General features: G+C 47.1%; 2 protein-coding genes, 1 long non-coding RNA gene and 3 other non-coding genes across 8 annotated transcripts; 1 reads left to right on the forward strand and 5 right to left on the reverse strand.

Annotated features, from left to right (window-relative positions):
* Nucleotides 1–10,107: 10,107 nt before the first annotated feature.
* LOC120834739 (protein kinase C-binding protein NELL1-like) lies at nt 10,108–153,878 on the forward strand. The gene is made up of 20 exons (XM_040202963.2): nt 10,108–10,265; nt 10,703–10,831; nt 32,567–32,717; nt 41,547–41,717; nt 59,022–59,118; nt 64,655–64,727; nt 65,254–65,336; nt 70,126–70,260; nt 71,633–71,735; nt 72,918–72,991; nt 75,699–75,798; nt 76,995–77,123; nt 116,842–116,967; nt 126,352–126,474; nt 140,606–140,701; nt 144,618–144,758; nt 148,603–148,796; nt 151,198–151,374; nt 151,722–151,946; nt 152,976–153,878. Exons 1-20 carry the CDS (start codon nt 10,217–10,219, stop codon nt 153,024–153,026), a joined length of 2,427 nt encoding a protein of 808 aa, XP_040058897.2. The 5' UTR covers nt 10,108–10,216; the 3' UTR covers nt 153,027–153,878.
* Nucleotides 153,879–184,666: 30,788 nt separating this feature from the next.
* LOC144385364 (uncharacterized) lies at nt 184,667–187,978 on the reverse strand. The gene is made up of 6 exons (XR_013451617.1): nt 187,804–187,978; nt 187,124–187,210; nt 186,718–186,803; nt 186,227–186,323; nt 185,224–185,360; nt 184,667–185,012 (listed from the first exon to the last, which is right to left on the reverse strand). It is a non-coding gene; the product is annotated as an uncharacterized LOC144385364 (long non-coding RNA).
* LOC120813956 (small nucleolar RNA SNORD67) lies at nt 186,554–186,667 on the reverse strand. The gene has a single exon (XR_005711127.2). It is a non-coding gene; the product is annotated as a small nucleolar RNA SNORD67 (small nucleolar RNA).
* LOC120813925 (small nucleolar RNA SNORD67) lies at nt 186,949–187,062 on the reverse strand. The gene has a single exon (XR_005711113.1). It is a non-coding gene; the product is annotated as a small nucleolar RNA SNORD67 (small nucleolar RNA).
* Nucleotides 187,316–187,429, reverse strand: LOC120813934 (small nucleolar RNA SNORD67). The gene has a single exon (XR_005711123.1). It is a non-coding gene; the product is annotated as a small nucleolar RNA SNORD67 (small nucleolar RNA).
* A 776-nt stretch (nt 187,979–188,754) lies between the features above and the next one.
* lrp4 (low density lipoprotein receptor-related protein 4) lies at nt 188,755–253,213 on the reverse strand. Of its 3 annotated transcripts, XM_078085770.1 has the most exons (39): nt 252,833–253,213; nt 223,609–223,755; nt 216,200–216,316; nt 213,749–213,862; nt 213,505–213,621; nt 212,990–213,118; nt 210,075–210,194; nt 209,780–209,905; nt 209,172–209,297; nt 208,319–208,453; nt 207,848–207,973; nt 207,214–207,444; nt 206,766–206,922; nt 206,078–206,295; nt 202,428–202,604; nt 201,023–201,148; nt 200,208–200,416; nt 199,967–200,048; nt 199,786–199,891; nt 199,508–199,709; nt 199,176–199,365; nt 198,697–198,828; nt 198,393–198,533; nt 198,232–198,318; nt 197,956–198,127; nt 197,632–197,794; nt 197,265–197,490; nt 196,205–196,508; nt 195,890–196,108; nt 195,644–195,778; nt 195,079–195,187; nt 194,548–194,740; nt 193,811–193,924; nt 193,361–193,472; nt 193,084–193,145; nt 192,566–192,653; nt 192,293–192,434; nt 192,007–192,068; nt 188,755–191,589 (listed from the first exon to the last, which is right to left on the reverse strand). In XM_078085770.1, exons 1-38 carry the CDS (start codon nt 252,891–252,893, stop codon nt 192,027–192,029), a joined length of 5,457 nt encoding a protein of 1,818 aa, XP_077941896.1. In that variant the 5' UTR covers nt 252,894–253,213; the 3' UTR covers nt 188,755–191,589; nt 192,007–192,026. The 3 variants fall into 3 exon arrangements, with proteins under 3 accessions (XP_077941896.1, XP_077941895.1, XP_077941894.1); XM_078085769.1 differs by lacking the exon at nt 192,007–192,068 and having other exon boundaries at nt 194,548–194,692; XM_078085768.1 differs by lacking the exon at nt 192,007–192,068.
* Nucleotides 253,214–288,358: the final 35,145 nt, after the last annotated feature.

The following is a 288,358-nucleotide window of genomic DNA, read 5'->3' on the forward strand; positions in this document are numbered from 1 at the left end:
TTACGGGCTCATTAGTAGTCAAGGCCGCTCACATTACAAGAAGCCATAAGCCGGGATCAAATGGATCTCCAAGAACCTTTTTAAATTCTTCTTCAGAAGGATGCCGACCTATATGTACAGTGACATTGCATTTTTCCATTTTACTCTGTGGGGATTATCGATACGGTTGTTAGTGCCTTTATTTCTTCAGATGTGGTTACGAGTTTTGTGACTGGTTAAGAAAAAAATTCAGCTCGATCTATTCTAGCCAATTTTTTTACATCAGATTATTGGACAGATCAAGCATTGAATTGGCTTTTGTTACTTGGGAAGATCATTTAAACCACATTTGATTGGATAATTGATTTGATCCATAATCACTTTCTCAAACTAAAACCAAATGTAGTTTTAAACAGAGTAAGAAACGGAGGTAGTGTTTCCTTTGTGGGTCTAATTCAAGATATTTGCTGATCAGTATTGTTAAGAAAACGCACCAAACATCTTGTGATTTTAAGACACTTTAACACTTTAATTTGCTTGTACTACATTGACCTCCGCTCAAGTTTCTTGTATAATAGTTTTTGTTTTTTATCTGAAGGAAATTTGTGTTTGCTTAAAGCACATGTTAGAAGCTACACCACCTTTTTTTAATTGAAAGGACTAATTTTAGTTGGATTGGACATGAATGCCTCCTCAAGGATAAAAAATGTGTAATATCTGATTTTGCGCCAAACCAAATAAATTGAATTAAATACTGAGGTATTCTAAATAGATCCGACTGGGAAGAGATCCTGGGGCACACTCAAAATAATATCACCATTTATATATTCTGTCAGGGCTGATGATGCCTCAGGATACCCAAAATGAGCTGGAAGATGAGACTTTCTGCCATTGCCCTTCTGGATGGATGGATGGATGTTGCCTTGCTAATACCCGGTAGGAAATAGATGGGTGGAGAGAGCCGTAGGCAGGAGTCAATACCGTCTTTCTCTCTGGTGAACTGCACGCAGATCGAAAGTAGGAAGCCAAATGATCGATCTATCTTTGCGTGAAGCAGAAGTTCTACCTAAATAATGAAATATGCTGTTACTAAGAGCCAGATGAGCATTTTAACTGGTGGCAGGATGAAGTCTCATCAGCGTTCTTCCCAATTGGTTCACGGTTGCATGTTTTGTTTGCGTTCAGCGTTCAGTGGTGGATTTACCTTGATGCCGCTCAAGGAAGATGTCCATCGATAATGAATCTCCCTGTGGAGTCCAAGCGATGGTAACTAGTAGCTTTGTAACTAACTAACTCGGGTCTGTCTTGTCTTTTTATTTTTCTCATGAAGATACTGTATGACAACACGGAAGTAAGAGTGCCAGAACCCTTTGACATGATATTTTCCTCACACTATTCCCAAGGCCACCGTCTCTCAGTGCCCTGCTACATTTTGCAGACGATGCCTTCGCCTTGTTTTAAAAATCATGTCACGTCATAATGACCGACTGTATCTACTTCTGTATTTTTGTAGCAGAGAGACAATAAAACACAATGAAACCTGCAAAGAAATCAGTTGATGTATACAGATGGTAAAAATACAACCTGCAGTTACCACAAAAACAGCATTCAACCGTGGCTTAAAAACATGACATATCACCCTTAGAGGCACCACTGGCACGGAGGAAGGTGATGAAGCTGAAGTGTGTGCTTTAAAAACAAATTGTTCAGTTCTTTACTTGTGTGCGTCTATGTCTTTCTTGTGTCACATAACATTATTGCTTCAAATCCCCTCCGCCGTGGCAGCTTAACGCCACTTTCACTACCAAACTAGTTTTGAATCGTACGTTATCAGAAAATATGACTCTAGCTATTGACAATAATTGGGTAAAGATGGCAGATCCTTTCCCACCGCTGCTGTAAATGATGACCAACGCCACACAAAGGTTTCAATAGCTCTACGCGTTTCACTTTTTCACATCTCAGCAGCCTCTGCGAGGTGTGAACTGACTAATTTGAGAGGGGGTTGGGGAGTCCATATGGCCCTCAGTGCCACTCACATGATCTAATGACAGCAATTTTAGCATTCGGCTCCCTGTAGCTAATTTGAGTCTACGGAAATGAAATGTCTGCACTCTGTATTTACTGTAAAGCACTTTGCCATTTGTACTCTAATAACTCAGACCATCGAGACTCAATTAGCTTTAGCTGAGCCGCGCTCGGGAGATGATAATCAGAACTCCATTTCGGTGCCTTCAAGTTATAGCTTCATAACAATATTTAAAACTGCGAGCCAAACCTCCTGCTGGGTGCGTCTCGCTCTTCGTTGATCTTGTTAACTTTGGCACCCAAATAATGAACTCCAACAGCGCCAACGGATGCGACTGCACTCAAGGAAGTTCAGCATTGAGTGCGAGGTGGTTGCGAAAGGCACGTCCCTGGTCTGTTATAATGTGAGACGTGTTGGCGGATAAATGTGACTAAACACACATTCAGAAGCAGATCTCAAAGGCAAAACGGTTTGACACTAAAGGTGGAAGTCGAGTATTCTTATGTTGGTCGGGAAAAATCAGTAAAGGTTAAGAATTTGACGTTTCTAAACGTTTTCATGTGGCTCCGAGCTGATTATACCGAAGCTGCCTCCCCCCGTTACTGCTCAGACACTCACACAGTCCAAAGAATGATTTTTCAATTGAGTATTCCTTTTATGTTTGACTATATCCAAGCCTCTTCCTCAAGAGACCGTTGCACCTCTTGGTTTGGAGTCAATCAACACATATGTATCCCTCTCCATTCGATGGCACATGTGGCTCTTTGAAGCCCCGTTGCAGTCATGCACAAAGGAAAAATTGGACCAGTTGGTAAAGATCCCTTTTTGTGTGAGGAAAACAAAGTAAAACATGTAAATATCGGCATCATTAATGTGGTCTTTGTCAGAAATTCAATGGTATTATTAAGTACTCACATGGGCAGTTGGTTTTGGCGAATAGCCGAATGCAAGTACTTAGATTTAAACGATGCAGAAAATGCTCCATAAAAAGCGATCATCAACGGGTCTTCTGTTATTCCGACAGGTAAATCAAAGGCTTTCAACTCATTCTTTGCCTAAAGAAAAGGACGGTGTCTCTCTTCGTTCAATAAGACTGCGTTTTACTGAAAGCATTCGATAAAGCCAAGAAATTTGTACCAACAATCAATTCAGCAGTCCAGGAGTGGCACGATAAAGTCAATGTCTCTCCCTCTGACTTTGGATTGTTCATAAAACAAAATGTTTCCAATAAACGAATTGTACCGAAAGACAATGTGCAATGTCAATTGTTTTCAGCACATCTATAAGAAAACGTTTTATCAATGTAACACTTCACTAGTGCCTTTACTGCAGATACATCACAGGAGACGCACACCCACACATAACTGAATCTAAGTCAGGAGCAACAGGACCAGAAGGCAGTGGACGTTTTCTTGCGATGTTCAGGGTACGCGCAACTTGGAATATGGAAGAAGAAGTCTGCCGACTAACACAGACTGAGATGACAACTGGATGTTCGGGAAATAGAAAATGGTGAATCACAGGCAATCCCAGACTGCATAATAAGGGAAAGAGGGAAACACCAACAAAATCCTATTCATTGCGGCACTTTTGCGTCCGTCCTCTTAGTTTGGTTGTGTCGACTGTCTGTCCAACTCCAAGACGGGGTTGAACTTCTAAAAATACAAAAGCATAATAATGGAGGTTTACAGGACGTCAACACATGCCTTGATTAGGGAATGACGTAATACGTGCATTATTGGTCTCGTCGCTGTTTGTTTTAGGTCTTTGTCTTATAGAATCTTATACAAGCGTGCTTGTGCAGTTGGGGCGATCTGATATGAGTGATACGGCCTCTAGTTGTCATTCCAGTCACACCGCTGCCTTCTGCAGGAGAGATGCGGTTTTCTTCAGGCGTGTTTACCTCTGCCTGAAGAATAAGTGTTGCTTCGTGAAGAGGAATCAAACTTTCAGGGACAGTTCATGCCCATCATGTCCAGAGCTCTCCTGGCCACAGCCTTTGTGAACGATGCAGCGTTCTGCTGGTGGCTGTTTAATCCAATTCTACAGATGGGAGCTGAAACAGAAAGGAAAGTCACCGTTTCCTCTCCTGTTATTGAATGAAGATTGAACTTGTCCAGAAAAAAGTCCAGAAAATACACAATGGTCCATAAATGCTCTGAATGAAGAGCTGCAGCTCGATTGTTTCCATATTGAAAAGGTATTCATTACTTTGCAGTTTGTGGCGGCACATTTCCACATTGGTGAAGGTTTCTTTTCCTTTCCCTCTGAGGAAACATACGACATAAATCATGTTCCTGACACAGTGACATTCGACGGGACTCCAATGTGCAGACCAAACAAATCTAAAGCATTGATTCCCCCCAAGTCCCATTAATATGTCCCTCTTCAGCTGCGCCCGTCTGTATAAGTCTCCCGTGGTGCGGAGTCATAACCTTCTTATAGTTTCCACCCTTTCCATTCGACCTATGAAAGCCAGACTGGACCTTAAACTCTGAATGGAACCACACAAGCTGTCTACCGAAGCTTCGCCTTCACTCTGCGGTTTACCTTTAGAGGGAATGCATTGTTTGTAATGTAGGACAGGTTGTGAAAGGATAAAAAAAAACCTCAGTCTGTGCCGGTGAACCGTCACCGTGCTCAACACGTTCTACGACTCTTAGTAAATATAGCAGCGCACCTTACAAAGTACTCACTGTAATGCATAAAGTGGCACGTTGAACTTTGACCCTCCCCTTGCTCATAGGTTTGAGATTAGGATTGGGGGTTACCGTAGATAGAAAGGCAGGCTGGTTTTCTGTTCGACACTCGAAAAACTAGGTATACTCAGATATGCAAACTGCATTTGAAGTATTACGTATTGGTACGCACCAAATCCTTTTCTCTCATAATAAATGTTAGGTCTCGGCCCTGGAACACCGTTTTATCCATCTTAAGGCAGGTTCTCAATTAATGTGGATGGAAATGCAGATTCGTGTCTCTCTCATGGTCTTGGATAAATACTTCGCCAATCATTTCTAAAACCCACAACCAGTCTTTGAAAAAACTCTTGAGAAGATGTTGTTTTTGGCTCGCGGTGAGCACCCCCCAGGGGTGTTTAGAGCTTGAGCTAGGATTGGCGTGCTCTTTGTTTGTCTACGTGGTTTGTATCTGGGATTTTGACTCTGCCACTTCTCCCTATTCTGCAGGTATCGGATGTCCAACAGAAAAGAACCCTCTCCTCTTGTGCCCTATCCCGTCTCGTTCAGCCGATTCCTGATAAAGCTGCACTGTGATTTTATTTTATATTTAGTAACAGGACGCACCGACTGGTTTATTACACAGAACCATCCGACAAGCCATCATCGAAAACTGTACTTGATGGGATGCACCGACTTTTAAATCAAATGTTTTGCCGAAGCGAGTTGAGGGATGAGCAAAGACATATTTTTTATTGTGTGTATGTTGTTCTTTCAATGAATAAATCTGCATCAGTTCCACGATAAAAGATTACGCCGCTGCCTCTCTGCGCTTTCCGTAAGGGTTGTTTAGAGCAAACAGTCGCCCCTGCGCGTTGTGTTACGCACACGGACCACACCGGTACCTGTCAGTCACTCTTCACGGGATGCTGATGGTCTGGAAACAAACGCATTACTTTGAGCCTTTGCAGATCGTGTGATCTCGTGCTGCTGTGAATGTATTGGATAAAAATGGCAGGAGCTAAGAATTGAAAACAAGTCTGCAGGTAATGTATATACTTATATATAGGCTATGTATCACTTAGAAGCTGCATGGCGGTATATTTACATACATACACAAACAGCACAAGTGGTTCAGCTTGCAGAGTATCAGGCTCAGGTCGGGTTGGACAGAAAAACAATATGTGTGTCAGGTTTTGGGTCGGACTCCTGTGCTACTCTCTTGGAGAAGCCACAATAAAGGTGTTTAAATGGATCCGGTCCACAATTACTGATAGTTTGTGTGAAGCCTCAATTACATAAGTATACATAAAGGGAAGCTACAGCTTAACTGTATCAGACCCTTTTCTGTAATGATGCTCCTTAACGGCCTGATTTCCTAAAACTTTAGATTCTACCTGAACCCAAACCCTAAAAACGTCTTTCACAAGGCGTCAGGTCTCAGATCAAAAGTCGTCAGACTCAAGCAAAACGGATTCAGTCTCCGAAAAACCTCTGTCATCCTCAGACAAAACTCCGTCAAAAGATTTAACAGTATATATGTAACTCTGCTCATTGCTTCTGTTAGTTATTAAGTTCTTTATCATTTTTAAACTCCATAACTTCTGGTCTCAGAAGGGGCAACTGTAGAACTACTCTAGAACTCCACACTTCACTTGCTTTTTCATACATTTTCAACTCCTATCTACAAATTCCTGCTTGGTTCACGCAACAAAACATTCCACATCTTGCAGATATCATTGCTTTTACTTTTAAAGCCAGCAATGTAGTGTCAGCTTTTCAAAATTCCAGCAGTCACAACACAATTCCGTTGTCCCCCTCCGGTTCCTTTTACTGCCACTGTAATAAAAAACAAATGTAACAACCATAAAGATGTCCAACATGTAAAATAGAAGCACTGCTGAACGTCATTTATCTAAACTGTGACTAGACTCCTGTCTCGCCCACTATGGCTTTAATTTGACTGTTCTGCCGCGAGAAATCCTTCCACCTCCAGCAAATGAGCTCGCTGGGTGCCGTTTTTCCGAGGTTACTACTGTTTGTGTCCAATTGGACGTCTCCCGCGCCATTTCCCCCCCCGATAAAGGCTCTGCACCACTTCCTGCTGACCTCTCGGAGCGTGAATGCGGGGCGACGGCTGGCATTGTAATATGTTGACAAGCGCAAATTGAAAACAGCGGGGCCACGCCGGAATCCTGCAATCTGCAGAATGGGTCTAAATTATAGAGCAAATCCGGGCTGACATTCACGTCGCTGCCGGTCCGTGCTCTCTCGGTTCGCTTTGCACAGCCCTGCTGCAGACAGCATACATGTCGACAAACGTCCAAGCAGGGATCCGGGCAGCTCTGATTCGTTGATTTCCTCTCGTGTTTTTCCCCCGTTCAATTTAAGAGATCGGTATGAGCGGGCCGTGCGAAGCTAGTATTTCTCCACGGGTTCTGCACCATTACAGCGATATTCCTTGATGGTTTCTAGACGTTTTCGGGAGCCGTCAGCTGAGGATCAGACAGTCGTGACCCTGATAGCAGAACCACAGCAAACTCAGAAACTTAATATCGCAGCATCGCGCTTCCTTTCCCCCTCGCCACAAGTCGCCCTCGTCAGAAAACACTCATCAAACCCTTTGAATTGACTTCTAATGTTGGAATGTTCAGGTGGGAATAGTCCCCGACTGGAGGCGGTCACATCAATGAAATGACACATGGCAGAGGAACAGGAAGGAATCTGACAGCAACAAGATTACAGCACAGAAGCCGTGGGAGTGCCAGATGGGTTGAAGTGAGCAGGGAACACAACTTTAGTTCCCTACATGTCTTAAATGCAGGGGAGGCATTAATAGACTCGGGGAGAAAATTAAACAGAACCCTCCTGACAGAATTTCACCTCAGCCGCTTTAGAATTTGAGGCAGTTTCAGTTGTGCTAAAGTTTATTGCATGTCTTTCAGATATAGATAGATTGATAGATTGATACTTTATTGATCCCTCAAGAGGGACATTTTGGTATCACAGCAGCATGTACAGGAAAGAAAATAGAATAAAAACATACACATTATATACAATATAGTAAGAGAAATATTAAATTATTAAATAAAATAAAATAAACTGAAACAAAAGAATAACCTTCCAAAAGAGACAATAATAGTAATTTGTAAAAGGAGAAGAGGAAGAGGAAAGAGCAGCAACATCACAGCAGTACAGGGTTATTATTGTCATTATTTAGCCAGGGATGATTGATTGTAGAGTGTTATTGCACTGGATATGACAAATAAATAAACATTTTGATCATCATCATTAGTTTAGGCTACTTTTAACATGAAAAGGTCTTAGCTGTGTGTTAATATGCAACCTAGAATAATGCTGAAACCTTTTTGTAAACTCTACTTTTCAATTATTTTAACATCTATAGAGGTCTATGATTGAAGTAATATTAATAATTTGTAGTCATTATTTCTTTAGCAAGTACTTTCGTTTTTGTGGGAGGCCTAAATAAGAAAATATGATTCATTCAGCCATTCCCCTTTAGATGTAGGCATGTAGGCTTATTAGGCCGCATAAGCATATCATCCCCTGCTATACGTTTGCAAAGATGCACTATATTTTTTTGTCTTCAGGGGGTTCATGCAGGTATTTTTTGACTGTCAGTGTGAAAAAAAAAACATGAAATCATGTTTTGGTGGAAACCAAACATTCAAATATAAAGATGAGTTTGAGTATCTGTCTCCTTGTACGGTAAATTAAAATCTATTCATTTCCCTTGGCTGTGTCCTGCAGCACCCAGCACATCTGCTGTGCCTTAGTAGATAACTCCACCCGTGATCTCGAAGAGACGACTGCAGATGAACTAGACGACTGCATTCGAAGATGCCTAATTACCTCTTTTTTTTACTTGATAAAAAGGCCCAAAAGCAGCGTATTCGGTTGCCTCGCCGCTTCGATGCTCCTGGGGCAGCGGTTACAGAATGCTGCTACAGTCTAATTTTAGAGCGTGAAACAGTGAGCAGCATCCCAACGCAGACACACCGCCATCCCTGGCGCAGCACACGCTTCGTAATGGCGGAGCGGGCGGTGCTGTAGCTGCCGTGATCACTAAGCAGACGCTGCTGTTTTCGCCCCTCACCGCTTTGTGTTGTTACGGCAGGTAACCCAGACAACCTGACAACGTACACAAATGGGAGGCAGGCGGGAGGGCGTGATTAATGGTTCTCAATAAGGACGGGGGCCCCAGAGGAGAGAGGGCCGGAGCATCCGGGCTTATAAATCCCAGGGATTCTGGGAGCAGTAGGAGGAGGAGGGAGGAAGGGAGGTGCAATCACGGGTACCCCAGGTGAATATAGGGGGAGGGCAAAATAAATATTACCGTGAAACTTCCCCATGTTGATTATGTCAAGACAATCACGAATGGTATTGCAAATATTTTGCAAATGTTTATGCAATTAGTCATTGTAGGAAAATGTGAGTTTCTTCTTGTTGACTTATTATGGTCAAACCTTCAGTTTTTTTTATCTTCAGAAAATTCTCTTATTAATAAATATCTTTAATTGAGTTGAATGAATGAATCCTCAAACCTTCCGATTGGATAATAATGAAACAGAACAATGAATTGAATTTTTAAAAGGTGAAACGGGTTAAATGGTTAAACCAAAAGATCTTCACCGTGCAATGACGATAGATTTGAATACTGCTTTAATTCTCTGAAATGTTATGTTTATATGGACATTAAAGGCTAAATTAAGATTAGATCTAACATGCAAATGTGTTTGTTGAATCAAAGATAAATCTACAAGCCTAAATAGACAAAGTAATTAAATAAACACCTAAATGTGCTTGTATTTTTTAACATCAAGTGTCCTGACATTTTATTGAAGCAAAATGTCTTAATATCTGATAAGTGACATTGAATGTCCCCCCTGTAGATCTGAGAAACAAAGAGAAGAAGAATGGCTGTTTTTGTTACACATATACATCCTGCAGGCTACGGTGTCTCCATTTAGATGATAGACTTGCTTCTACTGTCAGCTGCTGTGTTGTTAATGAACCCGTGGGACTGAAGATTCTTTGAATAATCTGTGACAAGTGAGAGCAGCACACCTTTCTGTTAATGACAATTCCCATATCCGCCACTCTTTCCCCTGAAAAGCCTCTTTTCTCACCTCCGAAATTGAAAGTTTCTGTATCCTGAGCCGGGGGGGAAACTTCACAGACTGGTGGGTGAAGATATTCTCAAATGCTCAGTCTGCTGTCCGGTTTAAAATACATCGCCAACTCGCGTGCATGCGTCCTCCATTTGATGCCACGCGGGGACTGATTGCACGCATTCAAACAATGTAAACGCACATTTCTGTGCACCAAGGAACCCCCCCCCCTCCCCCACTATAGTGATGTGGACCGTTCCTCCCCCCCTCCCTCCGCCCCTCCGCATCCAGGCGAGGCGCGAGCGGTGCGCACAGCGCCAGACGGACCGGAGCCGGTGACAGTGCGGTTACGCAGCGGAGCGCACGGCTGAGGACTCTGTGCAGCGCAACTTACACAAATGGATATTTACGTGGCTTTGTTATACCTCTGCTTTTACGCCAAACCAGGTAAGAACACGGCGCGTGGCGGTCTGTTTTACCCCGAAGAGGGACTTCTGCTGCGGGGGACGCGCGCCTTTCTTTGCGTATTCGCCGCTTCCTCAGTTTGCAGCTTGCACCGCGAGAGAGTCCGATTTGTTTGGTATCTCCGGACTGCGGTTAATTGCGTCGTTTCCAATCACGTGCGGTTTGTTGAGTTGATGTTTGAGGAAAAACCGGCATACCGTTCTTTTCTTTTTGGTAGAACAATGCGCACGTTGGCCCCACACAGGTGTCGGCTGCGGACAAACTACGACCCCCTTCCCAACACACACACAGACACACAACTATAGCAATTTTAACTCCGTGATCATCTCAGTCTTATGAAATGGAATCCGCTTGGTTTCCCCTCGGCAGGCTGTTAACACGAACTTCCTTCCCTCATAACCTTGATTTCTCTCCCGCAGCTCTGGCTTTCGGATCCGATCCGGACTACCAGATCGATATCATCAATGAACTTGACCTGGCAAATGCCACCTATGGAATTACCCAGGTGGCGGGGCTCCACAACGGCACCAAAGCCTTCCTGTTTCGAGGTAACGCACGCACGCACGCACCCACCCACGCACGCACGCACGCACGCACGGCAGTCCCTCCCGTCGCTACAGTCGCGCCGCTCAAGTTCCCCAAACGCCTTTGTCTCCGCCGTCGCACGCAGCGCGCGCCCCGTGTTTCGCGTAGTTGCCGCGCGGCGCCGCACCTTTTTCTGGTGCCACACAGTGGCAGCCGGGCTGCAGAGAGGCGGCACTCCGGGGAGCCTCCTCTCATAATTAACTCCACGTTTAATTTGTCCCGAGCAGCAGATGCTCTTTTTGGACCCACGTGGGCGCCTTCGTCTGTGGAGTGTTTTCCGGATTCCAAACGGCGTCCGGTATTTGAGCCCAACGACCGGTGGATGTGATGTGCGAGGACCCTGAAGGGCGCACAGCAAAGGGCTAGTTTCGGTCCATCAAAGCAACGCAACAACACAACTCTATCCTATGATAATTGTGGGTACGAGTAAGGGCTGTGTTGATGTTGTGTATCAGAAGACAACCTTGCTTACTATTTGGATAGGACACTTTATTAGGGGAGCTGACTTAAGCAGAGGATCAATGGGAGTAGAAGTCTTATATAGAAGTCTTCCCCCTAAAAGAGGGAAGACTTATAGAGATTTCTGGCCGACCGCGCAAGAGAAACACTGGGATTGTTTGATTCTTGCCGTGTGCTTCTGCTTTGTTTCCTGCTTGGCTGCAGCAAATACAGAAATATGTTCTCATCCTGACTTTTACCAACACGGACGAAAATGCAATGTAGAGTCTTTTTCACTTTTCTGGCATGGAAATATTCAAAAGATACTGGCACAAACACCGGCAGCTTAAATCCCAAATAAGCAGCGCAGGGTGCTGAATACGACCGGGATGATTGTGTGTGGCTTTATTCCCTTGAGTGCTTGGCTCAATGCGCCACTGGCTCTGTGTGAATGAAGTTTAGGTTGCTGCTTGGGCGACCGTCGATTTGAGGCTGTCCAAGATCCAGTGCTGGAGGCCCTGAGGGATACACAGCCTGACTTTTTACTTGACACACACACACACACACACACAAGCCCACTCCAAGCTGGTGTCCCCGTGGTTTCAAGACTCCAAGGGTCGAGGTGCAGCAGCCAGATAGTGTGGGGAAACAGGACTCTTAATCCTGCAGGAAACCCGGACCTGTGGGTGTTGGACCAGGGGGGGATTGTGTTGTGACCTATTTAACACTCTGCCCGCCCGTGTGATGCATTTCTGGCCTGTGACCCAGATGGCTCCACGGCGCAACTGCAGCCAAAGCTGCTGCGAGTTGTTTTTAAAAAACCGGAATGGTCGATGTCCTAATTGGTTGCAACAAACGGTCTGATCACCGGCCGAGTTGAAGCCGCGCTCGATTGGGTCAGTGATTATTCAAGAGGATTCACGTGTGCTGTGCGCAATCATGTGCGCTGAACTCGATGCCATATTTCACCCGTGTTGATTGCGGACATTGTGGTGGAACATATTCTAATGCTCATCAAACGGCTGGGAGAAAAGAGGCCAGTGTTGTAATTAGTGTCAACAGCAATGGGAGGGAAAGCGAGGGATCCGGCGGCGCATTTGGCTGGACTCTGGGACCAGTCTCTCCGGTCTGGAACAGATGGCTTGTTTTTCTCTTACATTTGGACTTGGGTAGTGCACCAGTGCCATCAACGAAAGGCAGACAAGTGCAGCCCCCCACAAATGGGTCCTTATCTGCACGTGTATGAAATTGAAAAGAAAGCGAAAAACACTACAATCCCCGCACTGCGATAGCGGGGTAACGAAGCTCAGCTAATTGATACGACATCTGTTGTAGTACCCTGATTTTTTTTGTTTTTTTTGTGGTGATTGCTTTAGATTGTGGGAATGCCTGTGATGTATTGTACGGAGTTTTACTTTGTCTGCGAGCGGGCTGACCTAGTTTTTCAGCCTGCATTTGAACCCGGATTGTAAACCTCATTATTCAGACCTCCCCTCTGTTCCAACGGTGGTTTGGATTTTGAGCTATTCTAATATCGATGATTGGTTTGTAATTCGGTACCCTACTGAGGGAGGGGAGGAACGGGGGGGGGGGGGGTCACTGGGATCTGTTGATCGTTTTTGTTTGGTTCAGAGTGAAATGGCTTCAAAAAGACGCTGGCAATGATCATACTTGGCTTTCCTCAGCAGACTGCTAGTATGATGCCCAGTTCCTATAGGGAGTACGATAAAATGGTGTTGCATAAAATACAGAATTCTATTATATTCAGTGCAACCCGTACATTCGATTTGTGTCTTTTAACCAATACTTTGCTGCCAGCTTTATGCAAAGGTTAAAAAATGAGTGTTTTGTAGATTGTAACGTTATTTTGTTGTAAAAACAGGGAAAAAGTCAGGAATTGTTGTTATTGAATCTACAAAGGACAGTGACGTTGACAAAGGAGTGATGTTGAAGTGCATGGGATTAATGTTTTTAATCTTTGGATTTCAACGGCATTGGCATCTGCAAGATTCTGTAATTGTGACATCGCTCTGTCTAAAACTTGAAGTGGATCCAAGCACTTTTTTTTGTCAGCTCTGATCATCTGGTACGTCCTCCCTTTCCTAACGGGGAAATGTGTTTTTGGAGTGTTAATGTGAATCGTGTGAAGTCTTTTGAACTGGGATTGCTTGTTAATTGGTGCCACTTCGTGCTGTAACCGGTTTTAGTGTTATATTTTCTATCTGGGTGTGTCTTGTTGGTCCTGGGATTCCTGTTTGGATCTGTTTTTTAAAATTGTGTTTGTTTGTTGTGTGTTTTCATGGGTCTGTTTCAGACCAAGCTGTAGTTGGATGAAGTTAAACTTTGCGGAACCGTGTCAGACTGTGTCTGCGACTAGCTCAAACTGACCGTGACGCCCTAAAATGACCACTGTACTTTTTAGCTATAAATATCACTTTTTCTTCTATCCTGTATAAAATTAAAACACTTAATATATATTTTCTGTTTGGTTAGAGCATTGTATTTTTATGTATCTTATTTTTTAACTGGTCTTAATTGTGTGGTATTATGTGAATTAAACTTCCTTTAGGTAATTGTCACATGACCAGTAAAAATATGCTTATTGATTTTCAAGTGATATTGCGTAATTTTTTTGTATTATTTTGTCAGTTAAGATTACTACATTTTTATTTTACCATAAGATTCAAGACCGCTACATCTAATTATAAAAGTTTATAATTTCCAGGTTATTTAAATCTTCTGAAAACTGTTCCAATAAATAGATCAGACAGACAAACCCGTCTGGTCTGTATAAATCCCACTGAATCTTTTATATAAAATCATTCATGTTAAACAGTTGATATCCCTAAGATCGATCATCACACCTCTTATCAGCCTGTTGGCCCATTTACCTTAACATACAACTACTCTGCAGTCTTCAGGTCTGAAATGCTCCTTAATTAACGTTTGATCCACATTCTTGTTGATTCCAGTCGAAACCTTTTTTCCCACTCATCTGAAGTGGAAATTCACCCTTCAACGCCTCACGACTGTCAGATAAAGACCCGCAGCTGGAACATTAAAGAACCAGTTGAAAGTAACAGCTTCACGTTCTCAAAAGCCATCGTAGGAAATCTTGATTCAAAGATGTATCGATTGGCGAGTAAGTGTACATTTAAACTGTAAACACACACACACACCGTATACATCAATGTTGCTTTCTTGTGGTCCCAATGTCATGTTAGTCCTTTTTAAAGTGAACCTACACTCAAAAGAAACTCAATCATTAACACATCTGGTTTGTTTACTCCAAATACAGAAACCAAAATGTTTTACAGGAACGTGTGTGTAAACCACAATTTGTTATCACATTTTAGGTTTTTGTGCTGATTAAACAAACACTGTTTAACGTGTTGATTTAATAAGTGAGCTTAATTGGAGATTTTTCCAAATTGTAATTAGCTCTGTTCTGGATCTCTCTCTCAAAATGTATAATGATGGTGCACAGAGAAAAAAGCACTGCAGATGTGTTCCAGTCACATTGCCTATTAACTTATATTTGTTTGAATATGATTAAACTACTGAATGCTGACTCTAACCTTTTTTGAGCGCATGTGCTTTCCTGGCAAATTTGGATTAGTTCCACAGCTTGCCTTATTGTCACAATCAAAATGCAGTAGTAGTTTATTTGATCTGTTTCCTATTCCACCGACTGTCTCTAATTCAAATATAATGTTTCCAATTATCATTTTAATTGACCCTTAGGAAATCCAAGCCCCCTGCTGCTCTGTAGAGTTGGCAGAGTTCGAGTCCAGGCTGCCACTAAATGCACTCGCCTGCATGATCAGATTCTGAAATAGCGAAGAATACTTTCACATAGAGGGATCTACATTATGTTTTTGGAGGATGCATTCATGATGCATGAATGCATCAAACAGATTCAGAAGAGAAAACCGGTTAAATAGATAAGCCTGCTGATCGCAATTTAAAAGTCAACCAATCGTCAGCTGGCTGCGAGAGAGACGACGACGAAATGAAGGCACTGTAACTCTGTTTCTACTAATCCGCGTGGGTCATTATTCAGTTACAATCATTAACACTTAAAAACAGCATGTGCATATATTCAGTAGCCATTAGTTCCCTGGTTTTCTTAAAAGGGATAACGTAGATGAAAATGTGCTAAATCCACAAAACCAGCCTGACAATGAAGAAAATCTGAAACGACTGCAAGGGAGTCCGTGAAGAGTCGATGAATCACAGCCTGTATTTTGGCGGTTTGATGCTGGGCTATGATTGGCCAGTCTGCAATCAAGGGACAGGAATGTTTAATTAAAAGCCACGTGTTCCAGATTTCCGAGTCCAACAGCCCGTCCCTGAATGGTGCTTTCATCCATGGAGCTGTGATATGAAGCCGCCCCTGCAAACTGGTGATTCTACGGCTAGCGACCTCGAAGATTTCTGTTCAAATTTCAAGTCTGGTTAATTTGGGAGCCTTTTTGGATTTTCCATTACGCCTCACAAAGCAGACTTGTAATCGCAGAACTACAGATCAGTCTAAAAACGTTTCAGCTGCCTCTGTCATTGGGCTATTTTAGAACACTTAATGTTGTAAGTGGAGAAAAAACCCGTCTTTGTGTCACCTAAAATAAGTGTTTGAATCAGACTTTGAAATCACTCAATTCCTGCAATCACTTACAGTTGAAAAGAAAAATTAGCTCCTGGCACTTTATTAAAGCACACAAACACTCAGAGCCTCTGTGTTACCACCCCGCCCTCTAAAACCGTGACCAAAGTTCAAAATAATGTGAACTTAAATTAAGTTGATGACCTGCACAGTTAAATATCACCTTAAAGTTTGAATGCAACAATAATGCAACGAGACATAGCGTTGAAGAACTTTTTTTCTCAGCTATCTCTGGTAATGGGCTTTGTAGTAAAAGTAGAAGCATGTAAAATGAGTTTAATGCAAGTGACAAAATGATGGTTTGACTTGAATGAATTAATTGAAATGTATAGAGGGTTGATTCATATAGGAAATTTATCCAAAACAGCTTTAAAACATAACTTTAAGAATGACAACATTTTCCCTGAAAGAAATGACCAAACTCTATTGATTAAAACTGACAGTTTTCATTGACTAAAAAGAAAATACGGGACCTTTTAATGACTTAAATGAAATTCAATGTAATACACATTTTTGTCTAAAGGCACAGCATAAAGAATAGCTGCCAAAATCACAATTCTTCCACTCCATCTTTTTGCGTTAGAAGTTAACACCTTTTTTGCTGATAAGTATTGAGTCAGTCTGTTTAGTTACACATAAAAGTGTTTGACCACTTTTAGACTAAAACAATTAATACATGCAAATATTAAAATTCAGCGACTGAGTGTTTTCACTGCGAAGGAACGGTAACAATGATCGTGTCTAATTGCAGATGCGATTAAAGCCTGAATCGAGGCAATGCGATTGATTACAATGATTACCCTCCTTGAATCCACTGAAAAGAAGAGCTAATCATCTGTAATGGTGTATGTTTCCATCTCCGTCATCTCCCAACAATCAGAGCTCGGATCTGATGCCCCGCTAAACGCCGGCCCACTGTGCCTTGCTTTCATGTGTTTCACCATCGTTTTAATCTATTCATTTAATGATAATTGGCTGATTCATACGAAATGTCACTCCTACAACCACAGGTTACTGATTAGTAAAAGGAAAAAAAAACAGGCACTGTTTCTGGCTCCACTGTCTGCTTGTGATTCCTTGTCAACCGTTGTGTCAAAGTCCAGTTTTAGACCTCAATGGCCCACTTTGGTACCAACAGGGACTTAATCCATCGACGCTGCCGATAGAGTTCACGATTCACTTGATCGCCAGTTATATTGGTGTCCACATAGATTTCTTGACAGCTAATCAAAAGACAACCGCCTCGAACCACAGTGTTTCAACCATCACGTCTTTTTAGTATAGCAGATTTCCCCTCTGGGGTAACCGAGGAGGGTAGGAGGTTAACGGCACAGGCCGTGTGTCAGTGCAGGTTTCCTTCCCTCCTGCCATATCAGCGCCGCGCACGTTACTCCTGTTTTAAAAATTCCAAAAATGGCAACCTTTTTGATGTGCTCAAGTGAAATGTTATCATGTTTGTGTCAGGCGATTGGGCAGGCGGAAGCTTTGGCTCCACTCGAATGGATTCGTCTGTTCCCTCGCGGTGGAAATGAGACCGAGCTGCATGCAACGCACAAATGGAAAAGGAAAATGGCAAATTAAAGAGCCAGATTTAGCTCACAATTGCAGATGCTGCAGAGGAATTGGACAGTAGGTGGTTTAAGAGGGGTAAATGGGTCATCAAGCTTTTTTTTTTAAAATCTTGATTGAACATAAACAGAGCAACGGCACAGCGTGAGCCAACCCAGATTTGTTTGTGGGTTTGAGTGGATTGGCTAGAAACGGAGGAGGTTTCATTGAAGTTGCATTCTCTCCTGCATCCATCTTATTGCTATTTATACCTGCCCTTCCGACGGAGCGGAGTTGGGCTGTCACAGATATTACAGTGAGAGCCCCGTGCAGGCGGGCCCGAGAGGCGGTGGGCATTTCACAAGCTGCAAGCTTAGCTAGACTCTAAAGTCTACTGCGTACAGTCCCAGCCGCTGGATCCAATGAGGCTATCAGACCTTTCATCTTTTATGTATGAGCTTCCTCGCTGTCCTACTGCTGGAGGAGGCGAGACACAGGTCCCACCTCACGGGGACCTCAGTGGAATTATTCTATCTGAATTATTCATCGCACATGAGGGCGATATCTTTTAAAGGGACAGCCGTGGTCCCCTTTGCCCCAGCCCCCCTCCACTGCTGTTTAATTAAAGACTTTGCAGAGGAACAAGCGCCTACAGTTGGATGTGGGAAACATGATCTCACCTGGCACACCCGGACCTAAAATCCATATAATTGGTACGGTGTATCGCAGCCTGCCGGGATCACGATTGATAGCAGGGATTTACAGCAAAGGGTCTGTTTCTGCCATTGAAGCCCTACAGTGAAGCAGCCTTCTTCAGTTTCTGATCCAAACTGTGAGACTCACTCACTCTTCCAAACTCTTGGTTTTTATGGGCATTATCCAAAATCTTCAGATTACATATTTTTTTTTTTCACTCTGGCTTTAAGGTGGACCAGCTTATTTATTTTGTATTGTTTAAGTGATGGCACAGGTTAATATTTAACATCCCTACTGCAAAGAAAAATGCTCGGTTTGTATAAGGAACACGATTGTTTAAAATGTCAGCATGTTTTGAGAAACGTGATAAACATAAAAAATTAAATAAAGGACAATGGTATCATTTAAGTCCTTGTATTGATTTTAAAACGTGGTTGTTAAATATGTTAAGCATCAACAAATTATTTTTTTTGCTCTTAGTTTCAAGTTTAGAATTGCACCCACACATTATCATTTCATAGTTGTGCTCATTATCACACGCAGAGAAATATCATCTTCAATACGACACGCTCGTTTTCAACTCCACGGCCTCCGTGACTGTAAACCGGCTCGCGAACCTCAGCGTGGAGCAATTAAACTCTGCCTATTTATCGCTGCCTAAAACTGTTTGTGGAAGGCACCAGAATGGGCCTCCGGCAGCTTCCTATCTCCATCAGAAGCCCGGCATAATTAGCCACGCTTTGTCCTGCCTGCGGCCATTTTCTTTGTTTTGATGCTATCATAGTCGCGCTGTAATTGCATTCGCTCTCACTCCGATGGCTTTACAACCCATCATAGATTGGAATTGAAATTTGCTCTGTTACGACTAATTACAGCTAATGACGCCTTGGTAGCGCTAGGATGTGCTGTAGCATACATTCTATGCTAGCAGTCACAACTTCAATGCCAACGAAAACATTTATTTAGCTTCTAGCTGACGTCGCTCATCAAAGAGAAGCATGAACATTGTGTGCTGTTCACACCGTAATATATATTGATACTAAATGGATCATTAAACGCTACGACACATTATGTGACCAACCACACATGGAGACAGGACAGGCTGGATGAACTGTGAAATGTTGATCAGAAGTGATATATTTTTATGTCAATATGAACTTAAACAAAGGAAATGCATTTGTAAAGGATTTAGCTATAGTTTATTGTTATAGGCTAAGAGTTTCCAACCAATACATCTGGTCACTGATAGCTAACAGATCTAGAATGCACATTTTTAAAGTTGATTAGTAGTAAGTAAACAAAGGTAAGTTGACCGCGGAAACGAAATAGCTGTAATCAGTTACACCGGAGAAAGCAAAACTGGCCACTTTAAGCACCGCTATGCTAAGCTAGCTGCTAGGGTAAGATAGCTGAAAGAGTTGCTAGTTCAACATATTCCACCCGGTGGAATTCTGCCTTGAAGATGATCTAATGTGTGTGTTTAAAATAACATTAACAATTAAATAACTTAAGATTTGGCCTTTAGAAGAAAAAAACTTTAAAAACAACAACCCATTAATCGAGATTAATTAATTTTCAAAATGTGCGATTGATTCGTTAATTTTGTATCTATTGACAGCCTTTGTTGGGTTTAAGTAGCACTGAGCCCATCTCCCACAATGTGTTGAATTTAAGAGATTAACCGTTCGCAACAATAAGATGGTTTCTGTGGCTGCGTCAAGGCAACTTGTGTCCCGGAGAACCTTTTAAAACTCAAGCTAAAGCCTCTAACGTCCCGCAGGAAACGGCGAGCGGCTGGCTGTTGCCATGCGAACGCCTCGCCAAACCCATCAAGCAGGTTTTCCCTCTTTCAAGTGCAAATTAGACCTCACATATCTCCGGAAGGCTGGGAAAAGTTTCAGCACTGCCTGCTCTTAGGAAAACGGTTACAAACGGGGAGAAGGAGGAGGCCACCACTCGCACTTCTGCTGGTTTCCATTAGGCTGACAGAACGCATTTGTTAGACGCTAGCTAACATTTGCTGCTTGTCACACTGATGCAGCATCCTGTTATGCACCTTAGTGGCTGCGTTTGTCACCGTGTCACTTTTGGCTTAGTGGGTTGGTGTTTGTGTGTTTGGTGACCAATGCTGTTTAAAGCGGATGGTTCTCTTGCTCGTTTCTCGTGCCACTAAAAACACGCCTTACATGCTATCTGGAGTGTCAGAGTTGGTATTTTGTCTAATAGCTTGAGGTGTGACCCAAATGGAAAGGGTTGGAAGTGTCTAATATCATCTAGAAATAACCAAACATCTCACTTAGGATCAATTAAATGTTTCTGATTACGTAATGCTTCATTACCAAATGAAGTCTCTACGCAACTAGTGCTTTTGTAATCTTTGGCATACTTATTTTTTTTTCACTATTTGTTGACCAATAATCATAACAACTACACTCATCAGATAGTCTTAGCCATCCCAATCGCTTGATGTTGAGCCTGTTATGGACAATCTACATACTAGTTTCAAATCATTTGTGTGTAGAATTGAATAAACTGAAGAACCTGGATCTCAGACATTTGTCAGTTTAGCTGCTCTGAGGGCAAAACTGCTGAATTTATTGGAGAACGTCAGAATTTATTTTCTGTTCGTTTTGCTGACATGAATATTCTAACTTCTTAATTTATGGCGAAACTAATGATGATGCCCGACGAGGTGAGATCTTGCACGGAGCCCCAGACCGAGAGAGATTGACCGTCATCTTGAACTTCTTCCATTTTCTAATAATTGGGCCAACAGTTCTCAACCTTCTCACCAAGCTGCTTGCATGCTGTCCTGTAGCCCATCCCAGCCTTGTGCAGGTCTACAATTCTATCCCCGATATCCTTACACAGCTCTCTCTTGGCCATCGTAGCGAAGTTGGAGTCTGTTTGATTGCGTGTGTGGACAGGTGTCTTTTAGACAGGTAAGCAGGTGCAGTTAATACAGGTAATGAGTGGAGAACAGGAGGGCTTCCTAAAGACAAACCAACAGGTCTGTGAGAGCCGCAATTCTTACTGGTTGGTAGGTGATCAAATACTTATGTCACACTATAAACTGCAAAATATATTTTTTTAAATCGTACAATGTGATTTTCTGGATTTTTGTTTTAGATTCTGTCACTCACTCAAATTACGACTCCTACATGCTTTGTAAGTGGGAAAAGCAGTGTTTCAAATACTTGTTCTCCCCACTGTATGTATTTGTGTATGGACACGTCTATAAGGAAATCTACCGGGTATGATAATTGTTATACAGCCCAAATTGTGTGTTCAGTCAGTACGGCGTCTTTTTGCCAATAAGAGGTAGAGAGACAGGATGACGAATGATTTTAATATATATGAGTGTATTGTTCCCACGTGAACTTGCCATCCCAATAATTATTTTCCCTCACACACTAGTACTCACTTGGATATGCAGCAACATGGTGACGCTGTAGATTATTGTAAATGAGTGCAGCCCTAGTAGGCCGACCTAAACAAAAAACAGTCAAGTAGAGTAAAGAAACAGATTTGAGAAGCTTTGTGTTATCAAATACGTATCCATAAAAATATGATGGTATCGTCCCGTATACTGATCATTCAAAATAGGGTTGTCTTAATCATAGAGGGAGCAAAAATAACTTTTAGTTCCACCGATTGCACTTTTTGCCGCTGAATCTATTTGCCAATCATTAGTGAATAATATTGGCAAGTCCACTAAAAGTCTACTAAAATAAAGCTTTTTTCCAACGCGGTTTGCAGTCAGGGAAGTTTGCTGCCACTGATGAGCCTTTGACCAATACGTTTCCAGCGTCTGCAGTCGACTCATTCTCAGGACAAATAGTGAACACACCTAAACACAGGATGAACAGATGTAAGTCATGACAATCTAAATGTCAATATGGATGTGACATATACTGATAATATACATTGCAGTATAATATCAGTGATATATCGGTCTCCTTTGATGTCTTCCGTCCACTGAGAAGAATTTTTAGTTTCCAAGAAGGAAAATGGTTTTTCATACTCAATCTTTTCACTTTTTATTTTCATCCATAATATTCTCTTTGAACTAAACTCAATCAATCGGCAAAACATGAAGAACACTGTTCTCATTTTGGCATACGGCACATGTACGGAAACTGAGTCTGACAATGGAACTGTGATCCCAGTTTTAAATCTGCAACCTGGAAATTCTACCATCCTCTACTGATTTGTGTGAGTTAAATGGAAGATGGATGGATGCAACACTTAAAATGGCAAATTAAATGTTAAATCATGTACATTTGTGGCAGAGTGCTCAGTTTTTCTGCAGCCTTTGTGGAGGACAAAGTGGTGTGTGTGTGTGTGTGTGTGTGTGTGTGTGTGTGTGTGTGTGTGTGTGTGTGTGTGTGTGTGTGTGTGTGTGTGTGTGTGTGTGTGTGTGTGTGTGTGTGTGTGTGTGTGTGTGTGTGTGTGTGTGTGTGTGTGTGTGTGTGTGTGTGTGTGTAAGAAGGTCTGAGGCTCTATTAGCTTAGCGTTTGAATCTTTAGCACTAGTGAGGAGCAAAAGGAAAAATAAAACCTCTCCAGGAAAGGATTAAAAGACGCTGGATTTAAAAATAAAAAATGCAGACGCTGACTGCAGCGCAGGGCGAGCCGTCATTTTGTTTTAGTCATGGCAGACGCAGAGGCAGAGCAGAACGCAGTTAGAGACGCCGCTGCTCGTCCTGACAGAAAGCTTTTCATGTCTTTCGGTTTCGTCTCTGAAAAGAGACCCGGGAGCTGCAAAAAGGGAGAGGGGCTGCGACGGCAACGGAGGAGCCATATTCAGCCCTTTCATCACTTTAACTTAAAAAAATGGCGGCTGGTGATGCAACATGAAAAGAAACAAACACAGAATTGAAAATGTTTGGTTGTTTTCCTTCACTGTTCCGTGTCGTAGGACCAAAGTGTGACTCCCGCAGATGACAGCGAGTTCTGCTGTATCTAAGCGTCCTCTCAAACCCACAGATGCACACAGGCCTGCATGTCCAAGTCTCAAGTTACACAGGGGGCGGGTATTTTCATTTTTATTTCTTGCAGCCATCAATGGTGCATGTAGGACTGCGCGGGCAGAGCCCGGCAAGCAGGACGCCAATAATACTAATTTATTAATGGAACACAAGCAAAAGATGGACGATGAAAAAACACACATTCAGGAACGCTGTGGATGCGGCTCTTAGTTCATATGTGCAATGCAGAGATATTCAGACTACATTGGATTGACTTTGATAACTCGAGTGTACTCGGGATTCTGTATCTGCGGACGCGCAATGTGGAATGACTCAGATTTGGGGGGGGTGAAGTCCTCCGTGGGGACTAAAACACCTCTCAGACTGGCTTTTATTTTTCTAATTTGTGTGATCTTACAATGGCCTGCGCAGGTCAGTGGTTTGACTCCTGTTTGGAGAGTTGAAGTGTGGTGGTTTTCCTCCACCTGCCCTAGCATTAGTTACGCTCTGACTTTTAACCTGTAGTAGGTCTGCTGCCGCGTTTCCTCTCGGTTTCATCAGCTCGGCGTGTCCTTGGACCTCCATGGGTCGGAAGAGGCAGAAATCCTTTTTGCTGATATGATGGATGCTAGTGCGTAAACACCCCGACATGGCTTCATTATTATCAACTCGCATGAAACAGTCCTTTTCTTACAGTAGCTCTGCATTGCGGCCGCGTGTGGACCTCCATTCCATAGCTGATTTTAGTATATTGTTTTTATTAACATGTAGTCCAACATCCCCCAATCTAATTTAAATGCGGTCCGGGACTAGTTTTACCTTGTTACCAGGGTCTTGAGCCCTTGGAAATAAGTAAAAGAATGTGAAAACAAAAGGTCAGAGAGCTTCTCAGATCCAGAACTATGAATAAAATACATGTAAAAGAGGATCATCAGCATATTTATAAAGCGCAGTGACATTTTCCACTCACATTTTGTCCAAACAACATTTCAAAACCAAACATTATTTAATTTGCGTCGCGGCCACCAACTTCCCCCAGTGGTTACGCTTCTGGAATTACGAAATAATATATATATCATACTATTGTACCTATTTTCTCAAAGAACTAGAAAACAACTGTACCAAAATCGAATCGGACTGAGGATGCAGCCACATCTGAAAATTTGAGACGCTTACAGATGTTTGACATTTCTGCCCAGCAACTGGCTGAATGATTATCAGTCTGTTGATCAGCGAATGAAAAATCTCCTTCATTTTTTTTCAGCATTAGAACACAACAAAAAGTTTTAGTGCCTCCACCGAATACCAAACGTGCCTAAATGGCGCCTAATACATTTTGACAGCATAACTTTACAGCCTCCCAGCAGCGGTTTATTGAGAGTGAAGCTGTAACTTCAGCGCGCTGGGTGACTTGGGGATGCTCGTGCATCACCGTGACAGGCCCTCCAGAGGAAGGAACTGCGACAGGGAGGAAGGCCACGGAGAGGTATCGAGCTTGCGTTGCGCTCGTGCAACCCGGGCGACGTTTGTCATGGAGACGGGGGGGAAACATCTGGAGCGCCGTTTGTTTTAATAAGTCACCGCTTCTGACTTCCTAATCAACTCCGACACGGTTGTTGTCGCTCCACCCGGTAGCTGCCTCTCCTAATGCGGTCCCGTGTGAATAATCTCTCGCTGACACGTGTCGAGGGGTACACACGGAGATATTGTTCCACGCGCGGAGGCTGGTTTGCATTTCCAGTCGCCTGCGTGTGATGAGTTGCCTCCCTTCTGCTCTGAATTGATGCGCCGTTTGCTGGGATAAGAGAGCGAGGGAGCTGCTTGTGTTGTTTGTTTCGCTCCTCTGTGTGGAGAAGTGCTGCGATCGTTCCCCCCGCGGGGCGGTAATGTTTTCACATACCGACTCGTTGCAGCTCAAAGGGTTGCGCGATAGCTAGCGCGCTACCGTAAGTTTGAAAGAGAAAGGTTTACCACTTCCACAGTGTTGAATGCTGCAAATTGGACCCTAAATATTTATTTTCAGATAAAATAGTGCAATGCACCCCACATATCCACCACCGTAACTTCTCCATTTCCGACTATTGACCTGTTTATGTTGCCAATTAATTTAGCCAAATGTTTCCCGCCTAAAGACCTAAAATCTCTCTACTTTTTAATCTCCATTTTTTTTTGTATTCTAATTCTGTTTTCCTTTTTAAAGTCCATTAACTATCATATTATTATGATTATTGTACAGAGTTTCAGGACAGAGCGACTGAAACATGACATGTAATGTAATGTCAGGCTACTTCCTGTTTGCTTCAAAGTAAAAGCCTTCTAAAGTCACGTTATGTCTTGAGAATTTCTTCCTTTCTGTGAAGAAGCTGCGGGATCAAAACGTGGCGAGGAGGAGTGGCCTTCATTACGGCTCTGATAAAGTACAGACGACGGTTATGAGTTTTAGATCTTTGTGTCGGACACACACACACACACATACACACACACGTAACATGTAACACGTAGAATGTAATTGTTGTTTTCTGGGAGAGAAGCGAAGCGCCCTTGAGTGACCTTTGGCTGTATAATCTCTCCGCGCGTCTCCTCCCCGTACGTCCTCTCCTGATCGTATCTCCCAGCTCTGCATGCTGCCCACGCCGCACCACTTGTTTGCTCCACCGCCATCGCTTTTTTTTTTCCTTCCCACCTCTCGTTCTCTCCTTTTAAAAAAAAAGGAGAAACGGACGTAGCAGGGCCCGTGCAGAGGGAAGCGGCCGGGGCCTGTCAGCTTGTGGCTGTGAGAGAATGATCGAGGAGGCCGCCGTGAACATGACTACGCGATGATGAGGTTATTCGCCGATTTGTTGCTTTATTCCACATTTAACCACGCGCCGGTTTAGAACCCTCAGCAGATGATTCATCACGAATATAAGGAGGACCGAGCTAATGGCCGCCGTTATCCTTATACTGGCATTGCATTTTTCAAGTATGCGGAGCGTGGCTAATTGAGACGGATCGCCGTGTAAGCAGCGCTCACGACTGGGTGCCGGCTGGCGGGCGCCGTCTCCTCTCTCAGACCCAGCGAGCGCTGCGGGGGAAGAGGGTGGAGGTAAGCTCGGCTGAGTTGCCGTGTGTAGGGCTCCTCCGTTCGGGCTTCCCCGGGTCCCTGCGGGGGGCCCCGGCTCCACAGTGGTGCGGTCCCTCGCCGTGAGCCAGCAGCGGGCCCACCGGAGGCCCCCCGGCGGATACTGATACCGCACCTCAAAGCACTCAAATTAGCTCACATCTCAATTCCACCTATTTTCCCCCCTGTGCGAGTGTGCGTTCTTTTGTGTGGGTGTGTGCGCTGGTGCTGCATGTGTACAGTGCGAGTGGTTTGAGGCGCAGATAAGCCGGCTGCAGTGTGCAACCTGCCCGCAGCAGAGGAGGACTGTGTAGAGTGGTGGGGGTGGTGGGGTGGGTGGCAGACCTACAAAACACACCACACATACACACAGACACAATCCCTCGCGATATGCAAGGAGATTTCTAGTTGAGAAGGATACATTTTAATTCTTGGGTTTCTCTGAATTTTTTTATTTAAATGTATTATTTGACTTGAATAAATATATCATTGAATCGTATTTGTTGCTTTGTCTTTTACTGTAATTTACTCGATGAAGTGAAAAATAAAGATGAAATACTTTTTCAGCTAGCACCTTTTACCCAAAAACTGAAATTGAAACCACAAACCAGCTGCTGTTTGCGCAGAAAGACCTGTGTTTTAAACCCTTCATATATCTACATACAAGAGAAGTCTTGGCGTGTCTGAATAAACACACCATTTAGATAGAATTAAACTTGCTCAGTAGGGAAGGACATGTCATTTCAATATGTCCTCTGGAAATGACATGTTGGAACTATTGCTTGGCAAACCGATGCATGCATATAGCTGGTGCCTTGATGCAAAGTTTACTGGCCTAATACTGGATTGGCAGAATTAGTCAGTGGCAACACCACCAAGGGCAACCTCTCTGAGCCCTTTGGGATGCTGAACACGAGGCCTCTTGTTCGGCCGATTTGGCTCTCGCCATCTCGGCCAGTGAGCACCAGTTACCATATTTAGGCTGCAAGAATGATGAAGGGATCATGAAGTGTGTTCAGCTTTATGCATGAATTTTAAGACACTTCTGCGTTGGCTTCACTCGTAAGAACCAGTGGCTGTTGCCTCGTCTCCGCCCCACAATGATCATGTTTTGAAAGAAAGCAAATGCATTTATTTACCAAAATATCTCATGCATCCAAGTATGGATATAATCACGTAACACCTACAATATTTCAGTTGTTCATTTAAATTTAAAACATCCTACAGTTTTTTTTTTTTTCTCATTTCATACAGCAGCTCAAAATGAGCACAACAGATTCAGATTCAGTCCGCCCAAATTCCATCCTTCTCATACCTCACACACGCTGTCGACCATTCATAACTGGCTTCACAGCCTGACATGCATGTTTGTGTGTGTGTGTGTTAGAGATACAGCATGCAAATGATTGGGCCCCTGCAGAAAATCAAATAGGAAGTTTATTACTCTGATCTAATATTCCTCCGGCACGATTTTGTGTTGGGGCTTTGCGTTATTGTTCTTCAACTGACAGCCAAAAGCTCTCCCGGCAGATGGATGAGCGTCATTTCTCTGCATTCTATCCGTATTTACTGTAATCAGAGCGCACTCAGTCTGATGGCTCGTGATGGAGAGTTTTCGGCGCCGTTGAGCCCACGCGAGGCGAGCGATCCCTCTCGGCACATGTCGCGGGCCTGGTTAGACACGTGACGCATAACACCAACAACCTGGTTATTACCAGATGGAAGTAGCAGGTTTTTAATGTGTGTATAGTTTGGTTATCTACTCGCAAAAAGGAAGGAAAAGTTGAACCGAACCATCAATGTTTTATCAATTCACGTTCATGAATTTTTCAGCAGCCGGGGAGTTCTTCAAATGCGAGCCGAGTCAACTTGAGGGAGGCTTGCAGAGAGCTTGTCTGTGTTTGTGGGCTGCTTGACGTGCACTCAAAGACTGCTTCACGTGCATGGAACTCTCTCCCCCCCTTTGTTTTTTTTTTTTTGTTGAACACTTCTTACCATTTCGTTGCGACTGTTCCAATTCCCTCAAACTACATTCTTCAGTATTTATATATATATATATATATATATATATATATATATATATATATTCATTCATGTGTTACTTTTTTTTTTTAATCTTCTGCATTTCTTTGTTTGTTTCTCTTTGCATTTTGCGTGTGATGGAGAAGTGTTTTGCGTGGGTTCGGCTTCTGTTTCCACTTAGGCCTCCGTCCTTTATCTTCAGTTCCAGTTCCAGCCCCCTGCTCTGCAGTCCGGTCCCTCTGCTTTTTTTTTTTTTTTTAGTCCTCACGGCCGTGAGCAGCGGAAAGGAGGCTAGCTCCTCAGGGACGGTCTGCTGTGTGCTGGCTGGCTGGCTGGCTGGCTTCATGTGTGGATATTCAGATGACTGGGGGGGCTGTGGAAGTAGAGATGACCTTCTCGCAGGATCAGAGAGAGAAAACGTCGGAAGGGGCTGGCATTTGTCTTTTTTTTTTTTTTTTTGTTGCCAAGTAAGCATGCGTGGTTGCCACGATCCTGCATAAGCCACCATAAGCGGTATAGTGGAAAATGAGTTCCCAGGTTGTGGTGCGCTTATTTAAATTCTTTTAAGATATTTTGATAAATAAGTATAAAGATCTGAGAAGAAGAAATAACTCCCCCTCTGAGGAGCGGGTCTACTGGCTGGACTGCTACCAGTTTTAGCAGATTTAAATGACCAATATGCAACATGGCTATTATAATAACTGGTTCAGAGTGTTATTTATATAGAGACTTGTTTGGGCTTTTCCATGTGAACATATCGTCCCTCCTCGGTTACCGTTCACTCCTCCACTACTAGAGTCGGTTTGCTAGCTAGAAGATACCTTTCAGTGTTTTGACCCCTACTGAACGGCATGAGCGAAGGCTTAGCGATGTCATAAGTAACTTAAAGGTATGTTTGGGTTCATCACCTAGTTAGCATGGCCTACTTAGCAACTATATCAAGGCTAAACTGCCTTCTGAGGGACCCGAACACATCTGAAAATGGCTGCTGATATACAAACACTTTCATAACCTTTGCAATTCCTATTTTGATGTGGTTTGGATTTATATAGTTTTTTTTTAAATTACTTCTTGAAACAGATGTTTTAAAAGGTTTTTAAATATATTTTATAGTTTTTATTGTGTTATTTTGTTTGAGAGAATCTAATTTTATTGTATTGTTTCCTGATTTATTTATTTTTCCATGTGCTTTGCAATTCTGCTTCACAGTGGATTTTATTCTTATCATGTCTATCAAACTATAAGCCATTAAAAGGCGCGTAGTGTAGGTTCTTGCTTCAACATATCAGGGCAGATGTACATCTTCATAATGCATGAAGATGAGCTATCTTCATGCTCATCTTCATGCATCATGATGAAGATGAGCCAAATGGGGAAGAGATGGCACCGGTGGGGGGGCTTGAGGGATCTGCCTGCAGAATTCCCACTGACGGAGGAATCCCGGCGCTTGAGGGGGGTTTGTGGCGTCCAGCGAAAACAAGCTTTTATCTCGTTATCGGTCCGCCACTGTGCTTTAGTTTAATTGTCTGCAACCGATGCCAGAATACTTCCTCTTGCTAACCCTTTTAATGGTGTTCCCTGCAGCCTCTGATCCGCTGCCAGTGATGCTGAATGTGTTAATGTGGGGAGCGCAACAATGGGACTTCTGTCCAACAGAGACATCCTTTTTCATCTGCCGCTCGAGTCTAGTTGGTGTGTTTGTGTATCTGCTAAACAGGCGCGTCCCGGCACTCACTTCATCCACATTAAAGGCTGTAAAATAAACTGATTCTGATTGTATACAAAGCTTTTGTCATGAATTCCAAAAAAATAGGATTTGAACAATCAGAAATTGAGTCCCAACCGGAGGATTCGCTGCTTTTGGATTGTTGTTCCGTCTATTCAACATGGTGAGGGCTTAAAGGATGTGTAGTTAAACAGCGCGTAGCCACCCGAGGGTACCCCCCCCCCCCCCCCCCCCCCTCATCTGGTTTGTGCCCCCAGCAACAAAACAACCCGACTGGAGTGCAGCAACGTGCTCCTCCGGCGGCGACACGGGCCCCGGACGCCCGAGAGTCCACGCGGGCTTGACGGGCCTCTTCCTCTCTGCCAGTTAGAGCGGCCATCTGCGAGAGGCTGGTCCGCGGGGGGACCTGCAGGGTTCTGATTGAAGTGATGAGCTGTAAAATCGCAGGGCGAAGTGTGTCCGACAGCTGGCTCCCGCCTGCTGCACTGATCGTCATCTGGGAACCGCTGGGAGACGAACTTTCCTGCTCTACCCGTTGTCCTCGTCCCACTGCAGACGGGTCTGTTTACGTCTGCAGCGACTGCTCCGTCATACCGTTATTAGTGGGGGGGGGGGGGGGCGCGTGGATTGTTGGGGTCTTTTGTGCGTTTTTTGTTGCTAAATTGACGGTCAGTACGCTGTAATCTTGGCCGTGTGAGCGAGCGTCTCATTTAACGCCCTAAAGCCCTTTTGTCAAACAGCAAAAGGCGTAATTTGGTCTTTAACTCTTGTTCCAGACGTCTGCGTTCAAGCAGACTGCACTTAAAGGCAGATTATGTTTGGAATTGAAAATACTACTTATTTTCAAATGTCAAGTGATTTTTTTTTTTTTAATTTGCTCGAATAAACTTCGAGGAAATTGCACTTCGAAGTGCAAAAATTCGTATCGCACTGACGAAATTGCATTTCGTCAGTGCGATAACACGGAAATAGAAGGTCTAAATCCATTATACGTCCCATATACTAGTGTTTGTAGACAGTTCTTTTGTGAATATATTATGAATCCATGTAGTATTTTTCCAAAATGCATTTGAATTATACTTTTACCAAGTTATTTTAACTCTTTAAAGTTATAAAGATCTTCGCTTTGTTAATGTGGCAGATCAGAAAATACCAATAATTGGTTCGGGCATTCTGCAGAAGTGAACAATATATCTTCATCTGAGCCAGTTCATCCATTCATCTCCCAGCCGCTAGTTTACTTTGAAGGGCAATGAGTTGTGCAGTTCACCTCCCGTTTGTATCCTAATTCGCGTGCATGTGTTTTAGTTTGTTGTCGGCCTGTTTGGGACTCGTTGCAACAATTTGTTTGTATTCATAACAGCTGTGAAGGCCGTGAACTAGAGGAGAGAAACCTGCTGTCCAAATCGGATTGAATGAACGTCGAAAACAATGCGTTGACCTCGAAGTGAACCACGCAGCTATTTCTTCTCTCACTTGTTAGTCGGGTGAAGGTAAAAAACAAAACAAAAAAAAAAACAGATTGCAAATCACGTCATGAAAACGGCGTCTCTCTGCAGACTTGAACCTGCGATTTAATGGCACGCTCGAGCACCAGGCATGTCGGAGACCCGGAGGACGAGGGGCTGCGTGGAATAGGCTGTGACAGCAGGGAGGCTGAGTGTGAAGGCAGGCGGGGGGGCGGCGTCGGCGTCTCCCTGGGGACTTTTAAAAGCCCCTCGCTGAGACGGCCACGGGCTGCTCTCCACTTGACTGTCTGTCACGTACCGCCGTCTGTGTGGATCCACACACGCAGACACGTGGTCGCTGTCAACACCATTTCCTCCCCTACGTGCAGCTTCACATTCAGATCGACGGGCCGCGCAGGCTCTTGTTGACCTTCGCAGAGACTCGGTCCTGTTTTTTTTTTTTTTTTTCCATTATGTGGATAATGGTGACAATTAGCGCATTAACATGGAGGTGGCGTGAAAAAAAGAGGGTTTATGCAATGTTTGTCCTTCAGTAATACGTGTATTATGGACGCAATGTAAAGTCATGACTTATTGTTTGGGCTGGATGAAGAGTAAAGCTGTCAAAGATTTGTCCTCTGTGGACCATGAATGTTAACACAATACTACAGAATGCATTAACTAATGCCACTATAAGGCTTATTACATAAAAAAATACATTATAAAAATAAATACATGTTGTATACACTTATTGTTTCAGTCTAGTGTTACTCTTTTAAAGCAAAAAGTCTGACACATTATATGGATTTACTAAGGTCAAAATCCTCAAAGCGACATGATGTTGTTTTCGCGCACACATATTTAAAAGTGAATGTCTAAATATAAATTTGCATCGGAATAGTGGCATCAAAAGATTACTTTTACCCCCGACAGAAGTCCCGATGTGTACCTTCATAGTGTGAAGGTGAGCGGCCGCGTGCGGTTAAACGGCTTAATGTGTGACTGTGCGTTCGGCCTCGCAGCACGTCGCCCGTGACGAGCGCTACACAAGCTCATGATTTCCCTTCAATCTGACTTCATTCCTTCAGATGCTGGGAGAGCAGTTCACGCCCCGGCTCACGTCACGGAGCGAGTGGTGCAGCTGTTCAGGAGGAAAAGCGAGTTCACTTTCCTGGCCTCCATCCAGCAGAAGTCCTCCACGTCAGGAGTCATATTCTCCATCCACGAGTCAGAACACAGGTAATCTGTCTGTAATCCTCTGCATTTTGGCCTGCGGCCCCCCCTTTTTTTTTTTTTCCTTCTGCACAACCTTACTCCCTTACCACGGTTACTGCACGCTCCAATTTCTAAATTAAATTCCCATCTCACTCACGAGCTGTTTGCAGATGGCGGCTGATGAGTTGGGAGTAAAAGTAAAGATCAGTGTGCGATTACTTTACTGCCGGTTTAAGTCGGCTATGGCTGGAATAAGGCGCCGTATCCCCCTGCATGCTCGGGGTGGCAAGATAACCCCTCCACGCGTTGCGCGTGTCAGATGAGTTGCGAGGAAACTGAGCGACGCGCCGAGAGTTTTATCGCAAAGCGCTTCGCCAACAGGCGTCTCTGATAACTGGAATGCACGGGCCTGTAAAGTGAGCTGCAGCCAGAGCGCACAAACTACACCTCTTATTCTTCTGTACGTTGCTTATCTCTCCTTGGCTGTTTTTTTTTTCTTATTTTTTTTCTTCGGGGAGTCTTATTGAATGTGCTGCAATGGGAGGCATTCTTCTGCAGAATGTGATGGCCGCAGGACACGAGCTCGCCCCTGGAGCCCCCGAGACACACTGCAAGTGCGAATTGTTTTAGACGGCGGGCAACATTGATTTTCCTCCGCTCCGCTCAAAGCAAAGGCCTTCGGTTCTGTGGAACGCGCATTTCCAAGTGTGCGCGCGAGGGAGCCGGTTTTGTGTGTTTGCCGGGAGTCGGAAGAAAAAGAAAGAATTCATACACGATGGCAGTGATGGAGATAGTTGGGAAGGGAAAGCTAGACCCCTTGGTTCCAAACCTGCGGTTCGGGACCCCAAAAGGGTTAGTCTGAGGGCTTAATAGATGTTCTCAGGGACACATTTTAAACAATCTGTCAAAATATTTTCATAAAATCTCTTATTTTGCTTATCTTTTCTTTTTGTGACCTCTTAGTCTGACCTCTTAATATCCTTAAGATTAGAGACATCAAAAAAAAGAGAGACCCTACAAGGTCTAATGATGATGCAATTAGGCGTCAGAAGTCAGTATTGCTTGAGTTTTAAGGGGCACAAGAGCAAAAAGTATGAAACCTCTGCACTGAAATGTGTTAAAAAGAGGCATCTGGTTACTCAAAAGCTTTTGATGCTAAATGCACGAGTCCCATTGGAACAGAAGCTACAGCTTCTTTAGCTTCCTTACTGAGTATTTGCAGTTAAACAGAATATTTAAGCAGTGCACAAGATGGATTTAAATCAAATCCTCGGGAATCACATATTACACACATTCTTTATGTCTTTGTGCTTCTAAGTACATTTAGCAGACGAGGCACACTTTTATTTTCCCGTTTTCTGAATGCAAGGACTGGTGGAGTGTTCTTGTTCTTGCTGCTTTCATTCAGGCAAACAATCCTTTCTCCACCCGTGTGTACGAGGCGGCCTGTGCGCTCATTCTTCTTCAAGAGCCTCCTGTCTGATCCACTCTTGAAGAGAAACGTGTCGGCCCCCGCTGTGCTTCTAAGGTGACCCTGAGTTGCCTTTCACTCCCCTTTCTCTCTCTCTCCGCCGCTCCGACAGTCGCCTCTCACATTACCTGCACACGACGGCCCGAATGGAGCAGACGGGCTGCACGGTCCTCGTCCCTCAGGCACGATGACATGCTCTGCGTAGCATACGTAGCTCAGAGGAGTGATCTGACTGAGCAAATATTGCATTGCACGCACTGAGGCGTCCTCGAACACACTCGGGTAACACTAATGTGCACTAATGGGCTCCTGTGTGTTTTTAATTTCCTCAAATTATAAGGCGCCTTTCTGCACTTAATGTAATGTGTAATATGTATATATGTATATATTAACATGTTAACGTAAGCACCGTGCCAAATTACAGTATATTATAACATGAGCGTGATATGCAATCAAATTCGATTTTTTTTCATTCGGGAGAATTGTCCTAACCGGTCAAACGCCGTGGCGATGAACTTTTGTTGGATTATTCACTTTGTGTTCCTGCTTTCTATTCATTCACGTCGCTCGTGTACCAAATCCACACGATGGAACATGCTAATTTATGAGGTGGAAATGAGGAGTAATCTACATGATACCTTCTCGTCTCTGGCAGAAGATTGACTGTTTATTACACACACACACACACACACACACACACTAACAGGTGATTTAGACAGAGATTAAGACAATATAGATTTAGACAATATTGTTATTTAACTGCTATGGTTGTTGTCGATCCATCATTTTGAATGACTATATCTAGATATTTTTTCCGCACAATGTGATTCTATTTGAGGACAATCATCACATCAAATGATCTGCTGGTGTGTAATCATGCACACGGTGTTTTAATGTCCTCCCACCAAAACAACACAATATATCATTACTCATTGGCAATTATTGACGGCCGTTTTCTGATCTGCCGGCGCTGTGGATTAGCTCGGCACGAGAGGGGGGGGGGGAAAATCACAGTCGCGCTTAAAATGAATAAATGCATTTAAAAAGTCATGTTGTGGACACAAACATTACTGTGGAGGTGGCAGGTGTTTTAAATGTGCTCATTTCTCAATCAAAATATAATAAATCTATATGATTTCCAAAGCTCTCCTTCCATTTTTTTCTACTAGTGAATATCTTTGATGAAGTAGGTACTGGGATGCAACTCGGGCTCAGCCGAGCCGCGGAGGGCCCGAGTTGTTTTTGAGACAAGCTGCTGTGCGAGTCTCAACACTGCCAGTGTAATTAAATTTGGCCAGATGGAGTCTTGACTGGCTCGCAGCGCCCCATTGTGACCGAGGATTTGTTCTGAACCTCTCAATCCCCTCCGAAGGCCTTGTTAGAGCTCTGGTCCGATGCCGGTCCTTTCCCATTATGACACAGGCACCCGCCTCCCTCCCTCCCTCCCTCCATCCCCCCCACATCCCATCACGCATTCCTTCTCTCCCTTCTTAACTTCGCCCCGTCTCTCTCTCGGCGACAATCAAACCGCCCTCCGTCTTCCCTCCCACCTCCTCTGCCAGCGCTGCCTTCCCGATATGATAATATCCTTCCTCATCCTGCGCTCTCCTCATCCTCAAAGTGAGAACCTCCTTGAATGAAAGCGTTTCTGGGTACCCGCGGAAGGAAGTGTTTCTTTCTTCTTCTTGTGCCTGGCCACCGGGGAACGGGAGAGACGGTTCTCATTGATGCTCCGCTAAGCTGAATAGAACCAAAGAAGCCTCTTTCTACCTACCCGGCAGTTTTCTTCTTCTTCTTCTTCTTCTTCTTGTGGGTCCCAGCGACGCTCTCATTGTCAGCAACTTCGCAGTCGCTCTGTGATGCAGTAACTCAAAGCCCCGTCTCTCCGCCCGCTGCACCCACCTGAGCGCTTAAAGGCCTCAGACGCTCAGCCGGCTCCTCCAGCCGCTCCGTTCGCCCCCGCCACGCCCCTTTGTCCTTTTCCCCGGGTCCGCCTCGCCCCCCTCGCCTCGCCTCGCCTCATCTGCACCTCCACGTCCGTCTCCTTTGTGGAAACGTGCCGCGCTGAAGTCGACAGACGGAGGAGAGGGACTCGTTATGACTAGACTTTGTGGGGGAAAAGTTCGTTTGACGCACGGGTGTCAATTAAAATAAGAACTTGGCCGCCACGTGACTGATCCAACGTTGGGTGAAGGGAAACGACCCCGGGGGCTGTGAACTGTCGTCATTCAAACGAGGAATGCAAACAATTGGCTCGGAGTAGTCGTGCGATACACTCCTCATAATTTAGCCCAAACACGTTAGCAGCGGCTAAAAGACGCCAGTGAGACAAAGACACCATGCAAGACGCCATAAGGCAGCGCAGCAAACTGTGAGGCTCTCAAGGTGTTCAATTAAATTATATCCCAACAAAAGTTATTTTCTGCTTTCAAATTGCACTGGACAAATCTGATCTAATGTTTTTCTTTTCATTTTGAGCAAAATAGGGGCTATTAAGGAAATAAAGCACAATCTCTCTGGTTCCCTCTTTTAATATCCCTGTTAGTCGGTGAATCACTGTTTAAATTTTAACCATTTTGGGTAGTTGGTTTTATTTCTGTTGCTTTATTTTAAATGTGAGTTGCCACGTTAGCCGATAAGATTTGTGCTTCGTCTCATAGCGGCGCTTCCCATCGCTGCTTTTGATCTTCGCCATGGTCTCTGGGCGTCACTGGTTTTAAACTCTCAGTAGGAAGAGTAAACATTTAATGTTAATGTCCAAATATTCTCATTTATAGCCTCTGGTCTCGTCCCCTTTTCTCTTTTCATCATGTGAAACCTTCACATACTTTTCTGACTATTTGTTCTCTTGTCCTTCTCTCGTGTGTGTGTGTGTGTGTGTGTGTGTGTGTGTGTGTGTGTGTGCTCATCCCGACTTTTGGGTCCGTCTATAAGTGCATCATTTCAAAGCTCTTTCAAATTACATGTCGTTATTTGTTGTTGACGTGAAACATATCGATTCACAGGAGCTTTAAGAAAAGGACATTGACGTTCCGTCTGTTAGCGGGTTCTTTTTTTTTTTTTTTTTAGAAAAAAATGAGTAAAAAAACAAACTCCCCGGGCCGAGAAGCTGTGCGATCGACGCCTATAAGAAGGATCCCTAAAGAACATCAGACCCACAGGAAAAAGAAAATACTCGCGCAGCACCACAAAGGCTCAACAACAAAAAGAGGCAATCTTCCACTCGCCATGCCTCACACCTCCAACACGCCGGCACTGTTTGCTGTTGGTTTGAATGACAGGATCCTCCTGAGCCCGCCCCCCCACCCGCCCCCTGGGACCAGCACACCTGCCTCACCTGTCCAACAGTATTCACATTGCTTCGGCTGCCCCCCTCCTCCATAAAGGACGAAACCGGTGTGAGGAGACCATCGGCTGATGCAGAAACTCAGTCATGTGACGCCCCCCCCTCCCCTTCTCCCCCCGTTGTTCAGGACAGTAACCAAAGGCATCGACGCGTCTTCCTCCATCCTCGCTTCTGCTTTACCGCCTTTCTCCGCCCGTTCCACCGACCAGCTCTCGAGTGTTGACCTTCTGTTGAGCAGATAATTGGCTGTCAGCTGCCCTCCATAAAGAAGGAGCAGCGCGGCGCCGCGGGCGGGGGGGGAGGGACGGGAGGATATACGGCCTCCCCGCCACCACTCCCGGGGCAGCCATTCATTCATTCCCCCTCCAAAAAAAACCTTCTCCCACAGACGGTTTCGTTTTTTGATGAAGACCACTTGTCAGCCGTGCGGCTTCTTCCCCCGAACCCTCCCCGCGATGTCCACATCAGGTGACCTGCGACCCCGCCGCTGTGCACGTTCATTCATTACTCCGCAGTTTGGGTCGCCGCAACTCGCCGCGTTTGTTCCACCGGTCAGCTGGAGCTTGGGGATTTTCGCATCGTGTTGAATGGAACGGAACCAAACCTGCAGATTGATCGGTTGTTATTGGGTCATGTGACTCGCTGCCGATGTTTCAAGGCCACGGCTGAACATTTAGCTGATTTCATTAACGTGGACGCCAATCCAGAATTCACCATGAGAATAACAATTGCGCGCCGCTTTCCACCATGTTGACCGAGTCAACAATCGGAGCCTGTGGATGGCGGGGGGGGGCCTTTTGGGCGGACGCCCCGTTGACCCCAGTGGTCACGTCGCCTGACCTTTCAGCGGCTGGCTCTTTTTTTTGAAGCGTTTTCAATCTGAAACTGGAGCTATTTTCAAAAGGGGAAAATAGGGTGAAATACCAGTGGTTCCTCTTTTGTAGTGATAGCGTTCCTTTTGAAAGTATTTTTTCCATCAGTTCAAGAGCCTCTTATCAGGGAACTTATTTCTCCGGGAAACCATTTTTTATTTTAAGCTTCATCTTAAAAGGAATGGACAAAATTGGCAAGACGTCGCAAATATTGAGCGGCCACGAAGGTGGACGTTTGCCGCCTTCTGCAGCCCAGCTGGTTTTATGTTGATCCATCATATTAAAGTGTGTCCATCTGCATTTAGCTCCGGCTCTGATGCAGAAACCAGGGCCAGTTTAATATAAAGAATTGCAGCGTTGAGTGTTTTTCTTTGACGATTGTTGTTTGGTTTAGCAGGAACCAGATGGGAATAAAGCCGCGGTCCAGGTCAGGGACTCTCTCCTCCTCAAGTCCACATTCTCAGACCAAATGCAACGTAATTGACCAAACAAAGCCTGACCGGCTTCTCCCAGAGCGCCTCACAGAGTGCAGCGTCCTGTCCGAGGGTGGAGGACGCCAGCAGCGTGTCCTTTTTCAGCCCTCCGCGTCCCATCATCCATCGTCTGCTGCACATTGTTTCCTCGCAATTATTTGGTTAAATGACGCATTACGATTTGACTCTTTGCTGCTTTGTGCTCCATTCACACACTGTTAGTCGATATTTTCTGTTTGCCTTGAGGTGCTGACTTGATCTTCAGTTTTCTGTGAAACCTGATGCTCACGTTAAGGGTCTGTTGGGTCCACGCAATAGTGAAGAAAGTGAACATTTTCAGGTTTTTCAGCTGGTTATAAAAGCATCCACAGTGATCAGAACGCCTTCAAAATAGTGATAACGCTCATTGTTTTTACAGAGAAATCGCTCTGCTCGTCCAGTGATGTCGGGCCTCTCGAGTGGAATCTGAAGAGCTCTCGCGTACGCTTCCCTCCTCGCTTTGTCTCCTTTAGACGGGGGAAGGGAGAAGGAGGGGGGGGGGGACACGCTGTAGGAGTCTCTCTCTCTCTCTCTCTCACCCACAAATACAAGTGCGACTCGAAGCAATGAAATCGCAATTTAACGTTGTAGAAAAACACTTCCCTGTGTTGCTTGTTAATCTGCTGTGTGATAATTGTTTTGGTGATGACAAAGGCCTCTGCGTGGGGGGCTGATGGGGGATTAGTCATTAGCTCCGTGGAAAGGTTTGAACTCTGTTTTCTGAACCCTAAATCCTTCCTCTTCTCTCTCTCCTCTTGGTTACAGCAGTCGGTTTATAGATATTTCAGCAAGATGATCATGTTGCCAAGGCTGATATATATTCATAGATATTGATATGTTGAACTTTCTCTAGTTACTAGTCTTCTAGTTCCTACAGCCCTTGGTTTAAATGAAGGGGTTTAGATCATCTGTTTGGCTTGTTCACACCGACTGTCTGAATGCTCCTCTGCTGGTTTTCTCCATCGGACTCGTTGGTGAACACAATGTTCTATTATAGAAGCAGAGAGAAACCTTCTCTCAGGACTCGCAGTCAGGCCGCACTACAGTGCTGACGTCATCACTTCATGCCGTTGGGCTGAAAGGCAAAGGCCACCACTTCTCCTGTGCAGGTGGTTTTATATATCTGGATATTTCATCCTCAAGTGTGCGCTTTTTGTGTTAGTTTGCTTCATTTTCTGAGCAGTAAAGTTGGAAAAATATGCCTCTCTGGATATCCCTCAGCATAAATATACATGAGAGATGTTAAGCTTTGGTATTGGATGGGCTTGATCCCTGTGTGAGTGTTTTCTCTGTCTGAATATATTGGAATCGGCTAGGTGATGATGCCCAATAAGCCATGAGTCACAACTTTCCAAAGTTGAACAATTATTTCATTATTTAGCTAAAGCGCAGCCTGCATAACGTTCATTTGGCCTCCTGAGGCGGATAAATCCCCCAGAAGAACGTGGCTCCTCGTGGGAAGAGGAAGTCGGGGGTACGCCGAAGAGAGAGAAAGCAGAAGCGCTGCAGCTGCGTAACCAGCGAGCAGCAGCTCACCTGGAAACAGAAATATCTTTATTCGCTTCCCTTCGGTTGGACAAGCTGTCAGACATATTTTCACACACGGCCGTTTGATAAAACATTGACTCGCTGTTGTTTCTCTGTGGTTCTATTTCGCTGTTTTTCGGGGTCGGGATGAGAGCGGCCTTTTTAATAAAATGTCAAATCCGTTAATCGCGGTGTTCTTGACTTTGGCTTCAAAGGGAATCTCTGCTAGATTAAATTATACTTGTATTTTGTGTGTCTGCCTGATTTGGGCTTTACAGTCCGTCCATTTGGCTCCAATTCATGCAAAACATGTTCAGAGCATCGTATTAACCATCATAAAGGTCCAATGTGGTTAGAAATGTACCTGTTTTTCTAATGCAACTGTGTGTCTAAATATCCCACCACATACCCCACGATTTCAGACAGTCGTCTGTATGTCCTTCAGAGGAGGAAACATTTCCACTTTAGACTCTTTAGTGCCAGTCGGACACTAGTCTATAAGACAAGCTGATTGGTCGAATGATGAATTTCATTGTGAGATTTTTTGTACTATATTGTACTATTTTGTATAAAAGTACTAGAATGAGCCAGTTTCAAGTCAGCAGATTGTTTTCTAACTAGCAAACCCAATCTGAAAGATACGTTCAGTATCGTATCCTTTAGGGTCAGTGATTCTCAACTGGTGGGTCACGGGCCCGTTTTTAATGGGTCGCCTTTGCCTGGGAAAATAAAAATTAGAATTAACAGCTGGCTGTTTTGTTTTTTCATTAAACTTGTTTTTGTGTTGGCATACGCATTCTGTCTCCACACTATCTCAGGTTCAAACTGCACCATATTTTCATTAAATAAGTTTGAGAAGTTGAGAACGGTCCTCGATTTGGGTCGCGGCTTGTCATTGAGGGGTGATGGTGCGTCCCGGAGCCAGACCAGTTGAGAACCACTGCTTTAGGTAGATCTCATTTCAACTCCTGGTTCTGATCACGGCTTTGCACCAAATCTGATACCCGCTCTTAAACAAGACTTGTTCTGTTCCCCAATAGCCTCCCCCGAAGAATATAACCCACCAACCTGCTCTGCGCGACCTCTTTTCTCTCCCTCTGACCTCCTCTTCCTCCTCCTCCCCAGTTACTTCGAGCTGGAGAGCAGCGGCGTGAGGGAGGAGATCCGCTACCACTACCGCTTCAAAGGCAAGCCGCGCTCCGAGTCCTTCCCCTACCGCCTGGCTGACGGCCAGTGGCACAAGGTCGCCCTCACCGTCAGCGCCACGCACCTGCTGCTGCACGTCGACTGCAACAGGTAACGCACGCCAGCGCGCACATACGCACACCTTTTCGTGCCACGCGTGCCCGAGCTCGCGCCGTTCCGTGATCAAGTGGAAGGGAAGAACGACGCGGTGGCCTGGTCGATCGGGCGGTGAAGGGCCTTTTCCGATGGGATCGCTCGGTCACAGCGGATCTATAAAGGTGCACTTCAGCTGTGGCGACACCTCTCGATCCCCACGCCGCCTCCCCACAGCCCGGAAGGCGCCGCCAGGTTCTTGCCGGTCGTCGTCGTCGCCGCCGGTGAAACCAGCAGCGTACCTTTTCGAGTGGAAACAGAGCGCCGCTCCGTCTCGCCGATGAAGAGCTGTATGATTCATAGGGGGGCGGGTGCGCGTTGTCATATTGATTGTTCTCAGATTGATTCCGCCCATTATTCCCATCAGGTTGCCGGTTTGTCGATTAAATTCGGTTGCGGTGACTGCAGCGAAGATGAGGGAGAGCATCTGCGTGTTATTGGGGAGAAAAGATCAAGACGTAATTGGAGTGAAATTGGAATAAAAACTTTTGACTCGCTTACAGTGCTTGAGGGGGGGGGAGCCCTGATAATTAAGACCTGGTTAGATGGAATGGATTTTGGTCACATGCAGTCAGGCGGATGGTATACGGGATATCGTATCGGGGGGGCGGGAGCTGGAGTATCAGATGAGGCGCGCAGGGTAAATCTCCCCGGCAACACGAGGCGCGCTTGAATGTCCTCACGGGAGAAAGGCGCTTAAGTTCGCGTTGAAATAGCTTTGAGAAAGCTGCATTTTACAATAATAATTACACAAAATGAAACACTCGTCATTTTATGTAATTTATGCTGTTTCCGCGGCAATGTATCGCCATGTTTGCGGCCCGTTTCTTTGTTTTTCCTGCGCCGTCCCGTCGGGATCCAGGATCTACCATCTCTTCATCATCTCACTGAGCAATACCAACCTGAAGAGTCATACTAAGCTGTTTGAAGAGGAGCTGATTTTACACTGCCATAAAACCCACTATCATATGTATTGTAAAGCGTCGCCGTGTGGACAGAAGATCTTTATGCAGAGGAGCTGTTTTAGTCCACAGCTCAAAGTGCATGTGCGTGTAAATGAAGACGTCGCCGCGGTTACCTCCCGCCTCCCGCCGTGGATGCAGAAACATCTCAACCGGCTCATCTGGCGCAGCTCTCGGCTCTAATCACATGTTTCCTCCCCCCGGGTGCGTTTCACCTTGACCCGCAGCCGCAACCAGCTGACACCGCCTGCCTTCAAAGTAGCAATCACGGCTCATGATACCCGCCATCCCAGAAAGCACACGGCACTTTAGGCTGACGTGACCCCCCCCCCCCCCCCCCCTCCTACTCCCAGGCGTTATCTCTGAACCCACGGCGAGACTCTCCAGCAGTGGAATGAGACTGTTGTGTTGGTTCGAGCAAAACTAATTTAAATTCCAGCCGCGGCAGCGAGTCAGGGTCTGGTATTTTGAGGAGGAAGAAGACGACAAATCAGAAATACAATGGAGCCGCCTGGACCTTTAGTCATCATTAAACCTTCACGCTACGTGCCTCTAATCCACGCAGCACAATAACAAGTCAAGCTCTGGCAGATTCATCTTTTTTTCCACCGCATTAGCTTACAAACGGGATATGATTCAAAACACTGCCAAACATTTCCCTTTTTGTTGTGCAATTATGAAACTGAGACAACAGCTGCCATGACAACGCCGCTTGACCTTTTTTACACAGCGAGAATTTGCATTACGTCGGTGCAGCCGTGTCAACACGGGCGTTGGGACCCATGCGGAAAGTTTGATTAGCTTTCACCCACATTTTGTCTGAATGACGATAATAACCACGATTCTAACGTTCGCATCGGAACATCCGGACAGAAGAAAAACATCGGTTTTAGCTGTTCATCAAACCGCACTCATTCGGTTTCGGCCTACGTAGCATTTGATCGTTCACTAAAAGGGCAATGAGCTCTGCGTCCTTTATCGTCACAGGAATGTGATGTTTACAGGAACCTCCATAGAAATGTGCAGAGGACACAATAACGCCCCGTTAAAGCAAACTACATCTACTCTCATTTCATACTGACTTTTCAGTATGCGTGTTTTTCTTTAATAGTTCTCGGGAGATAAAGCCTGTTATTCGGTGCCTTTGCGCGGCTGATGAACAACACAATGAGCGGAATTTGTCCGGAATTACCAATCAAGACTTTCCCAGAGGATCCTGATGAATATAGATGGATTTAGATTAGTTACAAAGAAAGGCAGATGCCAGTTTCCTTTTCTACTAATATTTGCAAACGGAGTTTCGAGTCAGTGTGTTTCCTCGTCTTCAATGTTCCGCAAGAAAAACATTAAAAATGCATTTATCTAGACGATTTAGACAACCTCAAGTGTACTTTTCCCCTTAGATGATCTCCCGCCAGGTAGATTCGGCTTCGATGACAACTGTGTACGAGGACGAAGCTTAAAAAAAGAAGGAATGGAAAATCTTTATTTGTCCCGTTCCTCTGAAGTGTTGAAGGAGGAAAGAAAATTGATTGCTCCATTACCGTTTACATCTGCAGCAGTTTTTTGCACTAAACAGCACTTCATTGATTCCAATGAATGCATCTTACGTGAGTAGGAATGAATTCAGACCCAATGAAATGTCTGCGAGCCCTGTTGCTCAACGTCGTTGTCGTCATTATTTAATCAATCAAAGGCTCAGTTTGTCTGCGATCTATACTTCACACCGTGCAGGAAACAGAATCGCTCACCTGTTCTCTTCTTAACTGCCCGTCTATTAAATCCTCACAAGAAGCTAATCAAGCGGCTTTCTGCAGGGCACCGGTTTAGAAGTTCTCTGCCATCTGGTCTGAAGGACTCTCACCTCCGGGGACGAGCACTTAATCTCAAGGTGTCGCTTTCCTCATACGTCCTCATCTGGGATCGATGGTGGGCCAATGAACATGGTTACTTTGTGAAAAGGAAAAGGCCCCGTCGCAGTGTAGCAAAATGACAATGCACCAAAAAGCAGACACACCAATAACCCCATTGATCCTGTTTAGGGCCGCAACAACGAATCGATGAAATCCGATTATTAAAAGCGTTTGCAACGGATTTCATTATCGATTCGTCACTCAAGGAGTTGCGGCGCCGAGCCGAGGCGGAGGAAAGAGCAGCCGGCGCTGCCGCCAGTTGTTGAGTCACATGACTTGACATGAGACACCTGCTCGAGTAGTCGTCCAATCATTCAATCGGTTGTCTTGTACGTATTTCGTGCTTTGTCACATATCTGTTATTGTTGACAAATATATTTGTGTGTCGTACTTTTTAATGCTGCCATATACGGTAGTCTGGTGCGCATCTACGGTGGATTTTACAGTAGTTGATGTTACGCCTGTAAAGGGAGACACACGGTGATCCATTAAATCAACTAGGAAGCCTCATTTACAAATGCCCTTTTAAATTCAGCTCATAGTACGAATAAGTGAACATGAGGGTGTGTTGTGAGTGTGCGAGTTTGTGAGTGTAGTATAGAGAATAAGTTCTGACGGTAAAACAAATCCTGTTACATTTTCTGATGTATTTTTCTTTTTTATAAATGATTATGTTCAAGGAGCAACCTGTACTTTCTGAAGTATTTTTGTATGTGAATTTGCAGTTCTGTTTTAGAATAAAGGGTGGGAAATGAAAGCTTTTTAATGCTGTTTTTTTTATCCGATTCATTGATTAATCAAAGAAATAATCGGCCGATTAATCGTTTATCAAAATAATTGTTAGTTGCAGCCCTAATCCTGTTTAACAATACATACATGTCATGTGGTTTGTTTGGTCACTGTCCTCGACTATTTCAGAGATATCTTGATCTTATCTCTGGCGATTTCAAAGTAAAAGAAATGGTAATCAAAGAATTTAATGAAAGCAAATGTGAAATAGCAAAGATAAACTGGGGAAGGATATTTGCTTTTATTTCTCAAAGTTTATAGACTAAGCAAATAGTTAGCAACAATCAGAATAATAATAGATAGATAAATTCATAAAAAAGTTGTACACTTTTAGCATAGAATTGACTCAATGCTATTAAAACAACTACTGTCATCTCATTTATATACTCTTGGATATCTATTTTAATGTAATGTAATCTGCATTTATTTATTTATTTCTTTGATTGCGGTCTGTGCTCATCCACATTTGGCTCCTTAAGGATTAATAAAGGCTTAATGAAAATGATAGTGGCAGTCTCACTGATCAGCTGTGCACTCCTGCCGCTACCTGGAGGTCAAGGGTCAGCGGTGCACCGCGGAGTTAAAATTCGTATTGTTGTAGATCCGAAGATTCTCCTTTGCAGAGATTTCCGAGATGAGGTCTGAGCGTGTTACTATCTCGTCCTTTGAGTCACGCGACACAATCCTCCGGTATAAGTATAAACCCTCCGGTGCCCCCGTTCCACCGCGACATGCTTTTGCACTTGTGTGCCGCCTGTGCTGCTGTTCACCGACCGGTTTAAGTGGATCTTCTGGAAATCTGTAGCTTGCTCTAAAGGACAGCCTCACGGGGGCCGTGTTTATCAGATTTCCATTTGATCAAATGTCTGCAGTGGCTGTTGTCACGGAAATGTTCACAAACGGACCGAAATCTAGTTCATATAAAGATGAGTGAATGAATAAGGGTTTTAAGGGTTGAGGCTACAATGTCAAATCGATCAGTAAATGTTAACCTAAAGGTCCAGCTTGTATGATGACGGCGATTCATCGGCAGAAATTAAACATTTTATTCATAACTGTGTTTTTTTTTATTGCTCGAAACTAAGTGATTGTTTTTTCAGGCTGTTGTAGGTCGCGACCCAGAGAGCAAACAGCGGCACCTCAAACCGCCGTCTTGAGTTCCGTCGGCCCTAGCACTCACCGCCGCGTGACCCGCGGGCCCACAGCGCCGCGGCCCTGGAGGGGGCGGAGTCAGCGGTTGGCCGTTCAGCCTTTAAACGCCACTAGAACTGTAAAACCTGAACCTCTGACCATCAAAATCAACCCTAGTTATTCCGTAGTGACCGGAGAGGGAACGTCACACTGATGAGTCCAGATGTTAGCCCGACCCCAGTGTTTCAGCATCTGCACTTACTCATCGTAGTTTCCCACTTGGACATTGAGACTCGCCTGGTCTCCCAGAACTGCTTATCCAACGGTCATCTAATAATACTCCGTTATTACGTTTCTCCTTCTTGTTGATCAATGCGTTTCAGCTCAGGTTATTTGGATGCACAACGTCTTTTTTCCTTCTAATTAATGATCCCGATCACTGATCGCTGATATAAACAACTGTCTGTCCACGCATATTTTATCATGCGTCTTGCACAGCCGGCCTCCCTGTCGCTGTTCCTTATCATTATTAAATCAGGAGTCTCACTTCCTCCGATGGTGGAGAAACACCTTGAAAAAAAAGAAAAGGTCGCAAGTTGAAGGAGATGTTTTATGTGGGAACATAACTGGCCTCAAATGTAATTGATCCATCTTGCCGTGAAGTGACAGCGGTATTAATTAAGTCGGGTGGGGAAGGTACATTAAGCTTGAAAGCTCTTTAAAGTCAACCAACTACATAATGTAATTACTATATTAGGTATATTAGGAATTTTAATTATTAACCAACTCCAAAAATATCTCTTTGCCAGTGAGCCACAGAAGACTCTGGTGAGTTCCTCCATGTGGAGCGCAAATATTCAGGGTGACGAACTCAATTCTTAGTACGTTTACTTCTCCACCTCAATCCACCTTTTAGGATTTCAGTTTTGCCTCAGTTGTGTGGAAAAGAGCTTTCGACGTGAAAAGATGAATTTTCTTCTTTGCTTCCACAGCATTTTTGGGAGCACTTTGATTAAGCAAACATTAGGAAGTGATATATGTATGGAATACAAAATGTCATTGCCTTCAGATGGAGTGGCAGAAAAATGGCTTTCTCAGTCCTGTACCTCCACCCACCATTTTCAAATGCATTTCATTGGAACTACTTGATGAAAGTCATTTGTCCTCGATGTGCGCACACATGGGGGTGATTTTACCCCCAGCATTGCCACTCCCAACCCTGGACAAGGTCGCACGCTCACGTAACTGTAGTGTGTCATTTCAATCTCCAAATGTTCCTAATTGAATTAGTGGCAGACACCCAGAACGCGCTCCCTCGTCCACCGCGAGTCAGCTCTTTGTTTCGCACCTGAATAGCTAATGGCAGTAATGACATTGGCTCTGCCTGTCACCTGCACCCACGTGAAGGTCGTTTCACGTGCAGGCCGCCTTGCGGGGGCTACCGATGCCCTCGGCGCCCTTCAGGCCCCGCCTCCAGCCGCTTCGCCCCTCCTGTGCTGCTTTTCACTCGGCCATCCGGGCTGTGCTGCATGTGTGTTCTTGGGATGTGCTCCTGAAGGTCAACCTTCAGGCAGGGTTGGGTTGAAAGTAAAGCCGGTTTCTTATCGTTGAACTCCTTTCCTCGTGGTCGACGAAAATGGGCCGGAGACAAAGGCAAACCCCCCCCCCCCCCTCTCGAGCCCCCACGCATCCGCCCCTTATTCCCCCTTTCTGTTCTCTGCCTGCCGGGCCTCTCTTCCCCCCCAGAGGACCACCAGGAATATGTTTTTCACTGAGACCTCAAATCTGCAGCCCCGCGAGCACCCGCGGTACTAAAATAGCCCCCGTCAGAGCCTCGGCATAGCAGTGGGTATTGAATAGATGTATTTTGTCCTGGGGGGGTAATGCTGGAGGAAAGGTTACAGGGTCATTACAATAAAAACCTCTTCGTGCTTTTTAAATGTGCTCAGCAAGCTGTGAAATGCGCTAATTAGAACCTGCGCGAAGTGCCCGTGGCCACTGTCCATAAAACATACACGCAATGAAAAGGGTTCCTCCTCTGGGGACAATGTAAATGTGTAAAATGTTACTCGCTTCCTCCTTAGCTTTCAGCCGCTAAGCGGATCGAATATCCGGGTTGTCATGGCGACGACGGCATCCAGTCGCCGGGCTCATCCTCGGGTCATGCTTTTAGACGGATTAGTCCACAGTCCACATTACCTGTGACAGAAATACCCAGCAGGGATGATGCATTCATACACACAAAGCGCATTATGCGCGGTTACCGAGCGACAGAAGGCGTGCAGGGGGAATTATTAAAATAGATCCGTTTGGTGTCACCGAGGTACGTCGTCTCTAACAAGCTAACGGTTTACCGCTAAAACGGTAATTGGTTACAATCACTGAAAGTGAGCGCAATTCAAATTCTTCACGCGCGTCGGACGTTCTCTCCAGTACGCGACAGGGTTTTCTCAACCAATCTGATGGGCGATTTGACGCTGACTGATGGAGGCCAGCGGAGACGCGATTCCTCCGTAATGGAGGAGCAGATGCTCGGACAGCATGAGGACGCGGTAATAAAGAGGCGTTTACGTGGCCTGCGATCACCAGATGTCTGATCTACATTATTCATCTCCTTTGGCCCATAATCATCCAGGGATATCAAATGCATTTTTTCTGCATTAATTCTTTTGCGGCTGAAAGAGGGACACTTATTGGTTTCTTTAGGAATGAACTGCCACAAGCCACCCTTTCTTTATTCTTGTTTTTCTCCTGAGCCTCAGCTCATTGCCACTTCCAACACATTGTTACAAATCACATTGCTGCCGTCTGTCTTTCAGCTGTGGCACAAATCGCTTGAATTAAAAACCTCTTTTACACATTTCACCTCTCCCCGTCGCCTCTTTCATCATTTCTCCTTCTCTCTCACGGTGGTTGCGTTGAATAACGTCACAATTAAGTCCAAAACTGCAGACTATTAGTGTTGAGTGCCGTTTATAAAATGTTGTAACATGGACACAAACGGGGAATAACATTTTTAACATCTGTGTAAAGATATTATTCCAGATTTCATGTGACCTTTTGCCTTTCTTGGTTTGCTTTTAGCAGCTCAGATTATGGATGGATGACTGAACAATAAGGGAAAACATCCACACACAATAATTAACTGAGAGAAGACGACATAAGTGAGGAAAACAACTACAGAGAGACACAAAATAATCACAAAGAGACACCGCACAACAAGCACAACGAGGTCAAAGGCGCGTGCCCTGGAGCACCGCTATGTTATCATGTTTATTCAATTTCACAATCCCTGTTTCTGACTTGGATTGTGTTTTTTCTTTTTCATCCATGCTGCACTTCATGCGTATTGTTTTCTCCATTGTGCTCATTCTACTGTTCCGCAGTGCTGTTAATGTGGCTGTCAGGTAGCGGACTGATGACTCGATGAGCCTTGCACTCGTCTGAAATACATTAGCCCCTTTACTGCCCCCTTTAAGGCCCCTGCATTATGAAGATCAACATTATGTATTCTAAATGATGTGGTGCGGCTGAGGAGAGCGGACCCGTTTCACAGTCCAGACGTGGGCTGTGAAACACGCCTGTTTAATAACACACTTGGCTAATGAAGGAGGGGAGCCATCGGGAGGCCTCCGCCTCAAAGATCTCCTAATGATTCGGCTCCTACTGCTTTTGTGTCCAGCAGCCATAAAACGACATCCTGCTTCGCTCATTAATGAGGCCAGCGAGGTGGAGGGAACATTCCTTTTTCCTTTCTCTTCACCTGCTCGTCAGCCTGGTCGAAACGATCATGAAGACGAGAACAGGGCTGTTACACTTGAGCGGAACACTGGAGTAACGACGAAGTAGCAGTTGGCGCTAAACGTATCGCACGCGTCTTTTGTGGACGCATGACGCACCTTCGTGTCTCATACCGGAGCATAACACCAACTGCTCCATTTTTCAGCGCTGGCGCACATAACGGATAGCCCTGCCACGGACCAGCTGTGGAATAAGAGCGCCCGTGTCCCCTCTGGTGTATTTCATTTAGATGTGGCGGTACGCGTGGGCGGGTCGGAGTCATAGTTGAGCCGCGCTGGAAGGAATAGAAACGTTCGACCAACCTGAGCAATTCAGGTGCAGCGTTTTTAATTTCCTGCGAAGGTTTCCGGGCCGGCGTTGTTCAGCAGAGCAGCCAGCACCCATTATTTCATTACCCGATCATTTGAGCCCCCATCTAAGAGCAGTGCGCCGCACACGCATTCGGGTTAATAATGCCACATTATGCTTCGTGTTACCTCGGCAACCTTTTAGCTCGTCCTTGGCGAGCGTTTTGGCCCGAGCAGCCAGCAGTGGTCGTCTCCGAACCGAAAGGGCCCTTTTTGTCACATCCGCACTATGAAAGCACAGAGAAAATGCTATGCGGCCCGCGGGGGTCCCCTTATCGATGGGGCAGCTCGCGCGGAATGAACCGCGCTCAGACCGATATCGGTGGCTGCAGTTCAGCTGCAGCAGCTCATTCAGGTCCCTTCGTGTAATTAGTCTTCCTGCCTCAGCCAGCCTAATGAAGGGACATTTTAAATGTCAATGAAAGTGGTGGGAGCCTTTCTTACCCCAATTTATCTTCTGTAATGTGCTCCAGATGCGAGTTAATCAGCACACACACACACACTGACCATCTGACTGTTGCTGCCGTGTCACTGATTCAACTGTTGATTCCCATTATTTTCCGTCAGGTTGCCCTTTCACCGGACATTGATTTAAAGGGAGAACTGGTAATTACTATTTGAATGAATCTGGTGGCTGTGCGGCCTACGTGAACAGTGCGTTCTGATCTAGTTTTGTCCTTTCGGCGCTGTTGATGGCAAGAACGAGAGGAGAGATGGGGAGACGGATCGTGGGATGGAACTCTGGGACTAGATGGAGTGTCTGGACGGGCTGATTATGAACCACGAATTCACTTCAATTGACCCTCAATTTGCTGGAAATTGGCCAATTCCATGTGCAGCCCATCGATTGGTGCGCCTCTATGAATCGGCACTAAACACAGCCAGTGCTTGGAAGTCCTGCACAAAGGTACAATACCCTTGGCTGGAGGATGACGGCGGTTTCAAACTGGGCACGGCGGTGCAATGATGTCGCCCGCCGTTTTGTCGATTTGTCTTTCGCCGCGTTCCTGCTCTGCCTTTAGCGAGTTGTGGCGGTCATAATCAGGGAGAGGACCTCCTTTCGCCCGCCGTGAGACCCTGCGTGAGCCTCCGTCCTTCAGCCGCTCGAGTGTTTGACTCTCTTTTAAGGGGCAGATTTCAGGCTGACAGCCTTGTTGGGGTCTGCTGTTCACTGCTGCCTTGTTTTTAGTTGTGATCGAGTGCGTCGTTACCGGAAGCCGCCCCGCGTTCAGCTCAACGGGGTCCAACCCCCGCGGGGGCCGGTAGACGCCCCGGCCCCCGCGGGCAGTGAGGAGGAGGAGGAGGAGAGGGGGGGAGACGCAGGGGGGAGCACACACATGCAATCGCAAGCTTATACTAGACCCCATTTTTTCTGCAGCTACTGTATTCGTGTCTTATGAGGTGAAGTTGTTACAAATATCTGAGGCAGGAGAGGAAGGAGGTTACCGTTCTTTTGGGAATCGGGTGAATGCTCATCTGCGTACCGCAGGTAGAACCGGTCCTGTCCCCTTCCCCAAGCTGGGGGTAAAGGAATTTGGGTCATTTTATCCATTAAACATGATACATCTGCCATCTTATTAGGATGTGCTCTAGTTTCAGGCAATAGTTTCCTCGGCTTTTTCCGTGGAGGTGCTCTAGTTATTCTCCATTAGTTTGACTTTTGGGTTGTTGTTTTGCATCCCGCATTGCCACAGTGTTTAGAACGTACATGTTTTCAGATTCAATACTGCCCACATGCCGTCCAGAAGGGGTTTCATTTCGACTGAGAGAAGACAAAGACCAGATTAAACAACCACTCGGAGTATCGACTTCAATCTCGCAGCATAATGCCCCCTCGCTGAGGGTTTGCAGAGCGCCGGTTTGAGGGGAGCTGGAACGGTTCCGTTCCTTCGTAGCATGAGACAGACTGACAGATGCCCTTTTGCAAGTAGATGCCGCAGCGCTGCGGTGACAGCTGTCTGAAGACACAGCAGTGCTGCCACTGAAGTCGGGAGAAGAGGAGGCTGAGGAAGAACCCCGGCACAGCACTATCCTCTCGCACAACCAAATATATCCTCCTGGTGGTTGAGTTATATCATTTTATATGTGGTTATCCATATAGTTGCCAAAAATAATTAAGCCAATAAGCGACAATTGGTCAATAAGTGACGGACCGACTAATTGTCTCTCCGTCTCTGCCGCAGCTTGAAAATAAATTTCGTAGCCTCGGCATTAATGTAGATCCAATGTAATCTCGAGGTAAAGCTTCGTTCATATTTTTGCCCATGCCTGTTGCATCAGCCTATTTTGCAATAACAAGCCCTAATGATGTCCTCGAGCTTGAAGTACATCCAACTGGAAATTTTAGTCTTTGGATAAACCTCCCCAAACGTCTTAATTCAGACAAAAACCAGCATGTTAAATATAGGCTTCATTGTTATTTTTCGATTCAACGTATCGGTTATGCCGCCTTCGGATGACCGCAAGGACTTAATGAAGGTTTTCTCACAGTTTTAAACCGCTGTGAGCAACATATAGCATCACCATGTAAAGGTAAAGGCAGGCGGCTTTATTGTCGTCTGTATTAAACCTACATTTCTCATGCAGATTAAATGCCCCATTCGAATGAATATTTAATCTCAAAGCTCCTCTAAAGGTTCGGGGGTGGGGAAAATAAAAAAAAGACAGAGCACACTGTGTTTGTCACTTAAAAAACAATGCATTAAAAGAAATGTCTTTCTTATTCTGCCCCGTTTCTCAGAGCTCATGAACCGGTTCTCATTTTCACATGCAGACCTTTGCTTCAGTTTTGAGGAGAACCATGAAACTCCGGTCGCAGTGAACCGGTTGTTGGAGTTGTGAATTTGAACAAAAACCCTTCATGTTTATGTGCATGCAGAACGGCTTATTTAGGAATCACACGCCATTTGTAATCAGGTCCTGTGATAAGAGGGATGTCATGTTGTGCTTTATGACAAAAGGGAGAAATAATTATAGAAATGCAAATTTCACCTTAAATCCAATTAACAATTATCAAAAGCGCCATGCATGAAATGTAGTCCTGTGAATCCATTTTCTTCGAGGCTTCCTTTGCTACATGAACATCTTGATCTTTTACTGTACTCAGTAGTTCACTCACTCACTGGGACTCTCTGAGGCCACTGTGATGTGATCTGATGACTATATACTGCAGAGAGGTCTCGGCTAAGCACGTGATTTTGCACCCTTGTCCCCCGGATCTCTGACAATCTGTTCTGTAACACTACATGTGAAGGTGTAGATGGAGCTTTTTCTTTTCCGGTCAAATTTGAACGGTCTCGCAGCATGGTTACGAATTTCTCTTGACTTGGATTCATCCACTATAACTGTAGCTGCATGTGGGCAGGCACATATTTATAGCAGCGTAGCAAAAGCAAACACAGTTTGCTGCAATTATGAAAGTGCTGACCAGTAGCTCGCTCTGTGCAGAGGAAGAAGATTCGCATTTAAATGAGCTGGAATTAATAATATCCAATCTCAGGAAACGGGCTGTAGCTGAGAATCGGACCAATTATTATGACCACATAATTATTAGTAAAGCAAAATCTGTATTCACAAAGTAAAGGTTGTCTCATGTTCATTATTATGCATTTTGTTAACGCTTTATTCACCCTTGTTGCGCTTTGTGTGCTTTGGATTGTTTGCTCCAGCTAACCGGTTGAGTCTGAAGACCACCGGAGACATTTTCTGTTGGCACCTACTGATCAGCACCACGGACAGCAGCCGAATCTGGAGGACGGTTCAAATGACACCAATGGATTAGTAGACTTTTGTTTAACATGATATTATGGATTCAGTTCAAAGTGGATATCGTACAAAGGTCCATTTCTAACAACCCATCAGTGTTAACCTTCAGACCACTAACATGCGTCTTGGAGCACGCGTGAGCACCGAGACTCATCGTGGGTTCTTTGTCATCCGAGAACATTCTGAATCACGCTTTCTTCCAATCATTTTATCTTCAGACTGCGCACGACGTGCCGCCCTCAAAAAGACTGCCAGCCCGACACACAAGCAGACCGAGACATCAGAAAAGAGAATAGATAAACAAATGAAGAAAGAGAAAAAGCAAGAGGTATTCAGCACAAACATACACCATCATCCTCCTTCACCGTGACCCTTCTCAACGCTTCAAATACCGCAGCTTTACCCGAAACGTTGACGCTCCGCCTACCGTCTCACACACACAAGGAGCCCCGACCAAGCCGCTGTTTTCTACGCCCCGTTGGTCACGTAGTGCTTTCACTGTCAAACACCAACACCATGTTACTCTACATTAGCACCTTTCACAATAAAAGCCCCAAACATTCAGCGCTAAACTACAACACAGTCGCATAGCAAATAGGTTTTTAATCAGAGTTAAATGGATTCTCGACTAAAAACACTAACAAATTGTAGCACTTAAATTTTACTTGTAATGGCTTTTGTCTGTAGCAAGTTGTAAACCGGCATATTTAATGAAATTGCACTTTCTTGTTCTTTTGAGTTTGTATCCTTTATGAAATGCACTTTTGGATAAAAGCGTCAGCTAAACGACACGTAATGTAATTTGTCATACGGGTACATGAAATCCAGCGTTCTGATTGGTTGAGAGTGAGTCACGGGGGGGGGGGGGGGGGGGTGAACAGTACCTGTTCCCATTGACCCGATCGTTTCATATCACTGCGCACTCAAAGTAACACGTTAGATTTTTGCGCGACCGTTAGTTGACATTTCAGTTTTTAGCTCGGTGGCGAAAAAGACCGAAAACACCACAAATGATCGGTTTGGGGCGATGCGAGCTTTCGCAAACGGACAATTCAGGTGGCCGTCATGAATGAATGAGATGGTGCGCGATCTGGCAAGGAGACCCAATGCTGTTTACAAGCACATACGGGGACTATTTTCCTCTCAACTACCGAAATGCGATACACAACGTTTGCTGGCTAATGCTAATTTGTGCTGAGAGGCAGTTATTTACTTACTATTCATAATTCCGCTGGTAACCGTATTATAAAAGCAGTAAGGTACTTGAGGCAGTACTTCATCATTAATAATAACAGTTCGGGGGTGCTGTTAGGCTCGACGCGCAGCGGAGTAAAGGACATGTCTCACGCTCAACTAGTGGAAAATTGTGGCCGACAGATATTGGCAGAGCAAATAATAGAGGCTGTGATTGAGACTATTCTCCTGAAGGGTGTCCGTGAAGGCTGCCAAAGAGCTAAATATTGTGTCTCACTTTCCAAGACCAAAGCTGTCGGTTTTCAAACGTCCTGACTCGTAATCTTTAAGTTAGACGGACGCGGCTTTTGGGGCATTAGTGGCTTTCTTCACCGTTCATTAAGTCGTTTTAATATATTTTCTCTTCTCACCGGCTTACAGCCGGCAGAGCTAAAACCCCGACAGCCCACGATTCAATGTCGTTTGTTCAATCCAGTCAGTAAATCAGAGGAAATGATGTCGTCTGGCAGCTTATTGAAGTGGACTGTCAACAAAAATATGTCTTGTGTTGTCAGACGCGGAACGTCTCAACTATGAGGCGCTTTTCACCACTCCATCCCTCCCGTAATGAAGCCGTTTCCACATCTCAAGGTTCCCTTTTTTGCTTCAGCCTCCATTCTCACGAATGATGGCCGAGTCGCTCCACACCTGCCTGCGTCGCTCTTCTGTATCGCTCGCGCGCACCTACGCGCCTGTGAAGGCGAAGGGGAGCAGTGTAAAAGTGGAGCAGTGCTATTTTACTGGCTACGGATGAAGTAATGAGCCTGGTTAATGTGCCGCTGCTGTACCTCGTATTCCCCGCAAGACCCTCCGTGTCCAACAGGCTTTTATTGATGTTCCTCCCACTGTGCAGGAGATGGCTGCCAAGGGATTTGGCAAAGCCGAGTGCCACTGTTAATCCCACTTTAAAGTTATAATTCTTAAGATTTTGGTCCCGGTCGACTTGGTAACACCTCTGTTAGACCGCAGATGTAGTTTAATATGACAGGTGCTGGAAATCTGGGGGCGGCCAACACGTGTCAAGCAGCTACTTTGTCTGTTTTACATATGTTCTGTTAATTAAGACATCAGATAATAATTGAGCCATCGTTTCAAGCCACACACTTGGAGCCTGGCGAAAATATATCCTACATGGCATGGTCATTTATTTAAAAAAAATCAGATTATCGTACAATAATGGACATTTTTGGGGATGCATGTTTTTATTTTTTGGTCACAAATGTATTTATCCTTTTAAAAGGTTCCGTTACTCCGTGTAATGTTCGAATGCATAAATAAAAAAGGCTTTTCCTGTTGTTGTTTTTTGAGGCGCTAATCTGGGCGACAAATGCATTGCGTTTGCTGTGGAGGCTTCCAAAATAAGAGCATTAATGTGAACAAGCAGCGGTATGTTACAGCTCCAACACTGCAGTGGGAGAGCGAAAAGTTAACGGTCCAGCTGATTAAACGAGATAAAACTGCACCCGGTGACGCTGAATGAGACGGCTTGTATTTTCCTCCCTCAGACCCAGGCAGGCAATTTCTGAAAATTGAATGGCTGCGCTCTGTGTTGTAAAGCGTAGCTATTACTCGAATTGAATCGTGCACCTTGGCAATAGAGGAGCTCCGTTAATCATTCCGTACAATATGTTGACCGGTGAATGTCTCTTCATAATTAGCGGTGGACGACTGCAAATGTGTCCGCGAGCGCGCCCGCTGCTCTAATTGGCATTGTTGCTCCCGATGTTCCCCGCGTGAAACTCCCACAGGTCCCAAAGTAGTCGTCACTGCTGCTGAGCTGCTGACAAGTGGGGAAAGGTGAGGGAGGCAAAGACAGCAAGGTGGGGGAGGTGGGGGGAGGGGGGAGACAAAATAGAGTATAATCACATGACCTCTGCATAGTCTACCGCAGTGACAGCGAGCACCGCGGGTGGGGAGTCAGACAGCCACAGCGGGAACAGCGTTGCTGCACTGCAGCACGGAGCGTACACATGTCGACATCTTGAAAAGGGAAATGCTCCTATTTAGATCATGCAAATTACAGCAATAAAAGAACATTGTTTTTAGAAACCCATGCGGCTAAATGACAGATCTATAGTTAGTTATGAGTGGCTGAGGCGTTGTTGTTTATTTCTTCTCGGATGACAAACGCTGCTTTTTTTTTTTTGTAACTGATTCATGGCTTTTTTATTTATAGTATTTAAAGATGGAAGCTCATTTGATCCTGATTGTATCTCATGTCTCCAACTGCTATTTGTGAAAATGAGAGTACAAATAATGAATAAAGCTGCATGACATAGTCTTTGACAACTCCCAGCAGCCCGTGCATATGCCATTGACGTCCTAGGCTTGACATGTACATACGATCTGTGTGGGCTTATTTCTAAACCACGCAGGTTCCTCCAGCGATGTCCCAGGTGTGGCTTCGCTGTGACCTTTGACCCGCAGTCGGAAGCCTGGGCAGGAGAAGAGCTGAGGTGTAACTCTTGAGCACACATGCAGCCACAGGGGCTGTAAAGGTCTCCCGATGGAGTCCATTTTCCTGCCAACCGTCCAATGTAAAGCAGCCATTATAGTCATAATTGAATAAATGTCTCTCCTCCACTTTGCGCTTGGCAGGTAGTTTGTTTGAGCTGCACAACGTTTAATGGCGGAGGGGGGGGCTGGTGATTAGTGCCGTTAGTAGTGAAATCACATGTTTAGGAGAATCACAGCGTGGAGCTGTGAGTAGGTAAGTAAATGGACATGAAGGGGATTGGTACAGTCATATATCAAGACCAGTCACCTCCCCCCGCTGCTTGACCTTTCTGTCCTCTCCGTCTCAGAAACGACCCCCACCGCTGAAAAGCAGCACGTTTTTTATTTCGGGCCACCTGAGAAATCTGCTCGCTCCTCCGGCAGCTCTAATGCAGAGAGACGCAGGACGCCGTCTCCGCCTTCTCCCACTAATGTGCCTCGCGCAGGCCCACCGGAGCTCGGCCGCACCGTCGAGCCCCCCCCCTCACTGGAAAGACCAAGTGGTCCCAAATAACGGCGAGGATGTTCGCCGAAGCCCCGTTTGTGTCCCTCTGGAGTCGGGCCCGCTAATCCAGCTTACATCCCCGCGCTGGAGGGCCGCGGGGCGAGTCCGCCTGTCGCGCTCCAGGAGAGCGGCCGCTGCTTCCCGCGGAAGGGAGGGGGCGGGGGGGGGGGGGGGGGGCGCTCGATGGAGCACACATGTTGGACTTCCTACTCAGCCACGTTGGATCAGTGCCACCGCTGGGCCGAGACACAAAGAGAGCCGCGCTCATGGCCGCGCCGTTGTCGTAACCCAGCGCTCCTTTTCTGATTTGTCGTTGGCAGGATTTACGAGCGGGTTATCGACCCCCCCCAGATGGAGCTCACCCCGGGCAGCGGAGTGTGGCTGGGCCAGCACAGCCACAAGCACGGGCTGTTCAAGGTAAGACTGAGACACGCACACATGCACGCACTGAGGGGGGGGCGCACTGAGGGGGGGGGCCTACGAGGGCCCTCGTAGGAGCCACAATAAGCCCAGTGAATGCTTGGAGGCGCTTATTCCCCCGAGCTCGCTCCCAAGTTTGTCGGTTTTTAATCACCGCTCATTCTCTCAGGCTCCTGCGCTGCCGGCTCCCAGCAGCGAGGGGAGGTGGCAGCGAGACATTTACACGGCCCCTGATGCCTCCGCCTCTCCCGCTCCGCCACCGCGCAATCAGTGGGACTCTCTTTGTCTAACGTCTAGGCAATATTTATTAGCCAGCGGCCCCCCCTGCGGTGTACATCATTTATCCTCCCCACGCGTCGCAGTATCGTTTTACCTCGGCTCACTCTCCCTTTTCACGAGTTGCCCGCTGACAGGCGCAGTTGTAAAACATTGAGTCAAGGACCTGTTGTTGCATTTTATCTGAGGGGCCACATTGAAATAAACAAACCTGCTGTCTGTCTTTTTTATTTATGATATAGAGAATATAGATATAGAGATATAGAGAATATCATAAATAATAAAAAAAAAAGATAGACACTAGCTTTGTTTCAATTTGTGCCCACTTTGCAAAATTCTGCAATAATTTACGTGGAAAGATAAACAGATGATAAACATTATCAACCGGGTGTGAAGAAGCAACATTTCTGACATTATGCCAATGTATCGTTTTCTTGTTTCTTATTTAATCCGAGTTGTAAAAAACATTCACGTTGAAACACACATATATATATATATATATATATATATATATATATATATCAATTACTTACATACATACTTTGTCTGCTGACTGACAATGTAGATGTTATGGTGCCCGTGGTTAATTAGCAGGGGGGGGGGACGCCTACAACCACCTTGAATAAATAACACCTTTTATCTCGTGTGCTCAATCCGCACGCAAACGGAAATGTAAAAATAACGAGTCGTGGCTTAACAACTCGAGTTGTGTGCGCTACAGTCTTATTGTGCAGTGCTCTGAGGAACACACACGCACACACACACACACACACACACACACACACACACACACACAAAGAGAAAACCGATACGGACGGATACAAAACCTCTTCCTATGAGTCTTCCTCACCTGCTCCCGTCCACCTGCTGGAGGCGATAAGTAAAGACTACACCCGAGAAGGGTGGAGGACACGTTGGATAATGAGATAAAAGAATAAAGAGGCGAAAGAAGTACCACTGCAGATGGAGATGGGAGGCGCAGCTGTAATCCATCCCATTCAGGACTCTACAATGAGCTAACCAGATCCTTCGCAGGGGCTCGAGACGCCGCCTCGTCCCGGGAGCCTCTCCAACCTAAGGAGCCGGCGTAATAAACGATCTGCATCTTGAATCCATTGTGCCCGAGGATTGCTGACTCCTCGGGGGCGAGCCGGTGCTTTTGTGGAGGGCTGGGCGTTTTCCTGCACCGCGGGACGGTGATGAATCCGCTGCGGACAACGAAGAAAAGCTCCGACGCGTTTACGTCAGGCGGCGTGACGAAGGAAGAGCCCAACGCGGCTCGGATCTCTCGCTCAATCGGCCCCCCTTTTCTCTCGGCGGACGACTCCTTTGTTTCCCTGATTGTTTGAATCAGTTTTCATTTATTTTCACTTCAGAGGGGAGCGTCATCCACAGCGCAATCTCCTGCAAACCTCCATCAGTAGCGATCCACTGCAGTGGGGATAATAACCTCATTGCTAAAAGTACTATCTGCATATTAAGGAATTCATTTCAAAGGATGTCTTAAGAGCTACACTTTAAAAAGCTGTATGTTTTTCCATTGATTCTGTGAGACGCCTTTTTATAGCGGTACTCAAGTATGATTATATACATTTACCCCTGAATGTAGTGCAGACAGGCAATGGGGGGCTGTTGTATAGATGTTTGAATTATTTAGTTTCGATAAATGTATATTTGCTGTTTGAATCTGTATTTATTAAATAAGTACGACTAAATTCTTCTTTTACTTCAGCGCAACGTTGGCCATCATTAGCTTGTTGATTGTAAAGTTTTGTTGTGTTCAAAAATGAAGAAACGCCGGACGGACAGAGGTCATCGCTGATCAAAAGGTTAAATCAAATGTATTTAATAAAAGAGATGGCGTTGTGGTAAAAAGAACATCTCAGCTGAGGAGCCGCTGGTCTCGGCCACCAACAGGCCCCAGGTCAGTCCTTTGACCCCCCATAGTGCCCGTCTGTAGCCTCCACCAGTGAACTCCAGAACAATGGTTCCCACAGGTATTTATAACAATGCTTAAAGGTGTGAAAGTCAGTGTCCACACCTCTGGGAGTCTTCTGGGGAGTTCAATGTAACTCGGATTTCGAATGATCCATAATCAATATCAGTTTTTGTGCAAGTATTACATGCATGCATTCCAGTTGATTACATTACATTAAATACAATCATAACTGTACATTGGTATTATTCTATTACAGTTGCAGAATTACAGTGGTTTTACCATATTGTCATTACTTTATTAATTACAGTTTCAGAATCATAGCTGTATTCTGGTTGGACACAATATGCATTTTTATTAATTTTATGAACCTGATTGTCAATTTGTTTCTAATATCCTACAGTTTCTATCCTTGTTATGTTAGGAAGTATTGTGTCAATTTGATACCCAGTACCTCAGATTTCTACCCACTCTACTTTGTACATTTGTGTATTTGGACACAGAAGAAACGTGTTGGGTAAGAACTGACTTGGGCTTTTGTAGAAGTCCGATGTTTGCCTGGAATCAGCGCCGGAGAAAACGAAAATATGCTAAATAAAGGCCACTAAAATATTCTCCTGCATCCTCTGCATAGAACTCATAGACTGAAATCACAGAGACAAAAACAAAGGGAGAAAAGTTTTCATACGCCGCTTGGCAATTGAAACTCTGTTTTAATGTGAACTCTGTCAGAAACCAGAATGAATAAAGAACGTACCCAAAAGGTTCAGCTTCATCCGACTTGGAAAAAAGAACCACAAGCGCAACTGCTCATAATGTGCATTATCAGTCATGACATGTTGAATTTGTTTTCTGTTTTGCTGCAGCTGTGCGACTAACCAATAGCAGCTGTTACTTCACAGTGAAACGCTTTTGAAAGCAGAGTAAAAATCTTTGATCTCAGTTTGAGGTGCATTTAAGCCAAATAAAGTCTACGTGTTGACTTTTTTCGTCACTATATTGTGACAATTCCTCACCAACCAAGTTCAAAGTTCAAAGTATGTTGCACACTGCACAGAATGGTTGTGGATTGCATGGTAATGGCTGGTCTCCCTCAAATGGAGCAGAGAGTCCATGTTTGATCCTGGTCATCGCAGTGAGGCTTGTTGCCGCTGGTTTTTGCTCCCGGCAGACGGAGCTGGAGGTGAAGTCCTCCGATCCGGCTGCACCATGTTGCCCATGATCAAATTGGGAGAATGGACAAAGCCTTATCCTAGATTATTATGACGAGCGAGCAGACGAGCCGAGGGAAGAGCATTTTATATCGGTGAGGGAACCCGTGAACGTTTGGGGACACAAAGGAACGAAAGAGGCATTAACCGCCCGTGCAAACACAAATTCACAGTGAGGAGCCTGTTTGGATGGATTCACCCCCTTGTCCCACCTCAAATCATAACCGAACCGTAAGGCTAATATGTACATTTTAATGTATTTCCATCTTTTTAACGTTAAAATTTGTTTTGCATTAAGTCATATTAGTCACTTCATAACAAACATTATACAAGATATCCATGAGACAAAGGTCATTCTTTTCAAGACGTACCAATACTTTTAGCTCTTGTTTGGTCTCTTCCAACTCCTTAGAAAGAAGCTCTAGCTCTGGTTTTGTCCCTCTGCCGTCCTCAGGCAGTGAGGACACACTGGATTCATTCTAATCAATGAACCAACCAATAAAACCCCAAGCTGAGGTAAAACGGGCCTTAATCGTCTCGTCTCTGTGGCGTCACCACTTCCAGGGACTACTTTTGTCTTAATTGCGGTCCTTCTTCTCATTGTCTGCTGTAAAAATATTGATTAGTTCAGTTGTAAAGCTGAATGCACTTTATTCTTGTTCATCTCAAAGTACAAAGAGACAAAGCAGTAGAACACGTGTCGCTGTTCTGACTGTACGTGACTCGACATTTATTCCTGAAAAGTGCCGTTCAAACATGTCTGCCGTGGGCCTGGGCGGAGGCAGGAAACAGGTGTGTGTGTGTGTGTGTTGGAGAGATTGCATGTCTTCAGATTGAAATGACCTACTGATCACTGACAGGCAGGTGTGGGTTGATGTGTGTGGACCACTGGGACACACGTCTGTGATCCACACCCTCATTTTCATTCTGAGTGACACTGGCAATCTCTTCTTCACCAACCAGTGCTCACACAACCCGTGTGTGTGTGTGTGTGTGTGTGTGTGTGTTCTCAATCTGTGCTCCAAGCCTATTCTCTTCATGGTCCCCCCCCCCCCTCCCTTTGCCTCCCCATGCCTCTGTTTGAAATGGAGGCAGGTGTTGCTTGCATCCAGACCAGCCAGATACACTGTAAATGGGTTCTGTGTCTGCAGAGGAGTTGGGGAACTGTGCTTTTGGTGGTGAATTCTAATGTCGTCCCAGCAGGAGCCACTTTGAAGGACCGGTGAAGTGATCTGGCCCTTGTGTGTGAGCGCCCCCCGTGCTTTTTATTCCCCCATAGACAGGATGCCATTTTTATTTTTTTTTCTGAGATTGTTGTCTGTGGTCACGATGAAGGCCTCTATTTAGCAGCGCTGCAGCAGGGAGGCTGTCACTCACGGTGATTGATGAAGGAGGCAACTCGCTCCTTTTTTAAAGGCCAGTCTCTGTGCTACGCACATTTTCTCCAGCGTCATTTGTTTTCCATTTTCAACTTCTGCAGATTTGGTTCTTTTTTTGAAGCATTTAATTGTTAAATGCGTTTATTAGTTATTGAGAAAATAACATCTCAGAATGCTTTAATGTTTTTCTAAAATGAAGCACATGGTACAAGATCCTAACTGGCGAAGCTTGTGTTCACTGTATCCTGACTGTATTACAAGTAATGCGCCCCAAAAAAACAACCAATCAGAGCCAAAGAGACGCAGCTGTCAATCACGGCTTGCTGTGCTTTGCGCATTCCAATCAGACAAATGATTCTTTTTAGTACTTTATTATTTCCCCCAGAAACACACTTCACTGTGCTGTAGAATTAAAGCGTTTGCGACCTGTTGTGTGCCGTTTAAATTACAATATGCCTTTGAAAACATTTGAAGTGGGGAAAAATAGTAAAATATTCTTGGATAATTTTCGATCAGCGCCCCGTGTGACATCTTGATGAGCAGTGATTGTCCGCTCCGCTCTAAATGGTAGTTTCCCTTGCAGGTGTTGTAGAATTTTCTAGATGGAACCCTGAAAGGAGGCAGAGGAACCACAACACATAATGACAGTCTGAGCTAATATGACTTATTATTTTTTTTTTTTAAAGCAAACCCCGTGGTAACCCTTCCCGTCCCGCTCTCTGTCGTTGCAGGGCGTCATCCAAGATGTGAAGTTGATTTTTGCGCCGAACGGCTACATTACACAGTGTCCCAACCTGAACCGCAGTGAGTACCATGATTACACGGCGGTGCACGCTGTTCGCTCTGAGAGCACGAGGAACAATACAACGCCTCCCTTTTCTGTGTGCTGCTATTAAAATGGACTACAAAGGGCTACGTGTCAGCTGGTGGTGACCTCCGCCCCCCCCCTTCGTTTTATCATCTTCCTCTATTCTAGCCATCTTTATTTCGCTGTCGATTCAGTGAGGCCTCCCGTCCCGCTGCCTCGTTTCTCCATCTGTTTACCGTCAAACAGATTGAGGACCCCTCCGTCTCACCGTCGCCGTGACCAATCAATAAGGCCGGTAATCACAGCGTGTCCCTTTTTGTTATTGATGCTAACGCCAGACACAAGCCTGAGACAAAGGGTTCAACACATTTGTGAGGGTTCCCTTTTGTTTGCTGCTGGTTGACGTGAGCTATTATACTATAGAGGCTCATATTGTTTGTTTATCTACTATCTAAATGCCTCCCTCTTGCTCTTCCTCCTCTTTTCATCCCTGTTTTGGTGCTTTTGCTTTCCTCCGTCGAGCCTGTCCGACCTGCAGCGATTTCCTCAGCCTGGTGCAAGGCATCATGGACCTGCAGGAGCTCCTGGCCAAGATGACCCTGAAGGTGAGACCGAGGAATTGACCTCCCACCACAGGCACCCCGGACGTTTGGCTCATAGTCAATGTGGTTGCAATGGAAGAACTGTATGGATCGTCACATATCCGAAAAAATGGACTCTTTCCGGGTCACTCCAGAGAGCAGCGGGGAGAAAAGATTTGTACAGAATTAAAATAGGTCGAAGAAATAACAGATCTAGTCAAAGATGGGTAGAAAAGTATTTGTAATAGCGCCACCATCTGGCCAGCTGACTTCCATAGGGAGTCCAGAGCCATAAACCCGACAAGAAAGAAAGGTTTAAAGATCTGCGTCCTGATGATTTTACGCGAGATGCTGCAGATAAAACTTTTAGGAACCATGTCAGTGTTAAATTAAAGAAAGTTAAATGAAAAGATCCACTTTTAACTTTCCAAATTGTAGCTGACAAGCAAATATATAAATGAAAGAAAACGTCCTTCTTCACCAGGACGGAATCCTTTAATTGAATTGATCTTCATTGTAGTGCATTGTTCTTTTTCCTTAATACCTCATTTCATTTCAACAAAAGGGTGCCTAAAAAAAGATTCTTGTTATTGTTGGAAAACAAGCAAAATGAAGCCCTTAACCAGTCTTTAAAAATATGATTATGCTGTCTGTTGTGATTGTGAGCGTGGAATGAAGTGGTTTAAAGGAAGCATGGGAAAAGAGAAAAATATTGACGTGCACGTGAGAGGGAATCAACAAACAATTACAGGGTCCCAGAAGTCTTCATATTATCTTTTCTCATGGTTTTGTTGGTGCAATCCCTCGGGATTAGAGTGAGGAAACTGTTCCCACTCGTATCGTAACAGTCGAGATAAATGAATCATCGCTCCTTGAGATTGACAACTGGGAAACAACCGCCGAGGGTTCGCTCTGCCTCACGCGGTGATGTGTACCTGCCTTCACGTCTCCAGTTACCTTTTTGCAGGCAAACCAGTGACCTAAAAGCATATTTAATACTTTTTGCAGCGGCCATCGAGTTGCCTGCGCCGTCTATAGTTAAGCCCCCCTCGAGCGCGACTCGATGAAGCAAATTAAAAGTTGCTTACGTTATTGGTACAAAACCGAAATGATCTTGAACGTGCGCTCGGAGCATTGGAGGCCGTCGCAAGCAAGTTAAAGCTGCTACGTTGTGCAACAGGGCGAAATAACAAGAGTTTGTTCTCCTGAAGCTTTTCTCCTCATTACGCCGCCACCGATCAGCAGCAGTTTGCTCGGTTGCAATTGTTTAGCAGAAAAGGCCTCGAGTGTTTTGCTGTTTGGAGGGAAGTTGGGAGATTCCTGTGCTTTCATGCCAACTGAAGTAGGAAAGGAAAGAGGGATTAAGGGAAGGAAGGGAAATGACGACACGTTTTATGAGCTCGTCTTGCGTTGCTCGACGTACAAACCGTACTTGAGTTTGAAGGTCATTCCCTCTGTGGGGTTTCAGTGTGAACGATGGCGAGATGATCCACACAATGTAGCTTCGCAACCGCATTTTGGCGTATTGTGCAAGTTCTGTTCTTTTTTTTTTATCTGTCTCTATTGTATTTTGAAGTTTTTACTTAATTGCCCGTTCTATTAATCCCACTTGCATTAAGCTGCTCGTATGTATCGACTACTAGTGGCGCTGCACTTCTGTTTGCCTTTCTATTAGTGTGAATATTATTGGTTCATCTGTAGTCTGCTTTAATACACGGCTCATCTCGTTCCCGTGATTACGCGTCGATGCCGTTCAACACTTGATCACCGTCTACGGCATGAAGACATTTTATTTATTGAGATCCGCCCAAATGAAAGGTCAGCCATTCAAAATGTCTTCATCACTGTCATGTGAAGCGAATCAGCATCTGCTCCACAACGCCCAGGAAAAAAATGCACGGCTCTCCCCAGTCTGCCCCCCACCACCCCGTCTCCCCCTTCCCCCCCCCCCTTACCCGGTGCTCCAAAGTGGAAAGGTGTCAGGAAATGGCAACCGCACGGACACAACAGGAGGCTAACAGGTGGTGTGCTTTGGGGCGGCGGAGCCACGGGGGACGTAACATCTGCATAAGTGCGTGTGTGTGATTGACTGTGTGCATGAGTGACTGCTCTCCGGCGGGAGCCGGCGGAGCAAGGACACCTTGGCGGGCGAGCCGTGGAATAACTTTGGGTTTAAATAAGGGTGAAATGAAGAACATTACCCCGCCGCTGTGCCCACGCGTCCTCCTGCACGTGAACACACCTCAAAACTATCGCCACCCGACCTCGTTTCGTCCTCCCCGCTGCGGCCCGTATGAGCAGTCATCTTTCGGCGGGAGAGATTTGAGTTATTCAGCGCGCCGGTGGGGGGGGAAAGCTCGGTCCGGAGTGTCTCACCTCAAGGCGAGGCGACAAGAACATTCGCACAGCACGGGGGAACCGCACGTGTGGATCGTCTTTAAAGGGTCGGAACACCCAAGTTACAGAACACATCTCACTTACGTTTCTGTCGCTTAAATGATGTCAATATTATGGGTCAACTAAGTGCCATCATGTCCGTCATCTTCATGAACTGTGGATTTATACAAGCACCTTATTCATGCTCGAAGGCCCCGACACGGTGAAGTCCCATATCATGTTCCAGGCTCCCTGTTTATTCTTAGGCTATAAGCCATTTGCTTAGAATAGCTAGTTGAATTTACTAATGCATGCTTGGTAAAGATTGTCCTCCATTGTTGCTGCTCTGGATTCCCTCGTGTGAGAGCCATGAAAGCAGCTTTTCAGCCCATCCGGTAATAACAGAGAATCAGGGTCCGTGTGTGTGTGTGCTGGTTAAATGTTTGTTGTTGCAGAAGAGCTGGTTTTATTTCCCGGCATGTTGAACCCAAAGCATCTCGGTGCAGTTTGCACTCTGCATGCAAGAGGCCCAGTTCTGTGTTGAACCACTGAAGTTTGAACTATCCTTTAACAGAATTAGCAAAGCTACTGAAATAGAGTTGTTTGTTGCATTTAGGGTATGAACTGTATGAATCATAATGTGAATCAAACTCTTGTGGAAGGGTTAAGAACAAAAAGGAAAAGAACAAAAAACACTTTTAGTTTTGCTCTGAAACAACCAGAGCGTCTCCTGGGACCTGCAGACCTGGAGACAATCGGGTCTGCAGCCTCACTGCTAGATGCCTCCAAATCCTGCCCGCCGTCCCTCCACAGCACATGTGCATGGCTGCAGCACCCTGCCTCAGAGATGTCATCAACAAGAGCCATCGCTGAAGTGTTGCAGCATCTACTACTATGAACTAACTACAAAGTCGAGCCCGCGGCGTAGATTTTCATCCCCAGAGTGCCGTTAACCCCACGTGTCAAGTTAAAGGTGCAGGTTCAAAAACCACGCACGCGCTTACCGCCCCGCGCATGTAAAGCCGGATTGATCTGCAGTTTTTGAGCTTTTAGATGAGTGTCAGCGTGCTTTTGTTTCATTGTCCTGAATGGAAACCTCGCGTGACAAATCCTCCAGACGTGCATGCAAGCGAAACGCATTAAAAAGGTGAGTCCTTCATCTTTTCCCTTTTGCTGTTGTTCTCGCGTGTCTCTGGCACATAGATGCCTATTAGCCTCCGACGGCTCCGTGTGATACTGCCGCGCCATTTGATGCTGGCGTTGCACAGGAGCCGTATTCCTCCGCGGTGCCTCCAGGCAGCCTCTCAGCCTTTGGAAGTGCATTTCAAACATTTTGTTTTGGGGGGGAGGAGGGGGGGGGGGGTTTGACAGGACACGTCTCTACCGCTCACAGCGCGCACGGATCTCCAGAAAGCAGCCGGCGCTCTTCCACATGAAGTTGAAAGCCTAAGTGACATCCAGCAATTTCCTTTTTTTATTTTTTTATTTTTGGTCTGTTGTGAGAAGCCTCTATCATTCGAGCCCTCTCCTCCTGACTCCTCCGTGGCCCCGGCAGGTCCCCGAAGGAGCAGCGTGGGCGGAGGAAGCGTGGAGGAGCGTTCTCCAGTGTCTCGAGTGGACCTGCGATTTCTGACTTGACCCGCGCGGCTCGGATCAATTGGACCTTTTGAATTCCCCCGACCTTCTTAGCTTACATGTGAACTGTTCTTGTTGTCGTCACCAGACAGCTGCTACTCAAAGCCCACAAAGGGATTTCATGGATGTAGTGGCGGGTCTGCCCATTAAAACAGGAGCTGTGTTCGGCACTGCTGATCATATTTTATATATTTATAATACATGTATGTGGTTACACTGAGTGTACCTTTGCATGCTGGATTGTTCAAATATCAGGTTATCATCAATTCATCTCCTTTGATCAATCAACGTGAAGTTATCCAGCACCAGATTGAGCTAAACATTCGCAGCGACGGGGCGAGTGTCCCCATCCAGGTCCTTCTCTTAGACATCACTAGAGGAAGGACTTGACGCACCGGATGGAATAGAAACAGAATTTCTAGCAAACATGGTGGTTAAATCCTGGTTAAAGTTGCGCGGCGTCCGCGGGCCTCGCGGCCTGTGACGCTTTAGTCTGTCAAAGACGCGTCACCTCGGCCCAAGTGACAACCGCGCCGAGTGTTGGCACGTGAAATAAGGAATAAGAAGGGGAGGGCGGATCAGCGTGTGAATAAAAGAGGAGTGAGGATGGCGGCTGTCACTTCTCAGTAGATTATAGCCCGAGGTCTGCAGCGTGAGCCGAATGACGATCACTTATTATTCTGTGCCCTTTTAATGAGCACCTCCCAGCGGAGGCCCTCAGTGAGAACCGACCCGGGTAGAAGGGGCGGGGGGGACTTGTGATTTGGTTTCTGTGACTTCCCGATTCCGTCCTCGTCTTCAGTTGAACTACGCGGAGTCTCGGCTGACCCAGTTGGAGGGCTGTCACTGCGAGAGGACCTGCAGCGCCAACAGCCTGGTGTACCGGGACAAGGAGCTGTGGGTGGAGCCGGAGAACTGCAGGAACTGTGCGTGCACGGTGAGTGTCACCTTCATGCGCGCGATCAAAGAGCGAGCCGCCCGCTTCTGAACTATCTGGCGCTTTCCATACGAGAGCAATCTCCATCGTAGGTCGGGTCAAGATGATTCGTTCAACCGAATGTTGGAGGCTAGACAAAGAAAGCAACAGGAAGGAGGAAGAAGGGATTTCTCGCTGAATGGAATCATGTGTGATACATGTTATTTGGAATTCTTACCTTTTACTATTAACAGTGGAAAGACAACAGGAAATCAGGCAAAATCAATAACTCAATAGTTCAGGCTTAAGAACCCTGGATTTTTCTTTTCCTGGAAGAAGCCACATTTATTTTTATTTAACACAGGATGGCTCAAATACAAGGCTAATAACAAAGATACGATGAAGGGAAATGCAGGCTGTCCTATGAAACCAAAACACCCAGTCAGCATCACACGTTGTTGGTGCATCACAGCAGGATCTTGTTTGCCTCAGAAAGGTCCCTCAAACTCTTCTTCCCGCCGCTCTCGGCGCTTGCTGAACTTCGTCTTCCCGTCCGACCTCCCTCGCTGGCAGTCCCAGCATCGTGTCTCCCTGCCTTCTGCCCGCCCACTAACAAGCGCCCCCCTCTAACCCCCTCCGCAACACACACACACACACACACACACAAACGGCCTAATAAGCCTCCTTGCCTGCACTCATACATACTGCGGGAGCCAGACTTTGAAATGTGTCGAATCAGGCCGTCCCCCCGGCTCGGGGGGGAATTAGACTTGCTGCATCGTTGCCCGTCAAGCACAGGGTGGAGTTTAGTCGGCCCGATTTCCTCCCGTGGACATGCCATTAACTGATAACCGCCGCGTCCCTCGGGGGGAACCGTTTTTGATGACTCACCAAATGAGGAGGCGCTCGCAGAGAGAGACAGAGAGAGAGAGATATCAGTCCTTCAGGGCCGGAATAAGTACCTGCTATCAGCAGAACGCCCACATCCAACGCCCGCATCCAACGCTCGCCATCCAGCGCTCGACGACCAACCTGTCAACTGAATCTTTACACATTACAATCTTTTTTTTTTTTTTTCAATTCAAAACAATCGCATTCTTGAATGTGGGCTTCTGAACGGTTCAGCTTTTGAACAGGGGTTATTTTGCATGCCTCTTGTTCCTAAAACCTCCCACATTCGGGGGTTGAGCTGTAATGTAACTGGTGTTGATTAGCGCGCGCACACACACCTATCGCACCTCATGTGTTACATATGTTAACTTTTGCCAGGCAGAGCGTGTTTTCATGTCTCAGTGAAAAGAGCCGCGTGCCAGGTGTTGATTCTTTTCTTGCAGTCCTGCAGGCAGAAGCCAACGTTGACGGTGAGCGTTGGATTTGTGTGTCTCCGTTACAGAACGGCGTGGTGGAGTGTCGCAGGATCTTCTGTCCGCCGGCGAACTGCTCGGAGGACTGGCTGCCCGTGCACGTCGACGGCACCTGCTGCAAGAAATGCCGCCGTGAGTAGCGACGGCGCTCGGATGGAGGAGGAGAAGGCGGAGGCGGGAGAAACGCTCACGCCCATTTTCTACCTAATCTAAAACCTGCTCCTCTTTTGCTGTGTTATTCTCTAACAGCATTTTGGTTTCACCCCGATGCATGTCAATGGAGACGCTTTCATAACGTCTGACACTTAACACGTCAATCAGCCTGTCATTTGCACAAAAAAAAACTTTTAGTTGGCGTAAATAATCGCTCCAGTTTGCCCCAAAACCATCACGGCGCTCAGTTGTCACTTCCTTGCTGTTCTTTGATAGTAAGACGAAATAATATTTGAACACCCACAAACGTTTGAGGACAGGGGTTATTGCATATTAAAATAAAGACAGGTTGTTTGCATAGAACTGAACTGGCCCTGCGTGGATGCTCAGCTTCACACCATTTAAAAGGTACCACTGCAACCAGAGCCACAGCAGATGCAAACAAAGGGAGAGGGGCTGCTGCTGCCGGTGGCTGCCGCTCCGCTGCCACAATAAAACCAAAATAAACCATCTGCAGGAGCCGAGATCACAAGTTGGTTTTCGTGGAAGCTGAAATGGAAGCTCTATTTCTAGTAGGAAGCACACGGGGGGGGTGGGGGGGGGGGGGTCTGGCAGCGGCTCACAGACCCAAAGAGAACAGCGTGTCTCTCGCTCTCTCGCTCTTTCCATACTGCAAAAACACTGAATCCCTCAAGGATAGTTCATCTTTTGAATAATTCCACCCCTCCTCCCTCCCTCCCTCCCTCCCTCCCTCTCGCTCCCTCTTCCTCCCTCGTGAACATCAGAGCTTTGGCACAAACGGGCGGGCGGGCGGCGGTCCGGAGCGGCGGCGGCGGCTGGGCGCCGTGCGGGGGGGGGGGGGCGGCCCTGCACCCTGAGGTGGGGGAAAGCGGGACTTCCCAGCGCCCGCTTTGTTTCCCATTGCTGCTTCACCGGCGCAGAGACGTGCAGAGGGCTCTCCTCTGTTGTATTCGTAATGCGCTGTTTCATCTCCCCTCCGCTCATGCACACAAGCCACGGACAACTTTTGTCTCTGACAGAATCAACGACGCAGAGCTTCAGGCGTGCAGCGGATTGTTGTCTCAGTAGTTCTTATCTTTGTGGTGTATCGTAGTCACTTAAGGCAGTAATGTTCTTTTTTTTTTTTTTCCCCCCTTGCAGCGAAATGCTCCTACAGGGGGCAGACCTTTTCTGAAGGCCAGCGCTTTTTATCCCGGAGCTGCAGGGAATGCAAGGTAAGGTGTAAACATCCAAGGCCACACTTCTGGCACCAGTATTGTGTCTGCAATCAAACACAGCACGCAGCACTTCCCTTTCATGGTAAAAGTGCAGTGATTATTAGCGGCAGACCGCTCTGTGTGTTATTCAATTAGCCAGCGGGCCCGAAATTAGTTTTTCCTCCGTCCCCCAATCTGCTCAATCTACCTTTTTTCCCGTCTCTCTAATGGGGGGGGGGGGGGTTGCCAGGTAATTAGCAGGAATATGAAACACACCAACACAAAGGCCCGATTTGAACAGAAGCTTCATTAACGTGTGGCTCATAATTAGAGTCGTTTTTTTCCAATTCACCATTGAGCCGAGGTTTAGCTTTTTCACTGGGGAGGCATTTATCTTTAAGGGGGAAGATTTGCATGTTTTGCATGTAATTGTTTGCAAAGATTCACCCTTTTTTTTTAACGAGCGCTCAGGCAATTCAAAACATCAGTAATTTGAGCAATTACATCCCACCTCCACTCCCAGATTTGAATCCAGATTTGAACCCAACTCGGCGACCGAAGGGGAAGTTCGCTTCCGGGGCTTTCAGGGGGTCTCTGATTAGTATTTACCAGCATGTATGTATTTGTATTTCCATTTCATCTCTTCATGTAGTGGGGAAAACATCAACAAATACAGGCTTTGACATATGGAGGGAATAGAAGAAGAGACATCTTGATTATATAACACAACAAATCCTATAGGGGCTCTGTCGCCTGTACAACACACAACGCACAATACGCTGTGCCATGTGGACGGATTAGTGGCACTCAGTAGCTCAAATTTCACCAAAAAAAACAATGCTGAAATGTTTTTGGCTCATCCGTCAGTACTTTCTGCTCGCCATCCTTACTCAGGGATGAACTGATTGCAATTTGGTGGTCAAAGGTCAAGGTTACTGTGACCTCGCGTTCAGCACGTTATTGTGACGTTGATATTGTAGGAACAACTGCAGGGAATGAAAATAAAAAAAAGTGATGCGAACAATAACAACTTAAGGTTATCTTAAACGTGTTAAAACGTGGTAATCAGACCTCCATGTGACTTCACAAACTGAGAGTATCCTGAAATGTCACACAAATGTTGGGATGAATTGATGAGGTTGTGACATTTTGTACAGACACGGATGCAAACTGAATTTGGTCCGGTTGGTGGAGGTGAATATCTGTGGGTTTTAAATCATTATCAATAGAAGCACCTTGGACTGTGATTTTTAAGTATATTTTATTTCTGTTGTTGGTCTTTGGTCGCTCCGTCTTGTATCTATCTGCTGTTCGGTGCAGGACATCCAGCTTACGACACAAGGAAGCGGCTCGCATGGTTCCTAGAATAGCCCGGCATTGAAGGAGGGTTTGAGTCAATATTTCCGACCTTGAGACGTCTGATCCAACAGAGCAGAAGGACTGCCTGCTATTTGTTTTAACGGCAGCAGCGGAAGAGGACACAGTGTTCCATCTCTTTGTTTTCCAACCTTCAGTGGCGCCTGTCCTCATCCCACCTGCTATCTGTATTCATGCCCTCCTTTGTAGAGCCATCCCACCGGCAGCCTTTTACAGATATCTCACAGTATTCTCTTTGTTTCACATCTTGAAGCATCTTTTAATTTCCCGTGATGGTTGGATACATTTCAAAATGCAATGTCATCCTCCCTGTTATTTATCTTAAAGGGGTCATAGTAGGACTTCTTTTTATGATATCTGTAATTAATTAAAACTAAATAATACAACTTTTGGGGATGTTCTGGGGTTTGCGTTTCAGACAGAAAGGGAAAACAGGGATATTTACACAGACAATAAAAAAAAAGATGTGTTTTTGATGTCTTATATAATATTGTAACTGGCATTATATAGCTCTACCCGTAGGCCTTTATGAGAGGAGCCGAACATAAGAGGAGAAAAGCTACATTAGCAAAACATTTAAAAAGAAGCCTTTTAAATGTCTAGTATTAAAAATACAGACATACAAAAATTATTATTGCATTAGTTGTACAGTCCATGAATTGCATTAATATGCATTAAACACAATATGAAATATCCATGAAATCTGTCACTCAGGGGTCGTTAGTTGGATGGCAACCATACAGGCTGGAATCTATTAACTGACAAAGGGATTTGTTATTTACTTGCACAGCGCTTTTCTAGTCTCACAAACACTCAAAGCGCTTTTTTCAAACTCCAGATCCCCCGTCAGTCTGTTGTGGGCAGTGTGACCATGGAAACAGCTCCCTGGAGAGCCCGGAAATAAAGTTCTAAAAGCAATAATAACATAGCAAAATGTTAACTTACTCCTTCGGAAAACTTTAACCGTTATGTAACGGGTAACAGGTTATTATTCCAGGGAAATAGACACAAGGAGATGTGCGTCTGCTGCTGTGTCCTTCAAAAATGCCTCAAAGTCAATTGACACCCTAAAGTCAATTTTGATTACATCCAATGTAAACACCGGACCCCGAGGCGGAACATTATTTATTTTTTAAAACAGCATACCAGAAAAAATAGGTTATATGGATGAGCCGTGGGGTGAAGTTTTCTACTGTGAGTGATGGTCCTGGAACAGATCCCACTCTGTCATTTCATTCATCAAAAGGTGTGATCGTTCTGGTGAAAATCTTGTTTAGTGCACAGACCTTCACACGTTCGACCCCAAGCGTTAAAATCGTAATGTTTTGCTTCCGCCCTGTCCTCCCAGAACGGCCTGATGGTGAAAGTCACGGAAACCTGCCCCGAGCTCAACTGCACCGCCGCCGAGCAGATCTTACCGGACGGCAGGTGCTGCAATGTGTGCAGAGGTTTGTCTTCCTTCTGTCTTTTGGACAATACGACTAAAACCTCACATGTTAAGAGGTGAGAAAAAGAAATGAGGGAGATGACGGATAAAAGAGAAGAGAGCGGAACGAGAAGTTATACTGGGGGGGGATGATGTATAGAAGAAGAGGACAGTTTACACAGTAAAAGCTACTTTTTAAAGATCGATGGTTACATTGTCTCTTCCATTAAGCCCTCATGTACACACACACACACACACACACTCATTTACCAATCATCTACTGGGCTCTCCACCACTAGTCAATTGGTAACTAGATCTCCACACAGTGTTTATGCCCTTCGGTTTTTACTGAAATGGAAAAAATCCCAAAAATTTTACAGAAGTTTTCAGTTTTTCCGTTTAAAAGGCCAGCGCCATCTTCGTTTAAACGTGATCGCCGGTGTTATTCCCAGCACACGTTCACCTTTCCGCGTGTCCGTCCGCCTGCTCCCGTGTCGCACGTCACATTTCGTCGGGTCTGTTTAACACGGGTTGAAGTGTCAATCCCTCGCCGCAGCGGATTAGGGTTCTATTCCCAGCAGCGCCATATGTTCGGATAGATAATAATGTAAACGGGGGTGGAAAGGGGAGGGGGGGGCACTAGTGTCTCCTTCACCGCTGACTCCCGTCAAAGACGACGCTTCCCCCGTGACCTTGAAATCGCGGCGCGGGGCTGGCTTTATTTTGGCGGGTGGCAGCTGTGCTCTTCTTGGATTCCAAACGGTCATTGACAGAAAAGCGTCCGCGGGCACCTCTCGGACCACCGCTCACTGCAGAAGAGAGTGAATTAGCTCCGCCGCACTCCCAGCCGGCCACGAGTAGCTCATTAAGCATTTCATCCGTCTCAAGATAAGTGTTCTAGAACAGGAAGCGCTTTTTGAAGCCCCTGCGTTGGATGTTCAGCGTCCTTTGGGGGGGGCCTGGCCGTCTGTCAGTTCCCTTCACAGCTGACGGAGCCGTGTTGTGAACGTCACGTATGTCCCCTTACATGGGGTCCGCGTCGCGGTCATTTGGTCACAGTTGGTTCTTTTGCCGAGTGTCGAAGTGGCATCGCACACGGTGCCGGGCATCTTCTTTTTTTTTTTTTTTTACCATTGCAGCAAAAATGCACTGCAGTCATAAACCTTCTCCTCGTACAGTCCCAAGCAAACAGAGGCCTTCTTTTCTCTTCTCTTTCAGGGTACGACTTCTGCGTAGAGGGACTCGTTTGTGGCGAAAACTCCGACTGTAAAAACCGGAATACTAAAGCGGAGTGTGAATGCAGGGCCGGATATGCCTCCATCCACGGGGACTCGACTTACTGCGAAGGTAGGACCGCGCTTTTACCAGCTCGAGCTGAGCCGGCGTTCATGCGACCAAAATAAAAAAATATCCAGTAACTCAGGATGTAAAAAAAAAACCTTTGGCTGGCTTCATGGACGGCTACCGTGAGGATTTTATCGAGGCTGTTCTTACAATTTTGTTCCTTCTATCTAATCTATATTTTTAATGAATTGATAAACTTCCGTTTTATTCTCGTGTGTTTACAAAGTTTTTCTAGATTATCAATGCAAGAAATAGCCAAATCTTGAAGAAGAAAATGTAAGTGATAAGCTTTCATTTGTCGTCCTATTCTTATTATCAAGCTCTGCACGCCGTCGCTAGCAGCAGGCGATGATGGACGGCTGCTGTCCAAATAGTCCAAAACTGAGCCTTTTTGCAGATTGATCTTCTGCTCGTTGGCCATATGTTTTGATAAATCGCTGGTGTTCCCTCCCTTACTTGTCATGGGGTTAAGGCTCAGCATGTAATGGAGTCAAATGTAGCCACTCCGTGGAGCTTTTTCTTCCCTCTGCCATGGGGCGTGTCTCAAGCTGTACCGAGCGGGAGTCGGGATGTGTGTGTGTTTCAGAGTGAGCATCCCCAGCTGACAGTGTGTCAGCTTTTAATGCATTGTTTTCTTTCAAGAGCACGTTCGTATTGGTCGTGGGCCCCAGACTGAGATCTCTAAAGACCTGACATTGACCCGCAATGAGCGTATGACATGATGGTGACCGATGAGGGAGAGCGAGCGTCGGTGTGAGAAACCTCTGTGGTCAAGCGGCGTCAACCTTTAACATTGGCACGCGTGTTGGGAAATTTTAGGAAAAATAGCAAGATCTGTGGAACACTGATGTTGCACATGTGAACATTTTAGCAATTCTTCAGGTTGTGAAGGGCAGAGACTCATTGATCGACACTTAAGAGCCCTGAAAGGGCCAGAGGATCTCTGGAAAATCGTTAAGAAATCACTTGACACGTGCAATCTTGCAAAAATCACTCTTAAATGCGTACTTAGTGTCAATCAGTAGCCTATTCATTACTTAAACTGCACAACAGTGTTTAAAAAACACAGACAGGCGCTGTTGCAAATGGTCTGCAGTGCAGATGTTGCGTAGTTGAGGAAACCTGGCGTTGAAAGGCATTTACATGGTGAGACAGAATTTCTGCATTGGGACTATTTAATTGCATGGTCGCCGTAGACGCTGTTGTAGGGCGCAGTGGTTGCATGGGTTAGTGGCTGTGAGGGTGGGCTGTGGGATTAACCATCGCAGCGGCTTGGATCCACGAAATCTTTTCTGTCTATATTGCACATTGACTCTGTAAGACTTGAGAAGGAGCTCCATGGGGGGGGGGGGGGAGCACCCCCCCCCCCCCCCCCCCCCACCCCCCGGTGTCCAGCGGGTAATTTGCACACTGGGTGAGGGTAAAGGGTAACTTCCATTTCAGCAACTTAAATTTGTTCATTAAATTACCCTCGAACCTCTGGTTCAAGGAGCTTTGCATTTTTTGTCCACTAATGGTCTTTAACTTTCCTCTTGGCCATTTTCCAAAGGCTGCCATTGGCTTTTGGATTCCAAGCCATTCATTTCAGTTAATTATTTAGAGACTTGTCAGTGATTAATTTTCATCTAATAATAATGCGGTTGAGTTTTATTGTTCAGCTCTCTCCTCTGATAGCTGATAAAACCCCAAAGACAAACAATACCTATACATTGTTGAACGATACAATTGTTCTCATTTCTTGCATTAAGAATTGACATCTTCTTTAATTTGATGTATTTGAGCGTCTGAAATGCTTAATGCCAATGAGTTTGTTTTTTTTGTTGCCTTTTGGCTCATGAAATGTCCACTGTGTTTTGTGGAACAAGTCCACAAGCTACAGATGCACACTGTAAAGTCATGGTTTGCTTTTGGAAGATGGATTCGCATACGGTGGGCGGGTACCACCCTGGTGCTGTCAGCTTGTTGTGAATCATTTGCTGATGCTTCGGTCAAACTTTAGGTATCATTTCATATAGATCATCGACAAATCTGCAGGGTCTCTTTTAGGTATGACTGGAATGCACCAACAAGGATCCTCATTTGTTTAAGCACAACACTAATTCACACTAGATTACGCTTAATTCTGTCACATCAAAACTTAAACCTCCTAATTTACTTGCGCTTTATCATGACTGTATTTTTTAAATAGATGTAGATACATAATCAAGTCCCTAGAAGAACATTAACGGACAAACTCAACCATTGAAGTTTCCCGATGCTGATACAGGTCCAGCAAGGACTCTGATGGAGCAGGACGATCAACTAAAAGTCTATTTTTTTTCCCTTCTGTCCTCGTTTTTGAATCCATTATTTTGCCATATGGCTCAAATTAATTCAGCCAGGATTTTGTCAAAGAAAAAGAAATGAGTTTCTCTTCCAAGCTATCCTGCTTAAAAGTGTTTTTGTTAGATCGTTAGATAGCCTGTTAGCCCGCAAACCATAATAGGGCCATTTTAAACTTTCTATAGCAAATGTACACATATAGTTCTAAACTAGAGCATGGATCGGGCCGACTTTTCCTGTCCGAGAGAGACAGAGTTGGGCCAGAGTCCAACTTCACGTTTTTTTTTTTTATAAATAGCTTGCCTTTATTAAACTCAGGCATCAACAGATAAATATACTCGCTCAAACAAACAAGCGCTGTTAAACACACGAGCACGTTGAAAATAAATTATATACAACGCAAAAACGGAGAAATAGAATACACACGACACAAAACTATGTACATTTTAAATATAGAATGTTCAATGCCTTATCGCGCTGATGTGTCCGAGCCCGACCCGAGCCCGACTATATTTTCTAAATATTTATCCGAACCCGTCGGGTCCTGACGGGTACCGACAGGCTCGGGTCGGGTATCCACCCTCTATTCTAAACATGCTCACATTTTGATTGAACACTTTTATTTGGGTTTACATCAATGAATTTGTATTTGGGGTCGTCGTGGCGCAGGGGTTGCGCCACCAACAAGGTTGGTGGTTCAATTCCAGGCTGCCTCATGTTCCGTCGAAGTGTCCCTGAGCAAGACACCTAACCCCTAATTGCTCCCTGGGCAAAAATGTGAAAAAGCCATGGGTTTAAAGTGTAATGTAAGTCGCTTTGGATAAAAGCGTCTGCTAAATGACCTGTAATGTAATGTAATGTATTTGTTCAACAGAGCTCCACTTTATTTTAAGTCTTGCTAAATTCTGATGAAAACCTGATGGTGCGTGTTGGGGTTACCTTGCCCGAGGGTGTCGGCGTGCCGATTGCTGGCCCGTGCTGAGAGTCGACTGAGGGTACCTGTGATGGATCTAATGGCCTTTTGTTATTAAGAAGCCCGGGCTCGGCAGTCGGATTGAAGGATTTGCTTGATGCTCGCCGCGGTTGTCTTTGGGACGCAGCCAGAGCCTAAACTCGCTAAACGCTCTGAGAGCCGGGCGGTCGCAAGCCACCCATCCAGCGTCTGGCGGCCTCCGTGTTTGATTTGAGTGGTTAAAGAGGTTTATCCAGAAATCCACTCCAACCCACTCCGGTCCGCCACCGTACGAGTGAGGGCTGGGACACGCTGATTGTTAGATCAACTATGTAAATTGGGAAGCTACGGCTCTACTGGCTGTGGAGGCATTATCCATGTTTGGAGGTGGCTCCCTTAAGGCAGCTCTAACTTCTATTGTGATTGGATTAGCTATAATCCTGCTGTACAGTATGGTGATATTCAATATAACATGTCTTACGTAGCACACTCCGGTATCCCCTCCTTTGTTTCATTTCAGTAATAAACAAAGCCCATCAGTCTGGGATAGATGTTTCACAGAACAATTTAATTGCCTCGTGCATTTTATAAACGGGAGATTATGTCTGGCTGTGGCCCTAAATCGCAATTAAATGTGAGCATTGTATCCACATAAATGTCTTTATGTGCAGCTGAATGCTTGAGGATGAGATTATTTACTTGTACTAAGAGAGGTGTTTAAAGGGGCACCAGGAGATTTAAACAGAGACTTCAGTCCGGTTGTTGCTGGGCGGCATACCGGTTCAAACTGCATGAGATTTCTCACGTACCGCGTACCGGTGTTGCGCCACAACAACTCGTGGCGTTGCTTTTTCAGCAGGCGGCAGAATTTATTTTTACACGTTTTCGTGGTCATCAATCTGAGCTATTTATCTTTGAACAACAATGAATAACCCACAACTAACACTCTAACAGGGTAAAACTCCACGACACAACAGCTTGTGACACATTGTTACAATTTGTAACACTAATAATTGTACATTCATAAAAATGACCCCGGCAAACTGCATGCTGGGTACAGTTCACAACAAGAAGTAACTGTTGCTACATGAAAACACGGAAAAGAGCGAAACAGGAGGAACAACAAGAGATGCAGCAACACAACTTGTGCCCAAGAGAGGAGCTGTGTCTGTTTGGAGGGTTTTTGGTTTTGGAAAATCCCACGTAAGTTCCGTTAGATCGAAAAACGATTTATTGCAAAGTCTGTCGAGCATCTGGTGGCAACACCAGCAGCCACAACAAGCTAACCAGCTAACACGCTAACAAGCTAACACGCGAGCAAGTTGGCCAGCGAGCGGCGAACAGCTGTCCTTTTCGGGGTCAATGAATTAATGTGTTTACTTGAAAAAGCCATTCCGTCACGTACCGGGATACCGTCAGAATCTTTCTAAATACCGTGATGTGGATTTTTGGTCACACCGCCCAGCCCTAAGTCCGGCATTCACTCATTTCATGGGGCCACAATTGTGCTCTCCCTCTTTTTGGTTTTACAAAGGTTCTTGGACTGATTTTAAATTCCCTGAAGGCCTATTTTGCTCATTTAAATAGCATGTCTTGTAATGCTTAGTAAATCTGCACAATAGACAATCTTTCAAAAAACACTGACAAAAAAACATCCATCAAATAGATTCCCCTTTTCTATTGAAAATGCGTTTTATCTTATGAAGATTGGGCCTTTCATCCATTAGTGAGGCGGGGGTTCAGTTCACGGAGTTGTTTCCTGCGGCATGTGGACGGTGCGGGCGCGATCCAATTTGACTGATTCATATTTTTCTTGGGCGCTAAAAGTCGAAGAAGCTGCGGCATATCCTCCCTCCCTCTGCGGTAACACGCAGGACGCCTGCCCGGTTTGCACACCCAGCGAGAGAATGTTAATATTTAAAGCCATCTGCCTAATTTCTAAAAAGGGGAAACGGGTCTGCGTAGGCAAAATACGCTCACATGTAGAATCCGAAACGTAAGCACGCACTAATGATGTTCTTCGCCTCACCAGCATGCCCATGAAGGCCTTGTCGTTATTTACTCCATTAAAGATGAATCACTTCATAAGAGCTGACGTCTTTCTCGATGGTCCTAAGAGATCAGTCCGGCTATGAATCCTCACCTTGCATACTTGATGTTAAGGGAATACTTTGGAATGGTGGAGGAAGCCCGGCAGTAGGTGGTGGTTAACAACTAACTGGTCTTGTCAGCACTCAGTTGCCGAAACGGGGATCACCACTGGCCCGCTGGCTCTGCAGAGGCACAAACACATGAAGTGCAAGAGACCTCATGGACTACACATACTGTGTGTTTCTGTTTGCACTAAAGGTACTCAACTCATTTAAAGGCCGTCTGTGCAATCGCAAATAAAGTTCTACCCAAATTTAGACAAAAAGACCTTCAGCTTTTCCTACTTACCTACTCACCTGCTGTGGAATTGGATATTTCTGTAAATCAGTAGTCATAGTATACCTGCATAAGGATATTGCCCAGCTGACACACCGGTAAACATACTAGTAGTAGTATAGTACTAGTAGTAGATGGAAACATCCTTTCAATCGTGTTGGAATTTTGGAGCGATTTATCATGTCTACCCAAGTGTCATGTTTCCATCCCTATGAAAGTAATTTATCTCGGGAATAGATGCTGATTGTAACCTTTACCACTAAAGACAAAGGCCAGATGTTCATGTGTATTACTGGTGGGGGGTGGTCCAGTATAGCTACTGAGGAACTTGGGTTCTCATGTACACCTTCCCATTAGCCTGCACGTCTTTGGAATGGGACATGTGACATGCATGCTGTTCCACCCACATAAGAGGGGTTGATTTAACTTTCAGTAATATTACAGCATCTTCGATGCGGTTTTAAAACAAATTATTCGTACTTACTAAAAGAAAAATAAAAAAGCGAGCTGTTAATACCATGGGATCAAGTTTGCGCAATCGAAAAAGTCCTGTGAGACCGGAATCCTGTGAAAGCGTTGGTGCCACACAGGAAGTCAGGCGATCCTCCTAGACCTCGTGTCAACGCTCCAATTACCACCGATGGAAACAACTGACTTTCAACGTGTCACACCAGCTGATGCTGCTCCGCTACTGTTATTTCTCACATTTGTGCTAATGGTCGTTTACTGCGGATTATTATCCCCAGCTTGGGTTGACGCTGTCAGTGACATTGTCGGAGTCCCTACAGGTCTACTCTATCACCTGGCACCAGAGGACACACACACACACACACACACACACACACACACACACACATTAGGACTGCTGTTGTTGTTTTGGCTGACATCAGGTTGAGCAACCGAGCCGAGGCAGTTGATGTTGAGAGTAGTTGCATCAGCTCAGGACAAACAACATAATTCCCAGTTTCCTAGCCGAATGCTACAGGGAGTGACCCTCCTCCCAAATGGCCGCTGTTACCATAGGTGCTGCTCTTTATATCTCTTACCATGGTGGTAAAAACCCAGTGTGGGTCTAAAGTGCATCTCGACGGTGCATATCTTTTTTTTTCATTGCACACGTTCTCCACTTTACATTAATCTTTTTCCTCTATTCTAAAATAATCTCCCACTTTTCCCCTTTTTTCCCCTCATAGCCCCTCAAGAGCTTTTTCGGTGCACTTCTTTTCTCATCCGTTCCACCACCAGGGCGCGTCCTTGGAGATGTTTATAGGTGAGCGCATTAGGGAAAAGTCACAGCAGTTAAATAGAACGCTCTCAAGTCAAGTACTTTCATATGTGCAGAGATATTTCGGGCGTATTTCCATACAAATGGCCTCAGGAGGTTGTTGTGGAGAATTATCCTGCGTTTAAGGAACCCTCGTGGGTCACTCTTACCATCATCAATGGCAGCATCAGCGCCTGCTGCTCCCGCTAATTCTTCTCCGGCTCTTATGTGCAACTCAAACACTGACTCTCCCTTGTTTGACATGTAAAAGTGGAGTTTTACTCCACTAGTTGCTCAACTTAATTGGACGTAATTAACTTGCGTTTGATTCAAATGCTATGACTCCAGTTGCCGTCCATCACCGCTTAGGGCTTCTTCTGCAGTTTTATTTGTCCCTCAGAACAGTTTTTTTTTTTTCTGCTATGGGTAACACGATTAGTACCCAGTGTGAGGCTGACACATGAAACCTAAGGAGCTATTTCTGTTTGTTCAGCTGGCTTTCATTTAGCTCCGGAGCAGCCGAATTCCCTGGTTCGAGGGACTGACCCTCTGATGTCCCCTTAGCTGACAGGCTCTCAGGAGGCCCTTCATTATGTCCCTGATCTCCAGTCTATCTCCACTGACAACACAGCAGTTTTCATTTTTTTCTTCTACTTCTCTCTCTCTCTCGTTTTTTACCACTCACCGCTGTTACGCGATGACTTTGGTGCAAGTGCTATAGAAGTAGAAGTTTGTTTGCAGCGAGCAATAAAGAGATTAGTTCATTCGTTAGGTAGCTTATCCTTCTCGCTAGCAGCGAGTGATGCCAGCCGACCTTTGCACCCACCGCACATCATCCCAATTTGCAGCACATTTTCAGTGTAGCAGACTAGCCAGTTGTGTGCTAACGCTCTAGCTAGCTCGCTAATTCCAGATAGCTTTAATTGTACACTGGTTACAAACAAATACGTCTGGGGATAGGATTTAGTCCTCAAAGCGAAACATCAGCTCGGTCAGTCAGCAACTTGTGATTAGTTGGCGTATAGTTTTCTCTGAGATAAAGTCCTAATTTCTTCGAAGGAGAAAATGTGTGCAAAGTTTCGACTGGTACTGTATTTGTTTTGGTCATCCTTTCAGTTTATTCCTTTACTTCCTATTGGATGCTATGGTTGCCGGTTCAGTAAAAGCTTCCCGTTCCGTTTGTCCCAAGCCTGCTTGCTGAGATGTTCCTGGCTGATAACGTGGTATCCATGTCCCACACACCCCAGGGACTGATGAACTGGGATTAAGCAGGTTATTTGTGGGGGATTTTACCCATCCTGTCTGTGTGTTGCTGTGACCGAAAGGGGTCTTGTAGGGTGTGTTTAAAGATGAGCAGATATGATCTGGGCCTTTTGGCTTCTGGCGATGCACACCAGTGGACGGAAGACAGTCACCTTAATGGTGGTTGGCTGCAGCTACAAAGTGACACAAATACAAACGGATTCCTGGGATTGCAAACTTGCAGGAATCGTATCCCTAGAGGTTGGAACTGAGCTAATCAAGGGCAGAGCCTCCCTGCAGGTCTTCCACAGCAGGATGGAAGGCGTGCGTGTTTGCAAGTTTGTGTGTGTGAGTGTGTTGTCCTGGGTTTTCTAGATAAGCTCAGAGAAGCACAATGTGTCTCCAACTAGGGTGCAGCACCTACGCCAGTGCTACAGCTAATCCGCTAAAGCCAAATGCTTCTGCTTACTTCTCCCTGCTGAGTCTGGTCACAAATAACACCACCAGGATCCAGGGAAACACACAAAACACACACAATTTGTGGCCGAGGTTTTGCTCATTTTGGTCAGAGACCACCTGAATGTAACTACCTTGAATGTTCTCATGCTGCCCCAATGAGGATCATATTATGTGCGCAGACAGGCGTAGCTTAAATGAAAGGGACATATTGATTGGGAGCAGTTGAGATAATCCTCATTTGTCCTAATTCAACCTGCCGGTGTGCCGCCGTCTTTTATGGCATTGGCGAGCGTCGCTGGCTGAATCGTCTCTCACGCACAGTGGCATTAAAGATTAATAGGCTGTGTTTTGTACTTTGCTCCTCCCCAGTTCTGCAGGAAGAGGGGGCATTGGTAGACACACAGGCAGTCAGTAAGGTAGAAGTAAGGCCAAAATGCAGCAGTGAAAAACCTCTGCCACCAACCTGCTGTACGCCGTGTCCTTCTGCAACGTGTTTTCTTTCTATAGGTGACAAACAGGCCACTCGGCTGCAGGAAAATGTACAAAAACAGCAGGAAAGGGCTGAAAACAACAATCAAACCTCCCTTTTTAGGCGATAATGGAAGAGAGAACAGTGTTGGAAAGTAAAAGCTGTTCTGCTAGTGAAGCTCTGCGAGGAGAGCAGCTCCGTGTGCAGCGGGAGGATTGAATGGGCCCACAGTGTAACGCGCCGGAGTCACAGTGGGTGAGCACTCTGGTAAAAGGTCATCGAAAGAACTGCAATGAATCACAGTCACTTCCCTGAGTGACAGCGTGGGTGTGTGTGTGGGGTTGTGTGTGCCTTTTGTGTGCACTGTTGTGTCCTTCTCGTCCCTCCACGTCCCACTTCCCATCTGCGGTGTTCCCACACAGCCAACGCTGTCCTTGGCATTGCTCCGCTTCCTCGCCTCAGTCCTCATGCAGTTATTTATCCCCGTTTATTCCCATTCAACATCGCGACCATCTTCTAAGCTGCACGGGATTCGGGTGGTAATCCTCGAGCCAGAGGACTTGCTGGATTGCCGCTCGGCACCGTCCCTCATTCAGTCCCGTTGGAACGCAGCGTGCAAGCTCCCAAGCCTTAAAAAAAAAATCTGATTTCCTCCAAGTAGCCTAACGGGAGTAGATGCAGATTACCTGAAGGGCCGTTTTCATTCAAGACAATCTGCTATTCAGTATTTTACCGTATATCTACAGTGTTATGTCTTCGGATCTGGCTGCTGACGTTAACATTTACTCAATCTGATGTACAATTCCGTTGTACCGCAACGGTTATTGAAAAATAGGTCTCGCTTCTCATTGGAAGCCATTGAATGTTCATTTGCTGAGCCTGTAGCCCTCGGTGACACGGTGGTCACGGACATGCGCGCTGAGATGTACATCAGGCGGTCTCTGTCCCAGTTCAGCCGTCACCTCCTTTGAAGGGCGCAACCCAATGAAGGTGTTGACTTTGGAGGACTGAAGGAAAGTCTTTCCCAGATGAGACGTCCGATACTCTTCTACGTTTACTCCAATGGTGGATTTTCGTTGTGTACTTTTCGTCAAGTCCGTCTCGAGGATGTTGCACTTAAATGACAAACAGCAGCGTAAATACCGCTGTAAGTGTAACATCACTTAGGGTCATCTACTGTGGTTTTCTGGGTTTCTGGAGACGGACAGACGCTCGCCCTCAGTCCTCCTCAATCTGTTCATTACAGCAGACACAAATGATCATGTTCACCAGGGTGGTAATGATACAATTATAACTGCGAGGACATCGGTCGTATCCACTTAGCTCACACGGTGTCCTTGGCCTTTCAGAGGCACACACACTGAAGTGAGAGGGACAAAACTACTAATTACTAGAGTTATTAAAAGGACTTAAAGATCCACTTCTACTTTAACCAATTTCACCGGCTACAGTGGGAAAAGGACGATTTTGTTCTGCCAGTTGATCGAGGGATGAATGAATGAGATATTTTTGCCTTCCGTTGTGCGTCTTTTGGAGGAATGAGATAGTTTGTATACCGACACTCACAGCTTTGTTCCGTGGATTGATTTTAGCCGTCAAGAGTGAGGACGTCAAGGACGTTCCTTTTGGAGTAGTGATTTTCTGCTGCGCTCCACAAAGCGCGAGTACAGCTCCGAGTGGTTTACGACCCCAAACGTTCGGCCGGGCCGCCTTCCAGTCGCACCGCGTTTAACCGCTGACAATTAAAGCCGCCAACAGCCCTTCGTGGGAACTGTCGCAGCACTAATTTAGTGCTCCGTTGGAAGCGAGATGAGCTGTGACTTTATAAGGAAGCAGCGATGATGCCATCCAGATCTAATGGAGCGTAATTGCGGCCAGCGGCCCGTTTATGGCTTTGCAACTTCAATCTCAACGGGAACACCAGTGCAGATATTTTTGAAGTGATTCCCATGAATTCACACTAGTAGAACATCTGAAAAATGTGTGGGTTTTTGAAGGTGTGTTTTTGTTGGGGGGGGGGATTTCAGTTTCAGTTTGCATAGCAGCCATCTTTCCAGCTTCAGGAGCTGCTAAATTACATTTTTGCAAAGAGATTGCCTCGAGCGACCTGAAGTAACTGAGGCGTGGCGGACTGTGCAAGCATGATACACTCAGTCTGTCAATCATGCAAAGGTACCTCAGAAGGCTCCCATGGATCTTGCGGGTTTCTGAGGTTCTTTTTGAAGCCGGCGGCTCGCGGCCACGAGAGCGACTGTGCAGCTTTTCTCAGCGTGTTATCGTCCTCATTTCAATGTGGAGCATTAGACACCGGCTGGAAATGCACTCACTGAAATGCTACTCAATCAAGTTCCTTGAGCCTTTAGATGTTCATTTGAATTTATATAACATTGATATTCGATGGTGGGAAGTTGGTATGAACAGCATTTCTAATTTTGAAACATGCACCCTTGAGTGACGTTCACAGAATTACTGTTTATTTGACTTTGTCACAGAGACTAATCACAAAAAGTTGAAGGTATTTGAGAAGCCTGAAAGACTCAAAACATTCATTGCAGGCACCCAGAAGAAATATAGAAAATACAAATATTATGTATATTGCATCCTTTGCTATCTGCAGCTTAGGAAAATAAAAAAAAAACCCTTTTCGTTCCCATTCCCTTTGAAACATCGCGGCCTCGTTGTCATCGCTGACATGGCTTAGGAGTACAGCTTTAGGGAAAAAAGTCCAACATATTTCACCTGCGCCACACTTTAAAGGAGGGTTCAACAGGGGGGGGGGGTTCATCTAGGGCTTCCCCCCCAAATATCCCTGCCAAACGCTCCCAGCTTTATTAGGGAAGCTGGAGAAGCTAGAAAAAGGCCCGGCTCTCTACACCTTTTGGCCAAAGCACGTCGGCTGTGGCCGCCTTTTGAAGAGTGTGGTTTAGCAGGAGCGCAGGGTGCTGGCACAGCAGGGGAACGGCTCATTGGTTTTTTTAGTTTTCTTTTAAGGTTCTTGGCTTGGTTTCCGTCTTGCGTGGGTCAAGTCCAGGAGAGGCAGGTGCAAGTGGAGATCAATATCTGTTATCTGCTTGTGCTAAAGAGAATAAAACAGTTGGCTTTCCATTCCAGCCGTGCACATGAGCTGTCAAATTTACATTTGAGAGGTGAAAGGCTTCTCTTTTTGGTGCACAGGTTTGTGCATAATCCCTTCTTTCTGATATGTGCACAGGCCACATAAAATGGGTTTTATCACTTGTAATTGTTTCAGCACTGGTTTAGTTGTTATGCTTTGCAGCTCGGTAATAATCTTTTGAGAAGTAAAACCTTTGGGCTACAGCGCTGTAAAAAAGTCATTTAAATGATGTTCAGCTACTCTTGGAAAAAAGTATCACGACCAAAATCAATTTATGAACACTTATTATCACAAAACCGCAGACTTCATAGCATATTTTATGGGGAGGAAAGCTTTACGGGATAAAATGTACAGTTTAAATAGGACGCATGTTTATTGTCAGGGTTATTGACATACAATTGTACTTTCACAAAAAAAAATAACTATATACTATTCATTCATAGCTCAAACTAGTTTGTACATTGCTTAACTAATGCTGCTTTATTATGCTCGGCCTTACTTTGTCTTTGCAAATCATGATGTAAAGACGACGCGGTGATCTAATAATGTGAATGTAGCTGAGAACATTTGCTTCTAATCTTAGAACTCCGTTGTTATCCAGCTGTCTTCATGCATTTCTAACCTTTCTGGTTGCCTAGCGAGGGATAGCAAAGAAATTGAAAGTTCCACAAGCCCTTTTTCAACTGTGTATCGCCACGGGACAAATTAATGAACAGACTCCTCGGCCTTCAGCTGGTTTTGGATGTGAATCCAAGACGAGCGCGGTGTAAAGATCAACATAACCATGTAGTGGAAGGTGAAGAGACACAAACCTGTGTCTTCTGCTTATCTACACACCCCCTTCTGACTTTAAACACTCAGCTGGCTCCATTGAAAGGTTCAACTCCTCTCATTTCATGACATACGCACCTACTGCTACATACACACTGCTGCTAGAAGTTCCTCTACTTGTTTGAATGAAGTTTTGACATATTTTCACGTGTGTTCTGGAACTTTAGCCAAATGTCTTCTTTGGGGAAACGTTGTCTCCGTTTCCCACACAGTTAAGCACTTTCACTCATGGGAGATGCACAGTGCATTTGATTACACAACATCCATTTGACACTTTCAGCAACTTCCTCCTCACGGCTGCAGGACGATCTGATGGCCAATGAGCAGCTCATTGCAACCGAACCCAGAGTCGCTCCCTGAACACCCCCTGCTCCTTCCAGCCAAGGTTGTGTTAAATGCATGAACTGCATGTTTTAAAGGTACATTTTTCAACAGTTTTCACTTCAGAATTGAAGAAGAAACCTTCATTAAATTAAGAGTCGGGCAGCACAAGTTGATCCACATACGCAGCAAGGACTCCCTCTCCGTCTGTCTGTGAGTTCTTCTATCTCAAGAAGCGTTTATCCAATCTACGTCGCACTTGGCGTGCTGAGATCCCAAGTGACTGCTTTGTTGAATTTGGTGCAATTTGGACACTTTCAATTAACGAACTTTCAATAAACAAGGAGCGGGCCTTCAGGGGTTAGCAGACAGCTGCTCATTGATCGCTGCAGTCAACACGAGCGGATAGAACAACCACTTGTTTTCATCAAAAGTTTCAATAGCACGTAGCCAAATACTCCGGCACATTTAATCCATGCTGCGCTTAATGGTTGAGTGCTTGTGTTAAAACAAGCAAGCAAGTTCCCTTCACTCATTAGTGCTTCAGAGGCATTTCTTTTAGCATTGGAGAAAGCTCTCGCTTTACGTTTCATTCTTTCCTAACTCCAATTTTTTTTTTTTTAAAGAAAAAACACAGATATTATGTTTAATTTGTGTACGAGAGAGGTGTTGTCATCACGGTGTACTCCTGATTTACTTAACCTGTGTTTAAGTTTAAATTCTGGATAGGTTAGAAGTAAATCTGAATTTAGAACCAAAGCAGTAATAGTTCTCTGTGAGGTAAACGTATTACTAGAAGTACATTCTAGGTAGCACACAGTTGAAGTTTGGGTTAAAGTCCCTCAGATTAGTAGCTTGTTCAATACATTTTTCTTCACATTTGAAAAGCTGCGTCGCTCCCTCGCAGCCGTCAGTGCCCTCGGGTCAATCCGGATCCGGATGCGACACCACAGGCCGAGCATTCCAGCCGAACCGCACTACCATCAAATAAAAAATCCAATATCGGCACGGCGATGCACTGCTGTGACTGTAATCAGAACACCTCACCCCCCCTCCGGCGCTCGCAGACCAGAAGCCTGTGCGAGGACGAGGCGAGCGGCTCGACGGTGGAGTCGCCCCCGACGGTCAGATCTCCTAACGAGTCGGGCGGCGGAGAGGGCGTCCTTCCGCTCGGGAGCTGTGGACTCCATTAAAGGCAGTGACGGTGTGTAATGATGTGATAAGGCTGCAGCCTCTCACAGTGCAGCAGCAGGGTGTTGACACCGAGCACCATTAGCATAATGACTGGGCCGCGTGGTGGTGTTGGGGCATATGCTGCCCGTCTGAAGGGGGTCAGTGATCACCGGGAATAATGGGTGGAGAGGATCGGGCCTCCCGCTTCCTCTCTTCATGGGAAATACTGCTACGTCATTTTGATCTGCTGTAATGCTCAAACTGTCGTGACTTCGTCTCGGGTTTCGTAGGTCGAACGGGAACACGACCAGGATATTTCAGTCGTTTGGTCTAAAGGAAAGAAGGTTCTCTCACCTGGGAAACTTATTTAAGGATTCATTTATTTAGCGTAAGGAAAGGAGACACACACACATATATACTGATAAATGAATTCATTGGTAGTTGGATGAGACACAATCGACAAACATCTGTGTGGGTTGAATGTGCTTCCATCACCAGCTCCGGCTTTAAGTCAGTCATTCGGATGCAGTCATTTTTCTTCCCTTTCCGCTCTTCATCAAGAGTTTGGAGGGTGGTGCATATCCCAGCATGCACTGGGCAGAAGAAGATCCAGCACTTTCAAACCATTAACGGCCTCCACGGAGAACCCCCTCTGATATTGGAAATGAATCCATGTATTTTAAAGTGCAGTGAACGGATGGATATTAACACTCCAGCAGAGACATTGCAGGTTGTCTCACCTTCCTGGAAATAATTAATCTCCCGTGAAATGGAAAGTAAAGTTTGCCTTCGCTTTATGGACTGAGATATGAGACGTCTAGCGCGTCGCCGGCACAATTGCTCCCAATTTAACGTTCGGCGGGAAACCAAACAACGCGTGTGGTCGTGATTGGCAGCGGGTTAAACGGTCCATTATCAGCAGTCACAGGATATGTAATCACAGAGGGACGCCCCGTATCTCCCCCCCCCCTCCCCACCCCCGCCTCCCCCGGGCGTCCGCTCTGTCCGCTAAGCCTCCGTGAAGGAAGCTATCGCGCTCTTCATCACGGGCCCACGCGGCGCCGTACCTGTCACAGAAGTCCGGTGCGACATGTTGATGCACGGGGGGGGGGGGGGGGGGGGGGCTTGAGTCAATGCATTGCGTGCGTCCTTCGTTACTCCGTACAATTTCCTCCGTGCGCCCTGGCTCAGATTGTGAGACGCTCTGCTATAAGGGCTTTATTATCATAATCATATCACCTCTCTAACCTTGCTGCCGTTTCCTGCTAAATAATGCAGCCGTTGCATCTGACCTGTGCTCAGTCTCAAATGATTCCATCACGGTCGCAGTGTTCACTAGTGGGGCACTTCTTCCAGTCAATTGTTTAAAAGGGGTCACGTTTAGAGAAGGCAAGGCGAGTTTATTTGTATAGCGCTTTTCATCCACAAGGCAGACTCAAAGTGCTTCACATCATAACATTTCATACAATAAAGTGAAATATAATGCAGGAATTAAAAGACAATTAAAAACAGCAAATAAAATGATGAATTAAAATCTTATTTAAATTGTTTAATTAAAGGCAAAGGTTAAAAGTGCAATGTAGGTAAAATTTTGCAGAAGGCGAAGCTGAACAACAGTCTTGTTTTAAACGTGGTCAGAGTTGGGGCGAATCTTAAATCTTCAGGAAGTTTATTCCAGCCGTTTGTTGCGTAGTAACTAAATGATGCTTTCCCATGATTTGTATTTACTCTGGGAATCACTAACAGATTGGTCAGAAGATCTTAGTGATCTTGAAGGCTTATGTAGTGGAAGCATATCAGTGATATACTTTGGCCCTAAACCATGTAGTGATTTATATGTGAGCAGTAGGATTTTGAAATTAATTCTCTGACATACTGGGAGCCAATGTAAGGATTTAAGAATTAGTGTATGAGAAGGCCGTTTTAATGCATTTGCTGTAACACCAAGTAGCTCTCGTTAAATCTTTGATTGTGTGAATGAGGCTTTTGTCTCAGGCTGCACGTTGGTCGGGCCGTGTGGGCCGGATGATCTCTTACTGTAATAAAAGTCCGATCCGACGGCTGCCGAGTGACCTCGCGTCCCCTTCCCCGTTGAAAAGCAGAGACCGCGGCGTTGGCCACTGTGAAGAGGCTCCCAATCACTTCCTCGGCGTGGGCGAGATGAAGGAAGGAGCCCGACGCGTATGCTAAATATTCATCACGTGAGGCGATTCACAGTCGAGGGGGTTTTGTTGGCCGTCACTCGGTTTGTGACAATGTTGTTAAAGCAGGTAAAGGAACCAGTTCCACATTGTAAAAATAAACAACAATCTCACTGTTTGCCCGTGGAACTATTTCTACAAAGAAAAGGGCTCCCTGATGACATTAATGCTGTGATTGACGTCCTAAGATATTCTATGATACAGGTTGTTCTTACTACAAGCTATTTTTTTATCTAATTCAGAAACAGGATTTAAGCCCCAGCCACTGCCGCAACCCCCCCCCCCCCCCCCCCCCCCCCCCGGCTTCTGCCCTTGTTTACAGCCGGAGTCACGAACTGGCCATGCATTATTCAGCCTGTCGGAGCCGTGATTTAAAATTCAAACAAGTTTAAGGTCCCGTTTTACTTGCACCGTGTCCCAAGTTACCACAAGTGTGCCCCATTGTTTATTTATCTTTATCTTTTAAGTCCCCGGTCTGGAGAAAGAAGTGAAGGCTAATCTTGCTGCATCCAAATTTACCAAAGTTTGACCCAATGATCGTATTAAGGGTCAAAAAATGCTTCCTGCTGCAAAGGAAGTCCTTTAAGTGGTTGTTGCCACCAGCCGGGCCTCTGGATGATGCACGTTATTCGAGCCTGTTGACCTGCGGTAAGTGTGTGTGTGGGTGTGTGTGTGTCTGCACGCCTGTCAGAGTGGTTGATGATGGAGACGACAACTGTCACATGTCCTCTTCGGGAGTCGTGGGGGGGTCTGAGCTGTGGACGGAATCTCTGTTCGTGTTTTAATAGAGTGGTTGAATGATTCTGGCAGTCTAGCTTCTCGAGGTGGAAAATCCTTTTCATTTTTTTTAAAGGTCAGGTGACTTGGATGAAACGCTCCCGATTTGAGTCGAGAGTGTTAAAGATTGTGGCAGGGAATGCAAGATTTGTTTGATTAAAACCTCCAACCGGGTAAGCAGGGAAATGTTGGATGAGAAAAACAGGGGGACGACTACCTGGTTCAAAACGTCCAATCACAGAGCTTAACCTTTTTTGTGAAGCTGTGATAATGTCCTCTGGTCCTGCTTCTTTGGCTTCTTCAGATGAGACTAATGAATACTTTAGTACTACCAGGTATATACTAGTGTACCAGTCAGGGGAACATTGAGGTTGTCAGTATCATTATTCAAAATGAATTAACGCTGGCAAAATGTAACTGAAGCGCTCCATGGAAGTCCTTAGCAACAGTGGATCGGACGAGAGCGTCTTCAGAGGAGCAAAGAACACACAGACAGAGATTCCTCGCCGTATTGTTAGAGGCGGAATCCGTTGTGGTCGGGCAAATCGGGACGGAGGAGAACGAGAGCAGGTGGGCCGGCTTGGATTCTGTATTAAGGTTTCGCCATTAGCAGGCACCATAGCAACCAGCAAGTCTTCATGGGTTTTGTAAGGTTACATGTGGTTTCCATCATTAGTCCAAAAATAATTGTGCCGTTTTTTTGTTCCTCACTCAAAAGGTGCTAAAAGCGAAATTTGACAGCGTTTCGTTTGCCTTTCAACAGCTCTCCGCGTGGCATTTGCATAACCGCAAAAAAACGCGCTGACGGACCGAACGGAGCCTACTGTCGAGCAGCAGCGGGAGGGTGGCGGGTCGATTCTCCCGCACTGGTCGGCGAGGCATTCTGACAGTGAGAGCGAGGCTGGACATCCTGCTGTGAGCGCAGCCAGTGCACTGACACGCTCACATGTTGAACCCACATTCACCCAGTAGCTCTGTTCGGAAATCCCTTCCGCTGTTGCACATATAGTGTAGAATCTGCGCGGTCTTAGACGGGCGGCGGGACGGAGAAGAGAAAGAAGGCTCCCCGCGAAGATGCGCTTGAGCTGAGCACAGCCCTCGACGTGGCTTCCGGAACCGCTTCCTCGCATTAGACGGCGCACGGCCCGCAATTCATATTGCACCGATTTGGATGCGTTTGCCCCCCGTTGTTTTCCGACCGCTGACGGGAAGCGGTCAACCTGGGCTGCCTTTCAGAAACGTTCATGACCCCCCCCCCCCCCCCCCCTGATGAAAAGGCAACACAGGAATGCAGAGAGACGAGGAAATGACGAGCCTGAAGCGTCGTTCTCCAGCAGCATTCGCTGTTGGAGAAAGCGAGCCCCCCCCCCCCCACCCCGCCTGGGGAAGGGGCCGATGTTTACTGAGATCGCCCTAAAAACCACAGGTGAATGAATGATTCAGACCGCTGCAGCAGAGCCTGCAGCAGCCGGTGCCCTCTGAGCCCCCCCCCCCCCCCTCCCCCCCCCCCCCCTCCCCCCCCCCACCGCCACCTTCTGCTCATCTTGCGCCTCCGTCTTTGCTTGATGCCGCACGCTCCTTTTCCATTTGCCATCGCACCTCCTTCTCTAACCCCCCGCGGCTCCCGTCGCTCCCGCCACGCGCCGCGCCCCCTTCCTGTTCTGGCGCCCACCAGCGTGTTATTAATGTGTTATTAACGGGGAAACTCGTTTAACGTTTCCTGTGGAAGTGTTCCATCATTTATTTATTCAGTTATTACTGTGCCACCACTAATTGACCTTCTGGGGGATAGAAGTTTTATTTGGATCATTATCAGTTCACACTGTTTCACTTGCCTCGGGGTGCACGCACAACGTTACAAATAGACCAAGTTTCTTTCGCCCGCTAAGCCGTGCGTTGCTTTAGCTCGTTCAAGGGTTGCGAGCGCAGTAAATACAAATGATTCGACCGTCGCTTCTGGAAAACAATTGGGGTCCCGGAGGAGGAGCACCCACCTCGGGGGGCCTTCAGGAGTCCCCTCGTCTGAGGCCAGTTTGCGTGCTCGCTCCGTCAGGAGGAGGGATTTGAAACGGTCAAAGGCCCGGGCGGCCACGTCGAAAAAGCGCCGAGACCGAATCAAAGCAGCGCCGCGCGCGAACGTGGCGGTGCTTTCTCACGTTACTGCTGAACACTTCGCTAAACGCGTCTCTGGAAATATCTAATGTGAGAAGCAGGCGCTGAAGTAACAGGGCGTCGGTTCACGTCTCAACGACGACAGTTTGACAGCGTGAAGGGAGTTCAAGAGGCTTCGCCGCCTCTGATTGGCTGCTCGGCGGAATCTTACAAATGCAAAAATCAAGAGCCTTAAAAAAAAGAAAAAAAAGAGTCCCTTTCATGTTCTACTGTCAGGATATAGTGACAGTTTGAGTAGACAGGCCATGAAGCAGAAGCGAAATAATCCCCTCAAATGTGGCATTTAAGTTAAACCAAAACCAGCCAAACATTAAATTAAACAACATTCTGAACTCTGAATGTTTAATTTAATGTTTGGCTCAAACGCCGACTTGATGACATTTAGCCAGCAGGAGCTTATCAGAGGAATCCGAGGAAAGCAACTTCTCATTTCTTGCCTTGATCTGATTGCTGACCGTAATTTTATTTTATTGTATTCGGCTTCCTTCTACCCCACCGGCGAAATTCGAGAGGCTTTTACTCGCCGCGAATGGAGCGTTTTGGAAAAATGTCACCGCGTAGTGGGAGCGAGAGAACGACGGCACTTCCGAAGCCAACAGCCTCCACGGGCCCACTCGAGGACACGCAGCTTGCTTAATGTCCAGCCCGCCCCCCCCTTTCCTTATTCCCCCACGTCCTCGAGACCCAAACGGAGAGTCAACTCCAGCCGGCAGCATTCACGCCGAGCGCACTCTCAGGAGCCCCGAGAAGCTTTCTCCCCCGGCCTGCTTGATTTTTAGCTGATAACAACCGAGCAGTTCAAGCTCAGGTTTCTTCCGTGAAGCTGGCGACTTTTTTCGTTGATATCAACAACAAAAAGTCCCTTTTTTTGGGTAGAAAAGCGTGTACATTTCCACTGGCTACAAGCAGGAGACCTCCTCATTCCCCGTTTCTTTCTTTCTTACGTCCTCGGCCATGTGGATAACATTTCGACAGGTACAGCTACACATGCTGGATGAGACACGGCGAGGAGACGGCGAGCCCTAATGACTGCTTGTTATGTTTTAGTTTCTTCAGGAACTCCCCATTTAATTACTGCAACACAGTCCATCTTTATGGCCGTTAATTATAAAGATGATTTGATTACTTAAGACGACAGCGGAGAAGACAATCATTTTAAGTCAGATGAGACCGATAATTTACGGGCATGATCTCAAACTTTAATGCTCAATTATGGGATTGTTACATACTGACTGTATATAAGCCACTTTTAAAGTTCCCACAAATGCTGCTTGGAGTGAGTCCGTCTGGGCTTGTTCTCTTCCGCCAAATAATATCGGCAAACATCAAGTTCATGCAAAGACAGGACATTGGTGGACAAAGAGCGTTGAGTGAATGTTCTTTTAAATAGCTGAGCGGTCAGCTTCATCAGAGCCCTTTAAACAGTCACTAACCCGGAGTGTTACTCATATGGATCCACCTACAAAGCTGCTTGACCTTTCCTACATTGTCTGTTACACTTCTGAAATGTCCGACGGTGATAATGAGTACTTGCTAAATATAAAACACTTCAGGTGTCCGACTGCGAACGCATGTATAGTTGGTGTAGTGCAGCATTCGATACGTTTTGTGCTCCATTGTGCAGGATTGTGTTGTGCTCTATTATCCTGCTGCTGCCGGATGCTCGTCTTTAACCCCCGTGGCGATCTTTCTATTGTAAGGCATGTATCGCTGTTTCTGACAAAGACTTTGAGTCCATTTAATAGAGACAAACTGATCTGGGCCACATATGTCACATACGCGCTTCTCCTCACCGACGGTTTCCAGGGTAAAATGCAGCGGAAGATAATAAGTATCAGTACTTTGTGTGTTGTGACGGGCCGAAAGGGGGCTGATGGGACTCGGTGTGAGCAGAGTCACCGACCTACTTTGTCATCTGGATACAGATACTTGTTGGCACCGCCGGGGCCGAGAACAGAAAGGATAAGGAAGAGAATAATCTCAAGAGTAGCCTCCACCTCTTAAAAATAGAGCGTTTTATAAATAAACCATCGCATTCTTAAGTCTACAGCTGAACCCCATCAACCAGCATTTCAAACATTTCTCCTGCGGATGTGAATCACGCCGGCCAGAAGTTGTCGCGGTCTCTGCCCGGCACACAGCATTCAGAGCGATGTGAGTGGCACATTCGGCTTTGTTCCCCCTCATATATGCGTGTCTCAGTTTGGGTAACGCACATCATCCTTCCCCGCCGTTTTCCGGCTTTGTCTTCAGTTAAAACAAAGGAACAAATGTAAGGCGCCCGTCCTTGTTATTTATGCATCATGTGTTGCCTGCGTTTGTTTGCTTCCCCCCTTTAGTTTTAGTTGTGCTCTGTTGTTCCCCTAAAGACTGCGCGCTGTTTCCTCCGCTGTGTTATTATCCTCGCCTAGTAATGAGAGAGCGCCGCGTCGACACACTTTCTGAATTTCTGAAGACAATGACAATATGAAATTACAGCTGTTGGCTGAGGTTGTTGTTGCTTTTCGTCCCGGCAGCAGAAGGCTGGAGGTAAAAGCAGCAGCGACGTCTTTGAAACAAGTTTGTCTTTGATCCTCGGGTGTTCTGCTGCTCCGACTCACTCAGAGGGCTCGACGCGGGACAGGCGGCGCCGGCTTTTCACGACCCAGTAAATCGGCATCATCCGCGGGACGGATGCACATGGTAGAGGAAGCATCTCCGTTCGGCTCCGCCTCCTCCTCCTCACGTTGTTCTGAGCCACAGACCAGCAGCCCCTTGTTACATCTGATTGATGGCTGCCCGACGGTTGACAGTTTGAGAGAATTTCCACTAAAATCAGCAAACACAATCGGATCAAAGGACGCGGCCTTTTTTCCACCCGCTTAACACCTCCGAGGCCACCGATCGCAAGTGGTCACTGTTGATACATTCATTACTGCATATTCATGGTTCCACGTGTCCACAATGACAAAGGGCCGGCAGGACATGTTTACAAATGTCGCGCCCCCCCCCCACATAATGGTCCGCTAAGAGGTCGAGGTAATTTCCTGCGTTTTCCTATGGGAGGAGGCTGTGATGGTACCGGCTCCCTTTCTATGAAATTCCTATTAATGTAATCTGAGTTTAGCAGCTTGTTTACTCGGCCGCTCTTCTGTGAGATTGATTCACGGCTCCGAGAGGAAGGGAGGTGAATTATTACGTCGCGAAATGCATCAATTATGTGCCGCCACTTTTTCGTAGCTCTCCATCATTTTTCTTTTCTTAAACTCCCGACGCGGAGGGGGGAAGGATGCGGCGGTGGCTGGAGGGCGGGGGGAGCACGAGAGATTGATGAGATTGCGTAACCTCGCTGAGAGAATAGGAGGCGAGAGTGGCGAGGTTTAAAGGTAGCGGCATCCCATTAAAGTCCGTCAGCGGGAGGCTGTTTGGTCTGGGAACAATGAAGCTGGTCTAGAGGAGGCGGCGGTGGGCGGGAACCCCCGTGTGATCGATGACGCGTCTGCTTGGTGTCGGGCCCGCCAGGGGGGGGAGATAAGTAAAGGGAGAGGAGATTATTCCCCTCAGATGGACCGGATGTTCTTAAGATATTCTTTCGGAATCAGTCTCCAAAAGACACCTTCTATAATTTAACCTGACTTGTGTGCTTGTTTCATTAACATCCAAAGGGAAAGATTGTTGCTTTTGGATTGAAATGACATCAAGATCACAAACTCCTCGCTTCCCCCTTTCTCTTCACCTCCTCTGGCCTCCCAGTGCTTTGCCGCAGGTTTGTGTTGTACTTGTGGAATAGGTGTTCGCATCCGAGCAGCCTCGTGCGTTATCGTAATATCTGACCCGGGGCTTTTCTTTGGAGGAGAGCGCGTAACAACACCGCCGATAAAGACTTTGTAGCCGTTTTATTCTCCCGACGCCAGGAGGAAGAGGGATTTAACTCGTTTCTCTCTCGGAGTTTACCCGAGTTCTTACTCTGCTCCAGCCTGCTCAACATGCAAAACAAACACACACACACACACCTTGAAATCCCCGAATCCCATTTGTGTGTCCGCGAGGCTGCCCGAGGAACGGCCACCTCGGGCTTTCCTCAATCTGCCGCCGTCATTACCTGCTCGCTCGCACACACTCACACAAACGCACAATGCTCATCCCCTCGTCTCCCCCCCCCCCTACCCCGCCCCCCCCCGGCCGCGTGCCTCCTCAGTTTCTCTAAGATATTTATAAGCATTTTGATAGTTTCCTTCCACTCTCTCTCTCATCCGAGGTGAACGCTGTCGTGTCGGATTAGTCCAGTCGCCTCTCTGCCGTTCAGCGGGGGCACGAGCGCGCTTGTTTAGACCCACGCTGGGTTCGGGCCTGAATTAATGATGGGACAATAACCGTCTCGCGAAGCCTCCCTTTAGCCGAGGACGCTGAGCCTGACGTAGGACGGGAACAGCAAGCAACAACTCTCTAAATAAACACAATAATGAATGAATTAATTAAGACATTTAAAAACAATAGCCTGCTTAAAACCTGCTGTAATACACATAATAACACATTACGTAAGCGGCGTTACATCATACCTCGACCTGTTCTGGGATGACGACTGAGAATATAATTTATTCATAGACCCGTGTGACAGTTGTGTCTGTGACTCCACAGCTATTCTTCTAGCTGTAGCATCGTAGGCGCAGTGAAACGATACTAAAAGCCTTCATATCGACTCAGATTTATTTATTTAGCAGATTTTCGAGTGAAAAACAAATAAACCCTAATAAACAGTTTTAACTTCACAAGAACTTTAGCAGACCGGATGACAAGCATTTCCACGTACATACATTCTCATTAAGAATATGGGATATTTGGGAGTAAAATGTGGTACTGTAGTATTTTTGACTGTAAAGAGGAATGTAACCCATCCGTATGCGATTCAATTAATCAGTTATTATTATAAAACCTTTCAAACATGCAATCCGTTGCAAGAACATCTGGATGAAAGGCAAGTTCCATCGGTTTAAGGGTCCATCAGCTGTGGACAACTCAAAGCTGAAGAGGTGTCTGCATTAAACAGCTCCGCGAAGGAACCGTGACAGCAAAACGTACACCGTGGAAATGAACCAGCCTTCAGCTGCTGAGGAGAAAAAGTATAGAAAAACTAATTTAAGAAATAAAACAAAAGTCCCAATATGTTAGCCTGGAAAAAAAGTTTAAAAAGAAAATTAAGTCAAAACATGTTTTAAAAAAAAAAAATTAAATATAAAGTGAGAAGGTGTTTAAAAAAAAATATTGGTCAGATGTTTGGGAAAAATATTTTTTGAAAAGAAAAGTTAAAAAATATTAAGTCAAAACATGTTTTTAAAAAAAAAAAGAGTTAAATATAAGGTGAGGCGAGAAGGTGTTTAAAAAAAATATTGGTTGAAGACCGTTTTGGAAAAAAAGGCCAAATATGTAATAAATAATATAATAATATCGTGGGGAAAAAATAGTTAAAAAATATTAGGTCAAAAAATGTCCCTCTGAATCTCAAAAAGATCTTGGATGAATGGATGATAGTATAGCTAACTACCTCGCAGTAATCCATCCATCCATCCATTGTCAGACAGCTTATCCTGCACACAGGGTCGCGGGGGGGCTGGAGTCCATCCCAGCCAACTTCGGGCGATAGACAGGGTACACCCTGGATTGGTCGCCAGCCAATCGCAGGGCAACACAGAGACACACAACCATTCACACTCACATTCACATTCACACAACTACGGGCAATTTAAAGTCCCCAATTAACCTGATCCCCAGAGCATGTCTTTGGACTGTGGGAGGAAGCCGGAGAACCCGGAGAGAACCCACGCAGACACGGGGAGAACATGCAGACTCCACACAGAAAGGCCACTGGGCGGAATCGAACCCAGGACCTTCTTGCTGTGAGGCGACAGTGCTAACCACCACGCCACCGTGCCGCCTTCCTCGCAGTAATGCAGAGCTGTAAAGGCTCGTTCCTGCCTGCAGGCTTCAGGTGCCGTACCCGAGGCTGTGCAATGGATACTGGATTAGTCAGTTTAATTAGGACTACAACATGCAATAAAATGCAAAATGATGAACGTAACACAATCTAATTTTTAGTTGAATACAGTCCCCTAGATTACAGTTAGACACATCACCACAGGTTCTCCCCTAAAAACCACCAAAAAGAGTTTTGGTTATGAGGATCCTAATGGAAAAGGCTAAAGAAAGGAGGAACAACTACCTCGATGAGACTGTTGAAGGGGAGATGTGGGCAACGTCGACTCGGGGAAACGAGCAGCAGGGAGCAGCTCTCCTCAAACGATGGGCTCTGTAATGCGCTTCTTCCTTTCTGACTAGACGTAGATTGAAAACGTCACAGTTTTTCTCCATGAGTGGATGCGAACCAGCAGTCTGTTGAAAATAAACAGCATAACGATACATTCCTACGATGTAAGTTTGTTTGCGGGTGTCAACACTTTGCACTTCAGTTTCACAACAACACAACTGCATGTAGTGAACCTTCTGCTTTCTCCCTTTTCCTGTGACTCCCTCTCACACGCACACACACACATACACACACACACACACACACACAGGGCTGGTGCAGATAGAAAATGGGTTTTGCCAGTGACAATAAGAGATGAATGGAGATGTGCTCAGAGTAAATGAGGTGATTTCCATGATGAAATAGAGCGATAAAAAGGAAGAGGAGAGATCGCTTTTCCTCTCCCCGTCTTTCTCTCTGCGGCTCTCCTCCGCTTTGTTGGAAGCCCATTCATCATGACATCATAGTGATGGAGAACACACACACACACACACACAGATGAAGAGGAAAGCAGGTTGAAGTTCTGTGCTCAAATCTGCCCGATTTCGTTTCCCACCCGAAGGTGACCTTGCAGTCAAGAGGGTGATGTCACTCTGGAGTGTTGGTCACCCTCACCCGGGTGAGGGCTCTGATCTCCCCGGGGATTGAAATGAGCCAGCGAGGAATGATTTAGTGGGCGAAGGACCGAAGCGAGGGCAAAGCCGGGAGCGCTGATGCAAGTTCCCATTTTCCCTGTCTGAAGGTCATCTTTCCCCCGCGGGGGAGAGAGGCCGGAGTGCTTCAGGGTCGCCGGGGTCTGAGGTTTCTCCATCACTGCTGGCCGGATGATGGTCATCGTCCAACGAGGATGGGTTTTAACCACGTTCGACCGGATCAGAATCATAAGTTAGCCAACATCAGACCACAATGTCAGGTCAAACCAAATGATTAACTTCACTTCCTCAAGACGTCCCCTTCTTTCTGAGCTCAACGAGGGGGCAAACGGACCACTTGGCGCACCGCTACGCTACGCTAAGCTGAGCTAGCTGCTGCGCTACTTCAATCGCAACATCAGTAAATGCAGCTGACGACAGTTCAGTTGAGCGCGACCCCCCCCAATGTGGGCCGAGGACACAACGAGGAACGAGCCGCCGCCCGGCGTGGCGACGCGTTGCCAGGGGCGTCTGTTTCCCCTGCCGCCTTTGAAAAACGATTCAAGAGACTTTAATGGTGATTGGCGCTTTGGCCTTCGTCCGACGGCGATGCGGATTATTACTCTGAACGCCCTTCGACCAGTTCAGCTGGAATCCACATCAGACCGCCTCGTCTAAGTTGGCCGTCGATGAAGTTTCTCGGCCTGTGGCTGTTTTCCCTTTACCACCACAGCCCTGGTATCAATCCGTACCCTGGTACGTCTACTAAATGCTTGAGTTCAACGCGTCGTCGTGAAGTGAACGCATCCCTCTGTCGGCCCGCTGAAACTGAAGGCCAGTGCGTAGGCGTGCAGGGACCCGTTTGCCTTGAGGGGAGCCTGGAGACTTTTGTTTGAATTGCCGGTCGTTGTTCCTGACAAGCAACGCTGGCTGTGATTAGCAGCGTTTGGCAGGTTTGTGGAGATGGATGTCATACCGCTGTCCCTCTCAGAGTGTGTGTGGTGATGGGATGAGATCAACCAGAAGGGTTCCAGGTGTAAGAAAACTTTAAATTTCTCTAGACCCGTGTTTTAGATGACACAGATTATGGCTAAAAGAAAAGGGGGGGGGGGGTGATCACACATCTACTACTTTGACAAAACTATTGAGGCACGACGACATCGCTGACAAGCAGTTAACTTTCAGTGTTAAATGTCCCCCATAAATCTCCCTTTTGTTCTCTATGACTTGTGGCCTTCCTGTGTTCCGACATGTCTTTGGGTCGTTTGTCCATCCGTTCGTAAGTAACGTGTCCCGTTTCCCACAAGGCGCAATATCGACGGAGCGTCGAGGAACTCGGACGTGACTCTTTGTTTCAAAGGCGAGACTTTAAGCTTTCACCCTGTGTGGAAAACCGGAGGTGAAAGATGAACAATAACAGCGGGATGATGACACTTGAGTTAATCACTGCAATTTAGGGATCAGAAACTCCTGGTAAAGGTCATTCTGCTGCTGCTCCTCGGGTCTCTCTCCCTCTCTCTCTCTCTCTCGTCCGTCTCTTCCCCGCCTCCCCCCCTGCTGTCCTCACACCGGCAGCACTTCCTTCCCTTAATATTGAAAGAGACTTGTCAAGTCCTATCATTAATCTCTGTCTGCCCCCCCTGAGCTCGGTGCCCTTGTGGAAAGGTCTCGCATCTTCAAATACACACACACACACACGCACACGCACACACGTGATTTCTTACACTATCTCGCTCTCTGGTAAAATCCTACTGTGTACAACTTGTGGAGCATATAAAAAAAGGGCAGCTGACGTGGCGTCTGCTCGGCTGAGTGCGCCCTCTCAGTCCAGCCAGCCCAGAGACCAGCCCCCCCCCCCCCCCATCGGGGGGGCGACAGGAGTTCAGTGGTGGGGCAGAGGACAGAGGACAGCGAGAGGACAGCAGCCGCTAAGATAAAGAGCTTACAGGACAGAAGAAGGGACGACGGGGATGCTTCACACGTTTTGGCTTCAGCATATGTTTCAAATAATACTCCAAATATAATATTATACATTAGTCTCTTTACCCGTCATGAACTATTATTTAAATATTCTTTAGATTAGTTAATTCAACTTTAATTGATAGTGATTTTACTTTTAACAAACAATAGAATGGTAGTTATTGATTTATTAGTAATAAACATGTTAAATAAGAGACAACGAAAGAAGTTCTGACCCGAATAAAATCTCCCCCGTCCCACATGTGGGTCCCGAGCCGGTGGTTGTGAATGATTGTGCTGCTACACATGTGGACAAGGGGGTCGGCCGTCATCGGGGCTGGACATCCGACGTGACGCGGATCCACTTTGGAAGCCTCCGGTCCACCGCGGCTGGAGACGACCCGAGGTCCGTGTCCTCGAAATGTCCCCCCCACCGCTCCCCCCCCCCCCGCGCCTCCCGAGCTCGTCCTCATTCCACAAACTCCAGCGTGACCGCCTGCCCGCGCGTTGGATGCCCGCTGCCGATTGCAACCAAATCTGTTTCCAGACCGTCTCCAACCCGCCGTCCCCGGCATTTAATTGCACTTGATATTTAAGCGCTGGAGCAGATCACATTACAAGTGGCTCTTCCTTCTGTTTTGTGCCCAGCGGCGTATTCCATTATACGCTCCTCATTTCCCAAGCTGCCCTTCAGACTGCGTTGAATGTCAGCTGCTGGGGGCATCGACATTCTGTATCAATTATAAGAGCCGAGGCGGCGAAAGTGAATCAGGAGGCGATAGCATCGGCGCGGGCGGGGGAGGGACGGGGGGACGGGGGGACGGGGGACGACGCTCAGTGCAGGTGGATGGAGCCGGGGAAGGAGAGCCCGGGCCCGGTCACCTCAGGAAGAACCAGGACGGACACCGGAGGGTAACAGAGAGGTTAAAAGAAGTGGGATGCTGAGAGTAAGGGGGGGGGGGGGGGGGGGGGCTCGGTACTGTTGGTATTCATTTCTAGCTTCGACATTGGTGCTTTTGCTCATTTCCTGGATTATAGGTTGGATCAAAACGCTAATCACTCACTGTGAACATTCTGTCGCATGTATTCAGTAGTAGTTCAGAGTTAAAGGGAACTTTTCTCTCTTGATTTGAGGTTTTTATATGATTCTGATGTGTCCCAGTAGTGCTGCTTGTGCGTTCAAGCGGCAAAATGCTGAAATCCTCTGCAGGAGGAAGCTGCTACATGAGCAGTAGGTGCACATCCTTTCAGTCAGTGAAGTCAGTATGACAACTGAGAAGCTGATCAAAGTACCAAGAAGTACCAAGTAATACCGAGTAGACATTGGATCCAAAAGTCACACAAATTGATCCGGTTCAAATAGTTTGTTTTTATTTTATTTTTTTACGTGGGCTTTTTTGGAAAAAAGGTACAAATGGAATCACACATACAGCAGAAATTTGAACTTTACCGTCACCCTTTTCAAAGTAAAACCTTCAGCAATGACTGTCCACCACCTGGGCTATGACTTAGATGTGTTTTTAGCCTGATCTCGCCATGTTTAATAGGACTTTTTTTGTTGGTCATATTGATTTATTTCTTCACCAGTAACAAACAGATGTTTACACATAAAGGCACTCCCAGGGGTTCCCTCTATCCCCACAGAAAACAAATTGCTCAGAAACACAAAGGAGTTACAGAGTTATTACACTTTTCATCATGGCATGCCATTTTCGGAACAGAGGCCAAGAAATGGGGGTTTTGACGTAATGCAGCCTGTTTTTCAAAGGCTCCAGAACACCTTCAAATTTAATATTCTTGAAATATAGCGACCAAAAAAAAAAAAATCTATAGAGAGCTGAATTAATTCCAGTCAGATGTAATGTAGCATGTGATACAGGACGGATGAAATAGCGTGAGATTAAGTAAAATTGTAAAATCAATCAGCTTTTATCTTGGAAAAAAAAAAAGTCCCACTGTGTGAAACATAATAAGGCTTCACGATGGACTGCTGCTCTTTGATGTGCCTCTCTGCATCTGTCACACAACATGTTGTTCACGCACACACGGGTCGCCGGCGGATTCTGTCGCACCGACTTGCCTGCGCTAATTATGATGCATATTTCGCTGTGTGGTTACGCAAGTGGGCTGTCTTGCAGCTGGCAGAGCAGACGACGGGTGGATGTTGTCAGAAGCAGATGCTGCGGCGCCCCCCCCCCCCCCCGGGGCGCCTGCTGCGTCTCCAAAGTTAGTTGTCGACGTCTCCTCTTGAAAGGGGACCTGCGATGAGGACAAACCGGCGTGAACGTGTCTCTTATTTGTCAAATCAGCGTCGCGGTTGTTGCTTTTTTTTGGTATGGTTCTATATTTAAAATGTAAGTCTGACTCAAAATTGTGTTTTTACTATAAAATTAAATATATATATAATAAAAGTAAACAGGGGAGTTTCTTTTGCTTCTGCTGAAAAAGTTAGATTTTCTTTTTTTATATTTCCCCAATATATAAACTGTATATTGTATAAATAAATTTAAAAAATAGTAAAAAGAATATATATATGTGTAAGGCATACGGTATATGACTTACATTGAAGTTGACTTTACACGGCCAGGCATTACAAAAAGTTTTGCTTGGCTTTGGTAATGTTGACCTGGAAAGTCACCATCCATCAAAAAACTATAAATGTGTGACCTACCAAACACAGATTTGGTGATTTCTTTTCTAAGGCAAAAGCTGTCTACATGTCGAGGTCGACACTGGGACAAATTTAGAAGCCAATAAAACCTACAAGCACAGCGGTCAGAAGCCGGCTGCGGCCTGTGAAACACTTCCTGAAGAGGTGCAACCACGCCACGATGACCCCACCAGCAACTTAACACAATCTTTACAAAAGGGAAAATGCGTTTCTGAACTACAAAAGCATTCGCGCTGGATTCTGGGACATCGATTTAGGGAGAACAGAGTACATTAACACAAACGTGTGTGTGACCAAAGGGGGCGAGTCTCTATGCTGCAGACGCCCCCCTCAGGAGCTCAGAGTGTGTGTGTGTGTGTGTGTGTGTGTGTGTGTGTGTGTGTGTGTGTGTGTGTGTGTGTGTGTGTGTGAGCTGCTTCTTCCCGCCTCCTCGTCAGCTGCTTGGCCGTCACTCTGTCTGTTCGTCCCGCTGAGGCCCCCCCGCTGACACGTCTACCTCTCAGGATAAACGGGGCGCAGCAGCAGCGGGACACGTGCAAATATTTACACACTTAATTAAAAAAGAGAAAAAGCACCTCGAGCTTCGATTTGTTTTTTGTTTCTTTAAGCGAAACCCAAACACACCGACCTAAAGGAACCAATAATAAGATGGAATGTGTTAATTAATGGAACTTTAAGTTAATTAGTACGAACATTTTGATAGGGATTTTATCAGATTCTACTTCTTTCTGCAGATAATGAGATGAGAAATAAACGGAAAAAATGTGATTTGACAAAATCTTCTGAACAGCCGACTTGACTTGTTAAGTTCTGTCGCACAAGAAGGAGCTAAAGCGTGAAGCGACGGGTTCACAAAGTGTCAAAGGCCGTGTTTTCCCCACCAGACTCACATTTTAGTCGCTTCGCTGTTTTTTTTCTCAGACATGAACTGAAAATGTCTCAGATTTCTGTATAGTGCAACATGCATGAAACACACATACGTCTAATATTGTAAAATTCTTTTATATCGCGTGGTCAGCCATTAATATTGATTTTAAGATTGATTTTTATGCACAACAATTTACATCTCAAGTGGATGTTACACGAGTAGTAGAAAGGAGTTACTTTTCCAACGTATAACCCATGAAGTAAAATGTAGTCCTCGCTTTTTCCTCCCACATACATTCAAACCGAATTAATCTCCACCGCCTCCTCCAAATTGAAACTCAAAACAACAAATCAATATCAAACTAAAGCGTAATGTGATTTACGCATTTACACCTGTACTCACACGCCAGCATTCTGCAGCCTTTTCGACAGAGAGCAGCTGCCTCGGGGTGGGAGTAATTATGAAGCTAATTAAGCGCTCCTACGCTGCATTGTCAAATATTTATACCCCAATATTGTCTCTCCTGTCAAATGATTACCGCCTGTCATCCATGAAGTCACAACAAGTGCAGTGCCGTTACTTTGATGTCTCGCAGGTACTGGTTTTTGCACCTTCATCGCTCAAGTTTTCTGTCTATTTCAGTAATTGTTCCTGTTTTTCCCCCATTTTCGCTCTCCAATTGTGTCCATGGACACAATTATGTGCCCGCTTTCTCTTTTATATAATTTTCCACCATCCGCAGTCAGTCGCAAAAATGCGGATTTACCCGAAACCGCCTGGATAATAGCAGCTCCTCGCCCAGCTTTCTATTGGTTTATTTCCCTATTAGCCACACAAGCTATTACCAGGTGACTGATGGGACGTCAATTAGATCATTCAAGTTGTTAGCTCCGAGGCATCGCAGTTGCCTAGCAACTGGTTACTAATGGTTGAATATTGCCAATGATCTGAAACCAGTTCTCACGCGGACATGCATTATACTATGCAGATTACCTTCCTGATAAATGTGTTTGTGTGTTTCCGTATGACAGCAACCTGACACGGTGGGAGCTAAATTCAACCATCTGCTGCTGTGTCTGTCACACAGTCCTGGTATCAGGGTCAACCAAGGGTGTCTGTCATTGTGGGTGTGGTGCAGCTCATGGACGAGCAATGCATGCTGGTTTTGCCTCGGGGGGCACGTGGGGGACAAAGTACAAAACAGTAGATTTGGTCGACACAAAACCTACGCAGATTTTAAAATTTTATTAGCATCTTCTGGTTGTTTTGTCAAATCAGAGGAGATTCGTATTGTGTGTGTGTGTGTGTGTGTGTGTGTCATGTCGGCCGGCACGGTGTTTGTTCTCGATGAGCACAGTCTGTGTACTAGTTCATCATGGCGGACAGGCTGTCATGGAAGCACACCCGCTAATATTGACGTGTTTACCAAGTCCTCGTGTGTGTTGGCAGAACCTGTCATCACTCGACAAACCGCGTCTAATGCGACACCTGTATGACAACATGGGAGCTCAGTTAGCTCCCGTTTCAACTCCTTCGCGGTGCCAAAGGTCCGAGCAACTGGCAGAGTATGAAGAGAGGGATGAAGTCCACTGAGGGAGGGGGTTACGGTTCATCTTGGAAGATCAGGTAGGCACAGATGATTCCCAATAGGTCGATAGGTCAAAGGAAGTGCCAGTTAAAAACCACGTCACGCATGCGCGGTCAACCGTAGCAGCTAACGGGAAACTAATGCTAATGCTAATTTAACGCATTTAATTTCATTCAAAAGCCACCTACCGCTACTACTCGTTTGCCCGTCTCCTCGTCTACATGGATGAAGAGTAAAGTTTTCTAATGAACTGACACAGAGTCGAGTCATTGAGATCTTATAGTCTCAATGGCTCGATGAAAATGTACGCAATGCTAAATTTGACTTCCTTGGAGTCGCTCATTGGTTTCATTCGATGGTGTAAAGTGTTTCGCTTTGAAACATCTCTGTAACTGTGCGCTCCAGACGAAGGAGCCCATCATTACAGCTGTATTATTGCCTGGACAAATCTGCTTCAGGGTCAATTGCATTACGCTTTCCCTTGTTTAAACGATTTCAATCAGAGTAGGTACCTGTGTGTGTTACATATCTTAAGCCTTTGGTATGAACTTTACTCGGTCAGTTGGTAGATGCAATGGTTGTTTTCATCAATTCTTACTAAGAGTTAATGTTGGTTCCTGTAAAGGTAGCAAGTCAGAAAGCCGTACCGGGTCTTTTTGAAATGCATCAAAAAGCAACCCGTTTGGCAGCTTTTGGTGTTTAAGGGAACTTGGTGCCTAGTTCCAAGCATACAATGTTATTCAGCTTCTTTTTTAGGGCAACGTGTTCTTCACACTGTTGCAAATGATTTAGACCCACTTGCAGTTGGCTAATCAAAAGGGTCCATTTGGAAATCAAGCTTCGGTTTGCAGTGTTCCTGAAGACGGAGAAAAGAACACGAATGAATCATGAGCAACAACAGCTTTTGTAACTTCCTCTGGCAGCGTCCCTGTTTACTTCTCAGCCCCCCCTCCCCACATCTGTAACACCTCCCGCAACCGCTTCAAATGTGTCTGCGGTACCGGAACACATTAACCTCACAGCCGTGACACACAGCGACAATACTCGCTCTGCGATGACGGACGTTTGATGCGCTTGACAAAAAGGTTACAGCTTTCTAAAAATCTATCCAGTGACACACAGGAACCGCAGGTAGTAATAGTGCTGGAGAAATGGGGATTACCGAATTGACACCTTCAAAGTAGCTTCAGCGGCGTTTTAAAGCGGCGGGCGACCAATCGTCTCAACTCTTATCCGAAAGGCCGCGTAGATCAAACCCCTGTTGTCGCTGTGGGTAAGCGGTGTGCGCAACGCGAGAAACGGGCATCCGGGGTTCATAAAGGGCACATTGTGGTGGAGGAACGTTTAACACTACGCCTTCAACAGGAAAACCGTTTGCGCGTGGCTCGCCGCGTCGATGACGTTTCATTGTAAAACACCTGGGACTTGATCCGTCTTCTGCGATAAACATCGCTCCGCTCTCGGTCTGATCGAAGGGCTCTTGTCACAGTTTCGGGCCGCGTCTTCCCCCGCTGCCGCTCCCGGGAATGGCAGCTCCTTGTTGGAGCTGCGCAGTGGCAGGCAGGTAGATTAAACCGGCCTCGCTCACACCGCTTCCCGCCTCGCGACACAGAACCAGTGCCTGCTGCGCCGGCTCCGATCCGCTGGAGCGGAGGCCCGCCCGCCCCCCCGCATGCCCGCCCGCCCGCCTCCCGAAGGACGAGGTCGACGATAAGAGCCGCCGCTCTCTAATTAAATGCATCGGTGGTTATTTCTCTCCTTTGGCTCCAGGAGGGAACGCGCGGCATTCTTCTCCGCATGTTGATTTGTTTTTTTGTGTGTGATTTGTTAACGGCGCGGCCTCATTGTGGATATGAAACCCCCCCCTGTCATGAACATGATTGAGTCCTCCCCGTGGCTCAGTCCATAATAAAGGTTATTTTTGTTTTGTGCCCTGCAGTAGGGAGAATGTGGCTGATTTGTAGGCTCACTTTCCTTCTACCCAAGTCAAAGTTGTCGTGTATGACACTGAATTATCACAGCATGTGCTGTAATTGCTGGATCACATTGCTTTCAGGCCATTTCCCTCCGTTCACACGGTAACAAAAGTCCCGTCACACAGGAATGAAAAGAAATCTGGAAGGTCTTTCGTATCACGTCGGCGTTCCAGTGTGTTGGCTGTCCATCAAAAGAAAAACAATTTAAAGGGTTCCTTAAACCAATGTGCTCAAGCAGAACAATGTGGTGTCCAAGTGGAATCTAAAGAATTGAACTCCATGACCATAAACGCATGCGTCGCAGTAGCATCTGAAGATGTTTACGCCAAGTGATACGATTTTAGCTTTCGCTGCATTTGGACCAGAGAGACGGGATTCGTTTGGGGAAAGAGGCGAAATCACACAGCTAATGCTTTTCCCTTTACTTCCACTGGGCTCGTACATGTCTGACACAAAACTATTGAATGACATGTGCAGACATGTGTTTTGTTATTTCAGAATTGGCTCATCAGGTTGCTGTGACACACACACACACGTCTGCACATGTGCGTTGTCCTATTATTTCTGATGGGAGTCGGATACAGTTGGCAGAAGTTGCACAGATAAACTGTAAAATACTAAAGAGTCTCACTGAATTTGATCACCGGACACTGTTTGTTTCTGGAATAACTCGTGGCGAAGCTGTGACCCATTAACTGCTCAATTTAGGGAGACAAAAGCATTTGCATGCAGAGCTCCTCCATCAGTGAGTAAATGTTGTCATTTCATATATTATCAAATCACCAACTTGCATACAGACGTAATCATTTTCTCAATTTTCTTAATAATAATCTCAGTGTTCTGGCTTGTTTATTGTGTTTCACTAAGGTCAAATGAAACAACAACGCTGATTAGCCTTTTAAACAGAAGGCATTAGAGAAAATAAATGAAGTAGCTCATCTTCCGTCACCATAGAGTGTGTGTGTGTGTGCGTGTGTGTGTGTGTGTGTGTGTGTGTGCCTGCGCCTGCGTGCATCACTGTACGCTGAAGGCAACTTTCTGTGCTCGCCCCAATTATCATCGTGTGCAGTTGCTGAGTAAAACCAACTTGTGTGTGCACGAAGGGACGGACAGAGCGACGACGAGAGGTCGAAGAAGAAGTGAGAGTGCAAATCAAATTGAAATTGCTCTGTTCGTATCTGCTAAGAGGGATGAGACATGGGGGGGTGATGACTTTCGAGACTCGAGCCTTTTAAGAAGAGAAACCCTCTCGTAGTTTCCCCTCTCTGTTAGCGAGCAGCACTGTGAGTTTTAACACACAGGCGTCTACAGATAGTGGATTAGTGAAAGCGGCGGAAGCCTCACGTTCACATTTAGCCAATCAAAACAGCTTCCTTGTGTTTTGGCTTAATAGGAAGTTGTGCATAACTTGAGCTTCCCGATAAGTTCCTCAGGGAAGTGTGAATTTTGGGGGAAAACTCATCTTCATGCCGAATAACCTCGTTTATAGCACGTACCTTAAAGTCCGATCGGAGTACTTTGCAGAACTTGTTCCATTTATTTGAACAAACGCAGTAGAAGGTTGTGACGGTTAATCATTTAAACCGGGATGCAGATGCTTTTCATGAGGACGCAGTTCTCCATAATTAACGCTGTCCGGAGAGCTGCACGAATGCACAGACTCAAATGCAAAAGTCGTGTTGCCACAGTTCCACACTTCTGGAAGGAGAGAATCATTTCAGTACTTTTAAAGCCAGCAGAGATATTTTTCTGCTAATTTAGTTTCCGTCTCTCCCTCATTCTGAAGCAGCCCCCTTTTGCATTTGGCTTCAAACAGACCAACAAATGAGTTGCGCAAAGAGCCTGATCAATTGCAATGACTGAGGTTTTGTGGATAGACACACGCAGGCACACGCGCACACACACACAGGCACACACACACACCATCTGTGTTGATTAGAGTAAAGTAAACTAAGGAGTTTCTTTCAGACTGGCACAATATTGCGGTTAGATATTAGCTGTTTCCATTAACCTCTGCATAGTACGGCAGGATGCAGACCCTAGTTTGCACATGCACTACATTACACTGTGCGCACGCACACACACACTCACAAACACAAAGTAATATGAAGAGTCTTCTCTCTTTCCGCCTCAAAGCATCCAAACATCCAGACACAGTCTGTGTCTCCAAAACACTAAAATACGCACAAGGGGATGAGCTGGGGCGAACATCCACTAACACACACACACACACACACACACACACACACACAGTCATGCCACATGCATGCACACAGTCCTAACCTGCCTTATTCCCTCTCTGCATCCCTGACCTACATCACAGCATGAATAAAGCAACAGTGATGAAGAAACTGAGCTCAGAGGGAGGAGGTGGGAGGCAGGGGGAGGTAAGGAGGAGGATGGGGTGTGGGGGAGAGAAAGAGAGAGAGAGACACCCACCCAAATGCAGGAAAAACAATTCTTCCCGTGTCTAAAATGATCCAGTTCTGTCGGCAGACGTCACCTGGTGCGGCCCTCCGAGCGGAGGTCGCGGAGGGCGCGAACGCACACGTTCAGACACGCAAACACGCTCAGTGTCGCAGGACCCCGTCGGGCTTCCGGACGTCCTTCCCGCCTGCAACGAGAACTGTCCACTCTTGAATTACCGGCGTGTCGTCACGTCATCAGGCGTCCACCACCACACGTTGGCCTCCCGCCCAGCGGAGGCCGTTCAAACGAGCACCTCAGAACGCGCCGGGAACTTTGATTCGGGTGGTGCTTTTGCAGCCTTGGAGCCCTCGGATCAGTTTCGTATTTTTGATGTGGCAGATCAATGGTTTCCCCCCCCCGCTGAAGGCCAGCGAGGCTTTGTTCGCCCGAACGCTCGATGCGTCCCTCTTTTGATTTGTGCAATTCAACACTCCCACTGTCCGCTCTCCAGGGCTGGAAGAAGAAATGCTGGGTGTTGCATGTAAGTCAATTACATACTTCATACAAATTTATTCTGTTGTAAGGGAGAAGTGTGAGCAGAAAACCTCAAAGCCGGAATGTATTTATCCAAGGAGACGATATGGAAATACTCTCCTCACTCTCTCCTCCCCTTAAGTGTAGCATACAAAGTCCCTTAAGTGGTGGAAAGGCCCGTTAGCCTCGGGAAACGGGTTCTGTGCCGCTCACATCCACATAAATACTGTACACACACACACACACACACACACATTTAGCCTCCTCTGCATAACACCTCCCTTGTGTGTTTCCGATCCCTTTTCATCAGCAGTCATCCAGCTCGGTTAATGCCCCCATGAGCGGCGCGTTTCGATGCTCACACAATGCCTTTCAAGCTACATTAGGAAGCGAGCGCGAGGCGGCGTACGAAGAGCCGGGCGGTAATGAATCGTGTCAGCCGGACGTTCCGCACGTCGGGAACGCAAAGCGTGAGCGCACGTCCGCCCCCGTCGTCTTTACATCTTGTAACACCTGCAGTTACCTTCTTAGAATGTGTCACAAACGTCCACCTCCACTCAAGGAAGAACGCAGGCCGAAGGTCACTGACCTCACGAAACTATTTTCTTCGGGTTCCTGCTCTCCGCTGCTCCGATTTCTTGGTGATATCACAGTTTTTTTCCTTTTCTCTCTGCTTGCTTCGTGTCATTTTTTACGGGGGGATTTGGGTATTTTATTGGATTTGTTGATACTCAAAGTAAAGACATGCCTCAAAGATCCTCGGCTGGAACAGTTCTGTGTGACGCATCGTAACCTCATACATTTACACGCGGGGGGGAGAGGGAGGGGGACAAAGACATTCTATGAAAAAGTAGTCTTGTTTACCCTCTGATTGATGATTCAGTGCGGTTTATAGATGGAGACGCCTCGAAAGAGTAACTAAGCAACCCCAGGTGACACCCGGCAGTTCACCGAGCCTCATCTCGCTTCATTACTCGCTTGAGGAATCACCCCCCCCCCCCACCCGCGTGTGTCCCGACGGTGTCTTTGCACAGCTGAGAGGGAGTTATTAATCCACCCTTTGCTCCGTTTGTCCCCAGATATTGATGAGTGTGCGACGCAGATGCATTACTGCCAGTCCAACACGGTGTGCGTCAACCTGCCCGGCGGCCATCGCTGCGACTGTCCGCCCGGCTTCGTCAGAGTGGACGAGTACTCCTGCACCGGTACGTCATCGCTGCCTCATCAGCCCTCCTCACACGACGGCCTGTTACCATAGTTACGCCGTCGACACATTTAATATTACTGTATTAAATATAAACATGGCCATAATCCTTTTGATGTTAACTTATTGTATCATGTACTCTCATCCCTACAATCGTTTCTGCGGAACTGACTCGTTCCAGTCCTCCAGATAAAATGAATGCTTAATACCTCGATGACTGCCCCTTTTTTTAAAGGTTATGAGAATCGGCGCTGGAGATTGCAGCCATTCCGTCGTGTATTTCCTTGCCGGCAGTGAATAGTGCTGATGCTAACGCCGCTTTAGCCACATGACCCACTCCAGGCTGAATGTCAGGGCAAAGCGTGGAAACAAATTCACCAACATGTTCACCTACTTCACACAGCGCAATGCAACTGCCGCGTGGAAGTGTAGCCGCGCGGCTCCAGACACCCGTTCTGCTGCTCAGTGCTCGGCCACAGGAGTGTTCTTTAATTAGCTCACACGGGGGGGGGGGGGCAGGCAGGGATCCGCAGACAATCAATCTATTTTGCGGCTTGTAAACTGTCCCGGCTGCTGACCGGGAGGCTGCTCCACATCTGCTGGGGGAGATAAATCCTCTCTCTCTCTCTCCGTCTCCTCCTTGTCCTTCAGCTTCTTCTTAAGGGGGTTTCATATTTTGCACACGCATGTAACACAGGGGGGGCGGAGCCCGCTCTTTTTTTTCTTCTTTTTTTTACCCCATCGCTAACACGATTGCGCGTTCCGTAATTGGTGCGCTCTGCTGGAATCCGCTTTGTTGTTCTCCATTGTGTCGGGATCCGGCGAGGTTTCTGGTGATGATATTGTTTTCCCCACATTAACGAGACACACACACACACACACACACACACACACACACACAGACGTGGCGGGAATCCGTTTCTGATCTCTCTCCGTTTTCTTGATCCATGAAGCCGTTAGCGGGGAGGAGAGAGTTAAATCAGTAAGAGCAGCAGCAGCAGCTGTTGAGCCTTTATCATTAATAATCCCATCGAGAATGAAAGACACGCTAATCCTCGGTGATCCATAGGCAGCACCATACGTTTCAGGCAAATACTGCAGTGGCCTGATGCTATTAGAGCCCTTTAACGCCCACCCACTTCTGCATTGTAAGAAAAACAGTGGGCTGTTGTTCCACACGTGCAACAGATTCGGACATAGCAGGTCTTCTTTGCATCGTAGTATAAATGCACATTCATTTTTAGCATTCCACCGTACGATCGGTCTCTGAGGAAGTTTGTTCTAAATGCGTGCTGGTGGCTTCGTGCAGGCACAGCAAGTTTAAGAGGTTTTGCAACACAAAAGGCCTTCGGAGGATATTCAGGTTATATTAAACATTTCAGTAGCTTTAGAATTACAAAGTAATAACCAGGTCGTAGCTCGGTGTGTGTGTAACAGGGAGGGAAAAAATCAATAACCAAGGATTATAGTCACATTTAAAGATGGGCAATGTGATTACACAATGCCTGTTTTCCACTCTGCAGGGAGAGAACGTACTTATTTACATCTTGTGCTCTGACGGACACAAAGGAAGAAGTCGCCGTGTGAGTCGCCAGGTCAATGACGTGTGTTTGATGAGGATCACTGACTGCAGTGTTTGTGCGTCGTGTCTGTTCCTGCCTTTTAGCTTCAGGCCAGTGTGTGTGTGTGTGTGTGTGTGTGTGTGGCTAAATTGTCTCTGGACATCTCACAGCTCTCTGCTTTCGCTGTGGGCGCCACGCGGATTCGCCGTCGATGTTACAACCTGCGCGGCTCCTTCCTCACAGGAGTAAAATGTCATCTATTGCGGTTCTCACGCGACACAATTGTGTATCGGGTTTTGCATCGGGCCTCTGTCTCCGCTGCCGGGCCGGGGAGCCTCAATCGCTGCCTGTGAACCAGGTGGGATGCTGCGCGGTTATTGAGCCTCTCGACGATGGAGGCAGCCGAGCGCCTCTGGTGTGATGGTGGATTGACGGCGGGAAGAAGAGGCGTGGCAGAAAGTGGGAGGAGCCTCAGTCTCCCAACAGCCCGGCGCCCGCACAGGGGGACTGGCTGTTTAGTTGCATGCTCACAGAAAAGTATTTTCCTATGTATTTCAAGGTATTCGATATTCATATTTGACAATATAACGCCTGTCAGGGTTTTTTTCCGCGCTGAGCTTGGACCCGGGTGCTTGGACCCGGTGCTTGGACCCGGGTGCTTGGACCCGGGTGCTTGCCCTCAGTCTCTACAGTTGCAGTGTGAGCAGAATCCAGTGATTTCCCCCCATAAAAGGTCACAATGATCTCCAACTCTCTGGCGGATAATAGTTGTCTGCCGTAGGTAATTGTGGGAGCGGCTGTCCGACCCCAACCTATTCCCGCTTATCGTATGATCTCTGGGGGTTTTGAAGGAGCTGTTTACTGCATTAAGCAGGCGCCGATAACGTTGGCTTTTCGGAGATTAGACCGGCTGGAAGGAGAGGCGAGCGCTCGGCTCCGTCCCCGCATATATAAAACTCCCAGAGCAGGTCCAGCTCAGGCCGGCAGATAAAGAGCACCGCGAGCGTTCTGCAAATGAATTCTTCTCCCCATCGAAGGTGCAGCTCTGCAGGCCGGACGAAGACATCGGAACTCTAATCGAGCGAAGAGCTCAGCGTTACAGCTGTTATGAGCAGCTGGAGAACAGGTTCAACAGTAGATGTTCAAGCCAGTATTGCTGGCTGATAATAGTCAGAAATATTGCTATTGCCTGTTAGTTGGCCGACATTCAAACAGAAGTTTAAGTAGATTACATTAATACTTTGTGTCTGTATTACATTATAAACATCCTTACGATGCATTATGTGACTTTTTTGCATGGATTTAATGTTTTCACTTGACTTAAAGCCACAATGACCACTTAAATTTATTTATTCGTTCAGATTATAAAAAAAGCTTATAACGTTTGACAATTATAGGAATTTACAACTTGGATCCTTCCAGTTAAAAAAAGATTTTAAGGGTTGTGACACTTGCCTATTACTACCAAAGAAGATACTGCTTAATGAATGCTGTCTAAAGGTTTTGTATATTGGTGACTATAATTATACAGTGTTATAAGCGGCTTATGATGCATAATAAGACATGGGTTTCATAGCAAGTTTTAACAAGCGGTTTATATGTAATAAAAACAGTCGAGTGCAGCTGGTTTTATGCACATCTGCACCCTGCTGATCAATACGTTGACTTACTTTTGATGTCCAGCTGCTGTTGGTAGACGGTTGGCTGCTCTGCCGCTGACCAAGAAGAGGGCGCCCTTGATTTCACGCGTCGGTTACTACGTATCTTCTTCAAAAGTTAAGCATTGGCACGCGCCGCGTCCCCCTGAAGACACATTCTATGTTAAATGAAACTTTAATCAAATCCAATTATACACGTAATGAGTGTGGAGCTCAGGTGTGACGAGCCTGGAAACCTTGGCGCGCCTCCCTGTTTACATTAACTCCTTAAAAATGGAGGTCAGGCGGCTCAACGAGTCCACCACACGCGGTTTTGGGAAGGAGGGAGAGAAGTTTTCCTCAGTCCTCACCTTCATCCATTCGTAATGGGCCCCTAGAAGCTGGTGTTTATATTTAGCTCCCCCGCACAGGGATGGGTGTAAGGAGTGTTTTATCCCGCTCCGCGGCGGACTGTGCAACCTCTCCTCCGTAAGCCTCCTCTTCTCCTGCGCTGCCTCCTCTTGCCTCCTGTTTCTCCTGGTTGAAGACACACGGCGACGCGTGGAATTGTAACGCACTACGTCTGTGGGATGGATGTTCCCTGACAGGACACATTAATGAAACATGCTTTCATTAATGGGAAATGCAGCCTAAGCATCGTTATTGCCGTTGAGTTGTATATTTCATTTGGGTGTTGGATAAATCGCATTCCGCTGCCGCTCGATACAAGCTGCGTGGTCCGGGTGCTTTAGAGCACACCGAGCTGACGCCACTAAATGTGTGCCAGTTATTCCTGATGTAAATGGGAACATTCGCAACGTCAAATTGCCATGTCTTTAGCGTTTAATACTTGTGTGTAATGTATCGGAAGCACCCCGGAAGCTCGGCTTGATTCTCTTCTGGAGGCACCTCTCCCATTTTTATGGCGAGATGTGCTTATTTATCCCGCTAATCCTCGGGAATGATGTTGCATTACCTGTAAATGTGTGTCCGCTTTGATCTGCAGGCGCGTTGGTTTAAAAGTGTGACGTAAACGTTGCCTTTTGAGAAAATTCGAAATGAAACATTTCCACTCCGTCGCAGGAAAGAGTGCAAAGAGAAGCAGTTGTTGAAAACTCGCGGCCTCGAGGGGAAATATTCATGAAAAGTATGTCCAGCCGTACAGTAATAAATGAGTACAAAACATACCGTTTTGTAGCCTGGTGGTACGAGAGCTCAGCCGCCGACCGTACAACACGCGGTGTGACTGTAATCTCCTGGGGAGCAAAGATGGGGAGGCGAAGGGAATTCAACTCATCTGCATCCCAGCAGAGGAAAAAAAGTCACCAGACTACACGAAGTCCGCTGCCCCGCGCGAGGAGCCCTTTGAGCCCGCTTTGTCCCTGTCAGATCTCCATGGTAGGGTTGAATTGCTGGAGGAAATTCAGAAAGTAATTTCATGGGAATGAATATCCTGCAGGCTAAACGCTACGACGGCCCATCGACGCGTGTCCCCCGCGTGACACGGGACAGATGAGTCAAGGTGAACGGCAAGGCTCGGGCTGAAAGGGAATACGACAACTTTGCATCGGGACAAAAAAAAGAAGAAGAAGGAATCCTGCCGTGCTCTGTTCATTTTTTTTTTTTTTTTATGGGCTCGTCACCGCTCATTAAACTTCACATTACTGAAGTGTTCCGTTTGACATTATCGAATGAGACGGCTTGAAAGCTAAAGAGACGAGGACGTGTTTTACGAATCTATTATGCAAAGTGAAACGGGGATCTCGAGGTGTTGGTTTAGCTCACAGCCCCGTAATACACAGGCTTTGTCTCGTTTATTCAGTTTTTCGAGACGATTCTCATTCTAAACAGTTGCGAGTGCTGGAAAAAAAAAAAGAACAGAACACCTACTGCTTAAGTTTGAGAGGAATTTGTGTAATGGGAGAAAGATTAAATAGGAATCAAACAAAAGGGGTATAAAAGCCCGGTGTGTTCTGTTTATCGGTTGGTGTGGAGAGACCGCTTCATGAGGAACCCGGGGAGGTTACAGAGGAAATCCTTGGAGCACCAGAACAGGGTTCTACGGGTGGGTTCTTATTAACGCCCTTTAAAAGATAACAGGTTCTCCAATCGGGAGCACATGTAGCCCTTATTAGCACCTATAATTCTAAGCACCAGCCTTCAAGCTGCAGTTGAGTACCGTACTTACCGAGCAGGAAGTGTGTTTTACAGCCGCACATAATTCATGCAGAGACGCGCAGAGACAAGTGGACGCCGTGCATTACTGTAGCGCCACACGCTGCCGACGTCGGGAATGTTTCAGCTTGAGCGGATAATTAGCATTCAGCCCGAGGCTTCGTGACACACACACACAGAAACAAAATGCAAAGAAGATCCACTGCAGGGAAAAATAACCCCAGAATTCAAAGATGTAGAATTAGTTATTTGGGACTGTCTGTAAAAAAATTTTTTGGGCATTTTGGGTTCAATCCGAAGCCCTTTGTGTATCCTAAGTATACAATTCTGCACTAAAGTGGAATCACTTCCCTCAGTTATCGTCCCTGCAGGGAACTGGGGATCTGCTGGCTCTCCTCGTTGGTCCGGACCGTTTGCTTTTGGCCTTTTAATTCCATTAAAAGAGAAACAACCCCAGTCCCCCCCTCTGATCCCCCCCGAGGCCACTCTGGGTGCGACGGCCGCCGTACGTGGTCCCCATGATTAGTCAATATTCTCTAACCGGTTGATTTGATCAATTTGTGATGGTTTATATATTTCATTTATTAAGAGCTGTAATTCATTTTTCAACCCAGTTTTTTTTTTAAGCCTTAGAGGAGAGCAATGAAATGCAGATTGTCTAATGGCCGGTGACTGTTGCTCAGAAGAAGGACGAAAAGGAACTATGGATATATGAAGCACTACTAACTTAACGGAAGAATTCTCATGAAATCAATACATCACAACTCAATAAATAATGGATTGAATCAGAACTGACGTTCCTGTCTGAGGGATTTATCGCCTGTTCAAGTTGGCACTTTTTCACCTTCACAATTTTTCCATCAATTCATCCGCTGCATCCGTCCGTTTCCACCTGTATAATTTCCCAATTTGCCAGCGGACATTAAACGGCATTAACAAGCAGCCGCGTCCGTCAATGTTTGGACTGTGGCGCTCTCCCCTCCATCAGCTCACAGCACATTAACGCAGTGAACATCTGATGGTGTAACTCCTCCTCCCCCGTCGCTCTGCCGTCCATTCTGCCCACATCTCACACTCCCGCGTCCCACCAGCACGGTTGACATTCACCTCCACTTTATAAATCGGCGTGGGGAGGAAATCCTTGGGAAGAGAAGAAGCCAAATCACTTCTGCTCGGGGCTGCGGGGCTTCATGAGCACCGCTCATTAATTACGGGGAATGTATTAGTCATGACTCCCACCAAAGCGTTTGCATATAAATGAGGAGCGCGTGTGTGTGTGTCTGTGTGTGTGTTTGAGTGAGCGTGTACCTCGGGAGCCTCGGGGCGGCTGCTGACTGCCGCTTAAAGACGCAGGTCGGGGTTTGATGAAACGACGCTGCTGCAGTGCAGCGCTGTTGTAAAACCCCTCGCCGAAGGTTTTGCTTCTTAATATGTTGTTCGTAATCATCCAAAATCATGTTAGATTTTAATTGAAGATGCGTCAACTGCAGCTCAATCAGCTTGATAAGCCCGGCGGTAAGCGTTGAATCAATGAACACGATGCCAAAAAATATGTTAATCTCATATTTATAAGCAACTGCGAGATCCGTAATTATTATTTGATGTTGTTATAATTATGTTCCCTTTCATCCGGTTCCATTTTTCTTCTTTAGTTGCGCGATGCCACGTTTGCAGGGTCGTCTCGGCCTCGGGTGACATTCGGAGCAGCCGCGTTAGCATCTCGCGGCGCGGCGCTCGTTAGTGGAACATGTGGTCGACGGGTCGGTGTGACATGTTGATTTTACCCGCGAATAAAACGTCCACATATTCCAGTCACACTGCTCTCGCTGCATAAGCCATTTATGTTGTGAGGCAACTATAAACCCAATATATATCTGAAAGTTGCCATTCAGTCTGCTGCAAAGTCCAGTCAAGCCGACGACCGACAATCTCACCCTGACACGTTATTCTGTGCTTTGGTTCACCGTCAGTCCAAATGTTTCTGAAACTGAAGCTGTTTGACTCTCAACGAAAGCTTTCAAATTAAACAACTTGGGTCACTTTAAGGCTGTTCAGCCAACGGCTTTAAACTCACCTCTCATTCCCTGCTGCCTCGAGCCAACAGCAACAACATGGAGAAAAGTCTTGAATATTAAACAATGAGCCACAGTCCGCGCGGCACTGAGTGATGAACCAGCCAGTTATTAGTGAGTCAGCGGTTCAGGAATGAAACAAATTTACGCCGTAGATGTTCATGCTGCACTGTTTGCTATAAAGCAGAAGTCTCATTTATATGATCCTAGAATCTATCCAGCTATTCGGGGTGAAGTGGGAAATGCTGGAATCGCAGCACTCTGTCATCGGCTGTAGATCGGCTCATTTGATGCTCTTATCTGCAGAGCGATCGGTTCCGCTTGCATCACTGCAGCTACACGTGTCATTTCACGCAGGCTTATTGTGCATTGCCGACTGCTTTGACATTTGTAATGTTACTTTATGGTAATGAGTTGGATTAACTGGAATGAAACATTAATCCGCTGTAATGAGCAAAAAAAAAACATAGAATCTGTTCATTTAAAGTAGCTTATGCGTCGCTAACATAAATCTTGCTGTGTGCCTTTTACCTTTTTGAGGAATAAATGGATTTATCCTGACGTTTGGTCAAATACGTTGGATCTCTCCATTTTTATTTTTTGTTCTCACTTTATTTTTGCATTTTCAACACAGACAGGGTACACACACACATACACACACGTACATATATACACATACATACATACCTGTAGGCACAAAGAGAAATGGGGGGAAGAAAAGAGAAAATTAAATTAAATTAAAATTAAAAAATATATATAAATAAAAAATAATAAAAATAATAATAATAATAAATAAAGGGGGGGTGAAAAAGGGGTCAGGATGGTTCTGTACTTTTTATAACGAAGTTAATCCTAAGGCAACATTCATGTGCTCTTCTCCGATACTGTCGTTGATGTGTTGAACTTGTTCCATTTCTCCCATTTGTCTCGACATTGTTCCTCTTTGGTTTTTTGTGGGTTAACAGTCCCATATCGTATAGTTCAGTCACGTTCTTCATCCATGCCACTGTTGCTGGTGGCTCCGTCCTTTCCCACCTCTTTGTAATGACCTTTTTTGCTAGCTGTTAGCAGGATTTTCAGGAGATACTCTTAGCTCATCATCTCCTGTAATATTACCAAGGTAAAGAAACACGCGTGACTTTGGTACGTCATAGCCCCGGATTCTGACAATGGTGGTGTGAATGGGAGTGGTTTACATTTACTGCCCCACAATTCCTCCAACATGTTTGGGCATTAGACAGACACTTGCTTGTGAGGCATTTTTGTTCAGTTATCGGTGTTGTCTATTTAAAGTTAACTGTGGTGACCATGACGCTTTTTCTAACCTAAGATGAGTAGTTTAGTTGACTCCTCCCACAGACGCGTGTCACTGTTTCTACATACGTGACGCGTATTCACGAAACAGGACCGAACTGTGGGTTCGATGTGTTGTCCTACACGGGACCGTTTTAAATGTCCCTCCATCAGGTGAGATGAACGCCAGGCGTTGATTTCTCGATGCCGTTCCTGTCTGACTCGTCACACGCGTTCTCAGCCAACATCATTAAGCTAATTGCTGCTGATGCTAAACAATCAGTCCACCGCGCCTGGCCGGTATCTAACGCAGCTGCTAACACCTTCACCCCCCCCTGGTGGTTTTAAAGTAAAGCCAAGCTAGAAAAAAAGCAGCTGTGCCTTTGGCGTTGGTTTGAAGTAACTTTCATGGGACCCAATTGTTTTCCAGCCCACTGTGAGCGGCGACAAAGCCGCCCTCGTGTTGTTGTGACGGAGGAGAAGCTCAGCTGTGTCTCAGCCAACTAGCTTGTTCCCCGCCACCCCCCCACCAGAAATCACCTCTCCATCTTCAACTCGCATGCACACCCGTCTATCGTCTATTCCAACTGCTGAGTCCCTTTTCCCCCCATTTCTCCCCCCCCCCCCCCCCCCCCCCCCCCCACAGAGCATGACGAGTGCGCCAGCGGGCAAAATTTGTGTGATGACAACGCCATCTGCACCAACACCATCCGAGGACACCTGTGCACCTGCAAGCCGGGCTACGTGGGCAACGGCACCATCTGCAGGGGTAAGTTCTTGGCCCTGGAACAGAACCCGCTGATACAGACTCACACACACACACCCTTTGATGGTGGCTGACCCCCCCACCCTGCCCCCCCCGGCTCTCGGTAACATGCGGGTCGGCCTGGTTTACGCCTCCTCCCCCATGACCTAACCGGGCGGCAGCTGCCACAGAGATGATGGGAACAGATCCTGGAGCAGTCTTTCCCTCATACGACGCGTATACAGCGCGCTCAGTTCGACAACAAACCCGCGCACATTTCAAAAAGGAAGCCTCGTCTTCATCAAAGCGTCCATTAGGCATTCGGCCCGCTGCGTGGACCTCAGAGCACTCGGGCCTGATATGGAAAAGCACTTGTTGTCAGCTTCAGAAAATGAAAACAGGCAGCCAGTGATTACATGTAAGTGGAAAAGTGCCTCAATAACTGAGAAAAATGAATACATTGTGACATGGAGACTTATCTCAACGCAGCGCAGTAGGAATTAATTTGCCAACATTCATTTAGACATCTATGACAGATATCCTCTAACCGCTAACAAGCAGCCTTTCGTCTGAGGCTCATTTTAACGACCCAATTACTTTTATTTTTCACATTGGTTTTCAGTGTAGTACGAGGCGACTCAAGGACCGACTCACAACTTTATTGCACAATCATCAAAACTGGTCAGGGCTCGTAAGCTTAAGAGAAGGAGCTCCACCTCCAGAGGCTTGGAGGACGTCAATATACATAAATAACATTATATATATATATATATATATATATATCATATATATAGAGAGACGAGGGAGTTCAGGCAACACAAGCAGCATCCTCCTGGACTAAAGTGCGTTTGAAAACAGCCTTTTCTCGTTTCTCTTGTTATCTGTAGACCGATCACCAAGTCACTCCTTCTGAAAGGAGTGACTTGTTGTCTTTTGAATGACTTCACATTCAGGGAAAGCGGCGCTGTGTTTACCAACTCCTTTATCAAACCGAACAATACAATGCGATTGGAAAGTAAAAGGAACACTGAATTAAAATGATGTTTGGTTATCAGTAACACAAAACGCACAAAAGAAGCAGAAGGAGTTTGCTTTGTGGTGTGTTCCTGTATTGTGTTTGTGTGACCTTGTGTTAGCCGTGAATCTGCGGAGGGTTCCGTGGCTCCCGTTTTAGACCCCGTGGTCCACTCGGCGCCACGTTTAGCCGGGTATTTGCACTGAAGGCTGCCGCGGTGGGACCGTCTCTGCAGGTCCGGGGGAAGATGAAGCAGGGCAGTCAATAGGAGTCCATGTGGGGGCCCCTTCGGGCTCCGAGGAGACTCGTTAGAGCGTCGCCAGCTTCTACAAGCCCGAAGGAGCGTCACAGCTGCAGCTCCCTGGGGTCCACCATCACAGCTGGAGGAACATCTCGGGGGTCCCGGGCCACCCGGGTGTTAACCACCGTGTTTACTGGGGAGCCAGAGGGGTGAAGGGAGGGAAGACGCACAGTGTGTTTACTGCTGCTCCTTCTTAGAAAGTAAAAAAAAAACAATTAAGGGGGGATTTAGTTTGTGTTCTGATGGTTGGTTACATCTCGGATCCAGTTGCACATTTGAATTTTGATCGAAGCTAAATATCTGAAAAGATGAATATTTGATCAGTGAATTTGATGCTAGATTGATATTTGATACGATTCAAACTCCTCAGCAACAGATATGAATATTAAAGACATGCAAGAAGCCTCAGGCTTGCTAGTTTTTTTCCGTCTCTAAATGCAAGATTCAAGACGTTTTTCTTGGATCAAATAACCCTCATTGCTCCGTGCACTCACTATGAGCCAAACTGCTCCTGTGCACAATGTACACAATTTATTTGAATGCACCTGAATAAGTATTTAACAACACTATGCATTTTCCCAAAGAGTCAGTGGCACAATTCAGTCTGTACGGTTTGATTTGCTTGATTCATAATTAAAACGATCCCACGAGCTCGCAAAGAGCCCTTTCGTGTCGTTTCCATGACTGCGTGCTCATGCTTGGTCGCTGATGGCGGTAACATTAAGCTAGCTTAAGTTAGCTTAGCTTTGATATTCCAAACATGATGTATAAACAATATTGTTGACTTGTGGAATATCAGTTGCTGAGGAGGAGCCAGCCTACCGGATGAGGCCGCTCACGAAGCTGCAGCCTTCACAGCTGCTTCAAACTCATTATTATTATTATTATTATCATTATACTTTTTATCATCTCGCAGGTTGTTAAACACGGGCACAAATGAAAACACGGTTACTCTTGACCCCGCCATGTTCCACGGTGGTTTCTCACTCATTAAGTCCTGTTCTCAAGCCACACCGACGCTCATCACCGTGGCGACTGATAATCTTGTGATTAAAAGGAGAGAGCAGGGGGAAGCATGTCAGTCACACCGATGACGAGCGAAGGAACGCTGGGTGTGCGTGTGTGTGTGCGTGTGTGTAACATAGAAAGTGATAAATGGAGAGGGAGGGAGATAAAAAAAAAAGAAGCAAAGTATGAGAACGAATTTGAAACAGATGGTAAATGCCGATAGAGTACAGATGCACAAAACGACAGCATCAGAAAAAATAAAGCTGTTGAACTCCCCCCTTACCCCCCCCTTCCCCTCTACGCCTCTGCAACACAGGCAGGTGGGAGGCAGGTCTAAAGAGAGATCAATGCAATTTGCAAAGTGCCTTGCACACAATTTCTACGATTGGGTTAAGCTACACACACACACACACACAATTGCAGACAACATAGGTAGCACTACCTCCACATTTTTCAAATCACAGTCAATATGCAAATCATAGAAGTGAGAGGCAGATGTCTCATTATTTCACATAACTGTAAATATGTGGGAATGTGGTGAAAAGACTCCATTTATGTCCATGAAAGAATATGAAATGCACTGTGGAAGTGTGTGGGCGCCTGAACACTACGCCCATATGTGATGTCGTGCCAGAGTCGTGGACATCGATCTGCTGCCAATCCAGCCTCTCCTCAAGAAACCTCCTCGACATTTTGCAATTGGACTGTTGGAAGTTATTCTGCACCACAATAAGGAAAGGGTTAATTTTGCAGAGCCTATTTTGTGTATGGCTGTATATTTATCCTGGATTCATATGCTACACTTTTTGGGGATAAATTACGGCGGTTTACTGTAAAATTGAGTGCAAAAGGAGTATAGCCTAAACCACGGGAGTCAACCCAAGACAAAAATACAGCTACCTAGTTGGTAAGCATCTCCCCATATTTACAATCTACAGCCAGTACACAACAAACTCGCTGATCATATTTGTCAGGGGCAGGTGAGGAAATTGTGTACTTTTTAATAATGCCAATAAACAATCCTACCTCCTACCGATCCCATTCTGGCCAATTAGTATTATGTGAGCCGTGAATTGGAGGAATCTGCCTCTAACCCCCCCCCCCCCCCCCCCCCCCCCTCCGAGATCTCATTACCGTGCGACGGCGACAGTGTTGGCCAACCGACCTGAGCCCCCCGTCTCATTCCCCTCATACATCACCGCCGCCCTCTCAGGAATGAGGGAATTAGTGCGAGTGCGAGCCCGGCTCCGTAACCCCCCCGCCAATGTGAACAGGGCGGAAAAGTGTGTCCGCTGCGAGCGATGACTCCGTACCGGCCGGGATGAAAGGTTGGGGGGGGGGCGCCCAGTTGCGTCTTTCCTGATATTAAGAAAACACATGTCTTATTTCAGCCGCCACACTTGAATAGATTTACAAAGAAAAAGCTCTTTGTTTGTTTTGACCCCGAGGACTTCACCTACCTTCATTTTTATTGTACCTGAAAAGGGGGACAGACATGCGTGCTCCATCAGATGTAAACAAGGGACGTTTCACTGAGTTTTTACAACCAGGCACGCTGGTTAAACTCAGCTTGGTAATCACATGTGTAGCTTCCCGCCTGCTAATGGAAGGGCCGCCTGAAGAGAGGCCTCCACCTCAAGACCCCGTTTCACTGCTAACTGGAAGGTTCAACTCCTTCTTTTCTCACTTTCTCTTCTTCCCCTTCCTCTCTCTACCTTTTTTTTTTTTTATTGCCGTTCCCCTGTGGAAAAAAAAAAAAGAAGGGCTCCCATTATGTCAAAGCAAGGCCTAAGATTATAGATCAGCATTGTTCCCGCCGGCAGCCTAATGATCAGCAGCCCACGGGAGAGCCTTTATTCGGCGGCGGAATGAGTGAGATAATCTTGTTAATGGTCCGTTTCATTCCCTTGGACTGCTTTGTGTAGACAAAGGGCTTTTAAATAGAGCGGATTTGAGTAGCGGGGCAGAGGACAAAGGCATCGACTCCAGCTTTCCCTCTCCTCGCTATCGGAGCTGATCGCAGAGGAGCCGCGTTGCAACCAGCTAGCAGCGAGCAATGGAATGCTAATGCATTCTGAGTGGGGAGGAGGGGGGGGGGGGTGTTTGCTGCAGGGAGCCGAAAACTGAAGTGGGTGTGTTGGATTTAGCCCCCTGTTTCCCCTACAAGTCTGAGGCATTTCATTTTCTTTCTGCATAATCGTTGCTCCCGTTCATTCCCTCCTCTGCTGTGCGCTTCCGCGCTGCAGGCCGTAGTGTTTTACAACGTTGGATTGTGCGAACGCCACAGTTTCTGAAGCCGTGGTTAATTGCAAATGTGAACAAAAAAAACCCCCAAAAAACATTACTTTTATTTTTGAAGCAATTATCATTTGGGGCAATTATTAGTCGCTTCCCTACTGTTAAATGTGACTGCTGTGCCGCCAAGAGAATATCCGCTCTCGTGTTCAGCTCCATCAGGTCCACACGTAATTTACTCTGTAATTTAATACAGCAGGCGGGAATCTAGCCTGCTGTCCTCATTCTCTCTGAGCCGTGGAGTTTTTTTTTATCTTCAATCAGTCTTGCCTCGGCTCAGTATTAAATCTGTGAAAAGAGAAGTTTTGTGTGTATAAAGGTATAAAGGAAAATATTCATTAGTTAACGCGACCATATTCCAGCTTAAAACACCCCAAAAATACAAATGACTATATATAGAAAATCCTGCTCTCCATTTTCAAGAATTAGCTCAACTTAAGAAGAGTTTAAGAGTGAATAAAGTCAAGCGACAACTTTCATCTGCTACATTTGTAACTGCATTAAAACAGAACAGCTGCATGTGTGTTTGTGTAGCAGATAAATAACGCATCACTTCATCGGTCCATAAGGTCGTTCTCACCGTTTCTTCTCCCCTGACCAATCAACTGGAAACTCAGAGAAAACCAACAACAAAAGTTTTGCTGTAACCGAATGTGTCGTTCTCTGATTCAAAGTGAATTTAATTTGCAGCCGGTGCTAATAACGTACAGAAATGCACCTGATACAAAGCTGCCATGTAAGAAAAACCCCAGAGACGACGAGAGAGGAAAACAAGCCCAAAGGCTGCAGGCTCCAAAACACTTTAGTTCAGATCTTTGGGCCCTGACTGATTTATGGCGGGCTGCAGGCGGCGCGCACACACACTCACACACACGTGTTCACAAACAACGGATAGAAAAGAGGAAAAACACCTTAAAGCTCACCCATTATTTATATTCTTATCCATTACTAAGTCTAACTGCATAAAAACATGATTCTGATTTTTAATAATGAAACTAGACTTCTGAAACTAGACTTGGTGGCCTGAAGACTCAAATCTTCAAATCACAAACATTCGAATCTCAAGGTGTGAAAAGTGAGCGGCAATTAGTGTGAAAAGTAACTCAATACTCCCAACGTATCAGAGTGACGGCTGTTATTCATGAGCACGACAGAAAACAGGATATCGGCAGCTTGCTGTTCTGGTCGATTCTCCAAAATGCGACTGAATATATTCAGCAAACGGGGCTCGAGTTGGTGGTCACAGCTGATTCCAAGTTTGTGGCTCTTCTCTTGCCCCGAATCTCTCCGGCTGGGATCAGACTTTAGGAAGTTTTGCATTCAAAGGACGCGATTTCTCTGCCACCAGTTCAAAAGAGTTTATGCTAATGAGGCACAATGACTCGCGGACGTACGCCGACCGCGGCCTGAATACGCCCCCCCCCCCCGGCCAGAGGAATCAATGTGTATCATGCACACTCAGTAGCTGCCATGTCATCAGCGGGGGGGGAAATATACAGTAATGAATTACAGTATTTAATAATGCCGGGCGTCCACTAGTGAGCTGATGACACGGGTATGAATCACATGTCGGTTTACTGATATTCATCGTCATTGTCACTTTGTCCGAGGTGATGTTTCACAGTCGGGATCTGATCTTTGACTTTATTATATTTCACCCTCATGCCCAGGAAGAACACAGAGAGATCGACAGGTAGAACCTAATTACTTGGTGTGTTCACGGGGATCTGATATCCAGGTTCATCCGGCTAATTAGGGCCATATTTCTGCCAGGCGAACACACACAGGCGCGAAAAATCAGATATCATCACGGGAAAACTCGGAAATATCAATTTGCCCCCGAGAAAGCGGCTGGAAAGAAGGAGGGACTGAAAGTAAACCATAAAAAATCAATATACAGTGTATGTGTGATAGAATACAGTATAACATCCAGTCATAAGAATAGTTTAGTGGTGTAAACTGTCCGTTACAGATCGCTTTTAACGGCGGGAGAGAATTCATTTTGCTTTCCTTTTCAAATCATGTAGTGACGTTCAGAAATACAAGTTTTTGGTGTAAAGTTAATCAAACCCATCGTTCCATGAGGTGAGTGGAGTCGCTTCTGCTGCAGTGTTTGCAGCAGTGAAATGCTGCATGCAGGACGGCATAAGATGTTGGAGGAAATAAGTCACATGAGTTAATGTGTTTTTGATGAGGTATGTACATTGATGCCGGGCAACCGGCGTCATTTCACCTCCTTCTTCTGGGTCCAAATCATTTCTAAATCTGCAATCATGCATCCGCATAAACAGGAAAAGATGAAGCCGAACGCTAACGAACAAATATTCAAAAGATTCAACCAGAATGTTTCTGCTTCGCAACCTCACATTGTTGCGACGCGATGACACGGTAAACTCTTTATACTCTTTATATATTTATGAATGTTTGAACTATGTCTTAAGTTCATACACCGCGGGGAGAGATAATCGTGCAGCCTGCCACTGTTTACTTTAATTCCACTTAAAATGACCATGAAGCCATAATAGAAACACACTTTGCATTGGAATCACGCTCTTCAGTGCGTTCAGCCTCAAAAGAATCCATTCCTCTTCATTACGATTCACTGGAGGTTGATATCTTCAAAATAACTGAGATAGGATTTTTGTTTCTTCGTTTGCTGAACGGACGCTTTGGAAAGTAATCTGCTTTCCATTGATTGGAAATAAAAGGAGAAAAAAACAACATCCCTCTCTATCAACGTTTGACATCTTTTCATCACGCCTGATATCAAATCCCCGCCGCGACCTCGTGGGACGGCATACTTCCGCTCCGGGTTCCCGGCGTGCGCCACGTCTCTCCGCCCCGCCCCTCGTCGGTAAGCGGCCCGTCTCATCGCTGACGGAGGTCGGAGCAAACGGCGTCGTCAGCTGCCGCTGTAATGGAGTCGGGTGGAGGGAGCTGTGGCGCCCTGCGCCACCCTTTCGCTCATGAAAGCCCCTCACATCCCGCGGCCAAGGGCGTCCCCCCACGTCCCCCACCCACCCCCCCCGTCCTCGCGGCTCTGATGGGTTCATGCCCCCCGCGACTCTTCCGCCGATGGAAATAGATAAAATCACCCAGACGTGGCGTCTGTTAATGTTAATGTTTGTCCCACGCTGATGGCGATTGGTTTTATTCTTCCATTTCCTCTTAAGTTGTTATTCAGCAATAGATTTTTTTTCCTGCAAACTCTATTCCGATACACACGATAGGTTTTTTTCATTCCACTGTGCACAATATCAAACACCGATGCATCTACGACACAAATACATAACGTACACGCAGGTACACAAAACACTTAACTGCTTGGCGTTTACGTTCACATTTACATTCATTCTTTGTTGTTGCTTTTTGTTAAATAACAAAGAGGGGCGGAGTTTGGAGCTGTGTAAATCCAATAATTAAGACTCTGAAACCCTATTTTAGAGGCGAGGAGAATCGCAGAGTCAGTGTTCTTTATGTGGCAAACAACAACAAAATAAGAACCAATAAGATGGGTTCACATTCAAATGGAACGAATAAGAAGGCTTTCTGCTCCGGGACCATAAATCACAGAATCAGTGGTTTCACTTTAGGAACTAAAAGTAGTTTATTCAGGTTGGAGGGGTCAACACATCCGTCCTCCACCATTCTGTGACACGTTAGCATCAGATTTTGTTTTGCTTTCTTGAGCGGTTATTCCTAAATTATTTGTGTCATGCTATTCATACTGTCATGTTTCACACGTTTTAACCCGATTTCAAGAATATTTGCAGAAGAGAAAGCCAACATTTCTTTGCCTCAATGTTTCAAGTAGCAGCATTTCCACTCAGGCTTTGTGCAAGTTCACGTTAAAAACTAGAGCAGCAGTTCTTTTAAGCCTTTTACTCGTGGATGTTCTTAAAAGTGAGATTTCATAGCAGCGATTATAGAAAAAGGCTTTTAAGGGATAAGTATCTTTTGAGTCCGACATCCACTGATTTCAAAGTGACGTTAAGCGCCGACGTTTAAAAGAAATGAGGAACATTAGAGCACCGACGGCTGTTTTCCATCTGGAATATGAAACCCACCCAAAAGAAGCAAATCTAGTTGTCAATTCGCTCCTGTTCTTCATCCTCTGAATGGCACCTCGGTGTCAGCTCGGTCTTCCCGTTGCCATCTGGATCGGAAAGGAAACTGTCAGGTTCTCGTCCCGCAGCGGGGAAATCATTCAAAGTGGCCCCCGGGTGGAAATGCATCGCCGCGTCAGCGGTATTGATCAAGCACCCTTTAAACCGTCTGCAGGGGCCTTTTCTCCTCGCGGGCGGGGGGGGGGGGAAGAAAGAAAGCTTCCGTAACGCGCCTTTTAATCCGCGCCGAGCCGCCTGGCCCCGAGTCCTTTTTTTTGGTCTTGTAAACGCGGCCGTTATCTGCGATGTTCGGTAAGCGCCCTCGACGGAGCGCAGCCGGGGGTGAACTGCCTCCACTCTGATGTGTAACAAAGTGAGGCATTTGCATGTTGTGAAGGGGTCGCCGTTAATTTGTTTTCTGCCCTGCTCAGCTCTTCCTTGCATGCTGAACTTCTGCATTGAAGTCGTTAAAGACGCTGCAGAGACGGAGAGTCGGACCTCAGACCTGCACTGTAGTATTCTCCTATGTTTCGTTTATTCTCCGCCTACTTTGAGATAATAGTCCTTTGGAAGATTTCTAGGCTGTATTGATTATTTTTTGGCAACTAATGGCCGAATAAATCTGCAAAAACAAGCTGACAGATATATGCGAAATACAGTACAATCGCATTTTAACATTATTAAGGGTTCGAAGTGTAGCGTTTAGTTGACTCATCGATCAACTGGAAAAATACTTGTTAATTAAATGAATTATTCTTGCAAATATGGCACAATCGGACCAATTAATGCATCTTCACAATAATCTTCAGATGAATAAATTATGTTACTTGCGTCCTTATTATATTTTTCTCGTGGCAAACTTAATTAGACATCCATGAGACTAGTATATTGTTAGTATTATTATTAAGTTATTTAAAATATTAGATATTGGTATTAGAAGTAGGGCCTTGATTGATCACTGCAGACATGCAGTACTCTGTTTTTGTCTTCCTGCCATTGTGCTTAATTAGGCATGCAGGACTAAACTGAATTAGTCTTCATGCATGAAAATATAAGAGGATGCAATTTAATTCCCACACATTCAGACGTTTAAATACTTCTGTTGTGAATGTCTCTCACTCAGTAAGCTAAAAGAGCCTCGGGGCATTGCGTCTTCCAAGCGCTGCATTGTGCAGCACAACCGTCCGTGTTGTGAAAGTAGCAGAATGTGAAACTGCTGCTGGAGTCAATGGTGCCGTATTTTCCTGCCAATCAAAGGGCATCGTCAATACAGTAAAAGGTGCCTTTTCAGCCGCTCTCCTCCTCCACAGTTAAACAGGTTGTTCGAACACTTGCTGGCGTTCAGTCGGATGGATCCGGAGACGGTGGCGACATGCACCTGTGATTAATTAAGGAACTTGAACTTGAACCCTTTTTGCCGCTTGGCGCCGCGCGCTGTCCATTGTGTAGATACTCTGAGCCGCGCGGTAACTTCCTGTTGGTTCATCGCCACGAGTGATGTTACTGCTCAAAGACCGTTCCAACCATCTGGAGGAAAAATGGTTCCATCTGCTGCATAATCAAAAATATTTTTACCCAATTAGTTTCCTAATTCTCCGTCGGGGTTTCGAGGGGCCCGTGCCACATGATATGTCTTCAATCCATGTTTAAAAATGTCGAAGTGTGCAGTTAAAACTGTTGAGAAATCCCTCGTCCTTGGGATCCTTGTGACGAGGCCAACGGCGTCTCATTGCAGCCCGTCGCTGACCAGCCCGATACGATTACGTCATCATAAGCTGATTGCTGTACAAATGCAAGCAATTTTCGTACAGGCTCGAACTTGTGGAACATCACTTTCTCCGTGATGTCTCTGCTCTTTATTGTGAGACGGATCCTTGGATACCCAACGAGCGTGAATGCGGCTGTTAGCCACGGAGCCATTTCTCCCTCACCGCCCACTGGAAAGCAATCTAGGCCCGTAATGGGAAACTCGAATAGCAAATCTGTGGGTATAAGCACGTCTTGGGGAAGGCACGAGTCAGCAACAGGCTCGGCTAAGCAGGGAAATAGCTGGAGGTCACAGCATCTGCAATGGGGGGGGGGGTCGGTCTCCTCCGCCCGGCTCCATGTGATGTCTGCTAATGTGGCGGCGCAGGAAGGAGCCCGAGAGGAGGAAGGTTTGATCAGGGGTTCATGCACAGACGGAGGGAGGCGCTCCGTGTCCGTGTGGGGAGACTTTGGGGCCTCTCGGTGGGGAAAACGTCACAAGGAAATAGAGGAGAATACATTCTACATCTAGAGTTTGTTCTCCACTGTAGAGGATGTGGATTACCGCTCCGGTTCAGCGAGACGGGCGCCCCCCCCACTGGGACGGCTGAACAGCACCACCGCATTTTTTTTTTATTCTCCGCTCAATCTTATTCGGGAATGGAAAAGCATGCAAAAAACACTGACTCTCAGAAAGCACACATTTTACATTCAGCGCACAGTGTGTTCTACTGTGAAACTCGTGTCTTTTGTGCGTTTGAGTTGTTTTTGGTGGCAAACGAGTTTAGAACTTCTGAAAAGATAAACGTTGAATCTGAATATTTAGAAAAGATGCAAATCTGTCACCTTCCAGCCTGCTCGACATGCTGGGGGGCCGTTGGCGGCGTTGCAGGCTCTCACTTGTGCGATTGCAGACACCTCGAAAGTGTTGCAGGGTGAAGGTCTGTTCGCGTTGGCTGACTCCTTTATTCAGATGCCCACGTTGCTGTTAAAGCCGCCGTATTAAGATTTAGATGAAACACTTTCATTTGAGGGGATTTGAAGGGCAAACATTCTGGTCACTATGTACAATTCTTCCATCATCAAATTGCGGGAAGTAGTTTCCACTTTTTATCATGGAATGCCATTTTTTGGAGCAGGCGCCACAAAACTGAGTGCGACAGGTTATTAAACTAAAACTATTGCAATGAGGTGTGTAATACACACAGAAGCCTGAGCCTACCTGCAGATGTATTTACATTTTGGATGGAAGCTTCAAACAAGCTTTAAGTGAATTGAATATGTGAATGAATGTTTTAAATATTTAAATGAATTATTGATTGATTTATTTACTATTATGAAATATAATCCAAATCCAATTTTAATTGCGCTCACTTGAATCCAAATTGACTGCAGCATTATTAATACTGACGCTATCCGGGTTTATTATCATTTGGAGTGTTGTTGTAGTGTGCCGATACTGATAATGTCGTCCGTGGGCAAGAAAGGTGTTGGAGCTTTGATTGGAAAACGTAGGTCTATAAAAGCTTACAGCGACTCTGTCCCCAGAGAAGGACTACACCCCCCCGCCTCCCCCCTCCATCTTTGCAGGTCATTACTTGTGAACAGGCAGGCGGCATAATGCTGATGGTGGTGAAATGATAATTAGAGCTGGAGATAGATTGAGTCAATGTAAGTGTAATTAATTTTAACGTGTGAGGTTTATTAGTACAGCGGCAATCAGGCTCCTAATGAGGGCCTGATAGAACTTCTTAAATAGTGGAACCAGTCAAATTAATAGCTCCAACAGCTTCTGGCAAGGAACGCTGTTATTATTTATTGCACTCATGCAATTTGTTTGCATGGCAAGCACTCGTTTTCCTATACAAAAGAGGGATCATTTACACGGATAAATTGTGTTTCTTCGGTTTCATAAACTAAAGGGAGAAAACCGGACGCACATTACACACACAGAGGAACGCTACACTCACACACCCCGTGCATGTGGCCATAAATAGATTCTTTTAGCCCATTAAGGCTCATCTTTCAAATCACGTCATTAATTAAGCCTAGAAAGACCCAAGTCATTTCTCTTTAATGGTCTCTTTTCTCTTTTGGGTTTATTCCTCCTCGCTCTGAGGATCTACTGCTTCTCTCTGCACCCGCTCCTCCTCTTGTGTGTTTGCACTCGCAGAACCAATCGCAGTTGTTTGCACTGCGAGGCTGCTTCCAACCACAGGGGGGGGAGGAGGCTGTACACACATGCTCTGACACGTTCACTCCCACATCGCTGGTCCAAAAACACTAAATAGACCGGTGAGGTTACGCCGCATTAAGAGATGCCCGGAGCCTGGTTGACGGTCTATCTTTATCATATTTAAATCGGACAGGGGGGGGGGGGCGTAACGAAATAATGGCCCGTCAAGGATTCAAGGTGTTTTGTCCTGCAGCTACTTAGCCAGGTTAAGGAAAAGATGGTGCTTAAAATGATACCAGAGGGCTGGTACTGCAGCGCTGAAGTCGTTCTCTGAATGGTTTATGTGGCTTCTAGGTGATTTATTTGGTTGCTTCCTGTAGCCACATGTATCCGTAAAGACGATGAGAACAGCATCGAGAGGTGCACATATACAACAGCCGAGGCTTAAAGGCCTAAATGCCTTTGAGTGGTAATAATGGAAAAAAAAACGTATCTCACTGGAGACGTTTTTTTTGGGGGGGTGGAAACCCGTCGTAGTGACAACCGGTGAGTTTGTCGTTGAGGTGGAAGGACCTGCGTTTGTTGCATGCGAGCCGCCGTGGCCTCAACATCAGCTCCAGGCTTCCGTACGCGGAGACGCCGCGAGGCAGCACAGCGCGGATTCTGTGCCGAGTGCTGCACAACAGATGCTGGTGGAGCGCAGACAGAGTCCTTGACACGGAACTTCAGACGTGCTCCTGAGGTGACCTCGTTGCATGGAAGCTCTGCTACTAACGCGCGCGTGTGTGTAAGTGTTTGTGAAGGGCCCGCACTCTTCACAGAATATATGTGCCGTACAAAAGCGATCCATTTAGCTCCGAGCGAGCTTGAATATCTACCTTGTAACTTTGTCCTTGTACAACCCGGCTTAAAGAAAGTAAACCCGGCAATGAACAGATGCTTTTCACAAGAAGAAGAGGAAGAATTTTTGTGCAATGCATTGATTAAATATTTTGCAAAATCAAAAGAAGTGGGGGGCGGGGGGGGCGCGCTATCCCTTTAAGGTGACGATAATGATTATGATGCTTGGTTTTTGCTGGTTGCGAAGGTAAATTAGGGGATGAAGGACAAACACAACAAGCCCAAAGACCAAAACATAAAGAACAACATTAATATTATTATTAATAAAGACTCCTGTTTGCCTTCTCTTGAACATGAACGTGACTCTTCCTCCAGAGCGAGGGAGCAGGAAGTATCTCCCTCTTTGTGCTTTTAGTGGCGCTTCACATTAAACCTCTGGATCAGATGTTTACCCGTAGTGCCTTGACACCCTGGTGGACGATGGTGACCACGTGAAACGCGCTCAGGGATGAGTTGTGTGTATGAGGTGATGTCTGTAATAGTGAGGCGCTCCATGGCGCCGCACACGCACACACACACGCACACACATCCAGACATAAAAACAGCATTTATTAACCAATGATTGTAAATGTCGGGCGACTGATACGCTTTCCTCTTCCTCTTCTCAGCTTTCTGCGAGGAGGGATGCAGGAGCGGAGGCACCTGCGTGTCTCCCAACAACTGCGTCTGTCCCTCGGGGTTTACAGGACGCCGCTGTGAGACAGGTGAGACCCGAGGACCCCCCCCCCCCCCCCCCCCCACTTGCCCCTCCCCTGTCCAGCATGTTCAGGTGTCCCCCTTAATTAAAGCTCAGCTGGAGCTGGTGTGTTTTTTATCGAGTTTCACAGTGACATCAGGAGAAGGGTCATTAGGTCGGTCAGAGGGCTCAGCGGACGCCTCTCGTCTCCCACTCGGTCTCGCTTACACAATCCTGTAACGCACACACACACACACACACACACTTTCATGCTTCAACTCTGGAGCCATGCGTTTAAATATTGAACTCTGGGGAAAAGGACGGCTATTTCTTCTCCTATTCTCTCATCTCTCTCCCTCTTCTTCCTTCAATTCCTTCACCTCTCCTCCTTCCTGCGTCTTTCTCTCCTTTTCCTGCCATCTCCTTTTGTTTCCACCTTTTCTTCCTCTCTTTCTTCTCTGGCCATTTCCTCCTCCTCTTTCCCTCCGTCCTTCTCTTTTTACTGTCTTCTCACTCTTCTTCCCCCCCTCGCTTCATTTCTCCGTCTCTTCTCTTCTTTTCCTTCCGCTCCCATCCGTCCTTTCCTCTCCTCCTCTTCCCATTCCTCCTCTCTTGCCTTTCCCCTTCTCTCTCCTTCCCGTCGCCGCCTCCTGTCTCGTCTCCTGTGTTCCGTCCCTAAGCTTTCCGTCTCCGCGGCCTCCTTTTTTGCCGAGGTGATCAACCGGCTCTCGTGGTTACAGGTCAGCTATTCACAGCGCGTTACCATGGTTTCCTATTAGATACCAGGCAGCACCCCACTGCACGCCGGTACGCGCCTGTCAGACCTCCCGCTCCTGCTGACGTGTAAACAGTGACAGCGCTGTGTCCCTCTGGGGGACGTCTCCGCTTTGCGTTGGTTGCGGATGACGCGCCGCCGCGCCCGTCAACGCGGCGCACATCCCCGGTTACGGGAAAGATGCGCGAATCTCGTCTTTATCGATGCGGGTTTTTTTGCAGCGCAGGGAAACTTTTTGCGAGATCACTTAAGTCCGTTGGGCTTATTTAACAGACACGATATTAGCTGGTCGCCGTCATCGCTTGCAGCTGATTAGCAGTGAGGTGCTTTCCGAAGTGAGACGTTTTTCTTCCGTGGATGCAGCTGGTTTGATATTGCAGATGTTCCTCCAGTGACGGGGAGAAAGCATCGCGTGCGTTCGTGTGTCCATCTCCTCAGCCTTACACTCTCATTTCCAAACGTAATAGTTTGCCCTTTGAACCTCCCGCTTGTGAATGTGTGCATTGAATATTGATGACCGACTAAATGCCCGGATCGGATGAAAAGAGCAATTTCCCGGCGTCTGCAAAATGGTTCTGGTGCTTCTCTTTGAACCACTTGGCTGAGGGGAGGAAACATATCGTGCAAAAGTGTTTTTGAAGTCAGCAGCAGACGATCTGTGCAGGATGCAGGGAGCGAAATGTGGACTCGTCCTCCCGCTAATGAGGCTCCACCCCGAGGCCCTCCGGCTGCTGCCCCGAGGGCTGCTGCCGTTGTCTCTTTATGTCCGCGTCTGTCCCATAAAGGGACAAAGTACTTGTCTACATATGTGCATATCGTTTGCAGGAGCTACAGAAGAACAGCATTGGATGTTCTATGTTCGCAGCGTGCGTGCACCTGAGCGAGATGTCCTGTCGAACAAAACCCCCCCGACGTGTGAAGCGAGAGCATAGCTTGTATATCAAAAGGGGAAAAAAGATGTTTTTCTTCCCGCGGAAAATAGCAGCCTAAAGGTCTTCAAGCGCTGGTGGGAAAGTGCTCCTGGAATCTGTTTGTGTGAAAACAATCTTTCTAAATGAAGATGTTGAAACGCTGAGTTTGAAGGAGAGACGTGTCAACAAAGCACCAACAATGCGCTGTTCGCCGCAGCCTCTCTGTTCTATTAAGATAATTGTGCCTCACAGCAGATGAAATGTAATAATTGCCTATTGACGGAGAGTCAGGTTTAACTCCCCCTGATGGATTCCAGACATTTGCATCGTTTACATAACCGTCTGTCTACTTTGATGTCCTCAAAGGACAGGCCTCCTGTCAACCCGTCTCCACGCGTCCAACGTCTGCGTCCACCGCTCCGCTGCTCGCCCTCTCCCCGCGTAGCAATGCTCCTTCCTGCTCTTTGATACTCATCTCGATATCAGATATTTCCTGTGAGGTGGACGTGGACAAGGTGAAGACGTCGGACATTCATTCACTGCAGCTGGCCTGCAGGCTGCTCATTCAATGCACGCGGCGGTTGTTTCTGTCCTCAAACACATTGCTGTCGACGCCCCTTGTGACACCCTCAGTTGTGTCAGCGGCTTCGGGCGGAGAGGAGGGTGATTATCTGAACTGGATTTATTCCCGTTCCACTAAAACTCTCAGTTCAGTCCAGGCTGTCACAAAGTCTTGACGTTTGCCTTTTGGGAAAATCCACAAATTGGTCAGAAGAGAAGCGCCGCAGAAAGTGCTCACGTTTGCATTGTAATAAAAGTAAACACAAAGAAATGTGCTGCGCTCGGATAGATGGTAGCATATAAAGTGTATTGTTTTCTCTTTTTTTCAACATACTATTCTATGACTTTAATAATTACTATACTAATATGAAGCCATTTGTATATGAGGATACATACTGTGTGTTTGTGAACAGCCACGTGAGCCCGTCCTGTGGTACAAACCGTTAACGTCTGCATAATACTAAATGTTAAGTATGATGTCGTCACTGTTTTAATTTCAGTGCGGAGGGAGTTCAGAATGCTGTGTAAAATACAGAAAGCCAGAGATAGATGAAACAAATTTGATTTCAATTTGTTTTAAATAGAATGATTATTTCCCTATGAAGATGAAAGGAGAATGGCAGAACTGAATGGGATTATGAAATTGGTAGCACTCTGTTGTAGCAGTGCAAATATCTCTCACACATTATATATATATATATATATATATATATATATTATATATATATATATATATATATATATATATATATATATTTATATATATATATATATATATTTATATATATATATATATATATTTATATATATATATATATATATATATTTATATATATATATATATATATATTAATATATATATATATATATATATATAATATATATATTATATATATATATATATATATTATATATATATATTATATATATATATATAGTGTGTGTTCAAGAGCTGCTGACAGCCGTTGACGCCGCAGTGACCAACCTCCAGACAAAGACAGTGTTTGCACATGAGGAAGGTCTTCCTCGGTCTTCTTCAGGGACAATAAGCAGAATTACAGGATTAAACAACATTTAAAAAACAACTTTTCTTTGGCATGTTGTAAATGACAACATGCCAAAGAAAACATTTTCTTTAATGTTTTCATTTCCTTTCTTTAAAATTCCTTTTCATTTATCTTCCATATTTTAATATAACTACACTGCTTTCCTTTTGCGCCCAAGTCTTTTAACTTCACGAAAACAAAAAGGTCCAAAAGTACCGGTAAAAACACCGGATGCCCGTCGACCCGACGCCACGTGTTTCTGGGTGGAAGCGAGCGGTTCTTTTGTCAGCTGCTCTCACCCTCTGAGCTCGGTGTGTTCCAGCAGGACGTCAGAAGGGGGAATCTTCTAGGATCTCTGACCCCCGAGCGGCTGGCGGATGTCGCGTCTCATTACCGACGACACACACGGATCTCCGTTTTCTGTGTGCAGATACGTGTGTGTGTGTGTTTGTTTGTGGGATCTTAAGTCCGGGCCGAAGGTTTCAACCGCACCAGAGCAGAAGGGCAGGCTGTTTCTTTGCGTTTTATGGATGGAGAACTATTAGTTATGTTGATACATAAACAAGCGATGTGTATACTGCATATATACCTTTCCCAAATACCACTTTGGTGCAGCCGGGATTGGCGTTTTCTCTTGTCTTGTGTCCTCAGATATCGACGAGTGTGCAGAGGGCCTGATCCAGTGCCACAACCACTCCCGCTGTGTCAACCTGCCCGGCTGGTACCACTGCGAGTGCCGGAGTGGTTTCCATGACAACGGCTCCTTCCTGCTCGACGGGAGCTCCTGCATCGGTGAGCGCGCGTTGGATTGAAAACGTCATTAGCGGCGAAAATAGCTGCGACTCGTATTCGCCCGTCTGCGCGATGACTCGATAGTCCCGCTTTGTCTCGTTTGTCCTCTCGGAGGACAAGAATGACTCCCGGAGGATTGAGCTCAATGGGTGTGCGCGCGTGCGCTCTGACGTGCCATCCAGCGCACGTGCAACACGGGGTCTGCTCACCTTCACGGGCTCGAGATGAACCCCACGTGTGCAGCGCCGCCATGAGATATTCATGAGAAACACGCGTCGGCCCGGTGCGGCTGTTAGGGTTTCGTGTCTCCCGTGTGCTCAGAGAAGCACAGTTAGAGGCGGGAAAGATGACGCGTACGAGCAGGAAGTCCTAACGGCACCAACAATCATTAACTGGTTCACCTCTGCACGTTTTATGCGGATCGCCACACACTCCACTTAATAATTAGCAATCGCTTTGCTTTGTCGGCATTTACGGTGCCGTTACATTTTGACATTTCCCTCCTTTTTCTTCCTTTTATTTTCATCAACACAACAAAAGTGATGCTTTTAAAATATGATTTGATTGAAAGAATGAAAGTATTAGTTCCAAATGTACTCTAATGCAGAAAGCCAAATATGATAGCAGAGGGTCATAATTATTAATGGATTAATTTGTACATTATTTGAATACTACAGTTGAATTTGTGGCTGAATTAAGATTTGATGTGGTCTTAATGGGGGTGGTACATGTAGTCTGATCATTATGAGTATAAATACCATACTGTAAAACTACAAATTTTGAAACTATATTTAAGTAAAAGTACTGAAACATGAGCAATAGTTAATGTATCCTTTTGATGGAGGAACCTTTCAGCCCTGAAACATGATTTTTAATCAATATTAGTCACGGATGTGGTCCTTTTAACCTATTAGAATACTAATTAATAAGCAGATCACATGTGGAAAATTAATAACTAAGAGCTGCAGCTGTAAAACGTTTTTTTTTTATTTACAAAGTATACAGTACGTAGTAGTAGTACCGCAGTTCAGTGATTGATTAGCAAAATAAAAACGTAATCAGCAACAGGCATCCGGGACGCGCTGAAACCGATCGTTTCCTCGTCTCCGGCTGCCCGCGTTTGTCCATTATTGTCCCGAAACTAAAGCCGACGTCCGTGCAAAGGTTTGCTCTCGTTTTCAACCAAAGCACCTGCGGATCGATTCCCCACTCGATATGTTATAGATCCACTCGAGAAAAAGCCAGATATGAGAAGCATTAAGTCCCTGTTTGCGTTGTATGTTTGAGAGGTGGAGACGCCACAGTGGTTTGAACCAGTGAGACGCTTTCGGTTTGATTCCAGCAAACGGCTCCGCGCTCAAACTTTTATTCCCATACTAACGACACAAAGCCGAAGCGGTGATGAAGAGCAGGAGAGTCCCGCGGGTTAAACACAACAACAAAAGGTGTGAAGCGACAGAGAGGAGGCGTATTGCAGCGTGGCGGCACGAAGCGCGTCGGGGACGTTTTCACAAGGAAGTTCTGTGTTAACAGGAACACCAACTAAGATCATTACATCAACAGGAGCTTGCAAGTAAGCCACACCGTTAATTACACGTTTTTTTTTTCATCACCCGTTGTTTCAAAGTTCACTCCGGAGAAGTTTAGGATTTGAAAATGTGTACAAAAGAGTCCGTCTAAATGTTGCACACACTCGAGCTGAAAAACTGAAAACCGGCTCATTTGCTAATTTGCCTTTTAAACGCCACAGAAGAAGAAAGCACGAGAAGTCGGCAAAATCAATACGATTTCTATTTCATTTGAGGGGCGTTTGATATTTCATCTCTTAAAACGACGGGGCTAAAAGAAGCTTCACATTCCCTCTGGGCTGGTAGCAGTTTCCCCCCCCCCAAAAAAAGGAGGCGGGAAGCCGACTGGGGAGATAAGTACGGATGAGAATTGAACTGGAGCTTCAACACATCGTCCCTTCGTTGGTGTGCATCAGCAGTCGTGTACATAATTGTGAGTTTCGAAGATCCAAAAATTTAGCAAAACTTTCAGATTCAAGCAATTCGAGAGGCAGATAATGTGTCCGTTTCACAGGCTAACTGGGTTTTCCCGCTAAACACCAAACCGCGTGAAAGGGCCCTTTTATCTGCACTCCCCCAAGTGTTCGCCTTTCCCCCACGTGTGGAAACAATGCAGTAGGTTGAGTCGTCCCTGAGCAGCTGCGAGCAGCGCCCCTTTTTTCTTCCGCTGAGGGCTGCATCCGCCATGCTCGGCGCTGTGCTGAGAGACGGGTGGCTTTTATTAAACACGTTGTGCGCGGAGGACAAGGACAACGCACCACCAAGCTCCCGCCGCCGCCGCCTCCTCCTCCGTTGACGGCGCGCGTGCGTCTTTTCCCTCCCTCTCGCTCGAGATGCGCGTGACCTTCCCATCTGGGCCGCGGCGGAGACGCGAGCGAAGAAATCTGATTTAAATACTCCAATGCTGAGCTTTTCTGATGCGTCCTAATTGCCAACATCTGTCAGAGGGATTCCTTTTGTCGGGTGCGTCCGCGTCAACGCCTGTGAGGATGTGTGTGTGTGTGTGTTGCAAACGTACCCGCACAGCAGGATTAGTGCGCTTATTTTGTAGCGGCACAAACAGGTGTATTAAATCTTTTTTTTTTTTTTTACACAGTTTAATGCACTCGGCTGGTTTCTCCGCCTGCCAGCGGCGGGCAGCTTGCGGTTTAATGCAGCATGAAGAGCGTCAATCCTCCGCCAGCGGAGACGCCGTGTGTCCGACGTCGCTCCGGCGACGGGAGGCAAAGTGCATTGTGGGCCCGCCGGGTCTGACCAGCCCCCTTCCTGCCGGGGGTGTTGCCTGGCGGGCCGGAGGCTCTGGACGTGGTTTTGTTGGCTCCCGGCGTTGCGGCGCGTGTCTTTTTGCGGCGTTTGGTATTTTCCTTTTAGAACAATTACATTTTCCAGACGGAGCTTTTTTGATTTTGTTCCTGCGGTTTCACTCGCTGGTTTCGTCCATCTAGAAAACTCCCATCGTCTTCTTCTAAACATCCAGCTGAAAGCAACTCTTCAGGAGCAACTTGCCCGGAGTGTAAAAGTGAAACCAGAACTCAACCTTTAATCGTTTTTACAAACTTCTGTTCCTAAATTACCCCATTTAACTTTTTCATTAGATATCACATTCAGTACGTCACTCCATTCCCAATACCAAAGAGACGTAAGCAGTGGAAGTACAGAAGCTATGACGCGACAGTCTGAGGATTAAAACGTGAATATAAGCAGCATATCGACACAATGTTTCACCCCCCCCCCCCACTCTAGAGTTCATGTCCCGTTGGGGTTTTAACCACAAGTCAAGCGCTCCAACATTCATTAAGCTCCCGACAGCTTAGAAAGATGATAATTGAGCCGAGTCCGTCATGTCCTAAAATGCCGACTAGCAGGAGATTAGCTCCTTTAATGGCCCGGTGCTGAAGCTGAGCAGTGAAACCGTGCTGGGGAGGACGGAGGGTGATGGGGGAAAACCCAACTTTTTCAAACCGCTTTCTCCTCACTCGACCGCGCACGAGATGAATGAACTTGTTGATTTCCGCGGGTGTCACGTGGGGGCGGAACCGATTGTCAGCGAGCAGGACAGAGAGACGCGATAGCTGTCCATTTGGACTCTTTTCCTCTCACATTTAGTCAAGTTTAAGAGAGTTAAATGTCCCAGTGAAAAGGGAGGGGAAGACTTTTGCCCCCCCCTGTGAACCTGTTCACTCTTGTATGAATATTATCTTCTGACTGAGACTGACAGGACTGTGGAACGCACACTTTTCCTGTTTGTTCACCATAGCCCACCGTTTGCCTTCCAGACGTTGACGAGTGCGCTTCGCAGACGCACACCTGCTGGAACGACAGCGTGTGCGTGAACCTGCCGGGAGGCTACGACTGCGTGTGCACGTCCGGTCCGGGCTGCGACGGCGACTGCCCCCAGGAGGAGGAAATCAGACGCAACGGGGAGGACTGGAAGCCCGGCTTTGACCGCTGCGCCATATGTTCCTGCAAGGTACCGAGGATGCACGCACGCTTGAGCCACTTGCCACTTGCACGCAACAAACATCTGGCTTTTAGTTTCACTGGGAAAAGTTAGAATCAGCTTTTTATTCCCCGTACAAATTACATGGAAAAGGGAAGAATGTGGGAGGGAGGTTGGCTGGTGGTGTCGACCTTTATTATCCCGACTTTGCTCACATTCATTTCGGCCAATTCATACAGCGCTCTTCTCCTCAGTAGCTGTTACTGGTAGTCTTTGTTTTCTTCATTCGCTGGTCAACTTGGATGAGCTGGATGCAGCCTGGCGACAGTTCAAGCCGATCACCCCTCCTCCCCCCCTCCGTCCCCCCACCGCAAAGGAAAGTAGTCCAAGCCGAACCCGGAGCTCGGCGGCGCTCTGAAGCTAGAGCGATCGCAGCGGGCTTGAAAGGGAGGCATTGATCCGATTTGTCTTTGGAGAGTCGAGGCTCGGCGGGTTGGATCAATAGACAACTCCGGGGGGTGGGGGGGGGGTTATTCTGCAATGAAATGACAGCCGTGGCCGGTAGTTCAGCGGTTGCACCGCCAGCGCTTGTCATGCGAACTCAAGGGGAACTAAAGTAAATTCTATCTTAGAATTGGCATAGCTTAGCATAGCGGTGCTTTAAGGGGCCCGTTGGCCACTCAGCCCCCCTTCTGTTTGACCCGTGGAGGAGTTCTCCGCTGTGTGCTCTCTCCATCTTGAGCTACCGTCTTCGTTTCCTTCCGGAAGTAAACCACAAGTGAACAAAGGTAACTTTACTGTACGACAACTACATTCAAATATTTTGTTGCGCTAAATTCCGGCCACTTCAATAGATGGATTAATGCGTTTGTGTTGACAGCCCTGGTTGTGACACTTTATTCCACCATTAATGTCATCCGCTTATTTCCAGACCGTAGCAATTTGTGGCTTTCCAAAAATTTGCTTCGCTACAACTTTCTAACAAATGTAATGAAGAGTTAAAACATTTTAATCATGTTTTTTCATATAATTATTCCAAAATAAGTATGGCAATTTACATAAACTCACACGTTCCCATAAGAAACAGAGCTGTTGTGAATAAATTGACAAGTGCGACGCTAAACCTGAGGCTCTGCTAAGGACGCGCGACTCGAGGCCTTCCTGAGCGCTTCCATTCACGTGAAGCGGTCCATCTGTTGAGCGTCAGACGGAGGTTCATTGTTGAAATGTGACTTGAAAAAAAATGTGTGGCCGCCACACGGGGGGGGCAAGTGGAAAAGATGAGGGGCGCGCGAGAGGATGACGACAGTCCGAGCAAGAGGGGCGTTTGTCCCCGAACTCCCTAACACGTGACGTAAAAAGGTAGAAACTTAAGAACAAAGACGCTCTTATCTCGACTTCCACCAAAGTTCTATTGGGAGGGAAAACGAAAGGCGATGTTGATTTGAATTAGCTTTATTAGATTTCGCACTGACATCAATGATTAAAAGAAGTGCTCTCATTACCATCAGAAAAAGAAATACCCTGGAGAGGAATCGCTCATCCACAGACTGTGCTGAAAGCAGGTCACAGCTTTGGCTTTAAACAGAATGTCATCATAAAGTTGACATAAAATAAAAGGAGAGAATATTCACGCCGCGTCTTGTCCCCGGCATTAAAACCAACAGCCCTGCCTGCACCGTAGTGCCTCGCCATGGAGTCAAGGGCCATAACTGTTGGGACCTTCGGCGCCGACACCCTGGGACTCGCCTCTTGCTGTAGCGGGACAATGCGCGTCCATAAAACGTTGGCTCCGCATTGCCCTTTTGATGGGGAGCGGAAACATTTTATCGCGGCCATTCATTTTGTAACAGCGATGCCGTGCACCAGTTTTACTATCTCCATTACCGGGCCGGACCGCGCTGGCTGCGGTGAGCCAAATGGGCCTGGGGCCACGTTGAGGCCACAGCCGGGGACACACCGACCCGAGCGCCAAACTTTGTTTTTCTGGCGTCATTCTTTTTCGTTATCGTTATTTCGGCACTTTTTATGGCGCTGATGAATTGCTGGTAAAGATTTGAGAGTTGCTGCAACACGTTGAAATCCTGAAAAGATTCGCTGGCCTTCAATTATGTGCATGAATTACCCAAGGTGCAATTGTGTAGCTGTGTAGTCTGAAGGGGATTTTTTTAATCACATAACTGATGCATTTTTTTTTTTTTTTTGCAATCGCAAGACCTTCATAACAAAAATATGTCAAATATAACAACATTTAGGGAACGAGGAGGAGCTGCCAGCGCAGAGCAAGGAACATCATGCTAACGTGTGCATTCAAGCATCATCCGCCACTGTTTCTTTTGCTCTCGATCGCACGCCGCGTGGTGCACGCCAACGCTTACTGTTGTGACCCCGGCGTGGTCGCCCTCTGACACCGGCGACCTTTGCCCTGCAGGACGGGCAGACGTACTGCAGGAGGAGACCCTGCGACTGCGCCGACCCGGACGAGGATCTGTTCTGCTGTCCCGGCTGTGACAGCAGGCCCAGCAGCCAGTGCCTGGACCAGAGCGGACGCACCCTGTACCGCAGCGGGGCCTCCTGGCTGTACGGCTGCCAGCAGTGCCGCTGCATGGTACACACACACACACACACACACACACACGCAATGACGCAAAAGCTACACACATTTCCTGCCAACATAAACGAAAGCTGCCCATGTTAGATCCCCGCTCCTTTGTCTGGAGAAACAGACGACGTCTGAAACAAAGCATGTCCTCATCAAGGAGAAGCTCAGAGCTCGGCAGCTCAGCTTTGTGTGCGGAAGCCTCAGATAATTATCGCCTCTCTAATTAGAGACGTGGCAACAAATTGGCGTGCGAGCTGTGACTCTTGCCAGATCAGCTGTTTCTCACACACACAGCAGAAATAACACGCGGAACCATTTCCCTCACCCGTCCTTTGTCTCCCCGCGTCGCTCAGGAGGGGGAGGTGGACTGCTGGCCTCTGGTCTGCCCGGCGTTGACGTGCGAGTACACGGCGGTGGCGGAGGCCGAGTGCTGCCCGCGCTGCGTTACCGACCCCTGCCTCGCCGACAACCTGCCGCACGACGTCCGGCAGACGTGTCAGGACGCCGCGGGCGCCGTCCGCCTCGGCGGGGACACGTGGCGCATGCCCAGCGCGCCCTGTACCAACTGCAAGTGCAAGGTGAGCCAAAGCAACGACGGCCGCGGGGGAAGCTTTGCTTTTCACCGCGCCGCGTTTGAATATTCAGTGAGCAAATTATGAATTTGTACGGAATAAGTTGAGAATAATGTACGCTGAGATGTCCTCAAGCTCAATGATGTACATGTTTATGTGTGTAGAGGTAACGGTAAGCACTACAGGGTTCTGTCATAGTTGATAAACTGTGTATTAGAGACATGCTGCTTGCGACTTCCAGGATGACTACAAACTAATCTGTTTGTCACAGATGATGTAAGGTGTATTTATATTTACCGGAAAGGAGCAAAATATGCAGATTACTGCGTCGGGAACATGTCACCATCGGTTCGTCTTCACATAATGAAAATGATCTGTCCCGCAGTTCTGTTTTTAAGCGACGGGGCACAAAATAGCTGATTAAATATACAGACTGCACATGTGGCATGTTTAACCATGAGCAGTTACATTCTTCTCTTCAGGTCATAGTCAGCAAAGGCAGAAGGACCCCCCCCCCCAGTCAGAACTTACCCAGCGGACCACCTCCATTAACAACTATTCTTTTTATTTTATTATCAATTACCTGAAATATGACGTCTACATAAGGCCTTATCTGTCTTAATTATGGGGTAAATTGAATATTTATTATTTATTTAATTTATATATTTATTTTTCAGTCAAATGTTTTCATAGAGGAATGTTGGATAACTCTTGGTAGCACTCAACAAAACAAAAGGTACTTATAAAAGTTTAATTTAGCCATGTTTTTAGGGATACAATGTTTTATAGGTCAGGGTATGACTTCTATAAACATCTCTTCTGGATATAAATAGGGATTAAACTGAAGGTTTTGGTTCAAGTAAGTGCTACTTGGCCCTAAGGAAATACTACCGGAAATACTAAGTGTCCCCGGCTGCTCGCCTTAAGAAAAGTAATGCGTCATTTGGACGTGTTCTTTCCAATAGGAGACACATTTTGAAAAGACAAAAGTACGTGTCAAACTCCATCTGCTCTTTCCTGTCTCCTCCTGCTCAGAACGGGAGCGTCTGCTGCTCGGTGGATCTCGACTGCCTTCAGAACAACTAAAGCTCCCCCTCCTCTCACCACGGGACCGCCACGCCCCCCCCCCCCCCCTCTCCTCCCTCCGACGACCCCCCCACACCCCCCCACTCAGATTCATACAACAGACTCACGGACACGCGTGCGCCCCCCCCCCCCCCCCGTGTGTGCACAGAAAACACAAATACACACTGGACGGACCGCGGCGCTGAGGCCGGGCTTTTACGGCGGACCGTGAGAGTGCGTGTGAGAGATGTGTGTGTGTGTGTGTGTGTGTGTGTGTGTGTGTGTGGCTCAGGCAGCGACTCAGTCACTTTGTCGTGTACGTGTCTTTGTGTTGTTCCCATTTCCCTAAATGTCTTGAGGAAAAACTTTTTAACATTATGTCCCGAGCTGAAAAGGATCACCAGCCAACGTTAAACTGTCTCCAGCTAGAAATGCATCATCTGAAGAGGCCCTGCACCCTGATGTTTCACGAGGTTCTGCTAAGCAGGAGGTACTTTGATGAAAAGTCTGACAGTGCGGGTTCAGTTTTAAACTCGTCGTGTGGGAAGCAGGCGTAGTCGACGGGACCTCACCCTTCGGTCGGTCGACTGGCGCTTTAAAGCCTCCAGTTCTGACAGTGAAACCAGAAGTGACACAAGAGGGCGGAGCCAAGCACAGCAGACGGCAAACGAAATGGTCAAAATTAACCTTGATACGAAATCGCACTGTGAAAAGGATAAACTTCTAAGACCAAAACTCCCAGACTGGATGATGTTGTGAACTACGATGGAGCCACGTTTCAAAGCATGCCGTGCTAAGTGGTCCATTTTACTGTAGAAATGGGCCAGACTTTACTTAATGGGCATCATGTTCTACTGAGAAAAAAAAGACCAATTAAGCCCATACATTAATTTTATAATATTTTTTACTTGAGGTAATACATCAAGCAGGAAGTAGGCAAATGTTCTATATAACCTGGCCGATACAGAACTTGTGGAGAAGAAGAGCATTTTTAATCAACCTTAATCCTAATCAGCATTCCTGCATCACCATCAAGCAGCTGGCAGCGTTTGCCCCCCCCCTCAAGGCGCTGGATACTGCGATGTGCATGAATACACGTACGTGTGATACGTCACGAGGCCCGTTCAATCAGAAAAAACGATCCCCCCCCCAAACGTAACCGTGAAATTCAAAATTTAGGCAACAGAACAAGTAATTTCCTTGCAGCCCTCAGCCTCGATAGTAATAAGTACCACAGCAATATAGCAATTATAGACTTAAAAAAGTACAGGTTGTCATGATGTGTTTCGGCACGCTGCTTCCACACAGGCTCGAGGCCACAGTCTGAAATGAGTTGCTTTCATAATTAGGTTTTTCTCAATTCTACAGCTGCTACTGGAGCTTAGCCTTTCGACAAGCGGTGCCTGAACGCACCATTAGTTTTGGTCTCCGTGAGGCCAGACTATGACATTTGAAAATTAGCCACGGTGGAAAGAGACAATCTGACAAAAACACCCACTTTCAAGCATTGACCGAAGACGGCTGGTGGAAAAGAGGGACCACGCAGGGTTCTTCTAGCCTGGAAATGGACCGTCCTTTGTGTCTCTCGCCCGCCACCACGATGGCACACCTGCCGCGTGTCGTTCAACGTCTCAATGCGTCCTCTCTGATCTGGTTGACTGCCAGATGGCTAGTTGTACAGATCCACGACATGAAAAAGCATGCGATGCCCGCAGGCCAGAACGAGCTGTGCGAGCCGGAGGTGGGACGTGAACACGCCAGGAGGTGTTTAAGACTTAATAAGGCGTCCCCCGTCCTCGCCTCTCTCCTATGGAATGCCGTTTTAGTCAAAATTAAATAAATGAATAAATACGTAAATACATAAATATTAAATACATTTAATTATTGCATGGTACTTTTATTTCATAATGCCACTTTTAATTTCATGGTACTTTTATTTCATAATGCCACTTTTCATTTCATGGTACTTTTATTTCATAATGCCACGTTTCATTTCATGGTACTTTTATTTCATAATGCCACTTTTTCATTTCATGGTACTTTTATTTCATAATGCCACTTTTCATTTCCAGAGACCTTTTTCATAATGCCGTTTTACATTTCACGTTCTTATATGCAAATCAGGGGGCGTGGCTACATCTAACATTCAGAACAGACAACAGAGCCTTGTGCAAAAGAAGGCTGAAAAGTGGCATTATGAAATAAAAGACTCTGGAAATGAAAAGTGGCATTATGAATAAAAAGACTCTGGAAATGAAAAGTGGCATTATGAAATAAAAGTACCATGAAATGGAAAAAGTGGCATTATGAAATAAAAGTACCATGAAATAATTAAATGTATTTAATATTTATGTGTTTATTGGCTCATTTATTTATTTCATGATGTATTTGAAATGCATATTTCCTGTATTTACGTATTTATTTAATTTTGACTAAAACGGCACCGCAGCGGGGCCTCGCCGACGTTTCCCCTCAAGTGTCATCGTTATCGCCGTGTTCGTCCGTCACTGTCTGTCTTTATGGAGGAGGGGGGCGGGGGGGGTTCTCACAAGGTACAAAGCAAAGGAAACGCAATGAAGTTCAACCATGAGAGCTTAATAACACACCAGGGGGAACCTTCTGGTTGGGGTGTTTTTTTAAAAGGAGCTTTTGTCACACATTTATTTCTAAGAGCACTTGATGTCTAGAAGAAGAATAACTATTTCCAAAGCTGGAACCAACGTTGGAGGTCCTCGTTCTCTGCGCAGCGGCAGATCACGTGACTCAATTTCCCTTTGCAGGCGTAAACAGTCCCCCCGCAGATGATGCTTCAGAGGGGAAACTAAACGTTTGTTTGTTTTCGTCAAAGCTCCTTTTCTACGTAACGTCGCCGTGAGATCCACGCTTGTACCATGTGACTTTGTCACGACTACATCCCTCTGTCACGGGCCTCTGAGGACACCGACGGAGGAGACGTAGAGTCCACCCGGGTTAAACAGACAACAGGACTCGCACCCGGGAGTCTGCTGTTCTCGTCCCGTCAATCATTCAGTCAAGTCAACGTAATCACTGTATTTTCCCGAGAGCTTTTGCCGCTTGCCCGTGAGTAGGGGAGGAAGTGAGTTCGGAAAGACGCTTTATGTGGTTTTGTGCGGTTGTCATGTCCAAAACTGACAGTCATAGCTGGATGTGTATGACACATCGGGAGGGGGAGGGGGACGCGGGGGTAGATTGACTTCTTGTATGTGATCATTGTCCCCAGGAGGACAATCCAAACAGCATGGTCTCATCGTCACGCCATCGATATCCTGCTCCTTTTTTGCTCATTTTTGGTCCCCGGAGTTAAATGCTGACCCCCCCCGTTTGATGTAAGACCAGTTCTGGTTTCCTGGTCGCGTTTCAAAGGATTGCTGCTCTTTTCGTGCACACGGAGCGTTGTTCGGACTCCCAGAACGCGGCCATTTCACAGCCTTTTCAAATGAAGGTCGATCGTCATTCGTTCTTGTGTCTCACTTGATTATCGTCACAGCGCCTCCTGTAACAGCAAACCCGTTAACTGTGCACAAAGTACGCACACACACAAGAGAAAAACAACGTACGTCAACGGTATCTGCACCCATCAGTTTAATACAGCAATCGAAGGCCGACGTTTGTACAAAGGATCACTGAAAACAATGTTTTAAGATGGCTCTGTCTGATTTGATATGAATTATAATGATACTGTTCAACACTATTTGCTAGTCTGTGTGTAAATGTTTTTACATGCCGATGATATGATACAGTTTTTTTAATAATCATGGTGTTCATTTCACTGGACTACTTTTCTTTTGGTGGGTCAGGTTCTGTTTTGCTGTAAATAGTGTGTAAAGTGACGGGTTCTGTAAAGAGAGTAAGACTTTGTGAATAATTCCCACTAGCACAGCTTCGTAGGATCTGCAAGTCCAGGATGACAGAGAAGCAACATTTCTATTGCTTTTACTATTTCTTTATTTTTCTATTCTTGCCTTAACCCTTTTAGTATCGGTCATAGTTTTATGTCTTTTCACTGTGTTAGGACCACGTGGTGGATTTGACTGTGTGTGTGTGTGTGTGTGTGTGTGTGTGTACGGACTTCACCTCACACCTCTTTTTTCTTTATTTCCCAACACTCGTCTATTTCAACAGAACTGCAAATACCTTCATGAGAAACAGACTGAATAGAACTATGAACTGTACACAAAAAAAAAAGAAAAATCTGATGACAACGTGGTTCTTGACTCAGTTCCTACAACAACAAAAAAAAACAAGTCATCGTGTTGCTCCTTTAATTGTCTGACTTTTTTCCCAGAAGCAGTTTTACGATCTTCTGGATCGCGATGTGCTTCTTCATGTTTTCAATGAATCCTCCAGGTCTGTTCACTGTTTCTTCTCCCGATCAGAGAGAGGCCGACCTAATTGTACTCAAAGGGTTAAGTGTCATTTGACTTGAAGACTGTGTCGTGATTTACTGTTAAAAAAAAAAAAAAAAAAAGTTATTCGGTTAATAAATATTTTAGTTGTTTACTTTATTTGCCGTTTGCCTTCAAAGTGTGATGATGATGACTGTGATGATGATGACGGTGATGATGATGACTGTGATGATGATGACGGTGACTGGCAGCTGGGTTCACAGGTCGGCGGTATGTGGGTCACAGCTCCAGAGTAATTATATAAATACGATCGGCACTAAATGCTTTGCAATGGTTCTCCCAGCCTCAGAAATGAGTCGATAGATGGAAAAGTCTTTCATGTTTCCACTTCCATCAGTGCTTCTGTTTTCCTCGTATGAAAGGCCGCGCTGCAGTGAGCCTCAGCGCGCCATTGTGATGCGTTAAACGGAGTGCTGCTGTGCCGCTAACAAACAGCTTTGAGGCTACGATGTCGAGGAAAGAAAGAGGTGGAAGCTTCACAACGTGAGACGTTCTGTTATATCGTTTCCTGCAGCGCAACAATCCATGGGAAATACACACACACACACACACACACACACACATTATGCAAAATGCATGCAGGTTTTCCCAAACTAGTAGGAATTTATTCTTGGATTTATAAAACCGTGCCGGCAGTGTCTTCACGGAGCACAATCTGGTTAGAATAAGACTAAACATGTCGAGAGACTCGCACACCAACTGCTGCTGCTCCGTTGTTAAACAACTGATTACCTGCAGGGAACGCAGGGGGGGGCTGCGTCTGGTGTGCCAGCTTTAGTTCAGCTTTTAGAGATGTCTAACTTTTAAGGTAAAAACAACCTTTGTTTGGGGGGGAGTTTGGCATCAGCTCAGCAAATCAGATGAGTACCTTCACCCACCATCCTCCACCACAGCAGGTTCCCCCGGGCCACCAGCAGCCAAATCGATCAATCTCCCCTCTTTCTATCGACCCCCCCCCCCCCCCCTTCCATTGAGATGCAACCAGCAAAAGCGCTCCACCTCAGGCTGCGAAGGAATACATAAACCCACGTGCACCACCAGCACGTTGCTCATGTTAATACAACGAGGATTAAGCTGCTTAAATGCTTTATCGACGTCCCGGGCCAATCAATGGCGGTATAATTAAAGAGTGGTGCTGAGCCAGTGACGGGGCGCCGCCACTATCGACCCGCGGTCCGCTGGTGTGGCTAAGTGTTTGTTTAACCCACTGTCATGCTGTGTGTGTGTGTGTGTGTATTTAATACATGTGTGCGACCTGCTTGCCGTTTTTTGCTGCGGTTCAATTGAAGATACTATTTTGGATGTTACACCACCCAGAGTGAAATGAGTCAATAATCACAATCGTGCCGTTCTGTTATTCCGTGTTCAAGCCACTGTGAAGCGAGGAAACCAGCTGGAGAAAACAGAAACGGGGATATTGCTCTCTGCTCGCGGCGGTCGGGGAGTCAGCGTAGCCGCAAGGTGTCGAGTGTTCAGCAGGAGAAGCCTCTTCCAGCGTGGGGATATTTTAAATAAGGCTGGACTCACACCGTCCCAGGGTATGAATTTTTCATAAAGCTCCTGGAAGGAGGAATAAGGTGAAGCGGGCTGAGGTGGAGCTGTGTGAGATCTAATAAAGACACACATAGCGCGGGAACGCTGTGCATGCATTAACGTGGTGAGGCTGTTTGAGCATGTTTGCTATGGACCTCAGTGCCATGAATAAATAAACACATTAATGTGCCACGGCATGTCCACAAAACGCCTGCTTGGTGGCAATTATCACTGTACCATCCACCTATGTGGTGAATTAATGAAATGTTGAACGTATGAGACAGAAAACAAAATATTAAAGATGTCATAGTTTTACATGATTTTACCCGTTTTGGATGAGATAAAACTTTTAAAAGTCTTTTTTTTTGCCTGATTTTGCAGATGCAAAGTTGAAGGCCTCTATTTGTGCCGGTTCTCAGTCAGATGTTTTAAATCAGATCAGAGCCGAACCACCAGTTGAGCTCTGAAATGTATCCCGGACAACATCTGTGCCAAATCCTCCATTGTGGCCACCGCTTTCGTTTCGCTTTCAGTCTCTTCACATGGAGTTCTTAATGTGAAAAATGAATTACCCAAATATTAGTTCAAGGCCTCTTTCCTGGGTTTGCCAGAAGCCATTCTGGGTCAGGCAGGAAATTAATAAAATTGACAAATCTTTGAACATTAGAACCAGATAAAAAAACCAAATAATTTTATCTTTAAAATAGTAGATACATGGGCAGCAGGTCGGTCTTTTGGGTGTTTCGGTGCTTATAAAAGTGCCCGTAAACTCGAATTAGCCATCAGGGTGGCTTCAGGGTGCCGTGTCTTCAGAGCCCAGAATAAACCAATTAAACCATCAACCGCCAGCCTCCGCCACGACCTTCACATACCCGCCCTGACGCCGCTATTAATTGTCTGTCACAAGCTATTAAGCGATACCATTTATCAATTAGGCAAACCGATTTAAATTGGAGAGCGCATACAGCCCAGAGGCAGAACCGTACACAAGTGGCAGGCGCATTTAGAAAAGAAATACTAGACATAAATGAATTCTTGAAAAGACCTTGTGTATCGGGAGGTGTCAGCAGATGTGCTGGTCTCTAATGTGCTTGTTTATCACTGCATGGAGACTGCTGATGATCAGTCGAGCAGGCAGATGGCATTTATTAAAAAAACATGCATTCACAATCAGCTGTTTAACAGCTCCAGGCTCTGTAATCCCCTCAGAGGCTGCTTATGAGAAAACAGAAAGATCCCTCAGCAACAGTGTTTATTTCCCACTTCACTGCGCGCCGACCGAGGAGGTTCGTTTGAAAACAACACGTCTGACATCCTCCTCCATTAATACGGACATCTTCTACCAGTAACCAGGACATTTTCCACCATAAACCAGGACATCTTCTACCAGTAACCAGGACATCTTCTACCAGTAACCAGGACATCTTCTACCATTAACCAGGACATTTTCTACCATTAACCAGGACATTTTCCACCATTAACCAGGACATCTTCTACCATTAACCAGGACATTTTCCACCATTAACCAGGACATCTTCTACCATTAACCAGGACATTTTTCACCATTAACCAGGACATTTTTCACCATTAACCAGGACATTTTCCACCATTAACCAGGACATCTTCCACCAGTAACCAGGACATCTTCTACCATTAACCAGGACATTTTCTACCATTAACCAGGACATTTTCTACCATTAACCAGGACATCTTCTACCATTAACCAGGACATTTTCCACCATTAACCAGGACATTTTCCACCATTAACCAGGACATCTTCCACCAGTAACACCGACATCTTCCACCATTAATATGGACGTCTTCCACCAGTAACACCGACATTTTCCACCATTAATATGGACGTCTTCCACCAGTAACACCGACATATTCCACCAGTAACACAGACATCCTCCTCCATTAATACGGACGTCTTCTACCAGTAACCAGGACATCTTCTACCATTAACCAGGACATTTTCCACCATTAACCAGGACATCTTATACCATTAACCAGGACATCTTCTACCAGTAACCAGGACATCTTCCACCAGTAACACCGACGTCTTCCACCATTAATATGGACGTCTTCCACCAGTAACACCGACATCTTCCACCGTTAATATGGACGTCTTCCACCAGTAACACCGACATCTTCCACCATTAATATGGACGTCTTCCACCAGTAACACCGACATCTTCCACCAGTAACACCGACGTCTTCCACCAGTAACACAGACATCCCCCTCCATTAATACGGACGTCTTCTACCAGTAACCAGGACATCTTCTACCAGTAACCAGGACATTTTCCACCATAAACCAGGACATCTTCTACCAGTAACCAGGACATCTTCCACCATTAATATGGACGTCTTCCACCAGTAACACCGACATCTTCCACCATTAATATGGACGTCTTCCACCAGTAACACCGACATCTTCCACCAGTAACACCGACATCTTCCACCAGTAACACCGACGTCTTCCACCAGTAACACAGACATCCCCCTCCATTAATACGGACGTCTTCTACCAGTAACCAGGACATCTTCTACCAGTAACCAGGACATTTTCCACCATAAACCAGGACATCTTCTACCAGTAACCAGGACATCTTCCACCAGTAACACCGACGTCTTCCACCATTAATATGGACGTCTTCCACCAGTAACACAGACATCCTCCACCATTAGTATGGACGTCTTCCACCAGTAACCAGGACATCTTCCACCATTAATATGGACGTCTTCCACCAGTAACACCGACATCTTCCACCATTAATATGGACGTCTTCCACCAGTAACACCGACATCTTCCACCAGTAACACCGACGTCTTCCACCAGTAACACAGACATCCCCCTCCATTAATACGGACGTCTTCTACCAGTAACCAGGACATCTTCTACCAGTAACCAGGACATTTTCCACCATAAACCAGGACATCTTCTACCAGTAACCAGGACATCTTCCACCAGTAACACCGACGTCTTCCACCATTAATATGGACGTCTTCCACCAGTAACACAGACATCCTCCACCATTAGTATGGACGTCTTCCACCAGTAACCAGGACATCTTCCACCAGTAACACCGACATCTTCCACCAGTAACACCGACATCTTCCACCAGTAACACCGACATCTTCCACCAGTAACACCGACGTCTTCCACCAGTAACACAGACATCCCCCTCCATTAATACGGACGTCTTCTACCAGTAACCACGACATCTTCTACCAGTAACCAGGACATTTTCCACCATAAACCAGGACATCTTCTACCAGTAACCAGGACATCTTCTACCAGTAACCAGGACATTTTCCACCATAAACCAGGACATCTTCTACCAGTAACCAGGACATCTTCCACCAGTAACACCGACGTTTTCCACCATTAATATGGACGTCTTCCACCAGTAACACAGACATCCTCCACCATTAGTATGGACGTCTTCCACCAGTAACCAGGACATCTTCCACCAGTAACCAGGACATCTTCCACTAGTAACCAGGACATTTTCCACCATTAATACGGACGTCTTCCACCAGTAACACAGACGTCTTTCACCAGTAACCAGTACATGTTCCACCGGTAACCGGGACATCTTCCACCAGTAACCAGGACCGTGGAGCAGAAATCTGAAAAGTTCAAATATCTAGTATTATGTAAATGAAGGGTGTAACTTTGTCATTCAAACATTAGGTTCACACAAGTATGACAGACGGATCCATGAAATATCAAAAAACATTGCATAACGTTGAATAATTACATCTAATTATACATTCCCCGTGTCCCTCTGTGTTTTTGCGATTCTTTTTCATTGGTGAAATCTTTAATCTGGGCCGAGGAGAGAAACTGGGCCAGACGTGGATGATCAATAGACTTTGTGTGAAAACCTGACAGATCCTTATTAGACGTGACGCTCCGTAGCCTTCAGCCCTGCCGGCGCATTCATCTGCACCCGCTCTCACTGACTTTGAATATCTGAATGTAAACAAAGCAGACCGTGACAGCGTAAGGCCTGAGCCAGCTGATTGCCAAAGTCTTCATTTCCTGAAGAGAGTCGTGTTTCTCCGATGTGTCGGCACGAGAAAGAGGACGGGCTCGAAGCCTCGGGGGGAAAAAGGGAAACGAGATACAACTTTTGCAGTGTTCAGGCTACTCAAGATGCAAATAAATAGGATTAGAGATTGTGAGCATATTTAATTTGACTACCATCATAGTATGTGTATCTGTGAGCTGCACACTGATTAAACACTAAGTGATTATTACAAATCCTGATATATATCATGATTACACTGCTAACAAACACGTAAACTCTGTTTGCAGGCGTGCCTGTGTGTGTGTGTGTGTGTGTGTGTGTGTGTGTGTGCGCCTTCCAAGAAGCCAAAAGGTCTGCACGGTAAATATGACTGGAAGAGATAACAGGACACTCACTGGGTAATGAGACAGGAAGAAATGTTAAGGGAGCCCTGGGAGGGACGTGTAATGAAGCATTGTTTGCAGGATGAGCATGCAAACACACACACACACACACACACACACACACACACACACACACACACACACACACACACACACACACACAGGTAACGAAGCATTGCAGGTGGCTGAGTCTGGCTGCAGCTGATAACATCCCGTTGTGCCTGGTGGAGGACAATGGGCCGTAGAAAGGGAACTACACATGCACCAAGTATGACACACACACACACACACACACACACACACACACACACACACACACAGATGGATGGATGCACATGAGGGCGGAGCTGAGAGATAACAGACGCCCAAAGAGGACCAGAGGTCAGAGAGCGATGCTGTTGTGCAGCATTGATCACTTCCCCTGAGCACACAGGCGTCCCACCAACTAAGAGGCACATTTTTATAAGAGGACAGGCTTCTTTCCCCCCATACGCCCCTCAAAAAAGAAGTTTCCGGGTTGCCTGTAGGCAGCGCTGCTTAGACGGCTGAATGACTCCTTTTGATTGGCCTCTGACGGTTTTTGTTTGCCAAAAGATTAGCGCACCGTCTCCAGAACACTTCACAGTACTTCTCTGGTGTGTTTCGAGTAGTTAATTATACGGTGAGTGGGTTAGCCGAGGCACACCAGTAAAACTCCCATCGGGCTTTTGTTTCCAACACCCGGCTCTCGGCTTTGCTGCGTGCGGCTCTCACACAAGAAAAAAAAATGCAATTTAATGTTTTACCTGGGGGGGAGCAGATGGAGAACACCCCTCCTGGAAACTGACGGCACCTCAGTGCACACGGCGGTCTAGACAGAGTTCTTACCGGCAGCGAGCGTTTAGAAATGACTACGCGGTTTGTTATGTTTGGAGCGGCTGTTGTTTGCCGGAATAATGAAGCGATATTGACACGGCTCAGGCAACAGAGAAATACGAGTGCTGGAAATGGATTCTAAGAGTCAATTAACCCCCGAACAGATGGGGGTTGCAATGCTTCCAGCCGTCGGTCTTGCATTTCGGATCTCACGCAAAGGAAGCCCGGGGACGAACGTCCACTCCCCTTTCCGGCTGGCATCCGTTCCCCTGAGTTCATTTCAATTATAGGAAACAAGCAGGGTATTTTAAAACTAACGAGGCGTCTCGATGATGGTGGGGTTAAAAGTGGAAAAAAATCGCAACAGGAGGATAAGTGGAGAAAGTACGTTATCCATTCCAGCCTGCGCGCGTGCTGCAACCTGACAAACCTGCCTGCTCCATTTCAAGGAGCGATTATTCCACAACGTGCACTTTTTTTTTTCAGTAGAACCTCAAACTGCAGAGGGGGCACCTTTGCGCCGTGTCGGTTTCTTTCCTAATGAGACATGTAGGTCGACACTGTAACTCAGAATGCGTCGTTGTATCCCTGGCACCCCCCCCATCCCCATCCTCCCCCTAGCTGCCAAGTGCGGCGTCCTGGTTTACAGACAGTCTGCTGCCCGGCTGGCTGACCCGCATGGGACAAACCCTCTGCAGCTTTCCAGGCTCAGTTCCGGTGTGCCCCAAATCTACGTCAAAGGTGCCAGCAAAGTGTGCTTGTGTGTCCTCGTTTTGTTGAGTAAAACACAAAGTGGGGCTCTCGCAACTTAAACAAGTGTTTTTTAGAATCATATATGAACAGAGCCTGATGTTCTGTCTGAACAAGCAATGACGCCGATTCCCATTTTGTTCTTAACGGTGTCGTCATCCCACGATGAAATTAAATTAGCTGGACGCTCACGCTCCCCGGGGAAGATCCATTGGGTTTTTTCACAACCCGCTGACCTTTTCTTCTTGTGCAACTCCTCAAGTGGGAAATATTAAGTTGTTCGTCAAACGGGAAACACCTTTTTGTTCGAGACTCTAAAAGGAGGCCGCTCCAAAGGTGAGCCTCACCGGCGCGATCATCTGTGTTAGCATAATGCTAATAACGGCGACAGGGGTAGTTACGTCACTCATTGGACAGGTGGAATCCCACTTGTGTGAAACCAATAGTCACCATGATGCATCTTCTGTCCAATAGAGATCTCTTGATTTGGTCCAACCAACGTGGATCGGTTGTGGATGCGTTGGCCGTTGTAGGCTGAGACACAATGTTCTCAATGTTCACTCGCTGTGTTACACGGAGCGCGTGCGCTGGTTGGACGGGCCGTGATCGTTGCATCACCTCAGTCAGCGGGAATCCTCCAAAAGGTCGCTGCAGGTCATCGTCAGACACTCAGCAGGAGAGACTAAAGATAGAAACATGCAGGGAATCCTCTGCACAGACTTAAACGATTATATGCATTGTATTTCCATCATAATTCTTTATCAGGAAATAACAACAGCATTTGTACCAATGTCGTGTATGACAGAGGGACGTAGTTGCCGTGCTTTCACCTATTGTTTTGTGGACTACGGTTGAAGCCTGATTTGGTTTTGGGCCGTTTGCTTCTTTGGAAGCAGAAGAGACACAAGAAGCTGCAGCTGCTGAACGCTGAATATGACATGTTCCCATCATCCATAAACAGGAGACACACTGTGAAAGTTTTAGATTGGGAGATGAAATGATGAACCAAACGCTTTGGGAGCAACCTGTCAATCACAAATTAGCCCCGCCCTAAAGCATATTGTGCGCTGTGGTCGATTTTAAACTGAACTCAGCAGAACAAAATGAACATCATACTGTTTTTGTTTTACATCATTATTCTTTTTTATTAACAAGCAAGTGGTCATGGGGAGGGCAAAACACTAAAGCCTCAAACCTCATAAATTACCTTTCTTTTGAACATAAGAGAGTAATAACAGCCCCCCCGCTGCTCGCTAAGGTCTCCTCTGATATAAAGGGCTTAAGTGTGAATGTAGCTGCTGCACCCTGCCATGTTCACTCCATGTTAACCTGCTTCACAGTGGACTCTGCAGAGCAACGGCAGGAACTAAGAATAAACAGCGGCGTGGTGAGCGATTTAGAGAAACTGTACGGACGCAAAGCAAAGGCAGGAATTCTCCAAAGGCCACCTGAGACTGTTCGATGTCTGTTTCCATGATGTAATCTCTGCATCGATCTACCACATACTTACGCACTAACGAGACCATTTACACAAAATGGTAAACGATAACATGAATAATTATTGACGTACGACAGGATGAGCAGAAAAGAAAGAGAATTCCATTCAATTCATTTTTTTACGGCCCGAGTTCAACAATTTGCGTTACAATCTCTACAAGAACAAATTCTCAACTGTTCTTGTTTTTAACTTTCTGCAAATTACAAAGGAAGAGGAAAAATGAAGCAGAATAGAAGCAACGATTCGGTGAAAGACCATCAGTCATCGCTGAATCCGCCCGGGGAGCCGAGCAGAAAACGAATCCACCTCATTTTGTGGGAAATATGGAAAACATCCATATTCATGACGGAAAATAAAAAGCTGGCCAGGCGACACGACTCCCCCCCCCCACACCGCCCCCCCCTGACACCACGCTGGCATTTCAGCCTGGAAGATCACACAGCTTTGTGCTTTTGGGCAAAGCTTTAGTTTAGTTAGACAACTGACGGAGCGAGTCTGCCAACACTTTGTTTTATCACACCTCTTAATGTTCACCTCTATGGGAAGGAGCTCTGAGCTCATACATCGAAAGGACAAGTGCGCTTGGGTGGGTCCTTTGCACAGTGCGGACCTGCAGCTTGGTGGTCGGCACCAGAGTGTTATTGCTCCCAGGATGCATCGCTGTGAGAGCCGTCTCCGTTCGGACTCACGCTGACCATACGCGTTCTGCATGTAGAGCCGACCGAGGTGAGCGACCAGCTTGCCGCGCTGCTGAGGGAACAATAAGCGAAAGCAGTGAGACGGAAAACAGGAGTGCTGGTAGACTTCGTTCAAAGGGTCCAACGGCAGGAGGAAGAGCGATCAGTCTGCCGAGCGTTCAATCGGAAATTGAAGGTGAAACGTCTAAACCCCCCCCGGAGCAGCGAGGAGTAATAGAGACAGCCAAAGCCCACATCTTCATCTGAGATCAATTCTTTCTAATCCAGGACACAAGTACGCATTAATGACACCGGGACCTCCTGCACCTTTCTTCCCTCAGCCCGTCCGCTCAAACACTAGCCCACTCGTTCCCCCCCGCTCTCCGTTATCACCGAGGTATCCCAATAACTCCGTCCGACTCCACAAACAGCTTTAGAAAGGGCCTCCAGAAGACGGCCGCTTCACCTCACAAATCCCTCGGGCTTTTAACGACACAATTCTCCGGAAAAAGGGTTGGAGATCACCGGCAGGCAGGGCGGAAAGTGAGCGCCGCGGCACGTTCAACTCACCAATGACAGATGCGGGCGAGTTTGGGATGCAGGCTGTCGTATGTTTATGGGAGGCCCCATTTGCAGCAGCTGTTGATTAGAAGCAGCGCGCTGAGTTTTGTCTAAAATGAAATGTGCAGCCAACGAAGCGAAAACAGCGAGCATTAAGGGGAACGTCGAGCCGAGATAATCAGTGGAGGAAGTCGGGTACACAGCACATCAAAACGTCTGGTGCAAATATAGTGTGTCGTGGTAGCGCTCCTCTGGAAAAGACGCAGAGACGCGACATACAATATACAACAGTACAACGGCATTGACGGGCATAAAAGACCACATAACGTAAATTACCGCTTCGTGTTCTCTAATTACACTCGCAGCGGTTCCATCGGAGGCGGAGGGATATTAGCTTTCAGGCAGAGTGCCGTCTCGCGGGAGGACAACGATATTCGCGTTCATTTGATCGTCAGATTATCATATTGTGATAAATATGCAAAAGTCTTACTCTAAATTGTGACATTTCACACGCTTGGATTTATCACAACTGGGACATTTCAGCAACGGCTTTTGTTTCTAGCTTTCACACTTAATGTCATGAGTAAGGAAGATGTAAACGTATCCCCTACAAAGCATTAAAAACAGCTTTATTTCAAGGGGGGGGGGGGGGGGGGGTTGGCTGCCGTGGAAAAGGAAACGGGACTGAACCAACTCTCTGGTTTACACTTTACAACTTAAGAAAAGTGGGAGAGAGGAAGGAGAGACGCGGCCTTCCACGAGTAGAAAGGGAATGGATCCATTGTGAAGGTCTCTCATTGACTGCGGGAGTTAAGCTGATGGATCGGGGGGGGGGGGGGGGGCGTGGTCGATCAAGGTTTGAAGCCTCACCCGAAGCGTTCAAATAAGCACTGGAGGTTAAGCCGAGACCGACCTGTGCGTGAAACCATTGACCAATCCAGGTAGGGGAAGTATTATCAGGTCGCCTCCCGCTTGGATCTCCTGTTATATGCAGTTTAGAGGATGGATCTGTTTGATGAATCGGCGTGATGCCACTGCTCGGCATCACTGTCCACAGGATGCTTTTCCAATTCCAATTCAATCAGGGAGAAAATGAAAATCTCACCCGGCTGTATTATTTATACACAGACAGCAGCAGCCTGCGCTCATTATGCAGACAGACACACACACACACACACACACACACACGTCAAGACAAACAACTTTTTTACATTCAAATGCTGACGCAGAGGATACAGACACACTGTAAAGCCTTGTTTGTGCTGTGTGGGGGAGGACAGTGACTAATGTACAGCGACCTTAAGGAGTCAATTGCTTAATGAGGAGGTTTGTGTTTTGCCAAGATTCATGAAAAGAAAAAGCAAAATGATACGTGTTGTCAGAGACCATTAGAGTGTGTAATTTGGTTTCACTGACCCTCCACAACGCACCCTTTTTCTCTCCTTCCGTACTGCGACCTCCCTACACATCCTGTACTGTCGCACGCATTATAAATTCAGTTGGAACATACTACTTCCTCACAAGTTTCACTCTTGTGAAGAAACAAGGCTCAAGATACTGCAAACTGAATAACGTGACTGGCTGTAGTTGTGTATATTTGGCATTCTGCACATTTGCACATTTGACCATGTGTTGGGACTCTTTCTCACATACTAAATAGTGTAGTACAGCGATTCCCAAAGTGTGGGCTGCAGGTGGGCCGCGAGAGGTCATTTACAATAAATAAATAAAATGTTTTTAATTTTCAATTTTGAAAAGTTTGAAATTAATATTAAATATTTATGATTTAAATTTTTTTTTTTTAATCATCACTATTTAATTAGTGTTATTCTTTTATCTGACCTATTTTTGATCCGTATCCGTTGCGTCTAAGACACGGTCGTAACATTAGGGTTGCAAATTTCTGTATTTTCCTTAAAACGATTGATAATTGATAAGATACAAAACGCACATCTTTTTCTCACTTTAAGTATTATTTGAACAATACTAGCGGCACATTAGTTACGTGAAACATTAATTGATGAAGCACAAACAATTTAAACGAACAGATCAATAAAACAACGAGGCTCTCGCTCGAAACGGCGGCTTTTGTCCGACTGTCGTTATTCAACAAAAGGCGCCGCCAAACCAAACAATGTCACATGCGGCGCCCTCTTGTAGTATTAAAGTAAATATATATGAGCTCCGCAGAAAATTGCATACAAAACATACATTGTCGGTTAATACATTTTTAATCGGTTACATTTTTACGGTCATTTAATATCCCTAGTTTATGTTTTGATCAGAGTTGTGATTAAAGCTTTGGGTGGGCCGCGGCATTCCTGAGTTTGGGAGCCGCTGGTGTAGCAGATTGGATATCGGAATGCACAGAAAGTCTTTTCTATCTACGTTTTTACAGCTGACATGTATCTTCGTTTAATGACGCTGCATTTAGTGAGCAGTAAATGAAATCAAGTTTTGTGAAAGGTTACTGTAAATTAACTGCCACCATTCCCCCGCGCCGAGGTGAATTGTTACAGCACCTGAGCGATAAAGACGAACGAGAGGAATAAAAGAAAACAGGTGAACGGGGCTGAGCTTAGAGGACGACGTGTCACCTCGGCCTTAAATGGTGACGAGGAGCGGGGACGTGACGGGGGGACCATCTCGCTGACACCAGAGAGGTTTAATCATGTCTCGTGCTTTCACACATCATCGCCCCTCACTCCGGATTCGATAAATCACTCCTTTTAATCTAGCCCCCGTGGGAGTCTGCAGACTCTCGGAGGAAAACCGTGATCTACGTGTGCCTCAGACTGTGGTGATGTGGAATATCTACACGAGAGTCCCTCTCCAATAACACGCTGGTGCGTTGCCTCGCTGGCCGCTGAAGGTCACGCCGGCGACGCTCGTCATTATTTTCCGCTGGAACGGAACGGGAGGTGGGAGACGAACGCTGGCGGGGCTCTGCGGCCTCAGATGGCGGGAAGTCATCAGCCCGGTCCGACGCGCCTTCGGGCGCGGCCACGAGCGCAGCCGGGCCCCGTCGGGGAGTCATTGTAATGCATGAGGCAAGATATTACAATATCCGTTCAAGTGTTTTCAAAAGGAGGCCCCGTGGAAGTCCTCGCATTTGAATTCTCCCCTCCTTTGCATATCTCGCTCACACAGCTAACCGTGGTGCAGTTGTTCAGATTGCTTTTTACATTTTCACCATACACATTGAAGCCTGTAAGGGAAGCTACCGTCGCTGGAGCTAAACCGCTAACGGCCCCGTCCACAGCCAGTGGTTGCACGAGTAGCCCGGGTCAGTTAGAGAATAAATGAATTAAGGAAAAGAGATAAGCAGCATATGCTCAGGTGACGAATACTAAACGGGTCTTATTTCCAGGTGGTGCACACCTGTCTTTTCATACAAAGGGTGAATGGGAGCTCTTATTTCGCCACAGTGCAGCCCTTTCTTTCATCTCTCTCTCCACAGAAATGATAGGCCTTCCACACTTCTTGCTATTGAGTTGCTCCCCCGCTGCCACGCAAACAGCCCGCGGGTCCTTTTATCTAAGTGACAATCTGCAGATTCACCCGAGGGATCCTCAAGCCAGGTAGTTCTATTCCCTGTGTGTTCTAAACTTGCCCCGGGCGCTCCTATAGGGAGACGTCCAGGGGTCATGATCAGAGGACCAAACCATTTCAGCGGAGGTCCGTCCAGGTCGGATGAGCGGTCGGGTCAACTCGGAGCGCCTCAAAGGCTGAGACCACACGACCTCCAGAGCTAATTTAGGCTTCTTGTGTTTTCAAACCAAAGTCAAAGTAGCTTTATTGTCAATTTCCTGCATGTCAGACATACAAGGAATCGCTAAAAACGTTTCCCACTCTCCCACGGTGAAACATATAAAGTGCACAGGCACAACAACAGATAAGACAGACATTTAGATACATATATACATATAGATATAAAAAAAAACATACAGATACACGTACAGCAGCAGCAGTTTTTCTTTAAAGTGAGGTTATTGTAGTGCAAAAAAGGCAATTTAGTAATGGCAGCAAAAAGACATCCTGTAAGATGTATGTGTTACATTCCCAGTGCAGGTATAACAGTAAGTGGTTATGGTAAACGTAAGTGATAAAAGTGCAAGAGGCAGTTTTGTTGTAGAGTCCTGAGTGATTTAAGGGGCGGTGGGGGGGGGGGGGGGATTTCAGCCCCATGTCAGACTGACGGATATGGCTGGGGGGAGTGAGGGGAGAGAATTTAGCTTTCTGACAGCTTGGTGTATGAAGCTATCTCTGAGTCTGGTGGTGCGGCAACGGAGGCTCCTATATCTTCTTCCAGAGGGTAGGAGGCTGAACAGACCGTGTGGCTGGTGTCACTCGCAATCGAGGTAGCTTTCCGGGTGAGGCGGGTGGTGTATATGTCTTTCAAGGAAGGGAGTGGGAGTGGGGCACCAATGATCTTACCAGCTGTGTTCACTACGCGTTGCAGTGCTTTCCTGCTGTGTTCAGTACAGCTACTGTCCCACACAGTGATGCAGCTGGACAGGATGCTTTCAATGGTGCCCCGGTAGAATGTGTTCAGGATTGGTATGGGAGCTTTCACTCGCTTGAGCTTGCGGAGGAAGTAGAGGCGCCGCTGGGCTTTCTTCGCCAGTGATGCGGAGTTGGTGGCCCGGGAGAGGTCCTCACTGATGTGCACCTCCAGGAATTTGGTGCTGCTCACTCACTCCACAGCAGCACCATCGATGGTCAGTGGTGGGTGTTGTGTGGCTTTTCCTCAAGTCAACCACAATCTCCTTTGTTTTGCTGACATTCAGCAGGAGGTTGTTGTCTCTGCACCACGTGGTCAAAAGGTTGACCTCCTTCCTGTAGTGGGTCTCATCTTCTTGGTGATGAGATCCACCAGAGTTGTGTCGTCTGCAAACCTCACCATGTGATTGGTACTGTGGGTTGTTGTGCAGTCGTGAGTCAGCAGGGTGAAGAGCAGGGGACTGAGCACACAGCCTTGTGGCGCCCCTGTGAGTGTGATGCTGCTCGAGATGTTGTTGCCGACTCGTACTGCTTGGGGTCGGTCACTGAGAAAGTCCAATACCCAATTGCAAAGGTAGGTGTTGAGCCCCAGCCGGTCTAGTTTACAGATGAGTTGTTGTGGGATTATCGTGTTAAAAGCTGAACTGAAGTCTATGAAAAGCATTCTCACATGTGAGTCTGCTATTTCCAGGTGGGTGAGGAGAGCAGATTGCGTCCTCTGTGGAACGTTTGAACTGAAATCCACTCTCTCCCACAGCTTGTGGCCCCATATGAGGACTGGAAGGTCAATGGAGACCAACTCTCAATTGGCAAAAACAATTCGGTTCAACGCTGTTGTCTCCTAATTGTTTTGGAAGAGTCATTCATTCAAAAGCACTTCAACCAAGAGCCACTGAGCTTCCATTGAGCCGGCAGCAGTGATACTGATGTGAATTAACTGATATATTTTATTGCACTTAAGTTGTAGGAGATAAATGCTTTCCAGTCTTACATTTCAAGTAAGTGACATCAAAATAAAGTTAAAAGGTCAACCAGAGTCTGTATCTATTCCCCGAACGGAGACATGTTTTCAAATGACAGACAGGCATCTCTCAGCCTTGATTTGCTGGGCATAAACCAAAAATCTGTTTTTATTTGCGCCAAGCTGCATAATCCTGCTTTTTCTTTGGTTTGCTCCACGTTCTGTGTACCTGCAATACCTTTGAGTAAATCTTGACTTTTGAAATGATGAATTTCCGATAGAAGTCTTTACAATTCTGGTGTCCTTCTTCATACAAATATGCATTTTCCATGAGAGAAACCAGCAGAAAGATGGAAGCAACCTCAAACAACACCCTGAGGGGAAGACCGACGCAAGCATTTCATGAATAAAGCATGGCGTATCGGAAGGTTTTAATTCTCAAGGACTCCCGTCAAAAGTCGAACTGGTCTGCGTCTCGCCTTGTGTGCCTTTGTAAACTTAAAAATTGCTGTATTTTTCTCACGACACAAAAATACAGATTTTAAGCAAAATAAAGTGCAAATAATGATCTGTATCCTTTTAAAGAGTCCATTCATCTAAAGAAACAGAGTTGGTGATTCAAGGTTATTTCATCTATTTTTGTTCAAAAGGAACTAATCATTACTCCGTGATCCTTTATCTGCTAAGTAGCCTGATCAGCTACACCGGGATCGATTGCTTTGGTCTCCGCCTGCATATTCGGGGAATTCGCGGGTTTTCCTCATTCTAGTCAATACGTTTACTTCTTGTGATCATTTCTCCCCATTTGCAGGTATGTTAACGTTGTTCTGCTGTTGTAAAATGATTTCCTGATGAGTGCAAGGCGACAAGATAATGTGTATGCTGTTTTTTGGAATAAGTTAACGTTATTTAGAGCAGGGTTTAGCCACACACGTGCCGTTAGCTTGTTAGCTAGGTTCAACCCGTAACGTCACCAAGTGACGCAGCTATTATAGGAACTCACCAGTCAATAGCGCATGAAGGTAGAGATGCTGATTATACTGTTACGGTCTATGTTGTAAATGTATGTGATCTAGTAAATCCTCAATGTTTACTGAGGAAACACCATAAAATCTTTTCATACCCATTTGCGTAACACACGCTTACTGTTAACCAAAGGTCAAATTTATTTGGCAACACAATTAGAATATTCTTACCAAAGTAGTTCTTCATTTTTCCATCATTTCTCCCCATTTGCAGGTATGTTAACTTTGTTCTGCTGTTGTAAAATGATTTCCTGATGAGTGCAAGGCGACAAGATAATGTGTATGCTGTTTTTTGGAATAAGTTAACGTTATTTAGAGCAGGGTTTAGCCACACACGTGCCGTTAGCTTGTTAGCTAGGTTCAACCCGTAACGTCACCAAGTGACGCAGCTATTATAGGAATTCACCCGCCAATAGCGCATGAAGGTAGAGATGCTGATTATACTGTTACGTCTATGTTGTAAATGTATGTGATCTAGTAAATCCTCAATGTTTACTGAGGAAACACCATAAAATCCCTCTTTTTATACCCATTTGCGTAACATACGCGTTTTGTTAACCAAAGGTCAAATTTATTTGGCAACACAATTAGAATATTCTTACCAAAGTAGTTCTTCATTTTTCCATCACTCACCAGTTAATGTGTTTTTCTAAATAATACCACCGGGTGCAGCGGGTCTCCAAGTTGGCTGGAGCTGAGAGAAGGAGCGAAGCGCACGACGTTTGGACTACGAGCTCCATTCGTTTAACCTGGTGAGGCGGCGTGGCGAGGAAACGCGAGGAAGAGCTAATCGTGTCTAACACACTGGCAGCGAATGGGGGGTCTCAGGGGAGAGGTTAGGCCAGATGAAGGGGAGCGCGACAGCGATGTCAGACGGCAGCGGGAACAGATGAGAACGCTTGGTCGTCGGTGGACACGGAGGACAAAATAGATGAGACACTTTGGGCCATTCAGCACGACGGCGCTGCAGTGCCCTTATTCTCTGTGAGGCGAAGGAGATTAAAAAAAAACTCCTGGTGCCTCACTGTATTTCCTTGGTAAATTAATTAAGCTTGCAGGGCCACAGTGGGGCAAGTAAAAGGGAGATTTTAATTAAGGGCCGAGGCTGCAGGGTTCCTCCGCTCCTAATATTATTTGGTCTAGTCATTTCTTAATTCATAGAAAGAAAAAAAAAAAGGTCCTTCTGTTTTGATTAAGGCGGTAATGGAAAAAAAGGTAATCTGAATGAGTTCAAGATGTCCCGTTTCTCTGAAAATAAGTGAGCGATATTTTTATAGCCACGATGGATTCAATGACTCCATGTTTGGCCCAAACGTGTCCCTCCGAGGGTTAAATCCCCATCGGCCCCAAGACTGTCTCAGAATACTAAAACTCTTGACTTTCGTAATCCGACTGTTTTAGTTTACTTCCTGCACTCTTCAGGAAAGAGGAAAAATGAAACCTCATGACTCACTTGATGATGGAGGCCAGCAGCTAAAACCAGACTGTCTTCATAGATGAAGGTGACGCCCCCCCCGCCGTCTGAGATCCAGATGAAAGAAGAGCTTAGCCGTGCAGAAAGTTCAACAGAGAAAAGTGCTATCTTCACGCTCGCTGACACAGCTGTCAGCTGTCATAATTATCACAGAAGCCGCGAAGCGTTTGCCAGAAGATGATACGAGGTTATCTTCGTGAGAGGCCTGTTCAATGAAAGACACGCCGGAGTCGGCCTGGGCATTTTCTGGGGCCCTAGTTTGGCCCCTTGGTTACTTCCCAAACTTCCCGCAACCCCCCCCCTTCGGTGACTCAGCGGGTCCGAAGATGGAAACCTGCCGTAAACGTAGGATTTGTGAGCGTCAAACCCCCCCCCCCCGCAGTGGTGTCACAGTTTGGCGCTCGCCTCTTCGCCGGGTGAGGCCACGGCAGCCTGGCTGTGATTCACTGACCCACTTTCGCAGTGTTAAAATATACATGAAACTGAAAGTAAGAAGTACCTGGAGATAAAAAGTTCAAGTTGTCTAGATGAAGGCAATTTAAAGAAAATAGTTGGATATTTGTTGCCCTTCTGTGGAAAAGGCTCCAAAAGGCTCTCCGGGGCTTTGTGGTATAAATTGAGAGGAAGATACATCTTCTTCTGCAAGTTTAAAATGTTACTGTTTGAACAAAAACCTTCCTGAAGCCGTGCATGATAATACATAAACCCAGCGTACAGTTTGCCGTTGGACACAAATGTAATTGAAGTAAAACTGCATATTGGAGTTTGAAAAAGCACTCAGTGGGACTGTAGCCAACGGTCGGCCCCGCTGACCGAGTTCCTGAACAGACCGAGGCCGACAGGAACAAATTAGCTGGAAGAAAGTGGACGAACAGCCAAGCCAGCGGCAAGCAGGCAAAGAACAGAAAGAGATGTCTGACAGGCTGCTGTAGCTTCCCGCAGCGCTCATTATGCAGTTACACAGAGAGCGATGATGCTCCCAAATGTAATATACGATCAGCAAGTCCACGATCACCTTTCAACCAAGGTGCATGAGAGCGCGCACACATCCGGACCACACACACTTGAGCAATTCAGGGCGACACTGTGGGACCACTTAAAGACATTTGCCATGTTCTCAGCACGGCTTCTTGTGAGTGAGTTTGTTTAAAAGTAAAAAAACAAGAACAGATAGTCCACGCATGGGTGTTGAGCTGTAAACCGTCTTTAAACTGTAAAGGGAAAATCTGCGACACAAAACTGCTCACTTGTTTAAAAAAAAAAGTGCATTAAAGGGATTTATCACGGAAAGACTTCCTGAAACTGCACAGATGTCTATATTTAATGCAGTCCGAGCTCTAAAAAGGAAAGAAAGTGCCCAAATGCGACCTCAATTAGCACTGTCCCGTCGCTGTACCTTCACAGGTTGTGAAAAGCGGAGGGTTCAGGCTCAGTTCACTCTCATCATTTATTTCCCTGTGAAGCCGGATTGAGAAAATCAAATTGAAGTTTCCCTTGCGAGTCGGGTGTTGAGGGAGCGTCACGAGAGAGATGTTTCTTTTCTTCTTTTTCTTTTCTTACCCCGGAAAATACTCGGAAACCAAAAAAGGCAACGAGGCCGAGTGACTGCAACCAGCTGTCAAAGGTCGCGCTGGCATACGGGGGCCGGCGGCTGTGTCCCCACGGTGATGGAAAGTGGTGACCGACCTGCGCAGCAAACATAACAACACGCCTGGTTTTGTTTAATTCGCTGATTGATTACAGGCGGGGAAGGAGCCGGCGGGCCGCCGGCAAACACGGATGTAAACAAAGAAGAACAAAATGTGCTTTACCTTTAGCTAATGGGGGCGGGAACTCAATCGCCGTGATTGACAGGTTCCTGTGTTTGTCCAGAAGAAAGCTCCACGGGGTTCTTCTGAAGGCCACGAGTCGTGCTCCTTTTAAGGAATTTTTTACTTGTATTTGGGGGGGTGCCCTCGAGAACATGGTCACATGTTTTTAATGTGAATAAATCACCTTTTTTTCCTCATACAGCTGTCTGAATACACTCTTCTTCTGAATACACTCTTCTTCTGAATACACTCTTCTTTGTGTTGTTATTTTTCGTGCAAATCAGTGCAGACTGGAAAAATCCAGTCTGCACTGATTTGCACGAAAAATAACAACACACCTCCGCAAAAGGTCTTTCTCAAGCCGGGTGGAGATTGTGATGTGGCCTACAGTCTAATGACCAAATCCAAATAGCTTTTTGAATCATACGTTTTCTGATTTAGAGTGGTCTTATTTCACAGCATGCACTCCATATGTTAGTTGCATCCGTTTTTCAGCCGAGCTCGATTCATTCCTAGAAACTACTTCTTTGGTCACAACTTATTGAGTCGTGCATCGGAGTGATTGCATGCAGCCGTTTTATCCGCGCTCACTTCTCATTTGACATCTCTCCGGCTCAGCAACACAGACGGCGGCTTCAGATACGCTGCTCAAAGCCGGCATTCCCTTTAATGTTGCCAGCGCGCGGCTTCCTTCCCTTCCCGCCTCTCTCTGGACACTGAAAGCGAAGCCGCGTCTCCCTGCTCTGTATTCTCGGGCCGAGGGTGAAGGGCGGGAACGCTTCCCGCTCACCCGCGAAGCCGACAAAGGAGAGTAGACTTCGTTCTGCAAGTTAACAGCCCGCTGTTTGGTCAGCGGAAATAACAATGCACCGGCTAAAGAGCCGTCCCGCCCAGTTAGGAGTCTCACAATGGCTGTTTTCAGAGGAAGAATCCCTCAAACGCGGCACTTATTCCATCGTTTATCCTTCAGTCCTGTGAGGTGTCCGCTGGCCTCGCCGCCACTCGTAGCGTTGAAGATGAATAAGATATATTATGTCAAGGTGAAATACTTCATCTAGGTTTCACTGTGATCCTCCAATCGCCTCTTCTGTTGAGGAGAAATGCCGTGTGCGTTCTCTCACAATGAGTGGCGTGGCCGCCCCGTGAAGGTGTGATATTAGCAGGATGGGGGACTCAGAGATAATCCTCGCTGTGAAGTGATGATTCATCTGAATGTGTGGGGGGATCGAAGGAGAGCGAAGGCTGGCTGGTCGCCACAAGACTTCAAACTAGCTTTTACGGAGAGACGCCAAACACACGAGCGTTTCCACTCCCTGTCTGCTTCTCCAAAAGGAATAAAGTGAATCACTGATTGAAGGACAACCAGGAGTTGTCGGGGATGCGGGGAGAAAGTAGGACTCAAAAATGCAGACCTCAAAAACAAAGAGACTTTAATAGTCAAAATCCAAAGGCGCGAGAAGCCTCCGGAGTCGCCCCCCCTCCCTCAAGGGCCGGATCCCAGACGGCCCTCAAATCAGGAGAGGACCACGGGATGGGAGGGAGCCTGAGTCGGGGAGCGGGGACTGGCCACGTCGGGGGAACGAGTCTCGGGGCCGGAACTGGTCGAGTCGGGGGAGCGAGGCGAGGAACCGGATGGGGAGGTCGCCGCTTCCTCTTGCCAGGGCTCCTTCTCCTGGGATTGAGGAGGTCCCAGAGCTCGAGACAAGCTCTTTGATAGCTCCTGGGACCGAATAGAAAGTTTGTCTTACGCTGCCAGAACGGGCTCCTCACATCCATGTAGTGGGTCCGTGATCTGGCAGCGGGTCTGCGGAGTCCCTTTGTGGTCGCGTCCTTCTGTCAGGGATGCGGGGAGAAGGTAGGACTCAAAACGCAGACTTCAAAAACAAAGAGACTTTAATAGTCAAAATCCAAAAGGGCCAAGGGGCAAAAATGCAGCCGGGAACCAGGAACATCCAAAACATACGACAATGACGCGACAAGTGACAAGAGACACACAGGGCTTAAATACACTAGGGAGGTGCAGGTGATTGGACACAGGTGGAAACAATCAGACAATCACAGGGGATGACAGGACAAGGCAGGAAGTGAAGTTACCCAGGGAGACAAGAGGCAGAAAACTACAAAATAAGACAGGAAATAAACCCAAACCGTGACAGGAGTGCAGCTTCCGTCTCCATGACTGCGAGAAGATTGCCACTCCACGGACCCCCTCACCCCCGCGGAGCAGGACGGTCAGAGGAAAGGACGCCAGGAAGTCACAGGAGACATCTACCACCGATGCCATGACAACCGGTCACAAGCTCCCCCATTACAACAGAACCGTGTGGACCAAGGATGTCCCTCTATGAGAAGATCCACCAACAGGAGGACGATCATTGTCCACTTCCAGTGATGGCCGACACAAAAATCGATTTTAAGCGATGTGATGTTTACAGCTTGTGAAGGACAGTGAAGGAGTGAAGGACACAAGTCTAAATAAGTTTATTTTTTACTTGATTCAAAGTGTAGCACCTTGAGTCGAGGTACATACAGAGGTCACAGCCGGATTGGGTTATTTTTCTTCTTATTCCATTCTGATGAGTTTTCCCAGGGGAAGATTGGATGTTTATCGTTGAATCTGTCATTTTGTGGAGTTTATCTGGCCTGACGGCCGTCTGTTGCTGCAGACACACGCGAGTATGGCTGCAGTTCTTCAGTTTTTATCACAACCTGCATGGTTTGACTTCCCAGTGTGTGTTTTATGTGGAGCTCAAAGTAAAAGCATCAGCATCTTTGCTACAGGTTGACCTAGTTAGGAGTGGAGTTGGTATTTTGTCAATATTACATTGCTGTTTTAAACCTGGATGGATGGATGTTTTAATCCGGTCTTCCCTTTAGACCATTACAGTCTGAAGTGGCTCACTGAAACAAAAAGCTGCGGTCGTCACGTTAGAGCAACTCGACGGAGGAAAGAGACACCTTGAACATTCTACCAGAAACCAAAACTGTCTATTTTGAAACATTACATTGGATCGTCTCAATGAATTGTTAACTACAGTCATCTCCAGACTCCAGACATCACCTCCACGCAGAGCAGAGAACCTCCACGGTGGCTGTTTGAGTCAGAGCTCGCCCCGATACAGCACGGACACGGGAGAAGGGACGAGGACAGCGGGAAAGCATGGTGCCGCTACGGCCAATCGACCTCTGCAGCTCATCCAGAATGCAGCAGCTCGACTGGTCTTCAACCTTCCTAAATTCTCCCGCACTGCTCCACTCCTCCGCTCTCTTCACTGGCTACCGGTGGCTGCCCGCATCCAGTTCTAAACATGGTGCTCACGTACCGTGCTGTGAATGGATCGGGTCCAGCTTACATCCAGGAGGTGGTCAAACCAGACATCCCGACCCGCACTCTCCGCTCTGCATGTGATAAACTGCTCGTCCCTCCCTCACTGAGAGCAAAACACTTGACTAGATCTCCACTCTTTGCTGTCCTTGCTCCGAAATGGTGGAACGAGCTCTCTGAAGACACCAGGACCGCAGAGAGCCTTCACATCTTCAGACTAAAGACACACCTCTTCAGACTCCACTAAAAGACTAACACAACAATCATCGGCTTGATTGGAATCTAATAATTACACTTCTATCAGTGGACAAATATAAATATATATATATATTTTTTTCTTAACATTTCATGATCCAGTGACCTCACTGATACACATGCACACACACTTCTCACATACACTCAAAACAGTTGTGTAGATTATGCTTCTGTTCGCTGGTGCACTTTATTTTTAACTTTTATTCCTTTAATTTTTAAACAAACCCATAGCCTTATATTTTATTCCTCTTGCACCATCTTGTCTTCTGTCTTGTTGTCCATTGTCTTACTGTCTGCTGCTATGCACCAACCGCCAAGTCAAATTCCTTGTATGTCTGACATATTTTGGTAATAAATGTTTCCTGAACCAAGTCCCACTTAAGTGGACTCAACGGCTCAAAGACGTGGGACTTGTCTCTGAACAGATTGGAGGATTGACTGTGCTACTGACCGACTGGACATTAACTGTCCGTCCTCGTCTGCAGCTTCCAATGAAAGGCGATGAAGTCCACGTCAGGGTGGAGTTTCTTGCCGTGGGCGAACGTCTGGGAAACAGACGGGGGGGACAAAGCAGGAGGCTGAGGACGCCGAGTCGAGCGGGGCCGAGGGAATTTGGGTCACGTTTGAAGCCATAACGGCGGCATAATGCACCAGCACAGTCTGCCGCCGCGCCGAGTAAATCGTAGATCACACATACCAACTAACGGCTCCTCTCGACGCGCCGACACACCGCACCACGTGAGTCCGTGAGCAACAGGTCACGTCTCTCACCTCAGCAAGTCCAGCCACGAGGAGGCGAGTGGGACAGCGGGGGGGAGGTTAACGTCGGCCCGGATCTGACTGAAGCTCCAGTCCGTCTGTTCATTCATTCATCAGATTTAGCTGTCCAAATCATCAGACAGGCGTCTCGTTGTCATAGCAACGTCAGCTTGCACGGTGAACACATCTCGGGGGACTGAGACAGAATATGGAGGCTTGAATGCAACATTGCAATACATCCCGGCTGTATATTCTGTCCAGTTGTAGATTTCTTGGGGTTTTTTTTTTAAAGGGCTGCACTCTCGTGTGCAGTTGAGTTCAATTAAAACGTGTTTTGAATGAAGTTCCTTCATGTTTTTACAAATAAACCGGCCATTAGTTTTACTTTGGCAGCAGAAAGGCAGAGGCGAGCACACTGACATGCACGCTTTTCTCCCCAGTGAGGGTTTGCAAGAGTTGCTTCATAAAGACAACGCCCCCAAACGACGCATTGGTGCTCTGCATTTGCAGAAAGGTCCCCCCCCCCCTTCCTCCCACTAAACGTGCTAAATATTCACAGCATTTATACAGCAGAAAAAGAGTAATTGCGTTTACATTTAGTAAATAAATGCAGTGGCAATAACAAAAGGCATCTCTCTGTAACTCCTTTGATGGACATAATCAGATCTCTCCTACCAAAATGGGTAATTTCTAACCTAAGAATTCCCTCCGAAATGTTTTGGTAGGTTCACATCTCCTACGTGTGCAACCTGTTGCACATTGCACGCACCACGTTCCTGCTCAATGATCGCCCACATTGGTAGAGGATATATTTGTAGGAATCACACGTCATGATGTGTGCATGAGCTCCAAAGAAATAATAAAAGAAAATAGCATTGCTTCAGAGAGGAGAGGTGTTTATATGGGCTTCCACAAGCCTTCTCTGTGATGTCGGGACGCACACAGAGCTTGATGAAAATCAAAGGCGTGACTTCAGACCGGCAATCAGCGTACTGAACGCCGGCCTATTTTAGTCCGATTTCTCATGAGGCGACACAAACAAAACGCGCACTATTCATTTGTGTGCTCCCTCGTGGTTCTTTTGAACACCTACGCTTGCACTGCAACGCAACTTGAGCCAAAGGCATTCGCCTACCCGATTAGCAAGAAATCCCAACCGTTACCCAGCGAGCATCTCTGACTCATATTAAGATGAACGCGTGTCTCAACACAAAAGATCTAGAAACCGCAGCTTGATTGAGTAAAAAAAAAAAAAAAGATTCTCAATTAACGTGATGGATGCGCAACCGGGCCGTAAAAAGATCGCCATTTGAGGCGGATGCAGAAGACCGACGAGCATGAACCGTACCTGTTGGTGAGAGTATTGTGGTGATATAAATGATACAAATACACAACATCAAATACTTTAAATGTACCTTACCTACACAGGATGTCAGGACCGCGAGGGGCGGAAGCCGACGACACGCGGTCCTCCCTTCGCTCCCGCCAGCGTCCCCGGACACGTCTACAAGCATCCAACAGCACGGCCGTCATTTCACGGCCATTTTTCAAAGGAGGGAAAACGTCTTTCAGCAGAGGACCAAACGGTGCTTTATGGAAAAACTAAAAAAACACAATTTTTTCAAGCTAATATTTTTTTTTACTTCTTTCGACTCATCGGCGCTTTTGGGCCTTTGATCGGCAGCTAACATTTGCACAGCGACCTGTGAGAGTGTGTTCAGAGCGCCGCACAACATCCTCCTCAGGCTGATCAGACGTGTTTATCTCTTTAGAGAGACCCCCCCCCCCCCTCCATCTCAGCTTCTCCCTCACTCTCAGGTGTTGGACATGTTTGTACTCGACGATACTCAGGAAAACATCTGTGAGTCGCAGGATTTCTTTTTTCACCCTCGACTCCCGGGCGAGTTCAGATAAAAGCGAAACAAAAAGCCGCCTGCGGTCACAAGAAGTCGATCAGTCCTCTAAGAGCTTTCTGTGTCAATTTCTGTGCTTTCGTGAAGCAGTGAGTCTCTGGATCATCAGGCTCCACCGGTCAGGACCCGGTGGCGAGGTACAGTGATCTAGATCCAATCTGCTACTTGTAGTTACTGAAGACTCACAACAACGTGGGTTCTTCTGGGAGAAAACTATTCAAATAACATGGAATTAGATTGCTGTGATGAACTGGAGGTCAGCGCCTTCCAACACGCAAACTTGAGTAGATGATCAAATACCAGCAGCTTGTGGGGAGAAGGAGTCCTTGATAAAATGTGATCAGCCACCCAAGCGGTCATGTGAAATGTTGTGCCTTTTAGAAGTGTTTCTCTGAGGGGAATTTCAGCAATCGACAAATTTGGTGCAAAGAATCCACAAGATGAAGCTGTGTCGCATTTGCAGCTTCACCCGACCCGAAACGACCCCTCCCTGTGGGGGCTCGCCCGGTCCTGTAACGTGACCGAACGCATCATGACACACCTGTGACTGGGTGGAGGAACGATGGAGCTCAGCTGCCACCTGGTGGAGGAGCGCGTGCAGCGCGGCAGAGATGGAGCAGCAGGCCAAGAGATGTGGAACAAACTGCGACGGAACGTCACCCCGACAGTCACAGCTAAACATGTTGGGAAAACTAATGTACAAATAGTGAGACCCTCATTTACTTGATATTTCCTTACCCAAAAAAGAAAATGTATCTGCCGACCTAAGAAAGCATCTGCATCGCGTCTCCAGCCTTCAACACAGCTAATAGCATTCAAAATGTTGACTAAAGCAAATAAAACGATGGTCGTTCTCACAGGGAGGACTCGGCCCTCTTATTGAAGCCATTAATAAACACATGACACAAAACTGATTTTAAAGGTTTATTCAATGACCGTGGAGATATTTAAGGTGAGCTGTGGCCTCTGATGATGATGCTGCTCTCTTTAGGAGGAAGCAGAGGCAAGAAGGCCATTACGGAGAGGACTTGCCCACATTAGGATACAGAGAGTTCCCATTAGACCGACACACGGCCCCCGACAGGGTTTGTGCACATTTAAGCCGCTTTTGTGGAGATGACAGCAAAGTTTAAATAGATTTCAGGATGAATGAGACCTCCCTGGTGTTGCTCACCAGCAATAAGCCCACAATGCAGCAGGAGAGATATTCCAAGGAACACACTGGTCACCATGCGGTTCTGGGCCCGACACGTCCATCTGTCACAGAAACAAAGTCTCAATATTAAGTTTCAGCAGTTCAGGCTGATGGAAACCCGACTGCTTGCTGTGTGGAAGATGGACTCTAGGATACAGCAGAGTAGAAGCAGCTATTGGAGAAGATGAAGTGTGCTCATCATGTTTAATAGTTACTTTCCAACTCACACCACATTTAAATCAATATAAAATGCTCTAGAGGAGGCACACATACCAGGAACGTCCTCCCCGTATCGGGTCAATACTGCAGCCGCTCGGGCATCAAGGACACGCCACCTGTGCAGCGGGTGGGGGTCCTGTAGCTGTACCAGGGGCTGCTGCTGTGGATCTGCAAGGGTTTTTCTAGTCGGCCTGCAGGGAACAAAAAAAAAAAAAAAAAAAAAAAAAAAAGACAGGACATGAAAAGACTAAAAAAAAAAAATGAAATAATGAGGACACCCTAAAAATGAAAACCGCTGAAGTGGGCGGTTTGGATTTTCCAAAACACCTTCAGAGGCCAAATAGCAAGTGGGATTTAATCGGGTCACAGGTGACCAGCAGAGCTACTCAATGATAAATAGCAACGTATTAAGTTATTAACACGAGTGGAAACGCCTTCATACATTATCCTCCGAGCAGACTTCTACCTTTCTTAAAGAGAATTGTTTTAAAGTTATTGAAAAATGAACAGAAAGATTTAGAATAACTGGGAAATAGAGCTGTGTCGATTCCAAGTGCCAGTAAATTGATGAGAAAATCTTTAAAGCAGATGCAAGAGTGAAGGGTTGACTTTAAATTAGGATCAGCACCCAAGGACAAAGTGAATGGAACAAACGTGTATAAAGATTTACGCTCAATAAAAACAGCGGACCGAATTGTCGACATGTCCTCAGCAGCTCCCTGGGTGGAGTTCCTCCGCCCTTTATGAGGGGACGACTACTGCAGGATGTTAGTGGGAACGTGCAGGAAACCCAGAAAGAGTCAGAAACACCAGGAAGGCAAAATATGTGTAATATGAGCAGCACCAGGACTGTAAGCGTTGTCAGTAGCAACCATTTTGAAAAATTGTCCTTGTACGGCAATATAGACAGCAAACAAATTACTTCAAAGAAATACAATAAAATGTGCAGAGGACATTATGATCCATTGAGAACAGGACTCATTAAAAGACACACAAATAACAGTGTGGGTGAAATAATGATCCTGTAGTTAGAATAGCAGCACAGCAGGAAACAGACCTTCAGGAATGAAGGCGCTGCCCTCCAAGGTCAGTGCGCTGATGGTGGACTCTGGGAGGGAGAAGCCTGAGAAAATCCACAGCATGACATCCTCACACTGCGGGTTGGTGGACAGAAAAAAAGAAAAGGACGGGCAGTATTAGTACAGATTCTGGAAACTACAAGTCTTTGAAGAGAAATCAGGATTCGCTTGTCTTTTTAAAATCCCTTCAAACAAATTATAGAAGTAATGATGCTCTCCTCCAATGCAACAGTGGGCAAAAACTATTATAGGCTACATAGTCCCACAATGACATCATAATGCACACAGCTATAAAGAGCGGGAGGGTTGAGTCAGATGGCCCCTGTGCACACAGTGTGTCCTCAGGTCGGGTCGGATCGGGGCAGCGATGCCACTGCATCAAACGCCCCAACTGATTAGTGCAACTCATCACTCTCACCCCCACGCTGGCTCCCTGGATGTGCTGGGAGACACTTCCTCCCGTCTTTACCTTGCTTTTCAAGTTGTGATTGCGAGGCAGCTCCACCCGCTCATCTTTCTGAGAGGTGTGAATTTCATGGCAGTTGGCCGGAATTCCTGCATGAGAAAGAAAAACATTGGAAACATTTTAAAGTCTCAACATAAGAAACCCACTAAATCAAAAGTTACTTGTGTTTAAGGTAGAAATACAAATATGCATCCGTATTATAGTATACACATTATATATATATAGGGTGGGAGGGTTGAGTCAGATGGCCCCTGTGCACACAGTGTGTCCTCAGGTCGGGTCGGATCGGGGCATCGATGCCACTGCATCAAACGCCCCAACTGATTAGTGCAACTCATCACTCTCACCGGCACCACCCACGCGGACTATTCGGATGTGTTGGGAGACACCATCGGGCCTGCTGTGTTACCTGCTTCACGTTCGACCTGGAGGCGAATCCATCCGCTCCCATCTTGCTGCAACGCATGGATTTCAGGACAGTCAGCAGCAGCACCCGCTAAGGACACAAAAGCATAGAAACCAGGCAGGTCAGCCATGCAAACAGTCGATCCCTGTCCCTAAACAAGCCTCCTTTTATCCTTTCTTGGAAAAGAGCGGAAGGGTTGAGTCAGATGGCCCCTGTGCACACAGTGTGTCCTCAGGTCGGGTCGGATCGGGGCATCGATGCCACTGCATCAAACGCCCCAACTGATTAGTGCAACTCATCACTCTCACCCCTTCTTCATCAATCAACATGCAGTCAGCAATGCCCGCGTGCGACAAAAACACTTGAGGCAAGCTAGTTAGCTTTAGCCACGAAACGTGGTTCATCTCAGCTACACAACCCGTCGTGTAAAACTCAAAACATAGAAAGCCTAGAAAGGAAACTTTGGATACCAATACGTTTTATAACTTCAAAATTATAAATGTACTGTGACGCTGGTTGGAACACAGGCAAACATTGACTAACGTTAACTAAGTTAGCCGTTAGCTTCAGCGCTAACGCTAGCTGCTCGGCTATAACGTTAGCTAGATCCAAAACTACAGTGTCTGAAAAGGACACAGTTGTTCCTAAAACAAGACTGTCAAACAAAGGCACATTGTACCAACCAACACAAAGCAGACAAGGGAAGTTTGTTCGATGTAGCTTCTGCTGGCTTTAGCCGTAGCCCAGTCATCTTCTCCTGAACTAACGAAGTTAAATGAGCGCGTACAGTGAAGCTTATCGCTGATTGGCTCAAATGCCGGAACATGGCGAACGTTCATTGGACAGTTGGAACCTCGCTCCCTTCGGAAAACCAATGACAAGTTGTATATCCGTCACGTGAACACACGCGCTCCACGACCTGCTCAGTGTTGTTTAGCAGCACGGCGTGTGTTTATGAGGCGGGTGAGGTAATGAAGGATTAATAGTGGCTTCATGTGGGATCCCCCCTAATTATTCTGTAGATCCATATAGGTTTTCTCCACGCGTTTAAGTATTTGAGTGTATTTCGAACCTTTTATTACGATGTCATGACGCAAAATACAACATTAAATGGACATTTCCGTGGTTTTCTGGGGCTCATAAATCTTGTTTACAGGGGCAAACATGCATACTTTGTGGTTTGATTTATAGATCCTGAAACACGCTTTTTTTAATTTTTAAAATTGTGTCTGAAATCAATCAACCGCTTCATCGCCTTATAGCATCTCCTCCCTTGTACCTGCAAATGAGATGAAATCTCAGGAGTTCTTCCTGGTCTTTGTGGTCCAGTTTAGGGTTCGATGTTCGACCCGGAAGTCTACCTGAAAATCCTTGACTTATCACAGCCATTCACTTCATATTTAAATTGTATGTACCTCAGCCATTTCGTCATTTTAGGATTTTCATTAGTAAAACTATGCAACATTTTAGATAGTGTATAGCGCTATTTTGTATTGTTTGCCTGGAGAAAAGATCCCTCCTCTGTTACGTTATTTCTGCAATTATCTGCAGAATCAGGCCTCTGCTTTTCCTTTGCTATATGTTGACTGTGTTCTGACTAGCGAGACATTGTGCACAGATGAGGGAGCCAAATGTTTCATTGAAATGGAAATGCCATTTTATATTAAAAGATAGCAAAGGGATCATTCACTATATCACACAACACAGCTTGTTAGTACTGCCATGGAAATACATATACAGTCTTTTCATATTTACACATCAAGTGACAACCAAACAAAAATCATAAATACCTCTTATTGTTAACTTTACAACAGCTATACGTAACCAGTATTTCATAAGATAAAAGAGCACTATTAAATAGCTGGCATCTTCCCTAACATTTACAAGGCTTGGAAACACAGTGGTTAAAATAATCCAGCGAAAAAAAGTTCTTCTCCAGTGAGTAAAATTAGTCTAAAAACGGTCAAGAAATCCCTTTGTACAAAAGACTACAAACTTAATCGACAACAGAAATGCTTGCTTGTATGAGCGTGATAAAATCTGTACAGTTTTAGCCTTCCCGCAGCAGAGGTGGAGGGACTGTGAGCCGGTTACTGGGTCATGTGACGCTCCGCGGGCCCCCTGCCGCCCGCCCGCCAGAGACCGTAGTTACGTAGCTGCCAAGACCCTCTTTCATTGGCCTCAGTGCTTCGTGTAGCAGCAGATCAGCACGTTGCTGAGCTCGTAGCAGATACTTAAAAAATACATGGTTCTATAAAGTCCCACTGATATATTTGTCGATATAGCAATATAGTATTTCCCCGTACCACTCCTCAACGACGGACAGGAAGGTACTCTAAAAAGTTTAAGCAATGCATAATATCTTTAATTGTATTAAATTTGTTTTTCAGTAAGTTGTCAGTGATACATTTCTAAGCTATAACCCTCACAGTCTGATGGGGTCAGACATGCAGCAAGTTATCCATCTGTTATACTGAACTGTGGCAGATACGCAAGAGTTAATGGATCCAAACCCAAATTACAAAAAAAAAAAAAAAGGTACAGTTCTTGTTTCCCTCTAGCAGTGATTCGCATTGCGGATACTTTTGGTTCCATTTTGCAGGCTTTTGAAATGCTCACCTCTTAAACCTCAATCTCACCTTAAAACAATCCCAACATGTTGTGATTAAGATCCGAAATGAAGGAAATCTGCTTCAAAATCATTTGTGGTGACACAAATATCTAAAAAAAAAGGTCCAACCTTACAATATAATGTTTCTAGACAATTAATTCAATCTGTTAAAGCCGGGATATTTTTTTCCTCAAAAAAACAAAAACAATGTCTTGGTAAACTTGCACCATTGTTTGTGGTGTAAGAACGGAACGGAGGACACGATGTGCACAGTAAATGAAGCTGAAGAGGGGACCTTGGCTGAGAATTGTTAGCTATCAACTCATTTTGCGCCAAAATTAATTGTTGTTGTTAAAATGAATGAGGTTAACATTCTTATTTAAATACTACTGTAGATTTTCATTCATCATATTTAACTTAAAAAACGACCAATCAGAGACACAAACTCAATGAGAGATTGCATTAAGACTCCCAGAGACACACGTCTCACACAAAAGCAAAACCATGTGCATGGCTTCGTGGCCCTGGTGGGACAAAATACCCCTTTTTCTGTGACCAAGTAAGAAAAAAAAAAAGACCTTTGATAAAAAGTAATTCTACAGCGGTTTGGCACTTCGGGCTGTTACTTCATCGTGGCTTCGTCTGCTGGGCCTGTGGATCATCAATGGTTCAATTACGTGATAAAAAACAAACAAAATAAGATTACTTTAAAAGCCGGCGGATGGACAGTGCGTCCGGCTGCAGGCTGTGAAATAGGGAATCAGAAGCGGCAGCTCACGGGAGTCAAACAAAACCAACATCCCGCAGTGAACATACGTTGCTATAGAAGTGTAAATGCTGAAAGAAGCACGGGGACTGCGTGAAGCCCCCTCCCCCCTTTGGCACTGTCATAAATACAACTCGTTCTGACACAACTCGTTCTGACACAACTCGCTCGTTTTGCTCCAAAAGTCAGTAAACCCACTCGAAAAGTACAAAAAAAACGTCCATAAATAAGAGTTCATAAAGACGCGAGTGGCGTTGAGAGAGAGAGAGAGAGAGAGAGAGAACGTCGTTTTAGCATCGTCCCAAAAAAAGGAAGGAAAGTCCACAGAGAAACGGAGCGAAGCTGCACGCAGAGAAGCGTCGGTCGCACTGAGAGTCCGCGTCCTCTGAAGACGACCGCGTCTCCGTCACTTCCTCCACGTAGTCTTTTGCGCTCTCCTTCCCGCATGCTCACTAGTTCATCCTTTTGGCCTGAAGGCAGTAGCTCTGAGGGGGCTGTTGGAGGACTCTGTCTGTGTGTGTGTGTGTGTGTGTGTGCAGAAATAGGACGGAGCCCCCGTTTCGTTTATGGAAAACTTAGTTGCGTCTAACCAGGTTAATTTGTACCGTTCATACGAAAGCAACTGCTGCTCAGTTTGTACCTTTTTTACATTTGCATGTTTGTACCAGCTATAAATACAGGTGTGTGTGTGTGTGTGTTTGGTAACAGAGGTCGTGGAGGGCAGTGGGAAGGGGGGGTGGGGGGGACACGTTACACTTCGCTCTCGGTGGAGGGCTTGCGCGCGGAGGCCCAGCCGGTGTCGGGCAGGCTGTGCTCGGCGTGGCGCTGGGGGGTGACGGCCGAGGGGGTCAAGGTGCTGATGGAGGAGCACTCGGACGCCTCCTCCTGGAGCAGCTGCTCCGTCTCGCCGTCGTCCAGGGAGGCGCTGCTGGTCTGCAGGGACACGGTGTCCGTGCGCATGCAGGCGTGCAGGCCGCCGCGGGACGGCTTGATCTGTTTTAGGTCGTCCCAGTAAAGCTCCTCGTTGGACAGCAGGCACACGCCCTCCACGATGCGGATCTTCTCCTTGACGTAGCCTCCGTCCACTCCGCCCTGGACAACGAGAGACCGGCGGTTAGTGGCGCTGCTCGAGCTGCTGCTCCGACGGGGTATTCAAGTTTATTCCATTAAGGAGCCGGCGAGGTGCAACAGCGTGCCCCCATTAAATCATTATTAGAGGTTCAAGTGATGCAACACAAACATTAGAAAAAACATGTTAAAGGTGGATTTCCCTTCAAGGATCGATGAGTAATTCACTGCAGTCCAAGATGTCACCTTCAAACACAACCCATGCACAGCCAGGTGGCTCCGTTTAGTGATGCAGTTCGCTCCTCATCTTCAGATTTAAGTGCTTCAACTATACAATTAGCAATGGCCTTGTGTTGTCTAAGGCGAAAGGAATTTTCTGTCTTTAATGAAGCATTTAAAAGATGCGACGGAGGACGCCACTCCTTCATGCTGTGTAACTACCTCTCCGCGGGACACGTGGGTCAAAAGATAAAGGGAGAGAGGGAGTTGTAGGGATGAGAGAGCTGCAGCGAGGGGGGGAGAAGAAGGGGGAGAAGAGGTGAGCGTTGCCGCCGGGAACCGGCTTGCGTCACAATATTTCAACACAGGCGAGTAGTCAGTCTCCGTGGTGTTACCCACCACACGCCTCCATGATGTGGGAGCATCCTGTGGAATTAATCATCATGGATTCCCCCTTAAATCGCTCCATACGTGTCAAACAAACGTCCCCTTTCCTCTCGTGCGTTACCTCTTTCTTGTATCGGAGCTGGTTGTATATCGGAGGCTTCTGCGACGCCTCGATCTTCACCTCTTGGGTGGACGTCCGGTACGAGGGATTGCTGTAGGTCAGGTTGCTCACTCCCGGGTCGGCAAACTTTGACTTCTTATGCCTGCCGATGGGGAAGAAAAGCGGCACAAGGCTCGATGAATCAAACCGTCTGCTACTTGTCGGATGGAAATAAGCACGCAACACGCGTACGGGTGAGAGAATAGAGAACGGGGGGGGGGGGGGGGGCCTGACCTGTAAATAATCAAAGCAGCGATGAGGATCAGGATAGCCAGGATGGTCAGAACTCCGCCGATCACGTAGCTGATGTGAAGTCCTCCCCCTGCGTTCACACAGAGACATCACAGACTCTTTAGGAAGATGCAGGAGTCTTACCAAACTTTCATCTGATCACAGTAGAGAGACAGTTCTGTAGTATTTAGCAGAGTGTCAAGTCTCACGTCCCCTGAATGAACGACATCCTCAAACTTTGAGTGACGGCTAAATGGTCCAGTGAGGGTTTAAAATTGTGCTTTTTGTAAATATAGCAATATGACTCTTCCATATTGATTCATTTATTGTTGTTTTGATGGAATGTTAATCGGTTACTTTTTACCTTTCTTATCGTAAAACCTTCTGTAACCACATTTGTTTGCCCAGCGTTATTACATCCTTGTTGCATCACTTCCTTCCCATCTAACAACAACACGAGTCCCTTTAGGACTCCATGCAGCGTGCAGACTGCAGAGCGGAGAGCTGCTTCTCGTACTGACCGTGAGGAGCCGTCACCACGTTGCTCGAGCAGCCTTCCACGTTTTGGCTCTTGTCAGTGCAGCTGTAACAATAAGGACAGAAAGCCAGCTTGAGAAAGGTATTTTACTAAATAGATCCTAATATCAGCTGCATACCTGATTATTTAAAATGTGTGTTGTGTTAAAAGGGGGATGATGCCATCGTGTGGGGGGATGTGGAGACGTGTTCACAGGGTTATCGGTCACATTTTGCATCACACATGAGTTAACACAGAGAAGCAGGGCTGAGCAGACATACTTGACCAGCGAGGATCCACCGCGTGGAGGGTCTGTTGGAGCGTCGGGCATCTTGTTGGGCACCGGAGTGCTGCTGGTCCCTCTAGCAGGAGAGGTGGGGACGTAACCTGAAACTGGTGAACACATTGTTCATCACAACCCGCGTGTGTCACAAGTCCTGGGAGGCAAGTGAGAAACAACAAAAATGCTGCTGGTACATTTTGTAAATTTAGTAGCTCTCTTGGCTTGAGAACAGGTTAAAACGTTGTTTTCTTTCTTGGACATTAACAAACACTCCCCAAAAAACAACATAGAAAATCAATGTATTCTGGTCTATTAATTTTTCCCCCCCCCCTCACTTGCCTCTCAGGGCTTAATTTGACCATGAAAAGTTATAACGGACTGAAACGTGCAAACAATTTCCTCCGTTAAATTGTGCCGAGTCGGCGGAACGAGCGCGGCGGCCACTCACTGGTGGAGCAGGGCCGCCCGTCGGGTTCGTCGGGGCAGGCGCACACGAAGCTGTTGGTCTTGGCGAAGCAGAGGTGAGTGCAGCCGCCGTTATTCACCCCACAGAGGTTGGTCCCTGAAGGAGAGGAGAGCGCACGTTCACCACCTTCTGGCATTTTGACTGTAAGAGATACTGATGAAAATCTGACGCTCCCTTTTAGGGCTTTTTTGTTTGTGGTGCCGTTATGAGAAAAGCCTGTAATTACCATATATAGAAGTATAGCGTATACAAGAAGTGTTGAAGTTAACTTTCATGAACTGAAAACAGCAGACACTTTCAACATATGCTAATCTGTGGTCGCACTGACGGACCAATCATCGAGCGCCGACGGACGCCGGGTCAGAGCGGCACTCCACCAAATAAACGACGCGCCGCCTCCAACGATTTAGTCCACTTTCATTAGTTTGTTTTATCTACACAGACAGCGGAGCCCGAGTGTGAACAATCGGACCTGCGTGAGGTCATCTTCTTCTCCCGTCTCCAGTTTGTTATCCGTTTCCATGGTAACCACCGTCCACCAACCCGACCTGACGCGCTCTGTGAACCACCGCGATCACCGCTCGCCGCATTTCGAGCTCATGCATCCAAGTCCGCCTCTGCTGCTGCAGCACTTTACCAGCCGGACAAACGCGGGCCTTTTCGGGGGTGGTGGGGGGTGGGGTCTCCCGTGTCAAGCTGGAGGAGAAGAGCGTCCTTACCCGTCTGCCTGTGAGGCGACACCACTATAATATCCATGAGGCCCTCCACGTTGGCCAGCACGGTTTCCTTGTTGCGGCCCGTGTGTTTGTCCACCCGCTGGATGGACTTAGTCTGCCAGTCCGTCCAGTAGATCCAGCGGTCTTGCTGCGAGAGTCGGGAGAAAGGGGTTAGAGGGGAGGACACCGGCTTCAACTGGGGAGACGAGGGAGAAGAAGAGAAGGGAGGGGGGGCACAGACAAGGAGAAGGGGGGTAAGAGGAAGAGAAAAGGGGGGAGGGAGGAAGAAAAATGATGGTCAGAGTGGAAGAGAAGTAGGAGAAATGGTTAAGTCGAATGGGTTCAGCATGAGTTGGAGGACGGAGCAACAACCAGTGAGTGGAGGAGGGGGGGGGAGTTTAAAGGGGAAGCTGATGAATGTGAGAGCAGGTGAGTGGAGGAGGCAGCCCGGAGGAGGAGTCACCCCAGTGATTGACAGCTGAGTTTGGAGGTGTAGTATGTGGGGGTCGGGGGGGGGGGGGGGGGGGAGGGTACCTGCGTGAGGGCGAAGGGGTGGGACACCGGGCTGACGAGGACCTGCCGCAGTTTCCCGTTCAGGTCCGAACTCTCGATCCTGTCCAAGTGCGCGTCCACCCAGAAGATCCTGCACGAAGCAATCAGGGATCCATGAACACACTAATAATAACAACAATACACCCACAAGGGGGACAGGGAGGTTCCCCAACCCCTGTGTGACAATATAGGAACATGGAAGGCCCCCCCACGCCCAAATTGCATTTCAGTATAGAAACTGATAAAACTTTAAATAAGCGACTTTTCCACTTGCGTTTTGGGGGAATTTCTTGTGTAGTGCTCGATCTTTACAATTTTGTTTTAGTGGTGTGTGTGTGTTTGTGTGTGTTTGTGTGTGCGCCCCCTCCAGCCACTCCTCTACATGATCACAGTCACCTGAATATATGTTATATTATTATTAATTTATGTTATATTCAGGTGACTGTGATCTTCTCGACTCTCTACTTGTCTTGAGGATCCACCTTCTGAGAGAATCGATTGGCTAAACACAGGCAGCTCCACACACAGGCCCCGCCCCCCCTCTGACCTCCTCGTGTCGTAGTCCAGCGTGAGGCCGTTGGGCCAGCCCAGGTCGGTGTTGATCAGAACCTTCCGGTCCGAGCCGTCCAGGTGCGATCGCTCGATCTTTGCAATGTGACCCCAGTCGGTCCAGAACAGGAAGCTGCAGAGACGAAGCCAACAGAGTTCAAGACGACACTTCTTCTTCGCCCCCTTTTTCTTCTGTTGATCTCGTTTTAATCGCTTGGGAGTCACTCAAAACATTTCATCTCACCCTTTGCTGGGGAACACGGCGATGGCTCGGGGCTCGTCCAGGCTGTTGTTGACCAGGACTTTGCGGCTGGTTCCGTCCAGGCGGGCCACCTCGATGGTGTTGCGCCCGGTGTCAGTCCAGTACATGTTCCTGGACACCCAGTCGATAGCCAGCCCGTCCGTGGTCTTCAGGCCCTGGCTGATCACCGTCTCCATGCCGCTGCCGTCCAGGTTTGCACGCCTGCAGAAGAGGAAACAAAAAAAAGAGGACATTGTGAGAAACCGCTTGGTTGACGCACATCACAAGATGGTAATGAAACGCACTCAAAGCTCGCACCGTATAACGTCCAGGGTGACGTCGGTGTAGTAGAGCTTGGCGTCCACGCTGTCGTAATCCAGCGAGATGACGTTGTGCAGCTCGGGCACCTGCACGTGCACGTCGGTGTGGTCGTCGGTGTCGAGGGAGATCCTGCGCACGCTGACGCGGTTGGAGAAGAGCAGGTAGGACTCGGGGGAGTCCTCGCACGACCTCCCGTCCCCCTTGAGCAGGATGCCGGTGGGGCAGGCGCAGGACGTGCCGTTGGGGCGGGGCAGGCACAGGTGGGTGCAGCCCCCGTTCCTCCGGCCACACCTGTTGAAGCCTGAGGAGGAGAGAGAGAGAGAGACAAAGGGAATGACGCAGAGGGACGGAGGACGACTTCAAATAACTGTCTGCAACGAAAGCGGATTCGTCATTACACGAAGACGCCTTACTGCTGTTGTCAACCACCTGCACAGCTGCTCACAATATAATCAGCTATATTTAGGATCATCAAGTGAGGACACCAAAAATAGAGACAAAACACAAACAACGATCACATGAGTTGCGAAGGTCCCTGTTTGATCAGCTGTGAACCTGCAAAAAATGTCTGCAAACAAAGTGGATGGAAAATGGAGGAAAGGAGCAGTATAAATAGATGTAAACAAGCCTTTTTTAGTGTGGGGCAAAGGGGCTGGTTAATACATTCATTAGGAGCAGTCACACAGCCGATAGTTATTTGTGAACTAAGGGCGGCCGCAAATAGAAGACTAACGATTCGATCTAAGGAGCCGGATGCAGCTGACACTCACAGAAGCGTGGAAAAATATTGTTTTAAAGTGATTTACAGGTTGTTGTTTTATAAAAGGAAAAAATGATCATTAATCAGAGCATTCATGTAACGTGCATTCATGTAAGAGCCAAATGGCGGTTTGCGGGTATGGGGGATAAAATTAGTGCGGAAAAATCTACAAATCTAAACCATGTTACAAACTAACTATAACTAAACAAATAGTCGAGACCACTCAGAATCGAAAGGGCACGTTTGTTGTGGAGGGCGAGCCGGGTGTGAAGTGATGGTCGCGGCGCTCGGACTCACCCAGGGGCCGCTCCCTGTCCACAGCCTGGATGTCCATCAGGCCCGGCAGGTTGGCTCGCACCGTGATGGTGTTGGTCCCGGTGTTCTTGTCGGCCCGCTGGATGCTGCGGCTCTGCCAGTCGGTCCAGTAGATGTGGGGCCCCAGCAGGGTCAAGCCGTACGGGTGCTGGACGGGAGTCACCAGGGTGCGGCGGTTCTGCCCGTTCAGGTCGGCCGCCTCGATGCGCTGGAGGAGGAGATGAAAGGAGGCTCAGCGCCGCGGCTCCTCGAGAACAAGCCGTTTGACCTTTGAACCTGTTCTAAACTCTGCAAACATCTGACTGTTCTTGCATTCTTGCAGGATGTGGGAGTTTGAGTCCCGGCTGACCTCGGTGTGGGCGTCGGCCCACAGCAGCTGCGAGCCGGCCATGTCGATGGCCAGCCCGTTGGGCCAGCCCAGGTTGTTGCTGATGAGGACCGCGCGGTCCGAACCGTCCATCGCCGAGCGCTCCAGCTTGGCGTGCTCGCCCCAGTCTGACCAGTACATGTAACTAGAGCGAGAGAGAGAGAGAGAGAGAGCGAGAGCAACACGGAGGTCAGGAGGTCGGACGGCGCGAGGACACCCAAAGCACGACACCACGTCGAGATCTGGTCTTAAAACTTTGGCGGTGTGATCAGCGCTTCTGGACCCGTCCCGCTGCAGCAGCCTCACCCCATCTCGTTGTAGAGGGCGATGGCTCGAGGGCTGTCCAGGTTTTGCCACACGAGGACCTTCCTCATGGACCCGTCCAGGTTGGCCACCTCGATGCGGTTGGTGCCCGTGTCCGTCCAGTAGATCTTCCTGCCGACAGCATCCACCGCCAGGCCGTCGGTCGTCACCAACCCTGCAGAGGGAGGGAGACGCATAGAGAGGCGGGAGATGGAGTCAGGAGGCTCCGACAGGGTGGAGCTAAACACCATCGAACAACGTGGGGCCCATCCTCCTCACCCGTGGATACGATTTCTTCTTGCGCTTTCCCGTTGATGTCGGATCGGCTGATTTTCTTCAGCGTGCTGTCGGACCAGTACACTTTTCCTGCAGGAGGCGGCGCATACATTTGTAAAGACCGCAGCAGTTCTTCCAAAGGCACAAAGGAAACGAGCGCAAACCTTCTTTGGGGTCGACGCCGATGGCGATGGTGTTCTTCATGGAGTTGTTGACGGCCAGAACCACATCGGCGAAATAGGGAATGTCCAAGGAAACCATCCTGATGTCGGTCCTCCGTGCAAAGATGAGAAAGCTGCTCATTCCTGCGCACGCACACACACACACACACACACACAAAGTGATTTTTTTTGCCTATATCTACTGTATGTATCTAATCTGTTTTAGTTAAGTTAGTCAAGAATTTGCTGCTACTCATTTTTTCCACATACACAAGACAATAAAAGCAGAAGTGGGTTATTTAGGTACCGGGCGTGCAGGTCTTTCCATCCGTCTGCAGGTTGATGCCGGTGGGACAGGCACAGCTGGAGGCTTTGGGAGCAGGAGCCAGGAGACACAGGTGGCTGCAGCCTCCATTATCCAGCGCACACGGGTTACGCACTGCAGAGGAGACACACAAAGCAACGCGGCTCAGTCACCCTCCTGCTCATGGGTCAGCCGCGAAGATGGAAATCAGTGAGATCAGAGAGATCAGCGAGGGCTTCACTCTGGAATGCGCCCCAGAGGCTCTCTGCCAGGGACGTGGGCTCAGTTTACCTGTAATCCTCCCTGGACTGCAGGACATCGAGGTCATTTAAACAGTTTTTGAGGGACTCATACGTAATAAAAAGATTATAGGACTTCCATGTCATTACAATCTATTTCTAATGCATGCACAGTGCGTTATGATACCTTACTGTAATTATTGTTGTACAATATTCTAAATGTCTACATGTACACACACACACCTGTCTGGCGGTGCCGGTGGAACATGTGAATGTCCATGAGGTTCTCCAGGTTTTCGGCGAGCGTGCGTCGCCCCAAGCCGGTGAGCTTGTCGGCGCTCTGGATGCTCTTGGACTGCCAGTCCGTCCAGTACAGCTTGTCCTCGTGTACAGTCAGGCCAAAGGGGTGAGGCAGCTGGCTGCCAATTAAGACCTGCAGGCAAAAACAGAACCGTAGCCAAAGTCAAATGAACAGAAACTTGACCTACAGGAAACGTTTGGAAAGGTTGGATTGAAATAATGAGTCAAACAAGTCGACGACTTTGGGTTAAAGGAATCATTAAAACAGCCTTTACCCGTCGGTCGGAGCCATCAAAGTTGCCAAATTCGATGGTCTTCATGCCAGCGTCGGCCCAGTACAGGCGCCTGGTCTCGTAGTCGATGGCGAGCCCGTTGGGCCACGTCAGGTTGGATGAGATGATGACGATTCGACTGGAGGCGTCCATTCCCGCGCGCTCGATCTTTGGGTTGGCCCCCCAATCGGTCCAGTACATGAAACTATAAACGCATAATCAAACCAATGACAAAAAGGTGACAATCCGCTCCACGCTTTACGACTTTTTTATTGTCTCACCCTCCGATCGGGTCCACGACGATGTCCCTGGGCCGGTCCAGGTTCTCCCATATCAGGACCGTCCGCATGCTCCCGTCGGCATTAGAAACCTCGATGCGATCCGTACCTGAGAAACCGGAGACAGGAACATCAACGGGGGGGAGACGGGAATGAGACAATGAGACGTGACGAGGCTTCTCACCGGCATCGGTCCAGTACAGCTTGTTGGTCAACCAGTCAATCGCCAAACCGGCTGGGCTTTCCAGACTGGTGTCCACCACCACCTGCAGAGACGGAGACAGCGTCACTCCCTGCGGCGCGTGCATTGCCGTTGCACTTTCACGACAGCACCAGTAGATGGCAGTATTGGATGAACTCAAACGCTGCAGCACAGCCGCCGTTAATGAGACAGTGATGAATGATGGGATTTCGGTGTCACTGACCTCCTGCCCGGTGCCGTTCCACAGCGCCCTGTTGATGGAGTCGGTGGTGACGTCCGTCCAGTAGATGTAGCCGTCCTTGGCGTCCCAGTCCAGCGCCAAGGCGTTGCGCACGTCGGCCAGAGGGATGACGTCATCGGACATGTCCTCTGTATCGAAGCTGACTCGTCGGATGTCCGTCCTTCGGGCAAAAAGCAGGAACTTGTCAAGACCTAATTAAAGACCAAAGGTCTCCTGTCAGTCTTCTAGGTTTAACAGTGGGGAGGGGAGGAAGGGGGGGGACACAGCAAAACAGCACCAACACACAACAACTGGTCCTAAATCAGATCCCTTTCTCTAACATTGTCTATGACATAGATACATGGTTACAGGCTGTGTAAATATTCAAAACTCAAGGAACGAGACTTTTAGTTCAGCGCTACTTTAGCTGCACTGAACCCAGTTTAAGGCCACATTAGTGGACGTCTTGTTATTCTCAGCTCGACTATTACGCCTACTGACTGATTTACTGACACGGACTGTATAACAATCCATTTAAATACTACCTAGGATTTGTCTTTAAACTTAAAGACTACTGATGACAGCTGAAACTAATTATTACAGATCTCAAACAAAATTCATCCACCAGAAGACAAATGTGATCGTGGGGTGCATAACCCATAATAACTAAACGAGCACGACTCATTACAATTTATATATCAAATGCTAACGGGCTTAAATGATGGCTACTGGCATTTATTGTTCCATTAATAAATGAATATGTCACATCCGCTCAATTATGACAACAATGACAATGATCCAGATGTTGAGGGACTCACCGTTGGCACAGTTGGAGTGGTCCACCTTCTTGAAGCCGGTGGGACAGGCGCAGGTGTGCGTCTTGTTGCTGGGGAGACACAGGTGGCTGCAGCCCCCGTTGTTGGCGCCACAGCGGTTCCTGCCCCCTGCAGGAGAGACAAGAGACGCGCGCGGATCAGTGCACGAGGCTTTCTGTGGCCCATTTCATAGAAATCCAACTGTGATTGGCCAGTCTAGTTTTGAAGGGGCGGGACTTCGCCAAGGGGCCAGTTGCTCTGTGTTTAGTTGCATATGTTCCATCGATGCGGCGCTGCATGACTCATCGAATCTAACTCATCGAAAAACAAAAAGGACTGGTGCTCCCCTCGTGCCCCCCGCCAACCCAGAGGCATGTTAGTGTCTGACTGTGATAGTATTCAGCGTGATAAACAACCCCCCCCCTTGGCAACAAGTCCGGCACGCCGCGTTAGCAGAGAACACAGGAAGTCTTTGCTGCCACGCCGATAAAAGAAAGAAAGCGCTTGAAGCGGACGGTTCAGCGCAGTCTGACTCGAGAGCGGAGAATCGCTCCTTTATCTCTGCATGTAGCAAAAACAGGCCTCCACTTCAGCGACGCCCTCAGAGAAGGTGGCCGCGTTCCCTCGCCGCCCCCGAGCCGGCTCATCCTCGGCCCGCTAATGAGGGCCGAGTTTGTGTTTGATCTTCTTGTTGTTTCGGGCCTCCTCTCCTCCCGCCTGCTGCACGACTACACGTCGCACTGCTCACGGCTGCAGCCTAATGGATCCATTGTTCTCACACACACACACACACACACACACACACACACAACACCAGACGGACCTGAAGACGATGTGGGTGAACGAGGGTCCATATAAGGATGAATGGAGAACACAGCTTTCCTTTCAACTGCAGCTGAAGTCGTGTGCGGTAGAATATCTCGGCACAGCCCTTTGTGCACACTGTGTGGGGCGTAATTGTCGACGCTTTTTATGAAACGTAAAACACACACACACACACACATCAAAGTCCATTCATCTCACGCTCCAGAACCTCAAATAAGTCACCTGGAGCTGAACCGATTTTATGATCTGCAGCTTTTGGACCGTTCTGGAGGACTACAGAAGAAGCCTCGACTACAACGTGAATCAAAGAAACCATAAAGTGCTCCTTCAGTGACGCTTCACTCCAGGTGTGCTGATGACGTCACTCAACACTGCTTCAGTAGAAACTGATGATTCGCTATCAATGGATCGGTTAAATATCAACTTTTCCTTTGTGTAATAATGTGAACGGAACCGTTGTATTGAGCTTTTTCACCCTTTGATAATCCACCGTAGGCTTAGCTCGTCGTATTGTACTGATAAGGAGGATCATTTGTTCACCGTCCTGACACGCGTAGAACCAAACGCCGTGAGAAACACCGACCTGCGGGCTGCCTCTGCGGGTGCAGCGTGTGGATGTCCATGGGGAAGTGCAGCTTGTTGCGGATGATCTCCTGGTTCTTGCCGGTGAACTTGTTGGCGCTGTTGATGCTCTTGGTGTGCCAGTCGGTCCAGTAGAGGCTGTCCTCGAACACGGTGATGGCGAACGGGTGCGGCAGGCCTACGGGTCGAGATCGAGAGAGAGAGAGAGAGAGGTCTCAGAAAGGGCGAGTTTAATAAAAAGCAGCCTGGCGACATCTTTCATGACTCCGTGACCCCTGACTGATCAAAGACCTCAGGAAGACCACAGGAAATGACAAAAAATAAAAAACGCTCCTGCAACATCCGCCCATTCAGCGGGTTCTGCTGACGTCATGACGCCCCCATTTCGGGCCGCTTTTCGACTTTTTTCTGTCGGGAATCTGTGCCCTCAAACCTCTTCAGGCCGAGAGAAACATGTTCTCTTAGTCTGCACTTAACTTTGATTTAGTCACATCCTTCCAACGGGTGATTTTAAATCAGAGAAAATGAAAAAATCACAGAATTTCTTGTTTGTGTGTGTGTGTGTGCGCTTTAATAAAAGCTCGGAATTCTTTTATAAGCTTAAGATATGAGAAGTATTTAACTATTTAAGTACATGATGTCATCAAAGTGAAACCGCTTCGCGTGTCATCTAATGTCACGTTGCGTGGTGAAGGTCTGAGGCTGCACGGAGCACAGTGACGATCGGGGGGATTGTGGGTGAGTTGCTTAATGATAACAAACGTTTAACCGCTTCAATCTAACCGTATGTTTTATGAGCAGTAAACTATTTCTGTACTGCCTCTTTGGTCCGTGTCAACATTAATACAGACGGACGAATGGATTTAACGTCCGTTTGCCTCCTGAAAGTGTGAATAAATCCATTGGTGGTACGATAGGAATCGATTAGGTCTTTATTTTAGCGAATTATTTTAGCGCACCGAAGTCAAAAAGGTTTTGTACGAGTAGATCCTGAGGATGTGGAAGATCCTTGTATCTTATAAAAGTATATTTTATAGTATAATATTTTTGTTATGTAGGATAGTGTGTTGACCAAGAGGGGACATTGACTTCTGAAAAAAAACATTTAAAAAAAGGTTGTTAAATATCAAGCCTTCTGTCATTAGAGAGATAAATTATAATAAACAGCTCAGACTAAATTATGATTCTTATCAGGCATCTTGTCTGGGTAAAGAAAACTGAAAAACTTATTTTAGTTATTATCTTTTATTAAAAGAAGTCACATGTACGTTTGCCCTCCTCTTTACAGGACCAGGTGTGTTCACTGATCTTATCCTAACGTGAGGGAGACAAGAGTCTCCTCCCCTCCCCTCCCCCACCCTGAGCCGTTGACATCTCCAGAGGCGCCTGCTTCCAACACGGTCACCTTCCTCCTCCTCCTCCTCCTCCTCCTCCTGTTTTCTGGGACAGCTGCAGGAGCAGCTGCGGGCCGACAGGGCATCAAACGTCCCACCGGCCTTCCCAGTAATGTCCCCTTTAACCTACACGCGGCACCTCTCGGTCCTTTCACGCCTCGCCAGAATCTGTCACACAGGTCATCGGAGACGCAGCGGCGCCGCTCGCCCCCTCCCCGCCCCCCTCCGGCGCGATGGCCTGCAGCGCCGAGGGGACGTCTTGGGAGGTTCTCCTTCTTGAAATCGCCGAAAACGTCGGATCCTAGTGACGGTATCGAACGGGACAGGTCGGGTGGTCGGCGAGATCGCATCGCAAAGCGTCCCCGTGGTCTTTCACACGCGGTCTAAAACCAAGTGCAAACGGGGCTATTGTGCCAGAGACCAGCACACGCACAACCCCCGGGCCACCTGCGCAGGTGCGTGCGCTGGATGGGGGCGTTATCCATCACACCCGCCCGCCGCCCCGGCTCCAATGACAGAGCAGCTGGCACGCTTCCAGCTAGCTCACACACACACACACACACCCCTATAGGTGAAGGGAGATAGACACTCGTTAACATTCCAGGGCACAATGGCTCAGAATGTCTCTATGCAGACACACACACACACACACACACACACACACACACGTCCTATTTGTCCGGCGTGTTGTCTGAGCAAACAAAGGCTGGGGAGGAAGGACAGGGCCAATTACAGCGTTTCATCCTGAGAGCACACATCATTAAGGAGAGCTCACCGGGCGGATGGCAGGCGGGCGCGCACACACACACACACACACACACACACACACACACACACACAGGGTCGCTCGCCCTTTTCAACACACTTGGTACTCACTAAACTGCTTCCACACTTTTCCCCCTCAGATGAAAAAACAAATATAACATTGGAAACCCTTCTGCCAGAAAGAACCTGAGTAAAAGTATGGAGGTAGTTTTACTGCAACATGAGATCTCGTTATATGACACATCAGGGTCCTGATGCAAACACCGGACCCCCGCTTTGGGTGCACGCACGCTTTGTGTCGTCATCTAGGACGTCTGTGTGTGCGCTCTGGAAGGGAAACATGGCATTGATTTTCTCCACAGGGTTTAGTAAAGTTGCGTAAGCAACTAGCAACATGAATCGATCTGTGCTCCGCAAATCGGCATTCCGGACGACATGTATCGATTGAAATGGTACATAATCGATTGTATCGATACTTGGAAACTGCACATTGGATTTAAGTACAACAACGGTGTGGATGTGTGTTTGTTTGCTAGCACTTTAGACACGTTAAACGTTACTCGATTCAGTCTGCCTGACTGTGACGTCATCAGTACGCTTGACTATGAACAACAACAACAACACACCGCGTGGAGGAGACGACTGCGAGCGAGACATTTACAAACCAACTCATCGATCCAGCGCGTGGAAACATTTTGGCTTTTGCAAACACGGAGGTGTTCTAAATAAGTCGGTCGCTGTTTGTAGAATATGTAGAAGCCAAATAAAAAAAAACACGGAAACACGACGAATCTTTCGGGCCGTCTACTAAGGCGCCGCGGGATTAAACAACGCCGACAGTCAGGACCTCTAGCAGCGTCACCGCTGCAGCAGCAGCAGGTAACTCAGCTCTGCAGACGCCTCAGGCCTCCAGCACCAAACTCAATATCACAGGAACAAGTTTATCTGTAAAGACGTGAGAATCTACAATGAGGTTGAAAATCCGGGGTTCTGTGAATTGATCCAAACATTGTGTAATTATTGTGTAATGTTTACATTGAAAATTGTTGCACAATAAAAAGGTCAATACATTTGCCATCAATTGTTTGCTTGTTTATAATATCCATAATTAATTTAAACCTGATTTTCTTACAAGAAACAACAGGGATCTCAGAAACTTTGCCTCCACTGTCCAGTAAAGTTACTGAATCGATTTCAAGTCACTGAATCGAATCGTTCTAAATTAACCCAGATCGTCCGTGAATCGAACCGGCAACCATGAATCGAGATTCGAATCGAATCGTTGTTAAAATGAATCGCCCCCAATTATATATATATATATATCATTTTGTGTGTATGTGGTAAATAATGAGACTCTGCAGCTCATTTAAAGCTTTCGGTGAGAAAAAAAGTCGATGAATTCGACTACAGTAGAGTTATTAGTCCCGGTAATTACGGACCGGGCGTGGCGTTCCCCGCGGAAGGTCGCGGCGGACGTCCCGTGGGACTCTACCTTGGCTGATGACGGCCTTGCGGTTGCGTCCGTCCAGGTCCGCCCTCTCGATGACGTGGTGCTTTGCGTCCACCCAGTACATGCGGTGGCCGGCGTAGTCGATGGTGAGGCCGTTGGGCCAGAAGAGGTGCGTGTCGGCGATGACCCGCCGGTTGGAGCCGTCCATGTTGGAGTACTCGATGCGAGGCGTGTTGCCCCAGTCCGTCCAGTAGATCTTACTGGGGAGGACAGCGGGACAGTGGGGGTTAGTTTGCTGTCAGCATTCGAGACGCTTCGAAAACGCAGACAAAAAAGTCCTCTGTCCCCCTATGACTCATCCGTTATGCCCGCCGGGAGGAGGGGGAGGGACGGGGGGGGGGGCTTTCATATTTTTCAATTATCCCATGCAAATGAGCACCGTAATAAGCTGAACGAGTTCTCAAACTTTTCTCAGGGGCTTCACCTAAAAAACCTAAAAATGATGCTGTGACGGGGACCTAAAAAACTGGTCCCCGTCACAGCAGCCGGGGATGAAAACGCACTTGGCTGACGCCCACGTTCAGGAAACACTCGTTCCACACAGATGCTCGCCTGAGGCCCCACCGCCGTGCTGCCAGACTGTAATCTCTGCTCCGCAGCTACGCAGCAACTGGGACACGTCCAGGGGGGAATGCGTGTGTGTGTGTGTGTGTGTGTGTCGGACTCTTACCCCTCTATGGGGTGCAGCGCGATGGCTCGCGGTTTCTCCATGTTCTGCCACAGCAGCACCTTGCGGTGCGTCCCGTCCAGGTTGGCCACCTCGATACGGGACGTCCCAGAGTCCGTCCAGTACAACTTATCGTGGATCCAGTCGATGGCCAGTCCACCTGTGACAAAAAGAAAATGAACACATTTTATGAACAATTTCGCTCATAAATATTTGTGTATATGTTAAACATATCAGATGTGAATGTTCGCAAGTGAACTTCAGTATCTGTAGTTGTTTTTTTCCACTTTGGACTTAGCCGAGCTAGCTAAGCTAAGCTAAGACAGCACTGATTTTAATCTGCGTCACTTTCAAGACACAAACGTAAAGGACAACGTCCTTTAAAAAGAGCATATACGATATTTTGGAAAAACAGAACGAGGCCCTGCGCCCTTTCGGCCGCCCTACACACCTGGACTCTCCAGACCGGTGGAGACGACCTCCTGCACGTTGGAGCCGTTGAGGTTGGCCTTCATGATGCGATCCAGCGTGACGTCGGACCAGAAGACCAGCTCGTGGCTGTGGTGGAAGTCCAGGGCGATGGCGTTCTCCAGGTTGTTGAGCAGCAGCGTGTACTCGGAGCGGTGCGGCAGAACCTGCCGGATGTCGATGCGGTTGGCGAACAGCAGCACGGGCTCCGGACCTGAAAGGAGGAAGAAGACGGTTCGGCGGTGGAGACGACGTGAGCGGTGAAGGCCGGGCAGTCACTTTTAATAACGGCGAGCGTTAATCCCACCGGGCCGCGGGCCGATGGCAGCTGCCTGACAGCCGGCCCTGACCTGCGTTTAACTTCAGTCTGCAGCAGATTGATGGGCTGCCGAACCAGACCTGCACTCCACAGACGCTGATCCAAATCTAGTCCAGACACCGAGTGAGCCAGGCTCACTGTGATTAAAGACCCCGGAGCAGAGGAACGGATAGGGTTACCTCCGGGGCAAGTGTAAAGAATACGCAGCCGGGTTTTTATTGGAGGCCAAACCCGCGGCGACTTCTCTGTGGTCACAAGTTAAAAAAAAGGTCGAAATGGAGCACGTCGGTTATTTTACCCAGAGCTTTGCAGCTGCGCTTGTCAGGTCGGACCTCGTAGCCCTGAACGCACCAGCACTGGAACCCCCCCTCGGTGTTGGTACAGCCCTGGCTGCAGTAGCCTTCCTCGGCACACTCGTCCACATCTGGAACGGACCACAGGGGGAGAAGACATGAGAGGAGGGAGCGCGATGTTGGCCTTCGAACTCCCGCGGGGGTTAACAATGAAATCCAGACGTGAAGATAAAAACTACTACTGCGTGTCCCTTAAAGTCAAAAGGAACTTCTTTACCTTCAAAACACACGTATGGGGACAAAGATTGTGTCTCTAAGAGTTTGGACTGCGACAGAAAAATCAGAAAGCGTAACAAGTTCCATAGAAATTTCTTCATATTTGTGGGAAATATTCAGCTGACATGAGAACCAACTATCAGGAAACACACACACACACACAGACGGAGAGAGAGACAGACAGAGAGAGAGACAGGTACCTTGGCAGGCTTTGCCGTCGTCCATCAGCCGGTACCCGGTGTGACAGGTGCACTGGACCAGCCCTCTGACCATCTGACACTTCTGGGAACAGCCTCCGTTGTTCTGGTTGCAGTTTCCCTCGCTGGAGCGCGGACCTGCTTTCGCCGCGCACAAAACAACACGGGAGCACAAACGCACACAAGTGTGCCGATTCAGTACCAACGCGACCCCACGCGGTTCAAAGCCAGACGTCCGTGGGCTGGGGCCATGAAATTGTGTTTTGAGGCCCCGAGGACGGAGGTGCGGGTAAAAAGCTGAACACATTGTCATTACGTGATGTCAGTGACCTTTGCTTTAGTGCCACGATAAGGCTCCCCCCCCCAAGACCTTTAATGAATTTAAATCAGCAATCAATAAGTTAAATGCTCATGTCAGTCCTCGTGACGTTGTTACGACAGCCTTCACACTGAATGTTATTTCGGGGTTTGAAAGAAAGGCTTGATGTATTAATATCACGAATTTTCTTACTTACAAAAACCCCACTTTTTATTTTTATTTGCTATCAAGACGCAGGCGTATTTGAGGCCTTTTAGCATAAAAAAAAAAAAAAAAAAAAAAACACTGCTCCTTTCGCAAATCTACCAACGTCGTCGTTTATAGAGAAATATAATAGAGGGACTGGGAGACAGACTGAATAGTCTAATTTAATTGAATGAATCCAGGACAAACCAATGATTAATTAAAGAGCCTTACTCTGGCCCCGGATGGTGCACCGTTTAATTAGCAGAAGTGCAGTATGAAATGCCCTAAATGCACAGCCCCGTAGATCTTTTAAATTGGCCTTCACAGATCACATGAAGGCGCCGGACTCACGGCAGTCGTGGTGGGGGTGTTCGTCGGTCCCGTCCCCGCAGTCGTTGGCCTCGTTGCAAACCTTCCTCTGGCCGATGCAGCGTCCGTTCCCACACTGGAACTGATCGGGAGCACACGGAGGGCTCTCTGTGGACGGGGGGGACGGTGTGAGTCGGTTCACCTCCCGCTCTGCACTCACGCTACTCGTTATTGCCGTCGCCAAGTACACAATGTTTATTAAGGGTTTTTACTCCTCCGTCATCACATGTAACCGTTTGCTAACTTCTAAACTGGACGTCTGATAGAGGGGAACGTGGATGTATATATTCTGCTCAGTTAACATCATGCAAAGCGATCTGGAACTTCTTCCCGGACGCTTAGTTTATTGCTCCTTTCCATCTCAGTCGACGGGACACTTTTGGTAGCTTGCCCGCGGGTCGGCGTTTCCCCCAGCCAAACGGAACCGCGTATTGTTCGAACGCTAGCGCGTTTTCACAGGAGAAGAAACTAAGTGGGTTAGTGAGTAGAGGAGGGCTGCATTCAGCTGTTGCCACGGCGACGAGTGAAGCCGGCGTTATATTTAGCGCCTGAAAAACCAGATAACGGCAAAAAAAAAAACTCAGACTCACCAGTTTTCTCACAACCCTCCTCGTCGCTCCGGTCGGAGCAGTCGGGCTCGCCATCGCATCGCCACGACAACCGGACGCAGCGCCCAGTGCCGCAGCGGAACTGTTCAGCTGTGCACATGGACGTGGCTGCAGGACACACACACACACACACATTGTGTTCATGCATTGTTCGCTCAGGTGATTGGAGTTATTCTCAGCGTGAACGCCTGGTTCTTCCGTTCCAAACGGAGACAATCGCATGAATAAGTAAAACAAAGTCTCTACAGAGTCGGTTTTCTCTTGATCGCCGACTCACTGCAGTTCTTCTCGTCCGATTGGTCGTCACAGTCGAACTCGCCGTCACACCTCCAGCCGGCGTTGATGCACATCCCGCTGCTGCACATGAACTCCACCGATCGGCAGGGCTGATGGGAGGCTGCGCACACGCACACACACACACACACATATATGACATCACAACCACAGCAGGCCACACGGCTGTAATATTATTAATGGCTCACATCAAGCCGGGTTATGTTGGGATTATTTCACAGCTCTTGGCCCAGAGAGCCAGTGTTTCTGTAAAATGTCCATAAAGTATGGCAACATGAAAGACTCGTTCCAATTTAAACAGATCTGTTTAAATAACGAATGAGAATAGTCTAACTGAAATAAGCCCTCCTGTTACGGGTGCATATGCCGCATATTTATCAATGAATCTTTCTACCAATGAGTCCGATATCAGAGTGGAACCGAGCGGCTCTTAACACTCGAGAAGGAGCTTGACGCGTGTTGCTGCTCTCACAGACGGGGGGCTGCCTGCCGATTGGCCTTATCGCACTACTTGTGTAACATTTTTGGAACGCGTGAAATTGTCCCTGAGCCAAACGAGATCGGGCCTCTGCCTTTTCGAGGCAAAAATAAGTCAAGCACGTGGGACTCCGGTAGGTTTCACACGACAAAAATCGACCCAAACACGAGGATCAAAGCCTTGACGTCCTATGCACGTGGCAGCTTACGATGATTGTATTTGTCTCCTTCTCCCGCTGCCCATAAAAAGTTCCCAAATCCAGCGACGCATCCTTCCCCACGGCCATCGAGTTGGATATTTTGGATGCCGTGTGATCATTTCATGTCTGTCCCACCTCTAAACCCCCTCCCACGCGTCGCAACATGCGCTCAGATCAAAGCGATGGCATCAAAGTGGGGATGAGGACGGAGGAGGAAGATTAAAGCTGAATCACACGTGAGCATCTTAAAAACCGAAGAGTGGACGCGCCCCCACGACAGCGCGGCACGGCGCCCGTCAAAGCGGCGGTGGGCGTGAGATAAGGGAAAAAGGAAACTAAAAAAACAAGAAAAAAAAAAAAAAAGAGAAATGAAAGATGTGGTGGAGTTTCAAGCAGCGAGCTTTATCAGTCAGACCAGAGGAGAGAGAGAGGGGGGGAGAGGGGGAGGAGAGGGGGAGGCTTCACGACGGCAGGTGGCGGGTTGAGAGAGAGAGAGAAAGATTAAAAAAGAGAATTATGAGGTCACTAGAATCAGCGTGGGACGCCGATCAACGCCCGCGCACACAAATGATTCATCCACCATTTATCTCTCTCTTTTACGCACACACACACACACACACACACACACGCACACACGCACACACATACCTCTTTCATCTGCAGCATCAGTGTAAGCAGGCATGCAGTTTTTGGATATGCGCATTGAGATGAGGGGGGGGGTGGGGGGAGGGATGGGAGGGGGGGGGGGCAGAGATGCTTCTTTTCTTACAAAGCTCCCTTCATGTGTCTGGAGAGCCAATGCCAAGGAATGCTGTGTGAGGAATCCTGTGTGTGTCCCCACAAGCTATCTGGAAGTTTCTCAGGTGGAGTTTAAAAAAAAAATTCATAATTCAAATACAAAAAATCCGAACGCCATCTGAGTGACGGACAGACGAGGACAGATGAGCAGTTCAAGACACCGGATGCAGATTGATGCATTAACCCGGTTGGTCTTCGGTCCACAGTGAACAGGCATTTAGGAAAAGGGCTTGTAATGAAACTATCGTTCAAGACTTAGCGAGACGATTCATTTTGCTCCTTTCATTTTCTTCTTTTTCCGCCCCAAACATTTTTTTTTTTAAAGCTTTGATGCCGTCTCAACTTCCCAAAAGTCAAACACTTCAGAAGCGCGACAGTAATTAAAAAACCTGGACGTGGGAGGAGAGAGGAGGGGAGAAAACGGGGAGCAGCTCGGTCGAATGACTCCGACACAACGACGTTACAAAGCCTTCAAGCTGGAGACAAACACATCAAAGGGTGTGTGTGTGTGTGTGTGTGTGTGTGTGTGTGTGATGTGGTGGGTTAGACAATGAGCGAATGAAACAAGAACGTGAGAGTGAGGAGGGAGATGCTGAGAGATTAGTCTCTGCAGTGAGGAGAGCGAAACATGAGTCGGTGTTAATCGCGTGTGTGTGTGTGTCTGTGTGTGTGTGTGTGTGTGTGTGTGTGTGTGTCAGTGACAGGAAACGTAACAGGCAGTTATGACAGACGCTGTGGAGCGGCGGAACGCACAGAAACAGCTGTTCCCGAGCTCAAACTGACTGCCAATACGGGAAGCGGAACCCTGTAAGTTACGAGTTACGTGCACATTTCTCTATAAAATCAAGTATTTATGTATAAATCCTTTAAAACGGCCCATAAGGAATGTAGGTGTTGTTTGTGATGGAGTGATGGAAGGACACAACCAGCAGCTCCGCGATGTCCTCGGGCTCATCGAGCTCTGAATGGGCATTTTTCAAAATTGCATTTTACGAACTAAACAATGAATCTGTGGACGGAAGTAATGAAACGAGGTTAATCGAATAGAGCGCAAATTGTTCAAGCGGCAGTTTAGAGAATGATGTTCCCTCTGGCAGATTCCAACGCCACTATTCCCTCATGTACCGATTATTCTTATTATTAGAAGTGCTTGCTCTCTTCCAAATGCTTTAAAACATATGAAATGACCTTTGGTGACCTCAAGCCTCATGAAGCCTGCTTTCAAAGGGCCTTTGGAGATTTTTTTCTTTTGCTTTAAATCTCTGTAACAAATGGAATAAACCCCATAATTGCTGCAACCATGTATGACGTGAAAGAGCGTGTGGAGGCCCGTCATGTGCTACAGTTATTACTTATTCATTGTTTTTGTATTTCGATTTATGAGCTGAGGGAATTGAGACCGTTTTGCTTAAACAAAACTCACAGCAGTCCGACTCGTCCGACCAGTCCCCGCAGTCGTCGTCTCCGTCGCAGTGGTAGATGTCCAGGATGCAGCGTCCGTACGCACACTGGAACTCCTCCACGCTGCAGGTGGCTGCCATCACATCGGAGGCTGCGCACACACGCACACACACACGCGCAATGAGGCGTGTAAAGCAGATGCTGGATAAGACAGTGCGGCAGCTGGCCGTCGGGAGGCTCTCTGAAGCGTCGCCTCGTCTGTGCCGAGTCCGTCACAACCTCACACGGAACGTGACAGCGAGCACGTGTACACTTCGCTGTTCGCCCGAAGGTTTGGAATCACGAGACTGCGGCCTGGAGAACGGCGGCGCTCTGGTGTACGTCAGCCAGGTACGCGTCAGCTGTGGAAACTTTCCGTTTTCCTTCCAACCAATGCACCGACTCTGGATACGAGCCCACTTACACCCAAACTCTCCCTTCAAGGCCGGTTACACACACACACACACACACACACACACACACACAAGAGTAACTCACGGCAGTTTTCCTCGTCCGATCCGTCCTTGCAGTCCGTGTCTCCGTCGCAGTACCAGTGCTCGGCGATACAACTGCCGTCCGTGCAGCGGAACTCTTTGTCCGAACACTTGCGCTTGTCTGTTATGGCGAGAGGGGGGGGGAGGAGAGGGGGAGGGGGGGGGGAGAAACCCTCAGGTTTAATTTAGGAAACAGCGTGCAGGCTCGGTAGCGATGCGCGGGTGCGTGCGGGTGTGTGGGCGCCCACCGCACTGTTCGTCGCTGTTGTCCCCGCAGTCGTTGTCTCCGTCGCAGTGCCACAGGCTGCGGATGCAGTAGCCGTTCAGGCAGTGGAACTCGTCCTCCTCGCACTCTCGGGGAGCTGCAGACAGAGGACAGAGAAAAGAGGCGAGAGGTCCCCCAGGATGAGGACGCAAACCAGAGCACAAGGAGGAGGCACTGTGACGAGAGGAGGCCGCGCCGGAGACCCAAGAACACAACAAAAGCCTTTGTTTGAACCACCGCAAGTGGCGCCCAAACAGACTCCACCCACAAAAAGGCTGTTTATCTTCTGGGTCGGGGAGAGAGTTTAAGGGTCAACAGTAAATGTGTCGGAAGCCTCGACTGCAGCGCTCGACATACGGCCTCTTCCCCAAACATTTACGATCTTGGAGGAGTTTCGTCCGACAATTTCTGTACTTTCTCCGAAACGGTCGTCAAAAAAGACATTCGCGTAAATAAGCGCGTGCGCGTCTTGCATGTTACGTTCAGGGAACAGCTTTCCGTTCTAAACCAGCTGGCTTTACTCTGCCGAGGCGGCGCTCCGGCAGCTGGCTGCACGTCTTCATTATCCGTCCCGGTTGCTGGAAGTGACAATGTTTTGTTTCCCCAGACAGTCGACCTTGAGACTGAAGATAAAAAGACTCGTTCTTCATGTCGGGCCGACAGCCGCGACGGAAGTCCCTCCTTCTCGCTGAACTTTCGTGACATCGTTTCAGCCTCAAACCCCTTTCATCTCTCTGCAAACCGCCTCCCCCCGCCTCGTCGTTCGCGCGTCCCCCCTGATTAAAGACAGGACCGTCCTTTTGAGCCGGCCCACTGTAGCCGCCGCCATCGATGGCCGAGACCCGCCCCGCGCTCCTCTTGATGATGATGGATGCCCCCCCTACCCCCCCCCCCGGGGCGGCTAATCTATAATTCCATCGCTACCGTGTGCGATCGCTGGACAGCCGAGACAAACAGAGACGACAGAGAGACAGACGGATGTCCTCGGAACGGGAAGGGTGGGAGAAGAAGAAGATGAAGCTTTCCACTGACATTTTTTTCCTTCTCTGAGGAGGTTTGTGTCATGGCAACGAGTGTGTGTGTGTGTGTGTGTGTGTGTGCGCATGTATCATAGTTTAGGCGGAATGTAAACAAACGGTGAAAGAACCCAGTGAATCCTTGATGTTATCTGGGACAAGTAAACGTTGTCCAGTGCATCAGCGGGGATGATTTATCGCTCTACTTTCGAGAGCCTAACCTCTGCTGACCTTTGCACGTCGACCTAACCTCATCCAGGGTGCCCCCCCCCCCCCCGCCCAGACAGAGAAATGCACGTCATATCAAATGATTCCACCGGTGGGTCAAAGTTATATTACAAGTTTAAGCGCACTACGGACAAATGTGCTCATTTAATATTCAACTTGAAAAGAATATATAGATATATTATTTATTATATATTGCGGTTTCTTCATCTCCCTCCCAAGCCCTCGCCCCCCCCATCTCCTTCCCATCAGCGAGGCAAACAGAGGGAGGTCAGAGGTCAACCACCCCAGAGGACGCTCATCATTCACACAGCGGCCAAACGTCAAAGGGCAAAAGGGTGCTGGGAGTCATTAACCGGCTCCCTGAGAGAGTGTGTGTGTGTGATGAAACACGGTATCTTGATGGTGGGGGGGGGGGGGGGTTCTTTTAGACTTCTCGTAGGGTCTCGTGTTCACCACCTCACTGCGTGTTCGCCTGGAGACTCCTGACTACTACTCCTGCTGCAGCCGAGCGGGGAGGATTGTCTCCCCGTCTCTGAATAATGAAATAAGAAACGCTGCATCGGGCAGAGAAATGAAATGTGTTGGGAGGTGAGAGACGGGTGAAAAAAACAGAAAAAACGCCAAAAACGCCAAAAAACAGAAAGCAATACGCATGAAATAATAAGCAGTTTGGGGAGAGAAGCACTGGATGTGGGGGGGGAAAGAGAACGGGGGGTTGGGGATGAAAAATTCATAGCGGGCTCAGCAGCACACAGACCCCCCATCAGGAGGTGATTCTGATAGAGTATGTGGGTCAACGGCGCAGGAGGAGACGCCACTGGAGGACAGAGACAGACAAGCAGACGAAGGACTTTTTTAGCGTGAACGCGGCGTTAAAGCCGGACCGCGTCATTTATTACTAAACGCAGTTTTCTTTGGCTGTGAACAACTCCACAAAACACAACAAGAACGGGAGGAACTGAGGTTAAAGGCCAGCGAGTGTTGGTGGGGGGACCGTGTGTGCGTTTGTTTGTGTGTGTCTGAGCGACTCAAAACAAACACTCCGTTGCACACGCCTGCCTCAAACATCTGTCCGCTTAAATAACTCCACTACCAGTCAGTCTGAGCTCGCAGAGACCGTGTGTGTCTGTGTGTGTGTGTGTGTGTGTGTGAGTGTGTGTGTGTCTCAGAGGACGAGGACGGAGACTCACGGCAGTCCTGCTCGTCGGAGTCGTCCTCGCAGTCGTTGTCTCCGTCACACACCCACGAGCGGCGGATGCATTTGCCGTTGTCGCAGTGGAAGTCCAGCGGCGAGCAGGTGGGGAGCACTGGGAACAAACAAGTCCGTCAGCAGGAACACACACAAACACACACACACACACACACACACACACACACAGGTAACCAGACTGTGAAGCCGAGAGGACCAGAGACAGACATAAACGTCTTTTGGTGCCTTTCTTGTTTTTATATTCATATTTCGTCCATTGTGTATGTAACCATATTGTAAGCATGGCGGTATTTAATCTCATTGTTAATGTGAGATCAGGGTTCATAAATGCCCATTTTAAATGGCGTCCCCCGCCCCGGCGTGGAAACCCAACTCTCATTAAAAGTTGGGTTTCATGCTTTTTTTTTTACCGGTCAGCGCGGCAAAAAGCTTTGAGATCCACTTGTGCCGTAAACAGCACGACGCGTCGAGATGAAAACACTCCTGCGTCAGCGGTCCAGCGCGGCAGGAGGCCGCGGTGAGGCAGCCAGAGACCCGGGACAGCAGCACCGGGCTCCGCTCGCCGCATTCCTCCGCTCCGAGCGCGAGCTGCCCGAATGACTGGCCCTTTGTCATCCGCAGACGCGGCTAATTCAATTACAGGTCCGGAGAGGGCTGGAAAGGGAGGAGGAGAGACGGGGAGGGACGGCGCACCCCCCCGCCTGTCAATACCGCGTACATGAAATATTGAGCGAGCAACGCAGCCTTTATGAAAAATGTATGACGTCAGGCAGCAGGTGAAGTGGGGGCAGACAGGCGGAGGAGTCGGAGTGTGTGTGTGTGTCTGTGTGTGTGCGGTCGGGGTGTGGCTCTGGTCTCCGGGGGGAGAGGGGGGGGGTGAAGCCCCACTGACCCACATACCCGTGCATGTATATTACATTATTCACGCACAGCAGCAAACAGAAGCCTCTCGCTCAGAGTGACAACCATTGCCTCATTTATGCCATCGGCTTCTTCATTTGTTTTCCTTAAGGGCAACCATTGATTTCCACTCAATAGAGTGACGTGAGAATGAAAACGGACAGGTCATAAATCATCTGCCATTGGGGAAAAAAAGAAAACCTTTTCATTCTAATTTTGTATTTTAGATTTTAGAATCTGCTGCTGCAGATTCCTTTTTCTGATTCCCAATATTTTGTGACTAATTGAAATAATTAATTAATTTTTCTATCATAAACATTTGATAAAGAGCCCACATTTCCTTTTTTTGATATAGTAAGCCATCATCATCTCATCTTTGGTGTTTGAACTGCTGATCAAATACTGTCAACTTTATAATTCATTAAACTTCATGAATTTATGAAACGTGAAAAGTTTATCAAAATCAAATTGCCAAATAATGAAAGATTCCCACTGAGCATCCAAAGCTTTTGCTGAAGATTCTCTTTCAAAAGTGCCTAAATATGAGAGAAGGGCAGAGATCTGACAGAACTGCTGCAATAAGCTGGACCTGAACAGGGAGTCGACTTGCAGAGAGTCTGTCAGCCGGAGTCCTGACGCACGCTCATGCACATGCACACGCTCGCACGCACACGCACGGCTGTCTTTGTCAGGCTGAGGCGGCTTGATGCATTTTGGATGCGCCAGCAGATTCGGGGGCCTCGACTGACCGAGAAGAGAAAAATGCTGCTACTCGACGTTTCAATAAATAATTCAGCTCGGAGGAGGAAGGAGAGCTGACACACACACACACACACACACACACACACACACACACACACACACACATAAGCAAAGCGTCGCTGCGCCCTCGGAAAACAAACACCGCGCAGCGCTGTTTAGGCACACAAATTGTATGCAAATAAACACTCCACACTCGCGCACGCACACACTCGCTCGCACACAAACAGACACACACAGTGGGTGGGGCATGTGCGCCGTATCAAGGATGAGCGGGGCGCATTGATGGTCCTGGTCACACAGATGGTCCTCCCCCCCCGAAGCTTCCAGTCTCCTTTCCCCTTTTTAGCAGCTGTACGCTGGTAGCCATGGTGATCGGTCGTGATGCGTTCAGGCTCAGTTCCGTGAAACTCACTTTTAAAGAGGATTCACACCGATCATGAAAAACAGATCTTTGCCCATCGAGTCAAATGCATTCAAATACTTTGAGCTTCAAAGTATCAACATATGTATAACATTGGAATTATAATGACAACTTTTCATCCAGGCCCATTCTGGACGACGGCGGAACTGACGAGCTTACTGGCTGTGTTAGAACATGCATCATGTCTGACCTGGTGTGTGTGTGTGTGTGTGTGTGTGTGTCACGTGGCCTTGAGCAGCACACTTAATGTCCTCCCTTTTAGTGTTGAGCAGCAGAATCAAGTGGCTCTAATGGGAGCAATATATCTGCTTACGGGTTAAAAGCGGCGCTTATCACATCGGCTCAATGGAGAGGGAGGGGCGAGAGAGAAGGAGGAGGGGGGGGGTGGGGGGAGTAGACGGACTGGAAACCAGATGTGGACTCCAGAGAGCGAAAGGGGAGTCTGCAGACTTATAGAATATTTGATCCCAGGAGCTGCCGTCCGAGGTGGAAACATTCATCCATTCATCTTTTTCGTTATTCGGACTTTATTGTTTGACATGAAGCGGCCATCACACACGCACACAAACACACACACACACACACACACACACACACACACACACACACAGCGGCTGAGGGAAAACTGTGTTGGCGGAAAAGACGGATCTGGGCGCTTGAGATGGAGAAACGCGTCTAACAAATAAAAGTCCAGGGATGAACAATTTATGTGCAAAGAAGTCAGCCAGCTCGGTTGCTCTTCAGTCAGGGACGTCGTCTGGTAAATAAATAGTTGAAAACACTTCAGGGGAGTCGCTTGTTTACTCTTCCCCCCCCAGATTTTTAAAGTTGTCTTTGCTTAACGTCGTTTCAAGTGTTTTTATGAGAGAATTAAGGGCGAAGACGTCATCGGGGGTTGAGGAAAGCCGAGTGATGCGCATCGCGCGGCGACGCGCCGGGGCGGTTTGCGAGGCCTTGGCCGTTTGTCATAACGTGGTGAACAAACTCGTCCCCTGTGAACCGTTCATCTATTGCCAATACATAGAGGGCAGCAGTGGGATAATATTTCCCATCAAAACTGTGCTCGCCGCTCGTCGCTCGTGGCTACGCGTCTTTCTGTCCATCAAGGCCGACTCGTCTCCTGTTGCCGTGACGAACCTCTGCCGAGTGCCCGACAGCAGTCGAGTGCGTCCGTCATTCATTCATTCGGTCGTTCCGTTTAACAAGCAGAGCTGCTTCTTAAAGAGGCCGTGTGGCGGGACGTCCTCACGCGAGGCCTGAAGAAGATGATGTTATACGGCTATTAGGATATTCAACAGGGAGGCTTAAGAAGGCCGATGACAAACTCATCCGAAAGTGGTGAAATGAGATTGGTAATCCTCACACAGGAAAGCCCCAGAATGGAGGTGAGATACATGCGTTCCATCACCGCATCACCAAAGTGGCATTTTGGACGGACAGGAGACACGAACTGGTAATCTGTCCAGATATCTCAGTCCGGATCAAAGAGGCCGTCACGGCGCCTCGTCGGCAGGACGAAATTAACTGTGTGCGTCCGAGCAGCTCTGACACGAGCCAATACGTTCAGGGGAGGCGGGTGATAAATACACACAAAGACGTGACGTTGGATGAATGCAGGGATGGATGTGTGCGACTGGCAGAGAGAAAGATCCAAATGGAGGAACGCATGATTGTCGCCCCTCACCTGGAGAGGTCACATGATGTCATATGAAAATATCTCAATACACACCAATTTAAATGGGAAGAACGAGTACTTCTATTCTCCGCAAATGTGTCGAGGTGACTCATTTGACTTTAAAACCTCCTGAAAAGCGAACACGAGGTGCACAGAGGAGGTGGAGCCGGGCGCCGGAACCAACGACCAGCTCCTTTGTCCCTCCTCCTGCCTCGGCCCCCTTTCTCTGCCCTCCGTCGGCCCCTCGTCATGTCGCCTTCTGTGCGAACAAGCGTGCTCCCCTCGTTCGCCGAGCGCCGAGTAAATACTGAGGGAGGAGGGCGGAGGAGAGGACGGAGCTAAGAGAGGAGGAGGAGGAGGAGGAGGATTATGCTAATGTGTCCTAAACAACTGCGGGTCATATCCGGAGGAGGAGGAGGAAAAACAAGAGGAGAAAGCGCCGGGAAGACGGACAAACTGAGAGAAATCAAACCACATAGTGGGGAAATAAATGAGAAAAGCCCCCGGGGGGGGGAGGGCAGAAGGATGCAAGGACGGAGGGAGAAGATGAAGAGGACGGAGGGGGCAGAATGACACACGGAGGAGGACGGAATGGGGTCCTAATCTTCTCCGCTCCTGCTTTCAGATCAGCTCGCCTCCCGCGGTCACAGCTTCTCCCTGATTGGCCAAGACCGCATAGAGTGGGAGATTAAAGCACGTGGGGGGTACTTCTTATTTCTTGGTGTTATATATATATATATATATATATATATGTGTGTGTGTGTGCGTTTGTATCAATGCCCTTGGGGACCAGTTTTCCCGGAGCTTAAGCTCACTTGTTATGTTCATAGGAGTAGTTTCAGGTTTGATCTGGGGTCAGAGGTCAAGATTAGGACAGTCTATTGAGCCAGAAACATATCTTAAGCCGCTCGAGCGCCCAGCTCGCTCCTAACAGACCTCGCAGGGGGACATCTGGAGACTGTCGCCGTCTCCAAGAGTTGCAAGAGACGCTCAAATCACACATCAATAAACATTCCTTCAGATTTCTGTCCACTAAACCGCCCAAAACTCCCAAAAAAAGAGGAGCCCGCCCATGTTTGTAACCCGGTTCATCGATCATTATGACAGAATTGTACATTTAAGAGGCCTTTCCAGAGGTTACGATTTTACAAACGGGCAGTCAGGCTACGCTGGGTTTTTAACCGTATTAAATTGGGAGAACCCGGTTGCTAGGCAACTGACAACAATCCCCTTTATACACAGTTTGGAGAAGGATTCACGAGCACTTTGAGCAAGTTGTGGGAAGCAAGTCATCGCTCAAATGGATTATTCTCATAAATATGTGAAGCATAACGCCGCCAGGAGGTCCTCACACGCATCCTTAAAAGCACCCGACCGAGGGCTTTTCATAAGGTGTGTGTGCACGCAACTTCAAAGCACACACACACACACACTTTTAACTCAGCGGGACTCCAACAGTGGGCTTGTGTGTGTGTGTTGCATCCCACTTTCTCCCCTATAAGTGAAACGCAGAGTGAGAGAAATAACTCTGAGGATGATTTGTAACGGGGGAGTGCGGGGGATGAAGGGGGTTCGGGGGGGGAGGGGAGGGAGGCGGTTATCAGCTGTTATGAAAAGTGTCTCACAAATTCCCATCGCCTTGAACTGAGAGGTGGGAGACGGCTCGTCCCGTCTCACAAGGCCTCACTCACGGCTGTGGGCGCGTCATCGATCAGATGAAAAAATGGAAACGTACGACTCATAACCTCAAAAATAACGCCAGGGTCGGCTCGATGATGAAAGGGGGCGTTATTAATTCGTCGGTTGAGTTGCGTCTTTGTTTACTTTCTCCGGGGCTAATTGCTGTGCCGCCCTTGAGACGTCTCTTCTCTCTCTCTCTCCAACCGCTGAGGCGTCGACACTTTCAAGGAGATTGCAAAAGTTGTTGTTTTTTCGGGCTGCACTTTGGGCCGGAGACGCGTTCAGAGACTGAATCTGAGGGAGCGTCGCACGCGACTCCCACGGCGTAGCAGATAGCTTCACAATGGGCCGCTTCCGCTCCTCTGCTGCGTTCAACGAGCACACACACACACAGACACACACAGAGACAGACACAATGGAGGAGTGTGCGTGTGCGTTACACAATCGCGCTATGCAGAAATTGTTAAATTGGTTTAACCGATTAATGCGTTAAAAGTTCAAACAATGTCTGAATGCCACAAACTGCACTGGTACAATTCTGCAGAAAAGAGATATTCCTTTGTGCGTGTGTGTGTGTGTGTGTGTGTGTGTTCATTGGGATTCGGTGTTCCCACGACGTTCCGGCTGAACAGGACAAATATCTCGACGCATGAATTAGGTCTATAAACCCCAGTTTTTGCCCCACCATCATCGCACCAGCTGACAGCCCCCCCCCCCCCCCCCCCCACCAACAAGTTCTCAACCTGTTGGCCACACGTAGTGGAGAGAAGTGGGTGGAATACTGAAATGACCGTGTGACTCTACAACGCCATCAATCTCTGCCCCGAGGATCGATCAGACCGTACTAATGGATTAGGGGTCCGGCTGGACGCTGCGTTATCCTGTCGGCTGCTCACGCGCGTCGATCCGCGGCGTTCTGGGCCTCACTGAGCGTTCAACCGGCCCCGGAGATCAATAACACTTAGCGTCCCCTCTCCCCGGCGCCCTAACTAGCCTAATGCGACAGAGGCGGACTGATGTGACCGGAGACAGAAGATCAACGCGGCCACGCGCCTCTCAGGGAGGCTCGGGAAGCGCCCGCTTCCGCTCTCTGAAGGCCGACCCGTCCCCCCTCGAGGGCCCCACAGAGGTGGAAAAGAAGAACGCCGGAGAGATCCTCCACTCGCTAAGACTGACACGCTGCGCAGGAAAATACTCCCGGAGCGGCTCCGCTTCCCCCTTCCCCTGCCGCCCTGAACGCCTTCCGGTGCCAGAAGTTTAGTCCGTGGGGGGAGAGGGGGGGGGGGGGCAAGGGCAGCTCTGCCATTAGAAACACTACCCTGCCTGGACCATTGAGCCATTAAGTGTTTCACTGGGCGATGACGGGATCCATATGGGCCCACTTATGCTGTTTTTTTCCCCCTCCTCTTAGTATTCTGGACAATTTTTGCAGGAAAATCTCTGCATCTCTGCCAGAGAACACGTTTACATTTCTAGGGAAGATTCAGAGGTCGTGCAGTGGCACACATTGGCTGCAGAGAGCTGCCAAAACACAATCAGAGCCTTTAGGCGATGCTCAGAGGGACACCTTCGCCAAGAACGATGTTTTACAACCACAGATATCAAAGTGGTTGAGCGAACACCAAGTTTGGTTGTTAAAATGTAAGGAAATATTGAAAATACCAGTATTAATATTTAATATCTAGTGTCAGATTTCTAATCTCATATACTCGTTAATGTATGTAGCTTATTTTAATAAGTTAAGAAAGGATATGAGGAAAGAAAGGAAAATTAATCACTCAAGATGAATCCTACAGGATTAAAAGAATAGGATTCAGAATTCTTTATGCTTTTCATTTTAGTTGTGAATATTTTCCCGACTCGTGTCAAAACGAACGGTCTTAGAGACTTTGTGATCCATGGCGCCACCGCGGGAAACCGAGGGAGAGGGAGGAGCTTAGTGGGAACTCACTGCATCCGTCCTCGTCGCTGTGGTCCCCGCAGTCGTTGTCTCCGTCACACTGCCACTGGGCCGGGATGCAGGTGCACTCCCCGAACGCGCTGACCGCGCACGTGAAGTGGTTCCTCCCGCACAAGCACTCGGCGCTGCCCCGGGCTCCTGCACACAGGACAGGAAGAGAGGGTTAGAGCTGATCGCCACATTTAGTCCCACGTTTTACCCTCCGAAGTGTATTTGTACTTATTCCTGTAACTTTAACGTGACCCGAACCCGGCGAAAGGTCCCGTAAACATCTTCATACGAATGGCTTTCATTAACTGAATCTCTAAACAAGTGCCGCATGTGTCCCGGGGGGGGAGGAGAGACTGCGCCGTGCCCGTTACCATAACAACAGCCGCCTTTTCAGCCTCCCGGGGTCAAGGGGCTTTATGAAGTCGAGTGGACGCTCGCCGTGGTGTTCCCAGTTGAGAATGCAATGAGGTCATCGGGACGAGCAATTTTTTTATTTGATTTCAATTTCTTTGCTCGAGGTTATTCTAACTCTATAACTAAAAGCGGAATGAAATCTGAAGAGCAAAGACTCGTGTTACAGCCATCCACAAAGACGACGGAGGGCTTTTCCGGGCCTGACCTGAGCCCCCCCAGGTAGCAGAGGGAGTTCTGTATCCAGCTTTAAAAAGACAACGTTGACTAATAGGAGACGGATGCATCTGTGAGGAATACGTATTAGTTCTTTGCTGCCCTTTAAAACAGCCTGGATGGCTGACGTTGCTACACAAGTACAAGTACACACACACACACACACACACACACACACACACACACACACAGTCTGGTTTCCCACCCCAGCAGAGGAAAACAGCGTCACATGTTTAGACGCGTCACGTCCAGGAGGAGGAAATAAATACAGGTTTCCCCATTTTGCTCTCGCTTTGAAGTCCGTTAATGACCATCTGCGTGTTTTTGTTTGTGTTGTGATAAAACCGGTCTGCCGCAACAAACCCCGAGTATCTTGGACCCCTACATGCGTGGATGGATAAGTGTGTGCGCGCGCCGCTGGCCTCCTCACAAAGGCATCAGTCAACCCAGGAGGGCCTGGCAGAGAGCTGCGTAACCTTCAGATCCCTCCCACAGAACTAAATTAATGGCCTCTTTCTTTTCATTCCCTTCGCCTTCTCTTCATTCTTGTCTTTGCACCGTCCCCTCGTCACACTTTCAGCTGCCTCTCTTCTGCACTTTTTCTCCCCCCCTTTCCGGTGGATCGGACCAGACTAACTGCTGAAAGCTCCCAACGGATCCTATCGTAGGAATCACCATCACAGTCACCGTGACAACACACATTGTGATGACTGATGCCGTTTGCTAAGGATGGGCCCAAAAAGGCAAAACATCTCCATCTAGGTTTAGTTTTTTGTGGGGGTTAAAAAAAATATATATATATATTAATATATATATATATAGGTAATAAGTACATTATCATCATGTGAGATTGTATTTTGGGGGTTTGGGGGGGCGGCTTCATAACGAGTCCCATGTGTGCACCAGGGTCCATTGTAACGATCCTACACCACTGCTACATGCTACAATAAATTATACTGCAGTGTGACAGTGTGAGCTCGGGATAGGATTTGTACTTTTAAGCATGTGTGTGTGTGTGTGTGTGTGTGTGTTTCCACTGAGCTAAATTAAGAGCGAGAGGCAAAAGCTGTGTCAACACAAAGCCACAATCACAGGCCGTGCATTTGTCAAACATGCTTTAAAAAAAACACACGCATGTGTGCGCACCGCGACACAGAATAACAACGCGCAGGAGACCGACACGCTGATGATTAGTTAAAAGTGACAAGAACGTAGAGAGTAGAAGTAGAGAGAATCACCAGCGCTCAGTGGATTGTTACGTAAGGCTCAATGCACACACACACACACACACACACACACAAAAAGCACATTCAACAGCCCCTGATGCATCTTGGGTGGATCAGAGACCCGGCTGTTTGGGGGAGACAGTGGAGCACTGTGCGAGTTTGGCGACATCGTATCCTTCGGTCCATTTAAGTGGAATCAGCCGATCTCAAGCATTTCTTCTTGAAGAGTTGAAAGGGAGAAAAAGGAAACGCCAACAGCTGCAAAGGGGTTAAAGTACTTCTATCACGCTTCCCATCGCGGATCTTCACGATCAAAAAGCGGCAAAATGGGAGAAGAAGAAAAAAAAGAAATTAGCTGTGAGATAAACAATGTTCTTTTTCTGCATTTTATGTTGCCGTGAAGAGCCAGAGAAGAAAACCAGAGACCACCAACAGAGGAACTGTCCAAACAGGCACCGTGTGCCGCGAGACAGGTGGTCCTCCCCCGCCAAAGGTAAACACAGATCATCCCCCCCCCCCCCCCCCCCTGCCCCAACCGACACCCAGAAGCGACCGGGCCGAGGCGTCCGACCTCTGTTCCGCCGACTCAGCTGTTGGATGGTTAAACGGCGGACGCGAGCGGTCGGGGAGGGGAGGGGAGGGGGGGGGGCAGCGTGGGGGCCAATACACACAACGGGGAACTCGGCCTTGAAAGGTGGTGGCCGCGGCGTCAAAAGGGCCCTGCCGGTTAATTAGGCGCGGACCTCCCCGGAGACTACCTGGAGGGTCGGGGGCCGCCGCCTCCTTTCAGCCGCCATGAAATGAAATGAGCGGGAAATTCGGTGTGCGCGTAGGAGGGAGGGAGGAAGGGAGGGAATGACTCAGGCCCCTTTGGTCCGCGTCCTCTCGTCTCCGGCCCGCCTGTGTCCCGCCGGCTCTGCACTCCGAAAACGGACAAATCTGGCGTCCCATTCACCCCCCTCCCCCGATCGCCCCCGACTGGTTGAGACGCCTGACTGGTCGCGCACAGACGGCGAGCTGTTTCACCTGGGGTCGCCTTCACTGCCCCGTTCAGGGATAAAGAGAGACAACTGCTACTGTGGATGTCGGCTGGAAAGACGGGTGAAAATCGAATGGAATCAAAGTGTCGCCGATGTGGGAAAATGCTTCCCTACTTAAGATGAATAGAAAAGTCTAAACAAGCTCTGTAAAAGAAGTGGTGATCATCGTTAATGGCTTCATCACCGGTTACCATACGGTGGAGCTCCTCCCAGTTAAAACACATGGGAGCTTTTTAGAGCTGCAGTTGCTAAATTCCCAGCAGTGTGTGTGTGTGTGTGTGTGTGTGTGTGAGAGAGGGGGTTGTGGGGGGGGCGGAGGGGGCTACACCGACTTGGCTTCTGTGGTTGCCAGACAAGCTCGTCCGCCCTGCGTTTCCCCCCCCCCCACGGCGGCTCATCTCCACCTTCTAATCTGCACGCTGCCCGTTGGTCAAGCCGCCCCGAGGCCGAGCGCAGGCGACCACAGCGGCACATGTTAGAGCCGGGCTGAGGGGAAACAACATGCATGAGTACACACACACACACACACAGGAATTTGCAAAATCGTTAAAAACATCCAGTTTGCTCATGTGCATGAATTACCAGACAAACAAGCTCAGATTGGTGCAAACTCCTCAAAGTGTGGCTGAGAAATCTCACTGGACACGCTGGTCATCACAAGCTCATCCCTCTGGTTTGCCGACACACACACACACACACACACGTGTTTGACATGTGCAGCAGTTGGTCGCCTGGCCTGCTCATCTCGCGGGTGAAAGGATGTAGCTGTATACAGCTATACCACACACACACACACACACACACACACACACACACACACACACACACACACACACACACACACACACACACACACACACACACACACACACACACACACACACACTCCGCGGCCGGCCAGCAGTCTCTGTGAAGTCAGTTCAAAGGTAGCAGCGACTTGGCCGCGGATGAGTGGACGGCTGCTGGACGGGCATGTGGGCCGTCACCGGGGGGGCTTTATGGGGGAGGGCTTTATGGGGGAGGGCTTTAAGAGGGAGGGCTACATGCGCGTGAAGAAAAAAAGACAACGGGTGGAAATATTGGCGCTCTTCATTTGGTACATTAAGTAGAAAAAAAAACGACTTGAGATCATCCAACAATCCCTCCAACACGCTCAGAGCTCCTTTTAACAAACAGACAGAACGCAGATGTAATTAAACCGGTTCTGCGCATTGTGGGATAAAGTTGCGTTTCCTCTCCGCGCTTTGCAGGCGACTCTGAACGTATTTTTAGCAGACGACGTCAGCGCGTGCATGCGGGTGTCTCCTGGTCTGTGAGAGCGCTGCGGTCGGCCCGGTCACATGACCACGGAGGGGTGAGAAGAGCCAGACTGCTACGGTTTCATTTTCCACAAACTTTTGTGATGACTCGGGCCTTCGCACACTGTACTTATGTGGCTTTGGGACTCGTGTTTGTGCGTGCGTGTGCGTGTGGGGCGTATACAGCATGTGAATGGGGGAAGGACTCTTGTGTTATGATCAAACACAAAAACACATGAAAGAGCCACCGCAAATACTCGAAGGGGTTCTAAAGGATTTAATGACCTAATGGCAAACTGGAGGACTAGCGTTTCCCACAAAGACACACACACACACACACACACACACACACACACACGTTAAAAGGGACTTGCTGATGAGGATGAGGCAGTTTGTGCCGGAGGAAGAGCTGCAAGGTCGACTGCCCTGATCCGGCGTGGGAGGAAATCCACCAATTAGCCAAGAACCTGATATTGACGTGTTGATATTCGGGCTGTCGTGATACCGCTGAGGCCTTTCACGTGGAAGGAGGCGCCGATAAGACAAAGAGCAATCACGGGCGTGTTATTAACACGACGGCATGTTGTAACACCCTTACTTCATGGCGTGACTTGTTCTTCAATCAATCTGTAGCTCCACATTTTGAGTCATTATTCTGTAACTGTTTGCTGCATCTCGGTCAGGTACGTTTGTTTGAATTTTAAAAAAGCATCCACGGATTTACAGCGGAACGTGAGACTTTGAGCATTTCACTGCAAATATGTATTGGCTGTGGTATGAATGTGTGTGTGTGTGTGTGTGTGTGTGTGTCAGGCCTGGCAGCAGTGTAAACACAGAGGATCTGTGAGCTCTGCCTCTGGCTGTGAACACTGGACTCGCTGGGTAATGTGCTGAGCGAGCACTTGGTGTCCAAGCTCGCTCTAATCCACAGATTGTCTCTTTTGGCCAGCTGACCCCCCCCTCCCTCCCTCTCACAACTCCCCACCATCCCCACTTTAACACCCCAACAGGGGCCTCTACCACGGACACACGGGTCAGAGCTTCGACTGAGCTCGAAGCTCCTGGGAAGTTCTGGTTGGAGTTTAAGTTTCAATTAAATTCCACTGTATTGATTTCAGAAAGTCCTGAAATCCTTCGTTCAAACCCGCCCCTCTTAATCGTTGAATGCGCGGCGTCCAGGTATTTGCTTCACAAAGAGCATCCAAAAACTAAATTGTCATTAGTATTCTGACATTCCATTAATTCTTTAAGTGACCACCGCTGATTAGATGAAGAAGAGGTTCTCAAGACCAATTTTGGACATTTCACCGCTGAAAAGCACAAGTTTCAACTACGCAGCCGTAGTTTTAGTCGTCAAGAGCGAAACGGTAACTAAATGAAATGGCGCCGACGAGCGTCGTGTTCGTGGTACATGTTTGAGGCTCTGTTGTTCCTCCGCTTATTTGTATTTCTATTGGAACAGTAATAGGAACCAACTTGAGACGATCCCGCGCTGCTAAACCGGATCAGTGTTCGCAGCCCGTCCGTGAACGTGAGCGCCCGGCGAAAAAGGGGGGGGAAGTGTAATAAGAGGAGATTATTCCGGGCGAGCGGCAACTCGCTTTACGGGCTCTGGAGGTCCAGCTCGGTAATATCCAGTTAGAAACTGACGCAGCGCGACGGAGCGCCGGCCTCCGCCGTGACGGAACCAGACGCCCCGCGATGTTAACATCTGGGATTTGGGGCGAAAAACCTGTACTTGTAAAATCCAGCTCTCCGAGTGAGGGTTTGCCAGCTTTGGGGCGATATTGACCCCTCTGTTTTCTACATCAGTCCGTCAGCCAGCCGTTAAAATGTGCTGCTAACGACGAGGAGGTCTCAAACACGCAGACCTCATGCCCGTGTACATGTGAGCAGAACTACTTTCTATTTATCAGCCAGGCCGGTGCAGAGACATCTGAATAGAGCCGGACCAATACCAGATTGGATTGACTTTACTACCAATACCATCTCTGGGCGTTACATTGGAAACTGGGCCCTGCTTGTCTTAAAAATGTAGGTTTTAATTTAGTTGGGTTAAAAAAAAAACAGTCCAAATCTTTTGATACCACGTTCATTTAGTGTCGGTACAAACTTGGAATACTCGTCGTCACAAAGGAAAGAGTTTACTTGGAAAAAGTTAATTACACCAAAACGAGGAATCGAGAGTCTTCACCGACTGTCATGCTGTTATTTGGTGGAATCTTCATCTGGAACACCTACTTTTCAAAGGCTTAGTTTGATGCCGCGACGGTCATCTCGGAAAGGACTATTTGACAAATCCAAACAAAGTAATGTAAACTAACTAACAAGAAAAGAACCTCAAAAAAAAAAGGTGCTCGTAAAAAAAAGGTACCGTAGTTTGATATTAGGCGAGAAGGTAATTTAGAACCCCTTTCCCCAATACTTCTTAAAGTTATGAAAGCGCATAAGACGGACACACAAGGACACACACACACACACACCCTGGTCCCCGCAGAATACAACAAAACCCCGGAGCATTCCAGAGGAGGTGGGAGTGGAGGGATGTGGAGTTGGAGCGCAGACCCTTTCCAGAAGCGAGGCGGACGACCTGTGGTTGGGCCTGAATTCCTTCCCTCCCCGGCATTCTTTTAGAAAGCGGGGAGAAAACGGCGAGCACAGACCCTTCCATTCAGGGTAATTTATCCCTACGGCCCGGGCCTCCTGTAGCCGCTGCAATGGCCCCCTTTCCGGGGCCGCCCAGCAGGACGCCTCGCGATTGGCGTGTGAAACTCCGCTGTCTCCTTCGGCTCAAAAGGGAAGGATGAACAATGGCGCTCGCCAGGCGCCTGCTCCGAACAATCCCCTCGCTCGGCCTTTTACTTTCTTCCGTCGCTAAAAAGCAAAAACCACGAGCGGTTTCCCGCGAAACCCACATTCCTGTATCGCTCCGGTATTGTCCATCGGCGGTATTTTGATCCCCCCCCATTGAGTTGTGTTCTCTCATCTGTTCAGTTTTGCCTCACAATCGTCTCTCGCTGCCTCGACCCTTCCCGTCTTCCTTCCTTCCTTCCCTCCCCCATTTCTGTGGGTTCTCAGGACCCCGTTTGACCCGCCCATTCGCCCCGATCGTCGCTAGTGCGAGAGAGCGACTCATCCTCCATCGCCACGTCTCGGAATCTCTACTGCCCGAAAGGGGTCCGGCGCCCCAAACGGGTGAGCGGAGCGGTCGTTGGTCGCACTACTAGCGCGTTTGTCAGCGACTGGAATTTTGGACGTGGGGGAGGGGGGGGGGGGCTCTTCAGTCCACGCTGGGAAACGGGCAACGTACGCGTCAGTCTGATCAATCAATTAAAAAGAGAAGAAACGAACGGTGTTTCTGGACTCCTCTGTGCGAGCAGTCGGGGGTTTGGGGAAGAAATGTGGACGGTTCAGCCACAGAAGGAGCCTCAGCAACAATCTGCACAGCTCCCGTAGGGGGGGAAGCCATTCTCGTCCTCCCCCGTCAGCGCTCAACCATTCAACCCAGTGGCTCCTACAGAGCCATTGAGCATTCACCAGGCACCTCCACATCCCCGACAAGCGCAACAAAAAGCAGTTTAAAGCAACGCTCCCCGCCGTTCCCACACTATTTCACCTGTCAACCGCTCACAAAACAGCCAGCGGAGGCCAAACGCTCCCCGGGGGGGCGCCGCGGCTCACCTCTTGCCAGCCTTCGGCCTCACTAAAGACGTTGCCATCGCTCTTAAAGAGAGCGAATGCGCTGTGCACTTTTATATACGCTTTCACACCACCACCACCCCCCCCCCCATCGGGAGCGACTGTTCCGAGGCCGGAGGCCCAGGCAGGAGCTTCCACCTCCAGTTGATGGGCACCGCCGGGCGTCAGGGAACGCTGCTCGGGGGGGGGGGGGGGGGGAAATCGATACGCGGCGACTGTCTGCTCCAGGAGGCGGGACCTTCACCGGGCGATCGATCGTTCCGGCAAACCAGAAAGGACGCGGACGTCTGGCGACCCCGAGGAGCGCGGCGTAAGGATAGCGGGGGGCATCGCAGTTTGACTTGTTCTACAAACCGGCTCCTTGATAAATATAGTAATTCACACACACACACACAGACGTATCCCCCTTGAACTCTAACAAAAGCGGGTGCAGATTAGTAACGCTATGACCACGAGGGGACAAATAGGAACAAACACTGAGGCTTGTTTAATCACTTGCTTTTATTTCCCTCCCGTTCCAACGAGAGACACTTTCGGGGCTCTCCAGCTCGTTTTAAGCGGCAAAGCGAAAACTCCCGCGGCGCACGCACACGCACACACACACACACACACACACACACACTTTAAAAAACAATTCCGCTGTGAGTGTCTGCTGCAGAGGCGCAGCTCCATTTGGGCTAATTATAGGCAGCCGCTGACTGCTATTGATGCTACGGTGAACATACTTCAGCGCTCGGGTCCATTTTGAGGGGGAGGAGGGGGGAGGAGGAGGGGGGGGGGACGTTAAACAAGCTTTTCATACTTTGTCTGCAGGCGGAAACACGCCGCAGCTTTCCAGAGCTCGTTGGACTGAAGATATTAAGCACCGCCCGCCCCCCGGCTGGAGAATAATTACGCTCCAGTGTTATGACAACTGTTAATGGATCATCAACAGCCACGAGGAGGGCGCAAGCCTCATCAAAGTTTAATTTGTCTACGCTGCAATCATCGGAAGAAAATCGTGATCCCATTCTTCGAGTTAAACTCCCCACCTTCATCAGCAACAAAGGCCAGAACAATCAAGTGTGCGCGTTTGTGTGCTCCCCCCGTCCCAAGACGTCCTGCGTTGTTTAATATCTGCCTGGGAGGATGCGAGCGGAATCCTTTTTTTAGATCCTCATAAAAAAATGTTTAAAAAAAAAAAGGAAAGAATTGGCGATGTAACTCAATAAACGTTAATTTGGCCCGAGGCATTTGGGAAAATGAAGACATCCATCTTAATGCTGCCCCCCCCCCTCAGCTTATGACAGCCGCTTTAGCAGATGAAATACAAAACAACACTGGGGTATTGAAGCAGAATGAGTAGAGCGCACAAAAGGAAAGAGGATGAAAGAAAAGACATTTCCAGTTTATTACAACTTGGGGCTCGTTTTCGTGGATTTGCCGTCATTTGAGTAAATAAAACCGTTTTACTGACCGAGGTAATGTCTAGTGAGGCAGGAAACAAATTGAACACGAACATGAAGACAGTACACATCGCCCCACCTGTGACTTTATTCTGAGGAGAAAATGGCGACAAATGTTGGAAGTAAAGTCCTTTTCTCATAGATTTCTATTTACTATTATTAACTTATATCTGCAACCCCCAATTTGGTCCTGGCGATGCGCTTATCGTAATACGATATCATTTGAATAGTTGCCCTCCAGTTCATTTACGACAGAACAAAGAATATTGTTGCTAAGGATCCCATTTATTTATTATCAAAGATTACACAAGATACGTCATCCTAACCCGAAGAAGGGAAACATTTAGTTTTAGAAAATGTTTTAAACAGACGGCCATCTCCCTCCTCCTCCTCCTCGAAGCGGACTGACAGCTCTTCTCGCCGGCTGGCGGGTTTGTTAAGATCACTCTGGTCTGTGTCTGATGTGCAGCGGTAACGAGCGTATGGATGATCGCAGCTATGAATTACGGTTGTGTAAGTTTCTGGAATCAGACCTTTTGAACGCAATGTTGCACCTTCGCGTAATTTCAGCGAGGGTTAGAAAATAGGTCAATGTGAAGGAATAAGTGATGAATAAAAGATGCGAAGATAATATCTCACATTACCTTATTTTCCAATATCCTAATATGTCAGAGGTCCACAGTTCATTCCTGATTATGGAGCCATGGAGAATATTATCCAACTGCAGCCTTTCATTAAATCACATGATCGCTACATTGTCCTCGTAAAACTCAGAACTGAAATATTAGAAGCCTTCTGCTGATGAAGAGTGTGTGAATTGTTAATTCCTACAGTACAAAAGTAAAATAAAATTGAGAGAATTACATTCCATTTATTTAATCTTTAGCAGATATGATAGATATTAAATTGTCCTCACAGCAAAATGAAAACAGTTATACAACAATCATCAAGTTATTGATGACGCACACAGTATCCCTATGATTAATGCAAGGCATTGAGAATACAACAGGGAGGAAAACAAGCCTCACTCATGCAGACAAATCAGAGAAATAATTTACTGTTTGCACTTTCCCCCCCATTTCAAAGTTTAACCCCCCCTGACGGATTGTTCAGCGGTGAGTCTCCCTCGTTCCGCGGCATCTGAAGATGCAAGCCGCTTCAGGAGATAAAAGAAAACAGGATGAGTGCAAAAGGAGTTAGAAAGCGCTTTGCAGCAGAGGAGTGTGTGGGAGGAACGTTGGCAGCAACAGAAGCCGATGGAATAATTTAGACTTTGATTAAAGACAAATCAACGTCCTCTAACCCGTTTTTCGGGGTTCGGTTCTAGCAGCCGGCTCAATGCCACAGCTTTTGTTTTTGTCAAGTAGAAGAAGCCGGGGGATCGTGGGATGGGAGGGCGTAGGGGGGGGGGGGGGGGGCTGTGTGAGATGCAAAGGGAGGCGACTCTTGACTCCACTGAGGAGATCAGATGTGAATCGTGCATCCACAGCAACTGAGCCAAACGGAGGAGGGTGGTGATGAAGACATGAACAAACTTCCTTTCCTTCCTCCAAAGCAAACGCTTCCTTCCCCTTCTTTTCCTCCTCATTCCCTCCGTGACATGCGCCTCTACATTCGGGCAGGACAACAAAGCAGCGGAGAGGACGAGTGATGTTTAATGAACAACCTGCTGATCCTCATCAGACTCTCCTCCCAACGACGAACACAGCTCCTTTTGTGTCGGAGAAAGAAAACAAAAACGAGAGTGACCTCCAGACAGGCCCGGGGAATAAAACCTGCGACGATTAAAGGACCTTTGGGTAAATCATTGACTGCTCTGCAAGGCAGAACCCTCTGAAGTTGCCCGAAAGACAGGAAGCGGATGTGGAGGAGGTGAGGAAGAGACGACAAGAGGAGGAGGAGGAGGTCTATTTTTCTTTTTTAAGTGCAACAGCCAGTGAAATGAGATTTGCTTGAGGCTCATTAAAAGAAAAGAGGCTGAATTCACTTAACCTTTTATTACCCGCCAAGACACACACACACACACACACACACGCACACTGAATTGATCAGCTTCGGCCATCTTGGACCTGACGTCAGAAACGCACACAGTCCATCGCACGCCGGCCCGAACAACACGGTTGTTGTCGTGAGCTTTAAAAAGGTGAGGATTAAGATCCACTCGCCTCTTCTTTGTGTCATTTCCCTGCCTGACATCACGCTCCTGCGCTTCTGATCCGATTAGGACGTTTCGTCGCCGCAATGAGATTCAGGATTAGTGCCAGCCGAGGATTCCGGCTGGGTAAAACACATCAGACCTTCGGCATGAACAAAAAAAAATGGTGACAGTGGTTTATTCCTGTAGAGAGTCGATTTAAAAGAGGGCCGAGTTGATGGACGATTAGGGGATGTCTCGCCAACGAGGTCATAGAGGGGCGGGGACGTTTTACGTGGTTGCAAACAGACCAGAAGTTCTACAAAACTTTTGGCAAAATGAAGGGATATGAGATGAAGAGTTCCCAACTACAAGCAATCAAAATGGTTTGCGTTCAACAGACTGATGGCCACAAAAAGAATAAAACAAGTAAAAGAGCAGCAGCCGTAGTGGGTCACACACACACACACACACACTGAGCTCAGGTGTTTAAGAGGTATCCAAAAGTAATGTGGTTCAGATAGCGAAGCCGCGGATTAGGTAAATGAAGCCGAGGCCTCTTTGTCCGTCTGCACACTTCACCACCGAGCTGGGAGCAATTAGCCACTTACTGCACTCGTGGTGGGACACGGACACACACACACACACACACACACACACACACACACACACACACACACGTTCTCTCTCTCATATACGTTGTATTCGCACACGCACACACCTCATGTCTGTTCCATTACAGGAGCCCCCAGGCCCAGCTCGGAGGCTGAAAAACCCAATTTGTTTATTCCTGGGGGGGGATTATGGTGAGGGAGAGAAAGGTGTGTGTGTGTGGGGGGGGGGGGGGGGGGGGGGGAGAGAAGTGGGGTGAAATGCATCTAACAGAGTGCATGGGGCCCCCCTCTCTCAAAGCTCTTTAATTACTGCTCCCCCCCCCCGAGCAGCCTCAAACACTGCCGCTTCCCGAAAATCAGCCACAATGAACTTGAGCTGGAGTTAACGGCGCGGCCACTCTGGGGGCCGCTGTGGGTGGGGGAGTGTGGGGGGGGGTGATGCATGTGTCAATGTGAGATATACACAGAGAGGGAGGAAGAAAGAGATCCGTAGCCGAACTCCCATCCCCCAAAATGCTCCATTCCTCCCCCTCCTGTCAAGGCATTCCAACCTCCCCAGGGGGCCAACAAGCAGCAGTGGAGGAGGGAGGGGGAGAGGGGGGGGGGGGGGGGGGTCTAAACCAACAACATCCCACCACATCACCTGCACACCTGCGTTAAGAGTCTCAGGAAGCCTGTGCATTTAGGAAGACGTTGGAGCCAGAAAGCATCGACGATGCAACGTCATCCATTAGTGATCTTAATGAACAACGGACGTTCAAAAGAGGTCAATGTAACGATGAAGACGACCACGGAGCTCCGTTCCTTTTAATTTGTTGATCCCTTTGAGTGGTTTAATGGAGAATCCCCCACAATGCCCAGTAGGGATCGGAGGGTCCCAAACAAAAGCAGCCAGGGCCACCGTTAAATATGTTAAAGAAACACTGGATCAACTCTTTCGTCTTCATGCGATGCTTTCTCTCAGTTTCCCTCTCTGACAGCGGGGGCCGGCGGGGGATCTGTGATTGATTAGTGGCAGAGGGGAGAAATAGTGGAGTCTCACATGCAAACACAGAAGCAGCTCAAGATGACTTCATTCACACTTGTTAAAGAGGATTTTCTAAAGGCTTCCTCCCCACACAGAGAAGACTAAAGGTACCTTGTCAGGGGGATGGCAGGTTTTCCTCTAAGCCCACAAACTTTAATGAGCAGACACAAGCACAAGCGCTCCACTTGCGGGCAAACTATAAATATACAGTTGGACTTTGATAGAGTTGAGTAAACAAATGGTGCCGGTGACACGCGTCAGGATTTCCTGATAAATACGAGACGCTTTCACCAGATCAGCCGAGAGAAACCGTGAGTTTCTGGAGGCATCGGGGAGCCTCAAATGAAGAGCTTGTCAGAGTGTCGAGCAACATCTGAGAGCCCGACCCGACGCGTCTTCTCTGATCCGGGAGTCGGGGAGCTGCGTCGAAGTATTCCCGCAAAACCGCCGATCCGACGAGTAATCAAGAGTTACAGTTTGAGTAGCCCGATGTGTCAAAACAGAGAGTGTGCCGAGCTCTCGTCTCACGCCACTACACTCTTCACACGCAGAACTGGGTCCAACCACATGACAGAACTGAAGCATTGCACGTTGGTCTTACCCATTGAGTCATCTCCGGTCTCGGAGCTTCCTGGCTGGGCCGTGAAGCATTTCTATTCCGCTGCAAAATACACTGACATAGTAAAAAAAAAAAAACCGCAATTGTCATGGCAGCCTCTCACCCGGGGTCATACGATATTTCCTGACATCGTGCCTCACAATTGTCTCGCTTCGTGTACAACATGGGCACGACGCCTCGCCGCAAACCTACAGCCCTTTGATGGTTTAGTCTCAGAGAGGTGGTCGGGCAAAGTGGGAAATAACCCACTTCTTACTTTGTTTTTTAGCTTTCATATCCAGCCAGCAGAGGCTCTTTGCGCTCGTCAGCCTTCCATCAGCTTCTCTCTGGGAGCGCTGCGCTGCCAGTGACATCAGTTTGTTGCTAAAGCCTGGCTTTCCTTCACCTAGCGGCCTTGATAGCATCCATTGGACCTTTAACCTCGGCCCATTTGTCATTCCATTCAAGCCTCTCTTGTCTGGCCCGTTGCTCAAATATTCCACCCTTGTTGTGAATACACCGGAGTTTTACTGCATTGCTCATCCTACATGTGGCTCTGGGACTCATCCAGACGCCAGGGAGAAGAGACTACCTCGTTTTTTTATTTGCCTCTTAAGTTACAAGACAGACGATTGTTTAAGCAGAGCTCTGCTATTAATCTGGGCTGATTCGGCCGCACAGACAGCTTCCTGGCTGCAGCGATACGCGGAGGTTTGATGGGCTTGAAGGTCTGGTTAAGGTTTCGCTGGAAGGGCTGTCCGATAGGAAAAGAAAGAAACAAGTGAGGCAGTCCAGAGGGCATCGCTGTTGCATTTCAGGTAATCTGTTTGATGCGATTGTGCCTGGGCATCCTTTCAATTTCAATATATGAATGATAAATAATTGTTTGATTTTTTTATTAAACATTTTTCAAGTGTGGGGACATTTATCTAATTCTGTGATTGAAATATCATCTGAAAAAAACCTTTTGCACGGTTGCCAAAAAATAAACCTGGACTTGTGATTCCATTCACTTCTTGGGTATAAGTGGCGTGGAGTGAAATACATGGACATATCTGTTTCACAGTGCCTGTTGTTTCGACCAAGCCGCCACAATTGTCCGCATGCGTAAGCCCCATGTAGTGCGCCAGGAATCGGGCCATTTGCAGAGCCGGGCGACGTTCTGGGAGGAGCTTTGTGATCGATAGGCCTGCCAAGCAGCATTAGTCCCCCCTGGCCCACAGGGCCCGTCTCTGGACACAAGAGCGCGGGGGACTTTAACTCTGATCTTATTTATGAGCACACAAAAGGGCAGCACAAGGGGTCTTTTGGTGGGGGCCTGTTCAAACAGAAGGCCGATGCGGATAGGTCTTTGAGTGGGCTGGGTCGCATTGACTCTGGGGAAGAGAGCGGCTGACAGGTCAGTCTTAAAGCCCTTTAAAAAAAAAAAATGGGGCCGGGATCAGGGGGTACCAGGGGAGGGGAGAGCAAGGGAGTCTCTCACTCCCTCGACGAGCCGGGGCTTAGGGACAATGAGTCTGCACCGTGGAGATCAGAGAAGCCAAAAGTGGGCGCAGGCAAGGGGGGAAGGCAGGCGGGTGAGGACCAAGGGGAGGCCGATCTACAGAAAGGGGCTTTCACCTTGTCCCAGCTGTCGCGCAGCCCCGCGCAAGTATGCGCCTCGCTTCTCAAGCACTCGGGCCGCCGCCCCACGGGGCAGTGGAAACTGTGCTAAATCTCCAAGCTAGCAGGGCTGATTTTGTGGGGGGGGGGGGGGGGGGGGGGGGGGGGTGATGAAGGGCAAAAGGATCAAAGCCCCCAGGAGAGGAGCTCAGCAGTTCCATCCAGCTGGATGCTTCCCTCCTGTCACCTCAGTGAGGGGGTACTGACCAGGGAGCCATTTCATGGGGGGGGGTAAAGTCAGACGTGACACTGCGTGAGCCAAAGCGCAGATCTTTCACGGCCGCCATTGTTGCCCAGCAATGAGCCGGGCAGAAGGAGTGACGAAATAAGTGAAGGGAAAAAGGGAGGACATTGGTTTGCTTAATGGCTTACTCTCCGCCAATCCTTCGAGCAACGCAGACTCACGTCTGGCTTGGCCCAACCGTGACCCCGCCCGACCCCAAGTCCGCTGACCTGGAAGTTACGTCTATTCGGGGGAGCCACTTCCTGACTCTATAAAAGGAGGTGGCGGAACTGAAAGAGACTGAGGGGGTGAAAATGGAGGGGCAGGACCATTAACTGCCAGTACAATGACTGCAACTGTGTCCGAGTCAAGCCCAGCATTTTGAAGAGGTCAACCTCTAAAGATCTGAGAGCCCTGCAGCAAGCAGCATTGAGCCGTCATGGTTGTGTGGGGGGGGGGGAAAACAGGCCTCTGCCAGGACTACAGGCAGAGGCAAAGAAAGTCTATAAACAGCTGGCCGCTCTCACAAAACAACAAGGGAAGAAACTGCCGGGGGCACCCTTTGGTTTTCCAACAAATAAAAACCAAAGCCAAATTGGACGAGGCGCTGCTGTGAGAAGTGTGTACCAAAATTCTGGCGTTTCAGATGCCCAAGTGTGTCCACACACCCCCCTCTCGACGTTTTCAGTCTTCAAATCCTCAAGGTAAGGCAATTCTTGAGACGGAGGCTGTTGTCGGGGCATGGCAGTTTTTGGCATCCTGGTCTTGGCTCAGAACAGATCAGGAACTTGACTTGGATCTCCGGTGCATTAAGGGTTGCATCAAGGTCCAGACAGCTAGAAAGAGTCCGGTAAACAATTCAGTCTCCCGCAAAGGGCTCTTTTGGATTGAATCTGAGCCCAAAGTCAATCCAAAGTCCGGCGTGGCAGATAACATTCATGCTACTCCATCAATGGCGCCGTCCCAGTGTCCCTGCAACGGCTACACACAAAGGGACTGGTGTTTGGCAATGGCTCAGATAAGCCTTTGGCAAAGTCAACAGCGTGCTACAGAGATGGGAGCTTGTGATGGATAAGGCAGTAATGAAGTGGCTGTATGAGAGACAGGAAAGAGGGGGAGAGGGACAGAGTGAGTGACTAACTATTTAGTTGAATGGGTGAGGCAGTGTTACTCTCACCTCCCTTCCTTCCCTTTCAGTTTTACTGGTCTATTTCGGAGTCTAATTTCCAATGTTTCTTTGCAGCCACCACTATTAAAAATGCCATGAATCAGGATTTGGACTTGGGACTAAGGGGATGAGGGTGTACACTATGGTCAGCTGGACTGCTCGGATTTCTGATGGTTCCTTTTCCAACATGTCAATAGCGAAGACAAGATAGTTAAAAAGAGCAACACTTTATCTTTTGGCTAATCCTAGGCATATCACGGGGTATTATTTGACTACTAAAATGATAAGTTATTAAAAATAACTTACTTTATAAACTACAGCTGGAACAAAACCACATACCAAGTGAATGAAAGAATGGCTACTTAAGGGATACATCATTTAAGCACCACGCGGCCTGATATACGATAAGATATGCAGCTTGTGTCGGCGGGGTGTTAACGGCGGGTTGATTCAGACATTGGGTTATTAATCGAATCCTATGCAAAAAAGGGCATGTTAGGACGGCAACGGCTCCATGTAAAGAACCTCAGCAGAGTCGATCGGTTAAATGTTGAAGGTTCATCTTGCTCTCGTGGAGCCCAAACAGAGATACAGATGCACATGTCGAGCCAAAAATGGGATGAGTATATTTAGCAACGCTCTCCTTTTGATGTTCTCCCCCCTATGCTCCCTCAGCCTGATAAGAAGTGCTTCTCTCTCCCGGAGGAATGGAAAAAAAAACTGCAAGGACATTGTAAACACGGCAAACAGGGCACAAAACCATTAAGTCGTCCATGACTCAGCGCGGGCACAGATCCTGAGCTGCTGCTTTTAACGCCAGCAGTGTATTCGTCACAAAAAGAAAAGCAATTTCAATACAGCATGTGAAGCATATTGAATGACGCTGTGGTCGTCTTCATGTGAAAATACGCCTGCTCAACATTGGCGTCAGCGAACAATTTGAACACTTGTCACCGCTCTCTGTTCTTCTTGCTGGTCCGTGCAGCCTTTCTGCAGCGTGTTTTAAAGAACTCAAAAAAGGTTAAAAGAAACTGAAGCGTTGAGAGATGCAAAATGAGCGTTAATGTATGCGATGTGGCTTAAAACTGCAGCCTCGCCTATTATACATCTATTTAGCTTCATCCATGGCCCCCAGGAAAAGAAACACACTTACATATTTAAGACCTTTTGAAAATAAGGAGGTCATGTGACTCAGAGTGTTTGCAAATACTGCGCACCACATTTAAATAAACCAGACGGCAACACAGGAAGACTTGTTCCGTTTGGAATAAGAGATGGTGATATGAGGGTTTCATTCTCGTCCTGGCCTTACTACGCCATCTCCGCATCACTACCAGTATTGTTCTCTGAGAATACACAAAAAGCCTTACGGAATATAACCGATTTAGGCCTCTTCCCGGCCCATTTTCAAAAGAGCTTGCAGCAAATTGAGGAAACCTTAAACGCAAGTACTAGATGAGGCCGTTTAAGGGAAAGAAATCGCCATGGACGGCAGAAAATTACAACACTGTGTCAATGAAGAAGCAGTTGAATGATTGCAAGGACTCGATCTATTTTTCCTGTGACGCCACCAAAGAGCGAACAGGAAAACCAAAATGTGTTTTGGTTTTTTTACTTGACCACAGAGCACATCGTCTTCATCACCGTCACAGTGTCCATGTGAACTTGCAGTGAATAGTTTTGCCGGTCTGTTGCTGCAGTGAATGGCGGCTCTGTTGCAGAACGGCGAGCCGTCTGACTGATCGGGAACACGAGGTCATCACTTGACGCTCCTGAACATTGTCTCTGTGTTATCTCAAACTATCTTCCCGTCATGTGACTCATTCTGGCCTTGACTCTACTTTCAGAGATGGTATCTAATTAAGCGTATTTGTGCACTTTACGTGACCTGCTGTTCGGGAGTGCACATCCTTTAAAAAGGAACATTGGAAGCAATTGTACACAACGGTTTGAGGTACAACCCCGATAACTTCACAGCATCACCATGTCAATCCAGGAGCTTTTGCCAGAAACAAAAAAGGTTCCATGATAGGGGGGGGAAAAGGTACAGCATCCACCCGTCACCCTGAACACAAGCAGAGGTCACAGGCAGTTCAAGGGGGGCTACAAGCCCATTTCGTGGGCATTCCAGGGCTGATTCTACGCTGCCTGAGTGGTCGAGGCGGTCAACTGGTCATTTGATGAGTGGGGGGGTGGGGGAGGGGGTTATCGCGGGTAAAGAGTGTAACCGTGTGCCGAGAATAGCCATCACCCGGGACCCCAGAGGAGGGAGGAGGAACCCAGCCTACACACCGAGTGGAGAGTGGGGGGGGGCGCGGGGATTTACAGAAAGTGAGAGCCTCTGTGGTGTCCACTAAATCAGTCTTAAGTTGGATAATCATTCACGGTCCGCCCTCGTTATTCAAGCACAGAGTAAAGTATGAAACATACAGGAAGCAAACACATAATTGCTTAGAATGTGAGGAGCATTTGAAAGTCAATTGAGTTTTAAGTTCTAAACTTTTGTTGTTGTCGAAAGCCAAACTTTAATAGGAGATTAAAAGATTCTTATTTTGATAAGCAGGTTTGATACTAATCAATTGCCATTTGCAGCACTGATCAGACCAAAAAGCAATCTTCGAAAACATCCCAATTCCCATTTTACTTTTACCAAAAACGATCCGTGCGGACCATTTACAACCGGCTTTTAATCAGCTTATCAGATAAAGAGCAGCACTAAAGAGATATCACACACGCACACTAATGAGCAGTAAGTGCATTACCAGATATCTGGCACCACTCGGCTCAGTGACAGAGGAGAAGCTAACAGCAGGAACAAAGCCTTCGGTCCGGCGTGGCGCTCGCCGGACTCGGTCTCATACGGTCTCCTAGCTCGCCCTCATAAATCAATGCTATCCAGGGGGGAGGAGAGCGGGGGGGGGGGGGGAGTGCCAACACTAAATCCAATTATAAAGCAGGCTGGCACCACTCTGCCTGATGACAGTGTCTACCTGAGCCCCCCCCCCCCCCCCCAGGGGTGCCAGCAGCGCCGGGGGTGCCAGCTTCAGCTGTGGCAGCCGAGAGGAAGAAAAATCGCACCCAAAGAAAATGCGTGCGTGTGAATCCCGAGTGTGTATTTCTTAGTTGTGTGTGTGTGTGTGTGTGTGCATGCTTATGTGGCACACTGCCACGGCCACATATCTGAGTTAAGCACTACGGGCGCCGGGGCGCCAGCTGAACCTTTTTATTTCAGCCCGCTGCTGCGACTGCCCGGACGACCCGACTGCACCCTGGCACCTGTCTCACACGCAGCATGAAAAAGCACATTGCGGAGGCCGACGCATGCAGCGTGGACGAGGCTCGCGTAAAGCCGCGGCACCTGTCGAGGATTTAACATGAATCGCCGTGTGAAAGCACGGGAAGACGACACCTCTGATATTCTGGAAACACGAGGCGCGACCTTTCGCTGCCTTGCTCGGAGACTGTTGAAGACTGTTGAAGCGGTTTGACTTACAGACTGAATGAATAAATAAATGTAATATCCGTTCTCCCCTTATTCTATTTGAATACATTTCAGCAAGCAGGGCGGTTCTCCCAAACAACACATTCAATGGTCCGGTTAGAGAGGGAATAAAAAGCCACTTGTCCAGCCGTGACCCTGAACGCCGTCCTTAACTCGCAATTAATACTTCACCGCTGTGGGGCGGCAAAAGCAGGGGTACAAATACCGACCACACGCATTGTGAGGGGGTATTTTTAACTATCTAATACAAACAGTCCGGTGTAATGCAAGTTCAGTCCAAACTGCTCTCTTACTGCAGAGCTTTTTCAATAGTCCAGTTCAACCCCAGAAAACAGATCCGGCCTGCGGCCTTCGTCTAATTTCCTCTCCCTCCCAGGCGAACACCTGCGCAGAATCTGTAAGCAGCACCAGTCTTCTCCGGCCTTCTTCTGAACACATCCCTGCCTCCTTCATCCCGGGCCACCTCATACCTTTGAAGAAATCAACACAAAGCTACGCGGAGCCGCCCTCGGGTTTCCGTCTCCGTCCAATCGGAGCACGAACGGAAGAACCCCCCCGTGAATCAAAACGTGTCCAAGAGGAGACAAATTGTTGTGGCGTGCCGGAAATGTCCCAAATGACTAACTCACAGGTTAAACCTTCAGTGAACCACGTTCTCCTTTGATCACGGATAGAAGAACGCGGACATGCTGTTGCGATTAAATTTTAGGAAAACAGCAGAAGAAGCGGAACACCCCTTGGAGAAAACCCATTCTGTGATTTAGAGCAAGCTCCCGAAGACAAATATGGGCCAAGTGGAAACGAGGACGATGGACTTTCACCAACATAGATGGATCCGTCTCCTGATGCCCCGATAACAATAACTTTAAAGTAGGCTCCTCTCAGAATAGAAGCATCAACCACCAAGCAACAAAAGTAGAAAAATCTTGCTGACCCAATTAGAGCAGACTTTCGGGAGAGCGTTGCGGCAGCCGGCTTCGCTTCGCATCGGTCCGGGCAGATGGTTCCCCTGGTTCTGGTTGAGAGTCTTGTTGTTGTAGTTATTTTTCTCTCGTGTTGCCTCGAGGCAGTAAGACCCACCCCGGCCCCTGGGAGAAGCTCCCACAATCCTCGGGCAGAGGCACTGATGGACTGCACCAATCATTTTCCATCCTCCTCTGCTTTCATCGAGCAGATCTACGGCTTCTTAGTCGTCGTTTAGAAATGATTTTGTTTCAGTGCCCATTTGTATCTTGACATACAAGTACTGGACTTTTTCCAAACACATTCGAAACATGATTCGTTTGTTTGTTTTAGCAACATGTTGGTTTTCCAACAACGTAACACATTTATGCAGTTTTGTTAAGCAGCTGGCATGAAATCCTTTTTAAACTGGACAAGAACTAAACGAGAGATAAAGAGTTATGGTACAAAAACGTTAATCCAGGATCGGCATGAAGACCAAATCTGTTTTTTTTTCCAACACACATCGGCTTAATCAGTTTACTGCTTTGTGAAGTTGCAGCTTTAAAGAAAGAACAGCCGTTATAGCGGGAGATCAAAAACGGGGAAATCTTACAGCCACCGCTCAGGTTTACATTTGAACATTTCCGTGTTGTAATCACAGATCCTTTGTGTCGATGACAGGGAATCCCAAAAAGGGGATCAAACATCCGTGCACAACCTTGCAGATGAACAACATCTGACAGTAGAGCGTTTGTTTGTCACGCAGTGCTGGCGAGGGACGACGGACAAATGCGTCGCAGACGGTCTGCCCCGCGGCAACAAACCAGGGTTACGCTGCTATTAAAACAAGCTACCGATCAGCCCGTTTCGATTTCATAAAATGTCACAAAACATGACAAATCCATACGGAGTTGTGCCCACAATGCACTGGTGCTGCGTTCACAGCTACAAGCTCACGGAGAACGTCTTCATCCCAATCGCAATTCGGTGGATACATCGCAAGCAGGATTTAGGGCTCAATCCCAATTCAACCAGTTGGTTTCAACTAAAACCAACTCCACTTAAATTCTTGTCCGAGTAATGTTTTATAAACCCCAAAAAAAAAAAAGACGTTGGTCCAGCCTGCCAAGAAAAACAACGCCGTTTACATTTGTGAAACGGAGGAAGAGAAGCAGGCAATCTGTACCGACCCGACTGCTGCAGCACGACACAATGACATATTTAAAATGCACAAGAATCATTCAACAACACAACTGCTGCCATTAAAACAATCGCGGCCCCCCAACTGCGGCGCGATGTGCAGCGGGCTCGGCCAGCCGTGGGCCCTTATCAGTTCTATTCCGAAGGCGGCGTTATGAAACGCCGCGTGGGGAGTCGTGGCATTGTACAGAGCCGCCCGCGCAGGCCGACTCTTTAATCAGTCGCTGTAATTGCCGGGATGGACTTTGAACCACAGGCATATTTGTGTCGCTTGTCATACGTGGCTAAACAACCGCCGGTGGGGAGGGAGTCGGCGGGCACTCGGGGGCGGGAGGGGGGGGGTCCCGCGTGCAGCCGAGCATGGCGGTGCGACGGAGGGGGTCACAAACAGAAGAAAGAGAGTGGATCGGGCTCGGACAAGTGGGAAGAGGAGGCGGCGGACGGAGGGGGGGGGGGGGGGGAGACATGATGGTATCGAGTGCTTTTAAGAGCCCCGTTCTGCTCTGAATACCAAAAGGCCTTTTCACAGAGGCAACACTGCTACAGAGACGCAACCCCAAAGCCTCTCGGCCGGGGCCTCTGCAATATACGGGCCTTTCAGCCGCTTGTGCAAGAGTAGGTCTAATTGGAAGTCGAGGCGATATACAAGAAGGAGGGGGATGGTGGGGGGGGGGGGGGGGGGGCTGAGGAGAAGAAGAGGAGGCGAGGAGGGGGGGGTGTGCTTGATTTAAGAGGCCGTTGTTTTAACAAGTACATTCTGCCTCCCCCCTCTCTTTTCTCCTCGTGCCCTCCCCTTCAGATGCCCACACTCCAGAGAGTCAAAAGGCGGCGTTTAGCCCCTGTGAACGGCGAGGGGGCCGGGCTTGTTTTGACACTTTGTCCCGCTTGGCTTATGTGAAAGGGCCCCGCTTCTATGGGCCACTCGAGTTCATTAGGGAGCGCAGCGCTTTCAGTCGCGTCCCCATTCCAGCTCCAAGACTCAAGGGAACGGGGAGGGGGGGCCGGGGGGCTTTCAACGCTTTCTCGCCACCCTTCACAACTACCACCTCCATTGCCTTCGACCCGGGATCCGGCTGAGCCGAGGCCCGTCGGGCTGCGGGCGCGCTGAAAGAGAACGGCGGAGGAACAAAGAGTGGGAGGGAAGGATGTAAAGAGGAAAGCAGGAGCATGTATACCAGGAAGGGGTGGGGGAAGGGGGGGGGGGGGGGATTAGATGTGGGACAAACATGGAGCTTCACCCGCGTCAGGGCGGGGAGGCGAGCGCCTTCTCTCAGGGCGAGCTTTGTGTGTTTGTGCCGAGCATCGGATTTCAGTTCTCACACTTTCAGGTGGCATCCCGGTGCGGCAGTATCAGGAGAGGGAGACGGGGAGTGTGTGGGGGAGTGGACCACACTTGTCGCCTCTAGAACATTAAATGAGTTTTTTTCCAGGGTGCGTTTGATTCCGTAGCTGGTGCAGCGGGCCTTCAACAGCTAGAGGGACATCGGATACGCAGCAGGTGCTGCCTCGCAGCTGTAGATTCTCTGGGAGGGAACGGCCACACTGATGGGACATCGGTGCAATCACAGGTTTTCGATTGGTTCGCTAAAAGTGGAGAGGTCCGCGCTATTGGACCGTGGGGGAGGGGGGGGGGGGACGCTGGAGAAGACTTGCGCATGATAGCTAAACTATTTAAAAAAGGGTCAGCGAGCGCCTATACCTAATGAACTGATCCGGTTTGACTTATATTTGGTGTATAGCAAGAGACACATCAATATGTACCACAGGATTAAGCACAAACACTGGCGAGGGTGAGTTTGGGGATAAAGCGTGCAGAGTTAAGTGTGCACGAGGGGGTCACGGGCAAATCATATCACACACTGATCTCATCTCGAGCCGAAGACGGAGGCTGTGGGTGTTTTTGTGCGTTCCCGATCACACGGCTGAACGGGTCGGTTGTGCAGACAGGCATGTTGAGCACCTTTTGCAGGTGAGCTATGAGACAGCTGCAGTGCCCCCCCCACTCAACCCCCCCCCCCCTTATCTGCAAGACCACCACTGATGTACAGAGAGACCTGGCAGGAAGGTTGGAAAGGTTTAAGGTGCGGCGCACGCGATATCAGATCGGGAGAAATAAGGAAAAACAAGGTGAGCACAGAGCTTAAAAACACAACATGAATAAACACGTAGCGCCAGAGGACGGAAACTAGAGAAGTGGCTCAGAAGAGACTTTTTTTTTTTTTTTTTAAGAGGTAGAGGTGGACGTGTACCCGTCTCAAGAGACAAAGGTCGGTAGCCACGCTCCCCCCCCCGCGGCCCGCCTCGCTAACCCGGCTTTTTATTCCCCTCTTCACAACCTTGTTGATTCTGACATTGTTTACGTGTACAAAAATAAAATATTGCAAGGTCAATCCTGCCCCCCCCCCCAACATGTTACCTAGCATAAACTTCAGTAGCTGCCCCCCCCGTCCCCTCTCCACACCCACGTTACGACAGGAGAGTGAGAGGAGTGAACCGACGCCTCTGGAGAATCAAGTTACTATAGATCCATAAGAGTGAGTGTCCTTCAAAATGCCTTTGTGTCTGTCTCCCTCCCTCCCTCCCTCGCCTGGCTGTGCTCAGACAGCGAGTCTCCAGCCCTGCTTATCTTTCTGTACCCCACAGCAGACCCCCGCTGAGACAGAGAACCGGAGTTTATTAAAGTCTCTCCAATAATCTGCTCGCATGCATACTACATGACCTCAACAAAATAAAAAATAAATAAAAAAGACGAATATCCCTTTTGATGCCGAGACCTCGGCGGGGGCCACGTCCTTAATTTGTGACAACATTTTTAGATGACATCACAGAAACACTTTTCTCACCGACTGTTTGGGTTACTGGAGGTTTTCAGAAGAGTTTTCGTTAAATGTAAAACAGGGTGGCGGAGGGGGGGGGGAGGTCAGGCGAAGTGTAATGGTGACCACAGCTGTCAGCAGACCCAAAGCGTTTTTTTACCCTTTTAAGAGATCAACCAGAAGAACTGAAAATGGGTTATTTCGTCCCCGAGAAATTAAACTGCAGTCAAAAGGTTTTCTCAAACATCGGTTCACTTCATTTATAGATTTGTTAAAAACACACACACACACACACACACACACACACACACACACACACACACACACACACACACACACACACACACACACACACACACACACACACACACACACACACACACACACACACACACACACACACGTCTGTATTCCCACTGCCACCGGTTGGGGGCTCCAGTGTTTGACCAAGCGGACGTCTGCGACACGTATTAGCGCTGCCAACATGAGGGAAACGGGGCCCCCGGGGGCCGGTGGCGTCATGTTCTGAAATCAGAAGCGACGCCGAAGACGAGGAGACCGCCCGGGGGAGATTCATAAGAAGGTGGAGGAACATGAGGAGTGGGAGGGTGGGGCTGACATATACCCACATGGGAATGTTGGTAGGTTGGTAGCAGGGGGGAGGGGGAGGGGCTTGAATGAAGTAATCATAGGTTACGTCCGCGGCTACCTGGGTATCGGGTGGCCCAGTCCCCCCCCCATCCACCTTCCTTCTCCCCCCAAGGCAAGGCAAACTCTCCCTCCAAAGCAAAGCCCCCCCCCCAAATAGCTTGGGCCTCAATAACAACGTCACCAGAGTGGAAGGTGAGCGCACGTCCCAAAACAATCACGCCCTGCCAGGAGTCCCGCTTCACGGACCGTGAGCCACAACGAAAAAAAAAACACCGCCCGCAGAATGGAATCTGAGCCGACTCGGAGGGCAATGGTGAAGCCATTTTGAAAGCAATAAGCTAATGTCCTATTTAATATTCAATTAATTTAATATTCCAATGCTTGATGGGTATGCAAAAAAAACAAACACCTGCAGCTTGTGTAAAAAGTGTTGGTCCAGGTTGAGGGGGGTGATGTCAGTGGACTAACAAGTATGATGAAGGGGGCAGGGAGGGGCTCAAGACACGGGGTGAAACTCCCCGCCAATCCGCCGACTTTCTCCACGACGGACTTCTACTGTACGCCCGTCTGCTTCTCACGACTTGGCGCGTCGGTCACCATCGGCGGTGAAATGATTGGACGATAGAGGGGAAGTCAATCTGCGAGACGATGGCAGAGGTCGCCAGGCGACGAGCTCTACGGCTTTGTAACTCAGAAAGGTTAATGCTTTCAATCACAGTCGTGCACAAACTATTGCACAGGAGCAAAAGACGCGCCCACGGAACACTTCCCCTCTTTCCGCAGCCCAAACCGGAGTTGGCGCTTCTTTTTGTTTGGTTTAGAGCATTCTAAAAAATTGAAAACCTCTGGGTTTTCGGGACTTCAAACAACCTTTGTGAAAATGTAGCCTTGAGTTGAGAGACTGGAAATGTTTCAATGATGTAAATAATTGCAGCCCACCTCTTGCCCTTGTGTTTTCCCATCATCACACCCACTCTTTTGTTCTTGTTCTTCAGCAGAAGTTAAAAAAGGAACAAACGCACTCCAGGAAGGAGGAGTTTTCTGGGCAGTTGCCCAGCGGTCAGATTTTCACAGCACAATTGTCTGAGTTCTGCAAGAGAAGAATCGATTCAATTTTGGACCCATAATCGTTTGCAGTACAAAATGAGGTGTAATGTGCAGTGATGCCATTAGTGCAACAACACACTGCGCACCCGATCAATGGCTGATCAGTAAATGAGGAGGGGCCAGTGTGGGTCACAGGAGTGGGCGGGGCGTCGTCCCGTCCCAGACGACATCATTAAAACGTATAACACGCTCCCCGACACGCCAATTAAACCATCTCAGCCCATTACAGCAAGGCCACTAGACTTCGCCGCGTAGGCATCTTGACCCCTCACACCTCGCACACAGAAACACACACACAGTTATAAATCGTGGCCCCCGGTCATCTACTGTCAGCTGGGCCCGGCGGCTGGTATTTATAATGCCAGGCACAGTACACAGCGTAGAAATCAAAGCAGCTATAACTTAAATCATCTTTCCATGAAGCAATTACATAGATCACGTAAAATAAAGAGTCAGGAAAACGAACAGTCGGGGGCCAAAGCGATAAATCACTTTACTAACATTTGCAGCAGACGCGATTAAACGCTTTAATTCCCACTGGAATATTTTCCTTTGAACATCTTGCTCAAAAATATATCTAGGATTTGGACGTCGTGCTTCCCGGAGTTTCCCCAAACCACTGGATGGCTGCGGCGTGAAATCCCGTCTTTAAGAGCAATCAGCCCTAAAATAATGTAATGAGTGAAAGTCTGACTGTCCCACGAGGGGTTTATTAACATGCTGCTTCGGAAGGACGTTTCCACCCAGACAATTAGGAAACTCTGGAGGGGAGGAAGTTATATTTGGAAGTGGTCACATTTCAAGACCTTGAATTGGAAATTGGGGAGTTAAAATACGCCGTTCATGGGGAACCGGCCTCACACAACTGGCCACCGGCCGACACTCGGTGCGGAAACAGAAAGGCAGACGTAATTGCTCCGAGAGAGATAACTCCATTATCAAATGAGCCCCCCCCCCATGCGGCCCCTCGCCCAAGATAGAGAGGGGAACCATATCTGAAAGGTTGAAAGACCCTACTATAAATAGCAAGTGGATCATTCAGGGCTGGAGGGGAGGGAGAGGGAGGGGGGGGGGTTGTGTTTTCAATTGGATATTGAATCTTATCCAGCTGACATTTTGGAGACCGTCTCCCGGTGACATTTAGGAGTCGTCGCCATTACGGCCCCCTCCTTTCTGAGGTCCAACCAGCCAACGACGGATGGAATTTCTTCCATCCCTCCCGTTGTGTAAATGTTTTCGTGTCGTTTTTGTGTGTGTGTGTGTGTGTGTGTTTAGAAAGAGCTTACGTAGGGTCTTTGCATTCCAGCGGCTGTTCGAACATGTTGTAAATACAAGGTGTTAGAGAAAACACAGGAGGGGGGGCGGGAGGGGAAGAAATCACATAGAGCTTTTAGACGTGCTGCCTGGAGGGGGGGGGGGGGGGGGCCGGGTGCATGTTATCATGGATAAACAGCCCAGTTCACCTGCAATCAGCCAGGAGCAGCACGCTTGGGTTTATTTTCATTTTAAAGTGAATAGAGGGAATAAGGACACATCCAAGCGCACACACACACACACACACACACACACACACAGATGTGTGTTTTACGATAGTGGGTCAATGCACAACAGAGAGAAGCATTTTAAAGCAACTGTACCAAACTTTCTACCAGCTTACAGGGTGAAAATCCACCGAACAACAGTGACTGTCCCGCAGTGAACGCTCATGCTCAGCGTCCAGGCAACTGCAGCACATGACAAAATGTAAACCACCAGGGGAACTCATGTAGGATTTGGGGATTCATCCCGTTATCAGCCGGAGCTGAGGGCATCTGACGCGTGCGCCTTTCATATTGTCAAAATCTACACATCCATAGAACTAAGGAAAAAAAACATTTTTTTAAAATTGTATAAAACTACAAGTAGTAAAAGGGAAATGATCCCGTTTGAAGCAGCATTCGTCTCGTGTTAATTGGCTGTTTTCCGGCTGCAGACGTGGGCTCGTGCCATCACCTGGACGTCCCAGAAAGCAGCGCGCGCGCTCATCTTCCGCTGCGAGCCGAACGCCGCGCGCTCTGACCGGGGGGGGGGGGACTTGGCTGCAGGGGGGGGGGGGTCGGTCCCACGTCTGAATGCGCGACTCAAACCAGCTCGCACGGCGGAATTGGGCGGAATGAAATCCGAATAATAAATAATAACCCTGTTGACAAACACAGGCGGAGGGAATAAACCTCCGCTCACTTCTGAACGGACGTTTTCTTACCTGGACTCTGGCTGAGCAGCAAAGTTATCAGGGAGCCCCACAGCACCGCGGCCGGCTGCATCTTGCACCCCGCTTTCCCCCCCCTCCCTCGCTTCCCCCGGGCTTCCCTTTCCCCTTCACCCCCCGTCCCTGCGGTTCTTCTGGTGGTTCTTCTGCTCCTCCTCACGGTTAAATATCAAAGGGGCTTCTGTTTGCAAGTAGACGCTCCGGCTTTTCACGCTAACCTCACACCATGACTGACTTTTCAGCCCCCTTTCTCTCTCCGACCTCCCCCCCTTTTCAGCGCGATAAGGCGACAGACCCGGGATTAAAAAGTTAACTCGGGGAGGACCGGCCCGCCGACGTTCTCCAACAAGTTGTGCTCCAGTTCCTGCCGCTGTGGCTATCAAAAGGCGCTGCGGGCCGTACCAAACGCAGGGAGACGGGGGGGGGGGGCAACCGTGAGCACGCAGATGTGTTTAAACAAAGTGGGACGTGAATGATCAACAATGACACATCCACACGAGGTTAAGCGGAATTCAATATAAGAAGTACGTCGAATCCCCCCAATTTCCCGTTTTCTAACGCAAATGTATCGACCATCACCTCTACCGACTCCCCCATCGTAAAATAAATGGACTCGTCTAAAATCCTCCGTTTCTTGTTGTGTCATTTTTTTTTCATTCTCTTTAAAAGAGAATAGTGGTCAACAAATGAAATGATAAATTCAGGCAGCATCTGGAGGCACGAGTAACATTTTGTTTGTTTAGTTCGTGCTTCTCTTCACAGCGTGAGGAAAAGGTGTTTTCTCCTCTCAGTCTGCAATTCTTTCCTCAATGTGGGCTAAAGAAGAAGAAAAAGTAGAGGAGGAGGGGAAAAGTTCCCTGTTGTCACTTAAGTCAATAGAGGCAAATGACAGAGCAGTGGTTTTTACAGTGGGGTGTAATGGCCACGAGATGAGGTCATTACACAGCCATTATTCAGGGCCACAGGTTCACAGAACGTTGCTGCAGCGATGTTATGGTTTATATTAAAATGTAATTAAGTCCCAAAAGGGTTTCTGTGGACACATACTTTTTTTTTTACCCGAGGATTGTAAGACGCTGGAAAAGGAATAACGTTATACTATCAGACCGTTGAAACATGCAGTTTAGTTGAAAAAGTAACAAGTCAGAATTCCCTATGACACACACAGTCTAAAATCCCAATATGGAATATGGTTGTTGGACATGAAACAAACATTGACTGCAATTAAGTAATTTTACTTTTACCAATGAAGATGGGAGATAGCATCTTGCCATCAGGAGCTTGAAAAATAACAATTATATTAGATGAAATATCCATAATCTCACTGTTGGGGTCACAGACACTTTACCGGTTCATGGTGTGCCATTAACCAATGAATGGATGAGGCTCGTGGGATGAAGGGGTGAGGGTCATGGGATGGGGGTCATGGGATGGGGGAACATGTAAGGGAAGCAATGTTTTATGGTTCTAAAACTTAACGTAATGTCAGTGCTGCTTATTTGTCAATATAATTTTGAAAAACGACATTGTTACAGCACAACCTTTCTAGATTCTAATTAGAATGTGATTTTGAACCTCTCGTTTTCCTTCCCTTTCAGATGCATTGCGTACTAGCACATGCACTGCTCCCCAGTCTTCATATTTCTCCCTCCTCTTTGTCTGGAACTGGGGGCTTCAGAACCCTCTTTCTAATTACGAGGCGGCCTCAGGTGGGACGTGAGCTCCATCATCTCTAAACGGGGCATCGGCATTCAGCACACGCTTCCCCCGGGGAGCGACCATCGGTTACATCTCACTCAAATAAAAGGTGGTCGGCGCTGTCGCAAAGACACGGAGGAAGCTTGCAGCTTTTAAAAAAAAAATCTCACAAATAAGACCACATGAGACACCCGTTATGACGTCTTTGGGAATAAAAACTGTAAGGATAATTTTGACAAGTACATGGTTAGTGCCTTAGACATCATCTTTGCTCTCTAGTCCCGGTTACAAGGGGACAGTTACAATAGTGGGTGTTTAAGTTGTGGTTTATTGGGCAGCCACATATACTGATGCTATAACAGCACAGATGTCATAAGATGTCTTTAGTCATAAGTTCAAGTTCAAGTTCCATTTTATTTATATAGCGCGTTTAAGAGGAGACAGCCAACGATGTTGGCCAGGTGGCAAATTTAAAATAAAAAATACAACTAAAAATCCGAATGGCATGAATGGGATAAAGGCGGGGTTTGAACCATCATCCCGCTTTGTGTAATTCAACACTGCGATGACAGGCGGAAGATGCAGATGAGTCGCCGAGTGGCCCCCGGCCACGGGAGGCCCGGGCTTCTTTCCCTCCTGCTCCTCGGCGCACTGAGTCCAGCTCCACCATTAAGATGCACTTTTAAAATGACATTACATGTGATAATGCTGATGTGTATATGTGCAAGGTGAAAATAAGCACCGGATGAGCTTCGCGTCGTCTCCCTCCACGCGCTATACACGCCGCCGGTTGGTGGCGGCTGAGCTGATCCGGGATCAGGACCCCCCCCCGGTAGCCCCCTGTCTGCAGTGCGAGAGGACAGCAGCTGCGGGAGCTTTCAGCACCTATCTTGTCTCCGGGCGGAGAGATGGAGACATTTAATTATAACCTGTGATTAATGTGTCCACAGGCCCGCCCCTCCCCGGTCCGTCCCGGGCGCCTCCTCACGGGCGCATATACGCGCGGCGCTCCAGTTCACATCGCTCCAGCGACCTGACCGACAAGCCGCATCTCTTCGAGCGCCAAAAAGTCACACCACTGCTCCTCTGACTGACCAGTGCAACATGTGGTTGTCAGAGAAAAAGTGTGTGTCTGTATGTGTGTGTGTGTGTGTGTTAGGAAAACAGCTGTGGGCTCATCACTTCAGCTTCTGTGATAAATAAAACCTGCAGGGAGATGGGGAGGCCCGGTGTTGGAATGCTTATTTTCTAGGTGCGGTATAGTAAATATTTAAATGTGAGCTTTTGTGTGTCTGTCTGTGTGTGTGTGTGTGTGTGAGCGCGTGAAACACACATATGACCTTCCCTCTCTGCCACCTGCTCATTGGCACATTCCTCTGAGAGATTAACACAGGATGCAACTCATTTCCCGAGCCGCTGTCCTCCTCTCACGTCCAAACCAGTGGATGGACATTTATAGCACCGTTAGTAGCTTGAAACTGGAGTTGCACATCCGCATAGACACTCGGGTATTTCACACGTGACCCATGCTGGTGCTTATGATCAATTTAGCACATGTGGAGCAAATGTTTTTTTAAATTTTATTATTCACCAATATTGCCAATGATCTTTTTGACCTTCTGCACATCCTCCCCTGCCGACTGTGACGGCCTGCCGACCCGTCCGTGGTGTTCTCACACCGGTGTTCTATCATTTTCTGCTACTTGTCGAGAACTGCTGCTTTGTGGTATTGCGCATGCGCCGAGTCTCCTTGACACGGCCATATTATTTTGCAACCCTGTCGGTGAACGAAGTGTTAACGGTGAGTAACATCCTCAAAATCCCGATTATTTCCTCTTTTGGCCAAGTTAAAAAGTACATTGAGCGTGTAGATTGTGCAATGACCGTTCTCTTGAAATGAAATATTAAATAATTGCATGGACTGTGTATCCTTGGCTCCGTCTACTGTGTCGTATTATCCGTAGTCCGTTTTCCATTTGCAGAAACACGGTGAGAAACATCCACCAAAACCCCCTTTCTTCGCGCTTTTGGCTTATTTAAGATAAATAGCATATAGATTGCACACCGGTTCAGCTCTTGAAGTTACATTTTGAATAGTTGCATGTAGCTTACTGTGTCGCAGGGACATGCACATGATTAGAGGGGCAGCGGCTCACAGCGCGCAAACATACTGCCCATTTCTTTTCAGGTAGTAATAACATGTAGATTAATGTAGCATTAATGTAGCAAGTAGCATTTTTTGATAGGGTAGCATGAATCAATAGACAGCTATCGATTTATGCGGCGGGAGCTATTCTCGACGCCTTATTTGTCCATTTATTTCAACGCAAAACTTTTTTTGGTTGACTTTTTTTGTGTTTTTTTGTATGTAGAAAGAAGCTAAGTACAGTGTGTGTAGAGCAAGGATTCCATATTCCATGAATGAGTAACTACACATGTTACCAATAAAACTGATTCTGGTTCTGATTGAATGCTACACAGGAAAGATTTGAAAAGCATTAGTATTCCTTAAATGGCTCCAACAATAAGAAAATGTGCCAGACAGCAATTACAGAAAAGACTCAGATAATGAGTCGTGTTTTCATTTGATTAATAACTAAACCTTTAATTAGTAATTGATAATTAAATTGAAGACAATTAATTCATTATTATTTTCCTTGCATTTTAATTAATAAATCACATGAAATGTGTAATGTGAAAGAAATCACTCACAGTGATTAACTCTATAACTCTGCAACAAGGTTCTCTGGCGTCTTTGGCTCGTTGCGTTTTGGCAGCTCCTCCGTACAGTTCGCGCCGGACGCTCTGCACTCTCCTTTCCATCGGCGGCTCGTTTCAGCACGCAGGCTCTGATGCAACCAGCCAGAGAGGGAATAATCAGACTATTTTCATCACATCAAGGGAAATACGACTGAAGATAAATGTGAGCGTTGCTGCGTGTCCGCTGGATGAACGAGACGATTGCTGACATGTCAGCCAGGGCCATATTTTAAGGGCGACATTAACATTTTAATGGTGGTGTGTCTCTCAGCTTGTGGCGTTCTTCGGATGTCACAATGCTGACAGCCAATTTTCTCTATTCCATCGTCTTCTTCTCTTCCCTCCTTTTTTTTTTTCTTCCATTTTTCCTGGCCATAATGTAACCAAAGACACCCTCATTAAATGTAGCAGGAGGACCCGACCGCACCACGGTACACATGGGCCGACTGCTGTGCCACACACACACACACACACACAGTGTGTCCTGCTGTGGTGTGGGTCGGTGCCCGGCAGGCTGTTCTGTGGGCCGACTAACTACAGGGCTTTTCTGTGTCAGGTTTATTTTCGTGGATGCTCCGCTCTCTCCGCGTCCGTCCCCGCACAATGGCCTCGTTTACATGTGGCCGGGGTTGAACACACCGCCCTGACGTGGACGCGGGCTCTCTGCGTGGCTTCGTTGTTGGTCTTTTGAGGCGCGGGGACTCGGGTTGCGACCGCAGGCTTTTCCTCTATTCTCACGAGCGGCTGTTTTTGTTTTCAATCCAAGCAGAACTCGTCCTTTGTGTTTCTCAAAGGAGAAAGCGGGTGTTACCTGCAGCTTACAGCCCATTTTCTTTTTTTTGGTGATGTTTAGTTATTTCTCTCCATGTCAAACCTGTAACATTTTGGACTGCACAGCCGTCCTGGTCAACAGAGAACCCTAAATAAAAACGAATGCAAGCAAAGCTGTTGGGTTTTTTTTTTACTGAATGGTGCTTTCTGTTAACCAAAGTCTAAAGTTAAGTGCAAATTTAGTCAAAACCATGGGTGGGACCCTTCTGGCAGTCAACTATTGAGTCAACCAAAAGTTTCCACACTTAATCGAACCCGCAGCACCTCATTTTAAAAAGCAGCTGCATGGTTAATTTTGGAGCAAAACAAAGTATTGTGTTATTTTACGTCAAAACCGTCTGGTTTACTGTCTGAATAGGAACGCCAATGAACAGCTGCTATCTGATGACTCCAACGGGCACACAAAAGTTAAACCTGGATCACTGACAAAGCATCACTTTCACCTGTTAAAACATTCAGTTGCTCTCACCCTCGGCTGCTCTTAATTGGGTGAGATTTCAACATCTTTCAACAGGAGTGATCCGCCCTCAACATCTCCATCAGGCGCACGAGAGATTTGGACATGAATGTACATAACCAGAGCCTCCCCAAACAAACACAAACCTGTTCCTGCAGGTGTGCATCATTTGAATGAATCCACATGTCTGTAAAACACACACACACACAAACACACATTCCTCACCAGAGCAAAGTACACGTACTGCAAAAAAAAAAAAACAGCTATACAACCGCATGCACCTGGTATCTTAAAACCTCATTAAAAAAGCCATCAGATCTTCAGTGACTCAAAGCGCTGGGGGCGCCGCAGCTACCAAAGAGGCCCCCGACCCTGACGTTCTGGACCCAGAGGGAGCGCACGGGGGCCCGGGTGGTTGAGGGGAGGTGAAGTGACAAAGCGGCGATGTCTGGAGGCTCTGCGTCAGTGGGTTTCCGTTAAAGCCGCTGAAAACGGGGGCAGAGAACGGGGGGGCCTTGACGCGGCTCTGCATGCAGGCGGAATTATCTCCGGGGGTGGAGATTAAGATTTTAAAGTTGGATAAATTGCAGCTAATCATCGCGTTCCTTTCGCAACGTGTCACGTTGCACGCGTGCATGGATCCCGCGCATACGCACGCCGCTCTATTCCAGATTCGGAATCCTCTGCAGGCCTTTGGGGAAAAGGGATACCAATCAGAAATGGGGTTGAAATGTACCTGAGGGGATTTGAAGGGGGGGGGGGTTATAATCTGTATGATACATGGTCTAAATACAAGTGCTTGAAGTGCACAGTTGGTGCAGTTGTTGAAAAGGGAAAGTGGGACATTTGGGTAGATTTTCGAGCATGTGGTAATGTCAGTATAAACAACAAATACCTCTTCCATCGATGTGTTTCTATTGTGTGTTGTGTTTCTGCGCCTCACACGGACACATCCGAGCGCCTGGGTCTCCGTATAGTAAGTGTTAAAAATGGGAGAGAATTGAAAGAAGAAATTTCCCCGTTACTTTAAAAAAAAGAGTTTTATTCTTTATTAGCTGCAGCAATGCTTTTCATGGCGGCTTGTGGTTTGCGGTGATTTAGTGCTCCTACGTTGACGGGACTCCGCCCAGGGGAGCACCTCGCCCAGCCTACCCGGCAGGCTCGCCGTCATTTCCGATCCCCTCGTTTGATTTTCACACACACACACACACTTCACGACGCGGGTGTTGAAATAACAGGCCGATTAGAAGCGGCGTGACGGCACGCAGGAGCGCGGCGTGATTCACGCCACAGTTTAGGGAACGGCGGGATGTAACCCACGTGAGGTTTATTTTCAACAGAGGGCAGTTCAAGTGTCGCAGACAGACAACCTTTTCTATTAAGGGAAGAGGCAGTGTTTTACCCGGGGGGCCATAAAAATAAGGAACGTTTCAAACAATTCAGTATTAAACGTCATAAAATATTAGACACAACAGTTAATTCAAATTTGCATTAGCAGCGGGCAGAATTGATGTTGAAGAACTTCCAAATTCCAAACTCTTCTCGTTCTTTTCCTCTTTGTATTCGGGCGTCTGTACTGGACTGTGACCCCAATACGGTGGAGGTTAAGCACTAGTGGAGCCCTCAGCTAACGGTGCCGCAGCGATACAGTTAATGTTTGTTAAAGTGGAAAAAACGCCTTTGCGCTCTTTATAGTCTTTCAAACTGTGAGGTCTGATGCCATCTGATGGTGTTGCTTTGCGTCGTCAGAATGAGCGTTTTCACACAACCTGCGTTCAGGTCTCTCCACCAGCCTCATTGTTAACGACTGCGATGCTACAGGATTGCGTTCGACTTCGGTGTTGGCGGTGTGGACAAAACAGCCTTTGCCAAAAACGAAACGACACAGGATGTTTAAGGGGGATTAATCCATTTTTAGTGAGAGGTGAGTGATTTTCTTCTTCGGAGGTTAATAACACGTGCGTAAAGTCGTGTGATATTTCTGCCAATGTATTTTTTGTGTCTGTTCCACTGATCTGGAGGAGGTACCAAAGCAGGATAAACAGCAATCTGCCATCCAATAAAGGGAAGAAACAGTCAACATGGAAGGTTCCTTCAAAGTGTTCGACGGCAAAGATAGTTCACTCAGTACGTCTCTTAGACCAAACGATGTGCTCTGATAAGTCCAGTGTGTTTACAAGCAAAATCTTTAGGGCCCATCATCACTTTAGGGTGATGATGCTGACAGTAAGGGCTCCTCTAGTTCTTTGTCTTGTTTTCAAAAGGCATCAACATGTGAACATTACAAGGCCACCGTCGGTAGAAGTGGAGTCGAGGTCACAGAGTTCCTTTGCATCTAGAAATCAATGCAGGAGATGTACTGTGAATGTGTGTGTGTGTGTGTCCTTCACATCACCCACTGATTGATGTACACTTCATTCAAACCCTTTTTCCATCTGTGTAAAATGCTTTGCCATCATTGATAACAAGCTCTCGCAGAATCGGCCCTTTCACGTTTCTTCAAAATGCTGTCATTACGTGATAATCAACACATGTTCCATCACAAACACAAAGCTGGCCGTCAGCCGCGAACGCCCAGGAGTTCTCTATAAATACGCCTTTTCTGTTTGGCCTTTGTGCCGCACAGAAAAGAACTTGTAATGTGTGCCGCTTCTTTTCTCGAGCAAGCAGCACTTTCCCTGCAACAGCTGGAGAGTGACAGAGCCCACAAAGCTCCCACACGCATAATCAAACACACACACACATACATACATACAGTACACGCCACCGTGCATGCATATATGTGTGCAGGCATGCATGTGTACACAGAGAACCCTAATTTGCTGCTTGCAAAAGCTTTGTATCATCAACGGCTTATAAAAGCTTGTTGGGTTTTTGTCTGGCTTCTTCAGAATGTCTTCTACCCGCGCTGATTTTCCTTTTAACCTTCAAAATAACAGATTGCGGTGCATGCAGGCTCCCATGCGAGCCTCTTTTCTCCCGGCGATATGGGCAGAAGGTGGGGCACGCAGCTGTGTCAATAGGCTACCCAGCAATCCTAAAGCAGCCTCCAAACCCTGCAAACTGCCTTTTATGTCGGCCTCCCGGCTAAAAGACAGTTCTGTTTACACTTAGGTCTTTGTCAAAAGCCTTACACCTGTGTTTGGGGGGGAGGGGGTGAGGGTTGGTGCGAAGGTACGTGCATGTACCTGCTGAGCGTTGAGCAGCACCTGTTGCCTGAATGGAGTCTTTTCTATGGCCCCAACAGCAAACTGTATAGAATAATGGAGGATGGAGAGTAAACTGAAATGTTATCTTTGATTTAATAATTCTTGTCTTACACCAAAGATGTTTAACGGTGAGCAGTAGTTATTAAGAGATCCGCTGTGGACAGACGCAGTGTGCACTCACACACACACACACACACACACACACACACACACACACACACACACACACACACAGGCACGCGAGTGATCGCATCGCTTTCTGGTGTTTCGATTGAAAACAGTCAATAAAAAAAAAATCAACCACGAAACCTTCGGAGACGGTTTTCACCGCAACGTTTGTCATCCAGAATAAATACAATGTCCTTCCTGGAAAAAAATGGCTCCAAAGCAAAAACTAATTCTACATACAAGAGAAATTGTATTTTTGTAAGTGGGATGTACTCGGGGGATTGTCCCCAAACCCTCTAAGTGGGGCATGGACGGATGGACAGTGTTTGTGTGTTTCTTTTCAAACAGTCCACACACATGCAGGTCGGGTGGAGATTCAAAAGTCCTTAAAATGAAACCTGTTTTTAACAGTTAATACCATTAAACCATGTGGACTTCTCCCATATTGCAACAGTGCTATGATTCACCGAGTATACCAAGTACATCCAATAGCAAAACAAATATGTATTAAGGGTTCAGGCCTGTTGATGCAGACAGCGCACATTAAATACCAAGAGAAACAACGGCGTGCCGTGGCACCGGCCCCCAGCCATTGCGTTGGCACGGTCCAAACCCAGCTGGCCACAGAATTCATTTCATGCTCCGTCCCTCGACCTAAAGAGCCGCGACCACAGTGATAATTGTGTCGCTGAATCCAGAGTGAAAAAAAACATCTTTTTGTTCGAGCAGGAGGCCCGAGGGGGAGAATTATTAAATATAAAAAGTCTGACCCGTACACGTCAACGCGTGGAATAATGACATTGTTTTGAAATCTCAATAATGAACCTCATACTATAAGTAGTACGTTTCCTGGGATGTTGCAGAGGAGCAACCGGATGCAGAGAGACTCTCTGTGTCTTTCGGGTTGTGTCTCAGGTAGCATGGAGGCAGAGGAGGCTCGAGAGGGTCAGAACTGTCCCCTGTCCACGTGTACCCGAGCCCGACGCCAAAACCCGTGTCCCTCGCTCTCTCGCGGGTCGCGGGGGTTGAGGAGCGTCGGCTGGATGAGACGTGGAGCTCTGCCGGCTTCAGCGTCGCTGCCGCCGCTTCTCCGTGGGAAATGTTCACAGTAGTTACATGCTTTCCGTCTAATATTGTGACAGGCGGCTCTAAATTCCTGAGAAGTTCCTGAACATGCACCGTGGCCCACAACGTTGGTTTGGACTGCTCGCTTCCATATGGTACTATTCAAGCCGCTGCGTGATCAACACTCCTGACCGATGCAACTCTGTCCTCGAAATATGTTTTGTAGGGGTCTGCTCAGCTGTCTGGCGCCATCGTCCTCCTAAACATGTCATTACTGAAACCACAAGGTTCAGAGCCACACACACAACACACAATGTAAGCTACATATCAGTGCCGCCACTGATAAAATATGAAAAATTTGTCGACAGAAGGATTCTGAAACATTCCACAAATAAACCACAGAGCTTATTTGTACATGGCTGCCTGTCAATCAACAGTTTTAGAATGTGGGGGTTTTGGAATAATCTCAATCACAATCAGTCAGCGGTGAATGTTTCTCTGGTAACAGCCACGATTTCTAGGCATCGATATGAACATAGAAAATTGTGCTGTGGCTCCGTCGAAAGAAAAGAAAATACGCAACCCATTATCTCTCAAAGCGGATTTGAAAAACAAAGATTTTAGACTAATTTATCCCGAAATCACCCCTTGTGATGAACGTTGGTACTCATTGCCTGTTAAAGGCACATTTTCCCATTTTTTCAGAAATCCTCACATTTGACATTCTGGAGCCGAATAATGATTTGAAATTTTATGTTACGTTCTTATATTATGAACTTCTAAAGAGCATATCTTTTGTCTTCATGCCGCAATAAACATGGTAACAGCTGAGGCGGGAATTAGGAGCTAACGATGCTAATAGCCAGCTAGCCGTGCTATGTGAGTTTAAACACGAGTGCACTAGAATGCACAACACACAGCTGCTTTATTGATACTCCAAATCATATAAGTACAACTTAATCAGTTTTCTAGTGCACCCATGAACGGGGCAGCGGGAGATGTTGAGGGCCCCGCGAGCGGCGCTTCAATGCTAATCCCCGCTCCGCCATCACGCCGGCTGCCGGAGTGTGAAGAGGTTGTTTTGTTTCCGGGGATCGTAGCCGTGGAAAAGGAGGACGAGGAACTCATTGATCTCTGCATTGGACGAGAGAGGCGTCTCCAAAGCGCCGGAGTCTCACTTATTTTACAGGCTTATTTCATCCTGTCTGCTCCACCCGCTCCCTCCACCCGCTCTGACCGATTGGAGGAGTTGAACGCCTTCAAATTGCCCTCAGCGGAGCGGCGAGGGCGACTCCGAGACCACGGCGGCTCGGCTTTCAAGCCAGCTAGCTTGTGGTCTCTCGCCCAGCTCCTCTCGGTATGCTTATATTAGTATCAGAGAGGTTTGGAGGTTTTGTGTGGCTATTGGTCCATTTAAAAGTGCCCACGAGTGGTTTGTATTAATGGAGTACCACGTGAAAAGCTACGATGTGAACTAGCGTAGCGCTGTTCCTTTTTATCTCAGCTTGGTCCAACGCAGAAGTGTCTTAATGCACCCTGAAGTGTGTTTTGTAAACCAAGCGTCCTGATCAACACACATTACAATGTGGTTGGGTCTAAGTGCTGGGGACATTTGCATTATTTATTGTCTCTTCATGAGTTCTCTTCTCACTGCAGCATTTTCTTTTTTTTTGCCTTTTAAATTAGTCAGACGAGGAGCTCTGTTCAGAGAGCAGAAGAGATGGAGGAAAGATTCATCAGTTCCAGTCATCACAGGAACATACAAATAAAGACTCAAAGCTCATGTTATGACCAATATTTCTTATGTGTTTTCCCCCCCACACACACACACACACACACACACACACACACACACACACACACACACACACACACACACACACACACACACACACACACACACACACACACAGTTGTCTCCTTCTTCGACACCGATTTTGTCAATACAACAGTGCCACCGGTTTTTGAACAGTTGTTCTGAATACACAAAGCCACGTACCTTTTTTTAAAAATACCGTTATCATGCATGAGGAAAATAACGACGAGACGAATAAAGACGTCTCTATATAACACATGGCTGTAGGATACAAAATTAGCCTAAAGACAAACCTTACAGATCAAAATCACAGTGAACATGTGTTCAAACACTCATCCCCATTGGCAATAGTGGGCCATCTAATTTGCACTTCATGCATATCTGTTTCATATGAATGTCATACAGGAAACCTGAAACCGAGAGCCGCCTGCGGGGAGGCCGCACCTTACAAAAGCGCCAGCATCTACAAGCATGCTGGCAGCTACGAGGCCATGCAGCCCAGTGGAGGTAGTATTTCCTAATGTATTGGAAATACCAATGAATTTGCCGTAATTTCTTTATTTTAGTGATTAAAACTTGGACTGCTGATCTTTTATTTTATTCTAAAAAAAGTGTTGAAGAATGTGACCTTCTAAAATATGTCCTTTATCCACAAAGGGTTTGTATATCCAAACACAAGGCCGAAACTGGGAAGCTGAAAAAGTCTTGTACGCTTTGATCATGAGCGATAGTTGTGAAGCTCCGTATTCCTGAATACAGAAGCCCTGACATCAGAAATTCCCACTTGCCTCCATCGCTGTGTTCTTCTCCCCCCCTCTTGCCCTGTAGGAGTGAGATTAAGTTTTCTGCTGCCAACATGTTTTTTCTTCTGAAGGTGGAAACTCACAAAAGCCTCAAAACGTCCTGCAGGCTAGTTTTCTTCCCACTACTGATAGACTTCACATTGCAACACTCCCCCCTACCCTCCACACACACACACACACACACACACACACACACACACACACACACACACACACACACACACACACACACACACACAACCCGTCCACACGCACACAAATCAACACACACACTCTCTCCTGCCAGCAGTCCCTTAATAGCCGGTGATTGTCCTTCACACGGGGGAAGGCTCTGCTAAAAGCTGCACAAGACCCGAGTCTGAACCTGCCTCAACGGAGCCATTTGTTGTGGAAAAAAGAAAAAGAAAGAGGAATAGGCCGAAGGAGATATTAAGTCCTCCCTCCCAGTGTTCAGGGTTCATAAATCCACACGGCAAGCCGAGCCGCGAGGCACATCAAAGAAACGATGGGTAATCATCCCTTGATCTGTTCAGTTATGCACTTTTTTATGCTCTTTAAAAGTGAATATGTCACATCAAATGGACCCTGATTGTATGCACAGCTTTTATCTTTGCTTGCTGGCTGTCAGCGTGCTGCGTAAGATCATGACTTTGTTGATTATTGCCACGATGGAAATGTCATTGAGCGAATCTTCACGATGCTTTGTGCAGGGGCAGATTGTTTGTTTGTTGGAATATCTTAATCTACTCCACCTGAACCAATGATCCTTTGAGCGAGATGGGATCAATGACCCCGAGCCGACCGGCGCGGCGCGGTCAACCATCCATTCTGCTGGCCGTGGTGCTGAAGTAGCTCTTGGTACTTCTTGGATCCGTGAAGAACGCGGTTTGGTTCACAGCGGTTGGACTACCAACCTCCCGTTTGTGGACCCTTTCTCGAACTAATGTGCACAACGGAAGACTTGGTTCCAAGGGACCAACGGGAAACAACAGACAAAGTGGACATGGGAACTGATGAAAATACGACGATTCGTCCGCTTAAACTTTTGCATTTGTTTTGCATGCTGAAATAAGAACAGTTTTTCTCTTCCTGCGGCTCAGTCGGCATGATCACCTCTGCAAGAATCTCACTGAGAAGGGTGAAGCTTGAAAAGTTTGACATTACAAACGAATGTAAGGACCTGCTCCATTCGCACCATTCCTATTAGAGTGATGGAATGTAATTAATGCAGTGATGCCAAAACAACCACATTAAATCCCTCGTAGCCGCGTTTTAGGAGTGGATCCAAACTGTGGTCTTAAAGGGAAATGTCTTTGGCGTTACGGATGAAACGATGTTGCACAGACATTCATGGTTTCAAGAACACGTGTTTTAAAGATTTTAATGATCACCCAACTTTTCATCTGAAGCTCCAGTGGATCATTGGTGTTGTTTTGATTGTATCGCCAGGTGTCTCCAGGATTTACAAATCCTAAACCAAGTCGCATTGAAGCAGCATCATCTTCCTTTCCGCTGGTGAGCCTGTGTGTGCGTGTGTGTGTGCGTGTGTGTGTGTGTGTGTGTGTGAGAGAGGGAGATCAAAGAGTCTGTATTGGTGTAGAAAGGCAGTGATTCTGTGAACAGAAATATTCAACACATTTCTTCTGTTTCTTATTATAGCTGCGCGATGCAGCAGCGGCCGCGTCCACTGACATTTCTAAACACAGAAGAGTTCCCATGTTTGAACACGGACGGCCTTTCATTACTTCATCCGGAAATATGCACTTCGACCAGCTGAATATTCCACCCAAACCTATAGTTACACACCGCAAATACACCACAAGGGCTCCTATGTTGGGGTGGTGATTCTCATCGAGGATGCCAGGGGTGACTGTTCATCTGAACATCTGAACAGTCACCCCTGAATCGATGAAACGCACCAATGCATTACGTAACACAGAGAATATACTGCTCTCATTGCCATGCAACGTATGCATTAAGTCTGGTAATGGATTTTGCAGCCTGTCCATAGAACAAGGTGGCCTCGCTTCCTTAATGGAAGCATAATTGACCAGATATGCTTTGTATAAACTCATCAATTCATAAGCCGCCGGTGGGCTTGTTGCCTCAGCGGTTACCACACCACATCTTCACCGGTCTCATGGAGCATTTCAGAAAGGTCCCACATGCGGCTCACTGCTAAGGAACTGGATTTGGCATCTGGCACGTTTTTTAAAGTATACCCTCTTGCAGACTGCCGATTGTATCAAATCAATATAGTCCCAAATCATTTGATCCATATCTTTGATAATTGGACTTCATGCCGCGTTCAGTGTGAGGCTACAGTGTGAGGCTACAGTGCAGAAAAGTAGGGAATAACAACATAATTAAATTAGTAAGAAAAATGAACTAAGTCTGCGGGAGACAGGAGTGCTGAAATGCTCCGAATGTGTGATACGATCTGTGCAAAGATGGAAGAAAGCTGAGTCACAGCAGGAAGCATCTGTGTACATTTCCCAAATCCCAGAAACACTCAATCTGAAATTGACACTAAAATAATACTTTATGGCTCGCTTATTCAGTCTGCTGGCTAATTATCACTCAGCTTCTGGAAAGGTCTTGAGTACGGCCGAGTCGTTTTCCCAGCTTCACGGAATTACATTTAAGAAAAAATACTTAATTATCAGATGTCACATACCAGAGGTCATAATTACAGAATATGGACGCCATTATTCATGAGTCATAGTGAAATGTTTTTCTTTGGTGGGCGCATGGTGCCTCTCCAAACGCGTCCCAGGACTCATGTGCGAGAGTCCTGGCGCTTGACTTTTGGATATGAAGAGAAGAAGAGAGACGTAAAAACTCATGCACATGCAAAGTAGCTGCCACTCTGCTAAAAAAGAACTCCGATGTCAATGCATCCCAAAATGATCACAGCCACCGTCCCAACAACAACCCCCCCCACCACACCATAATGTAATTTGTGTTAGCTTCCAGGTCCAACATGCATCCAGCAGGGAGAGTGATAGTGGATGGGGAAACCCTCTTGGTGGTTTACAGATGGGGGTTGGTGACCCGCCTCCGTGACTGAATCTGTGATGAGGTGATGGAGCAGCGTCAGGCTTTAAGTCTAAATTATACAGGAATCGCCTCTGGCCGCCATGACGTGGTCCTCGTTGCTCATTTTGATTGAGAAATAACACATGGGAGCTAATTTCATGACGGGAAGACATTTTCAGGTTAATTTTACACAACAGCGGGCAAACCAGTGGTGTATAAAACTTTTGGAAATAGGTATCCACTTTGAGGAAACCAATTTCACCCTCAGATCGTTATTACACGGTTGAATCCGATTAGACGGGGATGTTTTTTTCCGATTAAGTGTGGAAATGAACAATTTTGCCCTCAATCTGCTGCTTTTACTAAAGGTTAGTAATATTCCAGAGTCCTTTTGACGCTTGCAACCTAGAGGGGTAAACATGTCCACAGCACTTTCCATGTACACCGCAGACGAAGGAAGACCTGCTGATTCGTTCGGTCGCCTTCGTTCCAAAATGATGCATCGGCCTCAGAGACACTGAAACTAGCCATGTGTCAGCGTGCTTTAATCAAAATGGACGTTGGGAGGTTGCCTGCCTGGCCGACAGCAGGTCCGCTGTTTCTTCCATTTATTTACCGCAGAATATGACTACCAATATGTCCGGGCAGAACAGACGGGCATATTTAGGCAGCACATTCTTACTGCCTCAGTTCGTTTTAGGAAACACTTTTAGTCAATGTTTTCGGGAGACGTTGTTGAATTAGGTGAAATGTGTAAAAATCTCATTTTTTAGTAGATAGATTATATTGATTGATTACATTTCAGTCCCTGGAGTCAAGCCCAAACGCGTATTTTGTCATTTTACTGATTATCTAATGAATGAAGAATGTTTTTTCCAAGCCGAGCCCTTTTGACTGTGTTCATTAGTGATGCCCGTCCAGTGGCTCTCATAATGGGTCCATTGGGTCAAATCTGCACCACCCAAAACGCACAAATATGCATTATTAACCACCTAAATACGTTTTATTTTTGCAAAATGATCAGAAATTCCAACAGGGCTGAGCAGAATTGATGCGATTTCCAACCTCGATGAGTCACATGGGAGAAAATAGCATTTCTTTAATATACTCAGAGAGAAAGAGTGAAAAGGATGTGATGTAGCAACACCGTGGCGTAGACACCGTCTTTGGCTTTCACATAAATCACTCATTGATGTGAAAAAAAACAACATCTGCTAACCAGAAAAACGTTACCAATTCATGGCGTTGTCAAAACACGAAAGCATTTCAGGGAATGTTTTCCTCCTCTGTGTTGTTTCTTACCTGACATCCAACACCAACATTTAAAATCACTCGAGACTTTCAATCGCAGCTCACGATTAAGAGCCTGGTGAGGCCTCCGGCATCGTGGTGGAGCCACGAAAGATGATTACAGGTGGAGGCACCCGGGAGCAGACTTCCACGGGGGGGGGGGGGGTGGATGCAGAAAAAGACGCCGCTAAAAGATATCGGCGGAGGAAAAGAAAGTGTTGCGTGGAGAATAGTTACAGCGCGTGAGGCGGCAAACCTGCGGCAGGAATCGTCTTTGTGCGAATGCATGTAATTGCCGGGCTCTTAAATCAAATGCTTTTCAATCTGCACTTCATTATCGCTGCACTCCAGCGGGAGGGAAAAAATCAGGTGTGTTGCCGTGAGCTATGTGCGTGCGTCAGTGAGAGTGTGTGTGTGTTTGAGAATGCAATGCGGGTCCGTTAAGTGCTGTGAGCCTTAAGAAAACATTTCCACTTCTCCGCGGCTTCGACCGTCTCGCGCTAAATCATCGCTAAATCTCCTGCGTGCTCCGCCCTCATAGGCCGTGAATTACATGCTCTCACACACACACACACACACACACACACACACCAGTCTGCACAACTAGAAGTCTCAAAGGGAAAATTCACACTTATAAGCTTCCAACGCTGTTGGAGAGTTGCTTCTGGTGAAGCTTCTTTGGCCATTTTTGATGCAGTAATATCCGATTATAAAGCTAAATCGCTGTGTTTGTTGTGTTTGGGAAGCTGGTGAGTGAACAATTCCTTGTCCCGGCACTTCCATCCAAACCTAAGTGTACTTTATTCCTTCAGATTTGACTGTTTTTGAGGTCTGAGTCATGCATCCATTTGCCACTAACACCCGAGCAAGAACAAAGGGGAGGAAAAGTTGTTCTAAAATACTGCTGACTGCTGCATCAAAATAAAAGCTTTTGAACGATGGAGTACTTTTACTGGGAAGAACTTACAAGCAAAAGTGCTTAAAGGAGCTTTGTCATCAACTATTGAACAATAAAACAAGTCTACAGCTTCCACATGGGGAAGATAAATAACAAGAGACTTCTATTTTTAGCATTTTGTGGGAATGTGTTTATCCTCCACGTCATATATTTATTAATATTTCCGGTATCGGATCAGGTTTTGTTTTAAGTGTGAACACATATTTTTGAGTCCTGTTGAATGTCCATTGAGTCCTCAATGTGTAATAATGACACCTGTCGGGGTCGAGTAATGCTCCAAAAAAACAGACCCAGTGGGTGAAACGTGCGGCTGTTTTTGTAAACAACTAAGCAACAATCACTTACCCGTCACATGGCACATTCACTGACGCACGGGGTGTCCCTGATGTGCCTGATCGTTCAGATTTGGTGTTTGTCTTTTCCTCCGAGGATCGTTTCACGGCTCTGAACTGTAACCAATCGCGGGCCGATAGAGTCCGCGGCTGTCAGAGACAGAGACGGCTCGAGAAACAGAGCGACATTTCGAGGGGACGGGTGGAAGACAAGGAGAGAGAGAGAGAGAGAGAGAGAGGGAGAGAGGTGAGATAAACCGAGAGAAAGCCAGCGACTGGGATTGGCTCGATTTAGCAGCTCGCTGTGAAATTACAAAGCCGCTATCCGACGGGGGCTTAAGCGTCGTGAAGCCACATGCCAAAAAAAACAACAATTTCCAGGTGTGAAATGGATCCACCGTGGTTCAGCTTTGAGGATTATGACCTGATCTGGGTGCTTGGACCAGGGAACAGGATCCTGCAGCACTGCACAACCCCCCATTATCCAATAACAGTAACACAGACGTGCACCTCAGGCTCAAGCACCTGACCCCGGGGATGAAGGTGTACGGGACACGGATGACGGAGCTGTGGGTCCACGAAGGTCCGAGGTGGTTCTGGGTGTTTTTTTCACATAACAAAAGGAAATTGACTCTGTAACAAACAGTCCTAGTGAGACTTTAATTATCTTCGTATTATGAGGAAACAGCGTTTCTTAATTTGTCATCTCAATATGGGGAGTGATCAAAACAAGATTGCAATTAGGGAGTAGTTTTTTTTCGCGCAGCTGTCTGAACTTTTCCGTCACATGTGCCATATCTTGGGGTGAAGTATGAGGTTTGAACAAATCGTGGCTCACAGCTTAGTCCAACCTCATTGAATAATTTGGTTCGTAAAGGAGCAAACAAGAAAAACTGAACTCTGTTTTTTTCGGGGGGCCCCTATTCTTACCCAACTTGCACGTTTAAACAGTCTATCACAGAAACAGTAGCAGCTCTCAGTTGTCTCTCCTACACCTGATATGTTAATAACTTAATCCTACAGATTACGTCCACGCGGGCTCTTCGGCTTTTGACCGTCACTTTTACTCTTCGGTTCCAGCAGGACGGCGGCCGGGAGCATCCATATTCATCGCTGTCCCCATGTGCCCACTCGCATGCCAGTTTGAATCCTCGTCCTCCTCAGTCAGGCGGACTCACCTTGGAGGGGGGGGGGCCGTCACGCCCCGTTGCTCCGCCTCCCCGAACAGGCTCGCGCATTGGCCTTGAGATGTGGACACAGGCGGCGGAACAGCAGGAGACAGCGGGAGACAGCGGGAGACAGCGGGAGACGGCAAGGACACCGAGCTGACTTCCAAATGCACCGGTAGCTTGTGTGTGTTCAAGGTCCCAGTGTGGGAACTGAACAGCTGTGATACCAACAGCATTCGTTTAGGTTAGTTTTGCATTTTTTTGGATAATCGCGAATAATCTCGTAATGAATCCCTTAAAATATCTCCCTTTTACTGAAAAGCATGAAAGGGCCAGTGTGGAACGTTTTGGGGATCTATGTAGGAAATAGAGCACACAATTCTGCACTATTTATTAATTAGTGTATACTGAAACTAAGAATTGTTGTTGGCTTTATGTTTACAATATAAGCTGGTTTTCTAAGACTTTTTTTAAGTGCAATTTACCGATTAAATACTTTACTTTAAATGGCTTTTTCCTTCGTGTGTTGCTCTTTGATTCTACAAGAATATAAGTTTATTATCCCCTTTAAAGAGTCCAACTTATAATGTTAGCATTAAGAATTACCTTTACAGAGGATAAATCCTGTAGATTTGACATAAAAAACTAAGAAAACTAACAGAAACAGACTAAACACCAAAAACGTACATTGCGCAACAATGAAAGAGCAAAACTGCTTTGGCATTTGAATTCTTTAGCCGGAGAACAAAATCCGCAGCAAAGATGGATTTTGTGCCAGAAAGTGCCTTCAAAACAGCAGCAACGGCAGCACACGCCACTCGCACATCCGCGTTCGATTCCCTCTGAGTCTGTGACATTTTCCAGCGCGACGCTCCGTGACATTTCGTACTTGCACTTCGACGAGGAGGAAAAGTCATCCGAAGAGGGGAGGAGGAGGGATTCTTCCTCCTGACTGATGGAGGCCGCAGGATGTTTAGTCACATCACCGTTAGCCTCATTAAAGCTCACCCTCGGGTGCCGTTAGCAGTGAGAGGACGATTAGTCCGTGTTCGGGGCGCAGTTTAGCTTCCGTCTCGCCTCTCAGCAGAGGGGGGGGGGGGGCGCTGCAGACGGATCTTGACATTCATCGTCCTCTGTAGTTTGGCCTCTCTGACTCTGCCGTGTTTCATCTGTGTCGCCGTCACGGCGGAGGGTCCACTGACCTCCGGTTGGCAGCTACATAAATATAATCCTAAAGGGGAGGTTGGAGCCAAAGATGAAACCTAACCATTGTGCTAAGCCCCCCCCTCATTTCTCTCCACTCTCAATATCAATACACCACTTCTTCTTCAGACATCCACATTGAGCGTCCCCCCCCCGAAATGTCCTGATCCGGACAGGACGAATGCTTTTGATTGTGGACTCTCCTCCAGCGGCCCCCTCAGGACTGAATGTCAACCAGCTTTCGCACCAAAAGGACACGGCAGGTCGATCAGAAACATCCACCGGGCCGCCGTCAGCGCTGCTTTCTTTCCCTGACAAATGATTGCCAAATTAACAACATTTGTATTTGTGTGATATAATCACATGAACAGGTTAAAAACTCTAACCCTAATCCTATCTAAATGAATAAAATAGACTAAATCTAAACACGTGGTCAACACGCGTATGTGTTTGACCTCCATTAGCTCCGACCTCTGCAGGAAGGAGACCGTGACATCATCAGAGGCGTCGGCGTGTGGTTGTTGTGGACGTCGGCAGCGAGAGGAGGAGGAGGGAGGAAGCTTCCCCAGTCGCTGCCCTCGTGCCAAAGTCAATGTTTTCTTAACGTCCCGGGAGCAATTTCAGGAGGTAAAAAAAGGCCGATCCACACCGAAAACGGACTGGGTTTCCTCCTGTGCTCACACACCCTCGTCACCTTATTTCTGCCTGTCGCTTCTCGCCCTCTAAGCGCTGCGCTGCCAGCTGTGACGGTGCCATCCACACAGTGATGGCATTCATCTTTAATTCAGTGAATTATGGTTCATTCACGAACTTTGTGAATGGTGCTAATAAGACAATTTCCCCTCCCTCCGGTGTAACCTTCACAGGCTTAAACAAGGCAGGGCTTTAATGTCACTTTTTAAAGTGTTACCTCTGTTGCTGTCTTATTTTCTGTCGGTGAAGCGATTGATTTGACTGTGTTGGAATGACGCGGATGGTTTTACAGAGCAAACTAAATGTCTCAAGCCGATGGGCACGACAATGAGATGTTAGCTGCACATAGATAATCATCCTCAGAAGGAGTCTAGAAGAGATCACGATTCAAAGATAATGCAACATTTTCAGGTAAAGTACATAATAACAGGAGAGTCCACCGAGCTACCAGCAGCCGCCAGATGTACTGTTGTTATTGGAAGGACTTTGCATGTTATTTCTCTTATATATATATTAGATTTAACTATTGTATCCTCTTTTCCTGAACTGTAAAACACACTACTGTGTTATTTACCGACACCATGAAACCAGTCGGCCATCGTCACAGACGCCGCAGCCATGTTTTCCCACAGCTTAAATTGAGTGCTTCATGAATTTCACATGAGTGTATTCATGTCCATGCAGTCACCTCTGCGCTCTGGTTTTCTGTCGGCCTCTTTGATGTCCAGCTGGATTTCAGCCTCTTGCATTGGAACCGAGTCCTGTGGAGTTTTTTTTTTTTACCTGCGCCATAACTACCACTGTCCCGACACCGCCGGCTGTTTTATTTGAGATGCTTCAACCGGGTGAGCGTGTGTACTGTGTGTGTGTGTGTGTGTGTGTGTGTGTGTGTGTTTTGCCTGAGGCTAAGTGTCTTGATTGACAGGCTGAGCAGCAGAGTCCAGTCCAGCGATCCCAAAGGTAGGACGCTTCCACTGAGGTTTGACCCGCCTGCTTCCTCCTCCGTCTGCTCAGGAGGGATTTCCCAGACGCATATCATTCACGCTCCTGTCTAAAGAATGCTGCTCTTTTTAGTTTCCGTGGCCTGTTTCCACTCTTCATGTCATATGCACGTTAGTTTACTTTTGGGCCATAATGTGTCCGATAAACCTAAGAAATATGAAGTGACATCTGGTGCTAGAAGATTGGATATTGGCCTCGTTAATTACTGTTAACTGCACTCAGTTGGAATCTGTCTTATTGGATTTTTCCTTCGAGTAGACAGTGGCTGGTACTCGCACTGCAAGGAGAAATCTGGTTTGTTGAACTATGAACAGGTCTGTGGTCTTTTAGGGCAAACTGCTCTGTTTGGAATGTAAGGCCCTTAAAAAAACAAGTTCCACCATGTTGAGATGAAGAGAAAGGAAGCCAGCGTGAGGTGGACGAGACAGGTGCGCTGTGTTCTTTGTCTTTTGTCCCGTAGTCAGAGGCATTCAGCACAAGCTGTGCCCTGTCTATTGTCCACAGGAAGAAATGCAATAGCTTAAAAAAAAAAAAAGGACAAGCCAGCTTTTGGGTTGTCTTTTTGCAAAAAGCCAGGAATAATAAAAGTCTCCACCTGTAATGTGAATATGATTTTTTTTTTACATAAACAGAGACTATCTTGCAGGGATATTACCCACAACTGACGCCAAATCAGACCATGGGCAAGTGGGAATGCCAATGGCCTTTTACCTGATCGCGCGTTCCAAATAGACCAGAGAAGTTTCCCCTTCTCCTTTCAGCCCACAGGAAAGAATGTTCAGGGACACAATGAGATGTATTGTCTCTCTGTAACGTGTGGCTTCCGCTTGGCTCAACACGCAAAGCGAGCGTCTAAACCCCGACCGGAGTAAAATAATGGCTTTTACTGTATGCTGGATCCCCACAAATGGAAAGGTGGAGCAACTCTGAACCCAAAATCTCCTCAAGACTCAAGAAGCACAGCAACCATCAGTCACCATCAACCAATCAACGTGTCACGGTTGTTGGACATGTGAGCCGACACAGATGGAAATCCGGCAGTAGTCTCAGCGAAGGGAAGGAGTTATAGGTGCGTGAACCAATAACCTCAAAACCATATGCTCCAACTTAACTTTGAGTGGTAGTTGTCCATGCAGATGGTTTGGTTTTTATATACTGAGGTATCTGTGTCTGAGGTTTCTTACACCACCATCATACACATGCTCAAAGCCAAACTCCGGGGAGGTCATAGCGTAGGTTTCTGTTGAGAGGATTCATCATCATGATTATTTCAGGTGATTCTACCACCCTCCTCCTCAGGGACTCTTCAGACACTCTTTTTAAAACAGTTGACCTCTGATACCGCCGCATAAGAGATCCTTTACGGTCTGCATGAGCCTTTCATTCCCAGTAATATTAACCATTCTGAGGAAATATGCTAGAGGTCTGGTGACGTAGTGTTCTACAAAGGCTGTTGACAGCAGTGAATGGGAGGATGGTTGGATGGATGATGGAGGATGGGGAGAATGGATGGCTGGATGGATGGATGGCTGGATGGGTGGACAGAAGGATGGATGGATGGATGGGTGGATGGAAAGATGGCTCCATGGATGGATGGATGGATGGATGGGCGAAAGGATGGCTGGATGGATGGAGAAGTGGATGGTTGGGTGGATGGATGGATGGATGGAGGGATGGATGGGAGGCTGGAAGGATGGCTGCATGGATGGACGAAGGATGGCTGCATGAATGGATGGATGGACGGAAGGATGGCTGCATGGATGGGTGGATGGACGGAAGGATGGCTGCATGGATGGATGGAGAAGTGGATGGTTGGGTGGATGGATGGATGGAGGGATGGATGGGAGGCTGGGAGGATGGCTGCATGGATGGACGAAGGATGGCTGCATGAATGGGTGGATGGACGGAAGGATGGCTGCATAGATGGATGGAGAAGTGGATGGTTGGGTGGATGGATGGATGGAGGGATGGATGGGAGGCTGGGAGGATGGCTGCATGGATGGACGAAGGATGGCTGCATGAATGGATGGATGGACGGAAGGATGGCTGCATGGATGGGTGGATGGTTGGGATGATGGATGGAGGGATGCTGGATGGCTGGATAGCTAGATGGATGGATGGACGGATGGATGGCTTCATGTATGGATGGAGGGATGGGAGGATGGCTGCATGGATGGATGGAGAAGTGGATGGTTGGGTGGATGGATGGATGGAGGGATGGATGGGAGGCTGGGAGGATGGCTGCATGGATGGACGAAGGATGGCTGCATGAATGGGTGGATGGACGGAAGGATGGCTGCATAGATGGATGGAGAAGTGGATGGTTGGGTGGATGGATGGATGGAGGGATGGATGGGAGGCTGGGAGGATGGCTGCATGGATGGACGAAGGATGGCTGCATGAATGGATGGATGGACGGAAGGATGGCTGCATGGATGGGTGGATGGTTGGGATGATGGATGGAGGGATGCTGGATGGCTGGATAGCTAGATGGATGGATGGACGGATGGATGGCTTCATGTATGGATGGAGGGATGGGAGGATGAATGGATGGAGTGATGGTCAAACAAACACAGTATTGACCCAGGAATCGTTTCCTGTTCTAAACCCAAACTTAACCTGGAATCGCTTCAAGCTACGTTTTGTAACCTATTTGCACCCAAAAGGTGTTTTTGCTTTTTGGGGTTACCTTTTGAAGTGTATGGATACCCAACGTGGAATGACCAAAAGTCTGTGTTTAACAGTTCTGAACCCTTTGAAAAGGTTCATATACACCTAAAGATCTAAACATATTAAAACACCTTTCTCTTATTAAATCAAATCAAAATTGTTTGAACATTTTAGGGCCAAAGCCAGTGTCTCTAAAAGCTGAATAGAAATCAACCTTTTTCCCTGTTTTGCATAGATTCAGAATGAGCTCAGACACTTCTTTGTTTCTTTTAACAAAACATCTCTGCTATATTCATCTGAAAATCACTCTTGGCTGAGTTTGCCTCTTAGCTGATGCTTCGTGTGTCTTTGTTTGGTATCCGCTCTCTCTCTCTCACACACATATGAACTCCAGGAAGTATCATCTTGCTCCAAACAAGCGGAGGGGAAATGAAAGCTGGGGGTTGAATCACTGGTTTACTTCGCTGCCTGTTTTTGTAATGGCGGGTTTTAAAAAGGGAACCAGGGATTGTAAAGATCAGCCTGAAAGCCGACGCCGGGGTGACATCATGACCTCAGAAAATGACATGCAGCTAAAAATGGACAAGGGCCTTTGAAGAAGAACAGGCCCCAGTAAAGATGATTACCTCCCTGTCGGCTGTGATTTAAAGCCAGCTTCTCCATCTCACGGTCAAATATTAGCGAAACGAGACTCTCCGTGCGAAATCCTGCCAAGATTCTTTCCATCTTCACAATACAAAAAGGTGTTTTAGTGACCTCCACTAACCATTAGCGCCAGGAGGGAGGTGCTGAGGGGGATGGAGCTTGATGTACAGCCATGAAAGTATCACAACATCTATGTGTTCCTTAACTCCGAGACAAGTTTAGATGCACTGCTAAACATTATTAGTCGATGCAAACTAGGGGAAAAAAGATCTGGTAAATAGAGTAGCAGGCCCTCAGGCTGTTCATATGTTTTATAAATGAATTATTAATTAATTGTGAATGTTTTCACAATGTACGTTTACCTCTTTACAATAAATGAAAGAGAAACATCGTCAAAATGCTTTTATTTAGGGATTATTATGAAATGGTTTTTACTGGTTTGGCCCATTTTAAATAGTAAGCAACCAACTAAAAATAGGCACTATGGAAAATAGTAACAGGCCATCCAGTGTTGGCTGGAGCGAGACTGCATGCTATCTGTGGATCTCAGTAATTCCACTCCAAGTGTGATATGGAAGCAAAGAAAGTTAACAACGAAGCCTTAGGCCAAACCAGTGTAGTTGTGGAAAGGAATTTATGACATACATGCGTTAACATGAGTCTAAGCAGTCTCTGTTTTGTCGACACAGTTCATCTGTTGAATGACCTCATTGGTCGCTGCCTTGTTTGGGCCTCGGGGAATGTTACTCTGATTCCTCATTACGGGGCCCAACACCCGATGTGTGCGTGGCACTCATCGCGTGACTTTCTCCTACCACGTTTCTCCCCGTCTAGAGTTCCTAGAGCTCTTCCATGGTCCCGCGGCGGCAGATCGGGTTGCTCCCGGACGTGCTTGTTGGTTTCCGATCAGACGGTCGGAAGGGGGCAACCGCCGTATCGTCACCATTAGGGTGCAGAGAGGTGAGGCAAGGGCCAACGAGAGACAGCTGTCAACACCCGGATTCCAACGTGCTACCGCTCGGTCGATGACAGAAACCTCTGGATCAGATCCATGAAACATCAGCAACTTAAATATGCACATGATGGACAGAACCATTGGACTGTATAATATTTATGCGATGTCAAAAGATCCTTTTCACGACAACACCTGCGTGCTTTCTGTTATTTTCAACCGCTTTGGACAGACGCGTTTTAACCAACAAGCAGTGTTTTTGGAAGCCCACTAAGGGGGATGTGAATGATTGGGAATAGCAGGCAGACACTCCACACCGGCAGGGGGGTGCTATGCAATTGTATATAGTAGATGTATGCATGAAGAAATAAACTAATGTAGAACTGTAACTAAATGTGGTCGGTAGTCATTCAGAATGGTCTCACTCCAGCATACTGTTGCTATATATAATAAGTCTACTATAGCTAACTAAGGACAGTCACTACAGGGGACAAAAACTGTACCCCAAAATGTATTCTATCATCTCAGAGCTCTCGGTTAAAAAATGAATAATTAAATAAAACCTCCTTGTGTGTTGTGTTTCTAGGCCTAATAAAATGATTGAAAGTATTTTACAGGTGTAATAAGATGGGCTGTTCTTAAAAGCCGTAAACAAAGCGATGACTCAGCCGTTGTTCCTTTCTCCTCTCACTGGATCCCCACACAAACACAGACCTCGACTCTCTGGTATTTACTTATCACTGTTACGGCACAACAGGGAACTGTAAATATAGGTGAGTTCTCCAATGTTTTTCTGCTCCGTTGGTACCAAATCAAAATCACTATCACGGTTAATAGTTTTACTACAAATTGTTTGTTTGACAGCCAGAGGGCTGTAAACAGTGCTTCTCACGGACCGACAGGTAACGCATTCACGAGACACTTCGGTTGACTTATGAGGACTGAAGTTAAGTTTGGATTACATTATCTGCATTGGAAGCTCGGCTGCAAACATATATTATAAATTTCAACAATTTTGTCAGCAAATCCCAGAAAAAGCACAAAGGCAACAATGAATTATTGACAATCAAAGACATTTAGTGGTTTGGTATCAGGTAAAAGTTGCGCTACATAAATGGCTTCAGGTTGGGTTGACTGGGGGCCTCCCTCGCTCCTCCCAGTTATCTCATGTGGGCTTACATCATACCATTACCATTGGCCAAGTATTGATGGCAAGGTTTTGAAAAGAAAACGTAGGGCTGTCCAAACCAAAAATACAGGACTTGCTCATCGTCTGACTTTCCACAAAATTACATTCCCAATATTCCCAGTAGGATAATCCAAATGTCCATGTTTTGTAATCGTGTTATTGCGATTTCATTCTTGGTGGTGCGTCGTCTCCTCTGAAGCTCTCCAGGAACAAAACCAGACCTTGAAAACTGAGAAAAGCTGGCGGCCAATGTGGGGATCTGCTCAGTGTTCGAGCCGCACGCAGATCAATATTTTCGCTGTAATTCCATCAACCGTCATTACGGCTCCGCGGCCGGAGGGTGTTTGTGGGTTCGGGCAGGCGGAGACATAGAGAGAGATACGGAGATTAGTCGCAGAGGAGTTCCAGAGACAAAGAAGAAAGTTGGCCTTCATTTGGTACAAATCAGAAAAGCTTTGTTTTTCTAAAGAGCCTGGTAGGACATTTGTCACATGGACTAACTGGTGGCTTGTCTATTGGACGGAGGTTTGATGACATTTTTGTGCTGAGGTCTCTGATTCTGGAAAGAAGGAAGGGACTCCAGACTTAATGACCTAATGAATAAACCCAACTACTGAGATGTGTGGACGCCACTAAACGTCTGTTAAGCAATGACTTTATGATCGACAGGTCAGACAACATTCGGATATTTGGGTTAAAAGAGACCCAAACCGATAATGGACAGTGTCCACAATAATTTCCTAAAATTGCTGCTTGAATTTAAATGTTCAGATCAACGTCCCTCGTTGGATCATAATCATACAAACATTAATTTTACTGCTTTTGTAGAGCTGCTTCAGGTTAAAATGTGGGTCAATGAATGTTCCTCCCTGTGAGCAGTGATGCAGTGCATGTCTTGGGCTTTTATTGTGAAAGGTAAAATTAGAAACAGTCGATTGGTGAGCGCTGCCATTGTGATTGTGGGGATAATATGTGAATTTTTCAAAACATTTCTCAACATTTCGATGACTCCAGTAATTACAAAGGTTCCATGAGAGTAGGAAGGCATCCTAAGTCGGGTCAAGAGGTCAGCAATAAAATGCATTTCTCTTCCCACTGTTACACAACCTGGCCGGCCAAAATGAAACAAGCCGTCCAGAACTTGGAGTGAGCTCCTTGTGGGGCCCCTGCCTTCCTCTGCGGCCCCTCAACCCTCCAAACAGCTTTGTGTGTTCTTTGGATTTTATTCTGAAACTCTGCATTACACTCGGGTAGAAATCTCACCTTCGCTGGTTTTGGCAAGAAGCGGCGTGTTTGCTGGATCAGACCCCGCGGCCTGTAAACTGAAGGGAAACAAAGAGGCTGGGCTGGCAGGGAAAACATATATGATCCACTCATAACACACACACACGCAGCGGGTCTGTCCAATGTTATGTGGAAAGGCCGAGTGAGGGACAGAAGATTCACGGAGGGAAGAGCTCATCAGCAGAGAAGTATGTAGTGGATCGATGTGACTTCAACGGTTTACCTGCAGGAGATCACTTGCTCATAAAGCACTTATTTGGTCTTACCAACAGAGCCAAACGATTTCTCAAATGCAGAGGCACAAATAGCCGGGTTTATAAAAGCAACCATCACGGCTCCCAGGAGAGAACGCGGAAAAAGGTTCCCCACAAGGCCGCACGCGGAGCACCGAAAATTGAGGAGCGCTGTGCTCGGGCCACGTGGAGACCAGGTGTGTGCCTCTCGAGTAATCGCCGTCATTATGTGACGCTTAAACATCGACAGCGCTGAGAGGATTTCATCTGAGGCTCAGAGAGGAGACGCAGCGTTTGTCGCAAACGAGTCAAAATAAAACGGAAGACACGCAGACGGTTGTTGATGCCGTTCGTGGTTCATTGAACTCTAGAGTGAAATGTTCAAACTCAAGTCTCACGTCTACTCAATGCAAGCAGCAGAGGCTCACCGCTGTGATGCAGGAGTCGTCCTCCTTTTGCCCATCATTTGGAATTTAAGGTCACGGAGAAAATAATCTCATGAATTTCCAGCAAACGGTGAAAAAAGGCCTCCTCAGAGGATGCATCTTCTATTTTCATTCTGAAAACCCTAAAATCCATTTCAGCCCCCTCCTGACACTCTCGCCAAGAGGTTTTCATTTGAACCGTACCTTCCAAGCGTTGGCCGGCCCGCGTGTCTGCAACACAACGGAGGCTGTCGTCCTTTCTGCGCGTGCGACAATCAGCTGGATCGACAGCAGCCGGGAGGCAAGTGGCCACAGTCCGTATCCGCATCGATCGTATTGACTTCAGCTCAGAAAGGCCGCTGGAGGCTGGAGGGCGTGAGACGGGCGAGAGATGCCTGAGGAGGAGGGTGGTGGTGGTGAGCGGCGTGATTGACGTGGGGACTTATAGGGAAGCAGAGCAAAGGTGCACGAGGGAGACGTTTAGTGAAATGTGTTGATGTGTCGGAATCTCGTAAATGCTGCAATTTGTCGTTGTAACTGCGGGGGGAATAAACATGTCCGCTGGTTACATACCAGGGCTGCTGCTCTCGGGTTGAGACTTGTCTACGTACTGTGAGCAATTCTTTTCTAAATCAAAGGAATTAGGTCGTAGGAAGTCGCATCCAAACACACTGGATGTGCGTATAAAACATCTCGACTCCTTTACACGCTTACGGGGCGTTTACTGGTCTCAGCATCACGCTGGTTTCCAGCAGCAACCGGCCGCTGCTTTCAACCCCAAAAGGGCTTCTGATGGACCCGCTTTAACCCACTAATTAATAAAAGCCTCATTTCTGTGGTGGATGTTGAGAAACTCAATATGCAGATCAGCAAATTCTCCCCCAACAATTTCAACCACATGGACTTTCCCCGAGGACTCGGAACCCTTTCGGGGCCTCGTGGACTTTGGTCAAAACAAAAAGTTTCCATGAAGGAGAAAGTGCGATCGGAAAGTACAACATTTGTTTCAATGCTCGAACCCCGTGCATGTTTCAATCACAGAACAAGGAAGCACGAGAGCGTTGATTTAGTAGCATCAGAGAGCAGTTCTCTATGTTTGATTACATTTAAAACAAAGTCAAGCATTCCAACAAGCACAATCCACTCAGGTCTTCAGGTCTCAATGGAAACACAAACAACAACGGACCAAAAAAACCCCCCCTTTTTAATTCCCTTGATGGAGAGACGAGAGCCAGAGTAAAGATGCAAACCCAGAGGAAATGTAGCTCACATGTGTATCTCGGCTCCAAATCTCTGGCCAGGCAAACCCAAACTGAGCAGAGATGAAACGGTCCTGCGCTCCGTTCCCTCGCCCTCGGTACTTTCAAGCATCTTAGCTACAAAATAAGCAACTTCCAAGAACCACATGTTGCGGCCGGCAAATGGAAACAGCCCTCTGTGTTGGTTTAGCGGCACCATTTTGTGTGTTCGGGTTGAGCCGGGGACGCCGGGGGGCCGACATTACCGCCACATAATGAGTGTTTTTTTTTACGGTGTAACGACATAACGGCCCACTGTCCTGAGATACACCCCCCCCTCCGCCCCCCCGTAATGACCTTTTGTTCACACTCTGCCCTCCGCTCCACTATCGTGGATGTTTCCTTTCACCTGGTGGCCCGCATACGCTGGCGTGCACGAGGGTGTCCGTGTTCACAAACTGCATCCGTGGACGCACGCGAGTCAAGCTGCATGCGACATTACCTTTTATAGATCCAATCAGGACGCTTCTGCAAGGCATCATTGATTCATAATCCGAACCGCACTGCAGCAAAGGTGGTGCAGCGAAGGAAATCGAGCAAAACAAAAAGGGATGGTTGTATTTCTGCTTTTCCACCCGCGCGGGAGGAAATATGATTTGCACATTGTCACTTCTATTCTTACCTGTAGGTTCATCGCTGCATGGGAGGATGGAAGATAATAAAGCGTTGCGGTGCAGTGCTGCTGGAGACGCAGCAGAGAAGCTGTGGGGAAAAAAACAGGTGAACAAATAGAAGCTGGTGGAGGTGGAAGCTTTGACAGAGACGGAGGCTCCTCTGAGCCCCGGAGCCGCAGACGAGTCACCGAACCCCAATTGAGTGGGGAACACACCTCAAAATGTTCATTTTGAGATCAGAATCTTCGCACCCAACCGAAGGCGCACAACTTGCACAACAACAACAACTGCAAAAATGCAAAATAACAATGCTTATCGTTGTCAGCAAGCAAGGTGTAACTCATTTAATGAGCGAGTCCTTGGCGTGCTTCACCCTTCTGGAACACAGGGAATTACAGTCAAAGGGAATCAGAGTAATTAGATCAATATTTTGCAGCAAACTGATCGTCTTCCACAACCAGGAGCCAAACAACCGGCTCTCCATTAAAGGGGAGATTTCTGGAGCATTGATAATCAATGAGCCACCGGCTTTGAGGATTCGTTGGAGGCTCGTTTGGGATAATTTCTCTGTCGAGCGGGTTCGTATCGACAGGAAGAATCCAGTTTAGTCCCCGGCGATGGAGAAGCGCCAAGACGGCGCTGCGGATCAGAGGATCGCTTTTGTTATCCTCATTTTCATAAGGGGGGGTCTGCGATTGATCAAGACTAAATCGTTCGTCTTGTTAGACATTCGCGATGTTTCATGGTTTCCTGCTGTCGCACATGAAAGCACATTGCACGCTCATCAGTTTGACACTATTTACTGTCATGTGTGTGCATGTTTTTTATTTAATCTTTTATCACAGTCAAAAAAGGAGACTAGTTTTTAGGACATTCCCTACTCCCAAAAGTAGCAGACCAGTTGATTTTAGTGAGATCGTTTTTGAGAGCGATCGACCAAAATATACATATCAAAGGTCTGGTTTACCAAAAAAAGAAAATATAGCTACTAGAAGCAAAGTATGTTTATCTTTCACTTGCTCAAACGCCGCTGAAGGTACACAGAACATCTGCACATGCTGCTTTGGCTTCTTCAGCTTGTAGATCTCGATATGTTTTGAGGATTCGTGATGAAAGGAAGGAAAAAGTTGGGGATCACCAATATTATTCATCTTCTGAGGACCATGAATGTCTATTTAATCGTTTCTGTCAAAACATCCCAATGTAGCTGTGGAAATATCTGGACCAAAGGACCCCGACTGCCATCGTTAAAAGAAATGAGGCTAAAAAAAAAGTTCTGTTTCTAAGAAGCAATATTTACGACCGCAGCAGAAAATGAAAGAAGCCTTTGCGTCGTGTACTGCTGCTTCAAACAGAAATATATTAATCACAGGACCAAGAAACCATGAAAATCCTTGTGACTTTAAATCTTTAAGGATTTACTTTCTCTAATCCTTCCTCGTCCTCCCCGTTCACCTCATTTTTCTTTCTCTCTCCAACTTCCTGTGTCTCTCCATCCCCCCTGTCAGCTTTTAAGGACATGCAGAAGACTAGTGATGAATAGTGATGAGCGTATGGGACAAAAATGTGTGTGTGTGTGTGTGTGTGTGTGTGTGCACGTATGGAGGGTTGTTAATTCAAGTGTCCTCGGTCTCTGTCCCAGCTTGAAAACCTGTGTATCCCTCCGGGAGGAGACGTTCTGTCAACGTGGCCAACTCCAAGCGGCCTGCGAGGAGATGAAGCCCGCTGGAGGAGACGAGCGTATCCAAAGACAGAGGAGGAGGAGGAGGAGGAGGAGGAGGAGGAAGAGGAGGAAGAGGAGGAAGAGGAGGAGGAGAATGATGCGTTGATGCAGAGATTTGGCAAAAGAATAAAAGAAACCGAATGAGAGCGTTAAAAGCAGGGCTGGAAATATTCACAAATATCCCGGTTCCCTTTGCAGCTGAACACACTGCTTGCTATCAACCTTCCGGGTCTTTCTCTCCACGAGGTTCTCAGTAAACAGTGTCAGTGTGGATAAACAGATTGATGCGAGGCTCTTTTAGGTCTAAACATTGTGCTTTTAGGATAACGCTGCCTTATAAAGTCATTTCTGTGAGTAGATTAACAGCTGAAATGCAGCTGGTGGGATCGGGTAAAAGGTTCTAAATCAAATACTTAAATGATATTATTTATACGTCTATATTCATTCATATGCAAATTCATCAACGGCCCAGAGAAGGAGGAAAAACATATATTTTTTAAATAGATATATAAATGTTGATTGTGAATGAACAAAAAACTCCTTTTACAACTGCTAATTTTTCCGGATTTGTTACTTTCCTTTTAGTTTATGTGATTTTAATTTAAAATCTTTGAATTTTGGACCAGAAAAACCTACTTAGAGATACTGACTTAGATCTGGGGAAATGTGATGGAATTTTGGCTTCATTTTCCATCCTTTAATCCAAAAAATAATTTGCATATGAATAGATGATTCGAATAACTCATTTCAGCTAGAGGTTTGTTTTCTTATTTTATTTCAGTCAAAGCCCCGATTGATTAAATATTTGTTATTTTATCACATTTGAGGGACTGAAAGGTGCCACAAAACTGCAACGTGTTTCATTAATGGAGCAGTTATTGGTTCATTCCTCGTGTTTTATTTGCACGGTTGAAGATTATTTCTGTGACTACGAAGCATTGAATAAATCAAAATCACAGTAAATGAGAAAAAGTTACGGAAAAATTCTGATCCAAGACCGTTGTATTGTCTACTTCTACTACTCCAACGCTAAACCGTACTGTGTGGGCATCTATTACTCATTGTGTTGTGTTTACGCAAGACTTAACTCATTATACTCGGTTTAAGGCTGTGGTGAGGTTGGGACAAGGCAAGAAGCGATTAGGGTTGGACTAAGTCTCCGGGAAATAGCTGGAGGTCAATGCAATGTCCTCTAAAGTAATGGAAACTGCGTTTATGTGTGTGTGTGTGTGTGTGTGTGTGCGTGAGAACAGTCACTTCATCATGCTCCAAACTCTACATGCAGCACCACTCACGCAGGATTAAGCCCACGGCTCAGATATCGCCGGCATCCATTCCCCGAGAAGGTCTCTGTATCAACAGCGCGCACGCTGAAGGCTTTCCAACTGAGAGGCTCTTTGTTTCCAGAGGTAAACTCGCTCGATTGTGGGCGAATCCATTAAGCCGCCATATGGACGTGTTGATCAGCCGCCTGAATCCCATCCCTCGATTAAATGCTTCAGCGTTTGGCAGCGGGCTCCTCGTTGGGCAGGACAGTCGTACCTTTGTTTACCTGGATTGTTAACTCGGTGTGGGTGTTTGGGCCCTCAGAGAGGTTTAAACCTTCTTGTTGGAGCACAGCTGCCCCACCGCTGGCTGTGTTTACGCGGCGGTTTACAACATGTGGCCTCGGAACGCTTATTTAGGACATTCTGACATCAGGGTTAGCTTTGCCCAGAGCTCAGCACAGGAGTCCAGCTCCACAAACACAAACAACATCTCCTGCAACATTGGAGAGCTGCATGGCCAGGATGCAAAAATAAAACTGTTCTGTGCTTCCCAGCTAGCTGCCAATAAACATGAGCTGTCCTCTGGCATATTGGTCAGTAAATAAAGTTAATGATTTTCATGAATTCATTCCAACCGAAGAAACCTTTGAAATCGTATTTAGCAACATTCGTGAAACACGCAGACGCCTGTTTACGCGATGAAGATCTGTGGTAGTTATACAGGCA

The sequence above is a fragment of the Gasterosteus aculeatus genome, chromosome 12 (assembly GCF_964276395.1).
Source record: "Gasterosteus aculeatus chromosome 12, fGasAcu3.hap1.1, whole genome shotgun sequence".
Classification (NCBI taxonomy): Eukaryota; Metazoa; Chordata; class Actinopteri; order Perciformes; family Gasterosteidae; genus Gasterosteus; species Gasterosteus aculeatus.

What these genes read in the sequence shown, in the direction of transcription:
- lrp4 (XM_078085768.1), bottom strand. Translation starts at nt 252,893, where the DNA reads ATGCAGCCGGCCGCGGTGCTGTGGGGCTCCCTGATAACTTTGCTGCTC. An exon ending in CTCCGACGAGCAGGACTGCC is followed by an intron (nt 213,863 to 216,199) that starts GTGAGTCTCCGT and finishes CTCTGTCTGCAG; the next exon opens with CTCCCCGAGAGTGCGAGGAG. An exon ending in GCGCTGCACCCCATAGAGGG is followed by an intron (nt 206,296 to 206,765) that starts GTAAGAGTCCGA and finishes TGTCCTCCCCAG; the next exon opens with TAAGATCTACTGGACGGACT.
- LOC120834739 (XM_040202963.2), top strand. Translation starts at nt 10,217, where the DNA reads ATGGATATTTACGTGGCTTTGTTATACCTCTGCTTTTACGCCAAACCA. An exon ending in CTGCTTTTACGCCAAACCAG is followed by an intron (nt 10,266 to 10,702) that starts GTAAGAACACGG and finishes TCTCTCCCGCAG; the next exon opens with CTCTGGCTTTCGGATCCGAT. An exon ending in CGACGGGAGCTCCTGCATCG is followed by an intron (nt 144,759 to 148,602) that starts GTGAGCGCGCGT and finishes TTTGCCTTCCAG; the next exon opens with ACGTTGACGAGTGCGCTTCG.